This window comes from Eublepharis macularius, chromosome 2 (assembly GCF_028583425.1).
Source record: "Eublepharis macularius isolate TG4126 chromosome 2, MPM_Emac_v1.0, whole genome shotgun sequence".
NCBI lineage: Eukaryota > Metazoa > Chordata > Lepidosauria > Squamata > Eublepharidae > Eublepharis > Eublepharis macularius.
In genome coordinates this window covers 234,835,750-235,124,107 of record NC_072791.1, presented here as the reverse complement: position 1 = coordinate 235,124,107, position 288,358 = coordinate 234,835,750, and the positions used below count along the sequence as shown (strand labels likewise).

The 288,358-nt window shown below is 45.8% G+C and overlaps 2 protein-coding genes and 1 long non-coding RNA gene across 3 annotated transcripts in view; 2 read left to right on the top strand and 1 right to left on the bottom strand.

Moving 5' to 3' along the window:
- The window catches only part of LOC129324156 (aldehyde oxidase 3-like), a 151,105-nt gene extending 47,384 nt beyond the window's left edge, over nucleotides 1–103,721 (top strand). The window contains exons 10-35 of the mRNA XM_054971196.1: nucleotides 1,573–1,665; nucleotides 2,107–2,258; nucleotides 4,215–4,308; nucleotides 5,768–5,877; nucleotides 7,328–7,512; nucleotides 10,018–10,180; nucleotides 11,510–11,602; nucleotides 12,607–12,776; nucleotides 13,931–14,045; nucleotides 14,993–15,112; nucleotides 20,149–20,245; nucleotides 33,152–33,276; nucleotides 36,535–36,668; nucleotides 44,066–44,153; nucleotides 45,815–45,901; nucleotides 61,758–61,949; nucleotides 63,758–63,985; nucleotides 70,962–71,057; nucleotides 71,542–71,670; nucleotides 76,530–76,604; nucleotides 77,144–77,196; nucleotides 80,026–80,140; nucleotides 80,620–80,685; nucleotides 85,283–85,471; nucleotides 94,730–94,897; nucleotides 102,963–103,721. Coding sequence (XP_054827171.1) covers nucleotides 1,573–1,665; nucleotides 2,107–2,258; nucleotides 4,215–4,308; nucleotides 5,768–5,877; nucleotides 7,328–7,512; nucleotides 10,018–10,180; nucleotides 11,510–11,602; nucleotides 12,607–12,776; nucleotides 13,931–14,045; nucleotides 14,993–15,112; nucleotides 20,149–20,245; nucleotides 33,152–33,276; nucleotides 36,535–36,668; nucleotides 44,066–44,153; nucleotides 45,815–45,901; nucleotides 61,758–61,949; nucleotides 63,758–63,985; nucleotides 70,962–71,057; nucleotides 71,542–71,670; nucleotides 76,530–76,604; nucleotides 77,144–77,196; nucleotides 80,026–80,140; nucleotides 80,620–80,685; nucleotides 85,283–85,471; nucleotides 94,730–94,897; nucleotides 102,963–103,016 — 3,191 coding nt within the window. The 3' untranslated portion in view covers nucleotides 103,017–103,721. The remainder of the gene's footprint in view (nucleotides 1–1,572; nucleotides 1,666–2,106; nucleotides 2,259–4,214; nucleotides 4,309–5,767; nucleotides 5,878–7,327; nucleotides 7,513–10,017; nucleotides 10,181–11,509; nucleotides 11,603–12,606; nucleotides 12,777–13,930; nucleotides 14,046–14,992; nucleotides 15,113–20,148; nucleotides 20,246–33,151; nucleotides 33,277–36,534; nucleotides 36,669–44,065; nucleotides 44,154–45,814; nucleotides 45,902–61,757; nucleotides 61,950–63,757; nucleotides 63,986–70,961; nucleotides 71,058–71,541; nucleotides 71,671–76,529; nucleotides 76,605–77,143; nucleotides 77,197–80,025; nucleotides 80,141–80,619; nucleotides 80,686–85,282; nucleotides 85,472–94,729; nucleotides 94,898–102,962) is intronic.
- Nucleotides 103,722–139,315: 35,594 nt separating this feature from the next.
- On the top strand, nucleotides 139,316–263,244 carry LOC129324994 (aldehyde oxidase 3-like). The gene is made up of 35 exons (XM_054972477.1): nucleotides 139,316–139,369; nucleotides 143,685–143,742; nucleotides 148,728–148,824; nucleotides 150,403–150,511; nucleotides 151,432–151,558; nucleotides 152,095–152,156; nucleotides 154,821–154,928; nucleotides 160,237–160,317; nucleotides 160,604–160,748; nucleotides 162,236–162,328; nucleotides 162,697–162,848; nucleotides 170,065–170,158; nucleotides 170,907–171,016; nucleotides 199,763–199,947; nucleotides 212,885–213,047; nucleotides 221,685–221,777; nucleotides 222,294–222,463; nucleotides 223,606–223,720; nucleotides 225,758–225,877; nucleotides 226,402–226,498; nucleotides 229,142–229,266; nucleotides 231,350–231,483; nucleotides 233,321–233,408; nucleotides 234,630–234,716; nucleotides 235,737–235,928; nucleotides 238,646–238,873; nucleotides 241,750–241,845; nucleotides 242,443–242,571; nucleotides 249,626–249,700; nucleotides 250,057–250,109; nucleotides 252,262–252,376; nucleotides 253,303–253,368; nucleotides 255,847–256,035; nucleotides 261,531–261,698; nucleotides 262,247–263,244. Exons 1-35 carry the CDS (start codon nucleotides 139,316–139,318, stop codon nucleotides 262,298–262,300), a joined length of 4,032 nt encoding a protein of 1,343 aa, XP_054828452.1. The 3' UTR covers nucleotides 262,301–263,244.
- Nucleotides 217,660–218,848, bottom strand: LOC129324995 (uncharacterized). Its single transcript, XR_008596572.1, has 3 exons — nucleotides 218,609–218,848; nucleotides 218,235–218,286; nucleotides 217,660–217,876 (listed from the first exon to the last, which is right to left on the bottom strand). It is a non-coding gene; the product is annotated as an uncharacterized LOC129324995 (long non-coding RNA).
- Nucleotides 263,245–288,358: the final 25,114 nt, after the last annotated feature.

Below are 288,358 nucleotides of genomic sequence, written 5' to 3'. Positions count from 1 at the left end.
TCCTTCAACAGACTTAATGGAAGGAAGTCCAACCGATGGGCAGCAGTGATATCACTGGAAACAAAAGCCTGATGTAGCCGTTGTAAGGCTGCCAGGTCCCCTGTGAGGGCAGGAAATCCCCCGCTCCACAGGCGCACTCCCGGTGCAGTGCGATGATGTCATTTCCTGAAATGACGTCATCAAGCGGCACCAGGAGCATGCATATTTTGTGTCAGACTATGGAATCCCAGTTATCTATTGTTCGTCTCCCCCCTTCTGCAAGAAGCACAAAGTTTCTTGATTCCAAAAGGTTTATTGAAAGACAACGCTCAGGATACAGTTATCCATATTCCAAGGATTAGTCTTGGCTGAACAAAGGCTTTGTTGAGAATGACACACAAGGTGAAAGTAACAACACTTCAAACACCCATTCCCAGCCTCCCCCCCTTAGTCCTGTCTAGAAGGCCTGGGAAGGCGAGGACATCAAGGTCGGCCGGAACGGAGTGATAAGAATTCTTCGCTCCCATGGAAATATGCGGCTTGGGCAACACCTGGGCCTGGAAGGAGAGAACTAAACAACTACAGATTATAACACAAGAGCATGGCGTAGCTTTGGCTTGAGAACTGACTAGCAAACTGACACTCTGACACTTTGCATGTGCAAGAGGGAACACCCTCTGGTTAGCTTCAGTGATGTGACACCACGGCTAGGCCTACACAGGCAGCAGAAGGAGTTGGTAAATCCCTGTCTCTGTAGAACAGAAGGTGTGCCATATTAATGTTGTGTGCTCCTGGATCCAGGGGCAATCTTAGCCACGGGGCATCTGGGGCTGCTGCCTTGGGCCCCAGGCTGGGGGGCTCCAAACACCCACAGCCCTGCAACCCCTGACAGCGGAGGAAACGACAGGAGATGCAGGCTGCCACTCCCAATTTCAACCACTCCTTTGCAGCTCAGGCACCTGGCTTCACGGTGGTTACACGAACCCCCCCCCCCTTCCTAAGCTCCTGCAGCCGGCTACGTGGCAGCTGCATGCCCCTCCCCTCTGGGGCTTGAGCTGATGGCCTGGGGGGCAGGTGCCTGGGCTTGGACGTCACAGCGTCTGTATTGCAACGCTATGGCTTTAATATGAATGCAGCGCCATTGCATACACGCTGCCAGAGAGAAACTGTGACCCCCTGGGACAGCCCCGGAGCACATCTGCATGAATATATCTAAGACAGCTAAAGGAATAAAATATGTTTTGGTTTCCTTACTTGGTCTCATATTCGTGAACAGATACATTAAAGCTGAAAAGAGCTTTTTGAGGAAAAGAGCAGCACTCTGCGGACATGAACTCTCAGCACGAAACAAGAGGACCTTCTTCCCGCCTCCCTGCCCCTCCGCTCCCTATTGCCTTCATGCACATTTTATGGTCTTAGCATCCTGGTTGTATTTTCCTCAACTTTGGGGCTCCCATGCTGTACCCAAATAGAATGTTTCTTTGTTTATTCTGTTCAGTTTATTTGTGTATATTTAGTTGATCCATATTTGAAAGTCTGCTCCCATTTTGCCCCCACTCTAATCCTTCTGGCCTCTGACTTCATCCCTTTTAGGGCTTGAAGTGAAAAAACTGGGTGTCCATTACCCAGTCCTCCTTCATCCTGCCAGGGTTCCAGATCTGCACGTCGTCTACAGGACAGACAGTGGTAAGTCGCGGCTGTGCCCAAGAAGCCACTGGGGCGAGTGTCTGGGACTGGGGTTTCACTTTTTCAGTTGACCAAAACATTTTATTGAAGAGCTAATGATAATGTTATTTTCTCACATTGTCACCTAATAAGCACGATCAAACATGCAATACAATTTACCTCATGGGCTCTGCTACCGCCAGTGGAGTTAAGATTAGAAGTTAATAAGTCCAACTGAAGCCAATAGAACAAATGAGTTATAAGATGCAGCAGGCGGATATTATTTTCTCATTGTTGTTTATTTTCATTTAGCAGATTATTTTATATAAGAGAGAGAGAGACTGTTTATAACTTCAAGTGCAACTCCCTGCTTTTCCATTGAATACCAGTTCTAACTCCAACTGTGCTTGCCAGCTGTGACTACTAAAAACGTAAGGCCTGCTGAAATTTATTTGATTCCAGGGATAGTGGTAGGTGCGGCAACCCACTTGGCCCAGCTGAGGGAAATCCTGTTAGATGTGGTCCCAGAGCTCCCAGCGGAGAAGACAAAGATTTACTGTACTCTCTTGAAGCAGCTGAGAACCCTCGCGGGAGAACAGATCAGGAATCTGGCTGTAAGTTTTTTCAAATGTTACCTTTCCCAATGTCCCGATTGCTTCATGTCCCTTTCTGCCAGCGAACATCAACGAGAAATAGAAATCCTTTTAGCGAAGGTTTGCTTTAATCTGGTTCATGAAACTCAGAGACACCCTCGTCTGACTAGGACCAGCCCTGAGTCATTTGATGCCCTGGGCAGGTACTTGAGTTGGTTAGCTTCACCTGTCTGCTCTCTGCTTCACAGTCTCTGTGTTGCTTAGCTTTGGGGGACACTATAATAGGATTCTCCCAGAAAGCATTTTCTCATCCTGCGGAGAGCCCTGATAGCACTGCTGAACATCTGCCACTGGGCATAGCAAAAGGACTGGAAGGAAGGAAAGCAAACAGTTATCTCTGGTGGTCCCCGACTCGCTCTCCGTCTCCCCAGCCTGCAAAGGAGAGGCAGCTATCACGGGACAACTGCTCAGAGCAGGAAGTCGGGAGATAAGGGGCAAGCCATCCATCTGTCCATATACCTAACCTGCTGGTTCACGGGCACACCTGCCAGGCCAACTCAAGAAGTCCCGACACAGTAGGTGGGATGCAGGCTAAATATTCCAGTGGCAGAGTGGAACTTTCCTGCCTCCCCCTCCCACAACAGCCCATTGATCTCCGCAAAACACGGCTCCTGGAGGATGGGGGACCCTGAGACATGTAAAGAGGGATATCTGCAGCAAAAGCGGGGGGGGGGATCGGTGGGAACTGATTTATTTAATTACTTTACTTATACCCCATCTTTTTCCTCGATGGGAAAACCATAATTCTCCTCTCCTCCATTTTATCCTTTCAACCACCTTTGAGGTAGGTTAGGCTGAGAGTATGTGACTGGCCCAAGGTCTCCCAGCCGGCTCCCGTGGCACAGTGGGGATTCAAACCCGGGCCTCCCAGATCCTAGCCCAGCACCCTAACCAATACACCATGCTGGCTTTCAGCAGATTTCACACTGGAAGCTGCTGGTTTAGTCTAAATGAAACCCAGTAGTTGGAACTCACTGACAAGTTCATGGAAGAACATACCATTCCCCCCCCCCCGAAGGAGCATTCGGGAACTCTCCGGGGCCTCGTTGTAATGCGCAGAGACTCACTCTGGTCAAAGCTGAACAGGGTGGTGGTTTGATGGCTTCGGATTCTTCTGTCCTTTTCTCCATGTCTCCATGCCTCCTTTCATCCTTGTCTCTCTTATCAGACAAACGGCAAAAAGGGAAAGAGTTCATCATCTTTCCACCTCACACCCCACTTTCATTTAACGTGTCGGGGGAAAGGACGGTGGGATTCAATGTCACATCCCTCTTGCTGTGGATAGACTTGAACAAGCTTGACTTTCCTCCTCCAGGCCTCAGGTGGTCTCCCTGCTGAACCCGTAGCCACAGTTCCTTCTAGGAACACTGAAAACAAATGTTTATGGTAAAGGAACACCGAAACCAAAAAGCCACAAAGTACACATATTGGATCTCCCCGTCCAGCCCCCCATCTCCAACCTAGTTACATTTCCCGCCCCCCGCCCCATTTGAAACAGAACGATGTAGGGCTGTTTTTTTAATTTATCTTATTTATGCCCTGGCCTCCCCACAAAAGGGCTCAGGGCAGCTAACAGCAAGGAACATTTTACATTAGAATCATCAACAGTTATCTGAAAGCTGGGGAGGCTGGCCCAAAAACATCTAGGACTGGAGAAGTATTGAGTGAGGCGGGGTGGACTACTGCAGTTCCCACTAAGAGCTGAAGTTGGGTTAGGACGGTATTCATGCTTTATTGAAGATGCTGTGATATCAGTTTTAAGTACAGAAACTCCATTTATCACTGAACAGATAATTTCCTGTTTGAAGAGATATGTGCAAACTGAAATGCCAGAAATCTATGAGTAAGGTTGCATTTTACATCTGTATACCTATTTTTGTGTGAGAGAGAAATAATAATAAAGTCATTGTTTGTCAGTCTTTAGGAGGACACATAGTAAGCAGAGGGTCGCCCTGGGACCTGAACCCTGTCCTAGCCGCTGGGAAAGCTATTCTCAATCTGGCATCAAGAGGTAAAAGCCTGTATTATCAGTGAATAAATATTGGTTTAGGGGACAAAATAGTGCACGGGAAGTGTTTGTATAACTATAAAAGAGCATTGGACACAGTGACCCACAACAAGTCCCAATGTACAGTTTCGGCCCAAGGTTTCCCAGGGCCTTAGGCCAAGTATGACTGTGGGGCCCGTCCAGTCCAGCATTCCGTGATCTACAGTGGCCAACCACACTGAGGTGCCCGTGCTGCCCCCTGGTGGGTCTTCTTCTCTTTGTACACCAGGCATGGCTTCTTCCCACACAACGGAGGACTGTATTTCGTGTTCCATTTAAGAAAACTACACATGCACAAACACACGCAGATGCCTGTTGATGAGCCCTGTGAACTAGATGGAACAAGTATAAAAGTATAAGTGTAAAAAAAGAAAATGATAATGTCAACTGAAAGGCGGTCCGCCTGAATCATGACCTGGTGAGAATATCCAAGAACGTAATAGCAGGGGAGGAATCCTCCGGACCCTGATTTGACAGGAGATGCCAGTTTGGACTGTCGTCTCCTCCAGGTGGGGAGGGAGAGGAGAAAAACGTGCCTCAATCCTGTTCTCTGTTCTTGGGAAGCTGGGGCTACAGGAGATGCAACGTTGCCCAAATAGTTCAGTAAACAGGATAACTGGTAAAATAAAAGGCCATGTTATTTACCCAAGGTGAAAGATTTCCCTTTTTAAAAGAAGCGTGAAGGTCTCATCCTGTAAATCTCTGAGCACGCCTCCTTAACTCCGGGGGAATGTAGTTCATTCGCAGCGCAATCCTAAGCAGATTTACACCCGCCTAGTCTCATAAGACAGAGCATTCCACCAGGCGGGGGCCAGGACCGAAAAGGCCCTGGCCCTGGTTGACGCCAGGCGGGCCTCCCTAGGGCCAGGGACCCTTAAAAGATGCTTTCCGCCAGATCGAAGAGTCCTCCGGTGCTTATATGGTGAGAGATGGTCTCGCAGATACGTCAGTCCCAGTCTGCCTAGGGCTTTATAGGTTAACACCAAAACCTTGAACCTGATTCGGTACTCCACTGGTAACCAATGCAGCTGGTGAAGCACCGGCGTAATATGCTCCCACACCAGTGCTCCAGTAATAACCCGCGCCGCTGCATTCTGTACCAGCTGTAACTGCCAGATCAGGCCCATGGGAAGCCCAGCATAGAGCGCATTACAGTAGTCTAGCCTAGAGGTGACCATTGCTTGGACCACTGTAGTCAGGTCACAGGGGGACAAATAAGGGGCAAGCTGCCTGGTCTGCCGAATGGTTTGGATGATTCATTTTCAGCACATGCTTGTACATATACCGTAATATGATCTTTGAATAAGCTTTGTGGGATAAGCCTAAAGCTCATACTGACACGGGCATATATTCGGATGTCTTTTTAATTTTTGTGGGCTGCGTAAACTTGTATATCTGTAAAGCCTACGCATTTCTCTGGCAGGTGGAACGCGACAGATTCCCCTGAATGACGAATTCCTGGCACGGTTGCCGGAGGCAGACCTGTCACCCGAAGAAGTCATAGTCTCAGTTTTTATTCCATTTTCCAAGAAAGTAAGTGCTTCGACGTCGTTGTTTTGTTGTTCCACCTCTCACAAGATACTTTCAGCATTATAGTACAACTTCAGTGCCATACTAAAAAGAGTTACTCAGGTCTAAGCCCACTGAAATCAACGGGCTTTTACTGGAGTGACTCTTCTTCGTCTGCGGGGTCTCAACCTCGGAATCAGCCTCCAGGATCCAGTTTGTTGCTTAAGGCCGGGGTCATTGGATGCCCCTTGGAGCATTAGGCAGAGAGAAAAGCAGCTGAGCGAAAAGATGAATAAGGAAAGAGAAAATTCCTCCACAGGAGGTCCTTTTGTAGAGGAAATGAGCAAACCTCATATAGATTGTCTGTTTATCACATGGGTGCGTTCCCCGATGCATGCGCAGACCGGGAAAGAAGGGCTGTCTCTCCAGTGGGAGGGCACCAGCTGCATCCATCGGACAGTCCACAGGTGTACGATTGTCTAACGAAATAATCTTCATTTGGTGCATTGCTTGTTTCCTTCCTACATCGAAGTGCCTGTCAGGAAAGGAACTTGAGCCTGAGAGAATATATTGGCATGAGTCGACTTTAAGAGCTGTTAAAAGTTATGCTACAGGCTTGAGAGGGGTTTAGCAGCAAACTGCCTTCACCTGCGTGAATTTGGCACGACTGGGGTGTCATCATGCCCTATCTCCTCTTACAAGCTTCTCAGGGCAGTAATTGTTAAGTGGGGGGTTGCCCTGACTGGCTGGATTCGCTTTAAGGTGGGACTCTTTCCAGCCTTGAGGAGGGAGTGCGGCTTTCCCTGCTATGGACGCTGCTGGACCACTGCCTTGAGCCGAACGTCGCAAGACCTGTTATCATGCTGTGGAGTCCGTTGGTGAGGCCGACCTGTGGGAGTATTAGTCAGCTGATCTAAGTGTTTCAGTTACGTTAGCCCTAATTAGTCTTTTAGTGAGGATTTGTTATTTTATAGACGCTTGCAAAGTTTGAGTTCCTTAGAATAAAAAATATTTTTCTTTCTGTGTGCCTTGGTTCACTGTCTCTGCACTATAAACCGTGTCACACGCTGGGCGAACTCCCATCTAAGGACAAAGGGGTCACACCCCCTGACAGTGCCTTCTAGGGAACCATTTCCTCCTTTGTGATAGGCCTCCTTGATCAGGCTATTTGAGCAAAATAATAATAAAATTTGATTTATATACTGCCCTTCAGGACAACTTAATGCCCACTCAGAGCAGTTTACCAAGTATGTCATTATTATCACCCTGTGAGGTGGTGGGGCTGAGAGAGCTCCGAGAAGCTGTGACTCACTCAAGGTCACCCAGCTGGATTCAAGTGGAGGAGTGGGGAATCAAACCCAGTTCTCCAGATTATATTCCCGCGCTCTTAACCACTACACCAAACTGGATCACTACACCAAAGCAGGGTTCAGTGTAGAGGTTAAAATGACCAAACGTCTCCTTGTCTTGCCAGGATGAGTTTGTGTCTGCATTCCGACAGGCGGAGCGGAGGAAAAACGCCCTGTCGGTGACCAATTCTGCAATGCGGGTCCGGTTCCAGCCAGGCACTGATGTCGTTGAGGATTTGGCTATTTTATACGGAGGCATCGGCTACACCACCGTGAGTGCCCGGGTCACCTCTCAGAAGCTACGAGGAAGGTACGATGGTCCTCTGGGAATCCTGACAGAACAGCCCTTCTCACTAATAGGGGAGGTGGTTCATTCTAATTGCAGGGCTAGAAAATGTCTGAGTGCCACCAAACTCAATCCCATGGAGAAAGACAGAGTCCTCCGCCCTCAGATAATCCTGACTCACCAGGGTTTAGATGACTCAGATATCCCAAATGCATTAATCCATATTAGCCAAGCCGAGGCCTGTGTGGAGTCCATGAGTGGCTCATTTTCATAAACTAGTTGAGAGATTCCAGAGGCCTCTGCCTGGCCCTGTAGAATACCAAACGCTGGACTAGGTGGATCTTTTTCTGACCCAGGTGATGTTTTTAGCCAACTGACTTCCCAGCTATCCCCACCACGCAGCAGAGGACAAAGGGTGAAAACCCAGATACTACCACCAAAGTCCCGCTAGGCTCCTTATAGGGGAACAATGGCTGGGTTGTTTTATTCGAACTCTAGTGTCCTCCCACAAGTAGGTAACAGAAAGGCTCTTCTTGAAGACTATTTCCTGCCGATCCCTGATCAGAAAGCATGAAAGAAAATCCCATCATTTGACTCATGACCATCTTCCCTTGAGTACAACTCCAGTATCAAAAGGCCCCCCAGTTCCGCTTATTCCTGTCCCTAAATTGACGTTTGTTTGCTCATTGATACCCTGCCTTTCTCCCTGATTGGGACACCAAGGGGCTTACTTTGTTCCCCTCTCCTGCATTTCCTCCCAACAAGAAAACCCTGTGAGGTAGATTAGGCAGCGAGTGTGTGACTAGACCAAGGGAAACCAGCGAGCTTCCACGGCAGGGTAGTTATTTGGGCCCAGATCCTAGTCTGACACTTTAACTAGTCTACCACATTGGCTGTCCTCGATTGGCAATTTGGGGGAAATGATTTGCTGTCAGTATGATATTATTTCACTAAAATCTGAAAGCGTAATGCACACAATTGCCAGATTGCAAGAAGACAAGTCCTTCTAGATCTATATCCGGTTTAAGCTTCTGCATTTTCTATTCCATCATTGTACCTGCATACATTTAACCCCCACACACAGTTTCTTACAGGGAGTCATTTCTCTAAAATCGCCAGTAACCACCCCACAAAACATTACTATTCTTAAAAGGGGCTCCCCGCCACACACGCATACCTGTCATTGTAATAACAGGAATGTCTTCAGACTAAAATATCTCCCCATAAACAAGACACAGAAATTGTGACAGATTCCCCGGGGGGCTAGGAACTGCCCCACAGGATTTCTTCCCCTGTCACAATATGGTTTCCAGCCTATCTCACCATACCAGGGTCCCCAAGAGGAAATCAAAAAGAAAACTGGTTGGAGGGTACAGCATCTTGGCCTAAGCATACCCCACCCAAACCTGAATTGGTAATTGAGGTAAATTGACAGGCAGAAGATAGTTTTTGTTTTAAAAGAGAATGAGAACATTTATTTGGGGGAAGTGGGAACGTAAACATTAACACTTAACTAGAAGTTGTGGGATGCTAGGTTTTACACAGTAAATGTCCAAGGAAAACATTTTCTCAGGCAAGTTTATAATTACAACAACAACAACATTCAATTTATATACTGCCTTCAGGACAACTTCACCACCACTCAGAGTGGTTTACAAAGTGTGTTGTTATTATCCTCACGACAATCACCCTGTGAGGTGGGTGGGGCTGAGAGAGCTCTGAGACAGCTGTGACTGATCCAAGGTCACTCCGCTGAGTGCAAGCGGAGGAGGGGGGAATCAAACCCGGCTCTCCAGATTAGAGTCTTGCACTCTTAACCACTATACCAAACATATACGGACACTAGTCCAGTGTATCTTATAGGCATACTGTAACACCAGTTAGCCACGCTGGGGAACTTAACCCAAAGATCTGATATCTCCTTAGATTTTTTAAATCTACACTCTTCTTGGACTAACCATTCGCCTTCAAAACCTAACTTCTCCCTAACACCCTGCCTCTGCCAGATCTCCGTGCACATTTCCAACTAGCTGGTTCAGAGCAGTACAGAGAGTGGGCTCCTGTGTCTCTGGAGTACGTTTCTGTGCAGTACCTGTCACAGTAATATCACTGGATGAGCCACTGATATAGTCAATAAATGTGTGAGTTAGCCTGTCTCTTGCCTTCGTTGCATGACTAGACTATGCCTTTGGTGCTGGGAGACCCCACAAGAGTGCCTGGATTGGCTGTCCTAAGCAGAAATCCCTTGATTTCAGGGCTAAATGACACGTTTTGCAGGAAATCCATAGCCAGGTCTCTGACATTTATTTTTTTACGCAGTCATGGTTCCCAGCCACGGTCCTGCTAGAGTGGATTTTCCTCCTGCATCACTGCGCTGATCAAACGTGGGACCTCTGCAACTGCATTCAGTTGAACATCAAAACACTGAGAGATCCAATGTGCAGTTTGGCCCTCAGAGTGTACATTAAAAATGGTCTAGATCTCCAACTTAGTAAATAAGCATGTGTTTACAAATCGTTTCTCCCCCAGAAACTGGAACGAGCAGATGCTGGATGAGGCTTGCAGGCTCGTTCTTGAAGAAATTCGGATCCCTCCCTCGGCAGTCGGGGGGAAAGTGGAGTACAGGAGAACTCTGCTCGTCGGCTTCTTCTTCAGATTCTATTTGGAAGTGCTGCAGGGCTTAAAGGACACGGTAAGCCGGAATCGCCTCTCGCATCTGTGCGGGGGCTGAACATCTGGCTGTACATTGGAGGGATCTCACAGAGCGCTCTCTCCGTTCCTGGGAGTAAGCCACACGTCGTGGCCCGCTGCTCCCCATGGGCAAGCCCTGTCCACACAACCTGTGCCACCTGGTGGGCTTGCCCCGTTCCTTAGCGAGGGCAGGACTGGTGGATGTTCAGGCCCAGATCTTCCAAGGCATTTCCTTCTACATGTGGGCCCACTCCAGGTTGCTAGGGTGTACATCATTTTTTCACTTTTATTTATTTAGGATATTTCCATGTCACCTCCTCAGAATCCTGCTCATGTCAGTTTACAATTCAAACAACGGATCAATATAAAAACAAGCCGTTATAAACAGGCCATTGGACATAAAAAGTATGAAAACGACCCATAAAACATTGAAAGAGGCGGGAAAGGTGTTTTGGCCTGGCACCTAAAAGAAAGCAAAATGGGCGCCAGGCGAGCCTTTCCTTAGTGGCTAGGTTTGCATATATTCGCAAGTGATACTGTCTGCCCTTTTTTGGATTTCTGCTGCGGTCAAAAGCAAAAGAGCAGACGAGGCCTCCCCCCCCCCCAATTGGTTGGTATCTCTATTATGGAGTACACATTTGCATAGCACAAATGACCCCACAAGTAGATAAGGAATCCTGACTTCCTCCACTAAAAATTCCATGGCCTCTCCTTTTCCTGCCCTGTTACAGAACACCGTTCCGAGTAACAACTTAGGCACTTTTGTACCATGTTGTTTCTACACCCATGAGAGGAAACTGTCCGGTATGAAGCAGGACTTACTTCCGGTGCAACAGAAGCCCCTGTACAAAAAGAGTCCAGAAGCACCTTAAAGACTAACCAACTTTACTGTAGCATAAGCTTTTGAGAATCACAGTTCTCTTTGTCAGATGCCGCATTCCTCTGACGAAGAGAACTCTGATTCTCGAAAGCTTATGCTACAGTAAAGTTGGTTAGTCTTAAAGATGCTACTGGACTCTTTTCTATTTTGCTACTGCAGACTATCACGGCTAATCCCTCAGAAGCTCCTGTGTTTCCGTTCATGAATCAGGTCTGGTAACTTACACGTACAACTTACCATGAACAGAGATTCTGCTGCATCAGTTGAAACTCTACCATAAAACATCTTCGCCACATGAATATTTCTTGGCTCTCTGACACTGTTGTCCTGTCTTTAACTGTTAGCAAACTGATAGACTGTTTTTGAAATAGCATATTTTCTGTAAAGGTCAGCTTTGAAAATAGTGGTGTGATACATTAAACGGTTTCTTAAACTGTCTTCCTCCTGCAGTACCCGTCCAAATACCCCGACTTGCCAAAGGAGTGCATGAGTGCCTTAGGAGTGTTCCTGGACCACCCTCCACGGGGGATGCAAGAATATCAGGTCAGCAACGTTATTTTCAAGGCCGTTCATCCCCAGGGAAGAATGGTGCCCTCCACCTGAATCGACAGCATTGCTGATCCTCTCGCCTTCCATTGCCTTTCCTGGCAAGCGCTGTCATCTGGGACCAGAAGCGGATTAGTGCGTTAAAAAAAGTGCTCCAGGTGGACCTGAGCCAAGTGATGCCCGTGGGATTCGGCAAGGCCACATCTGTTGCCATCATTGCTGTGGTGCAGGTTTGACCCTTGGGCTCATGCACACACCCTTCCTAGCACTGTGCATAGAACATTTTGTGTACAAACCAGTGCACATACAGAAGGCTGCGCTCACATTATCTGACCACCACAAAGAAAGGGAGAATGGGCCACATGGGTGTGACCGTCTGCCTGTTTTAAAGAAGCCTGGAAGGGCTGTGTACACACACAATTTGCAGGACTGATAAGGGTTGACCCCCCCCCCCATCAGAATCAGAGAGCTCTGAGTGGCAGGCTACTCCAAAGCATCTGATTGGGTAGCCTGAGCTGGAAAGAGGAGGGTCTTTTTCTTTAGTCCTGACAGAGAGAGAGATCCAGTGTGTGAAGAGCTGGGAGACAGAGTCCTAAGGGAGAGCAGTTTCAACACCAGCAGGAGAACTGGGGAAGATTGGCAAGGAGGTTTGGGGAGTAGGTGCAGACTCCCAAATGGACCAAAGAAAGGGATAGACCTTCTAAGGAGAGGAGACTTTCCCTTCCCAGTCAAATGGGGAGGTAGCTCAGGGGAGTGGAGAAATCCCTGGTCGGATGTGGTTGAAAACTGCCTGTGGAGCTCTTCAGATTTGGAGCCAAGCTAGAAATGACGAATTACACTTGAACGGCAAGTGAACAGACTCAAATGTATTCCTCCCTGTTTACTTGCACTCCACTCGATCACATAGTGAAGTTGTCCTCTTGAACTCAGTAGATATCTCAGAGTAGTCCTCCCCAGTATGATCTATCTATATATGGTATGACCCCCTTACTCTGTGACAGGATGTGGACCCACAGCAGCCTCCTCAGGACCCAGTGGGACGTCCCATCATGCACGAGTCCGGGATTAAGCATGCCACCGGAAAGGCTGTCTACTGCGGTGACATCGGTCCCTTAGACGGACAGCTCTTCATGGCTGTGGTCACCAGCACGCGAGCCCACGCAAAGATCCTGTGAGTGACAAATCTGAGAAAACTGCGACCAAATGGGACCCCAGGACATGTTTTACCAACATTTGTTTGCCTTAGGGGTGGACTGGAACAAGACTAGAGAGATGGCAAATATAAAGCAAGTCTAAAGAGTGAGGCTCAACGCCCCTTTTAATGTACAGACACACAGCAATGTGGGGTTGTTGGCTGAGAACAGACTGTGCCTCAGCCCCCACAAGGTCTCTGTGCTCAACCTGCCCTGATCTCCTGTTTCTATTGGGACTTTTCCTATTTAGTCAGAATGTACAACAGGATTTTTAAACCTAGATACTGTAAGGATCTGACAAGTAACCCTCAAGAAGACTTCACTGCATGAGTTAAAGAACTTTATTGCTAAGCTACCAGCGTCAGGATCTTACTCCATCTTTGCCAGGAATCAGGCTTCTCTACACGCACAAGACATATGTAGGATTCTAAGTGCGGGCAAATCCCCAAATCCCCACCCCCTTGAGGTAACGGCCAGCTAAGATCAAGAGGAAGCCTCTAGGCAGGAATGAGCAGAGCTAATGTAGGAGAAGCCTCAAGGTCGTGGGGGTGTCCGTGCAAGCACCTCTTCCCAGGCTCAGGCAAGAGGCGTGTAGGAGAACAGACAGATAACAGTAGAGACGGCCCCTCCCTTGCGTACTTTCACCTCCCGGTCAAGAAATAGCTCCAGCCTTTCGTGATACCCAGAGCATCAGAGCACAAACAAACAGTATGCAGGGCCTTCTTGGGTATGGCAGGTGGAGCTGAGCACCTGACAGATTTCTATGTCTGACTGCTGTCAAATGAACCGTGTCTCAGTTCAGTCAAGCGTCACCACATTGCCATATATTTCTTAGGAAGAGCGTGCATTTGGTTTTGCCTTGTTTCTTTTTTAATCGTTTCTTTCTTTTTGAATCAAGCAAAGAAACGTTCAGTTTACCATTATTCCTTGTCGTTCCCTGAACTTGACATAAGACTTTATACTCGTTTTCTTTAGATTGCATGGTCTTTTTTATTATTAGATATTATTTATTATTATATATTTAAATGATGATTTTGTATCTTAATCTTTTCTGTAACCTTTCTAAATTTTATCTTGATGGATGTTTAATTTTTTACTAAGATTGATGTTGATGCTCCCTTCCCCTTTCCAGATCCATCGATACCTCCGAGGCCTTGGAAGCACCAGGGGTGGTTGCTGTGGTATCAGCAGCTGATGTTCCAGGCAAAAATGGTGACGAGCACGAGAAAGTCTTTGCTGAGGATGAGGTACTTCTTACTGTGGGATCTTTGCTGTCTAATTTGCACTTTTTTGCCTGCCACAGATAATAACTTACAGATCTCCTGCTGACGTGAGTGCATCTGGACTGCCAGAACTCACGAGCATGAAAGAACAAATGAGCATCAAAGTTCCACAGAAGGAAAAAGAGCCCTTGGTTACATTAGTTTTTTCCGTCAGGGAAGCATTGGGGAGAAAATTGCAACAAAAATGAGGTCCTTTTGGTCTTCTAGTGGCCCAGACCATGAATGGTGCCTTCACTCGTTTCTCAGTCTCATAGGGATGAAGCCATGCAGACCAGGACTAGACGGCTGGGATTCCTATGTGGAGCCCACCTCATCCAAACTCCCATCAGTTGTCTTCTGCCAACATCACAGAGGAATGCAATTTGCAGACGTTGTATGGATCGGAGGCCACGTGTCTAAAACTAGCGAGTACAGCCTTACCCATCATGCAACCCTGTTGGGCATGCTGTGAGAGGATCCCTCATATGGTTAAGCCTGCCGTCGCTTTTGGAACTTTGACTAATGGTGACATCACAGCGTTCCTCACGTTTTTCCTTGGACGCTGGGTTTCATCAGGGGACTTTCCCCACCTTGCTTTGTTGGCTGAGGAACCGCGTGTGGCAGAAGTGGCAGACGAGTGTTCCAGGAAGCAGTCAGTCGTGTGAAGCGCTGATTAGGCCCAAGAGGCTTTCTCATTGCCTCGCACAAAGTACCGTCTAGAATACCCGGAATATTCTCCCATAGAGGAAGCCCAGTTGCACAGGGCAGATTGTCTACCAGGGAAGCAAGGGACCTCAGAGTTACTCAAAGCTGCAGTTAGAAAATTAATTCCTTAGAACAAAGTTTATTGGAGCAGATCAAAAAGTGTGCTGTGGCTGCCATTGTGATAAAGCAGTTCCCCTTACTTTCTGTTGCTTGGTTATGCCCTGCAGGTAATATACATTGGTCACATTATCTGCGGTGTGCTCGCAGAGACCTATGAACTTGCAAAGGAGGCCACCAAAAAAGTGAAGATAGAGTACCAAGATCTGGAACTTATCCTGACAATCCAGGTAAAAGACACTTTTTTAAAAACAAGCACTGCAGTGTCTTAACTTTGGGAATAGATGTCCTCCCATCCAGTAGGGGGAGCCATAGCAGATCTTCTCTATACATTTGCAAGGTGTCACAGTCCACCAGGAATTGGATACATCGCCTCTGGCCAAAGACCTAAAGGGAAAAGAGAGGGAACTGTAGGCCATAACATCCTTTATCTGGGCTATGATAAGTAAAGCGAGGGTGGTAGAAGAGCTCCCTGTGAATTTCCGATGGACCACCAACCAGGGCGGATCCAGCCATCCTCCATGGGGCATTCCTGCAATGTGAGTCGCTCTTCAGTCAATGGAAGAGCCACTTAATTTGGAGGAAGTCTCCTTCAGTTAGAGAAAGGCTTCAAGCAGGAGCCAAAAGGAAAGGTGGAGTATAAATATTGTAGTATTCCTGAGTGGAGTGGTAGGACAGAGATTGGCTCCACCGGACCATCTGCTAATTGACAGGATTCTTTCAAGGAATGCTGAGCTAGTTGAACCTTGGTCTGGTCTAGCACATTTGTAGGCAAGAGTGATTGCTTAACAGATGATCTGTGCTAATCAGTTTCAGCAAAATTAAATGGGATTCTTTGGGGCACTTTACAGCCTAACGAAATTTCGTTCCATTCTTGAACTATGGCTCAGTTCTCCAATGTCTCCTTCACCAAAGCTTTTGCTGGAATGAGATTTTGTTGGCAGTGGCACGAGTCTCCTGTTTAATTTCAGTTAACCGAGATTATCTATGCCTCAGTCATTAAGTGTTCCTGACTACGTACTCATGCTCTGTAAATTTAAAACACATCTAGTAAAGTAGACCCCACAAGACTGAATAAAGATGTTGCTATTAAAAGGTCTTCGTCATCTCTGATTCCGCAGTATGCTGTTAGAATACCAAATGCAGCAGTCTGCAAGCCTACAGGTTAACTGCATGCATACTCTTCAAGCTTCTGGATCAAACTCTTCAGCAGGCCTCCCCTGCATATCATGTTGAACCGAAGCCGCTAGAATCTGGTCTGGCTCTCAGGTCGACAATCTGTTGGTATGCCCTGCCTTTGGTGATGTCATGATTACACAGTCAATAGAAACCTTCCTCATCGTATCTATTTCTGGGCAGTGGTCTCAGCTGCACAATGGGGCCATGGGGAGTATTTTTACAAGCTTGTGGGAAGCCCCCGTTTGCAGGAAAATATGGAATGTAAAAAAAAACTACATTGTGGTGGTCAGAAACCTCTCAGATTACAGAAGCAATGTCTGCATTTTTTTTAGAAAGTTTTTATTAGGTTAATATACAACTTTCAAATAGCATCTCATTATCCTTTCCCCCACCCTTTCCCTCCCCCCTTTTCCAAGACTTCCAACAGCTTTCCAACCCTATAGCCTAATCTATTCCCAATCTGTCCCCTTTTTCTGTAACTCCTTATCTCATGTTTACTTACTCTTTTATTCAACTAAGCCCTATCTATTAACTTCAAAAATATTGTTATAAACTTAAAATCTATTATCTATTACTTTATATTAACTCCACATATATTTAAATTTAAACTAACTAACAGTCAGATAAAATATCTACTTTAGTAATTCTAACAATATCTATTAACTCTAAGTCCACTTACATTTGGGCTAACAATTAGCTAATACTTCACTTCATATGGTAAAGACTCTATCTCTTCTAATAACAAATCCATTCTAATAATTTTCAAATTGCCATAATTCCCCCTTTATGTCCCACTTCTTTTCTAAATATGTTTTCAATCTTCCCCAGTCCGTAAAAAATTCCGCTGGATTCTGATCTCTCAGCTTCCTTGTCATTTTATCCATTTCCGCCATGTACGGCAATTTATGCATCTAATCTTCAATAGTTGGTATTTCTTGCACCTTCCATTTTTGCGCATATAAAAGCCTTGCTGCCGTCGTCATATAAAATAGTAATGTTCGGTATTGAGTAGGAACATCTTCCATGCTTAAGTTCAATAGCAATAGTTCTGGGTTCTTCTTTATTTGAATCTGCTATATCTCATTTATTACTTCTATAATATCTCCCCAGAACTGTCTGGCTATTTCACATGTCCACCACATGTGATACAATGATGCTTCATGCTTTTTACATTTCCAGCATTTATCTGACATGTTAGCATTTCCAAGCGCAATCTTCTTTGGCGTTAAAATCTATAGATCATTTTATAAACTTTCTCTTTAATACTGGTACAAGTTGAAATCTTCAGTGTAGTTTTCCATAAATATTCCCATGATTCCATTGTTATTTCTTTATGACAATTAATTGCCCACTTCACCATCTGTACTTTGACCGTCTCATCCTCTGTATACCACTTCAAAAGTATTTTATAAATCTTAGATATCTTCTTTTTGCTTTCCTGTAGTATAGTCTCTTCCAACTCTGAGTTTTCCCATTTAATTCCTTCTTTTGAACAAAGGTCTCTGATCTGTCTATATTGGAACCATCCGTAACAAGAAGATAACTCTTCCTCCGATTTAAGCAATGCCTGCACTTTTAAGAACAGAAAGCCACGGAGATCTCATGAGACTATACTGTGACATCTTGGTGGCCATCTGGGAGTCGCTAGGCAAACCCACTCTACATTGCTGAGGCTTCCCAGACTCGGGTGATGTTCAGCCTGGGGCTGAAGGAAGAGAAATATATACATAAAGGTAAAAGATAAGAGGAAGAGAAGGTAAAGTTGGAGAGGGGGGAGCAAGAAAGGGAAAGCTGAGGAGAAGAGGGACAAAAAAAGTGGGTTGGGGGCAGAGGGGGCAAGGGGGAGAAACAGAAAAGAGTAGGCAGGCAGGCAGGGAGGCAGGAGGGAGAGAAGGAAAGGGGAGAGCCTGCAGGGACTGCAGGGAAGTGGAAGAGCAGAAGGAAGAGAATTAGTAGGGAAATGAGGTTCCCTCTTCCGTGGATCCCAACTGTGTCCTGGACTAGTTCTATATTAGCATGTAGCTTTTGCATGGCAGAGTATTCACTCACATGTGCATGGGTATTATTTGGGCCAGGGCCATTGCACTCGGGAAAGGGGGCTTAACACTACTCCCCTGCTCCAGTTTCTTAATGTGAAACGATCCTTGAGCGCTGCTAATTGCTCCGTTGGGGAAACGTATGTGCAGTCCCTCAATGTACAGTTCCCCTCCGTTGGGGAAACGTATGTGCAGTCCCTCAATGTGCAGTTCCCCTCCGTTGGGGAAACGTATGTGCAGTCCCTCAATGTGCAGTTCCCCTCTGTTGGGGAATCGTATGTGCAGTCCCTCAATGTGCAGTTCCCCTCCGTTGGGGAAACGTATGTGCAGTCCCTCAATGTGCAGTTCCCCTCCGTTGGGGAAACGTATGTGCAGTCCCTCAATGTGCAGTTCCCCACCTTTGGGGAAACGTATGTGCAGTCCCTCAATGTGCAGTTCCCCTCCGTTGGGGAAACGTATGTGCAGTCCCTCAATGTGTGGTTCCCCTCCGTTGGGGAAACGTATGTGCAGTCCCTCAATGTGCAGTTCCCCTCCATTGGGGAAACGTATGTGCAGTCCCTCAATGTGCAGTTCCCCACCGTTGGGGAAACGTATGTGCAGTCCCTCAATGTGCAGTTCCCCTCCGTTGGGGAAACGTATGTGCAGTCCCTCAATGTGCAGTTCCCCTCTGTTGGGGAAACGTATGTGCAGTCCCTCAATATGCAGTTCCCCACCGTTGGGGAAACGTATGTGCAGTCCCTCAATGTGCAGTTCCCCTCCATTGGGGAAACGTATGTGCAGTCCCTCAATGTGCAGTTCCCCACCGTTGGGGAAACGTATGTGCAGTCCCTCAATGTGCAGTTCCCCTCCATTGGGGAAACGTATGTGCAGTCCCTCAATGTGCAGTTCCCCACCATTGGGGAAACGTATGTGCAGTCCCTCAATGTGCAGTTCCCCTCCGTTGGGGAAACGTATGTGCAGTCCCTCAATGTGCAGTTCCCCTCTGTTGGGGAAACGTATGTGCAGTCCCTCAATATGCAGTTCCCCACCGTTGGGGAAACGTATGTGCAGTCCCTCAATGTGCAGTTCCCCTCCGTTGGGGAAACGTATGTGCAGTCCCTCAATGTGCAGTTCCCCACCGTTGGGGAATCATATGTGTGGTCCCTTGCTGGGGCCACTTGAAGTTGAGAAAAATGTCACGAGGAGGGAAGGCTTAAGCCCCTCTCCCTGGACACTCAGGCATCTATCCGAATTGAAGCTTCCAATTAATTTCGGATCACAGAACCCTGAGAGCACATCTGGTGGACAAGACTGGAGTGGGCCATGGGAGAGAGCCAAGGTCTTGTCACGTGTAGGTCGCTCCTAAGGCTCTGGGATCTCAATCTCACCACTCTGCTATGCCGGCAGCTCTCCTCGCGATAGTCCCTGTTTTCGCACTGTGAACTCACTGTGGATCTGTGAAGCAGACTGAGTGCTACTGTGCCTGCGTAGAGCATGCCAAGTCCCTCTAATGCCCTTGTGCAAAAGCGTGGAGGGTTTCTGACATCTGAGATCGGCCAAAGCACTTCTCTTTCATTTGCCTGTTTGTTTCTACCTTCTCCGTCCAGCCTGTTGGAGGCTGGCCTTTAATCATCAGGGATTTCATGAAGATTTTAAAAAGTGTATCCCTTACTGGGGGAAGTATATTGGGGGGGGGGAAGGATACAGCTTAGGTAGGCATGATCCAACCCTTTCGCAAAATGCAGCTTTACAGGGGGGAAAACTCAACGTGTTTTAGAAACAGCCACAAAATGAAGTTGACGATGTTGTTGCCTTGTTTTCTATGCTCTTTGAGGGGTTGACTGTCAGGGCTTGGATCTCGCGTAGGATTTCTGTGGGTGCAAGGAAGTGGGCACTTGGTGTTGATCCCTATCCCCTGTGGCAACCCCAAATGCCCTAGGAAATGCTGACCCCCAAGGAGTAGCGTGGGAGAAATCGGAGGTCTCCCACAGGGGGACCAGTCGGCCAAAGTTGCCTTCCCTTGGGCCGGTGGAAATGCTCAGTGGGATACAAACCCCTCTTTTCACCTTCAGGAGGCCATACAGCACGGTTCATACTTTGGAGAAGAAAAGAAAATAGAACGAGGAAATGTTGAAAAAGCATTGCACACAGCTGACAGAATTATTGAAGGTAGGTTGTCGGATGGGCTTTGAGTGATCTTGCGGTGTTCCTAATACAGGGCAGATCCATTCACGTAGCAGGCACATCATACATTCACACGTGCACGAGCTGTTCTCCCACATATCAATGCATTTGCTGGTTACTCTCTTATTTTTTTATTCATTTATTCATTTATATCTCATTTATATTCCACCTTTCTCTCTGAGACTCCAGGTGGATTACACCATGTGAGTCAGCACAGTCCATAATAGCTCACCGTGTTCAGAAAAGAGGCCCGTGTGAATTCACTCTTAGTTGGTCTGCTCGAGACCCCTTTGGTTGTGGGTCTTCATTTTTTTTAAAACTTGGACTGCCTTATTTGTTCCTTGATATCCCTCAAGCGTTCTTTGCTTGGTTCGTCTCTCCATCCTCCAGGTAGCGATATGGTCTACTTAAGATTGATTCCACTTGATCATTTATTCTACAACTGCCATGGGTTTTTCATGCTGTTTTATGAAGTTTATCTTTAAGCTTCCCTTTCTCCAATTACTTCCTCCACTGTGAAACTAGTGCCCTTATGTTCCTGAATGGATATTTTATATGGAAGTGGGGAGGTTTTAATTACTCCTATGAAGTCCAGGTTTTACCAAGATCCTTAGCACAGAAGGAATCCAAAATTGTTGTTCAGTCTTTGCCGGGAGACAGGGAGATGGCTTTTGATAATTTTATTTATTGATTTAAAACTTTTATATGCTGCCTTTTCACCCAAAATAAGATCCCCAGGGCAGCAAAAAAACAAATATTAAAACATTAAAATAACATTTAAATTGCCTATATAAATACCTTAAAATGTATAGACATATAAAAACAAACACACACACAACCACGGAGGAGGGCCAATAAGACTTTTCAAATAAAAGTCTTCACCCAAAGTTTTCACTCGCAATGACAGAGGGAGACAGACAAAACTCCCAGGGGAGGGAGTTCCAAAGTTTTGACGCCACAACCAAGAAGGCCCTTTCTTGGGTTGCCACCCATCTGGCCTCAGATGGCCAAGACACCAGAAGCACCACCGCTGAAGATGACCAGAGCTGACAGGTAGGTTTCATATGAGAGATGGCTGTCCTTAAGGTGCGTTGGCCCGAAGCTGTATAGGGCTTTAAGTGTCAAAACCAGCACCTTGAAATGGGCCTGGAAGCAAATTGGGAGACAGTGTAGCTGGAACAAGAGTGGAGTGATATAGACCCTACAATCCACCCCCGTCAACATGCTGGCCACAGCATTCTGTACCAATTGCAGCTCCCGGACAGTCATCAAGAGCAGTCCCACATGCAGCACATTGCAGTAATCTAATGTAGATGTTACCATGGCATGCACCACAGAAGCAAGATCTTTCCCACTCAGGAAGGGCCACAGTGGCTTACCAGGCAGAGCTAATAAAAGGCACCCTTGGCCATCACTGCCACCCGTTTATCCAACAGGAGGACAGGGTCCGGCAGCACCCCCAACCTACAAACCTGCTCCTTTGGGGGAGTGCAATCCCATCCAGAACCGGAGATCTATTTCTGGGTCAAACCCTTAGTACCTCCAGTAGTACCTCCACCTTGTCTGGAGTAAGTTTCAGCTGGTTAGCCCTCATCCGTCCCAAAACTGTCTCCAGGTACCTGTTCAGAGTTTCCGCAGCCTCCCTGGGATCTGCTGGAAGTGCAAGGTAGAGCTGAGTGTCTTCTGCATGTCGGTAGCAACTCAGCCCAGAGCTCCAGGTGACCTCTCTCCCAGCAGCTTTACACAGATGTTGAAAAGCAGGGCGGACAAGATGGAACCTTGTGGAACCCACTAAACAAGACACCAAGAGGGGTTCTCACTCTCATAGTAAACTGGCTGGCACCATGTGTGCGGCAAAAGCCATACTATGGGCTACCACAGATAAAATGGAGGCTTCCACTTACTCCGGTATGCAGAAAAATAAGACTTTATAGGTAACCTAATAGAAAATGAGGGAGGACACCCACAAAGGGGTGGGGCAGCAGTCCCCCCAGTACCACATGCTGAAACCGACCTTCAAGGTAGATCTGAAAGCGCCACAAAACAATGCCTCCCAGTCAACACCCCAAAGGCAGCCCAGAAGGACGACACCATGACCGATGGTATCAAAAGCTTCTGTGAGGCCCAGGAGAAGAAACAGGCTTGCAGTGCCCCATCCAGTTCCTGGCACTGGACATCCACCAGGGCACCCAGTGCCATTTCAGTCCCATGAGCAGGCCTGAACCCAGATCGGAACAGATCCAGCCGTCCACTTCCTTCCGTCGCTCAGCCACTGCTCATTCAATCCCCTTGCTCAGGAGCGGCACGTTTGAGACTGGGAAGCCGTTATTCAGCTCTCCTGGGTCCAGAGTAGGTTTCTTCAGGAGGGGACACACCACTGCCCGCGTCGAAACATCCCAAGTTCTTCTCCACTATCTGCTAAGTTATCTCCATCATCCACAGGGGCTGCTTGGGCTCTTTGACAGGAGAGAGGGCACCTTGGAGCAGCCACATCAACCGTCCAGGGAATGTCCTCATTCCAGAGTTCAACCAGGGTATCGACAGAAACGCTGACCATATCAGTCAACCAATGACATATAAAAACCAGTCAGATTCATCACGCTTTGAGGACAGACCTCCTTAACTGAACCCCCACCCCTGTGGACTTTGGGTACCCCTGTAAGTCTAAACCCCAGCAAGTAGCCATCTGCCCATGAGAAGGGCATTCTCTTGAATTCCCCCTCCACCTTCAGATCAATTTCTTCCAGCCCCGAGCAGAACACTAGGTCAAGGTCAAGAACACCAGAGCGCAGTGTGGTGGGCCTGTTGTATTAGATCCCACAACAGCATTGTGTATGTGGACAGTGTCAGAACTGTGGCTAGATAAAATCCTTACTCCAGTCTGCCTTCTGCAATTAGACAAAAGTCCATTGTTTCCAAAAAGCATTTAATGAAGAAAAAGATTATTATAGTCCACTGGCCTGAATGCAGTATCCAGGTTGGTACATATGCATTGTTACCAATGCTAGGCAAAGCAAGAGATACATATTAAGTATCATAGCTGACCCATCCTCCCCCCACAGTTCTCATAATATTCCCTTTGAAGCTGCAAAAGCGAAAGCTTCCCCAAGGCCGGTTCTTGGTGGAACGTCGGTAGCCAAAACAATGCGGGTCTGTGAGATAGCTGCCTGGGAACCTCTGCACCTGGGGAAGAAAGCACTGAACACTGAAAGGATTAAATATGGAGTCGGTTAAGCATAGGTATACAAAAGAGCGTTCTGATCCTGACATTCTGCCCCCCCTAAGAAGCCCCCCCCCGGTTTATGTGGATAGCGAGAGTGGAACGCTTTCACTAGTCTAGGGGCATGAACATGTACAGCACTGACCCACTCATCAAACCCAGAATCAAAGTCCTTCCACCTAATTAGGTAAAACAGCTGGTTTCGTTTAATTTTTGAGTCCAGTATTTGTTGTACTTCGTAGTGGGTCTGGTCATCGATTAACGTTGGAATAGGGGGGCCTTTGATGTGCCACTGGTTATCTGTTGGAGCCCTTTTTAGGAGGCTGACATGGAAAGTATCATGCACGTAGCGTAGGTTCTTTGGCAAATCTAAAGCAACAGTCACTTTGTTGATCACTTTACGCACTGGGAAAGGTCCTAAGAATTTCAGAGCTAGTTTTCTGCTGGTTTGGGATAATTTTAGGGTTTTTGTAGACAGATAGACAAGATCGCCAGGTTGTAAATCCCATTCCGCCGCACGGTGGCGGTCTGCATATTTCTTGTAGTCTTGTTTGGCTTTGTCGAGGTGTTTTTTGATTTGAGCCCATTGCTGAGCTGCTTCCCCCCACCACTCGGTAACGTCTTGAGAAGCTGTGATAGGAGGGGGGAGCGCTTCGAACGGGAACGGCTTGAAGTGGAAGCCATAAATTACTTTGAAAGGAGTTTCTCCGGTAGACGCGTGTACACTGTTATTATAGGAGAACTCTGCTAACGGGAGCAAATCAATCCAATTGTCTTGTTGGAAGTTGATGTAGCATCTTAGAAATTGTTCTAATATCTGGTTAGTTTTTTCGGATTGTCCGTCTGTTTCTGGGTGGTGGCTTGAGCTGAGCCCTTGTTCAATTCCCAGTAGTTGCAAAAGCTCCCGCCAGAAGTTGGCAACGAATTGCCCGCCACGATCCGAAATCACCTTGGATGGAAAAGAATGTATTTTCACAATGTTTTTCATAAAAATATCAGCTAGTTTTCTAGCGGAGGGAATGGTGGTACACGGTATAAAGTGTGCTTGCTTGGAAAACAAATCGACCACGACCAAGATACAATTATGTCCTTTAGAGGGAGGTAGGTCAGTAATAAAGTCCATAGAAATAATCTCCCACGGTCGACTGGGCGTTTCTAAGGGTTGCAAAAGTCCCGGCGGTTTGCCTTTTCGGGATTTGGCGCTGAGACAGATGGGGCAAGAGGCTACGTATTGGGAAATGTCTTTGCGCATGCCTGGCCACCAGAATTGGCGTTGCACCAAGTGCAGCGTTTTTAGGTAACCGTAGTGTCCCGCTGTGGGGGCATCGTGACATCGTTGTAAAACATCCTTTCTCAGACATTTAGGCACATAAAAACGGTTTCCCCAAAGCCATTCCCCCGTGGCGGATTGTTGTAGTTTGCCTTTGGGCGCCTCCCCCCCCTCCTTCTCCACTTCGGCTTTCAGCTTTTCTCTCCACCCCTGATCGGGTGACGGGGAGGGCTTAGCACGGCTGCGCGTAGTCATCACACCCCCTAATTGCGTAGGCGAAAACACCGTGTCGACTATCTCCTCCCTTTTGCTTTTATTTTTTTTTTTTTGAAAAATTTTTATTGGGTTAGAATCCATTATTTTTACATTTACATTCAATTTTCCCCAATTTTTTCATCTCTAACCCCCTCCCTTTCCCCCCCTTTTTGTTGACTTCCAACAGCTTTCCAACCCTTTGTCCCCTTTCCCTTACTTTTATTAGCTTCCTCTATCTAAAACAAATATATATTCTCCATTATTCTAAGCAGTACATCTTTAACTATTTAACATTGTATGCCCAAACTGTAAGTCTTTGTTTCCATCTTAGATAAACAATTTATCCCATTTTTCAATTTCAAATATTTCTATATATCATAAACCATATAGATCATACATTCGTTTATGTCAAACAATTTGACTTATTCTCTATATATTACTCATTCTATCTTTTTATAATAATTCTATATATTTCTCATCACGTAGTCAATCAATTTGACCCATCTAAATCTTCAGACATTCAGTTTGGTACAAAACTTACCAGAAAGAAAGAAAATATTGTTAGTTAATCAATCCTTATATTTAGTCCTTATAATTAATTATTTTCTCTATGTTCTATTTGTTAACCTATATATATCTATATATATATCAATCTATTAATCTGACTGCTTATTAATTTGCATTTATCTCTTCTCCCCCCGGTAAAGTCTCCCCCCTCTACTTCAATGCTTCAGTAGTTCTCAAACTGCCACAGTTTTCCTCCCACCTCCCATTTCTTCTCCAGGTATTGTTTCAGCTTCTCCCAGTCTGTGTTGAACTGCCCTGAGTCCAGATCTCTCAGTTTTCTTGTCATCTTATCCATTTCAGCCATATACAGCAATTTGTAAATCCAATCTTCAATAGTTGGCACTTCTTGTACTTTCCATTTTTGCGCATTCAAAAGTCTAGCTGCTGCTGTCATATAAAATATCAACGTCCTGTATTGGGCTGGAATTCCCTCCATTCCCAAGTTCAGTAGCAGGAGTTCTGGGTTCTTATTAATTTGAAATTGTAAAATTTCACTCATTTCTCTTATTATTTCCCCCCAGTACTGCCTAGCTACCTCACACGACCACCACATATGATAGAGGGAGCCCTCATGCTTCTTACATTTCCAGCATTTATTAGAAGTATTCAAATTCCCTAGCGCAATCTTCTTTGGTGTCATGTACCAACGGTAGATCATTTTGTAGATGTTCTCTTTGATATTAGTACATGTCGTTGTCTTCATTGTAGTTTTCCACAAGTATTCCCATGCCTCCATTGTTATTTCTTTATTAAAGTTTATAGCCCATTTCACCATTTGTGTTTTGACTATCTCATCCTCGGTATACCACTTCAACAGTACTTGGTATACCTTGGATATTCTTTTCTTATCTTCTTTAAGAAGGGTCTGCTCTAGTTCCGAATTCTCTATTCGTATGCCCCCCTTTACAGAGTCCGAATTATATAAGTCTCTGATCTGTCTATACTGGAACCAGTCGTAGTTAGGTGATAGTTCCTCTTGTGTCTTTATTCTGAGTTTGGATGCTTCAGTTTTAGTTATTTCTTTGTACGTTAAACATTGTTGTTCATTGTCAACAGCTCTCGGGTCTATCACCTCATATGGAACCACCCACAAAGGAGTTCCTTCTTGTAGATAAATTCTGTACTTCTTCCAGATTATGTATAGACTTCTCCGAACAAAGTGATGCAGGAACATCGAGTTGACCTTTACTTTGTCATGCCATAAATATGCGTGCCATCCAAATATTTTTTTATATCCCTCTAGGGCTAATAGTTTCTTGTTCTTTAATGTCATCCATTCTTTCAACCAAACTAGGCAGATTGCATCATGATAAAGTCTCAGATTGGGCAGTTGCATTCCGCCTCTTTCCTTTGCATCTTGTAAAACTTTCACTTTCACTCGAGGCTTCTTGCCTGCCCAAACAAAATCTGATATTTTCCTCTGCCATTTTTCAAATTGTTTGGAGTCTCTGATGATTGGTATTGTCTGTAGCAAAAACATTACTCTTGGTAACACATTCATCTTAACTGCTGCAATCCTGCCCAACCATGACAAATTCAATCTATTCCATTTAATCAAGTCTCTCTCTATCTGAGTCCATAGTTTTTCATAATTGTTTTTGAATAGATCTATGTTCTTTGCAGTTAATTCGACTCCCAAATATTTCACTTTACTTGTTACTTCACAATCCGTTGTTTCCATTAACAATTGTTGTTTCTGCTTAGTCATGTTTTTGCATAGTATCTTTGACTTCTTTTTGTTAATGAAGAAACCTGCCAAGTCTCCAAACTCCTTGATCTTATCTATCACTCTTGGCATGTTCTCCAATGGGTCCTCTACAATTAACATTATGTCATCCGCAAATGCTCTGACCTTATATGAATAGTCCTTTATTTTTATTCCACGAATTTCCTCATCTTGACGTATTTGTATCATCAGAATCTCCAATACTAGAATGAACAACAATGGAGATAACGGGCAACCTTGTCTTGTTCCTTTACTTATCGTCAATTTCTTGGTCAATTCATCATTCACCACTATTGCTGCAGTCTGGTCTCTGTAAATTTCCTTAATTGCTCTGATGAATCTTTCTCCCAATTGTAGCTTTTCCATAGTGGCAAACATAAAGTCCCAGTTTAAATTGTCAAACGCTTTTTCAGCGTCTACAAAGAAGAAACCAACCTCTTTGTCACAACGCTTGTCATAATATTCAATAGCATTAATCACTGTCCTTAAATTGTCTCTTATTTGTCTGTCTGGCAAAAAGCCTGCTTGTTCCTCCTCTATGACTTCCGAGAGCCACCCCTTCAATCTCTCTGCCAATATCTTCGCAAAAATTTTATAGTCATTATTGAGTAGCGATATAGGTCTATAATTTTTCACATTAGTCAGGTCTTGGCCCTCTTTTGGGATCAATGATATATTCGCTTCACTCCAAGTGTCTGGGATCCTTTGATCCCTTAAAACCCCATTCATCACCTCTTTTAGGAATGGTGCCAGTTCATTAGCCATTGTCTTATAAAATTTAGCCGTAAGTCCATCTGGCCCTGGCGCCTTTCCTAAATTTGCAGATTGTATTGCCTTACTTATTTCCTCGTCAGTTACTTCACTGTTCAACTTATTTCTCCAAGCTTCCGAGATTTCTGGAAGTTTGGTTTTCTCCAGATATGACGCTATTGATTCTTTGTTTACTTCTTTTTTATTATACAGCTTAGCGTAGAATTTATAAAAGGCTCTACAAAAGGCTCCCTTTTGCTTTTATGTTGGGGCATGCGTGATAGAGCGTCAGCGAGGAAGTTAGTTTTGCCTGGTAGGAAGTTTAATGTAAAATTGAACTTCGAGAAGAATTCCGCCCATCGCAATTGCTTGGCGTTTAGTCTGCGAGGGCTGCGCAGGGCCTCTAAATTTTTGTGATCCGTCCAGACTTCGAATGGATGTCGGGCTCCTTCTAGCCAATGTCTCCAATTTGTGAGCGCTGCTTTAACAGTGAAGGCTTCCTTCTCCCACACATTCCAATTTCTCTCTGCTTCAGAAAACTTTCTAGAAAGGAAGGCGCAAGGTTTGAGATTCCCGTCCTCTCCTCGTTGCAATAACACACCCCCAATTGCCATATCGCTGGCATCGACCTGTACTATGAAGGGGCGGTTTTCATCGGGGTGTTGTAGGACGGGTTCTGAGACAAATTGCTCTTTTAACTGATTGAATGCTGCCTCGCATTCGGGTGTCCATGAAAGCTTTGCACTAGGTTTCTTTGCTTGCTCCCCCTTGTCTTTCGTTTTTAACAATTCAGTTAAGGGGAGCGTGGTCTGGGCAAAATTAGCAATGAATTCTCTATAGAAATTGGCAAACCCTAGAAACGACTGCAATTCTTTTCTGGTGGAGGGGACTTGCCAATTTAATACCGCTTGTATTTTTTCTGGGTCCATTTTCAAGCCCTCTGACGATATACAATAGCCCAGATAATTGAGTTTTGTTTTGTGGAACTCACATTTGGAAAGTTTAATAGGCAGTTTGTTATTCATGAGTGTAGTTAGGACCTTTTGTACAAGTTCCACATGTTCCTCCTCTGTTTGCGAGTAAATCAACACATCATCAAGATACACCACTACACCCTGGTACAGAAATTCATGTAGGACTTCATTGATCATGGACATGAAAACTGACGGGGCGCCAGTCAAGCCGAAAGGCATTACTAAATATTCATATTGTCCGAGTGGGGTATTAAACGCGGTTTTCCATTCATCCCCTTCTCGGATACGGACATGGAAATAAGCATCTTTTAAATCCAATTTAGTAAAGATCTTACCTTGGGCCATGACGTTGAGTAGATCTTTGATGAGTGGAATGGGGTAGGCGTTGCTAGCGGACACAGCGTTCAGTCCCCGAAAATCAGTACACAGTCTCAAGCCCCCATCCTTCTTTTTCACGAACAAAACTGGGGCTGCATGGGGACTATTAGCTGGGCGGATGAACCCCCTTTGCAAATTGAGATCAATGAACTTCCGAAGTTCGTCTCTTTCATTGGGGCTCATAGGGTATAACCGACCCTTTGGTAGTGAAGCCCCTGGTAAAATTTCCACAGCACAGTCTGTCCTCCTATGCGGAGGAAGAGTATTGGCCTCTTCTTCTGTGAAGGCTTGAGTGAATGCCCTATATTGTTTAGGTATTTGGTTAATTTCTTCTTGGGTGAGTAGAGCTGCATCAGATATAGTGGGATTCCTTCCCCAGTTTTGATCCCAACGATGATTTTTGCAAGCTTCATGGGTGAAAGTAATACTCCCTTCTGCCCAATCGATGTGGGGGTTGTGATCACACAACCATTGGCTTCCCAGTATCAGGGGATATTTAGCTGAGGCACTAATGACAAAGGATCTGATTTCCCAATGTGATCCCATGCCGGTTATGATCGGAGCAGTCTCTGTGGTAACCGGATTCATGTTAGTGCCATCCATTTGTTCAAAAATGACAGGTATATCCAAATCTTTCACTGGAAGTACTAGTCCATTAACTAAGGCAGGTGCAATAATATCTCTAGAACAGCCCGAATCAATAAGGGCTTGCACACGGATGTGCATCTTCTTGTCCGCATTTACTAACGTCACAGGAATGAACAGTATGGACCCCGGGGGTCGGTTTAACACCGGACCAGACTTACGTGTGATCTGCCGTTTGGGTCCTTTTACGACAGATCCATTTCGTTTCCCGACTCCGGGCTCTCGGGATTGCCTTCCCCGATCAGGGCTGTTTGATCGTCTTCGGTGATCTCCTCCAACTCCAGTCCTCTATCTGGGAAACTTTTTCTGGGCGCTCCCCTACTCCTCGGGGCAGCTCTTGGTACCGGAGAAGGACGCGGCAGCGCCGGGCTGGTTAGGGTAGCTGGGCGTCGTAATTGGAGCGGAGGTCTTTGGACAGGCCGATATGGGCATTGCGCTGCGAAATAGCCACCCTGGCCGCACTGTAAGCACAATCCCTGTTGCCATCTAGCATCTCGCGCTCCCCGGGTGGCATACCCAGTTCCCCGGCTCCCTCTCAGAGACAAAGGTGTGGAGGAGCGTCTTTGACTCGGGGGTTGCTGATGTTGTTCCGCTAGGCGAACTTCCAGGAGTCTATTTTCTACTTCGCAAGTCAACTGTATCCATCCTAAGAGTGTAGGCGGATTGTCTTGCATGAACGCTCGGTCTAGTAATTTTGGATTCAATCCTTGTTTATACAAGATGATCTTGGTGGACTCCTCACACCTCGGGCATTTGGCAGCGAGCTGTCGGAATTGTGTGGCATAGTCTCTAGCCGACATGCTGCCTTGCCTAATTGCTTGCAACTCCGTTCTAGCCCGAGTTTCCTCCAAGGGATCTTCATATTGCGCCCGAATAGCATCCACTAGCCCTTGGAGAGTTTCTAACTCGGGGGCCCCCACATTATATAGTCCCACGTACCAGTCAGCCGCTTTACCTTGGAGACGCGATCCCAGATGCTCTATCTGGCTGGCTTCGTTTCCAAACAGGTGTCCCCAACGATTAAAAAATTGCACCACTTGTACCAGGAAAAATCCCAATTTGGAAGGGTCTCCATCAAAAGTAGCGTCCAGTTTGACCCATCCCATGGGTAAATCCTGTCTGGGGGTTTGGTCTGGCATGGGATAAACGTCCATTGGCCCCAGTTGCAGCGGAGGCTGGCGCGGGTGGGAATGCGGTTGAGGTTGGGGGACCGGTTGCCTTGGCGTTGGCTGCGGGTGCAGAGGTTGTAGAGGCGGAGGGGCCACCGGCCCCGTTAGCAGTATTGACCCCGGAGATGGCAGGGGTCCCCTCGGTGTCGGCTGGCGCGGCGTCGGTCGGGTTGGCGCTGGTTGGGTGGGACGAGGTCCCCTCGGCGAGGTCTGCGTTCCTTGAACCACCCGCAGCGTAATTGGTTGACTTGCTTGAGTTGTTGGTGGGTAAACTATAGGGGAGGTCGGCCCACGTGGTTGTGTCGGCAAAGTTCCTGGAACCACCGTCGGTGTGGTGGGCTGACTCGCTTGGGTGGTTGGTGGAGGAATTATAGGGGAAGCCGGTCTGTGTGGCGGTTCTTCCTCCTCCTCCTCCGTCTCCTCGCTGCTGCTGGTATCAGTGGTTGCGGGCTGGTCTGGGTACCGGTCATCCGGACACGGTTCACCACCTTCTCCCGTCAAGAGGGATCCCCCTCCAGTGGCCCCAATCTCCTCACCCGTTTCCGACGGTTGCTGCGGCCATATCTGTTCTTGCAAGTTAGCCAGACTCTGGCTAATTCCAGACAGGCCCGTTGGTGGGGCCCGGTCTCTGTCTCCCGCCACTAAAACTGAAAGCAGATGTACAGTGTTGGCTAGACTCTCTTCCATATTCTGTAGTCTATTCTCCAATCTCTGTACTCTGTCTGTGGACTGCTGCGGATCCCCTGTATCCCCAGTAGTTGGAGGGGTTGTCGGGTGGTCCGTGCTCAGCGTCTGTTGCCACGGCAGGGGTGCTTCCACCCCCTGTTCCTCTTGCGACCGCGCAGCAAGTACACCTTTGGTTAATCCAGTGATTGCTGAAATCCCAGAATCAATGGCAATGGTTCTACTCTGGAGCTGTGCCCATTGATGCTCTCCAACATCTGGCTCCCCCGCTCTCGGGGTGACTTCGGAATAGTCCCAGCTCAGAGCACTTTGTTGGGAAGTATTCCCTTCCGTTCGCTCGGCCGTCCGGTTCCAGAACAGCCATGGACGGCCCTCAGCTTGCTCCGGTATAGATCCCAGGCTACGCCGGCTATCCAACTGTATTTGGGTAAACATCGCGCTGATCCTCCGCTCCCTCGTTTCTCTGGGCCGGGCGCCCCACTACGTCGGGGTCGGCACGCTGAACAATGAAACGGCTGATGCGCTAGGCCTCGTTCTCTCTGTACTGGGAGCGAGGGTAAAAATAGTTGTAACCGTGGACCCTTGTCTCCTTGGCACAACTTGAGACGATTCCGAGCCTCGAGGACCGGGAGAGACATACGGATCGAACAAAGGGTCCCGGGGCGGGACAGCTTTGGAGTCCGTTTGATCCAGTTGAGGCATTGGAAAAAGGATTGGTAACAAAATGTCAGAACTGTGGCTAGATAAAATCCTTACTCCAGTCTGCCTTCTGCAATTAGACAAAAGTCCATTGTTTCCAAAAAGCATTTAATGAAGAAAAAGATTATTATAGTCCACTGGCCTGAATGCAGTATCCAGGTTGGTACATATGCATTGTTACCAATGCTAGGCAAAGCAAGAGATACATATTAAATATCATAGCTGACCCATCCTCCCCCCACAGTTCTCATAATATTCCCTTTGAAGATGCAAAAGTGAAAGCTTCCCCAAGGCCGGTTCTTGGTGGAACATCGGTAGCCAAAACAATGCGGGTCTGTGAGATAGCTGCCTGGGAACCTCTGCACCTGGGAAAGAAAGCACTCAACACTGAAAGGATTAAATATGGAGTCGGTTAAGCATAGGTATACAAAAGAGCTTTCTGATCCTGACAGACAGTGTGTTCAGGCACTGTCATCTGCAGAACTTCTGCTGCACTGAAATCACTTGGGGGAGGGCATGCCTGCTTGCTTACCTCTTTGTTTGATTTTTAACAGGTGAAAACCACATTGGAGGGCAAAGACATTTTTACATGGAAACCAACAGCACTATCGTCATTCCAAGAAAAGAGGACAATGAAATGGACATATACGTCTCCACCCAAGATGCTTCAAATGTACAGGTAGCTCCAACTGAAGTGTGTTAGAGGGCCTGAGATTGGGGCTGGACCACAGGGTGTCTCTCTCCCCCCCCCCAAACATTAAAGGTAATATGAAAGAGGCTTTCGTTGCTCATGGTGTGTTACCTCATCACAGCATTACTTCTAGCAAACCGGTTTGGTGGTTCTCTTTCCCAAATCCCCCACAACCCCTTTTTGACTATAACAGGACCCCATGGACAGCAACGTCTTTCTATAGTGCTCAGATATAACTTCTCTTTAATGTAAACAGTTTCCACACAAGCTTGATTAGGTACTCCCACTTTCACATCATTGTGGTCAGCTATCAGTGATTTCCAAGAGCAGAGTTGCAATAGAGGAAGTCAAAAACATTAACGAACACATCCAAATATTGGGCGTGGCATGCCTTTAAAACGATTTCTGGTTATTCTTGTTGTCTAGTGGCTAAGCTAAGCCCCAAAGAGCCTGTTCATCTTCTAGCTTTGCCAAGGACACAGCTGTTTGTGGTGCTGGACAGAGCAGTGAAGAGGCAGCCGTTTGAAGAGGCAGCTTTTGTGAGTTTCTGATACTGGACGATGCCCCTGAGTGGGTGTGGAGGTGAATACCTGCTGCCCCCATGGCCCCTGCTCCCCCCCTCCTGGGTTGGCCCTTCAGAGGCCTGGCAAGCCTGGAGGAAGGAGTGCCTGTCTCCGAATGCTGGTCTCCCCAAAGCCCCGCTCCATATGCTGCTCCAGCCTGGGTAGGGAGAAAGGTAGCTTCATCTTCGTGGCCTCTGTGCAGGCATTCATTGTGACTGCACACACACAAGGCCAGCCACAGAGAAGGTTTCCAGAGCTTTCTAGAAGACTGGGAGTGCCCCTTCTCCCTTTGGCGTTTTCCTGCCCAAAACAGCACATGGTCAGGAGGAAGGGTGCCATTCTCTCAGCTCCCTTTTTACCCCCTCAGAGAGCAGATCTCCATCGCCATTCTCTGCTTTCCCCTCACCTCATCCTTGAGGCTGAGGGGAATTATTTGTTTTAAAAGTGTTTAAGCCTCACTGGGATGAGCTCCATGGCACAGAGTGGTAAGCTGCAATACTGCAGCCCAGGATCTGTTCACGACAGCTTCCCCCCACTTTGGTATGCTCCGAATATTTACAGAGCATACTAAAGCAATTTAAATTCCCGAAGCCAAAGTGGTAAAGTGGTAATCCGAAGCCGAAGCTGTAAACCGAAGCGGGAAAACGGAATTTTTACCCTTGTACACCCCCCTAGTGAAGAGTACAACTACGTTTAAAGAAGAACATTTCTGGCTTTCCCTTCATCATTCTGGCTCAAGAGAGGCCTCTTCAAGAGGCTGGAAAATGCCAGCCCAATTGAAGGCACCTGCTCCCTCCCTGGCCCCCTTCATTACCAAGGGCTAAGTCCCGAGGAGTGGCGTCTCAGAACCTCCCCACGACGGCTCTTCCCCAAGGCTGTGGCTTCGTGCCAGATTTTTACATCTCGCCCACCTCTGCGTTTGCTCTGTGTAAGGAAAGGACACCAGAAAGAAGGAAAGAGTCTAATGCAAGGATCTATATTCATACAAACTCTATTACACCTGGACCTGTTGCAATAACCTTGAATGCACTTTCTGTATATTTATCTTGAATGCACTTTTTGTATATGGGATTTACTCTTGTTCCTGTAAGAACAACACAAATATGAATGAATGTTTAAATCATACAGCACTGGCACTTTAAAGATTGAATAGTTTGTGAAATATTGTTCTATTGTATTCCCCGTGGGCTTGCCCTTTTTTCACACCAGTTTGTTACGGGGTTTGCCATCCCTCCCCTGCTTCTGATCCCAGCTGGGTGAAGGGTGGAGTGGGCATTGCCATCTGGTCAATGACTGATCTCAGCCGGGTGATGGGAGCGGGCATTGCGACCTGCTCCGTGCTTGATTCCAGCTGGTGAAGGTGTAGGGGAGGGAATTGCCACCTACTCCACTCTTGATACCAGCTGGCTGAAGGGGGGGACAGGCATTTCCACCTGGTCCATGCCTGATCCCAGCCTGGTGAAGTGGGCAGACATTGCCACCTGCTCCACTTCTGATCCAGGCTGGGTGAAGGGGGGTGGGTACTGCCTCCTGCTCCCTGCCTAATTCCAGCTGAGTGAAGGGGGCAGGCATTATGGCCTGTTCAGTGCCTGATCCCAGCTGGGTGATGGTGGGGGACCTGCATTGCCATCTGCTCCACTCCTGCTCTCAGCTAGGTGAAGGTGGGGGGTGGGCATCACCACTTTCTCTGCTCCTGATCCTGGGCTGGTGAAGGTGGCAGGCATTGCTACCTGCTCTGTGCTTGATTCCCACCGGGTGAAGGAGGTGGGCATTGCCACCTGTTCCACTCCTGATTCCAGTTGAGTGAAGGCAGGGGGTGGGCATACCCACCTGCTTTGCACCTGATTCTAGCTGGGTGGAGGCAGGGGGAGGGAATTGCCACCTACTCCATTCCTGATCCCTGAAGATGGGATGGGCATTGCCCTCTGGTCTGCGTCTGACCCTGGCTGAGTGAAGGGGGGTAGGCATTGTCACCTGCTTCATGCCTGATGCCAGCCAAGTCAAGGGGGTGGGCTTTGCCACCTGATACGATTCTGATTCCTGCTGGGTGAAGTCAGGAGGCTGGCATTGCCATCTGCTCCGCTCCTTATCCCAGCTGGGTGAAGGCAGGGGGCAGGCATTGCCACTTGCTCTGCTCCTGATCCTGAGTGGGTGAATGGGGCGGATATTGCCACCTTCTCCATTCCTGATTCCAGCCAGGTGAAGGGGGTGTGGGCATTGCCACCTGCTCCACTCCTGATCCTGGATGGGTGAAGGGGGCAGATATTGCCACCTGCTCCATCCCTGATTCTGGCCAGGTGAAGGGGGTGTGGGCATTGCCACCTGCTCCACTTCTGATCCCAGCTGGGTGAAGGTGGGGGGCAGGCATTGCCACCTGCTCTGCACTTGCTCCCAGCCTGGGCTTCCCACTACTGTGCGCTCTCAGGAGGGATGGGCTGCCTCGTCTGGGCTTCCGTCCATGGCAGCGCCCACTGGATATGCACCAGGTGAGTTGTCAGGAATACATTTTGCCTTTTATATAGTAGGATTTCAATCCTGCATCCACAAAAGTTTCTGAAAATAGCATTTATGTGCACGAAATTTAGAAAAACAAGATTTAATAGGAAGAGTTGGAACAAACATGCACCAAATACTATGGGAAAAGACGGGATTGTGTTATAGCCTGCTTTCTTCTTTTTCACAGGAATTAGTGGCTACAACATTGGGTGTCCAGTCGAATAGGATCAGGTGCCACACAACACGAGTTGGTGGAGGTTTTGGAGGGAAAAGTACAAAACCTTCATTTTTTTCCGCCGCAGCAGCCATGGCAGCGCACAAGTAAGCACTCTTATTCTCCATCATCTGAAAAAGTGACTGAGGCGTCTTCAGACAAGCAACCAAATCTGAATTTAGGGAGTGGAGAAAGGGCCATACAATTGTACGTTTCCTGTCTTCTTGCATACAACCTCCCCTTCCTATTCAGTTTTGGCATCATATGTGGCAACTGCCACCCAAGGGAAAAAAAGAAAGCAGGTCATAGAATCATAGAATCGTAGGGTAAGAAGGTACCTCCAGGGGCATCTAGTCCAACCCCCTGCACAATGCAGGAAATTCACAACTACCTCCTGTCCGCACCCCCAGTGACCCCTGCTCCATGCCCAGAAGATGGCAAAACACCATCAGGATCCCTAGCCAAACAGGCCTGGGGGAAATTGCTTCCTGACCCCAAAGTGGCAATCAGCATTACCCTGAGCATGTAAGAAAGGGCCATGAGAATAAGCACTGATGTAACCCTTCCAGCCCTCCCTCTCATGATCTTCCTAGGTTCACAGAATCAGCACTGCTGTCAGATGGCCATCTAGCTTCTGCTTAAAAACCTCCAAAGAAGAAGAGCCCACCACCTCCCGAGGAAGCCTGTTCCACTGAGGGACTGCTCTCACTGTCAGGAAGTTCTTCCTAATGTTTAGCTGAAAACTCTTTTGATTTAATTTCAACCCGTTGGTTCTGATTCAACCTTCTGGGGCAGTGGAAAACAACTCTGAGCCATCCTCTGTAAGACAGCCCTTCAAGTACTTGAAGATGGTTATCATATCACCTCTCAGTCGTCTGTCTCCTCTCCAAGCTAAACATAGCACACTCCTTCAACCTTTCCTCATAGGACTTGGTCTTCAGACCCATCACCATCTTTGTTGCCCTCCTTTGGACACATTTCAGCTTTTCTATATTATTCTGAAATTGTACTGCCCCAAACTGAACACAGTACTCTAGGTGAGGTCTAACCAGAGCAGAGTAGCGCAATACCAACACTTCGCATGATCTGGGCACTACGCTTCTGTTGATACAGCCCCAAATCCTATATGCCTTTTTAGCTACTGCATGACACTGCTGACTCCTGTTCAGTGTGCGGTCTGCTAAGACGCCTAGATTCTTTTCACACATACTACTGCCAAGACAAGTCTCCCCCATCCTATAATTATGCCTTTGATTTTTCCTACCTAAATGCGGAACTTTGTATTTATCCCTGTGGAAATTCATTTTTTTGTTTTAGCCCAGTTTTCCAGCCTGTCAAGATCATCCTGTATCCTGACTCTGTCTTCTACTGTATTTGCTACCCCTCCCAATTTAGTACCATCTGCAAATTTAATAAGCATTCCTTCTATTCCTTCATCCAAATCATTTATAAAAATGTTGAACAGGTCTCAGGACTGATCCCTGAGGCACTCCACTTGTCACTCTTCTCCATGAGGATGAGGAACCATTAACTAGCACTCTTTGGGTGTGATCTGTCAACCAGTTACAGATCCTACAGTAATGGGATCCAAACCACATTTTACCATCTTGTTGACAAGGATATTATGTGGAACCTTATCAAAAGCCTTACTGAAATGGAGATAAACTATGTCTACAGCATTCCCCTGTTCCAGCAAGGTAGTACCTTTCTCCAAAAAAGAGATAAGGTTATTCTGACATAACGTGTTCTTGAGAAACCCATGCTGGCTCTTAGTAATTACAGCCACCCTTTCTAAATGCTCAAGGACTGACTGATGATTTGTTCTAAGACTTTCCAGGTATAGATGTCAAGCTGATGGTTCAGTAGTTACCTGGATCCTCCTTTTTCCTCTTCTTGAAGATGGACACAACATTTGCCCGCCACCAATCTTCTGTCACCTCGCCTGATCTCCTATAATTCTCAAAAATAATGGACAGAGGCTCAGAAAGTACATCTGCAAGTTCATTTAGTACCGCTGGGTGCAATTCATCTGGCCCTGAAGACTTAGTTCTATTTAAAGAAACTAGGTGTTTACGTACTACCTCTTTGCTGATCCTAGGCTGTAACTCCCTTCCCCCATCATGTGTTCTGTTATTGCCATGTTGAGCACCATCTCCCTCACAGGAAAAGACTGAGGAAAAGTAGGAATTGAGCAGTTCTGCCCTCTCTTCATCACCTGTTACAATTTAACTTCAATTTCCCTGCAATGGGCCTACCATGTCCTTGCTCTTTTTCTAACTTTGAACATACGCAAAGAACCCTTTTTTTGTTGTTTTTAGCATCTCTTGCTAGCCTAAGCTCATACTGAGCGTTAGCTTTCCTAATACTCGCCCTACAAGCATTGGTAATTTGTTTATATTCATCCTTGATTATAAGTCTTTTTAATTTCTCAACTCATTAGAAAGCTGTTTATGGCGCCATCTTAGATTCTTTACTCTCCTCTCATTTTTCCTTCTTACAGGAATTGTTTGTGATTGTGCATTTAATATTTCACCTTTAAGAAACTCCCACCCCTCTTGAACTCCCTTCTCCTTAAGTATTTCTGACCACGGGATTCTACCCAGTATAACTGTCATGCCATTTTGATGTGTTGTCCTGGTTAGCATGAACAATTGCTACTGCTGTATCTTGTTAGCAGATTGCCAATGCCTTAATGACTTTTCCTTTTCACAGGCTTCTGTACACAAGTAGTTATCAGTTACTCATTCTTTTGCCTGAGCAATGTTGCTTCCTAATTTTCTGTCTTATGTGATGTCTGGCTCACAAAAGTTCCAGTTCGAGTTTGTTTATGGTTAGGAGGAGAGAAGTGTTTAATTGAACTGTTCCCCCCCTCCCCCCGCCCAGGTCTCTATTCTCATCAATGTTTGTGTTGTGTTTCGATGTCTCCTTACTTCTGAGTAATCCCTATGGACCTTCTATGGATTTGATTTGATTCCTGAATAAAACCTCTTAACCAAGAATGTGGATTTCTTGCTGTAAGGGTACAGGGTCGGTCTGCCATAGCCTGTCAACCATAGACTGACAATAACTTTCAGTTTCTTAAAATTTGCTTTCCTGAAGTCCCACCTATATGTCTGACTATTTACAGCTTTTCCCTTCCCCAAGACTGTAAATTCCAAAATTATATAGCCACTGCTACCCAGGGTCCCCTACTTTCACCTCGTCAACCAGTTCTTCCCTGTTGGTGAGAATCAAGTCCAAGATAGCAGAACCCCTTGTTTTCCTCTCTACTTTCTGAAAAATGAAGTAATCCGCAGGAATTTATTTAGCAAAGTTAAACTTTCATTTTTAGCAGAGTTAGACTTCCAACTGATATTCGGGTCATTGAAATCTCCCATGACTAATGTGTCCTGTCTCTTTGTGAACTTTGTAATTTGTTTTACGAGCATCTCATCTAAGTCCTCTGCCTGGTCATCTATAGCGAACCCCCACCATAATATCACTATTATTTCTTACTCCTGTTATTTTTACCCAGATTCTCAACTGAACTTCCATGCTCTGATACATCTATTTCCTCACAAGTATATACTTCCTTTACCTATAATGCTACTCCTCCCCTTCCTTATTTGTTTATCCTTTTTAAACAAGTTGTATCCCTCACTCCTAGTATTCCAATTGTTAGTGTCATTCCCCCAAGTTTCAGTAATGCCTGTTATGTCATAGTCCCCTTCTTGTATTAGGACTTCAAATTCCTCCTGCTTGTTTCCCATACACTGCACATTAGTGTAGAGACCTTGGAAGCCATGAGTTATATACCCTGAGGTTTTTGTTTCTTTGCTTACCTGCGAGTTAATGTTTCCTAGCATATGTTTCAATCCCCGCAAATCTTCAGCATTCCCTTCTCGAGTTATAGGCTTTGAATTATTGTCTCTCTCCCCATAAGATTTAGTTTAAAGCCTTCCTTATCAAGGCTCTTACCAAAGACATTTTTTCCTACTCTCATGAGGTGCAAGCCATCTCATGATAGAAGAACTTCATCTCAAAAGCATAAGCCATGATCCCCCCAAAAAACCCCTTTCCTGATGACATCATCTACGTAGCCAGTCATTTGTTTACAGTATTCGTCTTTCCCTTCCTAAGCCACGACCTTCAATGGGAAGAGCTGACAAAAACACAGCCTTTGCTCCCAGGTCCTTAACCTTTTTACCCAGAGCCATATATCTCTTTTAATGCGTTCTGGACTGTACCGGGCAATATCATTTGTTCCTACATGGATAAGCAAGAAGGGATAAAAATCTGTGGGCTTGATGAGTCTTCCTACCCTTTCTGTCACATCCTGGGTGCGTGCATACCTGGGTGGTAGACAGCATACCTCTCGAGACAACAAGTCCAGTCAGCACACATTACCCTCTACCCCTCTCAGTGGGGAATCCTCAGTTACCAGCACACGCCTTCTCCTATATTGGGGAGTGGAAGCTCGAGTCCTCTCATTCACAAGTACCTGAGAAATAATATCTATGTGGAGATCCTTTAACTGAGTGCTTAGCATCAGAGTCTCAGAAAGTCTCCTGATTTTCCTCCTCCTGATTTCTTCCATGTGTATGCCTCTTGTATTGGGTGCTCCTCCAAATCCTGAGATACCTTTCCCTCCTCCTCAAAATCCTGAGATACCTTTCCCTCCTCCTCAAAATCCTGAGCTACCTTTCCCTCCTCCTCCTCCTGTTGCCCTCTCAAGAGTGGTTCATACATTCTGTCCATTAACTCTTCCTTCCCTTATGAAATGGAGGGTGGACAAGCATGCCTCCAGTCCCTGTATCTTCTCCTCCAGGAGGCCTATCAACTTGCACTTGTTGCAAGTGTAATTTTTGTTACCCTCAGGTAAGAATATGAACACACCACAGACTTTGCATGTCACACTCCTAAATGCTAAGCTATTTTTCTGTGAGCAACCAAGATAGTAAACAATTATATATTTTAATAGTTTTATTATTCTAAATCTAAGTCTAAAATAAAAATTAACAAATAATAACAATAACAATAACAACATTCAATTAGTATATCATCCTTCAGGACAACTTAACGCCCACTCAGAGTGGTTTACAAAGTATGTCATTATTATCCCCACAACAAACACCCTGTGAGGTGGGTGGGGCTGAGAGAGCTCTGAGAGAGCTGTGACAAGCCCAAGATCACCCAGCTGGCTTCAAGTGGAGGAGTGGGGAATCAAACCCAGCTCTCCAGATTAGAGTCCCACGCTCTTAACCACTACACCAAAGAGTGGAGAAACAGTCCTGTGGTGAAAGTTATTGAATATATAGTGTAAATTATAGTTCAGTGTAAAAAAAAGGTAACGATAACATTAAGTAATTATAAAGATATGAGGTAAATGTGAGGTGACATTAACTTCTCAGAGGAAAGTTCTTCTTTAATTTAAAAAACAACAACTATATTTGGTTCCTGTTATCCTTTAGCCTAAGTGTGTGTCTATCTTCAGCTTAGTATTAACTAAACTACAAAAGTATAAATAAAAATGTGGGGCCATGTGAGAGGGCCAGGTAGGAGACCTCTATTCCCATGTGGGAGCCAACCCAGTAGCCCTCTAGCCCCACAGGACCCCCTCCTTCCCTCCGGTCCCCTTCAGCCGTGGAGCAGGCAAGGGCCTTAATGGCTGCCACCACTCTGGTCTGGGAGTTCAACTCAGGGAGAGCCCAGCGTTCCCCCCTTCTTCCTTTCACCCTTTCAAACTACACCCCTCTACCGGTGAGGGCATTGCAGGGGCCTAGTCAAGCTTGAGAAGTGAAGCCCCAACAAAGTAAAACAAACTGCTTGGTTAAACAGGTGGGAACAGAAATGCTTGCGAGCAACAGTTTAACTGGGGATGTGGTTATAACCAGCAGGCAGGCCAGTCTCCCCCTGGGGGCAGAGGATCTCATTCCCCCAGCTGCTGCCCCCCAGCACCACTCACCTGGTCAGTGGGGAGGGCATGTGGGGAGGCTGACCGGAGCATGTGGTGAAACCACAGAGTTTTGCCCCAATACCCAGCCATGTGCAGGCGTCACTTCCAGGCCCATCGGGCATCAGCGTGTTGCCGGCAATGTTATGATGTCACTGACAAGCCTCGCCACAGGTAAACTGACAAATCTCTATCTTAGTTTAATCCTGGTTTGTTGTCCCCTTGATGCTCCATGCCCCACCTCCATTCCCCCGGCAAGTGTGGCTCATAAACTAAACCACTCTTGCTTTCAGCCGCCTCTCTCTAGCACAAGCCTTTCCCTACCCTTGGCTCCAATGATGCCTTGCAACAGATTCTGACTCTCCGAAGCTCATGCCCTGAAAATCTTCTTGGTCTCCAGGGAGCTCCTGCACTCGGATTGGCTGTTCTACTGCAGGCCCACGCGGCTGCCCCCCTAGAACAAGCATCCTAGTAACTGTTACAAGACGAACTTTTCAGGGGGCAGGATGGAGGGGACGCGAACTCCCTACCCCACAACAAAGTCTCTCCCTTTCTATCCAGCCTGAGCTGCTTGCTCTTGCTGTTCATTTCAAGCAATTCACCAGCATGTTTCTTATGTGAGCAGAAACTGTTGGGCAGTGGAGTGGGCAGTTGGTAAGGAGTGTTTGCAGAGAGTCAAAAACCTGCCCCAGTAAGTGAGTGAAAAGATGGGGAGGAGGGACGCTATGGGAGCTGGAGATGCAGTGCGGCTTTCCTAGCAGCTGGTCACAGCCGGTTGGAGGAGAATGTCCTGTCTCTTTAGAAGAGGCTTGTGTGTGGAAATGGACGGTTGAAGGTTTTCAAGGCATGGTATATACTAATCCTATTCGCCTTCGGCCACACTGAATCTGGGATTTGCTGATCACGTGTAAGCCCAAACCAGTTTTCACTAACTAATCACAGCTAAATGAAGCCATTGCTTTATGGAATGTCTGAACTGAGCCATTATCATAAAACACATAATTAATTAAAGCAATTTCTGTTACTAGGGTGGGGTTTTTTGGAAGCAGCAGGTTGGATCCAGACCCAATTGGCCGTTTGCATTGATTCCTCCTTCCTGCTGTGTAGCCCCACGTAATTCCTCGGGTTCCCCTATCCCCCAGGAGTGGCATTTTGTAGGGGGTGGGCACACAAGCTCCGTTCCACTGATGGAGCCACCGTGGTGCAGTGGTTAGAGTATTAGACGAGGTATGGGAGACCCAGTTTCAAATCTCCACTCTGCCATGGAATGTTGCTGGCTAACCTTGGGCCAGTCACACATTATCAGCTTAACCTACCTCACAGGGTTGTTGTTAGGATAACATGGAGGAGTGGGGAATGATGTAAGCCACTTTGAGTCCCGACTGGGGAGAAAAGCGGGGTATAAATGAAGTAAAGAAATAAATAAAACCCAACCCAGTGTTATGAATGGGTTTGAGTCTATGTATTTAGGTACTTTGCAAGTTTCACCTAGGTCATGAAGTCTGATGTTTGTCCTCATAGCAGCCTACCCTTAACTCAGCAGGAGTTTTTCCTCTGTCTGTCTGTCTGTAGAACTGGCTGCCCAGTTCGTTTTGTTCTGGAACGAGATGATGACATGATCATACCTGGAGGCCGACACCCTTTTTGGGGGAAATACAAAGTAAGCAATACTGGTTCTTCTGCCGTGTTCTGCTTAGGTAATACAAAAGATACAGTTTCATATCCTCTGGTCTAAATTTTTCCTCACTACTCAATACTTTCTCACTTTCTCAGAACTTCTGAGAGATTGCTGTGTCCCAGAAGTAATTATTCCACATGGTGCATCAATAGTGTCGCCAGGCCCCTCTACCCTCCTGGGGGGACGGGGGGGAGCTGGTGCTTACCTCACGCCAGCAGCGTTTCTCCTGTTGTGTGTGTGTGCACAAAGTGCACACATAGTGCACACACACTCTCTCGGCACATGCAGGATGACATCATTTTCGGTGGTGATGTCATTGCAAAGGAAGCACAGGAGCCTTCGCCCAGCCGGCATGACAACGTCTCTCCCAGAAGTGCTGTCATCGTACCCTGTCCCCCAGAGTGCACGCACCACGCTTGTTCCCAGGGTACCTGCCAGTGGTGGGCAACCTCCAGTAGGGGGCTTGCCCTCGCCCGGCAATTACCGGCGGATGGGCAGGAAGGAGGCAAACCCCAGGAGTTTCCCTGCCACTGGTGGACCCCTAGGAACCCTCCGCATCAACCATCTAGTCAACAATGAAAATTATGCACAAGCAGGAACCCGGAAAGACTTGTGGGGGTGTCTTATTTCCTCCTCACCCCCCACCCCCTGGTCAGTCCCTTTCCCCCTTCCCTGAAAGCCCCCATTGCCTCCCCCTCTTCCTGATCCCTCCCCTCCTTCCCACCCCTCAGCCAACCCACCTACTCCTGTCTCCTGTCCTGTTCCCTCCTTCCCCACCCCTGGCAGCCTCCGTCTGGGGTAACTATGGCCCAGTTGCACAGTGGGGAATCTGCAAGGACTCTTTCCCCTTGGAGAAGGAGGGGCCTCAGTGAACTATAATACCCTCGAGTCCGCCCGTCAAAGCGGCCATTTCCTCCAGAGGAACTGATCTCTCCAGTCTGGGGAGCTTTTGTAATTCTGGGGGATCTCCAGGCCACACCTGGAGGTCGGCAACCCTGTCCCCAAATGTAAGAAGACCCTTTTAAAAATGTTATACACAAAAAAAAATATTACTGGACAAGATTGTAACTTGTATGTGAATGTAAAACAATCTTTTTTTGGTTGCATACCTGGGGAGAAAACAAGACTTGCATTTGAGTGAATATTGCATTTGCTGCCTATTAGCTGTACTGTTCATTAGCATAATTTCAATTAATCTATAATAAAATAAAGGCCAGTAAAATATCTCACTATCATTCATTATCAGTTGTCAACTGTTGTGTTTATCAAAATTAGATGCAGCATAAAGTTAGCACTGTTTTTTATTCTTTTTATCCCCTTTCAGATTGGGGTTTGTTTGCTTTTTGGTCAAGTAAAAGATGGGGGAAATACCTGGCTGGTCTTACAGGCCTTGTGAGATATTGGTGCCAAACGCTTAAAGAATGACACGGGCGAATATTCTTCATTAAAACATAGCTCTGTTTTCTTTTCAATTTATGAAACCTGTCATGCAAACAACAGAAAGTAAAAAATGTACTAAAGCCTTTTTAAAATGTATTAAGTTCAAGGTCCTCTGTTTTTACAGCTTACCATAAGATTTGCTACAAATTTTAGAAAATTAATAATATGTAATGGTTGTCACTATTGTGCTGTTTTGTTTTTAGGTGGGGTTCATGAATGACGGGGAAATCAAAGCTGTTGACCTTGAATATTATGTAAATGGTGGGTGCACAAAAGATTATTCTGAAATGGTAAGTTTCTCACAAAATAGTAGCATGTCCACACCTGGAAAAATGGGATAAAGTGGGTTTGGTTATGTCTTGAGAGGGAGGAAGAATTTCTTGACTTTTAATTTAGCGTCCCTTATAGCCACAAGACAGACCTGCAGAACTTCAGCCCACCCAGCCTTTTTGACGCATCTTTGCAGATTCCACAAGGCACGGGGGGGGGGGGGGGAGGCTGTTCACAAATGCTTCAGTGGTAGAACATCACAGATGATGAGAAAGACCTCTGCCTGAGATCTTGGGGGGGGGCGGGGGCACTGCCAGCCACCAGAATATACTGAGCAGAAAACAGACCAGTGCTGTGACAGTATATGGCTGGTTTGTTACCAGAACTGCTCTTTTATTATAATGGGGAATTAGCTGTAGCAGTCTGTAACTATTAATATTAAGCGAGGATCATAACCTATGTTTACGGAGGTCCCGATCCCAGACACTCTAGTGAAAAAGAGGCAGACAACGAGTCAGGTCCAAACACGTGTATTGAGTGTAGCGTAAGCCTAGCTTGCACAATCATACAGAGAACATACAAGACCTAAGAAATACAGGGTATGAAATACAGAGACGTTCGCATTAGCTGGTTCCCAACGATGGTAAGGGAAATACTCACAATCCTGGAGCGAAGCAGAGACACGACAGCGAGGGTGGCCCAATGCCAGCACTGGGACCACAGACGGACAGCAAGGAGGTCTGGATAGGGAATGGCCGAGGCACGAGTGGTCTGAGAGACCAGCTTAAATACCCCAAAACGTACCCTGGGGCTGGTGCTGTACTTGGAGGTTCTCACAGATTAAAACAAAGGGTCTAATGGGCTACTGAATGGCTTGGATGGGCCACTTTGGTAATCAGATTGTGATAAGTGACACCTCAGGAAGAGGGGACAAAAGAGGGAGGGGGAAATCCAAGTGGGCTGAAAGGATGTTCCAGCGGACAGGGCTTGTCCTGATGTCATCAGCTTTGGAATGCGGAGGTTTCTTTGAGATGCATTCTCTAAGTGCTTGGGATGGTCGGCACTTAGTTCCTTCTCCGGGGCGGCTCCTAAGATATGCAGAGCGGGGCGAGGGGCTCTCGCTGCGGACGTGGTGTGCCCGCTTCGCCGAAATGGCTTCTCAAAGCAGTCTTCCTCTGGGTCTTCTGGGTGCCTGAGAACATGGATGCCGGCTGGGCATAGCCGGGGCTGGATAGCAGGCTGCCCGGTAGCGAGGGCAAGCTCGGCGACCGGCTCGCGGGAGGCTCCAGGCGGGAACTGACCAGGGAGCGCCTAGCCAGGCTCGCTGGAGGTTTCCCCGGCAGGCGCCCGGCTGCTAGCAGCGGCTTGGGCCCATATGAGGCAGGCTTCCATGGAGGCAGCGGGAACAACACTTTAAAACACAGTCCAAAGCAGGGAACAGGCACGGTCCGTGGCAGATGGCAATGTAGGCACGGGGCACATTTGTAACAGAGTCCAAACACACACTGGGAATTCCAGATACAGGTCAGGGCAGAGCTGCCCAGAAAGAGAGTCCTTTTGTGCAGTTAACCAAACATGGAGTCAGTAAACTACACAGTCTATTGCAGCAGCAGGGTAATTGACACGCAGGCAGGAAACTGACACGTGTACCAGAACACACACGTGCAAAGCAGTCTTTGGTGTAGCAGTAAAACAGCAATGCAGGAAACTTTAACACAGTTCATAGCAGGCTTCAAAGCAGGGGAGGGGGCCTACTTGGCAACAATTCCCCCCCTCGGAGACCCCGGGACGTCAGGCGCGCGGGTCTCCGAACTTGACTTCAAAGGCGAGGTGGTCGGCAATGTCCAGTGGTCGAGCTTCGAGCGAAGAAGGAGTGGGAAGGGAAGGGGGAGGAGGCGTCACTCAAAAATTTAGTTTGGAGAACCACCTAACCGAATAAGTGCAATTTAGATCAGCCAATGGGCTGCAGGTCTCTGGGTTCACACCAGGGGGTGTGCTAAGTGCAATTGTCAGAATAAATAGTAATAATTCATAGCAGTAGTAATTCATAGTAATAGGCAGCAATGATCAATTCATGCATATAAATAGCAATAATTCATAATTGTGTACATTGATTAATTCATGGATGAGGGTAATTCATACGGAATTCATGATGGGTTAAAAGCATTAAAAACCAGGAGCAATTCATATACATGGATTAATTCATAAGCATAAGATTTAAAAGCAAAGACAATTCATGGTTCAATTCATGAATGTAGGAGTAAAAGCAATTCATACAGGATAAAAGTGAAATGTGCAAGCAAGGCATAGTTCATTGAGGGTAGGCTAATTCATAAGTGGTTAAAATCATAAATACATATATGTGATTAAAAGCAATAGTTCATGAAGTTGAAAGCAGCAAGGATAAAAGCAAGTGCGTGGAAACAATTCATGAGGGGTAGGCGGCGGAAGGGCTCATGGGGGCAGAAAAATACACTCTGCAATTAAAAACCAAATCAATATGGCTGGATTAAAATCAAATTCATAGACTAGAACTGCCTCGGCGGAGGGAGTTGGGTTAAGAAGGCAATTCAGAAGGTTAAAACCAAATTCATCAGGATAAAGTTCATGGGCGCACTTGCAGTAGATAGAGGGAGGGGTTAGTTCGGGGCTAAATTCATGGGAGTTAAAATTCATAAAAGCAATGAGAAGAAACTCATAAAACAATAGGGCTACAAAGATCACAGACGGCTCAGTCCGCAGTACAGCTGCTGGACTGGGTTGCATATTTACAAGAACAAGCAAGCTTAGTTCATGTGCTCCAAAACACACTTCCACCCCCCCTTGCTGTCTGCATCAATCCGCAGAGCAGGGTCGGCAGGCGGCGAGAAGGGCTCCAGGCACACAGTTCTAGTCCTCATGGCGGTGGCGTTGCTGGCGGTCGTTCGTAGGCAGGCCGTGGGCTGGGAGGCCGAGAAATATGTCCCCCCCTAGTCCACAAGAGGGCCTCGGAGCGGCGTCCGGCAGCAGAGCGTCCATGGGGCTGGTTCAGGATTCATACACATAATAAACATAATCATAGTTCATACCGGCACAAGCAATAAAACAAACAAGGGTTAAAGGAGGGCGCCAAGAATAACCATTAGGGCAAGAGGAGGTCTGGATTGTAATGGTCCAGACGGTAGGATAGTCGGAGTTGCTGGAGCTGTCGGCGGCTCCAACAGCCCAAATAAAGTAGTGAGGCACACAACAAAACTTGAAAGGCCAAAATCACAACGATCGGGTGCAAAGCCAAATTGTAAATTCCAGTGGCAGTGGGGCTCCAGCCAAAGAGGGTCTCCCACCACGAATGCTCGCCGGTGGTCTTGATTCGCTGGACAAGATCCAAAATCTCCTTGCCGTTGTGGGACACAACCAAAGCAGTGGTGTCCCCGTCCCTCTGGATGCTCTGGAGGGTGCGGTGGAGCTGGGGGTGGGCCAGGAGCTCGTGGATTAGCTCCAGGCCGATGCCAAGGGCGACAGGCTTCACATAACGATAGATGGAGGGTGCCACCAGGATCTCTTCTTGGGTCCAGACCGGTACCGTGTAGGTGAAGTCGCAGGCTGCCACCGAAGACAGGTTGCAGAAGCAGCGGTTGACTCCCGGGATCACGGGCTTGAGCTGGAACGAGTTCAGGATCACAAAGTCGCAGGCCGTTCGCACGCAGGCACATCCTTTCCCAAGGTAGACCACCGCGGAGCTGTTCTCCTGGACGACCTCGAAAGGGCATTCGTTGAGGGCGTCGACTTGCGGGGCTACACAGGGATGATGCGGTGCAAAGGCTTGGTCTTGGCAGATGAAGCCGGTCTGGTCTCGATGCTGGCACCCTTGGAGGCTGACGAGCTGCCATCCGGTCGGGGTGAAGCGGGCCCAATGGTCGGGGTGGCGGGCGTAGAGGACCTCGGTGTCGCTGACTTGGAGTCCCAGAGGCACGACTGGATACACATGGAATGACTCGTGCGCACTGGCCGTTAATAAAAATAGTTTAAGCTCCTGGGTGGTCGGTGAGAATGAGGAATTTACAAGAGACCACCAGGATTCAAGCTCCAGTTCTATGGGTGACAATTTGGGCATAATCAATCTTTTAATTTCTAGGGGCAAGTGCCCGTCCGTGGCTTGCCGAATTAGCCCCATGGCCACAGCCTGATTTAATTGTTGGGCTTGCATACATGCCATGGCTATTGACATGTTGCGTTCCAAAGACTGTGTTCCCTTGAGCAGCAGAGAAAAATCTCTTTCAATTTGACTCTCCCAGTTAACTAAAATGGAGCTGATCTCGTGTTGCCCATTCGAAATGGAATTTAGGGACTGCACCACCGGTTTACCTAAGTCAGAGATGCTAGTCGTGACATGGGCAAACTTATTAGCGAGAGTCTCAATATTGACCGAATCCATGATTGCTAAGCCTCCGGCTGCAGGAGCAGTCCAGTCGGCAATGCTTCGTCTGGCACGCGAGAGAGAGGGGGAGGGATCGATTCACAGTTGTAGCCATGCATTCCAACCCTTGCTACCGGCCTCCAGATAGGGAGCGCACTGCGGCAGCCTCTGGGTTACATTTAGCTCAGCTAAGTCTATGCGGATCTCTTTTAAAGACATTTGCGGGCGGACTAGAACTCTCTCTCGAATGTCAGTTTTCAAAACATGGGAGCCCACTATATGCGTGCCTTGGCTTAATTGTTCATTGCTAGCAATCAAAGGGTCAATTTGGATGGTGTGGGTCTCCTGGGTCCGGATCAGCAGGGAATAATTGCCTGGTTCATGAGTCAAATTTACAAAGAGCAGCCCAAGCCGGTGAAATTTCTCTACTAGGGGCTTGGTTTGGCATTCGGGCGTCTGTTGAACCAGTATCCAATCGGGTGGGCCGTGTTTGGCTAGGTCTTCCTCCTTTACAATCCAGGTCAGGTTCTCCCAGCGTTCTATAGCAAAGGAGAGAACTGCGCCTGAAGGGGGCGTGATAGTGACTGATGCAGATTCGGTGGTAGTGGTGCCTAGTAGGATGGTCATTCTGAAGGGGTCTCCTGCCTTCCATACTGCGGCCGACACTAAAATAACTTCACAGTATGGTCCGAGAGCCTCAGTGACAAATGGCGAGGTTTCGAAGTTGGCAGGGGTGGTATATTTGTCTACCACCGGGACTGCGGTGGGGGCTGGCCTTATACGGGGAAGAAACATACATGGGATCGGAGCAAGTGGTGACACTGTATCAGTAGGCGAGTAGCATACTAATTCTTGAGACAGAGTTTTTACTCCTACACATAAAATAACAAGCTCTGGGGGTCGGATCCACTGCTCTTCACAACTGCGGAAGTTTGTGCGATCCGTGGGGGTGGTCATATTGCTCTGCTGTACAACCTTGCAGACCATCATTTCGTTTCCTGCCAGTGTATTGATACATCTCCAGTGGGGGTAGGGCATTAATTTGGACGGGCGTCCCTCTATTAGGGTGCCTGCCAGTACGAGCAAACACAGGGTAGCCAGGTGCCTCATCTCCTGGCCTTCCTTTTCCTTTTGTGGTGAAAATATCCCGGGGAGACCTGCGGATATAAGTACAGGCTCCCTGAGTTTATTGCAGCAAAATAAATGAGTGAGGTGAAGTAGGGAAAAAGAAAAGGGAGGGCGTTTTTCTGCCAGCACTGTCTATTAAGCGGGGTTCGAACGAGAAGTCCCGGAGCACTAAGCGAGCCTTCCAGCTTGTTGCTCTGGGGAACTCCTGTGCGAAGGTTTCTTTCTATAGCATGTATATTTCAGAGGGGAAACGTCTTTACGTCGGGCAAGGGTCGGCTGTGCGTTAGGCGGGGTTATGCAAACTCGCCCCAGGGGTCCCTGGGTGCCTAGGCTATGTGGCCTTCAGGTGCCCCTTGCTTGGCGGCGGGCTATTTTTATTTTGCGGGCTGAGAGCTATCGGTCCGGCTCGGCCTGGCCTTGCCGTTTTAAAATGGAAAAAAACTAAAGAGCGGCTTCCATTAACTATAAGGGTTGCTGCAGACGGGGGCCCTCGCTTTAATTTTCAAAAATAGGCCTTCGTCATATATTTGCAGGACAACCAATTTTTGGAGGGACTCCCTCGGGAGGCCCCATCTTCTAGTTAAGAGAAAAACGATACACCGGGCAAAAAGGAAAAATACACTGAGCAAAAGAAAAATGCACTGAGCCAAAAGAAAAATACACGGAGCAAGAGGCATACGGGTGTGGGGTACTTTCGGGTTGCCCTCACTTGGAAGGCCTGGCAGGGCTTCGTTAAAACTTCAACATGTCTCCCCCCCTTCTTTTCCCTTGTGCGGTACGGGCAAGGGAAAAGATATTAGTACGTGGGGCGAGCGGCTGCTGGCGGAAAGGGCCGAAGTGGAGCCGAGGGCGCTCGGCGGCGTTTATCGAAAAGCGGCGGAGGCGGCCGAGATCTGCCGGCGCCACTGGGTCTGGGTTATTCGGGGGTCATCTTGGCGCGGGGGATCCTGGCTATGTAAATGAGGTACGCTGCCCCTTGTGCGTGGCGAACGCACCTCAATAACATATTCCAGAGGGCACATATTTACAAAATACTGGCGGGACTTTTACTTTTGCACTAAAGCGTACTAGATGGTGGCGCCGTATAGCAACTCACCATGACGACTATGAACATTAGTAAAAGAGGGATGTTGGGCTATCTGGGGGTCCTTTTACAGTGGAGGCACGGCCCTCAAAGCCAAAGCCGACCATCATGCGAAAGCGTGGGTCTGGCAGGTGAGACCCCGAATCTACGTAGATGCGGGATCTTCACCAGCACGGCGGGTGATATATTTTCGAATACAGGGATCACCTTATTTGGTGGTTCCACCATGTTCGAAAGAATACAGTCACCTCTGGGCTAAAGCCTCTCCAAACACTTCCACACACAGCAAATCTGTTTTGCCTGTGCAATTTTTTTCCGAACATGCGGCTTACAATCCAATTGAGAATCACTTTCGGTGGTGGTCCTATTTGGCTTTGGTTGCCGTGTCTTCCCCAAGGGTCCCAACTGTGGGGCCCGCCTAATGAAGTTAAAGAATAGAATTGGAAAAACTCTTAACACTCACACTTACATCTACATATTCTACTGTTTCTTTTATACTAAAGCTACAAAGGTCTGGTCTAAGGGGACCCAGGGTATCTCTGGCCCAGGGTGAAGGGATATTTGGCGAATCACTGGGCAGAGGGGGGCTGGGCTGGTGGCGGTTCCCCCAGGGTCGTACACAGGAGGGGCGGTTTGCAGCGGCTTCCCTTTCCATTCTTTTAATTGAGAGGCGTGAAAGTATTTTAGCCACGTTCCTCCTGTCTTTCTCTGGATGGCTACCTGATAGACAGCTGGGGAGACTCTTTTTGTGATAGGGACTGGGCCTTGCCATTTGGCTGCTAGCGAATGCGCCTTTTGCGAGAACTTCCTGTATAGGACGAGCTGTCCTTCCTCCCACTGCCTGGGGTTCCTGACCCATCCTAATTTGCGGTCCATATCCTTCTGAGCTGTGCCCAGCTTCTGGGCTACTTGCATGTGGACGGCGTGTATGGATGAGAGCAGGTCTTGGACCCAAGCATCATTAATCACTACAGGCTGCATATCGGAAGGGAGCTGCGTATCTAGCCAGAAGGCTTCTGGGAGCTGCATTCTTCGCCCTGTCATCACCATATGGGGTGTGAGCCCGTGAACTGCGGTAGTGCCTCTAATGGCCATTAGGATTATGGGGAGTTTTTCATCCCAGTCTCTCCCGGAGGAGCGAACCATCTTGCGGAGAGCCTCCTTGAGGGTCCGGTTGGTTCTTTCTATGGCGCCTGAAGCTTGAGGATGGCCGGCTATGTGGAACCGTTGCTGGATGCCTAGTGCTTTACAAAGCTCCTGCGTAACTTCTCCGATAAAGTGTGAGCCTAAATCGGAGTCCATGACTCGCACAATGCCCCATCTTGAAAAGACATTGTTGAATAGTAGTTTGGCTGTGGTGGCTGCATTGTTGCGCTTGCACGGAAACGCTTCGACCCATTTGCTAAAGGGGTCTATGACAGTGAGGCAGTAGCGATTGCCGCGAGCAGTGGGGGGAAGGGGGCCGATAAAGTCAATCTGTATGCGAGCCCAGGGTCCATCAATTCTCTGATGCTGGAGGGGAGCTCTAGGTCCGGTGGGGTCTGCATTGACCATAGCGCAGGACAGACAGTTGTCTACCCATTGCGCTACTTCGGTGCGCATGCCAGGCCACCAACCAACCTCTTTTACCCTTTCCAGAGTCAGATCCTTGCCTCGGTGTCCCTGCTCGTGGACAAACTGAATTAAGTCAGCCCTAACTTCCAATGGCACTACCCAATGGCGTTCGCCGGCTGCATCTACTGCCCAAACTATGCCTTCCTCTTCTCTGATCATGAGTCTCCCTGTCTGATCCCTTCCTGCGGCTAGGAGGTCAGTTATTTCTGGGTCAGATCGCTGCAGTTGTGCTAGGTCTAGTGTTCCTGCGGTTCCCTGAGCTTGGCTGCGGGCTTGTGCCCGAGTGGTGACAGGGCGGAGGGGACAATCGGTGGCAGATTCCGGTAGGGGAGCATTTTCAGTGGCGGCTGCCTTGGCTGCAAGGTCTGCCTGGTCATTCCAGTAAGCGGTCTCTGAGTTCGTCTTCTGGTGTCCCTTGACATGGGTCACCTGCGTTGGGCCTGAGCGAGACTGGAGGAGTGCTGCTACTTGCTGCCATAGCTGTAGGTGGGCTACGGGTTTCCCATCACTAGCTCTCCACCCCTGATTCTGCCACACCGGGAGCCAGACGTGGCGGCTTTGGCCGTCCAATCCGAGTCTGTGTAAATGGCAAGTGGGCTTTCTGGGGGCTCAAACTCAAGCACTGCCAGAAGCGCTTGCACCTCAGCCGCTTGGCTGGAATGGGGGCGGGCTGGACCTTTGAGGGTATGGGCGTCGCTCACTCGCACGGCGCCGTAGCCGGTCCGAGGGGAGCCTCCAACGTGAAAGGAGGAGCCGTCACAGAACCAGCATGTGAAGCCGTTCTGTCGGGCTTCCTCTAGCGGGACTCCCCAAGTGACTGGCCAGACAACCTGCGGTGGCGGGTCCAGGGGGCACTCGTGCTCGGTCCCGGTTACCAATAGGCCATAGGGGGCTGGTGGCTCAGTGGTCTCCTTTTTAAATTCTACTCCGCGGTTGACCAGGGCCAGGGTCCACTGTGCTATGCGGGCGTTTGAGACTTGTCCGTCTTGTATTTTTCCCGACAGGATATATTTGAGGGGCGTGTGAGTGGTTTGAACTATTGTACGTGAACCTCCTATGATAAATTCCCAATGGGTCAGACTCCAAACCAGAGCAAGGCATGTCTTCTCGCATGGGCTAAACTTAGTTTCTACTGCGGTTAGGTTGCGAGAGGCATAGGCTACTACTCTAGCGGTTCCTGCTTGCTGCTGGGTGAGCGTGGCTCCTATGCTCTTGTCTGATACAGCTAACTGGATAAAGAATGGCTGAGTTACATCTGGATGGGCTAGGGCCGGGGCTGCGGCCAGGCTGCGCTTTAGCTCGGCTAAGGCTGTCTGTTGCTCCGGTCCCCACTCCCAGGGAGTGTTCTTCTTGAGGAGAGCATAAAGGGGGCGAGCTTTGTCTGCAAAGGACTCGATGAAGTCTCGGGAAAAGTTAAAAGTTCCTAGAAGGGCTCTGAGGGAGGGGACATCGGTGGGTGCAGGCAGCTTGGAAATGACCTCCATTCGCTGGGCGTCCGGGGTGCGACCCTCGGGTCCCAGGGTCAGACCCAGGTACTTGACGCTGGTCTGAACCAATTGGGCCTTTTCCCTGCTTGCCTTGAACCCAGTCTCGCGGAGGAGTCCCAGGACTTCCCTGGTGATTTGGCGGGCTAATTCTTCCGTGGGGGCGTGGACTAAAATGTCATCCACGTAGCTCAGTACGTGGGGCCTCGAGGAGGGTTGGAGGCGTTCCCACATCTGAACTACATGGGCATGACAAATGCTGGGGCTGGAGTGGAATCCCTGGGGTGTCCGCTTGAATGCGTATTGCTGGCCGCGGAAAGTGAACGCGAACTTGTACCAGCAAGACTCATGCAACCGGATGGAGTGGAAAGCATTGGCCAGGTCTATGACCGAGTAGAACCGGGACCCAGCGGCAATGGCCGTTAGGATCTCATTATACTTGGCCACAACCGGGGCAACTGGAGGGGTGGTGGCATTCAGGGCACGGAAGTCGACCGTCATTCTCCAGGTCACTCCATCTGCTTTCAGAACTGGCCACAATGGGGCGTTGCAGATGGACTGCATCGGGAGTATGACGTCCCACTCAAGGAGTCCTTCTATGGTCTTGGCTATCCCTGCCTCAGCTTCTGCTGGGTACTTGTACTGTCTTTGGGGAGGGGGGTCCTTTCCTTCAATCAGGACGCAGGCGCCCTTCACTATCCCACACTCGGCCTTGTCTGTCACCCACACTTCGGGAAAGTCCTGAACCCAGGGGTCTCCTGTGATGGGGGCGAGAGGAAGGGGGGCCTTGAGGGCTGCGCATCGATGGACCGCATTAACAAAGTCTGGGCCTCCCGGGATGCGCCACAGGAGCCCGTTCGCTAGGTCAATGGTCAGTCCCTCGGCACGGAAAAATGGCATGCCCAAAAGTCCATCGTCTTCTCCCCGGTTTGCGCACGCCGAAATCCGGGTGGCCAGGTTCCCAACGGAGAGGGGGATATCCTGCCAGACCGGGGATTCCTGCGTGCCGCCTCCAAAACCGGCGAGCTGCATGGTTGTGGGGGTCTGGGTGCCCTTTGCAACTAAGGTGGGCCGGAGTATATTAAGTGAAGCTCCGGTATCTATGAGGAGGGTGGCAGGCTTCTTCTTTTCCCCGGGAGTCCCGATCCCTGCCTTCACTGTCGGTCTCCCCCATGTGTCCGGCTTTAGTTTGGCAACTATGCCCACGGAGGGAGACTGGGACTCGGGGCAACCCTATTCTGATCCTGCACCCTGATCGGTGGAAGCGGCGCTTCCTCTAAAGGGGTTGTTGGGGCTCGGGCGTTCCCGAACCGCAGCTATCGGGGGACTCGAGAAGGGAGGGTCTGGCGGCAAAGGGGGCGCCGACGGAGGTACTGGGGGCTGTTGCTGGTCTTCCCACTCCATGATCGCCTTCATTAGAACGGACGTGGGCTTTCCGTCGAAGAGCTCCATGTTCGCTCCAATGTTTTTGAGGCGCATCCAAAGTTCCCAACTGAGGGAGTCCCTGGACTGGGGCGTGCTGCCCCAGACTGATCTGGAGGCACTAGACTGATCTGCACTAGACTGATCTGGAGGCGGGTAGACCTGATGGTGGTACGGGTGCGATGCTCGCGAGTGAGAAGGGGCTATGGGTGCATCCTGTAGTCGGGGCTCGTGGGGTCCTTGCTGGGAGGAGGAACTGTAACTCGGGGCGGGCGCAAAGGAGACTCCCGGGCGGTAGTCCCTTGGTCCCCTTCCCCGGTTAAAGCTACTGCTCCTTCCCCTCAGGATTCCTCCCCTTGCCTCCGGATACGGGCTGCGTCCCTGTGGTCGGTATTGAGAGTGGGGGCCATGATTGGCATAGGTGACTGCACTTATCGGCTCGCTCTCCTTCCTACGAGAGGCCGGGGGCTTCACATGGCGGATGGCGCCGGTTTCTCGCAACAGGCCAGCAATGCTTCTGATGCGGGCTTCCAGGTCTCCCCATGAGATGCTCCCGGGCTCCACTCCTGCTAGTGCTAGGCGGGTGGTACTATTGAGTCCATCTAAGACTGCTCTCCTGAATTCTAATTCGTCAAAGTCGGGTACATCGCTTGCATCCAAATCTACTTCATCTGCTAGCTCTGCAAGAAGCTGCTTTCTAGCTAAATATGCCTCTGGGTCCTCTCCAGGTTTCTGGGACTCCGCAATATACAGGGCTTTCAAGCTCTTGGTGGGCCACAGGAATGCACAAATTTCCTTAATTGCTCCATACTGGCTGCGCGTGGCTAGCCTTCGGTTAGAGATATAGGCATTCAGGGCCGAGACTATCTCAGGGGCGGCGCATTGGCGGGCCAGTTGGGCCACATCGGAACCACTAGCGGAGGGCTGGGAGGTGGTCACATGGGTGAACCACTGGATGGCCGTGTCTCGGTTTAGGGGTCCCATGCGATCTGCTATGGCTTGGAGCTCATCGGGCCTCCAATTGCGAGTCTCCTTAACGACCCGGTCTGTTTTCCTGCCATCCTCGTCCATGGATACTATTTCCTTGGTGGCTATTGGGTGGAGGGGCTGTGGGGCTTCCGCAGACTGGGGCGAAGGGGGTGACCAGTTGTCGGTACTACCTTCGGGGAGGGCCAAGAGGGCTGAGGGGTGCACGGCGGAAATTACGGCCTGTTGCATCCCCAAGTGTTGCTTTAGGGCCTCTAGCTCCCTCTTACAAGCTGAATGGTCCGCGGCTGCGGTTTTAGATTGGTTGTGGTCCGCCATGAACCGGGCGGCATGGGTGAGCTTAGTAATCTCTTCTTGTCCCTCCGTTAATGCGTGCTCAGCCATATCGGCACGAGCGGTGGCCGCTTCAGCCTTGTGCTGAGCGTCCTGGAGGGCAGTAGTTAGTCCTTGCTTCTCTAATATGAAATTGACGCGTTCGGCGCGACACTCAACTGCTTTCTCCTCATGGTCTCTCTCCTGTTCGACTAGTTTGGCCCTGAGACTCTGGATTTCTAGACGCAAGGCGTCCTGCTCTCGTTTTGACCTCTCCTCTAACTCCTCCTGTGCTGTTTGCAACTTGCTAATTAGGGACACGCTGTCCTGCAGGGCGGTGAAAAGTGCCCAGGCTCCATATCTGTCCTTTTTGCTAGACCTAGGTTTCTCCTTGTCACAGAAGTCCTGGAAGGCGCTTCTAACTATCTGGAGTGGGTCGGGTCCCTTGAAGGAACCGGCTTCCCAAGGGCAATCTCCCTTCTTCACTAGCCACTTCTCCAGGCGGGGCACGGTGGGGTTTGCCCGGTACATTTTTCCTTTTAGTTTAAGGCTGATCTCGGGGGAGGTTAAAGAGTGGATCAGCGACACCAGGGGTGGGGCGATTAAAGCTGCTCAAGGGTTTTAACAACTTCTTCCTCTCTATGTCCCTTTTGGGAGGTTTATCCTTCCCTCAGGTCCTCAAGGGTTTTTACCAGGGGGTTTTAAGATTCTACTTTTAGGGTTTACGGGGTATTTTAAGGGTCCTTCACTCGGTTCTTCTCCACCGGGGGAGAAGGAAGAATTCCTATTCCCGTTTCAAGCTTGCCTACAAGCCACGGGACCAGGAAAAGTTTACTGGCTCAGAGGGTGCTCTCAAGCTTTCTAAGCCCAAGAACCAAAAACGCTCAGTGCTTCCAAGCCTCTGCTCAGAAGCCAAAGCTCAGGGGTCTCCCAAGCCTCTACTCGGAAAACCAAAGCTCAGGGGTCTCCCAAGCCTATGCGCTCAGAAAACCAAAAAGTGTTCCCAAGCCTCTGCCCGGAAAGTGCAACTAAGGGGTCTCCTAAGCCTCTGCTCAGGCAACCAGAAATGCTCCCAAGCCTCTGCTCAGAAGCTGCAAATGCTCTCAAGCTCTCTACTCAAGAACTAAACTCCAAAAAGTCCCCAGGCCTCACGCTCAGAGACAAACGGTTAAACTGTCTCCAAGCCAAGACCAAAAGACTGAAAGCGCTCAAGGACTGCCTCTGCAAGTCCCCAAGCAAAATTGCTCAGGAGTAAAGCTTACTGTACTCCCAAGCGAGGTGCGCTCAAGAGTTCTAACAACTCCCAAGCAAAAGTGTGCCCAAGAGTCCCACTGACTCCCAAGCGAGGTGCGCTCACGAGTCTGACTTAAAACTCGCAAGCGGAAAGGCGCCCAAGAGTCTAACTTAAAACTCTCAAGCACGGTGCGGCCGGCTGCCGCGGGGCTTCAGGAACCTGGCTTCAGATTCCCAAAGCTAAACTGACTGAACGGACTATCGATCCCTTCACGTTTCCTCCGGAGCGGGGATTGAAGCCTAAGTGCTGGCAGGAACGGGGGTTTGGACGGACTTAGGAGAGACGGGGGAGGGCGGAAAAGAATTTTATATGTGCTGCTTCAGGATATATATATCTATAGAGCCTACTTCTAGGATCCCACCCACATAGACGCGTTTAGGCGGCCCGGAAGGTGGCCAGGAACTTCACCAGTTCAGAGGTCCTCACCCACAGTACACCGGTTATAACGGCTGGAGGGCCTCGCGGTGCACCACAAAAGGCAAGTAGTCCAAAGCTGGCTGAAGGAGGAAATGGGGAAAAGCCAACCCACAAGATAGAAATGCTCGCTAGAGCCACACACACTCACACTTTTAATTCCCTGAGCTAAATTGCACTCTTTACACTGAGGTCTGGAAAATTTTCCTCTAAGTCAGTTCGCTGAAGACACGCGTGTCGACTCACGTGTATTCACACGAACTGGGTTATGCCCGCATTCTCCACCAGTAAACTGTTACCAGAACTGCTCTTTTATTATAATGGGGAATTAGCTGTAGCAGTCTGTAACTATTAATATTAAGCGAGGATCATAACCTATGTTTACGGAGGTCCCGATCCCAGACACTCTAGTGAAAAAGAGGCAGACAACGAGTCAGGTCCAAACACGTGTATTGAGTGTAGCGTAAGCCTAGCTTGCACAATCATACAGAGAACATACAAGACCTAAGAAATACAGGGTATGAAATACAGAGACGTTCGCATTAGCTGGTTCCCAACGATGGTAAGGGAAATACTCACAATCCTGGAGCGAAGCAGAGACACGACAGCGAGGGTGGCCCAATGCCAGCACTGGGACCACAGACGGACAGCAAGGAGGTCTGGATAGGGAATGGCCGAGGCACGAGTGGTCTGAGAGACCAGCTTAAATACCCCAAAACGTACCCTGGGGCTGGTGCTGTACTTGGAGGTTCTCACAGATTAAAACAAAGGGTCTAATGGGCTACTGAATGGCTTGGATGGGCCACTTTGGTAATCAGATTGTGATAAGTGACACCTCAGGAAGAGGGGACAAAAGAGGGAGGGGGAAATCCAAGTGGGCTGAAAGGATGTTCCAGCGGACAGGGCTTGTCCTGATGTCATCAGCTTTGGAATGCGGAGGTTTCTTTGAGATGCATTCTCTAAGTGCTTGGGATGGTCGGCACTTAGTTCCTTCTCCGGGGCGGCTCCTAAGATATGCAGAGCGGGGCGAGGGGCTCTCGCTGCGGACGTGGTGTGCCCGCTTCGCCGAAATGGCTTCTCAAAGCAGTCTTCCTCTGGGTCTTCTGGGTGCCTGAGAACATGGATGCCGGCTGGGCATAGCCGGGGCTGGATAGCAGGCTGCCCGGTAGCGAGGGCAAGCTCGGCGACCGGCTCGCGGGAGGCTCCAGGCGGGAACTGACCAGGGAGCGCCTAGCCAGGCTCGCTGGAGGTTTCCCCGGCAGGCGCCCGGCTGCTAGCAGCGGCTTGGGCCCATATGAGGCAGGCTTCCATGGAGGCAGCGGGAACAACACTTTAAAACACAGTCCAAAGCAGGGAACAGGCACGGTCCGTGGCAGATGGCAATGTAGGCACGGGGCACATTTGTAACAGAGTCCAAACACACACTGGGAATTCCAGATACAGGTCAGGGCAGAGCTGCCCAGAAAGAGAGTCCTTTTGTGCAGTTAACCAAACATGGAGTCAGTAAACTACACAGTCTATTGCAGCAGCAGGGTAATTGACACGCAGGCAGGAAACTGACACGTGTACCAGAACACACACGTGCAAAGCAGTCTTTGGTGTAGCAGTAAAACAGCAACGCAGGAAACTTTAACACAGTTCATAGCAGGCTTCAAAGCAGGGGAGGGGGCCTACTTGGCAACAGGTTCCTGCATTTACAGAGTTCACTATTACAAATTTACTATCTATCCCCATGCACTAGGTAATGGAGTATGCAGTGCTACAAAGTTTTAATGCTTATGACATCCCCAACTTCCGGTGTCGCGGACGTGCCTGCAAGACTAATTTGCCATCGAATACCGCATTTCGAGGATTTGGTTACCCACAATCAGCCCTTTCTGCAGAAATGTGGGTTTCAGCTGTGGCAGACGAGCTTGGCTTGCCTCATGAGAAGGTGAATAAAGGAACGATAAGTCATCTTGGAGGACTAATTCAGTTTGAAACTACATGTTTAGTAAATGTTTGTTCTCAGGCCCATATTGAGTATTATATAAATGGTAGGTGATGGGACACTTGTAGGGGAAAATCAGCAGTAGAGGCTATACCCGCCAATTTCCCCATGCAAAGGTCGCTGATTCCTAAAGCTCATGTTTTCCCAGCCAGGCTTCCTTCCATTTTAGGGGCCTGTCTGGGAAATTAAGGATGGCTTCAGAAAAGGGCATTTTTATGGGTGAATTGTGGAGGGAAGTAGGTCAAAGTTCTCTTCATAGAATCATAGAGTTGGGAGGGGTCTTACAGGCCATCTAGCCCAACCTCCTGTCCAATGCACCAGTTTTGCCAGGAAATGCCCCATCTCCAATTCCCACATTGATGCTTCAAGGGAAACAAGAGATTGGGAACCCCGAATTTCCTTCATAGTATAGTTTTGCTGTTTGCAAATGGCCACCGCCCTGAATTCCTGACAAATATTGGCCAAGTCAGAAAATAAGCATCAGGACACATACTGTGTGATTCAGGATTAAACCCTTGGAGCATTTCTGTTCCTCGTTTTAGGGTGAGTTTTCACATGTTGATTTTACAAATCTTTCTACTTAAGGTGAATGTTAGGGGGGAAAAGGAATATTCTGTACTGGAAAATAGTTCAAACTTCCGCTTGGGTGGTAAAACCGAGAGGCCAAGATCACAGTCCAGAGCCATGTGAGGGCACACTTAAAGCTGCCTTTATGGACCCTTCGCACTTTTTTTTTTTTGCCTCAGCCTAGAGAAAGTTGATTTTAAATGAGACTGAAGCTCAACAAACTCCTCCTGGGTGAGGACTTTGCTGAGGCAATTGTAGAATAATTTCCTGGGGATGAGGGAAGATTAGACGTTAATCTACTGTGATGCTTTGACAGTTAATTCTCTTGGATTCATGAAGTTTTTCATATTGTTCTCCTCAAATGGGTGGGGAGTCACAATGTGGTCCTTATTGGGAGCTTGATGGTAGCCCTGCCTCTACATCTTTCTATAGGAAGGTCATTTTGCTTAGAAAGAGCTACTATTTTTTAAAAAAAACCTTGGGTGTGTAAAGTCTGAGCCTTATGTTTGAACTTCTGCTGTGTTGACTATTGCCACCTGAACAAATCCTCTCTTCACCATGAGAATCTATTTAAATGTTTTTGCCTTTTCTTGCCGGAGACGGCAGAAGAAAATATCAATGATGGTCAAAAGTGTGTGGGGGGGGCCTTTACTAAATGTTTCTAGTTTGTATACCCTTTCATCATCTTCATCAATACTTTCCTCCTGCCTTCTTCAAGAAGTTTAAGAGGCACTTTATATTGTTGTTTTTAGGGCTGATTCTTGGGTCCCCATGAATTAATATCTCTGATTATTCCAGGAGAAAAGTTGTCATTTAAAAAAAAATAGCAGCTGCATGACCCAGAGTAGCACAGAGAGTCAGTGATGAGGTGGACTAGTAACAATACTTTCTGGCACTTGTGGAGTCAAACACTTTGATAGCAGAGTGTGGTTGGAGCACCACATTACCATTGGAAGGCCCATAATACAGCAACCTTGCTAAAGCTGAAGAGCGCTGGGTCTGGTTGTTGCCTGGACAGTACACCCTCTGGGAATCCCATGCGCCTGAGCTCCACAATGGGAAAAGGTGGAAATTGATTTAATAACTAATAAGCTGAGGAAAGGAAAGGTAATTAACAGGAAAATATTTTCCAAGATTGATTTGCAAGGCACAAATAATGATCTCTTGCATGCCTCCTTGTGAAGGTCCAGGAGATGAACATGTTCAAAACAGTCACTCTTACTCCCTACAAGCAAGAGATTGATCCCAGGAGTCTGGTTATGTGTTGGAAAAAATGCTTGGAAAAGTCTGATTACTACAAGAGGAGAAAAGCAACAGAGGAATTTAACAAGCAAAACTACTGGAAGAAGAAAGGGATTGCGATCAATCCCATGATGTTTACAGCTGGATACAATTCAACATATTACCACCAGGTAACCATTCTACTGAGACTTCCTCTTTTAAAACATCAGTACAGAAGGATCATAGGCCCCAGTATAACTGATGTTGGTTATAATTAAGGCATATTGAGATTTGTGGAGGTTAAATTAATCTAGAATCAGACAGATGTAGCAAGAGACATGGGCCTTTGGGTTCTGGTGAGAGGTCCACTTCCAATTTCCCTGCCTTCACTCCTGTACAGATTCCTGGCTCCAGAGGGTAAGCTGATTGGAGGAGGAGAAGGCTGTTTTGTTTATCTAATACAGGTTGAAGAAATGCTAAATGGAGCATAGGCAATTCTAAGACTGACCTATTAAACAACATATAAACTATCTAGTAGGATCAAGCTTACAGCAACAGACAGTATGTAGCAGTGAAGTCTATAGTTCCTATTCCTCTTTGAGACCACTTCCTTGCAGTACACTCCTCCTGAGTAAAAAGCCCTATTCAATAATGCAGTTTTACATTGTAGAAAGCCAGGAGAATGGGAGCTTTCCTGACCTCTTCAAGTAGGCTCTTCCGTAAGGGGGGAGCACCAAAGAAAAGGCACGTGTATGGGCAGCCGTTGATTTTGCCCACGTGCAGCGTGGCACCTGCAGAAGGCCCTGTTCAGATGAGCGAAGCTGCCATGGTGGAACAGAGGGAGAGAGGCAGTCCTGTAGATATGCTGGACCAAGGCCATGAAGAGCTTTGTATGTGATAACCAGTACCTGGAATTGAGCCCAGTTGCTGACAGCCAGCCAGTAGAGTGACTGCAAAATGGGAGTGATATTCATGCTCCTCCTGGCTCCCAATAATAAATGAGCTGCAGCGTTCTGCATCAACTGTAGTTCCTGAGTTAACTTAGAGGGGAGACCCGTGTACAGTTCATACCGTAGTCAAGTCTTGATGTTACAACAGCACGGGACCAGGTGGCCAGATCAGCTATGTCGAGGTAGGGGGCCATCTTCCAGGCTAGACTGAGGTTGTAGAAAGGGTTGTTGTTGTTTTTTGCAGCTAACTTAACTTGCTTTTCTAGAACTCAATGGGCTCCACCGGAGAAGGCAACCTCAATACAAACGGAACTCCAGTGTAAAGGAACTCAAAGGTTCCACAACCAATAACAAAAAAAAATGCATAATTTTAATGTATTTTTCTAATATTAAAGTGCAATGTGCTAAGGTAGTGCAGAACAATCAATATACAATATAAATAACATCACAATAAATAATCAGTCACAAGTATAAATCAGCAGGATCCATCACTACTTATTTCAAAGTCCAACCGATGAGAAGTTTATAAATCAGTATTTCAGACAGATGTCAAGATAGTGACCTCCAAGTCCATTATCCAGCAGAAGAAATGAAGCTGAGTGTTTCTTCAAACCATCAGCCACTGACACACTATGCCAGCAGTGAACCGGCAGTTAACGCCTGTGAAAGTTTTTTATTTTGTTTTTTATAGTTGCGGAAGGAAGGGGATACCTGTCAGTCCCTAGCAGTTAGGTCCCTCCAGCCCTCCACAATTAACACGCAGGTGTTCCAGTTGAAGTAGCTTTATTGAGATCCATACAGTACAGGTGTTCACCCAAAGTTGGCAATTGGCAGAAGTGACAATTCAAATTAAGGTATCACTAGTTATAGGGAACTTCCCGCCCTCCAACGTCCATTGACATTCTAGCACGAAACTTCCACAAAAGTTGTATGGGAACAAGTTAGTTTAAACTACATGAAGCACACAAGGAAACACCCCAGCTCCTGGGAAAGATACAGTGGGAGCTGTTAACAGTTAGCTCCAATTTAGTTCCAAGGACACTTGCCTGAGAAACCAAAAGTACATATTTCTACCAGATAACAAAGAGGCCCCTTTGGGTCTCTTGCAATTAACATTTAAGATACTCTCAAATGACTTATACAGAATACAGTAGAACTGTCGGCAAACAGAAATGACCAATATATAATGTCAAAAGCAAAAGACAAACATGGCATGTGCATATACAAATATGCACATAGCATGCTGAGCAAGAATATGAGGTTCTCTGTAATGAATCTCTACAATAATGATTAAAAATCAGTATCTTCAAATCAAATGCAAGTTGTATTGTCGAAGGCTTTCACGGCCAGAGAACAATGGTTGTTGTGGATTTTCCAGGCTGTATAGCCATGGTCTTGGCATCGTAGTTCCTGACGTTTTGCCAGCAGCTGTGACTGGCATCTTCAGAGGTGTAGCACCAAAAGACAGAGATCTCTCAGTGTCACAGTGTGGAAAAGAAGTTGGCAGGTAATTTATATCTATTCAGGAAAGTAGGGCTGGGCTGAGTCATTATGAAATAAGTACAATAAGCCATCAAAATTCATAAGCATAAGCACAATTTCAACAGGAAAGAAAAGACCTTGAGAATGAATAGACCATGGTTTCCAGTCCTGAAAAACACCAGGCTAACAAAATAATCTATACCCAACAATAGCCCTGCAGAGAAGATTAGCATATCAAGCACCAATCCATATGCAAAAGAACCTCCTCAGGATACAGTAAAGCCTCCCTCCATTAGCATTCCACACCCTGGGAAACTCTTACAGGATGACTCAGCCCAACCCTACTTTCCTGAGAAGATATAAATTACCTGCCAACTTCTTTTCCACACTGTGACACTGAGAGATCTCTGTCTTTTGGTGCTACACCTCTGAAGATGCCAGTCACAGCTGCTGGCGAAACGTCAGGAACTTCAATGCCAAGACCACGGCTAAACAGCCTGTAAAATCCACAGCAACCAAATGCAAGTTTCTTCAAATTACAGCTAATGTAGTGTAATAGTTAACAGTAGCAATCTGGGAGGACCCTGGCGGTTCATATCACATCTGAGCCATGAACTCAGTAAGCGGCCAGAGTGGCAAGCCACTCTGTTGCCCTGTTTGGGGAAGGGGCCAATACCAACCCACCTTTATGGGGTTGGAGGTTATAAGGATGATTAAAGGAGTATAAGCGAGCCCAATCTTGTCATCAGATCTTGGAAGCTGAGCAGGGTTGGCCCTGGTTAGTACTTGGATGAGAGACCAACGAGGAAGTCCAGGGTCACTACAAATTAGAGGTGGACATGAACCGGGGGGAAAACGAACTGTGTGGTTCATGGTTCGTCCAGTTTCACAAACCATGAACTTTCACAAACTTGCTCCAGTTCGCGAACCATTTTGTGGTTCATGGGATTTAAATACCCCTTTCCGTGTTGCTGTGAAGTGGCACGGAAAGGGGCATTTCACCCCCCACCAGTTTGGATCAGCTGCTTGTCGGGGAGATCCCTAACAAGCAGCTGATCTGGGATTTTAAATGCCCCTTTCCTTGCCGCTTTGTAGCAGCAAGGAAAGGGGTATTGGGCTTTTATACGAACCAAACAAACTGGCAGATCAGTTGATGGAAGTTCGTGGAAAATGGGCTTCCACAAACTGCTGGTTTGCGAAGCATGAACCGGCTCATTTTGTGATGAACTTTAGTTCATCTTGCAGGTCATGCCTATCTCTACTACAAAGAGGCAGGTAATGGCAAACCACCTCTGAATGTCTCTTACCTTGAAAACCCCAGCAGGTATTGCCATCAGCTGGCTGAGACTTGACAGCACTTTGCACGCACACATCTTGGGCTTTAAGACATACTTTCACTAAAAAAGTTGTTACCGTGTGTGTTTGTCGAGGCACATGTATCTTCCACTGGTGTCCATGTCAATAAGGCCTACCTTTTACCCAGGTTCAGTTTCACATTCAGAATCCATCTGTAGGAGACAAACCTATATCATACCTGGGATCAGGGAAGGAAAAAGGGAAGGAGAAGACATACATTTCTAAGTGGATCTTTTTTAAAAAGGGATGAAACTCCAAGGCAGGCTTGGAAATGAAAACAGAGGTAGTTTAATTGAAGAGAAATATGATAATGTACAATGTCTAAGCAATATTTAGAATACATTAAAACACTAAGAAGCTCAAAATGTATGCAGCTATTCCCTGTGCTCATAAAACAGATCTCTGTTAGAACCAAAATACATGATATGAAATCTGTGTCTCAGGACGCAGGTTCCTGACCCTATTCACAGTCCTATATTCTAGCCATGGACTCGCCTTTGGAAAGCTCTCAGTTTTTCCATTTGGCTGCATATGGGGCATGGGGAAGGAGGTGCTTCAGGTCTCCCTCCCACAGCACTTTTGCCACTGGAAACAGAGTGGGGGGGGGTGCTTGCCCGTTCCTCTGCCATGACCTGTCTATCCAAGGGCATCTCAAGGTTCTAAAGTTAACAATTGCTTTAAGGGAGCTGGGGCAGTTTGGATATAAGAGGAGAGAAATAATAGAAACAGATTTCCCAGACTTGGTGAGAGGGAGAAAATTTTCAAATACAGCAGAAGCAAGCTTTCTAATAAGTAAACGGAAAGGTTTGGGGGGTAGGGTTGTCTGGAGAGCTTCCAGAATGTCAATTGATCTCCAGATACCAAAGATCAGTTCTCCTGGAGAAAATGACTGCTTTGGAGGGTGGGCCCTATGGCATTACAGCCCACTGAAGTCCCTTCCCTTCCCAAACACTGCCCTCCTCAAGCTCAACCCCCAGATCTCCAGGAATTTCCCAACCTGGAGCTGGCAACCCTACTTGGGGGGATGGAAGTGAACCAGGAGAAGCTTTCACAACCGAATACTTTTTGACTAAAGACTGCAAGAGGCAGGGCTTTTTTCAGGGGGAACACGGGGGAACGGAGTTCCGGAACCTCTTGAAAATGGTCACATGGCTGGTGGCCCCGCCCCCTGATCTCCAGACAGAGGGGAGTTGAGATTGCCCTCCACGCCGCTGAGCAGGGCCACCAGCCATGTGACCATTTTCTCCAAGGGCAACCCACTTAGTTCCACTACCTCTTTTCCCAGAAAAAAAGCCCTGGCAAGAGGGAAGCATATTTAGAAGAAAGGAGAGGCATCATCTCTTTGGGAGAAAAGTTCATTGTTAGATGCTGAGGTTCCTCTTGTTGGGGAAGCCTGAAGCCAGGCAAAAGAGTATTGTCCACAAAAGCATCTGGAATTAGATTGAAATGCTTAGAATAACCGTTAAAGGGCTGGGCTTGCTTGATTAGGTCATTTGCTCTACCCGTTTTCCATCAAGCCTTAATATCTGCTGTGCCACAAGTCTGCTGAAAAGCTGCTGGCGCTCACTAAGATACACCAGAGGCCTCCTTCATCCTGCTACTCCACTGTCAGCCCTAATTGGCTGGACACTCCCAGCATTTCAAGCACAGTCGTTGTCAGGTCCTGCCAGAGAGATCCCCCAAGAACTCCACTGCAAACACTCAGGCGTACGAGTTAAAATTGCTTTATTAGAGATCCATCAGTATCAAGAAGCTCAGACAGTAGCATTGGCAGAAGTGACGCAAAGGGAGAAAGCAATGTTAGTTATAGGGGAGTGTTCCTGCCCTTGGGATAGGGACCGTTGGGACTTCGGTGCGCAGGCTCCAGGAGGATGGGTGAGGGACGGGGGAGAAGGGAATGAGCTCATTCCAACTCTCAGGGCGATACGGCTCCAACCGGCACTCCAAGGCCTCATTCCCTCGCCAGCCAAGAAATCGAAAGTAGACACCTGCAAGATAAGCAGCTGACAGCCAAGCAGCAACTATATATCCTTTACACATTCTCAGAGGATCAGACTATAATGCATAAAGACACTCATGGCAGATATGCTGGACGTATCTGACAGTCATATTTCAGCCCTGATATTCTTCTTGACCAGTAACTAGACCTTGCATCTACAACTTGTGATTCTACTACTTAGGTCTCTTTCTTGTTACCGACATTGTGGTTGTATTGTCGAAGGCTTTCACGGCCGGAGAACGATGGTTGCTGTGGGTTTTCCGGGCTGTATTGCCGTGGTCTTGGCATTGTAGTTCCTGACGTTTCGCCAGCATCTGTGGCTGGCATCTTCAGAGGTGTAGCACCAAAAGGTGCAAAAGCTGCGACTGGCATCTTCAGAGGTGTATCTGTGACACTGAGAGATCTCAGTCTTTTGGTGCTACACCTCTGAAGATGCCAGCCACAGCTGCTGGCGAAACGTCAGGAACTACAATGCCAAGACCACGGCAATACAGCCCGGAAAACCCACAACAACCGACATTGTGGTTGTTCTGCCCTCTTTCAATGAGGTGTAGTTTTGCTCCTGGTATGTTTATCTGCATCAAATTATTAGGCGCTAGTATGACGTTAGTAGATATTTATTAATGAATGGTCAAAATCAGAATAATGTTTATTATGTGCGACCAAAATCCATCAAACTAATAAAAATAAGTAAAACGTGAACAAAGAAGATAAAACTATAATGTTAAAACCACATAAAAGTACATTAAAACACATTTGTGTGTGGAGAAATTATCCCTAAAGTCCAATTGTGGAGTCTCCTCTAAACCACTGGTCTTACATTTACCAAGGCAGACAACAATTAGCAATTAAAGAAGGAAAAGGTTTATTATGAGATGATAATGATGATGATGATGATAAACTGATGCACACTCTAAACAATAGTGCATACTCCATAAGGTTTGCACCTATATTTCTACCTTCTCATTAAAGAAAACATTATTGTTTACAGAAGTAAAATAAGTTACACAGGCAAACAAATAGAAAGAATAGAAATCAATGAAATTTCAAACAGAGAAGAGACACTGAGGGGAAAACTGGGGTTTCTTTCTGTAGCCTGCTCCAAGCAGCTTACCCTAAGCCCTCTCTTCCTTCTACCAGTGGCCTTCCTTTTGTTACATACTTTGTAAACCAGTACAATAAAATGAAAATAAGAGGAAAAAATAGACATTAGGGGAATGTGGCAGGCAAGACCACCTTAATTTTTTATTATTAGGACTAAAATATTGGATCGTGGCCTCTTTTTAGGAAAATTCCTTAGCACCTTCGTTATCCACAGGGGAAAGAATCTGAGCCCTTAAGCATATGAATGAAGTCTATTATTTTTCTGTTTCTCTGCAGGCAGCAGCTCTGGTGAACATCTATTTAGATGGGTCGGTGTTGGTGCTGTGCGGCGGAGCAGAGCTCGGACAAGGGCTATACACCAAGGTGTTACAGGTAAGACAGGCATCCAACACCTGTGTACATTACAACATAGAGCTACGGAGGGAAAGCTGTTTTGCCAGTGCAATTCTGGGCACACGTTTCCATTGTGTCTTAGGCCAAAATAACTGGATAAATTCCAAGCTAGCCCAATCTTGTCAATATTTGGAAGCTGAGCCGGGTCAGCCCTGGTTAGTACTTGGATCAACAAGGAAGTCTGATGTTGCTACACAGAGGCAGGCAATAGAGAGGCATGGCAAGAAATCTCTGACCGTCTCTTGCCATGAAAACCCCACGAGGTTGCTGTAAGTCAGCTGCAATTTGAAGGCGAAAAAAATAATCCAGTTTCGTAGTTATTTTTTAGTGAGACCACAGATTTTCTAACAAGTTTGTTCCTTTATTTCCTTGACTTTAATTGCAAATGTTACATTCCCTCTCCATTTGAGAATGTGCTGTAATTTCTAGCGTCTGATATCTTTTTTGCTTTTGGAACAAAAAGGTTGCCAGCCATGAATTAAAGATACCCTTGTCTTACATACATCCTTTTGAAAGAAGCACCGTTCCAATACCCAACGCAATTGGCACCGGGGGATCCATTAGCTCGGAGGTCAACGGTAAAGCAGTTAAGGTTAGAATGCTTATTTTTGGTTATTACAATTTCTTGCAAGTAACATCTCAGAGCACTTCTGATATTTTTTCACCATTTGCAGATCCCAGTCTAAAAGAAGTTAGTCAGGGTGAAACCCCATTCAATTTGAGTGGAATTTAGTCCCATAGTAAGTCCCATAACACATTCCTAAACTGATGGATTGTGTATTAAGAAAAGCAGACGAAACACTTGGAATAAAAACAGGCACAAGCACTGTGTTAGATGCCAAGATAGAAGAGAACTTTGATGGGACAGACTTACCTAAAAGAAAATTGGAGTGGAATTGTGAAAAATATTCCCCACACAAATGGAGGAGAAAATCAGCTTTCTTTGGTGAAAATACAGAAAGCGGAGAAGAAGTGGGAGGAGCGTGCTGAAAAGAAAGCTGCGAGGAGGAGTTTTAGCATACTGCTTCTGCATGAAGTACACAGCATGCAACATACTCCAATCAAGAAACACATCACAAAGATGAAGAGAGATAAACAGGGACATTATAATGTGTTTAACGGCACCTCACATGAATGGCGAGAAGGCAAAAAGAGCCGGCTATGGCTGATCATCGGAAAGAAAGAGTTTCAATACTATTCCAGAGGGAGAAAGAAGAAGAAACAAAATGAATCTTAAAGTGTGACCCTTGTTTCTTTATCTCCTCTCCCCTCTTCTGTTTATATGGCATAGAGCTTTAAACTGAAGTGAGATTAAAGGGGTGGGTTAAATAGTGTTGTTAGGGGCCTTGCAGATAAGGATGGTATATGGGACATATTGGGATTTTTATATGTCCATGTTCTAAATGCTACTTAAATTGCTTTAACAAAAAACTTAGAGAATCTGGAAAGAAGCTAGGCTTAATATGCCTCCTTCTGTTTCATGTGGTTACTAGAGGGAGTGTGGCAAATGGGTCTTTGTAGTCTTTTATTTTCCTTCTCACTCCTTATTTTCTTCTTTGGATTTCTTTCCTTTAAATAAAAGTATAAGAAAGTTGTTGAGACAAGATATCTTCTAGGATTAACAGGGGAAACACTAGGGAGGTAGAGAAAACTTTGTAAATCTGTTAAATTTCAAAACTTAAACTATTGGCTAAGCTAAGTCTACCTATACACTTTCTCTCGCCTTTTGTAATGAAAATACAAGTACAAAACCTTAGATGGCTTGGGTTTTGATGCATGAAAGACGGAGGGTAGGCTGTTACAAAAATCTGAATATATATTTTTCTCCTTTAAGAAATTATTTAGTCAATGATATACACAAATAATGGGACTAATAATAGAACATAAAGATGTGGCTGTTTTTGTTTTTTTGTTTTTAGCTCTGTCTCCGGATTGGCTATGGGCTTAATACCCTAGGCTTAAGAATTAAAGGATTGAAGTGGGCCTTAAGAATCTGCTCACTTAGAACTTAAATAATTGTAAGAAATGAGAAAAGGAATTGAGTAGTTGGGTAAAAGAGCAAGGAATTTAAAAGGTGCTTGGGGAGATCTAAACGGACCGTGTATTGTATAAATGGGGAAATGGGGGGGGGGTAGTCAGTGCTCGGTTTCTTTTTTTATGGATTGATGTCAGTATTGCAAATTTCTTGAAATTTTGGATGTATAATGACTATCTTGTACCCGAACCTGATACTAAAAAATGTTTTTTTTCTTTTTAAAAAATCTAATAAAAATCTATTATTAAAAAAAAGTCCCATAATAGGTCCCATAGAGTAAACATACATGCTACATGCCCCATTGCTTTCTCTTGACTTATGCATGATTAGGTTGGCACATCTATCTCTACTAAGAGTTCTGGATAAAAAAATATTTTTTCAGTGTATTTGCTGCTCCCACTGTCATTTAGGGGCTGTCCAGACATTTAAAAACACATTTTTCCTCTAGTTAGCTTTCTTTACGTTAGGAATATTGGTGGTAAAACAATTAATTACTATTGTGAAGGTCTCCCTTTGCTTATACTTTGCATGGTACCTGTTGTATTTCGTGGTCTTTTAGTTTTATTATGTTCTGAGCATTTATATCCCACCCTTCTATCCTAAAACTCCAGGGTGAGTTACAATAGAATTAAAAGCAATGCAAGTACACCAGCAGTGTGTAAAAATGACAACCAGTCAAACAGCAACCTCTCGTTTCCAAATACAGTTAGAGCACCAACATCATTAAAATGCATTGGTTAATAAATAATTGTCAGAGATAAGCAGATCCATAATTTCGGTTTACTTAATCAGTGGAACACCAACTGGGATGGATCCAGGCAGACTTATCATAGGATAGAATTTCAGAATCTCTCTGCAGAGAAGAGGGCCGTCTCTTGTAGCCATCCATTGCATTTCATACGATGAGCCCCCCTGGAGAAGGATCTCCCATTATTATCGTAATGCCCAGGCAGGTCTATGTGGGAGAAGGCGATCTTTGAGCTCCTGCGGCCACAGGCTGTGGATGGCTTTAAAGGTCACAATCAACACCTGGAAGTGGGGCTGGCAACTAACAGGCAGCCCTTGATGGTGACCCAAAAGAGGAGTGACACGCTCCCAACACCTTGTCCTGCCCAAGCTGGAGAGCTACACCAGCTGCCGATTCCAAAGGGGGTTCCAAGCCTGGTCCGCCTATCAGTCCCAGCAACAATGGCCACATACCTCCTGCCCAGGAAGGATGAGCTGAAATGGGCTGAAGGTATCCCCAGACACCCAGCTATCCTGAACCGTTTAGGGATCCAGGACCACCCCAAGTTCAGTGAAATTGCAGCATGTAATTTACAACCAGAAGTACCTCCATCTGCTCTACATTTGTCCACTCCCAATCCTAAATATGAGTAAATCAACCTTTCTGCTGCCATGCTACATGCAAGAGGCCTACTCCTCTTCTTTAAAAGTATTTTAAAATCAAAAGTGATTTTTGTCAAATTTTAATTGGTATGGGTATGAATATGAGTAGTGTTGTCATTTCTGGGCTGGGAAATGCATGGAGATCTTGGACGTACTCTTGGGGTCCCAAAGGCCATGTGCCCGTGGAGACAGGGCCTCCTGACGACTAGAGCTTGGCTCTCAACACTGAAATTCTGGCTTCGCCTTCATTATAGGGCAGGATCCAACAGTTACAACTCCTTAATGTTGTCAGGCCCATTTTCATCTAACTGGTTTCATTTAATCTCGAGGAAAATCCCGTCAATTGGTATCATTCTGGACTCCCTGTTTATTCTTGACGAAACTCAGTCATTTAGATCCCTGAGAGCCAAACTACAAGTGACGTCTTACACAGGTTGGACACTTGTCAGCTTCCCTCAAGTTTTGATGGGAAATGTAGGCGCCCTGGTTTTACAGCTTGACTCTCCATTACAGCTGCAAGACCAGGATGCCTACATTTCCCATCAAAACTTGAGGGAAGCCGACTAGTGTCCAACCTGTGTAAGACGTCACTTTTGGTTTGGCTCTGAAACAAACTCTCTGGTCTCCTGCAGACAAAACTCTGCAATTCACTATAACTCCAAGACAGAGGTTTCCAGCTACTTATTTTACACAACTCACAACCCCACATTTACGCCGTCAAGATTCAATGTCTCCCTGTCTGCAGTTCTTTATGGAAGCTTTGTGAACTTGCTCTACCACGAAAGAACATGCCCATGCAAAAACAGGGAACCAGAGCTGATTGTTCACATTTTGCTACGATGTGAGTTTTACATCGAAATATGCGAAGCTCTAGTTAAGTCTATTTTGCATAACAGGTACAGCCTCCCAGAAGTGAGGCTCATTTCCCGTCTTTTATCGGATCAGTGCCCCCATATTACCATCTCAGTAGCAAGATTTCTTTGGTCTGCTATGAGAATTAGGAACTACAAGATTAAAGCTCTGGAGAGATGATTGATTTTGAATTGTATTTTGTATAATCAAATATTGATTTTATCTGACTTTGTTTTATGCAAATAAAGGGACTGACTGACTGACTGACTGACTGACTGACTGACTGACTGACTGACTGACTGACTGACTGACTGACTGACTGACTGACTGACTGACTGACTGACTGGAGATGTGATGCCATACAGTCAATCTTGCAAAGCGGCTTTCTCTTCCAGGGGAACTGATCTCTTTCTTTGGAGTTCATTTGTAATTCTGAGAGAACACTAGGCTCTACCTGGAGGTTGGCAACCATATCTGTTGTCACAGATGTGATGCTACAGGTGCTAGCCGATACCTATTCAGTATATTCCTGCAACTGCAATCTAAGTAGCGCTCCTAAAAGCAATTCCAGTACATGTTGCAGTGAAAAGTCATTGTTTTCTCTATGAATTCAGCCTGACTATTTCAGAACTGTAACCTGCTTATTTGGAAGCCAGTTTTGTATTAAAAACCAGTGGAAATAGATTCTGATCGGGCAGTTAAACCAACTGCACTACAGTCGCCTTTGAGGTCCCACTGACATTTAAGATGCTATTCCTGAATAGAGTGGTTTCCGGTTTTCCATAATGGTTGAAAACAGCACTACCAGGGGCCCCTGGGCCTTTCACAGCTATTTCATGGGCAGAAATTCAACAGGTGACGTGCCCCCCCCATCAAAAAATCATGAACATCAGCTAAAGCATCTCTCCAGGCTTCTCTCGTTTCCTTCTCCTCTGTGCTCTCTTTAACTTAAAAAGAGCTCATGAACCCTTTGGGGTCAGAGAAAAGGATTCATTTGGTGGCCTTAGCTATTCTTTTCTTCCATACTTTAAAAAAAAAACCTTTAACTTGGTTTTTTGCTTTATTACATCTTACTTTGGAAAAAAAACAATTCAGAGAATATTAGAAAATACACACTTGGGGTTTTTTTGCTATAATGAATTCATCCTGCTTTCCCTTGTCGTTTGTCCCAACAGAATGCTTGCCAGATTCTCCGGAAGCGCCTCGAGCCCGTCATTAAAAAAAACCCCAAAGGCAAGTGGGAGGACTGGGTAAGCAGCATTTGTGTTCTTGGAATGGAATCATTATCCTGCGGGTCGTGTTTTTGTGGAGACAGCCGGATCCCCATTCCAATCCCTGCTTGTCTAGACTGATGATCAGAACCAACCTGGCAGGCAGAGCTCTGTAGGGTGGTGGTATCGTCTCTTCCGTCCCTTCACACTCACAAGTTTACTCTTCTGTGACACACACACACACACGCACCCCAAGCAAATTGATCAACCCCCCATGCTTGTTGATTATTCACAGTTCATCATCTGCACAGTCTTGGTATTTTCCAATAATTCTGAGTTGCACTAAGCTGCGCGAATGGGAAGCTTGAACAAAGCCACGCCCTAAAATGTATTAGATTTCCTAAAGAGAAAGTCAAGGTCTGCCTCAAGTTGCCTAGTTCCTCACCTCATGCCTTAAAACTAATGACAAATCATAAATGTGCCAGTTTTGTGGAGGAGAACAAGGTTCTACTTAATGCCCCCCTTTTGATCTATGTTTTAATTTATCCGTGTGTCATTTGATGGTTGATCTCTTGCAGATTAAAAAGGCTTTTGAGGAGAGCATCAGTCTCTCGGCTGCAGGCTTCTTCAAGTAAGGAATCCTTCATCGCTTACAAAATTGCTAACTTTGGGGCTCAGCAGTGATGTTTCTTCAGATTGTGTGACTTAAGGCTCAAAGATCTGTGACAGTGGGAATGCCCTGAATGGAACTCCCGGCATTCCTTTTCCCTAAAAATCAGGCACACCAGGACCCAATTTGAACCAAGACCACAAGAGAGGAGTTTTTAAAGCCTTCCCCTGTACCCTGATCCTGGTCTGAAATAGCCCTGAGAACCCACTATTTCAGTGCAAGACAAATTCAGGTACCAGGGCGACACAGCGTCTCTTTGGCAAGTCACTGAGTTCGTTTAGGACACTCCTGGCATCCTTCTAGGATTAGCCTGTGCAGTTCGAACCAGCTGGGCCAGATGTTTGGAAGGGTGATGTTTGTATTGACTTGCATAGCAAAGACACCATGACCTAGAAATTGGGATGTGGTGAAAAGCTCATAGCCGGGCTTAAAGAGGCAGAGTGGGTAGAAGTCCAGTAGTGGATGCAGAAGGAGCAACGTTCATCAAATCTCCAGAGTGCTGATGTGCCTTGTCCAGAAGATGAGGCAGACCAGATGTTTCTCCATTAACAGTCCGGGCTCAGCTGTACACTTAAACGGGAAACAACAAAAAATAACCATGGCAGATGAGCAGTCCATGACCCAAAGGGCTTCCTTTCTGTTCCCCAGCCCTTGCTACAGCAGCATCGAACATGCCAATGATCTGGTTAGGGGTGTGCAGTTCTTAAAAAATTGCCATTATCTGAATCCAGATATCCTGAACACCACATATATTTGTTGGTCCAAAAATACCGACCTAGTGTTCCAGAAAGGAGGGTCCAAAAATACTCATTTAGTAGATCCAGGTTTTATTCTGCAATCTGAATACATTCAGATCCATTATTCCCTAAGGGGGAACATAACCTGGGAGGGCAGGGGGAATTGCATTTTTTCTGCAAACTCAACCAAAATTGCAGGGAAACTTGTCCTTCCTGTCCACCAAAGACCTCCTCCACCCCAGGTTCCAAGAAGGTTGAATCCAGGGGGTCCAATTCTGTGGGATCTAAACAAGCCCCACCATTCCCATTCTTCCATATGGGGGAAAATACTAAACTGGCTTTCCAGCAAAAAAAAACCCTTAACCAAACATCCAGGGGCTACCACTGGCTAAAGGGCAAGGCCAATGCAAGCTGAGCCAACATCAAACCCGAGATTCCCAGCAGAATCAATGTCAAACGAGAGCATCTCAGCAGAACCAAAGTGAAGCAAGGGACACTCTTGCAAGCCCAACAGAACCAGCGCCACTCACAGAAGCCAGGCAGAACCCAGCACCTGGCAGAGATGGCTCCTTGGAGGCGAAGATGAAATTAACAAACCTTTTCTCTTCCCTCCCCTCTTCCCTCTTCCCCACCCTTTCCCTTCTTCCCTTCCTCCGCCAACACCTGCCAAAGGTGGAGCTTCATTACGATAGAGGGCGGGAGGAGAGAGAGAGAGAGAGAGAGAGAGAGAGAGAGAGATCCTTTCTTGGTGCAAAAGAGGGAGGGAGGGGAGAGGAGGGGGAGAGGAGGAGGGGGGGGGGAGAAAAGCTCTGGTCACTACGGAGCCTGCCTAGATCCGCTGCACTGGGCAAGTGGCAAAGAGGGGCACGCATCCAGCCAAGGGCTTGCCACAGCCCCACAGCCAGCAAAACACACTCTCTCTCTCTCTCTCTCTCTCTCTCTCTCTCTCTCTCTCTCTCTCTCTCTCTCTCTCTGTGAGAATTCTGGACAGAGCCAGCCAAGATCGCTCCCCAGAGGGTGTGTTCATTTCATCTGCACCTCGGCGGAGCCATCTCTGCCGGCTCTGTCTTTTAAAACCACCCTAGTGTAGAGAAGTGAAACTGACCCTGCCTTTGGCCCTGTCTTTTTGAACTACGCTTCCCGGCTAACATCGCATCTCCCTACACTTGAGCGTCCTCGTGAAAGAAGTCTTATGTAAGAGACTCTGAGAGAGCATGAAAAAGCACCCCCCACAACAGCAAAAGCAATGGAAGTTTTAAATGAAAGTTTAGAAGGAAAGAAAAACTTGCCCCTTTCCCTGCTCTTACCTTACCCTTCCCCAACACAACACCAAGACAACTCCCCCCCCCCCCCCAAAAACAGGAAAAGAGCAAACCAGGTAGAAGTTCTTCAGATGTTCCAGGCAGGCAGCCAGCAGTTCCTCAGGTCACTTCGTCCTCCAGACAGGCAGCAGCAATAATCCAAAGTGCAGGTCGAAAAGGCAGTAAATCCAAAAGGCAGAGACTCCTAGAGCAGCCAGAAGCAAAGAGCACTCCAGAAATTTCTCTCGAAACAGAGTCTGCTCTGAGCCAGGCCTGCTTTTATGTTCTAGCAAGAATTTCAAAAAGGCTCGCGCATCTAAGAATCTCTGTGATTGGCTAGACAAATAGATCTCCCATTTAAAGCTTCCCCACCCATTGGTAGACCACCCCCCTCCCTCCTGCCTCACTCCCCTCTGCTGCCTGGGATGGAGCAGGGGGCGGGGGGGGGAGCCCAGGAAAGAACAGAACGGAGAAGCCAGCCGGCTTTAAAATGGCCAGTGCCATGATTCCTGGATAAACCCAAGTAATTCAGGTATATTTGGGGATCCAGTTGCCAATATATAACCAAATAGTAAAACCAAATAATACTGGTAAAATATCATTCAGGTAAATATTCAGCTCGGGAATACTGAGTTGCATACCCCTAGATGTGGTATTTTCACATGATTTGAAAGTCCAGCAAAGGAGGGTTTTTTTTTTTAATGAAAGTGTACTCCTAGCATCTACAGACCTTGTTTTGTTTCCCCCATCAGAGGGTATGTCACCAATATGGACTGGAAGACTGGAGAAGGCCACGCTTTTCCATACTACGTTTTTGGTGCAAGTTGCTCCGAAGTTGAGATCGATTGCCTGACAGGGGATCATAAGGTATTTCTTCGTGAAACTTTCTACTTCCACACGCTGACATCATTTTAAAAAGACAGTGGTCCATGCAAAGTAGCTCTTAGCCTGGAGTGTTAAGTCAAAGCTTATCTGGGCCTAAGATTTCCACAGTGTTTATGCTACAGGTCTAGAAGAACATTCTGTGTGCCGTGTACTCTACTGTGTTTATCTGGGCAATGCATGTCTCCATAGCCGTGATTCTGGCCTGGATGGACCACAGGTTGAACTATAGTATGGCATCTCCCTGGGACTTGCTTTGGGGAAAGGATTTGTCCAGTTCTAGCCCCAGGCTGTCTTAGACACGGTATATTCTTTAGCTTCCAAATGCAAGAAAGAGAGATCAGGATCTATGATGGTATTGTGGGTATGATTCTTATGTTATGGGTTGGGATGATGGTGGTCTTCAAACTTTTCTTAACTATTAATTTTTTTAAAATATGCTGTTCATTTTATTTGTCTGACAGAATCTCCAAACAGACATTGTTATGGATGCCTGTTACAGCATCAATCCGGCAGTCGACATAGGACAGGTACGTACCGGGGTCTTCGGACGGTTCTGGTTCCAGTTGCTTGGGCAGGGCGTTTGTTGGCAGCGTGCTCTAGTTTGATTTCATATTTTTAATCTTTCTCCTATTGTTTGGTTTCGGTTTTTTGGAGGAAGAGGAAAACTAACTTGTAGGAACATAAGTTGCTGTGAAGGAGTTTCTTTCGACCAACTGTTTGTTGTTTTCTTTTCTCTTTTTTCAGCTCATGTTGGCAGGAGAGTCAGTCACGCAGGCAGCTTTTATGAGAGAAGTCATCCAGTACAATTAGCCATTGCTTAGATAAAATGTCTTGTCTGCTTTAGTTTTTGCTTTATTTGTTTTCATTATTTTATCTTGTTAAGGTATTGTCTAATTGTTTAAGAGGACACATAACTACCAGCTGTGCTTTGGGTGTGTGAAGACAGCTGGCGGCAGGTAGTGAAGCCTCGAGAGTAGCTTTGTATTTGCATTTTAATTGATTTTGTATATACTTTTACTCAGGGCTTTTTTTCTGGGAAAAGAGGTGGTGGAACTCAGTAGGTTGCCCTCGGAGAAAATGGTCACATGGCTGGGGCCCCGCCCCCTGATCTCCAGACAGAGGGGCAGAGGGCAATCTAAGCTCCCCTCTGTCTGGAGATCAGGGGGCGGGGGCCCAGCCATGTGACCATTTTCAAGAGGTTCCGGAACTCCGTTCCACCACGTTCCAGCTGAATAAAAGCCCTGCTTTTACTCAGTTTTAGTTTATTTTTGCTTGGAAGGTTTTGAAAAGAAATTGGTACTAATTCAAATTAATTAGGCATATTAATTATCAACTGATTTGTTTATTAATATTAACTATACTATATTATATTTAGGATGAGGAAGAAGATAAGAAGCCCTTTTAAGGATAGCATTGTCCCGCTGTGCAAGCAAAATAGAATAGAGAGCTTTTTACCAGATAGATTCCAGAGCCTTTCAAACGATGCCCCTTTGTCAACTAGTAAATGTTTCTGTCTTAATACAGCAGTCTAATGCAAAAAAAGTGGCTGTACCTGTAATAAATTGTCAATAAGTAAGGGACACCATCCACAGGATACCAAACATTAATTTCATATATTAATGAACAATTCCAAATTTTTACAAAATATTCAAAGTGCAAAGTGCTCAAAACTATTTCAGCATATTCATACAAAATTCATCTCTTAGAACAATTCCCTTCAACACCATTTACAAATAGCCCTGAAGAAGCAGGCGCGAAATCTGCTCGCTGGTATCACAACCTTACCTCAAGGGAGAGATCTATTTTGGCATCACATACTCCATGGGAATTACACCTTTCCATCATGAGAAGAAATTGTGAATATTTATTGTAAAGGGGTGTAAAGGAAGAACAAGAGAAGCATTTGGACTTTAAAGAGTCTGGTGGGAATCGTCGTCCTCCGGGCTATTTGTAAATGGTGTTGAAGGGAATTGTTCTAAGAGACGAATTTAATACAGCAGTCGGCAGAGAGTGTTAAGGAAGTGTCAAATAGTAATGACCCTTTATTTCAGTATCCTTCACCAGTTCTTGAAAGGCCTTGTCCTGTCTGCACCCCTACAGCCATTCCGTTGCTCTCTGTATTGAACCACTGCTGTAGCCTGATACCATTTTACAGATGCTCTAACCGTAGCTTTCGTTTCTTCAGCAGCCTGAGAACCCAGCTGTCTTATCTGTTCTTTCTTTGGGGCTCACCGACGTGCCCTTGTGGTGTCTGAACTATTGTCACTTACTTCCCTGCATTCCCAGACCAGCTTCTGCACTAATCTGTGGTCTAGGTGGGGGGGGGGGGAAATGAGTGGGCATTTAGAGTATATACTTCCTTCAAGTTGCTGTTCCTATCAAGGAACTGTGTACAGCTAGGTGGGCTTTTGCCTCTTAGTATTCTATGGACATCTATATGGAAAAGATTGGATTTCTGAATAAAAACATTTACCCAAGAGCTTGGATTTCTTGTTACAATGGTACAGAGCCCTGTCTAGCATATCCTGTCACCCATAGCCTGACAGGCCTAGTCGTTCAAGACCTAAAAATCTAGTTTTATTAGCAAAGCAGATAGTACTTACTGCACAAACCTCGGGAAAAATTATGAGAAATTAGTCTTTATTACACAATATTGTTTGAAGGAAATAAGTCCTAGGCAAGATGTCCAAGATAATCCAATGAAGGAACCATCTACTGAATACAAGTGTGGGAAGAACTTGGGATTTACATAAACTAGTTTCAGGGAAATCAGAGGATCATCCGAACTCAGTTCCAGGGTACCTCTGGCCCTTCTCGCGATCCAGCCATGGCAGTTCTTAACATCTTTCCCTATCAAAGATGATGTATAAATTGGGCAATTATGTGGTCGTCAAGGAGACACCTGACATATTTACTGCATCTACCTTATGTTGATCTTAAGAGGATGGAAGGGATACATGGCCCTGTTTATCATAATAAGAGTTTTATTAACTTTTTCTCTCTTGAGGTTACCTTCATTACTTCTGTCCCAGCAGGATTATTTTAAGAAACAGGGTATAGTTCTGCTGAGATACCTTCAATGTCTTACAATGAAACCTCTAGTCTAGTTCATTCAAAGAAGGGCTTTGGTCAAACACGTCAGGCTAATAAGAATTTTCCTCCCTCTGTCTTCTGAAGGTCTCATGCTCTTGAGGGATGATGGAGAGATTTGCAGGTTCCGAATTATGTTTATACTCAAAACTCGAGGGAAGGAGAAGGAGAAAGATTTACAGGATCAGAACTATTCTACACAGTGTCAGAATTGTAACAGGGAGGCTACATGACCCTCTGAAGTAAATAATGGGAAAGAATGTCCAATTCCTGATTTAATAGTTTATTCACTGCCTATCAGACATAAAAACACCCTTTTGAGTAATTGGAGGAAAAATTAGTTGAAAAATTAGTACCCAGAGTTTTGTACTGCAGGCAAATGTTCATTTGGACTGACCCTCTATTTATTTAAATGGTTTAGCCCACTTTCCTGCCATTCTGAGGAGCTAAGGCCTCCTTGTCTCTCGTGGGTAAACACAGGCAAGAACAGGGGGGAGAAAGAACACGGTGTTCGTTGTTCGTTGTTTGTTGCCATCCACGAACAACGAACAATGAACACTGACGAACATGATCCTGTCACGAACATGTTCGTTGTTCGTGGGGGCCAGCAGGCTCTCCTCCAGCCATCAAGATCCCTACTACACCACTCCCAGAAACCCCACCTGAGCAGCCAGCAGGAAAGGTACCACTAATAAATAACAGCTTGGCCCCAGAGCCTGGCAGCAGCCATGGAACCTGAAGGGGTAGATCCCTACTACACCACTCCCAGAAACCCTACCTGAGCAGGCACCAGGAAAGGTACCAATAATAAATAATAGCTTGGCCCCAGAGCCTGGCAGCAGCCCTGGAACCTGAAGGGGTAGATCCCTATCACACCACTCCCAGAAACCCTACCTGAGCAGGCACCAGGAAAGGTACCAATAATAAATAACAGCTTGGCCCCAGAGCCTGGCAGCAGCCCTGGAGCCTGAAGGGGTGGATCCCTATCTCACCACACACAAAGAAAATTCAAGCTCCAATGCACTCGCCCTGTCTCTCTCTCCCTCTCTCTCCTGTTTGTTTAGAATGGGGCCTCACGAACACCACCATCCACCAGCAGATTGGGCTGTTCGTGGGGGTTTTTTAGTTTGTATTGCTGTTCGTGCCCATTTCTACTCATGGGTCAGAGGAAGAACCCACAGAAATGTCCCAGTAAAAGAAGACTGGATTAGACTTATATTTAGCTACAAGGCCAGGTTTAGCACACAGCAAGGGGAAGGGAACGATACACTTAAATTATGGTTACAAAACCTTCTTTCTGCAGCAGATTTAATACTTCTAGTGTTGGAAAATTCCTGGAGATTTGGGGAGGGAGTCTTCTGTCAGAAGTCTTGTGTCGAGAGACTCAGAGTCCACCCTCCAAAGCAGCCATTTTCTCCAGAGGAACTGGAGAGGAGCTGCCATTCTGCATGTAATTTGGCCGTGACTTACCTTGATTCGCCTTTTTGTAACTGCCAGGAAGAAGGAGATACCAGAAACAGAATTCCCCGCTAACAAACCTGTTGTGGTTACATTTCACTGAATTTTGATAAAACACTTTGGCTTCAAAACTCACTATTACTGGTCAGTCACCTTGTATAAGCCATGCAATTGCTGTATATGAATTCTTGAATGTAAGCTTTTACAGCTACTGTATATTTTTTTGTTCATGTACCCTGTGGTTGTTGAAGGTAGCTTTGTGTTGTTTGCAAGCAATTGGTTTTCAAAGCGTTTCTGGCTGTAGCTCACTTCCACGTTGTACCTATTAGCATTTTATGCCAGCTCTGATACCACTTAGAGTTCACTTTATTATCATTTAACTTTGTGATGAAGTATATTTTGTACATTTGTTTGAAGTTGCAATTGTTTATTCACTTTTAGTTAGTTGGTCATGGCTAGTTTCGTGCTTGGTTACCTTTTCCGTGACTCACTCTTTTCTTTGGTTTCCTAGCTGGAAGTTGGCACCCTAAATACTTTACTTATTCATACCAAAGTGATGTCTATTTATTCCCTCAGGTTGAAGGTGGCTTCATGCAGGGACTCGGCCTTTATACTCAAGAAGAAATAAAATTCTCCCCGGAAGGAGAGCAGTACACGCTGGGTCCAGACACGTATAAAATTCCTGCGGTTTGCGATGTCCCAGAATTGTTTAGAATCTACTTGCTACCAAACACAAGAAACCCCATTACAATCTACTCCTCCAAGGTAAATGTATTAGATATGTGGATAATATAGTCGCTCTGTATTGTTCAGTTACTGAATCTGCAAAAGGCATTTACTGCATTCATTTCGGTGTTTAGCGATAAGCCACTCCTGCAAGATGTCTGAACTATCTGGGATCTGATCACATGTTGGGCCCACTAATGAGAAAACAAAACACACACTCATCTAGTACGCTAGATGTCATTGGAAAAAATGGTCTCCTCTGTCTGTGTAAATTTATCCTTAGACCCCAGGGCCTGGACGGAACATTAACAGCGCAATCCTAAGCAGAGTTACTCCAGTCTCAGCCCAGTGACTGCACTGCTGTAAGGACAATATCAAAAGCCCTGTCTCTGAACAGCTTAGGTTGCCTACTAAGCCTCACACCAACACAACTCATCGAAGATTGAAGGCAAGACTTCACACAATGTTCTTCCCCCTGACAGAGGAGGCAGAGTTCATACCCTTCTGTGCTGTGTATCTTCCTGTTGCACTTAAGACACTTCTTGGTTCCGACCACCAACAAGAACTGTAGAGAATCCACATGCAAACACTATCCATAGGAAAAGGATAGAAAATGGGGGAAAGATGGAATGTAGAGGGGGAGAGACACCTAGCTCACATCATTTGCTGAGAAAACTTCTAGTGAGACTTCTGTTGTGGCCAGCAACAGAGAACAGAGTAGGATAGTTTAGCTCCACCCACTTGTTGACACCACTTCTCTTGAGTTGAGTGGAGCCACTGGCAAAATTACTTTTAGTTTTGCTCTAGAAGATTCCAGGTAGTATTCAGCACAGGCTCAAGTAATGTCTATGTGTGACCACTCGAAGAACAGCAGTTACAGGTAAAATAGAGTGTTGGCACCCTCCTTCAACAAATAGGATGCAAATTCCAGTAACTGCTGATACAATAGCATAGACCTGCTCTGCATCCTGAAAAGCAATGACATTCAGGAGCTGTTAATACCAAAAAACACCCTTAACGAAATAGTTAATTGTTCTTGATTAGATGCAAATTACCCCATGGATAGCAATCAGGTATGCAAGCAAAATCTCATTGAGATGACATGAATATACTAGTAGTTGTAACTTTTATTACGGTCAACAGCCAGATTCAAGCTTATAAAACAAAACATTATCTGGTTACAATATACCGGTTAAAAGAAACTTCAGTTAAAAATATACAAATCTCAGGGTATCTGTTTAAAATTACATTGTAGACTTAAAGTAGAGTATTAAAAATATAAAATAGCATCCTAGATAACCATTTTAAAATTTGAATCAGCAATATAGTAACCTCCTAATGTGATCTGAATCAGCACTCAAGTGAATAGGACTGAAATTTATTGTGCAATTTAATCACCTGAGGACAGAATTCAGCCATTACCTTGATAATACCTGAGATTTCATCTGTTAATAGTTTATCTAGACATACCCTGTCTGTCTCTATAACAGATCTATCCATAAGGGAAAGAAGGGAAATAATTGTCTTAACTCGAATTTCTTTAAAGTATTAAAAAAAAACATGTCCCATTAGTTCCACCTTGGCTAGAGGGCTGTCAGAAGCTGACATGTTTTATGCTAAAGAGACTCCATTTCAACTCTGTTTGTAGTATAAGTTTCTCTTGTACAGGTGGCAAGTTCTCCCATGGAAGCTTCCTGACCACAGAGAACTGTTATGTCTACATATCTCCACTCCGCTTACAACCTTGGGAAACTTTCATTTTCTCACTCTTCAAAAGATTGTTTTGAGAACTGTGGGGGGAGGATGAGGCCTAGGAGAATCTCTTACTTTGTACCTTAACCTTTGCCTATCATTCATAACAAAGATTCATGTTAGCTCAGATCTTTGCATCTAGAGATATGTACTCTAATTGTTGTCTATCTTCAGTAAAAGCCTTTTGAAATCTATGGACTATTGTCTTATAGCAAGGGGCCGGCTGGATTGCAACTTTTAGCAAGCCACAGTCTGACATTTTGTTATGAATCACATCTTTTCCAATGCCTCTGCCGGAGGAGACGGATACCAAGGCCGTGCCATCAGGGACCCTTTGTTTGATCCATATGTCTCCAGCCCAGGAGGAGTGGAACCTAATTCTGCAAGTCAACCCGTTCCAGGCGGAGCGGAGCCTGATACAACGTATCCCCTCACACCCGATAGAGCTGTGACCCAGGATGTCCAGAGGGATTTGGGAGCTCGACCACGGGGGGCGGCAATACCCCTAATGTCTTTGCCTACTCCGAGGCAGTGGGGATCCCGGCCGCAAGATATGAGGGAGAGGAGGACGAGCACGGTGTTTTCCAGATCGCTCATTGATGTGAGAAGGACGGTCGGTTCTTCAATGGAAGAAGGGCCTGGTGTCATCTGGGAGCTCCCCAGACAGTCCCATTCACCGGGTGAGGCACGGGCCAGCAACCAGCCATGGTACAAGTGGAATAAGGAAACTGATCAACTAGAAGATTGGGACCCCCGGGGTTCCGAAGATTCCCAGGATTGGGACGCAACTCATCACGATTTAATGAGTTGGGATTATACTGAAGTTGCTTCGTGGAAAGGACAGAGAGATTCCGGTCGTCAGAGTTGGCAACAATTACAAGGCCGTACCTTAGCCATAGATGCCGGGATTTCAGCAGTAACGGGACTTACTAAAGGGATTCTGGCTGGAATATTGGAGGAAGACCCTGCTGGGGCTATGGGAATGAGAGAAATTCGCCCGTGGTGCCAGGTCACTACCTCCTCCGAGGAGTATGTGGATACAATACCATCCCAATCAGAGATGCCCCATGAAGTCCCTTATGAAGATGTAGACACATCGTTGCCAGTCCACGTACAACGACTAGAGGATAGAATTGGCTGCATGGAAGAGAGTTTGTCCTGAGCAGTACATTTGTTGTTGGTGCTAGTCATGGACGATGGGGGCGAAGGGAGCTGTCCAAGGGGTTCAACGGGCCACAGTGCAGCAGTAGTGCCACCTCCCTCACCAATCCCGAGGGAACCACCAGTGATAACCCCAGCAGAAGGACAGGTACCCCCGTTAGACATGGTCCTACCCATAGTACCGGAGGAGAGGCCGGGCGAACCACCAGAGCAGCTAGTAGAGCAACCACCCGAGCCGCCACTAGAACAGCCACCAGGGCAACCACCCGAGCAGCCACCACAGCCCGGGGAAGTTCCATTAGAGGAAGTGCAGCAGGGACCTCTTCCAGGCGATGTCCCGCCACAGCCGGGAGACGGGGACCAACCCCCTCTTCAACCTCTACAACCACAAGGGCCTCCACATCAGCCACGAGAACAGCCTTTTTCCCAGAACAGACTTTTTCCCAGAGGACCCACGCCACTGCCCTATCGACCGCGGCAAGTACCCCAAGGTCCACCGCAACCAAGACTCCAAGGCCCTCCACAGCCGAGACCGCAAATACCTCCAGCGCAACCCACGCCGAGGCGACCAGACGCTCAACCCAGGCCGAGGCAGGTGCCAGTGCAGTACTACCAGGTACCAGCTCCAGCCCCGGTTGCCCGACCGCAGGAGTTACCGTTGGGCTGGGTAAAGTTGGAAGCTACGTTTGATGGAGATCCTTCGAAACTGGGGTTTTTCTTAGTACAAGCACTACAATTTTTCAATCGCTGGGGACATTTGTTCAAGGACGAAGCTAGCCAGATCGAACACTTGGGATCCAGGCTGCAAGGATAAGCGGCGGAATGGTATGTAACTTTATACGAAATGGGGGCCTCGGAACTTGATACTCTGCAAGGCTTAGTAGCCGCTCTCTGAGCGCAATATGAAGACCCTCTAGAGGAGGAGAGAGCTCGTACAGAATTACAAACAATTAGACAAGGCAATCTGTCGGCCAGAGACTATGTTACCAAATTCCGATAGTTAGCCGCCAAATGTCCAAGATGTGAGGAATCAACAAAAATCATTTTGTTCAAGCAGGGCATGAACCCTAAACTGCTAGATCGGGCCCTAATGCAAGATAATCCTCCAACTTTATTAGGTTGGATTCAACTAACATGCGAAGTAGAAAATCTCATGCAAGAAGTACGCTTAGTCGAACAACAGCAGTCTTCGGGGCACCGAAGAGCCCCTATAATTACCCGAGGGGGAAGAGGAGCCGGTTACCCAAACAGAGGAGCGAGAGAGGCTAGATGGCGACAAGGACTATGTCTGCAATGTGGCCAAAGCGGTCACTTCGCATTGCAATGCCCTTACCGGCCTGTGCCACAAACTCCGTTCCAGCCATCACCGCTCCCACCCCTCCTCCTCCATACCGTCCAACACCAGCTCCCCGAGCGACCAGAGGACGCGGTGCCACTCGTAGAAATCCGCTAGACAAGGGATTAGAGCTGGAAGAAGTTATGGACCTAGATTCTGCTATGCAAACCGGGGAAGAAGGACCCGAAAGCCCAAGTTCGGGAAACGAGATGGATCTGTCGTAAAAGGACCCAACCGACAGATCAAGAAACAGTCTATTCCCAGAGGGGACAGACCTAGAGGGTCCATATTATTCATGCCTGTTACGTTAGTTAACCCGGAGAGAAAAACTCACATCCGGGTACAAGCTCTTATTGATTCAGGATGTTCCAGAGATATAATCGCTCCTGCTTTAGTAAATGGTCTTGCTCTCCCAATGAAAGAACTTGAAGTACCTGTTATTTTTGAGCAAATGGATGGATCAAATATGAATCCAGTAACTACTGAGACCATACCAGTAATTACAGGAATGGGGCAACACTGGGAAACCAGAACTTTTGTAATCAGCCCAACCACCAAATACCCTTTAATCCTGGGCAGCAGATGGTTGTGGGATCACAACCCGGACATAGATTGGCCGGTGGGGAGCATCACTTTCAAAAACGACAAATGTAAAGACCACCGGTAGGATCAAAATTGGGGCGACAACCCCACTCAAGCAGAACAGGCCTTGCTAACCCAAGAAGAAATTAATCAAATCCTGAAAGAATACAGAGCATACCTCCAAGCCTTCACAGAAGAAGAAGCGAATGTTCTACCTCCTCACAGGAGGACGGACTGTGCTGTGGAAATTCTACCGGGAGCCGCTCTGCCAAAAGGCAGATTGTATCCAATGAGTCCCTTGGAAAGGGAGGAACTTCGCAAATTCATAGATACCAATCTGGAAAGAGGATTTATCAGACCTGCCAACAGTCCACATGCAGCTCCAGTATTATTTGTAAAAAAGAAAGACGGAGGACTAAGACTTTGCACAGATTTCAGAGGACTAAATGCCGTGTCCAGTACTAACGCATATCCAATCCCCCTCATCAGAGATCTACTCAACGTCGTGGCGCAAGGTAAGATATTTACAAAATTGGACTTAAAAGACGCCTATTTACACGTTTATATAAGAGAGGGGGACGAATGGAAAACCGCATTCAATACGCCCCTCGGACAATATGAATATTTAGTAATGCTTTTTGGCCTAGCTGGAGCACCTGCGGTTTTCATATCCATGATCAATGAAGTTTTGCATGAATTTTTGTACCAAGGAGTGGTTGTTTACCTAGATGACGTGCTTATTTATTCTAAAACAAAAGAGGAACACATAAAATTGGTCCAGCAAGTGTTAACCACTCTTATGCAGCATAAACTGCCCATAAAATTGTCCAAATATGAATTCCATAAAACTGAGCTTAACTACCTGGGATATTGTATCTCCCAAAATGGGCTTAAAATGGACCCAAACAAAATCAAAGCAATTCAAGAATGGCAATCCCCTTCTACTCGCAAAGAACTCCAATCCTTTCTGGGGTTTGCCAATTTCTATCGAGAATTCATAGAAAGCTTTGCCCAAATAGCTCTCCCCCTCACTGAACTGTTAAAAACAAAGAACAAGGGAGAACAAGCAAAAAAGCCCTCGTCCAAGTTAAACTGGACATCCGATTGCCAACTAGCTTTCAATAAGTTAAAGCAACGATTTATTTCTGAACCAGTGTTGCAACATCCAGATGAAAATCGCCCATTCATTGTGCAAGTCGACGCCAGCGATACGGCGATAGGGGGTGTTTTACTGCAAAATGGGGACAACGATAAACTAAAACCTTGTGCCTATCTGTCCCATAAATTTTCGGAAGCAGAGAGAAATTGGAATGTGTGGGAGAAAGAGGCATTTGCAGTTAAGGCTGCTCTCTCAGCCTGGAGGCACTGGCTAGAAGGAGCGAGGCATCCCTTTGAAGTGTGGACTGATCACAAAAACTTAGAAGCCTTGCACAGCCCCAGGAGACTTAATGCCAAGCAATTAAGATGGGCAGAATATTTTTCCAAATTCCACTTCACCCTCAAATTTTTACCAGGCAAAACTAACTTCCTAGCAGACGCTTTATCACGCATGCCCCAGCTAAAAAGCAAATGGGAGGAAACCATAGACACAGTATTCTCCCCTACGCAACTGGGGGGAGTGGTTACTACACGCAGCCACGCTAAGCAACAATCTGAAACGGAAATGGGGTGGAGACAAAAACTGAAAACTGAAGTGGAGAAGGAAGTGGAGTGGAGAATTCACCCAAAGATAAACTGACTCAATCCGCTCAAGGGGAATGGCTTTGGGGAGACCACTTTTATGTGCCAGCGAGCTTACGCAAAGAAGTATTACAGCGCTGTCATGATTCTCCAACCGCTGGCCATTATGGCTATTTAAAAACGCTACACCTAATCCAAAGACAATTTTGGTGGCCAAGTTTACGCAAAGATGTTTCTCAATATGTAGCTTCATGTCCAATCTGTCTCAGTGCCAAAACCAGGAAAGAAAAAACCCCTGGATTGTTACAACCCCTTGAAACTCCAAACAGACCTTGGGAGGTTATCTCTATGGACTTTATTACCGATCTACCTCCTTCCAAAAACCACACTTGCATATTGGTCGTAGTGGATTTATTTTCAAAACAAGCCCATTTCATTCCCTGTACTACTGTACCCTCTGCAAAGAAATTAGCAGAGTTGTTTATGAAACATATTGTAAAACTACACTCTCTTCCATCAAAGGTGATATCCGATCGCGGCGGGCAGTTCGTTGCCAACTTCTGGCGGGAGCTTCTTCAACTTATGGGAGTGGAACAAGGCCTTGGCTCCGTCCACCACCCACAAACCGACGGGCAGTCGGAAAAAACTAATCAGATCTTAGAACAATTCCTACGCTGTTATATAAATTTCCCACAAGACAATTGGATCGACTTATTGCCTTTAGCAGAATTTTCATATAACAACAGTGTGCACTCCTCCACTGGGGAAACACCATTTAAAGTAGTGTACGGATATGATTTTAAACCCTGTCCTTTTTAAGCTCTCCCTCCCACAACGACTTTTAAAGATGTTTCAGAATCGTGGGAGGAAGCGGCACACCTATGGACTCTCATACAAAAACACCTAGAAAAAGCCAAACAGGATTATAAAAAGTACGCTGATCGCCATCGTGTGGCCGAATGGGAACTGCATCCAGGAGATCTTGTTTATCTTTCAACAAAAAAACTCAGAATAAACCAAGCGAGCCGGAAATTAGCCCTTCGATATTTAGGACCTTTTCCTGTGCGTAAAGTTATTAACAAAGTTACTGTCGCCCTGGATTTACCAAAGAACTTGCGCCAAGTACATCCAACGTTCCACATCAGTCTACTAAAAAGAGTTCCTCCAACGAACCAATGGCACACCATTGCCCCTCCAATACCGACCTTAATTGATGACCAGATACACTATGAAGTTAAAGAAGTCCTGGACTCCAAAATCTGACACAACAAGTTATTTTACTTAATTTGCTGGAAAGACTTTGATTCTGGCCATGATGAATGGGTAGAATCGATTCATGTACATGCTCCTAGATTGATTAAATTGTTTCATAACCAATACCCTTCTAAACCTGGGGGAACGGCTTAAGGGGGGCAGAATGTCAGAAGCTGACATGTTTTATGCTAAAGAGACTCCATTTTAACTCTGTTTGTAGTATAAGTTTCCCTTTTACAGGTGGCAAGTTCTCCCATGGAAACTTTCTGACCACAGAGAACTGTTATGTCTACATATCTCCACTCCGCTTACAACCTTGGGAAACTTTCATTTTCTCACTCTTCAAAAGATTGTTTTGAGAACTGTGGGGGAAGGATGGGGCCTAGGAGAATCTCTTACTTTGTACCTTAACCTTTGCCTATCATTCGTAACAAAGATTCATGTTAGCTCAGATCTTGCATCTAGAGATGTGTACTCTAATTGTTGTTTATCTTCAGTAAAAGCCTTTTGAAATCTATGGACTATTGTCTTATAGCAAGGGGCTGGCTGGATTGCAACTTTTAGCAAGCCACAGTCTTGACAGAGGGCAGGGGCAAATCCTCTCAGAGTAAGCAATCTTTTTCTATTTCCCTTCCAAAATCATTGACGGTATGGCATTGCATCTGGCCAGTGTGAAAGCCCTCCTGTGAGGAGGAAAATCTAAAGTTTTAAAACACTGGGCCATTTTCATACTGCTTCTTCATTTTCATACTGCTTTCATACAGCTTTGTCTCCTCAGGGGCCCTGAATCCAGGGGACTTCATTAAATCTTGTTGGCGTTCAGTGTCACAAATCCTTTGCTTAACTGTCAGTTTTGCCAGCTCAATGGTCTGTGGCAAACGAGTGCCAGGTGAGAGGCCCACTCCTCCAAGGCTCTCCTCAACCATACGTGGCCCTCTCGGTTGGTGGGAGTCTTGCATTACAAGGGGAAGAAGACCTTTGGGATCCAGGTGAATTTTAAGCCGTTGGAAATGGATGCCAACAGACTCCTCACTTCACTCCTCATTGATCCGGTTTCTAAACGAAGAGAGACACCTGGGGGCCTGTAAAATGGCATGGAAAATATTTAGATTGTATCTTTTCTAAAGATTTCAAAGTTGTAGCCGAAATATGAATTTCTTTTCGAAGTGTGGTGGCACCTTAAAGAATAATATTTTGATCTAACTAAACCAGTACTTATTCATTAAGTTCCCACAAGATGGTCATTCATTTCCCCTCCAACAGACTAATAGGGCTGCCCTTCTGGAACCTTTATGTTCAATTTTCATTAGGCCAAATCTTTGTCTTTGTTTATATCTTGAATTTGTTTATACCTTGAAATAAATGTATTGTGTTTCAAAATATTAAATGCCAAGACGAGCTTGGACAGCTCTTCAACTGGACACAACCTGAACTGTTGCATGACTTTAAACAGCACTATGTAACAGCCTCCAGCGTTTTATTTCTAATTGACTTCCAAAACAAACAGCTTGACTGCTTTTTTCTTCCTACAGGATATGGGACAAGCTGGAGTATTCATGGGATCCTCCGTATTTTTCGCTATCAAGGATGCCGTGGCTGCTGCCCGGAAGCAAAGAGGACTGAATGGCGTTTTTACACTGGACAGTCCACTGAACGTAGCGCGTATTCGCATGGCGTGTGCCGATCATTTTACAGAGATGGTAAGCGCTTCCTAAGCATCCTCTGCCCTGCCCTTTCTACCCAGCACCTGCATTTCATGGCCACTTGACCCTGATGTTTATTTTTTAATTTGTGTGTTATGTTCCATCAAGTTGCTTCCGACCTATGGCAACCCTATGAATGAAAAACGTCCAAAACATCCTATCATTAACAGACTCGCTCAGGTCCTGCAAACTGGAGGACGTGGCTTCTTTTATTGAGTCAAGCCATCACATTTTAGGTCTTCCTCTTTTCCTACTGCCTTCCCCTTTTCCTAGCATTATTGCCTTTTCCAGAGAATCTTGTCTTCCCATGATGTGACCAAAGTACGACAGCCTCAGTTTTGCCATTTTAGCTTCCAGGGAGAATTCAGGCTTGATTTGATCTAGCGCCCAATTATTTGTCTCTTTGGCTGTCCATCATATCTGCAAAACTCTCCTCCAGCCAGTGGCGTAGCATGGGTGGGGCCATAGGGGCGGTTGCCCTGGGTGAAAATTCTTAGGGGGGCAATATTTCTAAAGAAAAAAAGGAGTACCTAGCAGACATTGGCATTCTTCTGGCTTTGCTTTTGGAAAGAAAAAGGCCCCTTTTGCAGCAAGCCTGAGGCAAGGCATCCTGCTGAAATTGCCCCGGCTAAGACTGGGAGGCACAGCCCGGGAGGTTCAGTCGAAGGCTGCCTCGTCTGTGAAGCTCTTGGCTTTCTAAACCAGACACCGGGAAGGGACCAAGGGGCAGGAAAGGGCTGTGCAGCACAGATGCGGAGCCTCGTTTGCTGTATCCCACCTCCAGTGGAGAGAGAAGATCACGCTGAGTGCACATGAAGCTGCCCGGGGAGCCTATGCACTGGCCTGTGCAGCTGGCGGCTCTGGGCATTCTCTAGGGGAAGCCTGGCCTGGGGGGGGACTTGCTGGGCCAGCAGAAGGCTCAGTTCCGGCGGCATCTCTGGTAATCCTGCAGAGCGGGTGCCAGGCCGAGCAGGTGCCACTGGCTGTGCTGGCCCAAAGGCAGGGGTGCGACTCAGTGCCAGGCAGTGCCGTGAGGCCCTGCAGACTCCGCCGGCTTTCCCTGGAGCACCTGCACCTGGCAGCTCCACCTGGGAAGGAGCTCTGGGGCCAGGCCTGCAGGGGGCCCAGCCTGGGCAGAGCTGAGTCCACCTGAGCCAGAGTGCCACTGTACTGCTGAGGACTGCGTTGTGAAGGGACGGCTCCTGAAAGCTTTCCTGCAGGGCTCGGCCAGGGAGGGAGGGTGGCACCTTGGAGATCCGCCCTGCACAGGGACTGACTCGGCAACCCTCCATGGAGAAGCGGCAGCACCCCAACGTGCCCTTTCCCCTTTGAGGCTTCTCAGAGGTTTGCAAGAAAGGCTGAGAGCAGCCAGCCTCACATGCCTAGTCCCACCAGGATAGAAGTGGGGCAGCTACTCTGTTCCCACGACAAGGAGATGGGACCCACCCGCCACAACCCATGATAAGTCCCCACCCTCTGAAGCAGGAGGAAGGCAGCCAGTGCGAAGGGGCAATTCCACCGGCCTGGCCCTTCCCGTGGAGGCAGCTGCGGGGCTGTGCTGGGTGAAGCCATGGGGCCTGGCCAGGCGCTCCCCATGGCCTCACCTTCGCTCGCTGTGCAGGGAGGGGAGGAAGGGCAACCTTCGAGGTTCAGCCGCTCTGCAGTGCCACTGTGCTCCCACCGCCAATAAAGTACAATACATGTGTTTAGGGGTTTCAGTACTGGACTGGTGGAAGGGGCTCAGGGAGTGCTAACGGTCCACAAGTTAGGGGGCGCAAAATTTGTCTTGCCCTGGGTGCTGGCAACCCATGCTATGCCACTGCCTCCTGCACCACTTTTCAAATGAATCAGTTTTCTTCCTGGCAGCTTTCTTTACCATCCAACTTACACATCCATACATGGCAATGGGGAATACCATAGTTTGGATTACCTTGATTGGTTCCCAAAGAGACATCTTTATCTTTAAGAATCTTCTCTAGCTCCCTCACAGCTGCTCTTCCGAGCCTCAATCTTCTTCTGATTTCTTCATTGCAGTCTCCCTTTGGGTTGATGATTGAGCCAAGGAATAGAAAGTCTTGAACAATTTCAATTTCCTCATTGTCAACTTTAAAATTGTGTAATTCCTCAGTAGTTATTACTTTTGTCTTCTTGATGTTCAGCTGTAATCCTGCTTTGGTGCTTTTTCCTTTAACCTTCATCAGTAGTCGTTTCAAGTCTTCACTATTTTCTGCCAGTAACGTGGTGTCATCTGCATACCTTAATGTTCCTTCCACCAATTTTCATGCCACCTTCTTCCAGATCTAATCCAGCTTTCCTTATGATATACTCTGCATAGAGGTTGAACAGATAGGAAGATAATTTCACAGAATCACAGAGTTAGAAGAGGCCATAAAGACCTTCTAATCCAACCCCCTGCCTAGTGCAGGATCAGCCTAAAGCATCTCTGACAAGTATTCATCCAGCCTCTTCTTGAAAACTGCCAGTGAGGGGGAGCTCACCACCTCCCTAGGCAGCTGATTCCACTTTTGAACTACTCTGACCGTGAAAAAGTATTTCCTAATATCCTTTGTGCATGTAATTTAAGCTCATTGTTTCGGGTCCTACCCTCTGCTGCCAACTGGAACAGCTCCTTGCCCTCCTCCAAATGACAGCCATTCAAATATTTAAAGAGAGCAATCATGTCCCCCCTCAACCTCCTCTTCTCCAAACTAAACATTCCCAAGGCCCTCAGCCTTTCCTTGAAGGGCTCAATCTCCAGACCCCTGATCATCCTCGTCGCTCTCCTCTGCACCCTCTCGATTTTGTCCACATCCTTTTTGAAGTGAGGCCTCCAGAACTGCACACAATACTCCAGGTGCAGCCTGACCAAGGCAGTATAGAGAGGGGCTATGACCTCCTGCGATTTCGACGCTATGGCCCCTTTGATACAACCCAAGATTGAATTAGCCTTTTTTGCCACCACATCACACTAACTGCTCATATTTAGTTTACAGTCCACTCTTACCCCAAGAACCCTTTCACATATACTACTGCCCAGAAGTGTATCCCACCTCCTGTATTTGTGCTTCCCATTTTTGTGGCCCTGATGTAATACTGTGCACTTGTCTTTGTTGAATTGCATCCTATTCACAGCTGCCCACTTCTCCAGAGTATTCAGGTCTTGTTGAATTTTAATTTTGTCTTCTTGGGTGTTTGCCACTCCTCCCAATTTGGTATCATCAGCAAATTTAATGGGTAGCCCATTTACCCCTTCATCCAGATCACTGATAAAAATATTGAAAAGTACCGGGCCCAAAACCGAGCCCTGTGGCACCCCACTGGACACCTCCCTCCAATCTGATGAAACGCCATTGACCACCACTCTTTGGGTGCGGTCCTCTAACCAGTTCCCTATCCACCAAACTGTCCTATATAGTCCAGTCCACAGTCTTCCAATTTACCCATTAGAATGTCATGGAGAACCTCATCAAAAGCTTTACTGAAATCCAGGTAAATCACGTCGACAGATTTCCCACGCTCCAGTAAGCTCGTCACTCGATCAAAGAAGGAAACTAGGTTGGTCAGACAAGATCTGCATCCTTGTCTGACACCCATGCCGATTGGAACCTATTCTGTTTCTTCATATTCTATCCTGACAGTAACCTCTTGCCCAGAGTACAGGTTGCACATCAAAACAATCAAATGTTCTGGCACCCTCATTTCTTTTAACACTCTCCATATCTTTTCATGATAACCTCTCAGCCCGCAACTTAGCTACAGTGATCCAGTTACTGTAACTCGCTGTATGCAGGGCTTCCCTTGAGTCTGATCCGGAGATTGCAACTGGTTCAAAATGCAGCGGCATGTGTTATTGTGGGAGTGTCGAGTGGAACACATATAACACCTGTATTGCGCCAGCTGCATCGGCTGCCAGTGGAGTACCGAATTAGATTCAAAGTTCTGGTACTAACTTATAAAGCCCTATGCAGACTGGGACCAGTGTATCTGCGGGACCACCTGTCCTCATATGTACCCTGGAGGATGCTTCAGTCTGGAGATAAACAACTATTGGTGGTCCCTGGCCCCAGGGAGGCACGCCGACCTCGACAAGAGCCAGGGCTTTTTCAGTCCTGTCTCCAACCTGGTGGAACACTCTGTCTAGTGATACCAGGGCCTGGCAGGACTTACTATCTTTCCACTGGGCCTGTAAGACAGAGATGTTCTGCCAGGCCTTTGGTTGAGGCTGGGCTAGGCCTCCGCCGGCCTGGACAGAGGAGAAGAGAAGATCTATGCCATCCCTATCAGAGTCGTCCACCATCTAGCTTTAGCAAATTGATTGCTGCTGTCTTGTATATTAGCTTTTATAGTGTACCGTTGTGATGTTTGTTTGACTGTCTGAATTTTTATACTGTTTTATTGCTTTTATGATGCAAGTGTATGAATGTTTTTATCTGATGTAATCCGCCATGGGCCTGCTCATGGGGAGGGTGGAATAAAAGTATAAACAAACAGACAGACAAACAAACAGACAAACAAATGATCCACAGTCAAAAGGTTTGCTGTAATCTATAAAATATAGGCTGATTTTCTTCTGAAATTCCCTGGTATGTTCCATTAGCCATCGTAAATTTGCAATGTGATCTCTGGTGCCTCTTCCTTTTCTGAATCCAGCTTGAATATCTGGCATTTCTCGTTCCATATATGGTAAGAGTCTTTGCTGTAGAATTTTGAGCATCACTTTGCTTGCATGGGAAATTAATGTGATTGTCTGATAGTTGCTGCACTCTTTGGAATCCTTTTTTTTTTTAAATGTAGACCGAGCGCTTCCAGTCCATGGGCCATTGTTTTGTTTTCCATATTTGTTGGCAGATTCTTGTTCAGATTCTGATGGACTCCATTTCCATGGCTTGAAATAGCTCTATTGGTATTCCATCTACTCCAGGTGTTTTATTTCTCTCAATTGCTTTGAGTGCAGCTTTTACTTCACTTTCTAGGATTTCTGGTTCTTCATCAAAAGATTCTTCATCAAAAGTATCTGTCATCCTTCCATCTCTTTTGTATAGGTCCTCAGTGTATTGCTTCCATCTTTCCTTTATTTTGTCCTGATCAGATACTGTATTTCCGTGTTAATCTTTCAGCATCCCAAGCCATGGCTTGAATTTCCCTTTGATTTCTTGGATCTTTTGGAACAAGTCTCTTGTTCTTCATTTTTTGTTGTTCTCTTCTGTTTCTTTGCACTGGTTATTATAATAGATTCTTTTGTCTCTACATGCAAGTCGCTGAAAAGCTGCATTAAGAATGTTGACCCTATTTCTGTCACCTTTTTCTTTTGCTTCTCATCTATCTTTAGCAATTTTAAGAGTTTCCTCAGTCATCCATTTAGGCTTCTCCTTTCTTGTGGCTACAGGGATAGTCTTTGCACATTCTTCCCTGATAATATCTCTGGTTTTAGCCCATAGTTCTTCTGGCTCATGATCAATTAAACTTAGTATTGCATATCTGTTCCTTACCTAGTCTTTACATTCTTCAGGAATATTATTTAGATTGTATTTTGACACTATGATTTTTTTAGTGTTTCTCTTCAGCTTTATTCTAATATTTGATATTAGCAACTCATGATCTATGCTGCAATCAGCTCCTAGTCTTGTTTTAGCAGATATAATTGCTTCTAATTATGTAATTTATTTGGTTCCTAAATTGGTCACCAGGTGATTTCCACATATACAATAGTCTTTTTGGTTCCCTGAAGCATGTATTAGCAATTAACAGGTTGCTGGCTTCACAAAATTCTATGAATCACTCTCTTGCTTCATTTCGTGATCCTAGTCCAAATTTTCCAACTATGTTTAATTCTGCTTTATCCCTTACTTTTGCATTCCAGTCACCTATGTCTATCAGCATATCTTGTTTAGGTATGCGATCAATATCTTCTTGGACACTTGCATAAAAGTTTTCCATTTCTTCCTCCTCAGCATCTGTAGTTGGAGCATAGACTTGAATGATGGTTAAGTTATCAGGCTTTCTCTGAAGTCTCATTGATATTAGTTGGTCAGAGTTTGAGTTGTAGCTCCTGACTGCTTGTGCTATGTCTCGTCTCACTGTTAGAGCAACATCGTTTCTTTTGAGTTCCTTTCCACAGTAAAACACTGTGTGGTTTTGTGACTGAAAATGTCCTGAGTCGGTCCACATTAGTTCACTCACACCCAGGACTGCAATTTTAAACGTTCCATTTCTTGTTTTACGATTTCTAGCTTACCTTGTTTCATACTTCTCGTGTTCCATGTTCCTATTATGGGTGTTGCACAGCTTTGGATGTTCCTTTTGCATCTATTCATGTCTGCAACTGGACGTCCTTTTGGCTTTAATCCAGTCCCATCATTAAGAACAGTGCTATTTGTACTTGGCTCTTCCCCAGTAGTCAATTGAGTGCCATCTGACCTGGGGGTCCTGCCTTCCAGCACTATATCTTTTTTCATTTTGGATTGCCTCATTATAGAGTTTCCAAGGTAAGAGACTAGCAGAAGTGGTTTACCATGGCCTTCTTTCACTTTGCAATACTAACCAGGGTTAGTTAAAGTGACACTGCCGCTGTCTGTGAAAGATCCTCTGCCAGTGTCACCTTCCTCTACTGCTGCTGCCCAGTAGCTGACCTTCAAGAATTCCTCCACTCCCACCACCCTTGGAACATTCAATTCTCTTCTGCTGATGTGACTGTTGATTCTTGAAGGGGGTGGAAGCATCTTAGTCTGGTGTCTCAGCTTTGACCATTCCACCTTGAGTGGCTCTTCCAGGAGTTTAGACTTTTGAACAAGCCTGTGCTCCTGGCGGTGTTGCTCTCAGCTTCACTGACACACTCAAACCCCCTCAACATGTTAAGGTGTGTATCCAAGAGGGTGATTATTTAATTTACCTTTTTTATAAAAGGTCTGCCTAGCAAGGATATGTTCATTGTGGGATCTAGATGTGGACTCTTGTCCATGAAAATTTATTCTGGAATAAAATTCTGTTTGTCTTTAAGGTGCCATAAGACCTTGGCTTAAATTGGCTCCAACAAACGAATACAAATTCCCCTCTGGAATCTTTGTGCTCATCCATCTGTCTCTATATCAGTATCCATAATAGGACACTTTTCATAGAGGAGGAAGGCCCAGAAAACAAAAGGCAGGGAACATGCCCAGAATCACTCAGAGGAGACATGCTAGATAGTAGGCAAAGGGGGGGGGGTGACTTCGGTCTTTTCTGCATGGGGCTTTTACATCGTTTCTGGCCCCATACTGCATCAGTTTCTCTCCAGACTTCTGCATGTATGGTCAAAGCACCCCGATTCCGTCTCCGAACTGCTTTCCAGACTTTTTTTCATTCCTCGCAGAGATAGGCTGCAACTGCCGCAGAATCACTCTTTCCCAGCTTTTCTTCAGCTTTTCTCCCTGCACACATACCCCAATTTTCCCCCCAGAAATGTCAAAACAGCACCTTTTTGAAGTGCAGAATGCTTTCTTCCGTGTGAGCCCTGGCCCTGGCCCTGCCTTTCAACCTCCCCTTATCCCCCTATATCTTGATTGGTTGAACAGCAACCAATCATTTTTTTCCTGAATTTTTTAAAAAAGGTGCCATTTAAAAAGACCAAAAAACCCCCTCTTTGTAAGTTTCCTCAGCAATCAACTGAGGAAACTGATCGGTCCTCAGCTGCCTCACTCAGGAAACTGGCGATTTCTCAATGCCTACAGCAGAATCGGGGCATTTTTCTAGTGCAGAAATGGAAAACAGACACCGCTTCTGTTCAACTCCCTCAAAGTGTAGAGTTAAAGAACCGAAGAAGTATGGGCCAGAACCAATGAATAAAGTAGGCCCAATCCTCATGGGTTGAATATGCAGAAAGCCTGATGTAAAGTTCACCATGTGGAAGAGGCCTTCTTTTCAGCCCTAAAGTGAAACCTGATGAGACTGTGGGAGATTTGGAGTTAGTCCTCTTGGGCATTTTTAAGTTTAAAAGGAGTGTGTGAGATGGGGGTGGGATTAGATTTTGAATTGTCAGCATTTCATAGCATTCACACTTAAAAATAACTTTCTCTCTTTTTTTAAGATTCCAAAGGATGAACCTGGGACCTACAAGCCATGGGCTATTGATGGGAACTAAAATAGTCTGTTTTTTCTCTGTGAAGTTGTGATTGTTTTAGTAAATTATTATTTGTGTTTCCAAGCATAATTACCAAACAATCTCAGTCTTTCAAATAAAATAGAAGAAATATTTTAGTTTCCAGAGGGTCATCCGATCCTAAGATCTCATTCAAAATTGAAGAAATGTGTACCCCATCCCAAAGGTGCCAAAGATGTCAGTCGGTGTCAACAACAGTTAACCTTTGTAGACATGAGGTAGCCTGCAAGAGGTGAGATACCATTACATGCTGACTTTTACGGAAGTTTCTTTTAAACTCAAAAGAACCGGCCTTGGGAAGCCTGGTGGGTAGCAGCTTCAATCAGCATTCTGTAATTTCTCATGTTAGCACCGCTAATTAAGCATCTAAGCCCTGATTGGCTCCTGTCTGATGAGCGGATGCAGCCCGACTTGAAAATGGCCATCTGCCTTCATTGTGGAACCTCTCCAGTTAGTGGCCGTTTCCACATGTTGTTAAAGCAACGGGCTACTTACTCAATGCTGGAGGGTTTTTTTTACAGATTCCAGACGCCTCCTATTTCCAAGTGGAAGCAGGCAGTTTGTCTTTCGTCTGATCAGTGTCTTTTCTGAGACTGGGATTTCCCGCTCTTTCCTGTGCCGGGTCAAGGACGCTGATCAGACGGGAGACAAACTGTCTGCTTCCGCTTTGAAATAGGAGGCATCTGGAATCTGTAAAAAAAAAAAAACCCGCCGGCATTGAGTAAGTAGCCCATTGCTTTAACAACATGTGGAACCTCTCCAGTTATTATCTCTTTACCGGCATGTGTGAGAGAGGCTTTGCTTCTGTGCCTTTACCACCAAGATGCCAAGAACTGCCTGGCATAGAAATGGACTCCTTTCTTAAAGCCTTTGGGTAGGAATTGCCAGCCAAGAAGCTACGTCAAAGATGCCAGTTAGCCAGCTTGAAGTATTTTAGCCAGTTAGTTTATAGCCAGCGATAGCCAGCCACCGTTGTTTTCTCCTTGACTATTGCCTGTTCTAAAGAGCGGTTCCTGATTAGCAAATGGTCTCTGTAACCTGAATCTAATAAACTTAAATATATTTAACCTGCCTGTGTCAAGATTTTCTTGCTGTACGCATGCACACCCTCAGAGAGAACCCAGAGGCTGAAAAGCTGCAAACGACCAAGCCCAGAACCCTCGAGATGCTCCTAAGGGTCTTGGAGTGGCTGCGGTGCAGCGGCCAAGGATGGCAACAAGGGGCTCCGGGTCTTGCCAGTCGCTTATAGGGATCTGTTCCCATGCTGTTTTAATCCTTCAATGTCTATGTTTACTGAAAAGTTTATTAACATTATGCCTCATCTGGATATACTGAGAGAACAACTAGGGCACCCCTATTCTAGGCAATACCTAGAAGAATGTACCTCGCATTCCTCAATATTATTCAGAGAACTTCTAGATGATGCACTTTCTGCTTTATTTCCACCGGGCATGACCTCAAAATAAATCTCAGAAGCTTGCATTGCCTTTTGCTTTAGACTTGTGTCACGATTTTATGGAATCCCATGCTATACAATGGTCTGTGGTAGTGGAAATTTCAGGCAGCATGTCCAGATTGCGAGAAAGTTATTTTATAGCTGCTTACTGATAAAAACTCCATTCCAACGAGAATAACATGATACATCACCTGGATGTCTTTCCAGTGCATTGTCTTCTAAATAACCTGGAGCCTGGGTGTAAAGAGCCATGATCATTTCATAACATCAAGACATACTCATGAAAAATCAAGAGCCAGCAAAGATTCGTAGCCTGCTATTATAAAGTCCTGTTATCAGAAGACCCTACACATCCTGTCATGTGAGGAAATGAGAAAACTTCCTCTTCTGTATTATACTCAGGGTGTGAGTTATAATTTTCTTTTTTTATAAAATTTTTATTGGTGAGTTTATATTTCATATTTAATACATACATTCCCATCATATCTAATTTACTCTAACCCCCACCCTTTTCCTCCCCCCTCCTTATCAACTTCCAACAGCTTTCCAACCCTTAACCCTTCTTATTACTTAACTTAATTTCACTTATATTCTTCTACAACACATATATCATAATATCTCTTACTCTAAGCATATTCAAATTCTTTTATATATATACTATATTAAATCCACTAATATATCCATTTTACTCTTCCTTAATTAAACTATATATTCTGGATAAAATTTTCTTAAACATAATACTAGCTTAGATTATAATAATTAAATTTCCCCCTTAATGGTAAAGTCACTTCTCTCTTCCATTTACAACATCACATTTTAATAATTCTCAAACTGCCACAGTTCTCCTTTCACATGCCATTTTTTTTCTAAGTATTGTTTCAATTTCCCCCAATCAGCAATATATTGTCCTGGATCAAGATCTTTAATTTTCTTGTCATTTTATCCATCTCCGCCATGTACAGCAATTTGTAGATCCAGTCTTCTATAGTTGGTATTTCTTGTACTTTCCATTTCTGCGCATACAAAAGTCCTGCCGCTGCGGTCATATAAAATAACAATGTTCTGTACTGCATTGGAACCTCTTCCATTTCCAAGTTCAGTAGCAACAATTCTGGGTTCTTATTTATTTGGATTTGTAAAATCTCATTAATTACTTCAATTATATCTCCCCAGTATTGCTTAGCTACCTCACAAGTCCACCACATATGATACAGTGAGTTATAATTTGATGCCCTCTCATAATATGTAAATAATAATATGTCCTATACAGGAATTTATTGAGTGAAAGCCAGCATGCTATACTGGTTAGAATGTCGGACTGTGATCCTGGAGGCCTAGGTTCTTAGCCTAATCTCCCTCACAGGCTTGTTGTGGGGAAATTGGAGGAGAGGGGAATGATGTAAGCTGCTTTGGTCCCCCATTGGGGAAAAAGGTGGGGTATAAATTTATTTATTTATTTATTTAATCACATTTCTAGACCACCCTCCCCTTCAGACAGCCTCATGAAGTAAATAAATATAATGAAGTAAATAAATATAAAAAAACTAGGAACAAAGCCCATTGTGGGGAAAAATACAAGGGGCTCTAGAAAGGGGAGGGGGCAGGTGGGCATTGCCTCCTCCTCCGCACCTGAACCTGGCCAGGTGAAGGCAGGGGGCAGGCATTGCCTCCTGCTAAGCTCCAGATCCCAGGTGGATCAATGCAGCGGGCAGGCATTGCCACCTGCTCCGTGCCTGATCCTGGCCTGGTGAAGGTGGGGGGTGGGCATTTCCTCCTGCTCTGCTCCTGATCCATGCCCGGTGAAGGCAGAGAGCAGGCATTGCCTCCTACTTCACTCCTGTCCTGATCCCAGCTGAGTGAAGGAGGGGAGGCAGGTATTGCCACCTGCTCCACTCCTGATCCCGGTCAGGTGAAGGTGGATGGGTGGGCATCGCCACATGCTCCTCTCCTGATCCCAGCTGGGTTTAGGCAGGGATTGGGCATTGTCACCTCATCTGCTCCTGAACCCAGCCAGGTGAAGGTGGGAGGCTGGCATTGCCACCTGGTCTGCTCCTGGTCCCAGTTGGGTAAAGGTGGGGGGAGGGCATTGCCATCTTCTCTGCTCCTGATCCCAGCTGGGTGAAGATGGAGGGCAGGCATTGCCTCCTGCTCAGCTCCTGATCATTGCCGGGTGAAGGCGGGGGGTGGGCATTGCCTCTTGCTCCACTCCTGATCCCAGCCTGGGTTTGCCACTACAGCAGCGCCCTCTGGAAGGTAGGTAGGAAGTGTCTTGAATATATTTGCTCTTTTATATAGTAGAATATTTGCTCTTTTATATAGTAGAATAAAATAAGTGTAGGTGGTCCAGTAGTAATTTCCACACCAAATATCACTTTGTAAGGGTTTGCACCAAAAAGGTTTCCATTTCCGTTTCGGTTCCAAGGTTTCTGGAATAATTTTGTTCCAATACTGGATTGTTCCAGGTTAGCTGGTGCTGGCTCAGAACTGATTCGTTCGGGCGGTTTTCATGAGTTTCAGTCCCCTGTGCACACATTGTGCACACAAAATGCACACACTTCTTTTCAAAGCATGGGGTGTGGAAACGAGATTCTGGGCCGCTGATTTTGCACACTGTTGCACCAAAACCACACATAACACATTTCTCCCTCTAAACCATGAACCTACCAGGTTTGAGAGCAGGGTTCTGTGTTTATGGACCCTAAGAAATGTTTGGGGAAGGCACATATCAAGGTGAGTGTTGTGCTGCGCAGTGAGCACAGACACATATTGTTCTTTTGGAGGAGGTTGGGGAAACAAGGCTCTATTTGTGCTTAACCCAAACCTGCATTGTTCAAAAACCCTTTGATCCAATGAGTTTCTCCTCAAGCACATGAAAACTCACGCAACATGGGCCCCAAAGAAGGCGAGCGTTGGCAGGAGCACACAATGGTGGGAAACTTACTGGCAAAGTGGCACTGGCGTGGCACACCAGCACAGCGCACAAGCAGGGAAGCGTCCCATCACCAACCAGCACAATGCAGTGAAAGAAAAAAACTATTGCTCTTCATGATAGTAAAGCCGATAATTTGAGTTCCACTCTTATCCCATGTTTCCCTGTGCCTTGCAGTCCCATTTCCACAAGGAGAGATGAATCCTCTTCACCCTAAGCTGCGTTGCAGCAGCCCGAGACTCCCTGTTAAGCCTGCTGGCTGCCAACCTGTCCTCACACTGTCCGTAAAAGTGCCCAAAAGGGAGGGTGAGAAGTTGGGTTTTCCTTCATGGAAAAGGAATTAGAGGACGGCCCTCTTTCCTCCCTGTTTTTTACTAGCAAAAGTGGGAGACCGGACTCGTTGCTGGCTGCCAGTCTTCCTTTCCATCTAAAACCGTTAACGCAGAGTTAATTGGACGACAAAATGGCGAGAAGAACTCAATGAGTCTCCTTGCTTGGCCAAAAACTAAAACATCTGATCAGATCAGTCCTTCTATGTGAAATACTGATCAAGAAAGACTTTGTGCCTGTGTGTGCGAATGTGCAATACACGCCTGCCACCTCCCCATCATTTAATGCTAACAGTTTTAATCAGAAAAGCCCCAAATGAAATTCCTCCTGGGGCTTCTTGATCCACTATCTTGGGAGGAAACCTTTGTTGGAAATACAATGCCCTTTGTACAGAGAAGGCAAAAGACACAGAATACCTGCGGGGGGCAGCAGGTCTGACAGTTAGACAGAGAGCAGGATGGGGTCCTTCTTTCCTCCTCTCTTCTGTCTTTCTTGCATGTCTCCAGTTTGGTATTCTTAGGCTCTTTCCTGTTTCTTCCCGGAAGCCCCTCCTCCCTCTCCCTGTTTTGTGAGGCAGTTAGTCTCCATTCTGTTTCTCTCAGCTTTCTATCAAAGTTGGAATTTCTGAATAAACTCTCTTCATTCACTCCTTAATCAGACTCAAGATCATTCCTAAGATATACCAGAGCCTACAATCTTAAGCCCAGCTGGCGCCATGGCACCTCAGTGAAGGACAGCAGCAGCAGAAGACCACTGGATGGGCATGAACCTGGTCCCCGTGCCCAAGACCTCCCGGCTCTCCTTTAATAACTGCTTTTTCTTTCCACTTTCACCCTAATCAGCATAACATGAGCCTTTGTGGCAGCTGAGTGCTTGGAGGCTGAAGGAGACCACTCCTTCCTCAAACCCATGTGTGCATGCTCACATGGACATTGCCAGAATTTCCTTGCATTGTGTGTAAAAATGTACAGAAAGAGACGGTGATTCTCTCACTGATGGCGCCATGTCATCTACTGCTCCCCTCCTTCGTGCAAAGCACATCTTTGATTCCTACAAGCTGCTTAATGCCAATGCCATAGCCCCGTTGCCCAGGAAAAGTTGGAAAAAATGCACCCATGCTCACCATGCACATCCTCTTCCCACCCATGGAATCAATGCTAAGGGCTCAGTCTCTCCAATTGGTAGCATGTACAGACAGACTTGCCGTTAAGGAAAACAAGATGCTGCCAGATGGCCCCTGACTGCCTGGCCTGCCAGCCTGGCCTCTGCACAAACGAAACACACACACTTTTCAGCAGGGAGACTCATTACAGCCTCGTTTCCCAGATTTGGTTCAGCATTCCAGAAGCTGCTTAAACTAGCCAACTCATCAATTTCTGTGAGTAAGTGCAGCTCGTTTTTTTTTCCATTATGCACACCCCTACTACTTTCTGCTGTCATTTTATGGCCTTGATTTCTGTTGCGCGTAACTAGAGACTGCAGCTAGTCTTCCTTCCCCTGTGCCAAGAATCAGCTCCAGCTAAAGGCCCTTCTCCTCCTAGCTACCAACACGCAGCAGCAACCCTCCATATTTCCACTGTTCCTTGATTCACAAGTGACTGAGAACCTCATGCGCTTAATTATTACATTTTAATCGATATCTATATCAGTTTTTTATTACTGTGAGCCATTTAAGGAGACATTTTTTATTGTGACAGAAAATAAAGAATTTTCCCAATATTGGATACCCTGTTCCGTGCCCCGGCTGGACTAAAATTTGTTTGTTTTCCAAAGTTTCATTCAGCTTCACAGTACATAGTAAAGAATTCATTGACATCTTCATGAGTGATGGAATGTGGAAGCAGGCCGACACCACCAGCTGCCATTCTAGCAAAAATAAAATGGAAATGTCCAGAAATCCTATAGCTTCAGAAAGGAACTGGCTAGTTGCTTCAGTGCACCTGTTCAATAGCCTTTTTTTTTATATAATATTTTTTATTTTTCAATATCTAACATACAAAACTACTACATACATACATAACCTACAAGACAGTAACTACAAAAGACTACAATAGCACAAGGGATGGGAAAGAAGGGAGAAAAAAGAGAAAGGGAAGGAGGGGTGGAAAAAAGGGGAAGGTGACCTACAAACACTAAACACTACATTTCAATGCTTTCCCTTCATACTGCCATAGTAAAAAATAGCTTAATAAAATAGTGACGGAGTGGTTGATCATACAAATTACAAATTACAGTTCAAATTAACTTTTTCCCTCCCCTGGGCCTCGGGCGCAATTCCCTCTGCGCAGCTACCGCCGGAGTGCTCATTGCCTCCCCCCTCCCTTCAGGCTTCAGATCCTCTTCTCTTTGCTTGGTGTCTGGTCCAAATTCTGAATTTTTATCCACAAAATCCTTTAGCTGATCTTCCAAATTAATCTTGTAAGCTTTATCTTTATAACTAAACCCGATTCCTTCCGGGAGTAGCCATTTGTACTTTATATCCCGTTCCCTCAAAAGAGCTGCCAACATCTTGTACTTAAATCTTTTCTTCTGCACTAAAAATGGAACATCCTTCAATATCTTGACTTTATTTCCCAGAAAGTCCAATTCCGCATTGTATGAATTATATAGGATACTGTCCCGGACCCTCCTAGATGAAAACTCGATAACAATCTCGCGAGGCAGCTGCCGCTTCATTGCATATTTTGAAGATGCCCGACGGACTCCCAAAATGGCGCTTTTCACTTCTTCTTTAGTTGCCCTCGCGGGTGTCGCTAAAAGTTCCGAGGCGAGATCCCATAAATCCTCTTTTTCCTCCTCTTTAACATTCTGGAGACGCAAAATGGTTTGTGTTCGCTCCACTTGCAATCCGATCAGCTGATTTTCCACCAACTTTAATTCCCTGTTTGCTGGTCACGTAAGTGACGCACTTTCCCGGGCAGACTTCTCTGCCCCCCCCCCCCGCTGCTTCTTTAATGGCTTTCACGTCGCTTTCAATTAAGCCCACCCTTTGATCTGTTTCATTCAGCTTGTCAACAAAGGGTTTTATGGCTTCCATAACCGCTCTTTTAACCAGTTCCTCAAGCGTCTCGCCCCTCTGCAAGGCCGTCGTAACTGACTTGCCAAGAGAAGGACTCTGCTTTTTCGCTGCCATTTTAGGGGGGGGGGAACCGCCAATCTTCCAAGACTCTATGAGGGGGGAAAAATCCGAGTCTTCTAACCTTCAGACCCCACCACTCCTCACATGAGCTTGTAGTAACAGAAGGGATTCGCTTACTTGTAGGCTTTCGCCTAATCCTGCTCCTTGCCGTTTTCCATAGCCCGGCAGCACACTGGGTGCCGCGCTCGTCTGCCAGCCTCCATAGGGACAAACGGGCGATTTACCCCCTGCCTCGATCTGTCAGAGGGCTCTTCCCGCCGCGTCCTGGACTCAGACTCCCTGCCTGAGAGTCTGGGGGCTAACCTTAGCCACCTGTTAGCCACCTGTTCAATAGCCTTAATGGGAATACCCATGAGAAGCAGAGGCGGGCACAGACTGGGAAAAAACCATGGACCAGCCACCCATGGTCCATTGTGTTTCATGAACCATGGACCACAAACTTTTCAAGGACTCGCCCTGATTCATGGACCGGTTCATCGGTCTGTGGTCCATCACTTCCAGGGGGCCTCGGACCACTGCCTTCCCATTCAGAGATACTGAAATCTCTGCAAGTCTTCAGCAGGCTCTCCTCCAGCCACCCTCCAAGTTTGGCCAAGATTGCAGTTCAGACATCCGAGTTACAGACCCCCAAAGTTTGGTGCCAGAGCCTGATGACTGCAGCTCTGAGACTGGGTTGGGGCACGGCCCTAGGCTAGCCCACTGTCCCACAATCAAATAAGAATTGAAATAAAAAAGGAGGCACAAGAGCGAGCCCTCGGCCAAGGAAACCCAGTAAGCTTGCTCCCACCCAGTTCCTTGCTGCCACACAAGCCGCAAGCCTCCCTCTGGCACAATCCAAAAAATAGCTCCTGCAACAAGCAGTTCCTCCGAGCCAGTAACCAGCTGGAAAGTGAAACCACGGCTCAGTGCTGGGTGGTATATATACTGCTTAGTCTCCTAGAGAATAATGGGAACTCTCTGGTTGGCGGCCAGACCACTTATCGAGATTTTCAGGGCTAAGATTGGTGTGTTCCAAAGGCAACACAAGGTCTGCAGGCCTCTCCCTACATTGCCTGGGTAATTGATTGCTGAGCCCCGGGATGTCTGGTTTCATGGACCAACGGGCCAGCCAAAGTTCATCATGTCCATGAAAAAGGATGCGTCCTACGACCCAAACAGGCCCGGTCCATATAAAATTTTGGTTCGTGTTTTGGTCCGTGCCCACCACAGAAGTGTTCTCTGATATTTCACATATGAAAATACGACACATGAAAACTTCTTAAAGAACCATTAGAGCGTCATGGGGTGCACCTCATTTGATCTGCATGGAAATACCAGTTCAGCATTCTCTAGTGTGCACCTACCAGCTTTTGAAATTTAGCACGTTACTGGAAACCATGTTGTTGTTTTGCCATTGAGTCACAGCGGAATTACAGTGAACCTACAGGGGTTTCAAGGCAAGAGGCAGCCAAAGGTGGTTTGCCATTGCCTGCCTCTGCACAGCAACCCTGGACTTTACATCCAAGTACTAGGTAAGTAGGTTTATTGTTGTTTGTGGCCAAAGGCCATTACAATCCATACACATAAAACACTCTAACATATAAACATATGTACAAATATTAAAAGATTAAAATGATCTAGGCAGAAAATACCAGTCAGATAAAACCATTGCTATCTCTGGAAACAGCTCTAGCCCGAAATTTCTTGGCTGCTCAGGCGAACAGAGAGACTCTATAAGAAACAAATGCAGCAGTGTCAGACAAAAGAAAAAACAACTTCTCAGAGTCTGAAGAGGAGTTCAAACCAACTAAAAACTCTTCTAGGAATTTATTCCTTGGCTCTGCATAGAGTGGGCAGGATAGTAGGTAATGTGGTAAATCCTCCACAACGTGAGCACCACAAGTACAGTAGCGGAGGGCTTGAGGTGTTTTGGCATAGCGCCCAGCTAGCAGCGCTGTGGGCATCGTTTGGAACCGATGGCTGTTTTGAGGTTGTGAGGGAGGATGTGGACCAAACAGGGCGCTCTAACATGATCCTTCTTGAAAAGTTTAAACCATGGGGAGAATTTAGAATACAAGATTGCCTGCCTCTTCCCCAGTGTTAAGGCCAGCAACCGGGACACCCTGGGAGTCGTCACAGATGGAGTAACATCGAAGGATGTTATTATAGCTGGCTAGTTGTACAGCCTCGTTTTTACGCATAATTTCATAGCATCACCTGTTTAATAGACTGGTATTATCATTACGCTCCTTCCTCCAGAATCTGAGCAGGGTTGGATGTACACGGGCTCTGACTGAGGGCAGGCCAAGCTCTGCTCGCATAGGAGCTGCACGAGTACCTTTTGGTAAAGCTGGAATTCTCCACAGGAAATGGTTTTGGATAGATTCCAAAGCTGTGATTAAACAATCTTTCCAACACCAGACCACTACACTACAAAGGAGCTGAGGAATAGCCTTGTTCAAATATGTTTTCAGTGCTGGGTTTATTAGAAAACCTCTTTTTGTATAGTAAAATTTTAGAATGGCGCCGATTAATCTAAGAACTGTAGATTTGGTTATTGCCAAATGCGCCCTCCCAAGATAATGTTTCGCTAAAGGTAATCCCCAGGTATTTAAAGGTGCTGCACTGTTCTATGGTGGTTCCATCTATGGTCCACTTGTACCTATGAGGTCTTTTCCTAAAAAGCAAGACTTTTGTCTTGGTGTAATTGATGTTTAAGGCCTCTTCTGTGCAAAAGTCACCAAGTTTATGCAAAAGCCTTTTAAGGCCAACACAGGTAAGAGAGACCAGGACCATATCATCAGCATATAAAAGAAATGATATTTTCTGAGATCCTAGAGAGTACTAGTACTCTCTGGTACTGATTAGTACTTTTGGAGATCCAAGTACTAATCAGTGCTATCCCTGCTTAGAGTTATTTCACACTCACACTTAGCAGCGTATCTGTCCCTGGTTTGCATCCCATGTTTTCAGAGTTTTCACATTAGCAAGGCATCCATGGGACGCAGAGCCGCTGTCAGTCCGGGTTATCCCCGATTTTTCTCACTGCGGACATACCGCGAATTTTCCCATAATCCGCTGCCAACTCAATGCTGATCCGATAAATCCCAGTGTGAACACTTTTGTCCCTTTTTTGCTTCTCTCTCCCCCCGCTAAGTCTTGTCGTCGGAAGCTGATTGGTCTGCATCTCCAGCTCCCCAAATGCTTCGTCCGCCATTTTTTCCCCGCTACCTAAACATTTCAGCGGTACATCTCCATTGGTGCCATCTCTATTCTTCTCTCCCCGTCTTTTGCATCCTGATAAGTTCGTGTTACGCGCCTCACATTTCCAACCCCCCCCTTAAAAAAATGTTTGCCTAGCGGTGAGCGATTGTGGTCATGATGAACCAAACGTTTCAGTGACAACCCCTCTCCACTCAAAACTCTCTGCATTTTGACAATTCAATCAGGAACCACCATCGACATTTTCCAGTAATGAAAAATAAAATTGGCCATAACGTTTCTGCGTTCTGTGGATGCAAAGGTGCATTGAGACATCTCCACTTGTGTGTTCTACATATTTTGACTCCTTTTTTCGGGATGGGAATGGGGTTGGGGCAGTGGGTGGTGCCCTCAAACGAGGTTCAAACTCACCCCTTCTGGGATCACGTGATTTTTGTGGACCAATGGGGTGCCATTATTTGCTGGGCGGGAAATTCAACTCCTGCGATCTGTGCCACCTCCGTGCACTGCTCAACGGTTGCTCAAGGAAATGGCTGCACTAAAACCAACCAGTGGGAGAGGGGTCTCCTGGAGGGAGAAGGAGACATTGGACCTCATTGAATTTTGGGGTGAGGAGAAGGTGCAAGAGGCACTATTGCTCTGTCACAGGAACATTGATGTTTTCGAGCGCATCTCAGAGCAGATGGTGGCGAGAGGCCATGCAAGAACCGCACTCGAATGCCGGACAAAAACAAAAGCTTTGAGACAGGAGTACAAGAGGGTCGCGGCACACAATGGAAGATCGGGAAATGCCCCTGCAACATGCCCTTTCTATGCACAGCTTGCAAGAATTTTCAGAGGGGATGCAAGCATACGGCCACAAAGGGTGGCAAGAAGTCTTAACCTGCAGTCGGTGAGCAATGCCGACCCCATGGGGGAAGATCGGTCGAACCATGGCATTCCCGCTCCATGGGAGGGATCAGAGGAACTATTCACACATCCAATGGTCACTCTACATCTTCAGGCGGTCCCCGCTTCCACTCCCAATGATTCAGGTGAGCATGCAGTTTTGACCGACATGACTGGTCCTTGGTTGGGGTGGGTTCGCTGTGCCCTCCAGTGTGCCCCGCCTGGGCAGAACTTTCCCGGAGTCTCAGGGGCATTTTTTCCTTCTGCTTAGGATTTCGGGGATATGCTCAACGGATTGATTGTGTTTGGGTTATCACTGCAGGAGAGGGATGAGGCGCAAGTGGGGGGGGCATTTCCCTGATTTAACTTTTGTGCGTGGAAGGATGTGTTGTTTATTCTGCCTATGGGGACGTATAACCAATATTGTGGAAATCCGCTTCTCAAGGCAAGCTAGCGGTGGGAAATGTTGTTTTTTACTGGGGCTGGCGCAGGTTTCAGCAGAGAAGGGCTCTGTGAAAGGAGAGGGGGACTTCACCTTGATCAGCAATGTGCAAGGTATCCCAAAGGTGGTTGGGTTATCTTCCACCAAGCATTAATCCACACCTGACAATGGTCTGTAACGTCACCTCCCTTTTTCCCCCCCCCTGGAGAACCATGGTACATTAACTGTTTACCAGCCTATCACTTGTTTTCAATTACTGCAGGTTCTTCCACAGAACAAGAAACATCAATCGGAGAAGCCCCCCCAATGGACATGACCGATCCAGAGGATGAAAATGCCGCAGACGGTAAGATGCAGATAGAGTGGGGTGCTTGTGGTCAACAATCAATGCTGCCCTCCCAATGAGCCCTGGTATGCTCCGCTCCATGAGAAACATGGCTATAGTCTCAAAATAATTATCTGTTTGTGGGGGTTGGGCTACCATGGAAAATATTGGTGTAAACATCGTTCTGCTGATGTCAAGAAGACTTCTGTGAGCATGAATGAAGAAGATCAACTCATTCATTTTACAACCAAATCTTTTATTTCCAAGATCCAGATTTAACTCAGATAGAGGAGTTCCCGGAGGTGACAGGACAGGGTGCAGAGGATCCGCAAGGTAGGAAAGAGCTGAAATTGTGACCTCCGCAAACTCCTTTGTAACTACTACTTGCATAACCACTGTCCTTTCCAACAGGAGATCTGAACAATCCACCAGCAGTGGAACAACCGCAGGTCCCCACGGCACAACTGTCTCCTGCTACACGCTTAGAAAAGGCACGCACCAGAACCAGGCGCGTCTCTGTCCTCACCAACGTTGCAGAGAGAATGCTATCTCAGGCACAGAGGGAGGAACAAAACAACAGAAAGGAACGTGGAGAAATTCTGGAGGCAACCAGCCATTGGCGTGCAGCCATGGAATCAGAGACAAGATGGCACGAGGACATTATCAGGGAGGCAAGAGAGGATCGTAGGGCTTTTATTGAGGCACAGTCACAAAATATGGAGGGGCTTAATAGGGCTGTCGGTGCCCTCAGCTCCTTGACTGAACTCTTTGTCAGGGAGCAAAGAGCAGGCCCGGTTGCAGAAACTTCCCAAAATGCCAACAGCAAAACACGCGATAACGATCATGAGAAGGCACCACTAAGAAAAAGGGCTCGGATCATTAAAAAGAGAGAAAGATATGATCCATCCCTCTGAGCCCCACATGTTTTTCCGGTGCAGCATTTGGGTTGGAATCTGCATATCACACGTATCATTGCTGTTGAAATTATGTTTGTCACAGCTGTAATTGTGTTTTTCGATGTTGGCGAGGGGTTGACAATGGCCATTGAAAAAAATTGGTTTTTGTTTCCCACCGCAATCCAGGTGCGGTTTGCCAGATCTATTTTTTGACCACGGTTGTTTGAAATGTTGACCCATGGGAGAAACTACACAGTTTTAAATTTGTTTTTTATTCTTTTCAAAACTTGAAAGATTACATGTGAGGCATCATATGGACACTTAACTAACATGCATGTTAAATAAATCTTTTCTACATCTCCTTAAACCTTGACAGCACATTATCAATGTCGGACCTCAATTTCTTGTTCTCCTCATTCAAATTCCTCACATTGTTTTCTAGCTTCTTCACCAAGGCCTGCAGGCTGTCCATCCTTCTGTTGGTTTTCTTTGCTGTGGAAACAAAAGGTGTAAGCGCAGAGTGGCCACTTCTGTGTTCACAAACGTAGTAAGTCATTGATGGTTACTTACCGCAGCTGAGGCATGTTCCCACTGCCTTGTGAACAGTCTCCAGTATCTCAAGGGGCTGTTCCCTTGCCAAAGATGAAGAAGGCACATTTACAGTGTGTAGTGGACACCGCGCTTGAATGCATTCCTCACAGGGGTCACCTGAAAAGGGGGTTTGGAGAACTTGATTTAATTTTGTTCATTGTCATTACAGAGCACGTGTTTAACATGTGGCAGAATGACGGTGTAGTTAGTTCCATTTGTGTACCTGAATGCTCAGTCAGCTGTTCTGGTGGAATCACTGCTTGCTGAGGTGTGACTTCTTCATTGAACTCAGAGCAGTTTCCCTCTTCTTGCTTCACTGCCTCAGAACTGGGTTGCAAGGCCATTTCATCCATTGGCACGGTCACCTCTGAGCCTGTTTCCTCCGTGGGCTCCTCCTCCCCCTCATGTCTGTATGATGTTGCTGGAGAAACACATGAAGAGAATTAAAACATCAGTAAGAGCAGTATTGATGAAATGTTATGAACAAGGAATTCTGACTAATTCAAAAAATGGGGCAAGGGAATGTTGAAATGCTGATCACCCTAGGCAACCGATGCTGTATCATGTGTAGGGATTTAGGGAATGCCGTTTAGATTAGAAGGCCGGTTTGGGATCTTGGGCAGGGAGGGGGGGGGAATACCCATGGAGGAATGATAAGGGCTGAGGTGTGTGGAATGCTGTTTTTACTTACCGCACAGTAGCCAAGTCATCTTTAAGAGAACACATTAAAAATATGTGCCGACATAAACCATAAACCTTTCCCAAAGAACAGAAACAAAACAACTTTTAAACATGGTGGGATAGTCTTCAAGGACAGGGCACAGTCCCAGTGCCGTTCAGTGCCACGTGTTCCTGTGTTCCATGTGCTGATCCCAACACAGCATGCCTGTTCTGGGGTTTTTCCTTGAAAACTTCCATCCAACATTCCTCTCATTCAGGAAATTGGTGCCTTGTACCAACATACATTTCCATCTTAGTGAGGGGATTGGGATGGGTGAGGGGGGGGGAAGACCCGGTGTTTGATGATGGTGCAAGGGGGGCCCCATCTCACTTAAAGCATGGTGAAAACATTTTTAGAGGTGTGCCTTCACAAAATAAACATCCCACAGTACTTCATTTACCTTCATGGTGGCGATCCTCCCAGCGTGGTCTCCCAGCAGCTATCCACAAACGCATCATTGAGTGATGGTGTGGGATCCGCCCGCTGCAGCTTGGGATGCCTTGGCATGCCGTAAGGGATGCCATGAACTCGCATTTCAGCCTTTTAAATTTGGTCCTGCACTGGTTGGCATTTCGGCTATAACCAGCATCAGTCAGCTTCCTAGCAATGGCATGGTACGCCCCCCTGTTGCGCTGGTGTGCGCTCGACATAAAATCGGCTGCAAAACCAAGACGCAGAACAATTTTCAGAAGCAGGGACACCTCCTCAAATTGCCAAAAGGTGCCCCTAGTTCTCCGTGGTGGCATGTCTATTTCCTGTAGTCCTGGGTTCCCCGGTCGAAGAGGCCAATCCTGATTTGTCAGAGACATCATATTCCGACCCAAATAAACGTCTCTGATTGGCTGTGTCAGGGTTAATCATTGCGAGCAATTTTTTTTCCAAAAAAAAAATTCCGCCAAAATAAAGGTTGGCCATTTCTACAGACAGCATGAGTGCAGGGGCGAATTCAAATACAAATGTTTCCCACCTTCGCCGAAATGCTTGATAAGGAAGAAAAGGTTCATGCGTACATCGGATTGCTGAACAATGCAACTCAAAACATGAGCTGGAAATATTTCGGGGATAATAGTAGGGGTGTGCAGGGGACGCCTGTCTCAGCTGTATATATTTGGTTTTAAGAATCAGGAATTCTTGTCAGTATTTGGGGAACACTGACACGGAAAGACACCACAGAACCAGCTTACTGGCTAGAATCTCGATTCCGAAACCTTCTGCCAGAGTTAGCAGAGCTTGGGGCGGGGGGTTTCCGACCAAATCCAACACAATCCGTTGGAGACCTTCCCTTCCGTCTCCACATGAATTTCATAAAGATTTTACGGACTCCAAAACAAGGTGCCCCATTCTTCAAACAATATCCATGTTTCTATATGGAGAAAAAGGAATTCATCTTCCCAGGTAGTTCAGGGTGGCCTTTTGTAATCAAAATGCTGCCAACTTTCATGGTGCCTGCTCCCACCTGTCCTAACTTCCTCTAACATGGTTCAGGCAGATGCCGGTTGGGTGGTCCTTTTAATGGACTCAAAAATATGTTGTTCTTGGCATCCTCTTTCTCCATCATCTCCCACGTTGAAAATAAGAGAGGCTGGTCGTTCTGGGGTTAGGAATATTGCATGAAAGATGCCCAGTAACATCAGGGGAACGTTTCCTACCTGTCCTCCAACCCCCCAAGCAAGCACCAAGGCAAACCAACCTGGAGGGGGGGGCATTTGGTTCCACCTCGAAGGGCGGTTCTCGTGCCACACAACTTCGTGCCTTTAACTGTGCGGTAGACCAGACACCGTCTACATTGGTGGTGGGGGAGAACACCAAAGGGCATCTGGAGAGCTGGTTGTGATTCCCCACTCCTCCGCTTGAAGACAGCTGGGTCACCTTGGCCGAGTCACAGTTCTTTGGAGCTCTCTCAGCAACACCCACCTCACAGGGTGACTTTTTTGGGGGAATAATAACAGTTAGTAAACCGCTCTGAGTGGGCATTAGGTTGTCCTGAAGGGCGGTATATAAATCGAATGCTATTATTATTATTATAGGGGAAAATAGGGCACAAGTCACTTCACCTTACAGAACAACCCAAAACACAATTGCTATAAGAAAGGATTTTTTATGTCACTTGTTTGAATATAAAAACCGGTGGGTGCAGACCTAAGGCCGTGACAGCATTCCCTCAACCAGAGAGATAACACTACGTAATTCACACACAATAATCCCCCGATCAAAATTGCTGGCAGAATTTGTGCATGCTATTTGTGTTATTTGGTGTTGTAGGCTGCTTTCGTGTCCTGTTGTGCCCACCAAATGGGAACCCGAAAGACCTTAAAGAAATAATTTTTTTTATTTCCCGTGATAGAGTTTGGTTTAATTCTGCACAGTATGGTTAGTTGTGTTATGTACTGCCTGTGTTATGTCTCACACTGTCCTTCTCAATTTTAGTTTGAAGGAGAGAATGGTTTTTTTATAATAGAGTACTTTGGTGTGTAGTTGTCATTTTTCCTTTGTTCTGTAGGTGGTTCCCATCGCAGGGAACACTGTGGAAGTGTGACGTTGGGGGAGGGTGTTTGTGGATCTGATGCTGTTTCACACGGATAAGCTAGCATTCAACAGTGTGCTGACCATCTTGGCACCCCTGGGCTGTGCAATGATGAACCCTTTTTTTCACTTTCCCTCTTTGTGGAAACCCCTCCTGCTCACTTGATGCCCACCGAACAGAACATTTCTTACCATGATGTTATAAAAATTTATTTCAAAACAGGAATGGAACAATGAGAATTCACTCATTAGATCATCATTGAATCTCTAAACAAAGCTTTCTAACAAACCATGTTTCATAGGAATCCAGCACTTGCAACTGAATGCATGACACATCCAATCAAGGCAAAACCAACAAGAAACATTTTTTGAAACCGTGAGTCCAACCTCTGAACATGCAACAATCGTTTCTTAGTTCAACCACAGATTTTTTCACAATCAGACTGAAGAGCTTTTTATATTGTTAGATTTCTCTGTTTCGAAACATGTGGCGTGCAAGGGCATCGCGCACCAACTTCCCCTCCTCCCGGTGCCTTCTGTCTCCCACAGGGAGTTCAAGAGATTCCTCATCCACCTCCACAGGCCTCACGGGAGAATCATCCTCTGGAATGCCATGACCTTTCAATTCACAAATGTTATGTAGCACCACACACGCGGTAGCTATGCAGGTCACATTCTCCTCCGCAACCATAAGCTGTGACCTCAAACACCTCCAGCGCCCCTTCAAACGTCCGAAACATCTTTCCACTATGGTCCTAGCTCTGGTGAGGCAGCGGTCAAAGTATGCTTCTGCGGGAGTGTGGGGCCTATTGAAGGGCTTCATCAGCCACCTTCTCATGGGGTAGGCTGCATCAGATATGATGAGTGGTGGCACGGTTACACCCTCTATTGTAAGACTGGGGTTGCCTGGCACAAACACCCCCGCATCCATTGCCGTACAAATTGCAGAATTCACAAAAACAAAGGCGTCATGGTTCCGCCCACTCCAGCCAACCTCTGCATCAATGAATCTTCCAGTATGGTCCACCGTGCCCTGGATGAGAATGGAATTGAATTTCTTGCGGTTGATGTACTCCCGTCCACGGCCTTTAAATTTGCAAATGGCAACATGGGTGCCATCAACTGCACCAATGCAATGAGGAAAGCCAAGTTTCTGAAATCCAGACATAATCTGCAATGAAAGAGAAAAAAACAAGATTGCTGTTAGAGAGAATCCCCTCTTTCTCCCACCGCTTATATTCATAATCTTCTCACTACAGCGCTGAGGCAGTCTCACATCTCCAGAATCCAGAGGAGTTAGCCGTAGTCTGTACTAGTGAAATAAAAAAGAGTACAGTAGAACCCTCAGCACTTGCAAATTTTACTGTAGCTCAAGCTTTTGAGAATCACAGTTCGCTTGTTCAAACGCACAAGAAAAAAGGGAACCGCGACTCTCGAAAGCTCATGGCACGATAAAATTGGTTTAAAGGTGCAGCTCATTGCCTACATGTCAGCAACATAGTTTTTTGTGCTTCAAATTGTAATCTTTGACCAGTACAGTTTGAATGGAGACTGTTACTCTGGGAGATGAGTGCGTACTCACCCTCGCCACATCAGGTCCAAGGCACACGACTCTACTGAGTAGCTCCAATTCTATCGCCAAGCAGACCTCCAAGACGATTCCTGCCACTGTTGAAATACCCACTCCGAATTGGTTCATGCATTGACGGTAAGTCGAACAGTTGGCAAGATACCAAAGTGCTATGGCGACTCTCATCTCCACAGAGATTGGATTGCGAAGTCTGGTGCGCTGACGGGAAAGACGGTGCCCTATGGAATGAACCAATTCATTGAAAGTCTCCCTGGTCATACGAAAATTTTCAATCCACAGCTGGTCATCCCATATGGCAGTGACGAAATTGTCCCACCAGTCCCTGCTACGGGGATAAATCCAGTAGCGACGGGGGACTCTGATTCCGGCTACAGCGAGAAAACGTGCTCTGTTCATTGCTGTTCTCCTTGTTCTCCATAAAGGCGGAGGTATGCACCTCAGTGCAAGTGATTTCCTAAGCATTCTCCTTCTTCTAACCACTCGCATCCAGTAACTGTTGCAGGCATCGATCGATCGCTGAATATAGATAAAGATGATGTGAAGCAAGGCCAGTGCCAATGCTCGGACCGCAGACATAATTCAGCAGAATAAAATCGGGCTCAAAAAATCCTCCGCAATTCCAAAGTATGCCGTGAGAGAAATGTGTTCACAAGAGTGGAGAACGCACAGTTCCAAGGAAAACTCCCGCCCAAGTTGGCCAGCCTATCATCGTGGCCACATTTTTGGCGGGAGAAAAATCATGACTTCCTAGAGGGGAGGAAGGACATTTGCTAGGGATAGTTGTGCTTGTGTCTTTTAGGGCAAAGAGCATAGAGTAGACTTGCAGGAGCAGATTGACCAGTTCTTCCACTCAAATGTCGAACTAAAGCGATGACTACACATGTGATGGAGCAAAATTAAGAGGGGCGGATTACAGTGGATTGATGTGTTGACCCCCTCCCCAGTCCAGTTTTCCTGACTCTGAAACACCTATCAGAAAAAAAAAATAGCGGTATGTATGTTTTGTGAAGTAGCGCTTTGTTTTATTAAAAAAAAAGTACTCGGTCCCGTTTTTTTCAAGCACAAGGAATGCAGTCAGTCTAAAGCGTTGTGTGATTCTTTGCCCTGTCAATTCGCACACGCACCACTGTCTTGTTCGGTTCCCACAATTTCTTTCCCCTTTACTAGTCACGTGATGGAAAAGAACTCGAGTTTCACGTTCATCCATCCACGAAAGAGTAAAAAACGGTGCGGTAGGGTAGGAAATCTTGTCCTAGATTTTTTTTTAAAATGGTTTATCTGTGTTCACCACGAATTAAACAAAATTACACTTCAATGTCACAGTCACAAGTCCACACGCTTCTGAGAAATTATCATAAGCCTCTACTTGATCTGTCCACCAAAATAAATTTTTACTTGAGAACATTCCATGTTTTTGGCGGGCACTAAGACGATTGGCTAAAATCGTTGAGGGGGCGGGCGGATGAAATGGGAGACCAATCACTCTTGAGAGAACTTTTTGGAATTTGTGTGTGGCGCAGTTCACTTGGTGCAAAATGATTTCCCGGCGTCGTGGAAATGTCTGGGAAGTGGAGGAGGTATCTCTTCTTCTGAGGGTTGTTCGGAGGAGTGGGCATGCATCTCGGTTAATGGCCAGCACGCAATCAAGCAACCGCGGCATCTATCGATTTCTTTCAAGAGTGCTACGCAGTCGCGGATTTCATCGAACGGCCAACCAGTGTCGAAGCAAATTCCAAAAACTGAAGTCCGATTTCATTTCATCAATGGAGGCACTGCAATGCATTCCTAGAAGCAGTCGTAGAATTAGGGTGCACAACGCGATGATGCTAATCTGGAAGGTGGCAGGGAGGCCTCGATGTCAAGAAAGACCTCATGATGGTGAGTTTTTTGAACCCCCCCCCCCCCCGTTCCATGGCGGACCATGCAAGTCCCCCATGTTTAATGACACCTTTTTAGTGGCATGTTCTCAAAGAGACTTCATTCCTCATTAACAAATGGGTGTTTTTTGAAGTCAACCTTCTGTTTGTCACGCTCTAATTTTAATCTTCGAATTATTTGTCACGATTGGAAAGCCATAGAGTGTTCTTAGAGAAATACCATCTCCTCAAAAGCATCTTTCATGTTAATATGCAATTCCCCCGGTCACCACTTTTATGCTATGCATCCTGTTTGATCCCCTTAACTGAATGCCTGGATCATAAAAAGCAAAGTAAGTAAAGGGAAACATTATCAGGGCGATCATTCCGTTTTTTACCATTGTTCAAATGATTTTTCATTTCAGAGATTATCTGTGAAAGAGCAGTCAAGATTGAAGAAACTTCATCTGAGGATGATGAGAATTCAGAAACTGTTGCAGTGGAATCATCAAGTGCAGCAGAATCTGATGCGCAAGCCTATGCACCTCTTGGAGTGACAACTGAAGACCCAGCAAAGATCAATACAGCAGCATTTCCTCAAGGTAAGTTTAACTTTTTATGTGATTGTTAGCTTACTAGAGTTTACCCATGGCAAACTAATTCAAAAACCATCGACAGGATTCTTAGGAAGTCATGAACTCCAAACACAGCCACCATTTTTAATTTGTTTTTTGATCCGTCATCAGATCAGAAAATGGTGCAATTTTAAAAATTTGCTTTCTTGTCCAAGTACTTTGAGAAGTGAGTGGTGTATTCCATGTACCAATAACAAGATCATTAATTGGAATTCTGCTGTATTAAATCACTAGCTTCAGAGAGAGAAAGAACAGATGACAGTGGATCTCATCGCCTAGAAACGGAAGAAACCGTAATCGTTATATCTTCCGGCAATAGTCACGAAGAAGCAACTGATGACATGACTGCTCCTGAAACCATAATGCCCGGAGATGTATCTCCACAACCGAGTACCTCAGGTAATTTTTTTGTGTGGTTCACACGTGCCATCAAGAGCTGCTCTGAAAATTGTGGGATTGCATGAGATTCTGCAGGAATGAATGGCCATTATTTTGCCAATCAAAGCACTATTGCCTGGGCAAAAAACCATCAAGGTAACCAGATCCACTCTCAGCTAAAACAAAACATATTTGTTCTCCATGATGACTCCTTTGAAGGTGAGTGGAGTACAACTAACACCTTGTCAACGTTTCTTGAGTGGTACGTGAAGTGAACACGATCTCTTGATATAGCTCTCATCACTAGAAAACAATTTCAGCCTTTATTTTTCAAGGGTGTTTAGCAGTGTTCCCATTATCTTGTTTCCTTTGTTTTTTCCTGTGCCTAAGGCTGTTATCTTCTGCGCGGTTTCTCCGGCAGAAAAAATTGTCTCTGTATCAGCAGTCCAAAGTCTTCATAACCCAAAGTGGTGACTTATCTTCCATCCTTCATCATCGTGAATGTAAACAATGCCCAACATGTGGTGATGAGGAGATCAGTTCATTCCTTGAACAAAACACACTGCGGCTCTAAAGATGTCAAGCCTAGGCTCAAACTACAGCCTTGCCAACACTTGCACAACCTTCAGATGTGGGATTCCTCTGGAAATTTCTAACAAAACCTTTTCTCTTTCTAGCTTCTTTAGCAACACACAGTGGTGCCGCAGTGAGAAAGTATGCCATGAGCGCTGAGCACAAACTTCACATAATTGTGGAAACAACTTCTTCTGATGCTGAGGATGAGGACAGAAACGCCGTTGAGGAAGGCAGAACCGAGGATGCAGAGGGAACTCCAGTTCTCTCATTTTCCCCAGGCACGTTTTAGCTATGCCACATTTGAGTGGAGTTACATTTTTCGCTGATTTATTTTGCTGGGTGACACTTCAATATCTGCCTAAAATATTGACTGACTTGAATTTTGCAGGTGATACTTCAGCGGGAGGTTTGCGTGACATGATGCCAAATAAAGACCAATCCGCTGATATTGGCGAGATCTATCGTAGTATGCGGGGAATACAATCTCTATGTCTATCAAGAAGTAAGTATGACTATTCCAAGGAAAACTTGAGGCAGAGTTTGGTGTGGTGTTTCTGATCACGCGGCTCAGATCAGGCGCGACAGTACCAATCCCACATCACGTATGGAAGTCAGTAGGGAAACATTCACCGAGTCATTGATATGTGGATTCATAGATCCAGATAAGTCATCAGTTCTAGTCTGTGGTCACATAATCAAATAGTGTCCGTTCAAAACTATTGACATAACCGATGTAATTGAAGCACATTTCATGAATCACTGGACTATTTGGCAGATGCAAGTAGGCACAAAGGATACATTTTTCATAGGTTTTGAACGCGTGGTGGGTGCAGGGTGGATTCAAACAACTCCTTCCAATATGTGGATGCAAACATCTCCCCCTGGTATGCAGATCAGTCCATCCCTGTAATGGGTCATAGGAGTGGCCACGTTAGTCTGCGGTTGCAGAATAAAAGAGACTCCTCCGGCACCTCCGAGAACAACCACTTCCAATGTTGCGGATTCCTTTGATAACCAGGGCTCTCCCCACCAGATAAATTTTGACAAAGAGAACTGTGAACCTCAAAAGCCAAAATATCGGCTTTCGTGGAACACACATCTCTCCGTCAGATGCGTCCAGTGGTGAGAGCTATGTTTCTCCACAGATTTTGCTGCATTAGTTTCGGTTGGTCTGGGAGGTGAGGCCATACTCTTTCGCAATTTGCAAACATGTAGTTATAGCTTGGCTTCCATGCACCTTAAAATGGGCAAAATGATCTCAATATCATAAGAATATGGTTGCATTGGCATATCAGATGGAAATGTAAGCATCTACCCCACAGTGTCCACTCCTTTTATGCACCTAACCATTATCTTTTGACCCACTATGCAACGTACAAAGAGCGCAACTCATAACGACAACTTACGCTTAAATTAAATGGGTCAGTATCAAGGGTACAACTGGACTCTGTTTGATTTTGTTCTCTGGAGCCATCTCAACACCACCAACCGTACCTGGTGATTGTTTTGTGGATATTTTCAAACCTTTAAAAATGCAAGGAATGGCCTTCAAGTTTTCCACAAGGATTAAAAAAAATTGTTTGTCACTGGTGTAGTTTTGATAACCGCAAAGTTCTCGCAATGTCGAAACCCATCTCTTTATGAAGAACTAAATTTTTTTGCTGTTTCTCAACAGTGGGAAGATACCATGAAAGAATATGCCGATTGGAGAGAAACAATAGAAGCCTTCACAAAGAACTGAGTTCTCTAAAGAAAAAGGTTTCTGCACTTGAGCGAGGTCATCGCAGCTCAGGATCAGAGCAATCAGGAGATGACAAGAAGAATTAGCCAGTGTTATGTCAGCTTGAAGAATGTTTAAGCAATATTTTACTTTGTTTCAGAAAGAAAAAAAATGTATGTTTAAAAATAACGTAATGGAAGGAAAGATTACAATTGACAACTCTCACATGTCAATTATTTCCAGTGCTTTATGAATCATGTTGAAGTTGTTTGCAATGTGGATAATAATTTCTCATGAACAGCAAAAGCAAGATCTTATTTTCATTTTTTTCTAATCGCTGTGTGGTTCTAATGTCATGCAAAATTGGAATTTTGAATCAGTGACAAGATTTTTGTTCCTTGGTGTTGGGAAGTCTGTGTTATTTGTTTCTGATAAATAAATCTGTTTTCAATGTTAAAAAATAAGACATTGTGTGTGTTAAACGTTGTTATGGACTGAGAATTTTTCAGAGGTGTCCCCGCAGCTCACGAGCAATCTATTTATTATGCTTGACACTTAACATCTATCATGGCTCGGTTTCAATAGTTGACAAGGCCGTATGTGTCTGTGATGGGTAAACATGAGAACACCTCAAGATGTTAGTTAATTGCAGCAGTTAGGCAACCACCCCACCGGTCCCTATCTTGGGGAAAAATTGAAAAAGATGCCCCACAGAGTCATTCATAACATAGGTTTATGTTGTTTCCTGAACTATCCGTCCAGTGGAGCAAGCAAACATGGAACAGTTGTAAAGGTGAAAATCTATTGACATACTGTTACTGCATGACAGAAATCCAGGGAGAAGCCGCAGCTTGCAGCAGACTCTAGAACCATAAGTTGACAGACCCACACGTCACCTCCCCTGGCATCCTCATCTTGAATTTATCCACATGGTCAAAAGAAGCCTGTTCCCCTGATCACACTAGATGCAATAGCATCTTTCATGTTGTGGATCAAGTCACATAGCAGAAACAAAAAGAGGACCCACAAGTGACAAAAGGCACAGATGGAACCAATGGTCATATGACATGCTGCTTCGATGCAGGAAGTGGGAAAGCAAGTCTTGAAGCGTCTCTGCCTCAATGCTGTCAAGTGGACTTTTAAGCTGTCTGTCGTGTGGCAGAACGCACAGTCTGCTGCATTTCACATTGTAACATGAGGATCAACAACCTTGGTCCCATCTGTGCCGTTTGTCAGCTGACGTTCCATGTCCACTGGTAGTAAGAACTGACAGATGACTTGGTCATTAGCCACCCCCCCTCCCCCTTTCTGGGCAGAGTGGGCAGGAGAAGGTGGTTGAAAGTATAACTTCTAGGTGGGAGGGAACAAATATGAGACGTTCCACCACACGGGGTATAAATGCGTTATTGCTGGGACATTCTCCCCAAAAGCATCCAACAGGAGTTGAATGAATGGCCTGTTTGATGAACCCAGCTCACCAGGAGCATTACGGGGATGATCCGCAGACACACTTTTCAAGGTCCTCTGAATAAGTAACCAGGATCATATTTAAACCTTGGTCGCTGTACTGTGATGTCTGTGTTCAGCATGCACTCACACACTTTTATTGGGCGCCTGCAACTCACGTATGAATCCCACCCGTGACCCAAATTAAACGAGCAACCATGCACGGGGGACTCCTCTCAGCTAGATTCCACCTCTGTATTAAAGGTGGGGTTAATGAGCTCTCTTTGGCAAGAGGGGCACTAAGCTAAAGAACGGCGCGCCTAAGAAGACAGCGGCTATGGCTGGGAAAACAGAATAAAGCGTAGGAAGAGAAAACTCAAACCCTTCTCTAGCTTGCCTGCTGACGCCGCAGGCGCGGTATTTAAAAAAACCAAAAAAAAAACCCCGGCGAAACGTTTCCACGCATGCGTGCTTTTTTGGATAGTTTTGTTTTTTAATTGAGAGCCCGGAAATTCCGCGGCTAAGACGGGGTATCTCTGGTAATGTGAAAAAAATCTCGGGAGGCTGATTCGGGGATTAGTACAAGTGTGAAAGGACAGGGGGGAAATCCGCAGCCACCTCCATCGGCGTGACTTCTACTTGACAGCGCGGTAAACACCGAGTGTGAAATATCTCTAAGTTTCTGATATATGACAAGATAGCCAGTGATTAAATATGGAATGTGCTAATTTTGCTCACTCCCTGAGCAGGCTGTTAAAGGGGTGGTTTACTCTTGAGAGGATAAACCCAGGGCCTTATGAAGAAGAAGAGAAGCACATGTGCTGCCCTGAGATTCTTGGAAGAAGGGCGAGATAAAAATGTCACAGAGAACGCAAAGGAGATTCATGAATGGAAGAAATTTTCTGCACATGTGGTGCATCGTCTGTTCCGCCTTATGGAATGGCCTACCTGAAGAGGTTAGGAGGGCTCCCACTCTCCTGGCCTTCCACAAACTAGGCAAATCTGAGTCATTCAACATGGCTTTTTTTACACTGATAAGAGGGCTGTATTATAAGGAAATGGTTCAAAGAGAGGTATTCTTAAAGGGATAGAACTGTAGACTAGGAGTGTATGATTCAGGTTTGGAATGTGGTAAAAAATACTGAATTTTACCTGATTTGGTAAAATTTGCTATTACTGAACTTAATTCTCTATTACCGAATAAATTCAGTGAAACCAAAATTAGGTTTATGGAATTTAACAACAACAACAACAACAACAACAACAACAACATTCGATTTATATACCACCCATCAGGATGACTTAACACCCACTCAGAGCGGTTTACAAAGTATGTCATTATTATCCCCACAACAAAACACCCTGTGAGGTGGGTGGGGCTGAGAGAGCTCTGAGAGAGCTGTGACTGACCCAAGGTCACCCAGCTGGCTTCAAGTGGAGGAGTGGGGAATCCAACCCGGTTCTCCAGATTCGAGTCCCGTGCTCTTAGTCAGAAAACTTTGGTCATTGCGGCTGGGCTGTTCCTTGCTGTTTCCTGGCTTTTTTACCAGATGGGAGGGGGGAATGAGGCAGAAGAAGAAGGGAGGGGGAAGGAGGACTGGAGGGGAGGATGAGTGGCCAATCCTTGCAGGAGCTCTCCTTCTCTGGCCAATGGGATCCTCAAGAAGAAGAGTTCCTTTTTAAACTGTTGCAAGGGGTTAAATTAGGAGGCTTGCCTCAGAGCAGCCTCCATGTTGCTCTGGCCTGGAGACTGATGGTTTTCCTGCTGGCTGCTGCTGCTGGCTGCTGACTGTTGCTCTGTGGTCTGGGACACTGGAGGCCTGCTTTGGACTGTGACTACATCTTGAACTGGCATGACCTGGTTGCTGCTGCCTGGGCTGAGACCAGCTGCACCTGAAGAACTTCTGCTGCACTTGAATGACTTCTGCTGCTGCCTGGTTTGAGAGTCATTAGTCGTTGGGGGGAGGGGGTTGGCCTGGTGTCTGGGAGGGATAGGGTTGGGAGGGAAGGGATTTGTTTTTAAGTTTGCATTTTAAAAACTGCTCTTGTGCTGTGTGGGAGGGTGCTTTGGTTGGGCTTTTTTGAGGGAGGGCTTCGGTTTCTGGCTTTTGAACTTGGTTATATTTACTGTTCATTTTGCTGTTTGTTCTTCTGGGGGAGTCTTTTGTTTTATCCTGTTATGAGTGCTTTCTTTATTTTCTTGGCCTAGTTACATTTAATTGCTGTTAACTTTTGCGGGTTCCGTTGTGGTTATTTGTTGGCATAGAAGTCTGGTTTGGTGTTTAGTTTTTGCTGCTTGTTCTTCTGCCCGAGGGGGTTGTTTTCTCCTGTTGTGGTGGATTTGCTTCTTTTTGCTGTTTTTGTTTTTTTGTTTTGTTTTTGCTGTGTGGGGGGTTGGAGTTTTGGTTGGGCATTTATGTGTGGAAGGTGCTTTGGTTTTTAATTATTGTAGTTAGTGTTTATTTTGCTTTTGTTCTGGTGGGAGGGTTCTTCTGTTTTCCCCTCTTGTTGGGGCTGCTCTTTCTTTATTTTTTATTTTTTTGAAAAATTTTTATTGGGTTAGAATCCGTTATTTTTACATTACATTCAATTTTCCCCAAATTTTTCATTTCTAACCCCCTCCCTTTCCCCCCCTTTTGTTGACTTCCAACAGCTTTCCCCCCCTTTGTCCCTTTTCCCTTGCTTCCATTAAATTCCTCTATCTAAAACAAGTATACATTCTCCATTATATTAAGCAGTACATCCTTAACTACTTTTCTTGTTATGTAGCCAAACTGTAAGTCTTTGTTTCCATCTTGGATAAACAATTTATCCCATTTTCCAGTTTTAAATATTTCTATATATCATAAACCTATATATCATAAACCATAAAAATCTTACATTTAAATCAAACAATTTGACTTATTCTCTATATATTACTCATTCTATCTTTTTATGGTAATTCTATATAGCTCATCACATAGTCAATCAATTTGACTCTTCTGTATATTCAGTTTGGTGCATTATATAGATCTTATCAAAGAAAGAAAATACTGTTGGTTACTCAATCCTTATATTTAAACCTTGTCATTAATTATTTTCTATCAATGTTCTATCTATTAACCTATATATATCTATATATATATCAATCTGTTAATCTAACTGCTTATAAATTCACATTTATCTCTTCCACCCCCGGTAAAGTCACCCCCTCTACATTTTATTATACTTCAGTAGTTCTCAAACTGCCACAGTTTTCCTCCCACCTCCCATTTCTTCTCCAAATATTGTTTCAGCTTCTCCCAGTCTGTGTTAAACTGCCCTGAGTCCAGATTTCTCAGTTTTCTTGTCATCTTGTCCATTTCGGCCATGTACAGCAATTTGTAGATCCAATCTTCAATAGTTGGCACTTCTCGTACTTTCCATTTTTGCGCATACAAAAGTCTAGCTGCTGCTGTCATATAAAATATTAACGTCCTATGATGGGCTGGAATTCCCTCCATTCCCAAGTTTAGTAGCAGGAGTTCTGGGTTCTTATTTATTTGAAACTGTAAAATTTCACTCATTTCTCTTATTATTTCCCCCCAGTACTGCCTGGCTACCTCACATGACCACCACATATGATAGAGGGAGCCCTCATGCTTCTTACATTTCCAGCATTTATTAGAAGTGTTCAAATTCCCTAGCGCAATCTTCTTTGGTGTCATGTACCAACGATAGATCATTTTGTAAATGTTCTCTTTAATATTAGTACATGTCGTTGTCTTCATTGTAGTTTTCCACAAGTATTCCCATGCCTCCATTGTTATTTCTTTATTAAAATTTATAGCCCATTTCACCATCTGTGTTTTAACTGTCTCGTCCTCGGTATACCATTTCAACAGTACTTGGTATACCTTGGATATTCTTTTCTTGTCTTCTTTAAGAAGGGTCTGCTCTAGTTCCGAGTTCTCTGTTCGTATGCCCCCCTTTACAGAGTCCGAATTGTATAAGTCTCTAATCTGTCTATACTGGAACCAGTCATAATTAGGTGATAGTTCCTCTTGCGTCTTTATTCTAAGTTTAGATACTTCGGTTTTAGTTATTTCTTTGTACGTTAAACATTGTTGTTCGTTATCAACAGCTCTCGGATCTATCACTTCATATGGAACCACCCACAAGGGGGTTCCTTCTTGTAGGTAAATTCTATACTTCTTCCAGATTGTATATAAACTTCTCCGTACAAAACACATTCATCTTAACTGCTGCAATCCTGCCCAACCATGACAGGTTCAGACTATTCCATTTGATCAAGTCTCTCTCTATCTGAGTCCATAATTTTTCATAGTTGTTTTTAAATAAGTCTATATTCTTTGCAGTCAGTTCAACTCCCAAATATTTCACTTTACTTGTTACTTCACAATCCGTTGTTTCCATTAACAATTGTTGTTTCTGCTTAGTCATATTTTTACATAGTATCTTTGACTTCTTTTTGTTAATATAAAAACCTGCCAAGTCTCCAAACTCCTTGATCTTATCTATCACTTTTGGCATGTTCTCCAATGGGTCCTCTACAATTAACATTATGTCATCCGCAAATGCTCTGACCTTGTATGAATAGTCCTTTATTTTTATTCCACGAATTTCCTCATCTTGACGTATTTGTATCATCAGGATCTCCAATACTAAAATGAACAACAATGGAGATAACGGGCAACCTTGTCTTGTTCCTTTACTAATCGTCAATTTCTTAGTCAATTCATCATTCACTACAATTGCTGCAGTCTGGTCTCTGTAAATTTCCTTAATTGCTCTGATGAATCTTTCTCCCAATTGTAGCTTTTCCATAGTGGCAAACATAAAATCCCAGTTTAAATTGTCAAACGCTTTTTCAGTGTCTACAAAGAAGAAACCAACCTCTTTGTCACAACGCTTGTCATAATATTCAATAGCATTGATCACTGTCCTTAAATTGTCTCTTATTTGTCTGTCTGGCAAAAAGCCTGCTTGTTCCTCCTCTATGACTTCCGAGAGCCACCCCTTCAGTCTCTCCGCTAATATCTTCGCAAAAATTTTATAATCATTGTTAAGTAGTGATATAGGTCTATAATTTTTCACGTTAGTCAGGTCTTGGCCCTCTTTTGGGATCAATGATATATTCGCTTCACTCCAAGTATCTGGAATCCTTTGATCCCTAAAAACTCCATTCATCACCTCTTTTAGGAATGGTGCCAGTTCATTGGCCATTGTCTTATAAAATTTAGCCGTAAGTCCATCTGGCCCTGGCGCCTTTCCTAGATTTGCGGATTGTATTGCCTTGCTTATTTCCTCATCAGTTACTTCACTGTTCAACTTATTTCTCCAAGCTTCCGAAATTTCTGGAAGTTTAATTTTCTCCAGATATGATGCTATTGATTCTTTGTTTACTTCTTTTTTATTATACAGCTTGGCGTAGAATTTATAAAAGGCTCTACTAATGGTAGTCTGCTCCAAATACGTTTTATTATCTTCACAGATTTTATTTATTATTTTCCCCTTTTCTTCTTCAATTGCCATGCCAGGTATTTCCCAGGTTTATTAGCACCCTCAAACGCTTTTTGATTCAGTCTTTTAAGATTCCACTCCAATTCTTTATTACTCATTGCTGTTAGCTGTTCTTGAAGAATTTTGATTTCCTGGTATGCCTTCTTTTTCCCTGGTCTCTTTTTTAGCTGTATTTCTTTGGCTTTTATTTTCTCCTCAATCTCTTGTCTTTTCTCCTCTTTCTTTTTTCTTGCTCTGCCATTTAAGTCCATTAGTATGCCCCTTACAACCGCCTTGTACGCATCCCAAACTTTGTTGGTTGGTACTTCTTTATTCACGTTGTATTGTATAAAAAACTTTGTCTCTCTTCTCAGTATTTCCATATTCTCTCTTTCCTGTAACAAGTCCTCATTTATTCTCCATGCTTTCCTTTTTCTCCTTTTTCCAAATTTCCACATAATTGGGTTATGATCTGAGCCTACCATCGGCATTATTTCTACCTCCTTAGTCCATAACGCTAAGTCTTTTGAGGCCCAGATCATATCGATTCTTGATAATGTAGAATGCCTTGCAGAATAGAAAGTAAACTGTCTACTTTTAGGATATTCTCTCCTCCATACATCTTCGAGAGTCTCTTGTTGAATCAACTCAAAAAAAAGCTTTGGTAATAGTCCTCTTTTCTTTTGTACCGTTGTAGTCTTTTTGTCTAGCTCCAAGTCTGTCACTCCATTGAAGTCTCCAGCAAGAATTATCTGGTCATATACAAGATCATCTAAATGCTTCCTTAACTCCTCAAAGAAGCTTTCTTTTGCACCATTAGGTGCATAAAGTCCGACTACCAACACTCTCTTTAAATTCCAAATACATTCCACTGCTACAAATCTAGCTTCCACATCTCTCATAACAAATTTTGGCTGTAGCTCCTCTTTTATATACAACACCACTCCTCTTTTTTTCTTGTTGGAGGCCGCTACAAATTCTTTGCCCAGTTTTCCAGATTTTAAATATTTTACATCCTGCTTTCTAATATGGGTCTCTTGCAAACAAACAATATCACATTTTTGTTTTAGTAGCCAATGAAAAATATTTTTCCTCTTATTCGGTGAGTTTAGTCCATTTACATTCCAAGATAATACTTTACACTCCATATTCATAATTTTGTTGGTAAGTCTTTTTCATTGTCCTTAATAAATCGCTCCATCTCTCGCTCAGATCTAATGCGTTTTTTTGCCCCTCCAAACTCGAAGGACACTCCTTCCGGTAGCTCCCATCTGTACCTGATTTTCATGTCCTTCAAAATCTGAATTAGCACTTTGTATTTTTTCCGGTCCAATAACACTGATCTGGGCAGTTCCTTCATTATAATGATCGTCTTGCCATCAATCTCCAATGGATCTTGAAACTGTTTTGTCACAATCCTCTCTTTCATGTTTCTTGTTGTAAACTGCACAATCACATCCCTTGGTAATTTCCTCTGGGTTGCAATTCTCGAGTTCACACGGTATGCCACATCTAGGATAGCCACAACTTCCTCCTCCTCCTTCCCCAGGTATTCAGCCAACACCTCAATCATCTGTTCTTGCGCTGACTTCCCTTCCACTTCTGGCAGACCACGAAAACGTAGCTGCTTCTCCATGTGTTTAGTTTCTGCAACTGACATTCTCCCCTTCACCAATCTCATCTCTGTTTGTTGCGTGTCTATTAAATTCTCCATCGCGTCTTCTACTGTTTTAACTCTCTGCTGCGTTCCTTGTAATTCACTACGAATCGTTTCCATACCTTTTTTCACTTCTGACAGCTCCGACTTTACTGTCTGTGTAACCTCTTTAACCTCTTTAATCAGCTCCAATTTCGTGTCCTTAAGCTCCTTAATCATATCTAAAAGTTTTTTGTCCAGATTTTTATCCAGATTTTCTATTGCCGATTGCCACTCTTTTTTCGACATCATGGGGCTTGCTTTAGCTCGCTCCCACGAATCCGCTCTCTTCCTTAACTCCGTGGCGTAAAATTAAACGTTTTTCTTTTTCAAATGTCCCAATCTTCTTGCCAAAATTAAATTTTAAAGTGTCCAAAATGTCGGGCGTCTTTTCTCTATGGTTTCTCTATGATGTTGTAATCCAAAATGGCCTACTTCCTCTTCCGCTGAAGCCGCGACCCTTCCCCTTTCAAAAATGGCGATTCCCTACTTCCTGTCCTCCGGCAAGGGCCGCTTCTCTCCAGCCACTCTATTGTTATTACGCACTTCCTGTCTCCCGTCTTCCCACAGCAGGTCTCGCGATGGTGTCTTTTTCTCACAGCTCCAAAGCCACAGGTATTCAAAACAATAGTCCAATTTCTTTAATAACTTCTTTAAACTTAGTCTCTTTTCAAATATAACTCCTGCCGAGTCTTCACCTCCTTTTCACTAGTCTGTTGCAGTTTAAAAATCTACTTTTTTTCCTCTCTGTTTTTATCAATCTGTCCCGTATCAAAAGATAGCGATCTTTACCTTCTCTTCACTTTTCTCGGGTTGTAATCGCTGTTTCGATTTTAAATTCTCCTCTCAGCTTCTTTCCCCAATCGAAGCTTGGGTATGTAGGTCTTATGCCAGCCGAATTGGCCCCAAAACTGCCGCAGAGATTATAGCCGACCCGTCGCAAGGTGGGACCTCAAGGATCGGGGGGAGACTCGTTGTGTAGAGCCCCCCCTCGTCCGAGATCTAGCTCACCCTAGGGTCTTGAGCGTTCTTTGCCTGCTCCCCGCCTGAGAGCAGTTGGCCGCGGGCTATTTTCACCCCTCCGGCCGGTTAAAACGGCAGTCCGGTCAGCTCCGCAAATGGAGCTGCGTTAGACCTCCATGAATCCCAAACCGGAAGTCGGGCTGCTCTTTCTTTATAATAGATTGGTTGGTGTTTTTGTTTTCTGTTGGCATAGAGATTTGGCTTATTCCCATTGGGAGTGCTGGAGCTTGGAGGTGGCTGGGGGCACCTCCTTGGGGGGGGCATATAAAATGCCCCCTCCAGGGTCCAATCTTCATGAAACTTGGGGATTCATTAGAGGAGAGTTAGGAGGAATAGGCCCCCTGCAAATTTGGTGAAATTTGGTTAAAAAAAATGACCCCCTCCAAGGCTACCAGATATTTCTGAATTGAGTTTCCCATAAGAAACAATGGCAGAATTTTACCAAATTTACTCTATATTACCGAAACAAACTGAAGAATGAATTCAGTATCTGGGGGATGCCACCCCAAAATTTTCAGTTTGGATTTCTGAACCTGAATTTACCTAACTTTTTTCCTGTGCTCACTGAAACGGCATGTCCTTTTCTCTGTCTTGAATCTATTACTAAACCATTTCAAAGGATGATCCTAAGATCTAGCATTACGGGAGAGGGGGAAAGTTTCTCTCCACCCATTTTCTCAAAACCATGTATAATTTTGAAGAGCTTTCTAATGTAAACCCCGTAGTTGCCCTTTTTCTCAACTAAAAAGCCCCAGATGCGTTTGCCTTGCCCCATAGCACAGGCATGCCAACCTTGGGATTGTTTTGGTTGCCTTTTCCTGGATCTTTTCCAGCTCCTCCATATGATTTTTGAGACACGGCAACAGGTAAACATTGTTTCTGATGAAGCCACAGCACAGCTTGCATAAGGATCTAAGGCAGCTCCTTGGTATAAACTAATCAAATTTGACCATTTATGATCTCCCTGCCTAGCCAGTATTTCTCATTACAACCTCAGAGTGCCTTTCACTGCTCTGCATTTTCAGATGATGCAGGCAGCTCTTTTGGCAGGGCGTTATTCTCACACCCCTGTGGAACATCGCACCTGCATTTGTGGATTACCTACAGTGGAGAACCTTTCCCACTACCTACTTTATTGTCCATTATATAGTGTACCCAGAGCTAAAATTTTGGCCAGAATCTTATCAATGACAAACACATACTCTGAAATCGAGAAGATTGTGTTTTTGTTATCTGACACTGATAACCATGTGTCCTATAGAGAGCCAAGCTACAAAAGATGAATTACACTTGCCTGGCAAGTGAACAGACTCACGTGTATTCCTCCCTATTCACTTGCTCTCCACTTGATCAAGTGGAGAGCAAGTGAATGGCAAGTGAACAGGGAGGAATACACATGAGTCTGTTCACTTGCCAGGCAAGTGTAATTCGTTACTTGTAGCTTGGCTCAGAGTCTCTCAGTTTGCACTCACTGCCAAAAAGATAAGATCTAAGGTGGTACTGAATGAGGCGGTTTCGTGACTCCTGGGATAGTTGGGCATACTGCATTGTTTGAATTAATTTTAGTAACCTATACAAACTGTGATAATGGCTTGCATAAGGGAATTGATCTATGGGCAATTTCATTCCCAGTCCTTTTCCTGATGATGGCTGCCACAAAGTCCATCTTTTCAGTCACTGCTGGACGCTGAGCCAACAAATTCAGTAAGCCCTCCCCACCACCCCAAGGCCATTTTCTTGGCCTTTCACCACCACTTCAGACCCCATTGGCGTATATGTGGAATTAGGGTGTTTCCTTTTCTGTATGCTGCCTTCCATTCACTTCATTTGTACATTGGCAAAAAGAATACAAGATAGGGTCACGGGCACTTTTTATCGAATGTATGACAGTAGTCCGATATCTGCCCCAGCCACGTACTGGGATTGAGGAACCACAGGGAGAAGTGGCAGTGATGATACCTGCACCACTGTGATTTATGAGTCTGCATGGGTAGGGGTCTGTGCCACAAGTATCATGGGTTGGATTAGGGGAGTGAAGAACCAGGAGGCTGGGCAGGGAAGAGGGAAAATTGGAGGGGGTGGGTAGAAGATGGATCAGCAAGTAATGAGTTTTGGGAAACGGGAGAGGAGATTGTGGATTTGTCGAATAAAAGTTAGTTGCTAAAAAATCTTGGTGCCAGAAACTCTGTAGTCACTTCAATACTGACTTAAGTTCTTCCTAGCTAGTTCCACACATGTTTGAAGTGGAGATACTGCTATGATGTAGAGGTATTTTGAGTAATTGCACCCAGGCTCCACCCTCAGGTTTCATTTTTATCTTAGTTCTACTAGATCAACGAGTATTCCTTTGTGAATTACTCTGCTGCTGGAAGGAACTGGTGAAACCAACTTCCTTGCTGGTGTTTTTCAACTTCTTTGACAGCTTGCCAGTTGGAAAAATGGCTAGCCTCCCGCAATCAGATGAGCTTATATTTTTTGTGAACGGCAAGAAGGTAATCATTTATTCATTTATGTTGTGGTTTGGTATGTTCCTTTTTTAATTTGAAAGAACTGGTAGGAAAAAAACTCATATATACAATGAAAGCTCATAACATACTATAGGGGTTATCTCTTACAGGAGTCCCTGTAAATTGATTAATACTCAACATATTATTTTCCCTAAAATCACTGGACATTGTTAGTGTTCACTTGTTAAAGAGTGCTGCGGTCATATTATTGTAATCATTCCTGGGCAAATGGCACCATTCAATGGTTCGTTGTATTTACCTTGGCAAAAATGTGCAAATACTTTCTCGAGTGTGTGCCCAAGTCTGATTAAAATCAATTGGAACAGAGCAGCCAGCTCTGAGGTTGGACTGATGTGGTTTGAAAATAAACATAATTATTGTAGAAATAATTTTTATCGGATGTAGTAATACATCAAATAATGTCATTCCACATTTAAAACAGGATAAGAGTTTGCTATAAACTTCGGAAGTCAGGGCTTTGCAATAACCGTAAACTGTGAAGTCATCATAAGTAGAAAAGTTCCCTATATATTCTAGTAAAATCAAATTCTTCTCCTTCTTTTCATAAGTAGGTAATATATGAAATCAATCATTTCAATTGTGAGGTATATACTTTTTCTTTCTCTGCTAGAGTAAACAAACTTTCTCTTACAGTAGTATAATGTACATATTGTAAAAAAGCTCTGCACCTCACCTGCCGTTCATCCAAGCAGCCAACCCCGGCAAGGCATCACGGTGCAGGTGCACGGGTTTTGGAGTACCTGGTCCTCGGCTGCCAGCTCCCTTGGGGGGGGGCGTGTTTGCAGGCCGCAGGGATCACAGCCTGCCCATTGGCTGCACCATCACTTGCCACTCGCGCGCTTGTCGTGGGGGCAGTGCACTCATTGGTGGGTGCAGGCAGGGTGGTCAGGGGAGTGGTGAGGCTGGCGCTCATGTCAGCGGCCGCACCAAGCCTCCCTGGGTTTGAGTGCCAGTGTAGCTCTCCCACCGAAGTGCTTAGGGAGCGAATGAGCAGCACTGCTCCTACCCTGCTGCACAGGTGCCAGTGCCGGTCCAGCCCTTTGGATTGAGCTGATAATTGACCATGTTTACTCTAAGAGAGAAAAAAGGCGGGTAGTGCTGATGTTTTGTATCTCATTTTATCAATATCTTTCCATAGAAACTGAATAATAATAAAGATTGTAGTGACAGTATTTACAATTTTTTTAAAATCCCTTACATTTTACCATGTTAAGGAATAGGTGGGCTGGCTCTAAGATCACATTCGTTTGTTTTCAACAGTTTCATGTTTTGTGTTGTTTTATGCTCCAGATTTGTTTTTAAATGTTGGGTTTTAATAACTTCTATAATGTTTTATGTGTTTCCCCATGTTTTATATTGTAAGCTGCCTCAGGCAGGTCCCCTGAAGAAGCTCCATAGAAATTTTTCCAAATAAATAAATCCAGAAATGAATATTCAACAATATCAACATCTGTACTGCTATTGAACGTTTAGATTATCCCCCTACATGTACAGGTGGAGAAAACGGCTACTTTGAAGCATAGTTTCTGTCTCTTGAAAAGCATAAAGGTTGGGGACAGATAGCGAGGGCTTCCTCCTCTCTCTCACGCAAGCAGGTGGGAAAGCTGCTGAGGCAGGCAATTTTGATCAGAAAAAGGGCCAGAGGGGGGGAAGGTTTCAGACTCCCTCTTCCTAAGGGCACCTTTCGGTTTCAGCATCTCAAGCCAGCAAGAGTCTGATGTCTCAACTAGTCTCAGACGAATGCTGAGGTCAGCTAAAAGGATGCTCAAGGGGGCGAACTCTCTTCCCTGCATCTTTCTAAGACACCTTTCTAAGAACTGAGCTGGGATGAGCTTGCAGAAAGGATTCCCATTCTTCCAGGATAAAAGCTTGGCCAGCCTCAACACGCCAAAACTGTAGCAACTTATAGACCTGCAGGGGGGAAAGGTTGGGGGACTGCAGCATTCTTCTTCCTACAGACATCATAATTGGGAGAAATGAGAGAAATGCTGACTGAGCCAGCTTGCAAGCACAGCCCTTCTCAGGGAGCAGGCCGTTCCCGCTGCAACCCACTCGGGGGTCCTGAAGTGGGAGGGGGCATCAGGGGAAAACGCTCTTTGCCCACCCACGCCGACCTCTCTCCGCAGAAGTTCCCTTGGAAAGAGGCCTCTTGCCTCTCACCAAAGACGTCTTTGGATACTATTCACTATCCTTTCAAGTAACTGGGATTTGTTTATAACTTCTAGTTTATTGTGCAAGGTACTGATGGTGAGAGCTGAAAATGTATTTCTTTACTTCACTGGGGACCTGAAGTGCTGTGTGACATTCTCCTCTTCTCCATTTTTGTCCTCGCAACTACACTACAAGGGAGGTGGTTGTTGTTGTTGTTGTTGGTGTGTGTGTGTGTGTGTGTGTGTGTGTGTGTGTGTGTGTGTGTGTGGCTCCAGGTCCCCCAACAAGCTTCCATGGCAGAGAGGGTTTGAACTAGCCTGACACCTCTAACTTCTAGGGCATGCTCTTTCTCTCCAAACTCAACCTTCCAAAGGATTAATTTGGAATGTGATTGGGTACATAATATGCACATCCTGACAACACAACTGTGCATTTTCCTTATTTATTACACATTAATTTTTTTGCTTAGTGTCACTTTCTGTGACATTTAGAAACCCACACAGAGTGGGAGAAAATCCTCCAGTTGGGAATTTGGCCGCACTAATACAGAAGAGGGTAATATTTAAGCTCACGTAATCCAACTTGTGCATGGCTGGAGTTTTTGAACTTCACAAATGCAGTTTTGCAACTGCACATTTCCCCCCTGTTGCTGCACGTTTTCTGGCTGTGTGCAGATTTTTAAAAAATCCCTGCAACTTCCACACCCCAAACAGCCATTGTGAACAAGATGTGCTGCTCAGTACAGGACCTAGAACAGCCCTACTAGAACAGACCAATGGACCATCCAGATTTCCACAGTGGCCAACCAGGTTGCCCAGAAGATCCGCAAGCAAGGAAACAGAGCCCAAAGCCTCCCCATAAGGATGTTTCTGCAGCACCTGGTATACTGCCACTGAACATGGAGGTTCCATTTAGTAATCATGGCTAACAGCTCTATCCTACGCTGAATGTGATTCGCAATGTGCAGCATTCCTGAACAGCATCCAAAGTTGCATATCTGCATGGAGGGCACGTGGGAACACTGGGGAGTTCATCCAGTGCTGCATGTCTGGACATACATCCTTGTCCCACTGATCCCACACCAAATATTTTGCTAGGCTCATGCGCAGTGGTCTTCAGTGCTGACCTGCAGGTACAGAAGGTGGATCATTGCTCCGCCTTCTTAGCAGCGCCTGGTGTATGTTCCAGCAGCAAGTTTGGCCAGGAAGCTGCTCTACTGTGGAGGCAAACAGAGAACTTGGTTGGGGCAGCTACTGCAAGGCACCCTACATAGGGCTCCCCTTAAAGTCATCGTGAAGACTCCAAGTGGTGCAGAATGCCACAGCTCTATGATTATCAGGAGCTAGGCAGAGCGTGCATATGACTCCCATTCTGCAGTTACTCCGTAGGCTACCCATCCTTTACCAGGCTCAGTTCAAGGTTTAGATTATCACTTATAAAGTCCTCCGTGGCCTTGGCTCCTCATATCTGCAGGACCACCCTATGCTCCATTGTGGCAGCTTCACTCATTTGAACAAGGCCTTCTGCAGATACCACCATGCAATTGGGCAAAATCAGTTGTTGCCAGTAAACGTGCCTTCTCTGTGGTGGCCCCACCTTATGGAATGGCCTGTCTGAAGAGGTCAGGAGAGCTCCTGTTCTCTCAGCTTTCCATAAAGCATGCAAAACTGAACTATTCAGGAGGGCTTTTTCACTAAGCTAATAAGGCTATGCTGTAAGAAATGGCTCAGAAAGATCCTTTGGTTAAGGGATGGGGACTGTACAGTATGCCACTGGGTACTGTCTGTTGATGTAGATATGTTCCTACTGGATAGTTCCTGCATCATTTAATATGTTGTGCCATATTACTTATGTATTATTTCAGCAATGTTTCATGTCTGCATTCGAAATAATACTTGTTTGCCTATTGTATTGTTTGTTGAACATCCCAGACACTGATCATGTTGACTTACACTGTGTAATCTGCCTTGACCCTCAGGGACCCTCAGGGAGAAAGGCGGACTACAACATGAACTAATGAGAGGCAGCATATATAGCCTCTAAATAAATAATTAAATAAATTGCCCTGCCCAAACCACAATTTAATACAGTATGTTACAATTCTGCCCTTGTTTCTTTTCCAACGCAGGTAATAGAAAGGTGGGCTGATCCAGAAGAATGGCTGCTTAACTACCTGAGAAAGGGACGTATCCTTTGACAGTTTCCCCCGCTTTTGTATGGCTTAACGGTGGATTTACAAATAGAAAGAAGCCCCAATAACCCGAACAACAAAGTGGGGACGTCTTCTTTGCTGCACCCAGCCTTCTTCCCAGAGAACTTTCCCCTCTCCTGGGGAAGGACAAGACCCCACCCCCCACCCCCGAGCTCAGAGTGTGGCCATTGTGATGCCCCCCCCTGGAAGGGATGCGATCAGAGGAGGAAGGTCAGAGCCAAAGGTGGAGGGGGGCAAAGTGGGGAAAGGAGTGGCTGAAGGCAGAGGGGGCACTACCAGTGGGGAAGAGCAAGAGAGGCATATTATATGCCGTGGCCCACCAAAACCCGGCCCTGCTCTCCTGCCTCCAATGACATCTTTTCAGTCTGGGTGGGGCCTCTGGGACAACCTCACATGACCTGCTCAGGCTGGTGTTTCTAGTGGCTGTGCTGCCTCCCCCCCCCCACCTGTCTCTCCAGTAGGAAAGCTGGAAGAAAGAGAGTGCGTTTCTCTCATGCGCCTTGCCAGAGCATGTTGACAAAGCATGGAGGAGCACAAAAAATCTTGTCCTGCTTCCTATTCCATGGGGGGCGGGGGTGTACACATGTGCAGGGGTATGAGGGTCAGCAGCACACTGTACCTTTAACAGCCTCGAGACTGGTGGAAACTCGACCAGTGCAGTTTTCACTCAGCATAGGGGGGGGGAGGTGTTGTGTTATGGAGTGCTGCACCTCTTGAATTTCTTCCTATTGTTCCACCAATGGACAAAAGTAAGAGACCACAGACAGTGCAGGGTAATGCAGAAGACTGACCTCACACAGAGATGCTTCAGGTGGCAGCATGTTAAGAAACTATTTAATGCAATTTTAAATATGTTAAAGAATTATACTTCAAGTAAATACTTTAAGTAAGTATACTCTAAGTAAAGAGAGAGGTGAATAATGCAACACAATCAACTGATTGTGTTAATGTTAAAGTGTCCTATGCTTATAATGGGTAAATGGGTAAATATTCAGTATTAATTCTCAAGTAATCGGTGGCACAACTCATAACAGCTGGTGATAAATACTAACAATTATAAAGTTAAGGATGAAATGGCAATAGCATCCTCCTAAATTTAAGTATCTGCATAAATTTAAAGGAAACATAAAGGAAAGGAAGGAGGGAAATTTGTCATAATAATAGATCTCGTAACAGAAGAATCATCATATCCCACCAACAATGCTAGCAATAATTTATAAAACAATGTCAACTTTTCTTATAGTTCTAATTCCTCTTGTTGACCTTTTTTTAACCTGAATATCAGAGGTTATTGTGTTAATTGCTACTATCTCCCATTCTCTTATCTGAGGTAATTCTTTAGATTTGCCCACCTGGCATAATCTGTTTTGGCAGCTACAATCATAGAATGCAAAGATATTCCGTGTTTCTTAAATAAATTTAAAAAGCCACTCATTTTATATGTCAACAAACAGATGGTAGAGTCCAAAGTCAAACTGGATATTAATGTAAGATCTGTGTGAATCGGTGTCCAAGGTCCACCCGTAATGCAAAAATCCTCCTTGAGGATGACCACATTGCAGCACATGGTGCTAGCGTTGTTGTAACTTTCTGACAGGACACAGTGAGTACAATCCCTGAGTTAACATTTTAACAGTTGAGAACTAAACGGAATAAAATAAATGGAGGACCAATGGGGACTCACGAGGAGAAGAGTCTCACTTTCCTGTTCCCTCCTTCTCTTTGCTTTTCCTCATTCCCTCTTCCTGCCCCACTTTCTCCCACCCACCTATACACCTACCCGTTTTTTTCTGTTTCTGCCCCATGCAACTCCTCCCAATTCCTCAATCACTCATCCATATTTTAATAATAATAACATTCGATTTATATATCGCCCTTCAGGACAACTTAACGCCCACTCAGAGTGGTTTACAAAGTATGCCATTATTATCCCCGCAACAATAATCACCCTGTGAGGTGGGTGGGGCTAAGAGAGCTCAAGAGAACTGTGACTCGCCCAAGGTCACCCAGCTGGCTTTAAGTGGAGGAGTGGGGAATCAAACCCGGCTCTCCAAATTAGAGTCCCGCAATCTTAACCACTACACCAAACTGGCTCTTTTCTGTTCTTCTATAATTTTAGCAGTTTTTTAACCAATGTATTTTTTTATTTTACATTCTCTATTTTTTCTACAAACCTGGGGCTTCCTTGAACTTATAGAAAAATTCCCATATTTGTACATGGCCCCATCATAAGATTTTTTAATCCAAACTCAGGTCATTGATCTAAACTGGATATTAGAAAAGAACGGAACGGAGCGGAGCGGAGTGGAACGGAATGGAACGGAACGGAACGGAACGGAACAGAACAGAACAGAATAGAATGCCAAAACAGCTCCGGAAAAGGGCCTGACCCTTCCCTCTGCCTTTTACTTACAGAAACCAAGCCTGGAATATGAGTTAAACTGTTATAGTTGCCTAGCAACAGCCACTGAGGGTATTCTGTATTGATTCAAGCAACTCTGGTTCAGGAGGGTCTGAAGACTTGCTAATTAGTAAATTTTATAATTTTTGCCTGACTCCAGTTTTCCAGTTTGGGCAATGTTCTTGAGCAGGCAATGATTGTTTTCAATATTGGAAACTGGATACCAGCATAAGTTGCTTTTACAGGCTGAAATTAGGTGGATCTTTAGACTAAACACAATGATCCCCTATGGGCCGTTTCCAGACGGCTTACCTGCACCCGGGACGTCGCGCCACGTTTCGGATCGTGCCGGGGAAAACGCGAAATATCGCGTTTTCTCGTGCGACGTTGCACAAAACTCGCATGAGAAAACGCGATATTTCGCGTTTTCCCCGGCACAATCCGAAACGTGGCGCGACGTCCCGGGTGCAGGTAAGCCATCTGGAAACTGCCATGGTCTTAATCATGATGTTGATCTGTCATCCTTTTTATGACTCTGATAACCTGATGTGCTTTCCTCGCACGTTCGTCGTCTTGTCCTCTCTCTCGTCCGCTCCTTTTTCCTCCGCTCTTTCTTCCCACCTCCCCTCCTTTCTCTTTCTTGAATTGGACGTTAGGACCACATATTATATATAATATATTAGATATAGTTGTTTTATGACCATTTATTGATATTTATTTATTGACATTGTGAACGCGTGTGCATTTTAAGAATTGTAATAATTAATGGAGCTATTTATGGACTAATGAGTCATTGTGTTAGCACTTTAGATGAGGACAAGTGCAATATGAATTAAATAGCATCTGAGATCTTAACACTTTGTGTCCTTTGCACCTTAATGTTGTAATTAATTAATCAATTAATTAGGTGATTTATAAAAGATCTTAGGGAGGGGTCGGTACCTTACCTGCAGATTGAGAAATCCTTGGTGTGTGACAGGAATTGAACTGTTTGACTTGATATGTAAGTAATTGTACGGTATGTATCTTTGTGAATGTTTGTGTATTGTTCTTGGTGTTATGGTGATATGGTCATTGAGAACTGTTGTTGTTGATTTTAGATATTGTGGCCTGAGGAAAGATATGTTGGTCTGAAACGAGCAAAGAAGAAATTTCCTAAATATGACGGCATGGTTGAAACAGAGCAGACTGAAATTGAACCCAGTGAAGACGGAGGTCCTGCAGCTGGGACGGGGGTTGCCAGATGTTGGGATCCAGCTCCCTGCCCTGGATGGGACACCACTGGCAACTTTGCCAGTGGTAAAGAGTCTGGGTGTGCTCCTGGATGCCTCCCTATCAATGGAGGCCCAGGTCACGGCAGTTGCCAAGTCTGCATTTTTCCATCTTCGTCAGATCAGGCAACTTGCCCCCTACCTGACGCCCCAGGACCTGGCTACAGTGATCCATGCAACGGTCACCTCCAGGCTAGATTGCTGTAACTCACTCTACGCTGGGCTACCCCTGGGCCTGATCTGGAAACTGCAACTGGTCCAGAATGCGGCGGCACGGGTCCTGACTGGTATACCTTACCAGTCACACATCACACCTGTCCTGCGCCAGCTGCACTGGCTTCCGGTTGAAGTTCGAATTAGGTTCAAAGTGTTGGTTCTTACCTTTAAAGCCCTGAGTGGGTTGGAACCGGCATATCTTCGGGACCGCCTCTCCCTGTACGTTCCCCGGAGATCGCTTTGATCAGCGAATAAATATTTACTTGTGGTCCCCGGCCCTAAGGAAGCCCGCCTCGCTTCAACCAGGGCCAGGGCTTTTTCAGTCCTGGCCCCAGCCTGGTGAAACGCTCTGTCAATGGAAACCCGGGCCCAGCGGGACATATTATTGTTCCGCCAGGCCTATAAGACAGAGCTGTTCCGCCAGGCGTTCGGTGATTGAAGGGGGCGGTGCCATGTCGGCCTCCCACCTTTGGGGTGGGGAAGGTTCTCCCCACCACTGCACCTTGTTAATTTGTTTTATTATTTGTATATTGATTTTAGTTTTTGTTTTTATCGATTTTAACTGTTCACCGCCCAGAGCCCCTGGGGATGGGCGGTATATAAATTGAATAAATAAATAAATAAATAAATATTGATTAGCCAATTCAATCAAACATGGTTTCTCCACATTTGGACAAATTTCAGACCATTTTTTTCTCTGAGTCAAATTCTGTTGGCTAAATAAATGCCCAACTTTTGGCACTGTTTTTTGATGCTATTTTTAACTCTTTAAATCAGTCTAAGATAATTTTGATCTTAAGAAACAAAAAAACACCAGGTAGGGTAGAATATTACTAACAAATCTCCTTAAATTTAAAATTAGAATAGATATGTAGTTTGGGAGCAACACTAAAAGATATTACTAGCAGATGTAATTAATCCCCACCAAGCTGAATTCATACAGACAAACAGTAATATAATGTCCAGTAATATAAATCTCCAAAACTTTGCTTATCTTTTTGGATGCTGACAATGCCAGTATGAAACCAGAGGCCGCCTTTGTTTTCCTTAACTGTCTCATGCAAATTGAAGTCCGTCTCACAGGAACCAAGTATGGCTGTGGAATAGGAGGCTGCGGGGCCTGCACTGTGATGGTGTCTACCTACGACCCAGACTCTAAGAAGATACGGTATCCTTTGAAGAAGAGAAAGAAAGATGCTGGCTGGGTATTGTTGCCTCATGGTAAGGAATATCCGTGTGTTGAACACTCACCTATGAATACCGGATCTGAGTTTAGGATCTTTGAACATGTATATAAACAAGCGTGACCGAAGGCAATGGCCGTAAACGAAGAGAGTTCTTTATGCAAAGAGTTAACACAGGAAGATGCCAAAGAAGAATATTAAAGCAGCATCAAGTAAGGTGTAGGGGAGAAGGAGGAAGAGGGCCAGGTCCACCCCACCCCTATGATGGCGGGTGGGAAGAACGGAGCAGCATTTCTGCTGGTTGCCCACTGGGGCTGCGTGGGTGCCTCCCAGGGCAGATCCTGCAGCTGGGTGGGCAAGGCCACTGCCAGCCATCGACCAGTGGTGGTGCCCTGGGTGATGGCCTCTGGCTGCCTAGTGGACGGGCCGTCCCTGGAGGGAAGATTGAGGGAGAAGAGAAGCAACGAACAAGCAAAGGAGGGGAGGGTGAAGGGAGGGTTTGGCTTGATGCATTCATGAGGCGGGGGTGGGGAGGGGGCAGGACTGCTGGTCAGAGGAGAGGGAGACAAGGCCTGCTTCACGTTTAAAGGCTTCTTGCCTTACTTTTGATTTGCTTTGGCATTCAGAGCAGCACGGACTCCTTCAGGGGAGCAGAGGATTAGGAAGGGAAAGAAGGAGGGAGGCAGAAATATCACTGGCAGGGAAGAACTTAATGGATCTTTCAATGCCAAGTTTCTCTTCAGACCATTAAGGGCTGACTCAGCCTAACCTACTCACTCAGCCAACGATTCGTTTTGCTTCCCTGCCCCCTTGGCCTCTTCTTGTACGCAAGGATGGAGCATTCCCCCCCCCTTGATTCATAATGGATGGAGAAAGGGTTACAACTGTCAGAACTGTGGCTAGATAATGCCCTTACTTCAGACTTCCTTCTGCAATTAGACAACAGTCCATTGTTTCCAAAAGGAATTTATTGAAGAAAAAGTTCATTATAGTCCACTGGCCTGAATGCAATATTCAGGATGGTACATATTCATTGTTACCAATGATAGGCAAGGCATAAGGTACAGAGTAACAGTTTACAGCAAGCCCCTCCTCCCCCCACAGTTCTCAAAACAACACCTTTGAAGTAGGGAGAGCTGTAGTTTCCCAAGGCTGATTCTCAGTGGAACATCGGTAGCCCAAACAATCTTCTTCTGTTAGATAGCTGCGTGGGAATCCTGGCACCTATGAAGAGAGCACTAAACACTGAGAGGATTAAATATGGAGTCTGTTAAGCAAAGCATTCTGAACCTGACAACAACTGAGAAAACTTTGGGTGATGGTACCATATCCTATTGCTCCAAGGTTCTAAGGTGCAACAATTGTATTTTCCCCTGGATATCTTCTGGAAGAGCCCCGTGCCTTTTGAATTCTGATGCTTCTGGCTTAAGCCCGTATTGCGAATTGGACTGATCTGGTCCTGAGAGCTTCCAAGCAGTGGAAGCTGGCCCTAGAAAATGCCACCATAAGTAATGAACAGGATAAGAATTAACAGTATCAGATTTCTCCTTTACCTTCCAAAGACATTTCCCAGCCAACTCTTGCCTGCTTCCCTTGTGCTCATTGTATGGAGCCGCTGTAACCACCGTGGAAGGGGTTGGAAACACAAAGACCAAGCTTCATCCCATTCAGGTGAGAGCCAAAAGCTTGTTCTGCAGTGATGGCGGGCACTGAGGCACTCTGCGGATCTAGCCAGTCAAGCGTTATATCGTGTTTTATTTATGTCCCAGTTTTCTTCAATGAGTCTCAAGATGGTGTACTTGGGGTTTCCAGACAGTCGCCTATCGAGGCGCTGGTCTGACCCAGGCCTTAGTTGCAGCACGGGGATAGTCGTTGCAATCCTAAGCAGAGTTACTCCAGTCCAAGCCTACTCAAATCAACGGGCTTAGACTGGAGTAACTCTTCTTAGGATTGCACTGTGGCACGAGCCTCCCCGAATACCTTGGGAATTTAATATAGATGAAGTCAAAGGGCCCTGAGCGGTGATAGTTCCACGTCTTCCTTGTCCCTACCTGCCCCCCTGGGGAAGTCGACTCTGACACGGCAGGGCTCACCTGGGGCAGCAACAATGCCGTTCAGTAGGTTGCAATGAGGCGAGGAAAGGGGCCGGAATGCCCTTTCTTCTGCAGAAGAGGGAGGGAGGAAGAATTTTGCCCTTTCCTCCTCCTCAGCGCAGGCCAAATACCTGTGTGGTTATTAAACCACAGAAGTCCTGTGACTCCAGGAACCAACTTTTCCAGGGTCAGAAGAAATGGCTAGGGGGAGGGGAAGTAGGAATTGCAGGTCTCGGGCAAGCAAATCAGTGGATCCAGTCCAGGGACATGGTAAAACGTATTCTCTGTTTGTTCTACTGCTATCAAAGAAAACGCAGGAGCTGGGCCAGGAAACAAAAAGGTGGGGTCAAGGGTCACTCTCACTTTGGCAGCACAGGTGCTAAACTGGAATTGGGAGAAAGGATCACACTGCAAGCGCAGCGAGGAGAGGCCCACTGGGTGCTGCTGGGTTACAGTTTAAAGATGTCTCCTGAGGAGTTGTGCTTGTTTTCCTTCCAGAAAAGGCTGGCCAAGTGCCACGGCTCCCAGTGCGGCTTCTGCACCCCCGGGATGGTGATGTCGATGTATTCTCTGCTCAGGAATCACCCGGAACCCACCATGGAGCAGATATTGGCCGCGCTGGATGGTAGGCTGGACTTCTCCCAGAAGGTTTTTGGGAAATTAGTTGGCAAAGGGATGAAGAATTATAGAAATGGCTGGGGCTTTTCTATGTCCTTAACTCTAAGTCTTTCTTATGCCTGAGTACATCAGTTCCCTAACCTTACGTAACAGATTTTGATCATTTGAGAGGATGCCAGAATACTGGCAAAATACATTTTGGGCCTTATTGGCAGAATGGAGAGCGCTCCCCCGCGCCCCCCAGCCCCGCACATACCATGTAAACCTTAACTATCTGTGATGCATATGACACAGCTTGATTGAAGGGGGCGGACGGGATGGCTCTTCCTTTAGGCTCAACCATCTTCGATTCCTAAGTTTGATGGGATGAATGTTCAAGGAATCATGGAAATGTATCCAGTCAGTTCTAGTGTCACATGACGTTTTTAGGAATATCAAATGGCTGAAAGGTTTAGTATTGAAGTCAGTGATTCAGATCATCTGTGAAACTGTAACTTGAACAGTTGCCTCTTTGTTCTTTCATTGTTTGATTATTTCTTCCAGGTAATTTATGCCGTTGCACAGGGTACAGACCTATAATTGACAGTTTCAGAGCTTTCTCTCCGGTAAGAGGGGGGGGACAATAAATCAGTTTATTGTTGAAGGCTTTCATGGCCAGAGAACGACAGTTGTTGTGGGTTTTCTGGGCTGTATTGCCGTGGTCTTGGCATTGTAGTTCCTGACGTTTCGCCAGCAGCTGTGGCTGGCATCTTCAGAGGTGTAGCACCAAAAGACAGAGATCTCTCAGTGTCACAGTGTGGAAAAGATGTTGGCAGGTCATTTGTATCTACTCAGGAGGGGTGGGGTTGAGCTGAGTCATCCTGTAAGATGGCTGTTGTTTGAGTTAGGCTATGTTCAGCCACTGCTGATTTTTCAGGCTGTCCAAGTCTGCAGTGTCTTTCATGTTCTTCTATTCTTGTCTGGATGCTACGCTTTGTGGTCCCGATGTAAACTTGTCCCAGAAAAACACAACAGATGCTACGTTCAGCAAAAGACAGTAGAGACCCCCGTTACCTCTGCAGGACTATACCGCCTGCCCTGCAGCTGTGGGGGAACGAGGGAGGAGAAAGCAGCCATACAAGGAGAAGCCCAAGGCCTTGTCCAAACTGCAACTGGCTCCGATGGGTCGTTCATCACTGGCCAGTTGTACTGGTCTGGTATATCATTGGCCAAAACTGGCAACGCAACTGGAAGAGGCTCCCATAGCTTGGGAGCAGAGGAGGCCTAGGGCATGACTGCTTGGCCGTGTACAAGAGTGAGTCTACCACCCTCAGTGGGACGGGCTTCCTCGGGAGGGGGTGGGCTCTCCTTCTTTGGAGGTTTGTAAGCAGAGGCTAGGTGGCCACCTGACAGCAATGCTGATGCTGTGAACCTGAGAGCAGATCATGAGAGGGAGGGCAGGAAGGGTTAACATCAGTGTTTAGTTCTCGTAACCCTTCTTACATGCCCTGGGTAAGGCCAATTGCCACTTGGGGTCAGGTAGCAATTTTCCCCAGGCCAGTTTGGCTAGTGTTTTGACAGTGACAGTGTTTTGCCATCTTAATAATAACTACCACAAAAAAGGGGCAAGTCTGGTGGACCAAAAGGTCAAAACTACAAAAACCACCAGAATTATGATTTAATTTTAATTATGAAAATACAAAAGTGCTGTGCAAAAATGCAGTACTAGTGAAATAACTTAAACACCTATTTATGTAGTTATTAAACACCTATTTATGTAGTTATTAAGTTATTTCACTAGTATTGCATTTTTGCACAGCACTTTCGTATTTTCATAATTAAAATTAAATCATAATTCTGGTGGTTTTTGTAGTTTTGATCTTAATAATAACAACAACAACATTTGATTTATATACCACCCCTCAGGATGACTTAACACCCACTCAGAGCTATTTACAAAGTATGTCATTATTATCCCCACAATAATAATCACCCCGTGAGGTGGGTGGAGCTGAGAGAGCTCTGAGAGAGCTGTGACTGGCCCAAGGTCACCCAAGGTAGCTACAAGGGGAGGAGTGAGGAATCGAACCCGGTTCTCCAGATTAGAGTCCCGCGCTCTTAACCACTACTCCAAACTGGCTCTGGGCATAGAGTAAGGGGGGGGGTATTTGTGAATTTCCCACGCTGTGCAGGGAGTTGGACCCTAAATGACCCTGGAGGACCCTTCTGACCCGATCATTATACAGTTCTACAACTCTACACTTTAGGAGATCGTACATTACTTAAATAAAGGAAATGGGTCAGCCAAGGCAGGAGCTGGAACTTGCCTCTCTCAGGATTGGAGGCAGTGAGTGAAGGAAACGGAGCGATGAGCGTTGAAGGATTGGGCTGTGGAAGGAGAATGTTCTAGAAGGCTTATCTCACCAGAGATCAAAGGCAAAGACAAAATTTCCTCCCCAGAATATTGATTGTTGCCTAGGGAGAGAGAATGGAGGTTCTTTGTCTAAGGAATGCCACTCATACACCTGTCTGCACCTATTTGTTTGTTTGTTTGTTTGTTTGTTTAGATATCTGTTTCTTTAGATGATTCCCCCCTCACTAGGGACTTAAAGAAGCTTACATTTTCCCCTCCTCCATTTTATCCTCACAACAACAACCCTGTGAGGTAGGTTAGGCTGAGAGCAAGTGACTGCCCCAAGGACACCCAGTGAGGGATTGGGGATTTGAACCTGGACCTCCTAGGCTGTAGCCCTACGCTGCAGCCATTACACCATGCTGATCTTGAACCAAGAACCACAAGGGTTTACAGGGTGGACAGAAAAAGAAGCTCATCGAATATTGTAATAAAGTTGGGAGTTGTCATCTTAACTAGTTTTGTAACTGAGAGTCTCTCTAACATGACATCTTACCTGAGTAGGAGCAATTGAAAGATCTTGCATTGCTTTTCCCATTGTGGGTACCGATGCATTGCTAGGGTGACTCGAATATAAGACCACAAAGAAAGGGAATCACTCGAGCGCCCCCGTGTCAGATGGCTTGTGTAGAAAGACTCTGAGTAGAGGCTGTCGAGCAACTAGCTTGGCAGAACTGAACCAGTGTTTCTTCAGTGTGTTTTCTGAATTTATCAGTTTGAGGAATTTATTTTTTCCAACTGAAAATCTAATTTTTAAAAAGAAATCATTGGGTGAGAAAAAGACACGAGGCCACCCTAACATATACCTTGAACTTCCCGGCTAGTTTCTTGGAAGCTGTAGCCACCATATAATTGTGAGGAAAAATGCTCTCTGCAGGAGTGCTGTCCCCTGGCAGGGAGCGGGAAGTGTTGCCTGGATCAAGAAGGAGGGAAGGAGAAAGAAAGAGAAGAAGACTTAGCTCCAGAGCCCAAAAGAGGAGATCGGGTAAGCTGCCGTGGCCTCCTAATTTCTATCGTTTTCATGAAACGTTTATAATTATCTGGGAATATCAATGAATTGGATCCAGTGAACTGTCAGTAGAACACGTTTGTGGCCGTGAATTCCCTGCCTTCCCTTTCCCACAGCAACCCTTTCCAACCAAAGGAAAGATTATTTCTGCTAAGTTTGCAGACTATGGGAAATTCCTGGGGGCAGACCCTGAGGATGGAAGGGTTTGGAGAGGGAGGGGGCCTCAGTGAGATTTCACCCACCAAAGCAGCCATTTCCTCCAGGGGAACTTATCTCCGTTGCCTGGAGATCAGTTGTACTTTCGGGAGATCTCCAGGCCCCATCTGGAGGTTGGCAACCATAATTAACTCCTTATGCAGTGTGAAGGAAGAAGAAGAAATTGCCCTTTCTGCCTCTTTCATCAGCAAAGCTCATCTCGAAGAGAAGGCAATTTCACCCCCTTCTCCCTCTGCACTGCAACAGCGAGACTGTGAGGCCATCACTTAGCTTAGCCCGGTCTTCCTGGCAACTAGTGGGAGACTGGGAGGGCTGGTAGGGCTGCCAGCCTCCAGGTGGTGGCTGGAGATCTCCTGGAATTACAGCTGATCTCCAGGCCACAGAAATCAGTTCCCCTGGAGAAAATGGCTCCTTTGGAGGGTACATTCTAGGGCATTATATCCCATTGAGGCCCCTCCCCTCCCCAAACTCCACTCTTTCCAGGCTCCGCCCCCCAAATCTCCAGGAATTTCCCAACCTAGACCTGGCAACCCTAAGGGCAGGGTGTGTGTGGAGGAAGTGACGTTATCGTGTGGGAGGTGGGAGCATGCAGGAGTTACGCGCCAGGGCAAATTCCTTAAGACTTGGCCCTGGCAGAATGCATGCGCACACTCGCCCACATGTAATGATGTCACTTCCTGGTGTGATGTCATTGCAACAGGGCATGGAGGCTCGGGTTCCCAGATGGGGTCCAAAATAATACCAGACCCCATGGAGAGGGTGGAGATGCCACTTACCTATCTTTATTATTTTGGGGCATGCAGCACATGCTTGGGCCAGGCCTGCACGATGATGTCGCTAACAGAAGTGATGTCATCATGCCAGCTTCACTTCTGGGCACCCAAGCTGGCGGGCCGCTCCTGCTGGAGCCATGCAGCTGTAGGAGGCTGGCAAGAGCAACATGGAGGCTACCTGGGCTCCTGGGCTGGCTGGTCACCCCTGCAGGCACGCCAGCAAGAGCACCACGGAGGCCACCCAGGCTGGCTAACCTCTTCTGCTGCAGCCACAAAGCCACAGGAGGCCAGCAGGAGCACCACAGAGGATGCCCGGGCTGGCTGTCCACTCATGTGGGACCGTGCAGCAGCAGGAGCACCACAGAGGCAGCCCTGGTGCCCGGACTAGTGCCACACAGCTACAGAAGGCTAGCCAAGTGCCTGGGCTGCCTGGTCACCCCTGCAGGCATGCCAGCAAGAGCACCACGGAGGCCACCCAGGCTGGCTAACCTCTTCTGCTGCAGCCACAAAACCACAGGAGGCCAGCAGGAGCACCACGGAGGATGCCTGGGCTGGCTGTCCACTCATGTGGGACCGTGCAGCAGCAGGAGTACCATGGAGACAGCCCTGGTGCCCGGGCTAGTGCAACACAGCTACAGAAGGCTAGCCAAGTGCCTGGGCTGCCTGGCCACTCCTGCCAGCATGGCACAGGAGGCGGGGTGCATAGAGTAGCAGGGAGGAGGTGTCCTGTATTTTGGGAGCCTTCTCCCCGGTCAGTCCCCCAAAATACCAAATGGTCTGGGTGAATACCAGACCCCTCTCGACCCTAATGGAGACGTGTGTGCCAGGCAGCTTGCCTCCTCCCTCCTGTTGCCGGTGGTCAGAGGGCAGAGAGGCCGGCCACCAGCAGTGTGCCCACCCCTGCAGGGCACCTGGCACCAAAATGCGATGACCCCCCCCAATTAATTTTCCTGGCATTGAAAAGGACTGCTGGGGGGAGAGGGAGGTGGGGGAGAGCCACAGCCCCCCTCGCGTCTGCAGGTCGCTGGGCTCAAGCCTCTGTGGAGCTGGAGCTGAGCTTCACGTATGCAGCCTCCTCTCTGGGGCTGTGGATCTCACGAGTTCTGCAAGGGCACTTTTTCCAGCGGACAGACCCTTGAGATGAGGGTGGCCATTTGCCAGCTCCCAACTGGGAAAGGCCAGGTGAGGTCCAGCTCCTTTCCACAGTAGGCGAGGAGCCCTCTAAGTCGGCTTCCAGGCCACTTAAATGGAATCACATGAGACCAGCTCTAACCTACGACCAGGGCTTTTTTTCTGGGGAAAGAGGTGGCGAAACTCAGTGGGTTGGCCTCGGTGGAAATTGTCACATGTCTGGTGGCCCGCGCTGAGCGGCGCGGAGGGCAATCTAGACTCCCCTCTGTCTGGAGATCAGGGGGCGGGGCCACCAGACATGTGACCATTTTCAAGAGGTGCCGGAACTCCATTCCCCCGCGTTCCTGCTGAAAAAAAGCCCTGCCTACGACGATGATGAAAACAGCAGCTGTAACGCAGCAGTTTTATTCCAGGGCTCCCCAACATGGTGTTTGTGGGAACCGTAGTGTCCGCTGATGCCTTTCTTGGTGCCCATTTACTTCCCCAAAGCATCTCTTCCCCCAAGCCAAGGGGGAATTTTGGCTTTTCTCTACTTGGTTGGAGAAGGAGACGATCTAGGAGAACCCATGTGTATATCGGCAGAGAGCATCCATTCCGAAGCAGCTGAAGAATGGTTTTACCCCAATCCCATGGCAGCAGCCATATTATGGTTGGCTGTGCCTCCCACCTGGGATTACCAGCCTCCACATGGGGCCCGGAGTTCCTCTAGAGGAAACTGAAGCTTTGGAGGGTGGCGGGTACGGCATTGCCTTCCCACTGAGCTCCCTCTCCGCTGCAAACTTTGCCCTCCACTAGCCCCAAATCTTCAGGAATTTCCCAAGACGGAGCTGGCGGTCCTCCCACAGCAGCTGCTTCCCGTGTTCTCAACAATGGGTGCCATTTGGTCGTTTAAGATAAGGCATGTTATGACAGAGAGGGTATTTCTGTGATTCATAAGCTGTTAAGAAGCGCTTGGGAGTGAATGACTCTCTTAATGAAACTGTTCCTTTGACAGGAGCTAAATCAAATCTGTTCGCCACACCCAGTGCAAGGCTGCAAGGGTAGCTCACCTCTGCGGGCATTTGTGGTGAGCCTTGGCTGAGAAAACACGCAGGAATCAACAAACGTGTCTGTAGAGCGTTTGGGTTACATTTTTTACAGTAGGATAGTTAAGATGGTTTTAAGAGATTAACAAAGAAAGCCAATCCAGTGTATTTAGTAAAGTTGGTAGAATGTATTTGATTTGATCAATAAAACAACATTGGCATTATCTTCCCAATGTGTTTTTCATTGACCCAGCAGTACCAATAAGGTGCTCTGTGCAGGCGCCTGCATCTAGAATGCGGGGTGCAAAGCGTCAGGCTGGAAGAAGGCCCTCCGGGAGTCACAGGTGAGGCTGTGTCATTCCCTACACCAGCCAATACCTAGGTGTGTCAAAGGGCCTCTGGCACAGGACTCTTGGACCGTGTCCCACCATCCCATCACCTCACCATAATTTGGGAGAAAGAGTCCTGAAGAAGAATGGAAGCGTCTTCTAATTCTATGTCCTCTCTGAATGATCTTTCGATGCTAATATTGGGTTAGTTCCTCTACTGCACAGTGGGATCTCTTTTCTGCAGAGCAGTTAGTAGGTCCTGAGCTGATTCTCAGGAGCAGAAGGAAGAGCAAGTTGAAAAGGAGCTCATGAACTCAAAGCCATTGTGAAACACTGATGTGGAGACACCAAAAATTGCACAAGCCAGAAAATGAGAAAAACTCTCTGTTGCAACTTACTTTGCAACAAACTGCAGATGGAAAGGAATCGGGCAAATCAAACATTTCCATCGTCACCTCTGGTCAGCATCTGGCATATTTTTCACATCTCTTACTCCTGCATAACGAAAAAAAATGACCCGATCTCCAGGCAGGGGGCTTGCAATCTTCTCATTTGTATCACAAGACTCAGGCAGTTCTACTACTCCCCCCTCCCATGTGGGCGCACAGACACATTTACCCACTCATCATGAGCCACGTAGTTATACAGGCTGACAGGAATATTTGGAGCAAGGGCCGATTCCAGACGGCCCTCTGCATCCCGAAACGTCGTGCGTCGTCGCGCGGAAAACACGAAATATCGCGTTTTCCACGTGACGACGCGCGACGTTTCGGGATGGGGAGGGCCGTCTGGAATCGGCCAAGGTAAATAAGATGAACAGTCTGCACTTCTGCTGTAACTCGGCCAGAGTGCAGCTCAATGCTGATGAACAGGAGATCTTCAAGGCACAGAATCTGTGAGATGTTCCCTACTGCTCATTGCAGCACACGGCACTCAAGCCGAGTCCAATCTAATTAGTGAAGTTGATTGCAAAAAGTACATGAGGCAATAAATAAATTCACCTCTAAATTGCTACAGCTTTCCCCATGTTTTTACCCTGTACTCTGTGACCACAAGTTCCGCACGTGGACTCTTCACTCAAAGGTAGTTGCAGCTCTTAGTCAGCCCACAAACGGACTTCTAGCCACATTAACCTGTGACAAAACACAGCAGATCGTGTGGCCAAGGCACAGGCTGAATTTGACCTGAATTGGCTTTTGCCCTCTTCCTGTAAAAACTGGGAGAAGTGTGGTGGTTCGATAAAAGCAAACACAGGACTAAGTAAGCTGCAACATGCTTGTGTGACTACCTCACCATAGGTTTAGTTGATGTGGCTATAAAGCAGAAGGAACACTATGGCCACCCCAGGCTGTTGAGAGGGCTGTGGGGCCGTCACAAAGAATAAACAACAGATTTGACAAGGAGACAATAGAGGCTGCTTGAAACGGCAGCTGCTTCTTGGGGGAGAGGCTGTGGCTCCGTAGGAGGGCATCTGCTTTGCAAGCAAAAGGTTCCGGGTTCAATCTCCCTGCAGCCCCAGTCGAAAGGGCCAGGCAGCAGGTGATGGGGAAGGCCTGAGACCCTGGAGAGCAACTGAGATGCCAGTTTGAGCGGACTACGCTGAGCTTGACGGCCCTCTGGTCCCATTCAGCTTCGTGGGTGTCCTTCCCATTGAGAGAGGTCGTTCTTGCATGGCAAGAGACCCACACGCACACATCTGAGCACTCAGAGATAGCTGGAGTGGTGTGTAGAAGTGACACGCTTCAGGTATAAATCCTGCTTTTCCAGGGACCATGTGTGCTGTTGTTAAGGTTAATATCTTTTCTTTTAGATGTGCTCAGGTCTGTGCCAGCCAGAAGAATTCCAGCCCAGGGACCCAACCCAGGATTATATATTTCCTCCCGAACTCATGGTAGGAAATAATCCTTTTATGGGCGTTTGTTGTGAATGATTTCCAATAAAGGTATAGGTTTAAAGAAAAGGCCTGAATGAATGGTGGCTGGCAATGGAAAAATAAGCACCGCTAAGTGTTTGGGCTGAGTTCAGCGGCGCCCTCCCTTGTGGAAGCGCTAGCCCATTTCACCCCATTACAAGACAGCTATTAAAGAGTGCTTGTTTCTACTCTTAAAAACTGTTTCTTTAAACTTAACTTTAACATTCCCAAACTGATGCATCATTTTTGTGTTTCCTCCTGACAGAGGGTGGCTGAAGAGAACAAAGGAAGAACTCTGGTCTTCAATGGAGAACGGACTACGTGGATTTCTCCTGCAGCACTCCAGGAACTTCTGGGCCTGAAAGCCAATTACCCAAATGCCCCCCTTGTTGTGGGGAACACGAGTGTTGGTATGTAAAGAGCAATTCAGTAGTAAAAACAGCTCTAAGTGGTGGCCCATATTACCCAGCCCAAATAAAACATTTTTTACAAACGTGTCTGTGGGTAGGAGGGGAGGGACAGCAATGGTCCAGCAGATGGAAAAAGAAAAAAAACGGGGTTACGTTCCCCCTCCCCAGGCGGCCGGCTGGAAGGCTCATCCATAGCCCAGCCTGGCGGAACATCTCTGTCTTGCAGGCCCAGGGAAAAGATAATATATCTCGCTGGACCCAGGTCTCAGCAGACAGAGAGTTCCACCAGGTTGGTGTCACGATCAAAAAGGCCCTGCGTGTGCAGCACGAGGGAATGTCTCCAATGGAAACCACTGCAAATTTTAAGTGAGAAGAAGTTTGCAGATGGGCAGCAAGGAAATATTTTTCAACATAGAGAGAAACTGGTCACTTGGCCCTGCACCGGTAATGTCGTTGGTAACAGAATCCTGATGCAGCCATTGCCAACGTACTGAGCTCTCCACTGGTCACAGAAAGCACTTCAAGTGAGCTTCATTGGCGAGGCATGTGGAAGGAAGCCTACCTGGGCAGCAGAAGGGGAGGGCAGAGTCCTAAGTCAGCAGAACAGGTGTTGGGTTTTTTAAAAATGCTCTGTTATCTGAGACAAATTCCCTGCCAGTAGAAAATTACCACATCAAGGAGAAAGATGATAGATAGCCCAACCTTTTCCCAACTGAACTGTTTTTTAACTTGCAGGGTTTTTTTTAACATAAGAAGAGTTCTCAAAATTTGAGTTTCCCTCTTAACTAGCAAAATCAAAAAGAGTCCAGTAGCACCTTTAAGACTAACCAATTTTATTATAGCATAAGCTTTCGAGAATCAAGTTCTCTTCATCAGATGCCTGATGTTTTGATCAGGCATCTGATGAAGAGAACTTGATTCTCGAAAGCTTATGCTATAATAAAATTGGTTAGTCTTAAAGGTGCTACTGGACTCTTTTTGATTTTGCTACTACAGACTAACACGGCTAACTCCTCAGGATCTATGACCTCTTAACTAGATGTAGTAGCAGATCCCACATTCCATTAAATTGGTAATTACAGACCCGCAGAATATGCACAATCCTGTTAATTCTAGAAACAGTATTGTTGGGGCCAGTATAGATCCATAATCAAATATGATTATGAGAGGGGAGGGCGGTGGCAAGAGAGGGGTCAGAGGAGAGGCCCATCACTGCCTCCCATCCTTCTGCTACTTCTCTCTCGAAATCACTCCCCTGCTTCACCCCTTCATCAGCCGCTTGTTAGCTGCTCAGGCATAACACATATGAAGACACTGGCCGTTTTCACACTGCTTACTGGCCATGGAACATTGTGCCAAGCTCCCGGAACGACAGCGTCTTCCAGACGCGATTTCGTGGCCAGTAAGCAGTGTGAAAACGGCCATTGTTCTGCTACCATTTTGCCTAATTTCACTTTCATTGTCCTGGCTGATTTGCTTCCCTTTAGGGCTTGAAGTGAAAAAACTGGGTGTCCATTACCCAGTTCTCCTTCATCCTGCCAGGGTTCCAGATCTGCACGTCATCTACAGGACAGACAGTGGTGAGTCTCCAATTTACTGAAGAAGCCATTGGGGCAAATGGCTGGGACCAGGGTATGACCAGGAAACTATACTGAAGAACGGATTAGATTAAAAATGTGTATTACCATCTTTTTTTTTTTTTTAGGTACAGACAAGCAGTAATTCTTATCTTGTGGGTTCCAGTGCAGCTAAGATTAGTTATTAAGTCCCATTGAAACAGTGGATCAGATTAGTTGTGGGAGGCAGATAGCGTCATGCCACAAACAATGGTTTATAAATTCAACTGCTATTTCCAGCCTCTCTAATGAATGCCAGTTCTAACTCCAACTGAGCTTGCCAACTGTGACTACTAAAAGCATAATACCTGCTGAGCTTTATTTGGTTCCAGGGATAGTGGTAGGTGCGGCAACCCGCTTGGCCCAGCTGAGGGAAATCCTGTTAGATGTGGTCCCAGAACTCCCAGCGGAGAAGACAAAGATTTACTGTACTCTCTTGAAGCAGCTGAGAACCCTCGCGGGAGAACAGATCAGGAATCTGGCTGTAAGTTTAACCAAATGTTACCTTTCCCAATGTACAAATTACTGTATGTTTATAGATTACAGTTGTCTACATGTTTACAGAGCACAGAATACCTCGTGCCCTTTTCTGCCTGGACAGCACCGGTGAGAAATGGAAATCCCTTTAGATAAGGCCTGCTTCAAACCTGGTTCATGTATCTTCATCTAACCAGGGCCAGCCCCAAGTCATTTGATGCCCTGGGCAGGTATTTGAGTTTGTTAGCTTCACCTGTCTTCTCTCTGCTTCACAGTCTCTGTGTTACTTAGCTTTGGGGGACACTATAATAGGATTCTCCCAGAAAGCATTTTCTCATCCTACGGAGAGCCCTGATAGCACTGCTGAACATCTGCCATTGGCCATAGCCAGGGCTCTTTTTCTGGGGAAAGGGGTGATGGAACTCAGTGGGTTGCCCTCGGAGAAAATGGTCACATGGCTGGTGGCCCCGCCCCCTGATCTCCAGACGGAGGGGAGTTTAGATTGCCCTCCGTGCCGCTAAACTCCCCTCTATCTGGAGGTCAGGGGGCGGGGCCACCAGCCATGTGACCATTTTCAAGAGGTTCCGGAACTCCGTTCACCACGTTCCAGCTGGAAAAAAGCCCTGGCCGTGGCAGAAGGACTGGAAGGAAAGAAAGCAGACAATTATCTCTGGTTGTCCCTTCAGTTGTCTGACTTGCCTTCCCTCGTCTCCTTCAATCTGTACAGAACAGGCATGTTGCCCACGATGCCTGCTCCGAGCAGGAGATGTGGGTATAGATGTGTCCCTCTGTCTAAAACACTGATTCACAAATGCCTGGCCAAATCAAGAAGTCCCAACACTGTGGATTAGATCCAGGCTGAATTTTCTAGGGGTAGACTGGAAGTGTCCTGCCTCCTCCTCTCACTGCGGCCCACTGCTCTCCACAAAAAGCTGCTTGTGGGGGACAAGGGACCCCAAGGAATGTCATCGGGGGAGGGTGTCCGCAGCAGGAAGGGGGAATCAGTGGCAATTGCCAGTTTAGTTTGGCTGTAACCCAGTAGTTGGGAACCACTGTGTTATGTATGTCTGCCTGCATACATGCCATGAGCATATTATGTATTGCATATTAATCATCTGAGAATATGAGGAGTTCTGTGTACCATTCAAGAATTGTTATTTGGGAATTCAGTGTGTTATCTATGCTTTGAAGTGTAACCACTTTCACTTTTCTAGCCTGTGTCCTTGGAGTCAGCTGCACCGAGCCTAAACGATGGTTTCTCTGGGAACGGGGATGATTTCATACTCACTCTGTCAATGTAGTCTAAACTGTGGTACTTTTTGTCTCTGGGTTTCACGCCAGAATTTTAGCGGGCCTCTACCCTGAGGGTGGGAAGTTATCCTGGGCCGATTCCAGACGACTAACCTGAAGGCGCTGCATGCCGCCATGTTCCGGATCGCGACAGGGAAAACGCGAAATATCGCGTTTTCTCGCGCAAGTTTGGCGCGATGTCGTGCCAAACTTGCGCGAGAAAATGCGATATTTCGCGTTTTCCCCATCGCGATCCAGAACATGGCAGCATGCAGCGCCTTCAAGTTAGTCGTCTGGAATCGGCCCTGTATCTAACCCTCCTTTCCTTTAACACGTCACTTCTGCCAATGCACTTGTCTGAGCACCTTGAACCTGATGGATCTCTAATAAAGTTACTTCAACCAAATCACCTGTGTGTTTGCTGTGGAGAACTTGGGGATCTACTTGCCAAGGACTGACACACTGACAAGTTCACAAAAGAACATACCATTATAATGTTCGGAGACTATTTCACTCAAAGATAAGCACGTTTAAGGCCAATTGATTTCTGGTGCTTTTATCTTTTTCCCCATAAAGAGGAAAGCAGTCAAAGATGGTGATTTTTATCAGGCAACGATAAAAAAGGGAAGCGTTTATAAGCTTTCTGTTCAACATGCCACTTTTCCATTCTCAAACTTTCCAAGCCTGATTAATATTTAAAACAGCAGAACAAGTGATGGATCATATCTCTGACTCTGGTCATTCCAGCTATTGCCTGGCTTGCCTTGACTCATTCTCCCCCAACTGATACATGATGTCCAGGGAGGAGATCTGTGTCCTTTTAACAACAACAATAACAACAGTATGCTTATATACCCCTCTTCTAGACAGATTGGTGCCCCACTCAGAGTGGTGAACAAAGACAGTGTTATTATCATCCCCACAATGCAACCGGGGAGCTGGGCCCGAGAGGAGTGGCTTGCGCAAGGCCACCTGCAGAGTTCATGACAGTAGTTGAACAGGCAAAGTGCTGATTTGCAGCCCAACCACTTAACCATTATGCTACTGCCGCTTTCCTAATAACTGCACTTATACACCACTTTTCTAGGCAGATTAGTGCCCCACTCAGAGTAGTGAACAAACTCAGTGTTGTGCCTAAACCACTGATTCACAAATACTCCTATCAAGTCAAAAAGACCTATAGAATTCCACATCATTTCTAGGTTGGTCCTAAATCTTGTCCTGAAAATTAAAATGCTTCATTTTCCTCAGCCATGCCCCAGTTGTCTAACCTGCACAACCTGTAAACACTTTTTTTATTCAGAGCAACTCTGAAACAAATGGGTAACAAAGCTAAAAACACATTTGTTGACTCTCCCTTGCCAGCACCATCCCCAACCAACAGGCATCCTCAAATTTCTTAGAATCATAGAGTTGGAAGGGGCCATACAGACCATCTAGTCCAACCCCCCGCCCAGTGCAGGATCAGCCTGAAGCATCTCTGACAAGTATTCATCCAGCCTCTTCTGGAAAACTGCCAGTGAGGGGGAGCTCACCACCTCCCTAGGCAGCTGATTCCACTTTTGAACTACTCTGACTGTGAAAAAGTTTTTCCTAATATCCAGCCGGTACCTTTGTGCATGTAATTTAAGCCCATTGCTTCGGGTCCTACCCTCTGCTGCCAACTGGAACAGCTCTTTGCCCTCCTTCAAATGACAGCCTTTCAAATATTTAAAGAGAGCAATCATGTCCCCCCTCAACCTCCTCTTCTCCAAACTAAACATTCCCAAGGCCCTCAGCCTTTCCTCGTAGGGCTCAGTCTCCAGACCCCTGATCATTCTTGTTGCTCTCCTCTGCACCCTCTTGATTTTGTCCACATCCTTTTTGAAGTGAGGCCTCCAGAACTGCACACAATAATCCAGTTGTGGCCTGACCAAGGCAGTATAGAGAGGGGCTATGACCTCCTGCGATTTTGATGCTATGGCCCCTGTGATACAACCCAAGACTGAATTAGCCTTTTTTGCCACCGCATCACACTGACTGCTCATATTCAGTTTACAGTCCACTCTTACCCCAAGATCCTTTTCACATATACTACTGCCCAGAAGTGTATCCCCCATCCAGTATTTGTGCTTCCCATTTTTGTGGCCCAGATGTAATACTGTACACTTGTCTTTGTTGAATTGCATTCTATTCACAGCTGCCCACTTCTCCAGAGTATTCAGGTCTTGTTGAATTTTAATTCTATCTTCTTGGGTGTTTGCTACTCCTCCCAATTTGGTATCATCAGCAAATTTAATGAGCAGCCCTTCCACTCCTTCATCCAGATCATTGATAAAAATATTGAAAAGTACCGGGCCCAAAACCGAGCCCTGCGGCACCCCACTGGACACCTCCCTCCAATCTGATGAAACGCCGTTGACCACCACTCTTTGAGTGCGGTCCTCCAACCAGTTCCCTATCCACCGAACTGTCCTATAGTCCACTCCACAGTCTTCCAGTTTGCCCATCAGAATGTCATGGGGGACCTTATCTTTTTTTTTTTAAAAGATTTTTATTGGGTTAGAACATTAATATTTTTACATTACATTACATTCAATTATCCCCTAATTTTTCGTTTCTAACCCCCTCCCTTTCCCCCCCTTTTGTTGACTTCCAACAGCTTTCCCACCCTCTGTCCCTTTTCCCTTACTTCTATTAACTTCCTCTGTCTAAAACAAATATATATTCTCCATTATATTAAGCAGTACATCTTTAACTCTTTTACTTATTATACATCCAAACTATACTTCTTTAGATAAACAATTTATCCCATTTTCCAGTTTTGAATATTTCTATATATCATAAACCATAAAAATTTCCCACATTTGAATCAAACAATTTGATTTGTTCTCTATATATTAATCATTTCTTCTTTTTATAGTATTTCTATATAACTCATCACATAGTCAGTCGTTTTAACTCTTCTATACATTCAGTTTGGTGCATATAAGTCTTATCAAGTAAAAAAAAAATATTGTTAATTACTCAATCCTCATGTTTAAACCGTTAATTATTCTCTATCAATATTCTATCAATTAACCTTTAGATATCTATATATATCTCAATCAATTAATTAATCTAACTGCTTATAAATTCACATTTCTCTTCCTCCCCCGGTAAAGTCACCCCTCTCTTTTATGCTTTTGTTGTACTTCAGTAGTTCTCAAACTGCCACAGTTTTCCTCCCACCTCCCACTTCTTCTCCAGATATTGTTTCAGCTTCTCCCAGTCTGTGTTAAACTGCCCTGAGTCCAGATCTCTCAGTTTTCTTGTCATCTTATCCATTTCAGCCATGTACAGCAATTTGTAGATCCAATCTTCAATAGTTGGCACTTCTTGTACTTTCCATTTCTGCGCATACAAAAGTCTAGCTGCTGCAGTCATATAGAATATCAACGTCCTATGATGGGCTGGAATTCCCTCCATTCCCAAGTTTAGCAGCAGGAGTTCTGGGTTCTTATTTATTTGAAACTGTAAAATTTCACTCATTTCTCTTATTATTTCCCCCCAGAACTGCCTAGCTACCTCACACGACCACCACATATGGTAGAGGGAGCCCTCATGCTTCCTACATTTCCAGCATTTATTAGAAGTGTTCAAGTTCCCTAGCGCAATCTTCTTTGGTGTCATGTACCAACGATAAATCATTTTGAAAATGTTCTCTTTAATATTAATACATGTCGTTGTCTTCATTGTAGTTTTCCACAAGTATTCCCATGCCTCCATTGTTATTTCTTTATTAAAGTTTATAGCCCATTTCACCATTTGTGTTTTAACTATCTCATCCTCGGTATACCATTTCAACAGTACTTGGTATACCTTGGATATTCTTTTCTTGTCTTCTTTAAGAAGGGTCTGCTCTAGTTCCGAGTTCTCTGTTCGTATGCCCCCTTTTGCAGAGTCCGAATTATATAAGTCTCTAATCTGTCTATACTGGAACCAGTCATAGTTAGGTGATAGTTCCTCTTGCGTCTTTATTCTAAGTTTAGATACTTCAGTTTTAGTTATTTCTTTGTACGTTAAACATTGTTGTTCATTATCAACAGCTCTCGGATCTATCACTTCGTATGGAACCACCCACAAGGGGGTTCCTTCTTGTAGGTAAATTCTGTACTTCTTCCAGATTGTATATAAACTTCTCCTTACAAAATGATGCAGGAACATCGAGTTGACCTTTACTTTGTCATGCCATAGGTATGCGTGCCATCCAAAAAATTTTTTATATCCCTCTAGGGCTAATAATTTCTTATTCTTTAATGTCATCCACTCTTTTAACCAAACTAGGCAGATTGCATCATGATAAAGTCTCAGGTTGGGCAGTTGCATTCCGCCTCTTTCCTTTGCATCTTGTAGAACTTTTACTTTCACTCGAGGCTTCTTGCCTGCCCAAACAAAATCTGATATTTTCCTCTGCCATTTTTCAAATTGTTTGGAGTCTCTGATGATTGGTATTGTCTGTAGCAAAAACATTACTCTTGGTAACACATTCATCTTAACTGCTGCAATCCTGCCCAACCGTCATGGGGGACCTTATCAAAAGCTTTACTGAAATCCAGATAAATCACATCAACAGAGTTCCCCCGATCCAGTAAGCTGGTCACTCGATCAAAGAAGGAAACCAGGTTGGTCTGGCAAGATCTGTTAGGAACAAAACCATGCTGACGTCCCCGGATCACTGAGTGGTCCTTCAGATGCTTACAAATTGATCCCTTTAAAATCTGTTCTAATATCTTCCCAGCAACAGAAGTCAGACTGACCGGCCTGTAGTTTCCCGGGTCATCCTTCCTCCTTTTCTTAAAGATTGGGATAACATTCTCTCTTCTCCAATCTTGTGGCACATCCCCAGGCCTCCAGAAGGCCTTGAAGATGATGGACAGGGGTTCTGCAAGTTCTCTGGAAAGTTCTTTCAGCACTCTTGGGTGCACCCCATCCGGCCCAGGGGATTTGTATTCATCCAGTGCAGCCAGATGCCTCTCCACTACCTCTCTGTCAATGTCAATTTGCCACTCAGGTGTCCTGCCACATTTTCTACTATCTCTAGATGTGCCTGAGTTCTTCAGGGAGAAAACAGAGGCGAAAAAGTCATTAAGCCTGTCTCCTTTTTCTCTGTCCTGCACTAGAGTTTCTCCATCTACTCCCAACAGTGGTCCAATTGCCTCTTTTACCTTGCGTTTGCTTCTCACATATCTGTAGAAGTTTTTCTTGTTGTAGCGAGCCCTCCTGGCCAGACCCAGCTCGTACTGAGCTTTGGCCTCTCTGATGGCTGATCTGCAGTACCCAGTAACCCTCATATACTCCTCTTTAGAGGTCTGCCCTTCTCTCCATTTCCTGAACATTTCCTTTTTCTCCCTTAGCTTATTCTGGAGCTCTCTGTGCATTCACATTGGTTTCTTGGAGCCCTTACCATGTTTCCATCTTGCTGGCATAGTGAGGGCTTGAGCTTGCAAAAGCTCGCGTTTGAGAATGGCCCACCCTTCACTCGCTCCTTTCCCTTCCAGCACACTCCCCCACGGAATGACTCTCTTCAAGCCTCTGAGTTCATCGAAATTGGCCCTACGAAAATCTAACCTAGATTTTGAAACAATCTAACCTAAATTTGAAACAGAAGGATGTGGTCCTAGAAGGACTAGCATAAAACATCTAGGTATATAGTAGTATGGGCAAAGGACATCGCTTTGGGGGAAGACGGCATTGGATTGGTGTGGTATCGAGGTGCCTCCATATCATTTTTAAGTCTAGAAACCTCAGTTGTCATTAAAGAAATTATTTTGCTCATTTGGATAGGTACGCACTAATTGAATCTCCTGAAATCTATAAAGAGGTTGCATTTTAAGTCTGTATGTCTATGTATGAGAGAGGGAAAATCAATTCATAATAATAGTAGTAATAATAGAAAAGTCATTCTTTGTCAGTCTTTAGGAGGACACATAGTAAGCAGAGGGTCGCCATGGGACCTGAACCCCGTCCTAGCCGCTGGGAAAGCTATTCTCAATGTGGCATCAAGAGGTAAAAGCCTGTATTATCTGTTAATAAAACTTGATTTTGAATTAATAATGAAGAGAACAACATGGTGTGCAGTAGGTATCTCTATGTCTAATAACCGTCAATGCCTCCCCCCCACCTCCCACCCCCCGCCATGAGGATCAACAGGAAAATGGTGCCAGATAGTGAGAGGAGAGGCGAAAAATAAACATAACTTATGGTCTACCTATTCTTGAAAAAAAAATTGTATGGTGATGTTACATATTATAAAGTTTATGGCACATAAACATGACCAGATGCAACATCAGAGAGGATGATCAGTAAGAGAAAATTCTGTGGTATTTACCAAAAACAAAAGAGTTTACAAGCATGCTGGTTTAAACCTGCAAAACTCTGAGCGCACCTTAGTGGCAGTGGGAAATGGAAGTCACATGCCGTGCCACCCTTCGCAGCGTGACCCCAGGCTGAGGTCATTAGATCCACTCAGAAGGGTTACTTTGGGTTGCCTTTTAGCTAGATGGATGTAACTCTACTTAGCGTTGCACTGCAGTTTTGCTAACCTGGATCAGCTGGTTTGATGCATTGAGAAGACTCAATATTTCCATTTGTTATACGATATGTGAATAAGACTGGTAAAATGTTAATAGATCTCATGTTCATACAGCATGGGTGCCTGGGTGGGTGAGGGTGGGTGTCTGTGAGTGTCATGTGCTGAGTAAGATTTATATCTGCGAAGAGCAGACGATGTAAAGGTTATGCTTTTCTCTAACAGGTGGAATGCGGCAGATTCCCCTGAATGACGAATTCCTGGCACGGTTGCCAGAGGCAGACCTTTTGCCCAATGAAGTCATCGTCTCTGTTTTGATTCCATTCTCCAAAGAAGTGAGTGCGTTAGGGGCTTTACCGTTAACTCAGGTCATGGCTCTTTGCTCTTATTCGCCCACCTACAGATGTTTTACAGGGTTTTCCAACACACTGTGGGGAAATGGGACTCTTAAGCCTTCATTTCAGACACACACGAGTGAGAAAGTCACTTAACTGTTCCAGGTCTCCTGCCTAGCCAGGTTTATCTCTCATGCTACTCTCTCTTCTTATCTCTCTTCCCATCTCACTACAAATGCTAATTTGTCCCTTTACGTCCTGATGCCCTCCTTGTAACACCTCACTCACCTTTGGCTGGGATATAAAGGCTCAGGGATCTCCATTCCTACTCAGGTCTACTGCAGTAAAGTGTAGAACTCAAATGTTCTCGGATAAATGCTGTGCCCTTAAAAGGTTGGCTACAGCAGCAACAAATATCATCTGTTGCTTCTTTTATTCATCTGGGGCTCAATATATTCCAGCTGCCATCAAACTCTTCAACTCCAAGGTGGCTGTGTGAAGTTCATAGGGGGCGGGTATTTGGATTGATAAAATAGGGGAGCCCTTTGATTCAATTCTCCTTAAATTTCTGTGTTCCGTCTCTGGAATTCCAAGCTGTGGATCTCCAAGCTGAACTGGGACAATCATCTCTTGAAGCTTGATCTTGGCTGAAGGCTTTTTCTCTTAAAGTCAACATTTTACGCTCTGACATCAAGAGGGATACCCTGGTTTAATCAGAGAGGACTCTTAGTTTTCCCATTGGGGTAAACTTGTAGAGCAACGATGTCAGCTCCTTAACCTTCCCTTGGACTCCCTTCATTTAGTCACCAAACAAGAAGCATGATTAAGAAACTTTTAAGCTTCACGGGGAACTTGGGGCTGCTGGATTTTCTTGGGGGACGGGACGGGAGGTAGCATTATAGAGCAGGGACAAGGTTGGGAATTAGGATTTCTGGGATTCTTAGGAGGGGGTTAGGTTTGATCTGGTTAATAAGGGTTAAGAGTGAGTCTCTTATCTACTGAAGTCCACTGCATAGTTTTTCTTCGCTGTGTGTGGGGGGGGGGAGAAGATGAGTGTCAGGCTATGGATGACAGGATGTAGCAATTAGATCCCTGGACCATTGCATCAAGACACAGGTTCTTGGGTAAATGACTTTTATTCAGAAATCAGATCTTTTCCACATACAGGTCCATAAGACTACTTAGAAGCAAGGCAGACATCTAAGCAGCAAGAGTAGAAGTTGACAGGAATGGCATCATGTGAGAGAAACTTCTCTTTTAACATTCGAGTGTACTCCTTTCTCCCCCCTCCCAAATGTAAACAATACTTTAGCGCTCTTTCTGTGTGAGAACATTTCACATATTTGTGATACCACATTGAGTTACTAGGAAGCAAGATACAGCACTGTCTGGGAATGAGCACAAGGTCATAAACACTGGAAGCAGTTACAGTCCAACAGATAAACACCTGTGAAAGCCCGAGAAAAGAAGAGTTATGACACCAGCAAAGTGATATTGAGCTATAACAGGATACATTGTGTTAAACAGAACAGAATCAAAATTGGCATGGATGGGGCTAAGACATGACATTCTGCCCCCTTAAAGATGGCCCCTCTCCCAAAGGTTTGTCAGGATAGCATCTATGGAACTTTGAAATCAATCTGGGTGCATTTATATGGGATTGCTCTACCCATTCTCTGTACGATTCATCAAAGTTCTTCCACCTGTCCAGGTAAAAGAGTTGGTTATGCTTCAGTTTTGAGTCTAGGATTTCTTCCACTTCATAGTGAATATGTCCATCCACTAGCATTGGATGTGGGGGCCCCTTTTCTGGATGCCACTGGTCCGGAAAGGGAGCCCTCTTTAGAAGACTGAAGTGGAACACTGGGTGGATTTGTTTTAAGTTTTTTGGAAGTTCAATTTCTACAGTCACATTATTGATTAACTTCTTTACAGGAAAAGGGCCCAGATATCTCCATCCTAGCTTTTTACTAGGTTGTTCCCCTTTTATGTTTTTGGTGGAGATGTATACAAAATCTCCTGGTTTCAGTTCCCACTGCTCTGAGCACTTCCTGTCAGCAATTTTTTTGTAATCTTCTTTTGCTTTGTCCAAAGTCTTTTGAATGACTCCCCAATGGGAAGTTAAATTAGTCCACCATTCCTCCAGGTCTCCTCCCTGTGAGGATGCAGGGGCTGTGGCGAAAGGCAGGGCGTTTCCTTCCTATCCATGTATGATTTTGAATGGGGTAGCCCCTGTTGCAGAGTGTACTGAGTTGTTATACGCATTTTCGGCAAAATCAAGAAAATCCAACCAATCATCTTGTTGATAGTTAATGTAGCATCTTAGAAACTGTTCAAGCACTTGATTTGTGTGTTCTGATTGTCCATCACTTTGGGGATGATAAGCGGAGCTAATTCCTTGTTCAATCCCTGCAAGTTTAAGAAGCTCCCGCCAGAAGTTGGCAATGAACTGTGGTCCTTGGTCAGATGTTACCTTATTAGGAAACGAGTGGTAGGTAGGTATTTATTGTAACGGTCCTTAGACCAGCTATACATAATAAATCAAAGTGTAACAAGATAAAATACATTGTTTAAAATTCATATACTTCAAATAAAATATCCTAATACAGCAATATAGTGGTAGGCTTAACCAAATCCTGAGTGAATTTTGTTTCGCTGTATTCCCCTGATATAAAAACAGTATTAGGCAGATGTCTTTAAAACTTAATCAGGATGAGGAGACTCCCTCATGGCCATTCCAGTATTTGATGGTCTGTTTTGTTGTGCAATCACCTGGGCACAAAACTTAGCTGTTATTCTAGTGACAGCTGGATTTTTGTCAGCCAATAGCTTTGCCAATGGTATCTTATCTGGTAACCCCTCCAGACCAGATAACGAGGGAAGAATAGTCAAGTCTCTAGTCCTTTTCTGGAAGGGACAGTGAAAAAACGTGTTCCAGGGTTTTCACCTCTCCAAGGGGACACCCGCAAATCCTTTGCGCATACGGTAACTTCTTATATCCCCCTTCCATTACCTTGGATGGCATGGCATCACATCCCGCTAGAGTGAAAGCCCTCCTATAGGGAGGGAATTCTAAACTATTTAGATACTGGACCATCTTCATATGGTATCTGGATTCCTCTAATGCTCTAAATTTAGGATTTTTTATTATGTCTTGCTGACGCTCCATGTCACATACCCTTTGTTTTATTTGTAACTTTGCAGCATCAAAACTTTGGGACAACAGAGCTTCAAGAGAGAAGCCCATCTTTTTTAACTTACTCTCAGTTAGCTGTAGCCACTTTAGGAAACGAGTGCAGTTTCACTATATGCTTCAAGAACAGGCTGGCTAGTTTCTTAGCTGTAGGTATTGCAGTACAAGGAATAAAATAAGCCTGTTTTGAAAAGAGATTCACCACTACTAAAATGACTGTGTATCCTTTAGAGGGGGGAAGATCAGTAATAAAGTCCATTGAAATCACAGCCCATGGTCTGGGAGGAGTTTCTAATGATTTTAATAGTCCAGGGGGTTTCCCCTTCCTTGATTTTCCCATTATACACACTGGGCAGGAGGATATGTATTGAGACACATCTTTTCTTATTGCGGGCCACCAAAATTGTCTTTGTACTAAGTGTAAAGTTTTAAGATATCTGAAATGTCCTGCAGTTTTTTCATCATTACATTGGTGCAAGATTTCCTTTCTTAAGCTGATTGGGATATACCAATCCCCTTGTACCAGTGGCCATCCCCCACCTGTTTCAGTTCAGCTTTGGGCACTTGTTCCTCCTCCTTTTCAATTTCCACTTTTACTCTCTCTCCCCACTCGGAGAAATCAGGTTTCAGGCTGCTCTGCATTTTTGCAGCTTGACTACATGTTTTCATCACACCTCCCAATTGAGCTTGTGAGAAAACTGTATCAATTATCTCCTCCCTCTGGCTGTCATGTTGGGGCATGTGTGAAAGGACATCCACTAGGAAATTCGACTGCCCAGGGAGGTATTTCAACTTGAAGTTGAATTTAGAGAAGAATTCCGGACTTCTGGTTTGGGATCCATGGAGGTCTAACGCAGCTGTAAGAGCTGAGCTGTCTGTGCCGCTGTTTGGAAGGCTGGTGGGGCAAAAACAGCCCGCAGCCACCTGTTCTCAGGTGGGGAACAGGCGAGTATGCTCGTGCACCTGAGGGCGCGTCGATCTCGGGTGAGGAGGGAGTTCCACGCAACGAACTCCAGCCCACCCTTGAGGTCCCACCCGAAGAAAGGTTGCCTAGATTTCTGCAGTGGCTCTGGAGTCAAATTTTTGACATAAGACCTTCATGCCCAAGCTTCAGTGAAACAGCAAGGGGCTTTGGACTTAATTGAAAAAAAGAAGCAGTGATTACAACCCAAGAAAAATGCCTAAGAAGGTAAAAATCGCTATCTCAATACAGGACAGATTTTAAAAAGAATTAAGTGGTTAAAGTGGATTTAAGAACTGCTACAGACTGGGAACGTAAGGGGGAAGACTCCAGCAAGAAAAATTTTGAAAAAGTAATTTTGCATAAGAAGTGAGCATGGAAATTGGATTATTGTTTACATACCTGCGGCCGGGAAGAGATAATGGGCTGTGAGAAAGTTTAAAAAATCGCAAGAACTGCTGTGTAACAAAGGGGAACAGGAAGTACGTCAAAACCATAAAGAGACTGGTGAGAAGGGTTCATGTTTGAAAGCCGGAAGAAGGGCGACGCCATTTTGGAATAGGGCAAGGCAAGACCTCAATCAAAATGGAAGTAGGCCATCTTTGAAGAGGGTAAGGGCAAATACCTCAGTATAAAACCATAGAGAAAAAATGCCCGACATTTTGAACACGTTGAAATAGCGTTTAGCTAAAATAAACTGGATTTGGGCTTTTAAGAACGTCAGAAAGTAATAAATTAGCGCCACGGAGTTAAGGAAATGGGCAGACTCGTGGGAGCGAAGCAGAGCAAGCCCCACGATGTCGAAGAAAGACTGGCAAACTGCAATGGATAATTTGGACAAAAAAGTTTCAGAAGGGAATAAAGAGCTTAAAGACATGATGTTAGAGATGGTGAAAGAATTAAAAGACTTTAAAGAGACACTTAAATTAGAAATGGCAGAACTGACGAAAGGTATGGATAAAATACAAAATGACCTACAAGGTACACAGCAGAGAGTTAATGCAGTCGAGGAAATGGTTGAGATGCTGGCAAACGTGCATAAGACCGAGATGAGGGGAATGAGAGGAAGAATGGCTGTTGCGGAATGTAAACAGATGGAAAAACAATTAAGATTTCGTGCGATCCCAGAAGTGGAAGGAAAAACACCCAGAGATCAGATTACAGAGATTTTGGCAGGTTACCTGGGGAAGGAGGAGGAAGAGATTGCAGCTTTCCTAGATGTGGTATACAGAATCAATTCCAGATTTGCAGCCCAGAGGAAATTACCAAGGGACATGATTGTGCAGTTCACGACCAGAAACACAAGAGAATTAATTGTGAGCAAACAATTTCAGGATCCATTAGAAGTCGATGGAAAAGAGGTGAGAATCATGAAGGAGTTACCCAGATCGGTGCTGTTGGAGCGGAAAAAATACAGAGAACTGGTTCAGATGTTAAAGGAGTTGAAAATCAGGTACAGATGGGAAATACCAGAAGGACTGACATTTGAGTTTGGGGGAGTAAGGAAGAGCATCAGATCCGCTCAGGAGATGGAGACTTTTATTAGGGAAAATGAAAAGGACTTATCAAAAAGTATAAGAAAGTGATCATGGAGTGTAAGATTATATCTTGGAATGTTAACAGACTAAATTCACCTTGTAAACGTAGATCTATTTTCCACTGGCTGATAAAACAAAAATGCAATATAGTCTGTCTGCAGGAAACATATTAGAAAGCAAGATGTAAAATATTTGAAAATTGCTAAATTGGGAAAAGAATTTGTTGTTGCTTCTAAAAAGAAAAAGCGAGGTGTTGTATTATATATAAAAGATGAATTGCAGCCCAGACTAGTGCTAAATGATGCAGAAGCCAAATATGTAGCAGTGGAAATTATATGGAATTCTAAGAAGATATTGTTGATTGGGATCTATGCACCTAATGGTGCAAAAGAGAACTTTTTTAAGGACTTAGAGAAACAATTGGATGACTTGTCTTATGATCACATAATCCTGGCAGGTGACTTCAATGGAGTTACAAATTTGGAAGAGGATAAGCAGTCTAAAACAGCTCACAAAAAAAGAGGACTATTGCCAAAGACTTTTTTTGGACTTAAGGAACAAGAAAACCTTAAGAAAACCTTAAGAAAAGATGTATGGAGGAGACAATATCCTAAAAATAGACAATACACATTTTACTCTGCAAGACACTTCACACTATAAAGAATTGACATGATCTGGGCCTCCAAAGATTTGGCACTATGGACTAGAGATGTGGAGATAATGCCTAAGGTAGGCTCAGATCACAATCCAATTATGTGGAGATTTGGGAAAAATTTCAAAAGGAAAGGATGGAGAATAAATGAAGATCTGTTACAAACAGAAGAAAATATTGCATTGCTACGAAGAGAGACCAAATTCTTTATACAGTACAACTTGAATAAAGAAGTGCCGACTAATAAGGTATGGGACACCTACAAAGCAGTGATAAGAGGCATACTAATGGACTTGAATGCAAGGAGTAGGAGGAAAAAGGAGGAAAAGAGATCTGAAATTTTGGACAAAATTAAAGCCAAAGAGACACAACTCAAGAAAAGACCGGGGGAAAAGAAAATTTATCAGGACATTAAAATTTTGCAGGAACAATTGTCGGCAATGGATAATAAAGAACTAGAATGGAACCTTAAGAGGATGAACCAGAGGTCGTTTGAAGGTGCCAATAAACCCGGGAAGTACTTGGCGTGGCAATTTAAAAAAAGGAAGGAGAAGAAAATTATAAGTAAAATTTTGGAAGGGGATAAGGTGTTGATGGATCAAGATGCCATTAGTAGAGCCTTCTTTAAATTTTATGCAAAACTGTACCAAAAAAAAGAAGTGAGTAAGAGTTCAATTGCGGAATATTTAGAGAAGATGAAAATCCCGACAATCTCTGAAAAATGGAAAGAGAAACTAAATAAGGAAGTGACAGAAGAAGAAATAAGGGACGCTATACAATCAACCAAACTAGGGAAGGCACCAGGACCAGATGGCCTAACGGCAAAGTTTTACAAAGTGATGGTTAATGAACTGGCGCCCTTCCTGAAAGAGGCAATGAACGGAGCAATGCAAAACCAAAGAGTTCCTGATTCATGGAATGAAGCCAACATATCACTGATTCCGAAGGAGGGTCAAGATTTGACGAATGTTAAGAATTATAGACCAATTTCCTTGTTGAATAATGACTATAAAAAGTAGATTTTTAAACTGCAACAGACTAGTGAAAAGGAGGGGAAGACTCGGCAGGAATTGAATTTAAAAAGAGACTAAGTTTAAAGAAGTTATTAAAGAAATGGGACTATTGTTTTGAATACCTGTGGCTTTGGAGCTGTGAGAAAAAGACACCATCGCGAGATCTGCTGTGGGAAGACGGGAGACAGGAAGTGCGTAATAACAATAGAGTGGCTGGAGAGAAGCGGCCCTTGCTGGAGGGCAGGAAGTAGGGAATCGCCATTTTTGAAAGGGGAAGGGTCGCGGCTTCAGCGGAAGAGGAAGTAGGCCATCTTGGATTACAAAATCATAGAGAAACCATAGAGAAAAGACGCCCGACATTTTGGACTCTTTAAAATTTAATTTCTATAAGAAGACCGGGACATTTAAAATAGAAAAACGTTAAATTTTACGCCACGGAGTTAAGGAAGAGAGCGGATTCGTGGGAGCGAGCTAAAGCAAGCCCCACGATGTCAAAAAAAGAGTGGCAATCGGCAATAGAAAACCTGGATAAAAACCTGGACAAAAAACTTTTAGATATGATTAAAGAACTTAAGGACACGAAATTGGAGCTGATAAAAGAGGTTAAAGAGGTTACACAGACAGTAAAATCGGAGCTGTCAGAAGTGAAAAAAGGTATGGAAACAATACGAAGTGAATTACAAGGAACGCAGCAGAGAGTTAAAACAGTAGAAGACGCGATGGAGAATTTAGCAGACACGCAACAAACAGAGATGAGATTGGTGAAGGGGAGAATGTCAGTTGCAGAAACTAAACATATGGAGAAGCAGCTACGTTTTCGTGGCTTGCCAGAAGTGGAAGGAAAGTCAGCGCAAGAACAGATGACTGAGGTGTTGGCTGAGTACCTGGGGAAGGAGGAGGAGGAAGTTGTGGCTATCCTAGATGTGGCATACCGTGTGAATTCGAGAATAGCAACCCAGAGGAAACTACCAAGAGATGTGATTGTGCAGTTTACAACACGAAATATGAAAGAGAGGATTGTGACAAAACAGTTTCAAGATCCATTGGAGATTGATGGCAAGACGATTATTATAATGAAGGAACTGCCCAGATCAGTGTTACTGGACCGGAAAAAATATAAAGTGCTAATTCAGATTTTGAAGGACATGAAAATCAGGTACAGATGGGAGTTACCGGAAGGAGTGTCCTTTGAGTTTGGAGGGGCCAAAAAACGCATCAGATCTGAGCGAGAGATGGAGCGATTTATTAAGGACAATGAAAAAGACTTACCAACAAGATCATGAGTATGGAGTGTAAAGTATTATCTTGGAATGTAAATGGACTAAACTCACCGAATAAGAGGAAAAATACTTTTCACTGGCTACTAAAACAAAAATGTGACATTGTTTGTTTGCAAGAGACCCATATTAGAAAACAGGATGTAAAATATCTAAAATCTGGAAAATTGGGCAAAGAATTTGTAGCGGCCTCCAACAAGAAAAAAAGAGGAGTGGTGTTGTACATAAAAGAGGAGCTACAGCCAAAATTTGTTATGAGAGATGTGGAAGCTAGATTTGTAGCAGTGGAATGTATTTGGAATTTAAAGAGAGTGTTGGTAGTCGGACTTTATGCACCTAACGGTGCAAAAGAAAGCTTCTTTGAGGATTTAAGGAAGCATTTAGACGATCTTGCATACGACCAGATAATTCTTGCTGGAGACTTCAATGGAGTGACAGACTTGGAACTAGACAAAAAGACTACAACGGTACAAAAGAAAAGAGGACTATTACCAAAGCTTTTTTTTGAGTTGATTCAACAAGAGACTCTTGAAGATGTATGGAGGAGAGAATATCCTAAAAGCAGACAGTTTACTTTTTATTCTGCAAGGCATTCTACATTATCAAGAATTGATATGATCTGGGCCTCAAAAGACTTAGCATTATGGACTAAGGAGGTAGAAATAATGCCTATGGTAGGCTCAGATCACAACCCAATTATGTGGAAATTTGGAAAAAAGAGAAAAAGGAAAGCATGGAGAATAAATGAGGACTTGTTACAGGAAAGAGAGAATATGGAAATACTGAGAAGAGAGACAAAGTTTTTTATACAATACAACGTGAATAAAGAAGTACCAACCAATAAAGTTTGGGATGCTTACAAGGCGGTTGTAAGGGGCATACTAATGGACTTAAATGGTAGAGCAAGAAAGAAGAAAGAGGAGAAAAGACAAGAGATTGAGGAGAAAATAAAAGCCAAAGAAATACAGCTAAAAAAGAGACCAGGGAAAAAGAAGGTATACCAGGAAATTAAAATACTTCAAGAACAGCTAACAGCAATGAGCAATAAAGAATTGGAGTGGAATCTCAAAAGACTGAACCAAAAAGCGTTTGAGGGTGCTAATAAACCTGGGAAGTACCTGGCATGGCAATTGAAGAAGAAAAGGGAAAAGAAGATAATAAATAAAATTTGCGAAGATAACAAAACGTATTTGGAGCAGGCTACCATTAGTAGAGCCTTTTATAAATTTTACGCTAAGCTGTATAATAAAAAAGAAGTAAACAAAGAATCAATAGCGTCATATTTGGAGAAAACCAAACTTCCAGAAATCTCGGAAGCTTGGAGAAATAAGTTGAATAGTGAAGTAACTGACGAGGAAATAAGTAAGGCAATACAATCTGCAAATCTAGGAAAGGCGCCAGGGCCAGATGGACTTACGGCTAAATTCTATAAGACAATGGCTAATGAACTGGCACCATTCCTAAAAGAGGTGATGAATGGGGTTTTAAGGGATCAAAGGATTCCAGAAACTTGGAGTGAAGCGAATATATCATTGATCCCAAAAGAGGGCCAAGACCTGACTAATGTGAAAAATTATAGACCTATATCGCTACTCAACAATGACTATAAAATTTTTGCGAAGATATTGGCGGAGAGATTGAAGGGGTGGCTCTCGGAAGTCATAGAGGAGGAACAAGCAGGCTTTTTGCCAGACAGACAAATAAGAGACAATTTAAGGACAGTGATCAATGCTATTGAATATTATGACAAGCGTTGTGACAAAGAGCAATAAAGAATTGGAGTGGAATTCAGTGTTTTTCAGCGTCAGTGTTGACGCTGAAAAAGCGTTTGACAATTTAAACTGGGACTTTATGTTTGCCACTATGGAAAAGCTACAATTGGGAGAAAGATTCATCAGAGCAATTAAGGAAATTTATAGAGACCAGACTGCAGCAATTGTGGTGAATGATGAATTGACCAAGAAATTGACGATAAGTAAAGGAACAAGACAAGGTTGCCCGTTATCTCCATTGTTGTTCATTTTAGTATTGGAGATTCTGATGATACAAATACGTCAAGATGATGAAATTCGTGGAATAAAAATAAAGGACTATTCATATAAGGTCAGAGCATTTGCGGATGACATAATGTTAATTGTAGAGGACCCATTGGAGAACATGCCAAGAGTGATAGATAAGATCAAGGAGTTTGGAGACTTGGCAGGTTTCTTCATTAACAAAAAGAAGTCAAAGATATTATGCAAAAATATGACTAAGCAGAAACAACAATTGTTAATGGAAACAACGGATTGTGAAGTAACAAGTAAAGTGAAATATTTGGGAGTCGAATTAACTGCAAAGAACATAGATCTATTCAAAAACAATTATGGAAAACTATGGACTCAGATAGAGAGAGACTTGATTAAATGGAATAGATTGAATTTGTCATGGTTGGGCAGGATTGCAGCAGTTAAGATGAATGTGTTACCAAGAGTAATGTTTTTGCTACAGACAATACCAATCATCAGAGACTCCAAACAATTTGAAAAATGGCAGAGGAAAATATCAGATTTTGTTTGGGCAGGCAAGAAGCCTCGAGTGAAAGTGAAAGTTTTACAAGATGCAAAGGAAAGAGGCGGAATGCAACTGCCCAATCTGAGACTTTATCATGATGCAATCTGCCTAGTTTGGTTGAAAGAATGGATGACATTAAAGAACAAGAAACTACTAGCCCTAGAGGGATATAAAAAAATATTTGGATGGCATGCATATTTATGGCATGACAAAGTAAAGGTCAACTCGATGTTCCTGCATCACTTTGTTCGGAGAAGTCTATACATAATCTGGAAGAAGTACAGAATTTATCTACAAGAAGGAACCCCTTTGTGGGTGGTTCCATATGAGGTGATAGACCCGAGAGCTGTTGATAATGAACAACAATGTTTAACGTATAAAGAAATAACTAAAACTGAAGCATCCAAACTTAGAATAAAGACACAAGAGGAACTATCACCTAACTACGATTGGTTCCAGTATAGACAGATCAGAGACTTATATAATTCGGACTCTGTAAAGGGAGGTATACGAATAGAGAATTCGGAACTAGAGCAGACCCTTCTTAAAGAAGATAAGAAAAGAATATCCAAGGTATACCAAGTACTGTTGAAGTGGTATACCGAGGATGAGATAGTTAAAACACAAATGGTGAAATGGGCTATAAACTTTAATAAAGAAATAACAATGGAGGCATGGGAATACTTGTGGAAAACTACAATGAAGACAACGACATGTATTAATATCAAAGAGAACATTTATAAAATGATCTATCGTTGGTACATGACACCAAAGAAGATTGCGCTAGGGAATTGAATACTTCTAATAAATGCTGGAAATGTAAGAAGCATGAGGGCTCCCTCTATCATATGTGGTGGTCATGTGAGGTAGCCAGGCAGTACTGGGGGGAAATAATAAGAGAAATGAGTGAAATTTTACAATTTCAAATTAATAAGAACCCAGAACTCCTGCTACTGAACTTGGGAATGGAGGGAATTCCAGCCCAACACAGGACGTTGATATTTTATATGACAGCAGCAGCTAGACTTTTGTATGCGCAAAAATGGAAAGTACAAGAAGTGCCAACTATTGAAGATTGGACTTACAAATTGCTGTATATGGCTGAAATGGACAAGATGACAAGAAAATTGAGAGATCTGGACTCAGGGCAGTTCAACACAGACTGGGAGAAGCTGAAACAATACCTGGAGAAGAAATGGGAGGTGGGAGGAAAACTGTGGCAGTTTGAGAACTACTGAAGTATTGAAGTAGAGGGGGGAGACTTTACCGGGGGGAGAAGAGATAAATGTGAATTAATAAGCAGTCAGATTAATAGATTGACATATATATAGATATATATAGGTTAACAAACAGAACATAGAGAAAATAATTAATTACAAGGACTAAATATAAGGAGCGATTAACTAACAATATTTTCTTTTTTTTTCTGACAAGTTTTGTACCAAACTGAATGTCTGAAGATATAGATGGGTCAAATTGATTGACTACGTGAGGAGAGATATATAGAACTATTATAAAATGATAGAATGAGTAATATATATAGAGAATAAGTCAAATTGTTTGATATAAACGAATGTATGATCTATATGGTTTATGATATATAGAAATACCTGAAATTGAAAAATTGGGATAAATTGTTTATCTAAGATGGAAACAAAGGCTTACAGTTTGGGCATATAATGTTAAAAATAGTTAAGGATGTACTGCTTAGAATAATGGAGAATATATATTTGTTTTAGATAGAGGAAGCTAATAAAAGTAAGGGAAAGGGGACAAAGGGTTGGAAAGCTGTTGGAAGTCAACAAAAAGGGGGGGGGAAAGGGAGGGGGTTAGAGATGAAAAAATTGGGGAAAATTGAATGTAAATGTGGAAATAATGGATTCTAACCCAATAAAAATTTTTCAAAAAAAAAAAAGAATAATGACTATAAAATATTTGCAAAGATGTTGGCAGAGAGATTGAAAGGATGGATGTCGGAATTCATTGCTAAAGAACAGGCGGGATTTTTACCCAACAGACAAATTAAAGACAATTTGAGGACAGTGATGAACGCTATTGAATACTATGATAAGCACTGTGACAGAGAGGTTGGTTTTTTCTTCGTGGACGCGGAAAAAGCATTTGATAATTTGAACTGGGACTTTATGTTTGCCACTATGGAAAAGCTGCAAATAGGAGAAAAGTTCATACAAGCGGTTAAAGAAATTTATAGAGACCAAAGTGCAGCAATTATAGTGAATGAGGACTTGACCAAAAAACTGAAAATAAGTAAAGGAACGAGGCAGGGGTGCCCTTTGTCACCATTTGTTAACAATGGTGTTAACAAAGTTCAGTGGCGAGGTTTGCTGTGGTTTTGTCCTGGATAATATTCCGTATGGCTTGCAATCCATCTGCATGTGGGATATTGGTGTACAAGGCCTCCACATCCATGGTTGCTAGGATGGTGTCATCTGGTAGGTTGTCAATGGACTGTATTTTCCTGAGGAAGTCAGTGGTGTCCCGTAAATAGCTGGGTGTGCTGGTGGCATAGGGCCTGAGGATAGAGTCCATGTATCCCGAGACACCTACTGTGATGGTGCATTTTCCTGCAACAATTGGGCGTCCTGGGTTACCCGCTTTGTGGATTTTGGGTAGTAGGTAGAATCTTCCTGGTCGTGGTTCCTGGGGTGTGTCCGTATGGATGCATTCTTGTATGTCCATGGGGAGTGTTTTTAATATTTTATTGAGTTCCATTTTGTATTGTTCAGTGGGGTCAGAAGGTAGTATTTTATAGAATGTTGTGTTGGAGAGTTGTCTTTCTGCTTCTTGTATATAATTTTGTTTGTCCATGATGACAACTGCTCCGCCTTTGTCAGCTTCCTTGATTACGATGCCAGAATTATTTTGGAGGCTGTTTATGGCCTCTCTTTCTCCACGGCTGAGGTTCTGCTTTAGGTGTTGTTGTTTGTCAATTATCTCAGCCTGAGCACGTCTATGGAAGCATTCAATGTAAAAGTCCAATGAGGAGTTATGGCCCTCAGGGGGTGTCCATGTGGAATTCTTTTTCCTGGAGTTTTGTAACGATGGTTGTGTATTGCTGGGTTGGGGGGGTGGGGGCTGCTGTGATGGTGTCTGTTCAGTGCTTTGTTCGTCGTTTTGTCCAGCAGAGTGGTTGAAGAATTCCTTCAGTCTTAGGCGTCTAAAATAGGCCTCCAGGTCTCCACAAAGTTGTATGGTTTGTGTGGGTCTGGCTGGGCAAAAGGATAGTTCACGTGAGAGGACTGATTCCTCTGCTGGGCTCAGCTTGTAACTGGAAAGATTGATGATGTTGCTTGGATCCCAAGTGTTTTTGCTCTCTGTTGCAGGCAGGAGTTTTGAGAATTTCTTCTCCTTCTTGTTCTGTAATTCAGTGAATAGATTACAATAAATAGTTTCTCTGGTTGTGGCAAACATCTCCCAGTTCCCGGTCTGTGCAGAGGGGGTGCACTTCATGGAAGAGTCTAGTTCAGAGATCTCTTGCTTGATCCATTGTTGCTTGCTGTACATCAGTCCAATGAGGTGAATTAAGAGTTTCCTGGATAAGGTGTTGCATAGTTTCTCACTGTAGTCTGTGTAGTAAGTGGATTTCAATGGATTCCTCACACGAAGTCCCTTGGGTAGAATGTCCAGTCTTTTGCATTTAGAAAGAAAGATGATGTCTGTTTGTATCTGTGCCAGTTTCCTCATGAGGTTGATGGATTTCCTCTCCATTCGGCTGAATGCGGTGCTTTCCATGGTCATAGATCCAGAGGACTTAGCCGTGTTAGTCTGTAGTAGCAAAATCAAAAAGAGTCCAGTAGCACCTTTAAGACTAACCAATTTTATTATAGCATAAGCTTTCGAGAATCAAGTTCTCTTCATCAGATGCCTGATCAAAACTGAGCAGATACAGAAGAGGAGGGGAGAAGAGAAGAGGAATCAGTCCTCTCACGTGGACTATCCTTTTGCCCAGCCAGACCCACACAAACCATACAACTTTGTGGAGACCTGGAGGCCTATTTTAGACTCCTAAGACCTTTGTCACTTCGTACTCACTCACAATTACTTCGAATTTGGTGACAACTTATATCTACAGGTTAATGGCACAGCCATGGGCACACGCATGGCACCACAATATGCTAACATATTTATGGCGGACTTAGAGCAATGCTTCCTCAGCTCCCATCCACTGGAACCACTACTATACTTAAGATTCCTGGATGACATCTTCATCATTTGGACCCATGGGAAGGAAGCCCTTGAGAGATTTCATCAGGACTTCAATAACTTTCACCCTACTATCAACCTAAGCCTGGACCACTCTACACAACAGGTACACTTCCTGGACACCACTGTACAACTACATAATGGACGAATAAATACCACCTTATACCGGAAACCAACAGACCGATACTCATATCTACATGCCTCCAGCTTCCACCCTAAACATACCACTCGATCTATTGTCTACAGCCAAGCCTTACGTTACAACCGTATCTGCTCCAATGCTCTCGACCGAGACTCACACTTAAGAGATTTACAACAAGCATTTTTGAGACTACAGTACCCACCAAATGAAGTGAAGAAACAAATCAACAGGGCCAGACTAGTACCCAGAAACAGTCTGCTCCAGGACAAACCTAAAGGAACTAACAACAGAACACCACTGGTTGTCACCTATAGCTCCCAGCTCAAACCCATCCAACGTATCATCAGTGAGCTACAACCCATCCTGGAAAATGATACCTCTCTCTCAGAAGCCCTGGGTGGAAGACCTTTCCTTGCCTACAGACAGCCCCCCAATCTTAAACGACTTCTCACTTACAATCATGAATCGGCCAGCAGAGTCACCAGCACAGATACCAGGCCCTGCAACAGACCCAGATGCCAGCTCTGCCCCTATATCTACCCAGGGGATACAATTACAGGACCCAATGGCATCAACTACACTGTCTCTGGCTCTTACAGCTGCTCATCCTCCAATCTGATATATGCCCTCATGTGCCAACAATGTCCTTCTGCTCTGTACATTGGACAAACCAGCCAACCTCTACGCAAAAGAATAAATGGACACAAATCTGACATTAGAAATGGAAACGTCCAAAAACCAGTGGGAGAACACTTCAATCTACCAGGACATTCCACCAAAGACTTAAAGGTCGCTGTGGTTCAACAGAAACCATTCAAAAACAAAATCCAACAGGAGGCTGCTGAATTGGAATTCATATGCAAATTTGACTCTGTCAAGCTGGGACTGAATAGAGACTATGAATGGTTATCACATTATCACAGGTAACAGATTCTCTTTACAGAGGCGTGATCTGGGGGAGCCCAGTGACGCCTGGTGTGGGCTTTCGGGGACCACAGTTCTCTTTGTCAGATGCAGCTGGCAGGGAGAGCTGTGGTTACCGAAGGCTTATACTACATAGGAATTGGATACCTTCACTGCTACAAACTAATACAGCAAACTGACTGCACACCGATGTTTACATTTCCAAGCAAAGGAATGTTTTGATAGCCTCCATGCTAATTGCATTCTGTCCCCTTGTGATTTATGCCCCCTTCTTTCTCCTCTCTCTCTTCTCCCCTCCTCTTCTGTATCTGCTCAGTTTTGATCAGGCATCTGATGAAGAGAACTTGATTCTCGAAAGCTTATGCTATAATAAAATTGGTTAGTCTTAAAGGTGCTACTGGATTCTTTTTGATTTTGCTACTACAGACTAACACGGCTAAGTCCTCTGGATAAATGAAGCTATACTCCAGAAAGCTGAACTTGTGGAGAAGTGCAAGAAAAAGATAAGAGAATTCTTTGAATTAAACCTGAACAAAGGTACAGATGTGAACATGGGATGGGATGCAAGTAAAGCTTTTATAAGAGGCCATTTTATACAGCTCAATGTTGAAAAAAAAGAAGTAAGAGAAATTGCAAGGGATCTTGCAGGAAATTTTTTAAAAGGAAGAATTGCAAAAAGTCCCAGGTAATAATAAGATAGTATAAGAGATAAAATATTTACAGTCACAAATATCCATGTTATCAACAAGGGAATTGGAGAAGACTTTGAATTTGTGAACAAACTGGGTAGATCATTGGCATACAAACTGAGGAAAGAAAGATGTATGATGGAAACACAATGCAAAATGATGATTGAGCTATCCAAAGGATTTTCTTCAAGAATTATTCAAAATTATACAGGGGTCAAGATATTTCTTTGAAAAAATTAGATGACTATATTGGAAAACAGAATCTATCCAAAATTTCAGTTGAGCAACAGAAAATATTGAATGGTCCAATTATAATTCGAGTAGTAATTTAGGCAATCAAAAAGATGAAAATAGGGAATAGGGAAATCTCCAGTACTGGATGGTTTGACAACTAAGTACTATAAATGATTTGAAGACGAGATTCTACAGCCATTTCAGATCACAATGAACTCGATCCTACAGGGAGGAAAGATGCCAGAAACTTGGGGAAAAGTTAACATCACACTAATACCCAAAGAAGAGCAAGACTTAACCATGGTAAAAAATTACAGACCAATATCATTGTTGAACAATGCCTATAAGTTATTTACTACAATATTAGCAGAAAGATTAAAGTGCATACTTAAAGACATAATTCATGAAGACCAAAGTGGGTTTCTGCCAAAAAGATACTTGCAAAATAATGTAAGAATGGTTTTAGATACATTGGAGTATTTGGAGAAACATAATGAGAAAAAAGCAGCTCTTATCTTTCTTGATGCTGAGAAGGCCTTTAACAATTTCAACTGGACTTTTCTTGTTCAGAGTTTTGGAAGAGATGAATTTTGGAGAAAATTTGGTGAAATGGGTGAAGTCAATTTATACCTCACAAACAGCTAGAATTATGGTCCATGGTCAACTGAATCTTGTGAGATTCAAAAAGGAACGCATCAGGCATGTCCACTATTGCCACTTTTATTCATTTTGGAGATTTTGAATAGAGACATCAGACAAGATGAAAGGCTTTCAGGAGTAAAAATTAAGAAAGACATACAGACTGAGAGCCTTCGCAGACGACTTAGTCATAACTCGGGAAGATCCCTTAAAAGGAATTGAGACACTGATGCAAAAGAATTTGGTGATCTGGCAGGTTTCAAAGTTAATGAACAAAAAACAAAGATGTTAACAAAAATATAGATATAGAAGAACGGGAAGTGCTATCGAAGAAAACAGGTTAAAGTGGGGGAAAGGGTAAAATATTTAAGTAGTACACTGACAGGGAAGAACTCTATGCTATTTCAAAATAACTATGGAAAAGTTTGGGGAAAAATTAAAAAGGATATGCTAAAATAGAATAGATTACAATTGTCTTTGTTGGAGAGGATATTGATTTAGATGAATATTCTTCCTAGAATGTTGTTCTTGTTTCAGACAATACCGAACCTAATATCAGATGTACTGTTCAAGAGAAAAAACCAAGTGTCCAATACAAAATATTACAAGATGCAAAGGAAAGGACTATCAGATTTAAAGCTGTACGTTGCAGCCTCATGTCTGATGTGGATGAAGGAATGGATGACTCTGAAAAATGATACTTGACACTAGAAGGACATGACTTGTGATTTGATTGGCATACCTACTTATGGTATGACAAAGTAAAGATTAATGTGGATTTCAAAAACCATTATATAAGATGAGCAACTCTGAGAATATGGAATAAGTATAAACCGAGATTATCCCCAAAGACCCCATTGTGGATTTCACCACAAGAAGCCTTTTATAGAAAGGAAATGTTAACTAAATGGGACTGGTTGACTTACGGAGACTTAGTAGTGTTTCTGGAAGAGGAGTATAAATTCAAGTCAAGGGAAGAATTATTAGCTAAAGGTTACAAATGTCAATGGATCTTTTATGAGCAATCGTTAGTAAGGTTTGAATTGGACAAGAAAGAATGGGGATTTCAGCAAGAGAGGACAGATTTTGAAAAAGAAATATGTACAACTGGTGATCATATAATTAAGAAAATGTAAAAACTGTTGTTGAAATTTGATACAGACCGCCAAGTCTTTATTAGCCTCCAACTGGAATTCATCTAAAATCCCCTCTATTGAGAATTGGTTAATTAAGCTATGGGATTTCTTTATCCAAGAAAAAACTGCAGACCTTATTAGTCAATCACAACTCCGTTCAAAAGAATCTAACTTTGTAACTAAATGGTTTCCGTTTTTTGAATGTCTAATTATTAATGACATACATCCTCCTAAACACTTATCTTTCTTTTGGTTGCCCTAAGTTAATATTATGGCACTGTTCTAATACCTGAGAAGTGCATTATTAAGTTTGTTTGTTGATTTGTTTTACATTGTTTGGAAGTTGAAATGTTAACTGTTAACTGTTAATCAATTATATAAGCTAAATAAAAAATTAAAATTTAAAAAAAAAGAAATTTGATACAGAGGAAGAATCTGTCAAAGAATGTATGAGAAAATGGGCAAAGAATTTTGGGTACAATCTACAAATGGATCAATGGGAAAATACGTGGTCTAAGGGCCTCAAATTTACTTTGGGTTCCACTCTCAAGGAGAATTTTTACAAAATGATGTACCGGTGGTGTATGTCTCCAGACAAAATTGCAAAAAATGGCCAAAGGTGTCTCAAATAAATGTTGGAAATGTGAATAACAGGAAGGAACATTTTATCATCATTGGTGGACTTGCAACAAAGCAAACAAAAATTGGTTACAGGTACATATGTTAATGCAGAGAATCTTAAAGGTTAATTTACAGTTTAAACCAGAGTTCTGTTTGTTGGGAATTATGGATGATAAATTGGAAAAAGAGCATGATGTTTTAATTTTATATATGGTAACAGCAGCACAGCTCTTATATGCTCAAAAATAGAAATGCAAGGAGCTACCTGTATTGAAAGATTGGACTGGAAAGATGATGGACTTAGCTGAGATGGCCAAACTTAAAGCATTAATTAGAGATAAAACACTCTCTAAATTCATGGCAAATTGGAAACCCTTTAAGGACTATCTGTGAGAGATTAAGAAAAATAATTTGTGGCTTTGATTTTTAAGAATAAGGTTCTGAGCTAGCAAGAAAATGAGACACAAAAAATATATTAATGAGACCACAAGCTGATTGATAATAAAGAGGGAAGTGTTGTAGGCGAAAAACTGTAATGCATTAATAATATGTCTATCATGTTTCTTACTGTTTTTACTTTGTAGATTGATTTGTAGGCCATTCTTGGCCCTTTGTAGTTGTCTTCTTGTTATGTTTCACTTTATTTCCCTTGTTCTCGCAGAGAGTGGGATCTGCTTGAGCCTTGGTGGAGGTTGGGAGGACAGGTGGGAGCAGGTCCCCTGAAGGTTGGGGGGATTTTGCATGCAAAATGCCACCCCTAGCCAGACAAGCCTCTTTTTCCCCCCATAGGAAATAGTGGAGTAGGAGGGGGGTAAGAGCAGCATCATTGGGAGGCCATAAAATGCCCCCCCCCAATATGGGATCTGCTTGAGCCTTGGTGGAGGTTGGGAGGACAGGTGGGAGCAGGTCCCCTGAAGGTTGGGGGCATTTTGCATGCAAAATGCCACCCCTAGCCAGACAAGCCTCTTTTTTTCCCCATAGGGAATAGTGGAGTGGAGGAAGATGGGGCACCTTCTTTGGGAGGCCATAAAGTAGCCCCCCCCCAAAGTGTTATCTCCCTGAAACTTGGTGGAGGGTGGGAGGACAGGTGGGAGCAGGTCCCTTGAAAGTTGGGTGCATTTTGCTTGCAAAACGCCACCCCAAGCCACCTAGAAAGATGACTTATTTTTCCCCATAGAGAATAATGGAGAGTGTAGGAGGAGGGATCAGGCATCTGATGAAGAGAACTTGATTCTCGAAAGCTTATGCTATAATAATTAAAATTGGTTAGTCTTAAAGGTGCTACTGGACTCTTTTTGATTTTGTAGGAGGAGGGTAGTTAGAGGAGAGTTAGGAGAGTTGTTTGGGGGGTAGTTAGAGGAGAGTTAGGAGAAGGTCCCCACCAAGTTTGTTTTGATTTGGAAAGAAAATGCCCCCCCAGGCTCCCGGAAATCCGGGAGCAAATGCAAATGGCTAGCAAATGCAAACGGCTAGCAAAATGGCGATTCTTTGCCGAATCGACCCAAATCAACCTGAATCACTTCAGCAATCTCCAATTCAGTATTGCCGAAACTGATTCGGCATGCCAAAAATGTTTCGGCAATACTTTACCCGAATCAGAAACCCAAATTGCACACCCCTAGTTATGACACCAGCAAAGTGATATTGAGCTATAACAGGATACATTGTGTTCAGCAGAACAGAATCAAAATTGGCATGGATGGGGCTCAGACATGACAATGAGCAGAAAAATAAGGTTTTTAAATAGAAAATAGACTGTATGGTTACCCTCTGATGATGAAGGGGATCACTCTATGAGATGAGGACTGGAGATGGTCGCGTTGACTGTGGGACAGACTAAGGCCAGAATGTGGATGGGTCAGAAGGCTCCTGTGCTCCTGGATCTTCTAGGAGGGGAACAGGGCCATTCAGGTTATCTGGAGCAAGGGCACCTATGAAAATTCCTTCCTGGGAGTTTTGTAAAGGGTAAAAAGTGTCAGGTCCAGTGTATATGTAAACTGTACTGACTCCATTTTCTAATGCTTTTAGTGTTTAAGTGCTTTCCCCACAGGTGCACCACTTCCCAGGCAGATTTCTCACCGGAGATTGTTTTGTCTAACACCGTTCCACCAAGCATTGGCCTTGAGAGAGAGCAACTTCCCAAGACTGAAAGATGTTGTTTTGAGAACTGTGGGGGGAGGCTGGTCCAGCTGGGAACTGTTACTCTGTACCTCATGCTTTACCCTTCATTGGTAACAATGATCGTGTACCATCCTGAGTCTCCTATTCAGGACAGTGGACTATAATGGACCTTTTCTGCAGTAAAGTTTCCTTATTCAAACAATGGACTCCTGTTTGCTTGTGAGGGGGAACCTGTAGGAAGAGCCTTATTTAGCCACAGTCTGACATTTTGTTACCAATCATGCCTGAGTCGGGCCCAGCGGAATCCAAGGTAGTCCCGGACAGGGATCCTTTGTTTGATCCGTATGCGTCTCCCGACAGTCAACCAGCGCAACCCCAAGAACCTCAGGAACCTGTGCCAGCAGGGACCGGAGCTTCGACTACTACCCCGCCTCTCATCGACCTCGGCAGTGAGGGGACAAGGCCGACGGCTGCTGCCCTCCCCTTGATCTCGTTACCCACACCGTCGGAGTGGGGGGCCAGACCCCGAGAAACGAGAGAGCGCTGGGCCAGCGGGCTACATCCACGAGCTTCTATGGACGGGCGCCGAAGCCTAGAGACTGTCCCTGAATTGGACAGCAGCCAACCGTAGCTGTTTTGAAATAGGACGACCGAACAGATGGACGGGGACACATCCCGCCGCGGCGTTCTGAGTTGGGATTATACGGAACTTGCCCCGTGGAAAGAGCCAACGGAAGTTCCTGAACAAAGTTGGGTGCAGATGCAAAGTCGCACCCTTGCTGTAGATTCAGGCATCTCGGCAGTGACGGGTCTAGCCAAAGGAATTCTAGCAGCGAGATCGCAAGTCGATCAAGGAGACCCCCCGCCTTGGGGGCCGTTTTCCCCGGTGACCGCAACTGAGGGAGGTTCCATGATGGGGCAACCGGGTCCAAGTCGAATACAACAGTTGAAAGCTAAACTGATCGACATGGAGGAAAGTTTGGCACATGCCATTCATCTAATCGCAGCGATGGGGGCAGGAGAGAGACTATCACCTGAAGAAATGGCTGTACAAATAGCTACCCTCCAAAGCGTTATTTCCTATCCGGTGGATGTCGCCCCGTGGCAGCCGCCGCCCTCAGGAGAGGAGGAATCCTGTCCTGGGGAACCGGGGGAAACTCCCTCGGAACTTCCTAGACTAGACGAAGTCCCGCCTCGCGGGGATACTCCAGTTGAGGTACCTGGAGAAGCTCCAACGGAACCCCCTAGACTGGACGGAGATCCACCTCCCGGAGATACTCCAGCTGAGGTGCCTAGAGACGGGGAGGAAGGGCCAACCCGTCCGACCGCATCGCCGGTAATATCCCCTCCCGCTTCTCCAATAACGGTCCGGCCGGATCAGTCAGAAGAGCCTCCGGCTCCTCCAAGGGAGGGATTGCCACGCCAACAGCCAGAAGTTGTTCCCATTCAGCAAATCCCAAGGGAAGGTCTACCGGTGCCACAGGAACAGCCTCTGCTTCCCAGAGTAACGACGCCGGGAGGGGCAAGCCCGCACGGCCCACCACCAGTCAGGCCTTCGCCGCTGCGGCCCCTCCCGCTTCGACCGCAATTAATACCTTTACAGCAACCGATACGTTTGCCTCAGGACCGACCAATATTACCACCTCCTAATCAACCGGCGGGGCCTATACCACTGCGACCCCACCGACCCGCCCCTCAGCGGCCGATCATGACCCAACCGCTACGGCCACCTCCACCTCAACTGCTACTGCCAACGCCTCCGGTGTTGCCACCACCAGCACGGCCGCGGTTGCTGCCGCCCGCCCGGCCATTACTACCGCCACCAACCCAACCAAGACCACCACCGCCAGCCCAGCCGGGACTGCCGCCACCAGCCCAGCCGGTGTTACCGCCGCCAGCGCAGCCAGCACCGCCGCCACAACCGGGTCCCCAACGACCCCTCCTCGTGCTGCAAGGGCCATTGATGCTTCCGATGGACTTTTACCCAGCACCGGCTCCGAGACAAGACCTTCCTATGGGCTGGGTGAAACTGGAAGCTACTTTTGATGGGGATCCCTCCAAACTGGGATTTTTCCTAGTGCAAGTAGTACAATTCTTCAACCGGTGGGGACACCTCTTTGGTAGCGAGGCCAGCCAAATTGAGCATCTCGGTTCTCGCTTACAAGGTAAAGCAGCGGACTGGTATGTAGGTCTATACAATATTGGGGCCCCAGAACTTAATACTCTCCAGGGGTTGGTGGATGCTATTCGAGCACAATACGAAGACCCCTTAGAGGAAACTAGGGCCCGAACAGAATTGCAAGCCATTAGACAAGGCAGCATGTCGGCAAGAGACTATATTACGAAATTCTGACAACTAGCTGCTAAATGCCCTAGGTGTGAGGAATCCACCAAAATTATCCTGTTCAAGCAAGGGCTAAACCCGAGACTCCTAGATAGAGCCCTTATGCAGGACAATCCTCCTACTCTATTAGGCTGGATCCAACTTGCATGCGAAGTTGAAAATCGCATTTTGGAAGTCCGTTTGGTTGAACAACAACAACAAACGGGACAAAGAAGACCATTGACTCTACAAAAGGGAGGACGGGGCGCTGGATATGCCACCCGTGGAGCGAGAGATGCTAGATGGCAGCAAGGGCTGTGTTTGCAATGCGGACAAGCCGGTCACTTTGCAGCACAATGCCCCCACCGGCCTGTGCAAAGACCTCCACTCCAACTACGGTGTCCAACCCTTACTCCATTTCCTACACTCCAACGCCCGACTCCAGCTCCACGAGCAAACAGAGGTCGCGGCGCTCCCCAGCGACCAACCTCAGAAAGGGGGCTGGAGGCGGAAGAAGTCATGGAATACGACCCCGCTTCCCCAAGTGTGGAGGGGAATCCAGAAAGCCCCCTGTCGGGAAACGAAATGGATCTGTCGTGAAAGGGCCCAAACGACAGATCCACCCCAAGCCCATCCCAACACGGGACCGGCCGCCTGGGTCCATACTATTCCTGCCAGTGACTTTACTGAACCCGGAGAGGAAGATGCACATTCGTGTACAAGCCCTTATTGACTCGGGCTGTTCAAGAGATATCATCGCCCCAGCCCTAGTCAACGGATTGGTCCTGCCAGTCCACGAATTGCAGAACCCAGTAATTTTTGAACAAATGGATGGCACTAACATGAACCCTGTTACCACCGAGACCATTCCATGGGCCAACACTGGGAGAAAAGATCTTTCGTCATCAGCTCGACGGCCAAATACCCGTTGATCTTAGGCAGCAAGTGGCTCTGTGATCACAACCCCCACATTAATTGGGCAGAAGGGTGTGTCACCTTTAATCACGCTAACTGTAAAACCCATCGATGGGACCAAAATTGGGGTAGTGATCCCTCCCACACCGAAAAAGCTCTTCTCACCCGGGAGGACATAAAACAAATACCCGAATATTATTGGCCGTTCTTGAACGCTTTCTCCGAAAAGGAAGCAGATACCTTGCCCCCACACAGAAGAACCGACTGCGCAGTAGAGATATTACCCGGGGCCTCCCTCCCCAAAGGCCGACTCTACCCTATGAATCCCCGTGAACGGGAAGAGCTCCGGAATTTCATCGACACCAATCTCCAAAGGGGGTTCATCCGCCCAGCCAATAGCCCCCATGCGGCTCCAGTCCTCTTCGTGAAGAAAAAAGATGGGGGACTCCGGCTATGCACGGACTTTAGAGGACTTAATGCTGTGTCAACCAACAACGCCTATCCCATCCCGCTCATCCGAGACCTCCTCAACGTCGTGGCCCAAGGTAAGATCTTTACGAAATTAGATTTGAAAGATGCTTACTTCCACGTTCGTATAAAGGCAGGGGATGAATGGAAGACAGCGTTTAATACGCCCCTCGGACAGTTTGAATACTTAGTTATGCCGTTTGGTTTAGCGGGAGCCCCTTCAGTTTTTATGTCCATGATAAATGAAGTATTACATGAATTCCTCTATAAAGGAGTTGTGGTGTACCTTGATGACGTATTAATTTACTCAGACACCGAGGAGGACCACATTCAACTAGTTCAAAAGGTTCTGGCTGTATTAATGAAAAATAAACTGCCCATCAAGCTATCCAAATGCGAATTTCATAAAACCGAGCTCACCTACCTCGGTTACTGTATTTCCTCAGAGGGTTTGAAGATGGATCTATCTAAAATACAAGCGATCCAAGAATGGCAAACTCCCACTACCCGCAAGGAATTACAGTCCTTCCTGGGTTTTGCCAACTTTTACAGAGACTTTATTGCAAACTTCGCACAAATCACGCTCCCCCTAACAGACCTATTAAGAACCAAAGATAAAGGGGACCAGGCAAAGAAACCCTCCTCCAAAATACAATGGACATCCAATTGCCAAACAGCCTTTGAATGCCTAAAAAAGCAATTCGTTACAGAACCCGTCCTCTCCCACCCCAATGAAAACTGTCCTTTCATAGTGCAAGTCGATGCCAGCGATACAGCCATTGGAGCGGTTTTATTGCAGAAGGGGGAAGATGAAAGGCTACGGCCTTGTGCATTCCTTTCAAGAAAGTTCTCTGAGGCTGAGAGGAATTGGAATGTATGGGAGAAGGAAGCCTTCGCTGTCAAAGCAGCCCTCACTAACTGGCGACATTGGCTAGAAGGGGCAAGGCACCCTTTCGAGGTGTGGACTGATCATAAAAATCTGGAGGCCCTTCGAAGCCCCCGCAGACTGAATGCCAAGCAATTACGATGGGCAGAATTCTTTTCCAAATTCAATTTCACTTTAAATTACCTCCCGGGCAAAACTAATTTTCTTGCCGACGCCCTATCGCGCATGCCCCAACACAAAAGCAAAAGGGAGGAGACTATAGACACTGTCTTCTCACCTACGCAACTAGGAGGCGTGGTGACTACCCGCAGCCGAGCGAGCCAGCCCCTCCCGCACAGCCAAGACTGGAAAACGAAACTTAAAGCTGAAGTGGAGAAGGAGGGGGATAAAGCGCCCAAAACTAAACTGATTCAATCCCCACAGGGGGACTGGCTGGCCGGGACCAAATTCTATGTCCCCGGCAACCTCCGACGGGAGGTCTTGCAGCGATGTCACGATGCCCCCACGGCCGGTCATTATGGGTACCTGAAAACGTTACATCTGATCCAACGGCAATTCTGGTGGCCGGGCATGCGCAAAGACATTTCCCAATATTTTAGTTCCTGCCCCATTTGCCTCAGCGCCAAAACTCGGAAAGGAAAACCTCCGGGCCTCCTACAGCCGTTAGAAACACCTAACCGACCTTGGGAAATAATCTCCATGGATTTTATCACTGATTTGCCCAATTCAAAAGGACATAATTGCATTTTAGTAGTGGTAGATCTGTTTTCCAAACAAGCACATTTTATTCCGTGTACTGCTGTACCCACCGCGCGGAAATTGGCGGATTTATTCTTAAAACACATCGTAAAATTACATTCTTTTCCGTCCAAGGTGATTTCGGATCGCGGCGGACAGTTCGTTGCCAACTTCTGGCGGGAGCTTTTGCGAATGTTGAATATTGAACAAGGAATCAGCTCAAGCCACCACCCACAAACCGACGGGCAATCCGAAAAAACTAATCAAATTTTAGAGCAGTTCCTTCGTTGTTATATTAATTTCCAACAAGATAACTGGGTGGATCTTCTCCCTCTCGCGGAGTTCTCATACAACAACAGTGTGCATGCTTCCACGGGAGAGGCTCCTTTCAAGATTGTATATGGAGCTCACTTCAACCCTTTCCCGCTGGACGCTCCCCCTCTCCATTCCTCTAGCTCGCCGGATGCATCTTCATGGTGGGGGGAGGCCGCTCAACAATGGACTCTTATCAAAAAACACCTCGAGAAAGCCAAACAGGATTACAAAAAGTACGCAGATCGCCATCGTGCGGCCGATTGGGATTTACAACCTGGGGATCATGTTTATATTTCCACCAAGAATCTAAAACTAGCCCAGACCAGCCGAAAACTAGCGCTAAAGTTCCTTGGACCTTTTCCTGTGCGCAAGGTAATCAATAAAGTGACTGTTGCAGTAGATTTGCCCAAGAATTTGCGCCATGTTCATGATACGTTCCATGTCAGTCTCTTAAAGAAAGCTCCAACCGACGACAACTGGCATGTCAAAGCTCCGCCCATCCCTACTCTAATAGACGACCAAGTACACTATGAGGTGCAACAAATTCTGGACTCGAAGTTCAAACGTAAACAGCTGTTTTACCTCATTAGGTGGAAGGACTTTGATTCTGGTTATGATGAATGGGTGAACTCTGTGCATGTTCATGCTCCTAGGTTAACCAAAGCTTTTCATACTCGTTACCCATATAAACCAGGGGGGGATCTATTTTAAGGGGGGCAGAATGTCAGGTCCAGTGTATATGTAAACTGTACTGACACCATTTTCTAATGCTTTTAGTGTTTAAGTGCTTTCCCCACAGGTGCACCACTTCCCAGGCAGATTTCTCACCGGAGGAGATTGTTTTGTCTAACACCGTTCCACCAAGCATTGGCCTTGAGAGAGAGCAACTTCCCAAGACTGAAAGATGTTGTTTTGAGAACTGTGGGGGGAGGCTGGTCCAGCTGGGAACTGTTACTCTGTACCTCATGCTTTGCCCTTCATTGGTAACAATGATCGTGTACCATCCTGAGTCTCCTATTCAGGACAGTGGACTATAATGGACCTTTTCTGCAGTAAAGTTTCCTTAATCAAACAATGGACTCCTGTTTGCTTGTGAGGGGGAACCTGTAGGAAGAGCCTTATTTAGCCACAGTCTGACAAAAAGAATGAGGGTGAAATGACCAAACGTCTCCTTGTCTTGCCAGGATGAGTTTGTGTCTGCATTCCGACAGGCGGAGCGGAGGAAAAACGCCCTGTCGGTGATCAATTCTGCAATGCGGGTCCGGTTCCAGCCAGGCACTGATGTCATTAAGGATCTGGCTATCTTATACGGAGGCATCGGCTACACCACCGTGAGTGCCCGGGTCACCTCTCAGAAGCTGCGAGGAAGGTACGATGGTCCTCTGGGAATCCTGACAGAACAGCCCTTCTTGCTAATAGGGGAGGTGGTTAACTCTAACCGTTTCCCAAACAAACATGAGATAGATTTTCCATATTTAAAGTTTGTCTTCAGGCATTAAGAGGAGTGTCCTGAATTGTTTGTTCCAAGAGTTTCAAAATGATGTTCAATAAATTTTCTCCAAACCACAACAGGGAGGGGGGAGAAGAATTTCATCTTCAGTGAATCTGTGGTAAGATTTTTTTAATGTTTTAAAATCAATTTGCTGGTATAATGTTTCAATATAAACAACTTGTGGACTAAAGAAAGGCCCGTGCCTGTAGATGCTCCTTTCAGAGCCTTTGAATGCAGTTTGTGAATGAAAGCTGTTTTAAGGGTGCTCATCATACATAGTATAATGAAACACGCCTTGTCCCCTGGCAGTTTTAGCAAGAGGCCCAAACAGAGTTTAGATAAGAACAGGCCCCCTTTGCAGCTATACTTATATACACAAGAGTTTTAGGTATCTGTTTTACTTATTTGATGAGTATACTATCTTTAAGAAGAGGACTGATGTGTTACGGATTCAGGTTGTAACCTGACAACATTTTACATGCCTTCTTTGTGTGGCACTTGATTTTGTTCTCCCTTTACTCTTACACACACTTGTCTATGATGCCATCAGACCAGCGGCGGTAGGGCTTTTGCTTGGGTGTCTAAGCTCTGTGGTGAAAAATGACTGGAATGCCTTTCTCACGCTGAGCCACGTGGTTGCATATTCACATCGGCCACCCCTTCCCTGCTGTGTCTGTACAATGGTGCATGTCTCAGTGCAGCGAGGTTTGGGATTTATTCCTTATCCCCTCTCTACTGAAACACTGTTTAAAGCTCCCTATATGCTGACATTAAGTTGACTGGTGCCACCTGGTCTTCTTTTTTATATAAGAATGTTTTCATGGGTAAAGAAACAGGACTGGTTTGCAAGGTACGTTGGTGCCACGAGGTGAGAGTATCCATCAGGTCTGCTGAAAGTTGTGGGGTCTATTTCCACAAGCCCTTGTATAACTTGCATTTAGGAGACGACTAGCAATAAATCCCTGGAACCCAGTGCTAGGGGGCGACATCGAGGGAAGGCCTTGGCCTCGGCGGCCTGTCCTGTGGCCTGTTTGTTGGCCCTTCAAGGCGACTGGTCTCTGTGCAAAACACGGTGCTGGGCTAGGTAGGCCGCTTGCCTGATACAGCAGGGCTGCTCTTCTTACGATGGTGGGGGAGGCTGTGTTTGATCAAAGCTCTATTTTGATTTTTTGAAAAGTAAATGGACAGTGAATAATGTGTATTTTTTCCACAATAAAACAGTTAGGCGTTGCCTTTTTAAAAAAAACTTGTGGAGACCGGAATTGAAGGATAGTAAAATGCCTGAATACCATCTAACTCGAGTCTGTGGACAAAATTATGGCCGTTTCCACACTACTCACCTTCTTCCGGAACAGGGCGCAACGTCGTGAAAAAAATGTGAAAGATAGCATCATCTCACGCAGGTTTTGCATGACCTGCATCTGACGAAGAGGACTGTGATTCTCGAAAGCTTATGCTACAATAAAGTTGGTTAGTCTTAAAGGTGCTACTGGACTCTTTTCTATTTTGCTACTGCAGACTAACATGGCTAACTCCTCTGGAGGAGGAGAAGGGGGAGAAAAGTGCCACTCGCCACAGCGCCCACCTAGATCCACTGTGCTGGGGAGGCAGCAAAGCGGGGTGTGCTTCTCCAACCCAAGGACTTGCCACAGCCTCGCAACCAGCAAAGCACCCTGCCTTGCTCTCACTCTCTCTGCATCTTGGGACAGATGTTCCAAGATTAAATACTGAAACATGGATATAGTACAAATCTGAATACAGGTGGTGGTGGGGAAATCCCCAGAAATGGACATGAATGTGCTTTCCTCAGCTGCGGCACACGCGCATCCGCCGCCCATAATAGCACTTTTCCTGCAGCATGTGGACTTCTGGGAGCATGACGCAGACACACCAGTCAAGGCAGCTGAACAGGCATGCGAATGGTGCTTCATGATAGTGGGATCACAACTAATGCCATCATAGCACAATAAAGTGGGAAATTAAGCACGTGTGGAACCGGCCCCAGATGTTGTTGCCAGCCAATTGGCTTCCCAGCTATCCCCACCAAGCAGCAGTGGATAAAGAGTGAAAACCCAGATAATTCTTGGATATTATCAACAAAGTCCCGTTATGCCTTGATGGAGGGACTGTGGCGGTTTGTTTTATACGAACTCCAGTGTCCTCCCAAAAGCAGAAAACAGAAACATCCGCCTTGAAATTATGCCACCCCAATCTGTAATATGGAAGCATGAAAGAAAAGCCCATCAGTTGACTCTTCTCGTGACCACTTTTTCTTGAGTAAAATTCTGGTATTTCAAGGCTGTCTGTTTCCTCTCATTCCTTTTCCTCAGTAAAGCTTCAGTCATTTCTACCACAAAAAGGTTTTTAGAGAAAATATTAGTGGATAGTATGACAGTTATTCCACTAAAATAATGCACAAAATTGCAAGATATACCTGACAAGCCAGTCTAGATCTATATCCACATAGTTTAAGCTTCTTATCTACTATTCCATCAATGAACCTTCACACATTTTTAACCCAGTTTCTTACAGTGAGTCATTTGTCTGAGACTTCCATAGTTATCATACCATAATAATCGAACCCCTTTATTGGCATAACAGGACATGCATATGCACAGTCAGCAAAGAGACAAAAAAAAATCCCTTGCCCCATCACTTAAACCATTCTTCTCCTCTTCAATGCACAACAAAGAAATTTAGCCACAGATTCAATGATCCCAGTGTTATGTGTGGATAGTAAAAGGTGTGTTTTACTGTCGTCCAATTGACCTTCACGATTTTGAAGCAAAGGTTCTAGATAAGTGGCGTGGATATCACAATACAATAAGCAGTACAGGAGAACATGTTCAGTACTTTCTATATCCCTCAAGCCACAGGCACAGTAACTTGTGGAGTAAGGGATTTTCTTAAACCTCCCATGGAGTACCGCAGAAGGAAGAACATTAAAGTGCGCTAACATAAATGCTCTCCGAAGGTGAGGGGAAGTCAAACCAGAAAAATACTCTGCCAAAGAACCATTAGAGGAAATCCCCCATCTCAGAGGGGAACATCTACCAGAGGCGAGGCTCCTAAGTTCTTGCATCTCAATATCTACAAGTCTTTGTTTAATCAAAGCAAATGCAGGCCTCTCGGAAATAAAAACTAATTCATCAAGGCAAAGCCCGATTACAGAGATTTTTTTTCCTATATCAGCTAACCATGCAGAAGACTGGGATTCAGTTAGCATGTATGCAATAAGACTATTGGGGCTGCTCCTGAAGTGCAAACGTAGCCAGAATTTAATTGTTAGAATCCAGGCTTTTGTCTCTAAGTGTCTAAGGTTGGTCTCCAAACAAATAGCTGCATAGGGCACACATGACGGCAGCCCTAAAATTTTCCTTAGAAAATTAGATTGTATTTGTTCGGCTTTCTTTATTGTGATCCATAGTGGAATGCCATAGAGCAGTTTAGCACTAATTTTATGATTAAACATTTTAAGGGCTGCTGGGATATATTGATTTGCTGCCTATGCTAAGGTGGGGAGGGAGGTGCGCGGAATGAAGAGACCAGACCCGGTGCTGGGTGAAAACAGGCCACAACTTTATTAGCATAACAATGGGAGCATTGGCGCAGCATGAGGGGCAGATCCCAGAAAGCATCGGCTGGCCCGCCTGCCAGCCGGAACCCACCCCCCTCAGCCATGCTGAGGGGGGGACCCAAGGAGTGGCATATGGGGGAGTCACCTGGGTGTACACCCCTGAGTGGCCTCCCCTGCCACCTGGGGGTGAGCTTTCCTGGCCGCCCCTGAGCCGGGCGGGCCCTTCCATCGCTCACCCCCAAGATCCCTTATGGGAATCCCCTTAGAGGGCCTGGGCGCGCAGGCCCTGGCCCCCCCGAATGAGATCTGCCCCGATGCCCACCGCAAACGAAGTTGTGACAATAGCATAAACCAAGCCAAAGAAACAGGGAGAGGAGGGTGGGTGATCGTCCTCTGCCGGCGACTGAGGAGGAACGCGGCCGGCAGCAGAGTTAAATAGGGCGGAGCCGGACCTGAGGGAAGACTGCAAACCTGCAGTCCGTTCCCCAGGCCCCGCCCCCCCGATACCCCGGCCGCCCTGATTGGGCGGCCGCGGTTTAAACTGATTGGCCGGGCTCGCCCCTGGTCGGACGGGCGAGCCCTGCAACATGGACGCCGCCGCCTCCCTTCCTCCCGACGCGCCGGCAGCAACCCGGGCCCAGGTAAGTCCGGGCCCATCGATTGCTGCCTATGCTAAGGTGGGGAGGGAGGTGCGCGGAATGAAGAGACCAGACCCGGTGCTGGGTGAAAACAGGCCACAACTTTATTAGCATAACAATGGGAGCATTGGCGCAGCATGAGGGGCAGATCCCAGAAAGCATCGGCTGGCCCGCCTGCCAGCCGGAACCCACCCCCCTCAGCCATGCTGAGGGGGGGACCCAAGGAGTGGCATATGGGGGAGTCACCTGGGTGTACACCCCTGAGTGGCCTCCCCTGCCACCTGGGGGTGAGCTTTCCTGGCCGCCCCCGAGCCGGGCGGGCCCTTCCATCGCTCACCCCCAAGATCCCTTATGGGAATCCCCTTAGAGGGCCTGGGCACGCAGGCCCTGGCCCCCCCGAATGAGATCTGCCCCGATGCCCACCGCCACAGGAGCCCCGACGGGGCTCCCCGCCAACGCTCCTATCTTGAAGCCAAGACAGCAAGGCATCCCTGATGTCCTGCAACCAGATATCATGACCCCAGCTGGAGAGATGGACCCCGTCGGGCCGGAAAAGGGGCTCCAAGCGATGCGAAATGTCCGGGTGACCGACAAAGAAGGCCCCCCGTTCCTTGATGAACTGCTCCACGGCCCGGGCAAGCCTCTGCCTGATGCCATCCACCTTCCTGGGGCAGCGCGCCCCCCGCCAAACGCGTCTCTGTAGAAGGTCTGACCAGAGGAAGTCCGTACGCGGGAAGAGCCGTAACAGGTGGTCCAGGTCAGCGCACAGCGACCGCTTCAGCTCCGGGCACTCCCGCTTGCCGATGTCGTTCTCGCCGAGCTGAATCACGATGGCATCTGGCGGGCCGTGGCGCTGGGCCTGGTGCGTCAGCGTGGGAACGAGGGCGTCCCACAGCATGCCCCGAACCCCCATCCAGCTGATCTGAAGCTGGTCGTCCAGACCAAGATGTTGACCCCAACCAGAGGCCGCCGCATATTGGCCGGCCCAGTGGACAATGCTGTGGCCGCACACCCACACGATCTTCCCCCTGCCTGAAACAACAACAACACAGACCATTAGCAATGAGCCTCCCCGAGGGGGCGGATATAGGAGCGAAATGCGCTGGAACGCCAGCGGCCAATGGACTGGATGGCAGGGGCGGGGAGCCCCAATCCGGCGGCAACGGTGGCAGCCCCGATGCGGAAGGAGTGAGTGCCGAACCGCATGGGGGGGAAACCTGCATGGCGCAGACATGCCCTCAAGACGGAGGCAAACTGGTATCGGGTGAGGGGCAACTTATCCTCATGCGCGAAGAGGGGGCCAGGGAAGGGCGGGCGTAGTGCCAGGTATGCCCTGATGGCCCGCACCGGGCACAGGTGCCGGCCCGCGGCCGCCCGCAGCGTGACGGAGGCCCCCCGGCCGCGCTGGTCGGTCTTCGACCGCCGCAGGCGGATGGTGGCCCGGCGGGGGGAGCAGGTGATGTCGGAGACAGCCAGGGCCCTACCCGACATGTCGGACCGGGAGCCCGAGGCCACCTCGCTAACGCGGAAGGCACCAAAAAAGGTGATCAGGAAAGCGGCCCGGAAAAGCTGTACCTCGAAAGCGGACCAGCACAGGTTGGGGAGTGCCTGAAGGACCCGCTCCAAGATGGGAATGGTGATGGGGCGCCGGGGGTCAGGGGGTGGGGGGGCCAGCCTGGCCCAGCCCTCGAGGGCCCGGCGAGCTAGGAAGCAGTTGCAAGGATCGGGAAGTCCCTGCGCCTTGCTGAAAAATGAAATGGCTGCCAAATCCCTCCTCATAGTCCGGGGAGAAAGCCCCAGGCCCCTGAGGTGTGCCAGGTACTGCAAAACCAAGTCCTGTGACGCGGGCCAGGATCCCTGGCCGCCCGCCCCCGTGGCGAAAGCCTGAAAACGGGCGGCGGCCGCAGAGTAAGCCCGGAGGGTGGAAGGGGCCACTGAGCATAATACTCCCTGCATCACGGAGTCCCTCCAATCGCCCACAGGTCTTCCGGGAAAGGGTCGGGCGTGCGACAAGCCTCTGGAGCCAGCGTGAAGAACCTCTCCATCTGGAAGCGAGATAGTGCGTCGGCCAACCCGTTCTCCACACCTGCAATGTGGCGGGCTGAGAAAGTAACGTTAGCAGCGAGACAAGTTAACACGAAACGGCGGACAAGACGCATGACCCGCTCAGAGCGAGAGGACTGCCGGTTGATGACCTTCACCGTGGCTAGGTTGTCACACCAAAAGGTGACTCGCTTGTCCCGAAGCACAGACCCCCAGATAACGACCGCTACCACGATTGGAAAAAGTTCTAAGAACGTGAGGTCCCTGAGAATCCCGGAACCTTCCCATGAGGGCGGCCAACGCTGAGCGCACCAGCGCCCATTAAAATACACCCCGAACCCCAGGCTCCCTGCTGCGTCAGAGTGGACCTGCAAGCCCGCGCCCAAGTCCAGGGGGGCCTGCCAAAGGGAGACCCCGTTAAACCTTGACAAAAACTCCAGCCAGACCCGCAGGTCAGCTTTGATACCCTTATTAAGCCGAATGCGGTGATGGGGGGCAGAGACCCCCCGGCATGCCCTGGACAGCCGAGAACAGAAAGCCCGCCCTGGGGAGACCACCCTGCATGCGAAATTGAGGTGGCCAATGATGGACTGAAGCTCCCGGAGTGTGCATTTTTCCCTGAGGAGTGCGGCAGCGATGAGGGCCTGAAGCCGGGCCAGCTTGTCTGCCGGGAGCCGGGATCTGCCTGCCACTGAGTCCAACTCAATGCCCAGGTACGTAATGCAGGAAGAGGGGCCCTCCGTCTTTTCCTGCGCGAGAGGCACCCCCAGCTTGTCGGCCAAAGCCTGGAAGGAGCTGAGGCGGTCGGCGCAAACCGAACCGCCGGGGGGGGCCATAATCAGGAAGTCATCTAAATAATGACAGATGAAAGGGGACCCCATGCGATCCTTGGCTGCCCACTCGAGGAAGGTGCTAAAAGTTTCGAAGGCGGCGCAGGCCACCGAACATCCCATGGGCATGGCCTTGTCGACGTACCACTTATCCTGGAACTTAAAGCCAAGCAAGCAGTGGTCGAGCGGGTGAACAGGGAGCAAGCGGAAGGCTGACTGAACATCGCATTTGGCCATGAGGGCACCCTGCCCACATGCCCTGACTAGGCGGACGGCCTGATCAAATGACGCATACCGGACTGAGCAGAGCTCGGGTGGGATCAAGTCGTTCACCGACGAGCCCCTGGGATAGGATAGATGGTGTATCAGGCGAAATTCGCCGGGGGTCTTCTTTGGGACGACACCCAGGGGGGAAACCCTAAGGTTGGGGAAAGGGGGGTGCTCGAACGGGCCTGCTATCCGACCAGCCGACACCTCCTTAGCCAGCTTGGCCGCGACCACCTCTGGGAAGTCCCTGGCAGACTTTAAGTTGCCAGCTGTGGTGGCCACCCGCGGGCCGGTGAAGGGGATCCTAAAGCCCACTGAGAAACCCTCCCGCAGGTATTTGGCGGCCTGCCTATCGGGGTAGCGCGCAAGGAGGGGCAGGAGGGCCGCCAGGCGGACGGGGGTTCTGGCGAGGCCCAACCCTGCAGTGCGAGGCTTAGTTGCCGCCGGCTGCGGCCTGGGACCCAGAGGAGGCCGGTCCTCCATCCTTTCGGGCAGCTGTAGCGGAGGACCGGCCCCCACGAAAGGGCTGGGATGGGGCGGCGCCCCGCGAGCACGCAGGGCGGGCGTGAGGACACCCGCATGAGTCACAGTTGTGGTCAAAGCGGCATTTTGGACGGAAGCACCTGCCCTGATTATATTCCCAGCAGGGGCCCCTGGGCCTGTCGCGGCGGAAAGACCAGCGCGTGCCGCGGGACCCATCCCCCTTGCCCCTCATGTGGGGCCCCACCAACCACAGCCACAGCTTCTGATTAATAAGGTCCCATCGGGCCCGGGGGTTGTGCGAGGCCCTCTTCCGAAAGGCCTCGTCGTAGTCCATGGCCGCCTGCTCCCCGGCCAGGGCGCGGGCCCGAAGGACGTTGCTGAGGTGGTTGGAAAGGTGCCATCCCCTTTTAGGGTACGCCACCTGCACCACCCCCATGTAAACGGAAAAGCCCTCCAACCAGTTAGCAAAGCTCCGCTCGGCTGCGGGCTTCCTATCGGCCTTTTTGTCCCTCTTGGAAGAGGGAGCCGACCTGCCATCCTCTGCCTCCGGTTTCAGCAGGGAAAAAATATCCATGTAGTACCCGTTGAGGATACGTTCCCGCACTCTGCGGGACAGGTGGAGACCAGGGGGGTCCTCGTCATCCAAGATTGATGAGCCCTGGGCGGGGGCCTCCCCAGAATCCCAGACCTCCCTGGGGGCACCCTCTCCCCCCTGGTCCCCTGCCCGCCGCCGCGCTGCCCAAGCTGGTAAGCCCGGGACCCCCGAAGCCGCCTCCCAATAATCCCCCCAGGTGGACCCGTCCTCGGAGGATGAGGACTCACCTGAGCTCTCCTCGCTGTCTGATTCCTGGCGCCGACGCCGGCTTCTCTTCTTGCGTGGCTTCCTTCCCCTCTTCGTTGGCCTCCGACCTTCCCTGCTGCTGGAGTCCGAACTGGGAGAAGAGGCCCGAGGCGCATCCCCGCTTGGGGCAGGCCGCTCCCTCCCTCGCTTGCTGGCCCTGCTGCGTTGGGGGACCTCGACAGGCCCGGGAGCAGGCTGGCCCGCCCCGAGCCCAGAGTTCCCCAGCTGCTCGACCCGTGCGGTCAAAAGCTCCAGAGCCCGGCTGATGCCGCTTAATGACTCTGGCACTGAAACACCATTGGGGAGAGCCTGCGCTGTAGCCCGGGGGGCTGGCCCCTGCCCTCTCTGCCTTCCTCCTTCTGCCCGAGAGGCTGTTGCCGACCTGCGGGGCTTGGGCGCCTCCTTCCCTGAACCTTGAGCCCCCGTGCTGCGGCCCCTTCTCCTCGTGCCCGAGGGGGGAGGAGGCTGCTGCCCCGCTCCCCCAGTCTGCTGAGGAGCGGGAAGTGCGCCCCCTGTTTGGGAGCGGCCAGCAGTAGCCGACCTACTGGCCCTCCCTGTGGGGGCAGAGCCCCGACGCCCCCCCCTGCTGGTGGAGGGGTGCTTGCCCTTATTCGTTGTGGAGGAGCTGTTCCCAGCCCGCCCGGCTGGAGCCTGGGCCGGCCGCTTGCCTTTTCCCCCCGCCCTGGACGCAGAAGGGGCCATGCCTTCCTCCCTTGCTGCTTCACCCAGCCGCCCGCACAGACGTCCCCCGCTGCTCTGCCGCGCCGCTTCCTGGCCGCTAGGCACGAGGCTCAGCTCCGACCTCGTGCCCTTGCGTTCTTCGGGCGCTCCTTGCCGCGGTGTCTTCAGCCGAGCCTGGGCCGTCGATACTCCGTCGCTCGGGACGAGGCGCGAGGTTCAGCTCCAACCTCCGACTCTCCCGGGCCCGCTCGGTCTTCTGCCTCCCGCTCGCTGCCGTCGATGATCCACTCCGATCGTCCTCTGCCGGCGACTGAGGAGGAACGCGGCCGGCAGCAGAGTTAAATAGGGCGGAGCCGGACCTGAGGGAAGACTGCAAACCTGCAGTCCGTTCCCCAGGCCCCGCCCCCCCCCGATACCCCGGCCGCCCTGATTGGGCGGCCGCGGTTTAAACTGATTGGCCGGGCTCGCCCCTGGTCGGACGGGCGAGCCCTGCAACATGGACGCCGCCGCCTCCCTTCCTCCCGACGCGCCGGCAGCAACCCGGGCCCAGGTAAGTCCGGGCCCATCGATTCCCTTAGTGTAGAAAAGGCGAGTAATCGCTAATATGTTGTTGTTCACAGATTTTATCACTTCTTTTTTGCGAGTTACCCAACTAGCTTTATGGTGGAAATAGACTCTCAGGTATCTAAAACTTTTGACCTGTTCGATCACTCTCCTTCTTATATTCCACTTAACCGGTTTCCAGATTTTCCCAAAAGCCATGATTTTGGATTTATCAAAATTTAAAGTCAATTTGTTCAATTCACAATAGTCTAAAAAGCGAGATAACATCCTTTTCATTCCTATTTCCGAGATAGACAGGAGCACCGTGTCATCTGTATACAAAAGCAGCAGAATGGGCATTCTTCCTAGTTTTGGATTGTGACCATCAATTCCTTTCATAAAGGGGGCCAAGTCATTTAAAAAAAGATTAAATAATATGGGGGGCTAATATGCATCCTTGCTTAACTCCAATATTAATTGGAATATTAGGAGTTCGATCATCATCCTTGGAGCATCTAACTTGACATATGGTTTCGGAATAAAGTTTCTTAATCAACAAAAGCAATCTCGCCTCAATCCCCACAGAAGATCTCTATCAACAGAGTCAAAGCCCCCCTTAAGACCTAAAAAAGCTACATATAATTTAAGCCCCTTTGCTTTTGTATATTTATTCACCAAATGACTTAGCACAATACAGTGATCTAGGGTTGACTTCCCCTGACAAAAACCAACTTGTTCTGGGCCTACAATCTGTTGTTCTAGTATCCACAACTTAAGTTTGTTTGCCAAATATCTTGCATACAACTTCCCAATAGTGGATAAAAGGCTAATCGGCCTGTTGTTACTTGGGAGTTGAAAATCACCTTTTTTAAATATAGGAGCCACTGTAGCATTCGCCCATGCTTCAGGTATTAAACCTGACTTATCAATAGCAGTGAACAAAGTGGCTAAAAAGGGCGCCCACCACTCTGGTAATGCTTTAATAGCTTCAGGCGGGAGTGCATCAGGCCCAGGGGCTTTGCCCGGATCAATTAACGCAATCAAGGTTTCAACTTCTGCAGCCTGTACCGGCAGCCACTCTACACAATCGTCTAAGCTATAATCAGGTTCTTCTACGATGTTAACTCTATTCACCTGAAAGATCTTCAAGAAATATTCATACCAGGCATTTACTGTTATTGAACATTTTACAGAACCATTCTTGCTCATAGAGTTTGAGATTAATGCCCCAAATTTCCTCATATCATTATTTATTGTGGCTTGGAGGAGGGGTTCCCAGCATTTCTGCATAAAGGCTTTTTGCTTGTCTTTGTATAATTGGTGTAATACAGTTTTAAGCTCAAAGTACTATTTCGGGAGACACTCTAGGTTCAATTCCCTGTACTGATGATAGACAGAATGCACTTGGGCCTTCATACAATGGCATTCCCTATCAAACCAACCTCTCATGGATACCTCCCTTACTCACTGTTGCTGCTCAGGCTGAGACCTCAAAGCTTTGGAGAGTTTCTACATAGTTTTATCATACTCCTGAAGCAGTTCAGATGTTTGGTTCAAATTCCTAGCTAATGAGACGAATTCTTCTAAAATTATGTCCAGCTAGAGTCATCACACCAATAACACCACTGGTTTTCAGGGTGTTTTTTTTAACAGTCTTATAGCAAAACAGGGATGAATTTACACCATGAACTAATATTATATATCTAATTATAAACTGGCACATACAGTGTGGATCAAAAAAATCTGCAAAATTGAGCCAGAGACAGGCAGGAAGGTTTCTCTACAAACCTGAAGGAACCTGCCTCCGAGTTTGCAGAAAAATGTGAAATCCAAACCAACCAAACAAACAAACTAATAAATTGGGGATTAAAATTCCGCAAAATAATACCTGCAGCTTTAAGAAAAGAATGCCCTCTGACACTATGGTCTGAGATCTCTTGGGCATTTTAGGGGTTGCTAGACAACCACAAAAATATTGCCCAGTCTTCCAAGCTTTGGTTTCTGTAAAGCAAACCTAAGGCTGGGGGTGTTTTCAGGGCAAACTCCCTGTGGAAAACTCCCTGTGGAGTTTTCAGGGAAAACACCCTGTGGAGCAGCCAAACTCCCTGTGGAAAAGATCTTGTTCCCCTCCCCTGTCAAGTCTCCTGATAGAGGATGAGTTGCTGGGGGCAGACCAGGAGGCAGCCACTGAAGACTGACTACCCACACATCTTGGTTGGGCCTGACAGTGGCGGCCACTGTGCAACTGGGCTGGACATTTCCTGGGGAGAGGCTGCCAGGGGGGCGGGGTGGGTGAGAAAGCTGAAGGGGGGACTGGTAGAAGTAGGTTGGCTATTCGGTGGAAAAGAAGAGGTAGTGGGGGAGCGTATACAGGAGGGAATGAAATGCTCCACTCAGGTCCTTGCAGATGTTCTCCTTGTAATGTAACTCATAAACTGTGTCCCGTGGACAAGAGGCAGTAATATAATTGGATACATCATTTTTCACCCCAAGATAAATGTGTGACTTAGCCTGTCTCCTGTACTAGTTGCATTAGTAAGTCATGCCTTTGGCACTGGGGAAAGCCACAACAGTGCCTAAACTAGTCGTTCTTACCTGTAAACAGAAATCCCTTGATTTCAGGGCTAAATGACATGTTTTTCAGGAAATCCATAGCCAGGTCTCTGACATTTATTTTTTTACGCCGTCGTAGAGCACCATGCATTGGTTCCCAGCCACGGTCCTGTTAGAGTGGATTTTCCTCCTGCATCACTGCGCTGATCAAACGTGGGACCTCTGCAACTGCATTCAGTTGAACATCAAAACACCGGGAGATCCAATGTGCAGTTTGGCCCTCAGAGTGTACATTAAAAATGGTCTAGATCTCCAACTTAGTAAATAAGCACGTGTTTACAGATCGTTTCTCCCCCAGAAACTGGAACGAGCAGATGCTGGATGAGGCTTGCAGGCTCGTTCTTGAAGAAATTCAGATCCCTCCCTCGGCAGTCGGGGGGAAAGTGGAGTACAGGCGAACTCTGCTCGTCGGCTTCTTCTTCAGATTCTATTTGGAAGTGCTGCAGGGCTTAAAGGACACGGTAAGCTGGAATCGCCTCTCGCATCTGTGCAGTGGCTGAACATCTGGCTGTTCATTGGACAGATCTCACAGAGCGCTCTCTCAGTTCCTGTGAGTAAGCCACATGTCGTGGCCCACTGCTCCCTATGGGCAAGCCCTGTCCGCACAACCTGTGCCACTTGGTGGGCTTGCTCCATTCCTTAACAAGGGCAGGACTGGTGGATGTTCAGGCCCAGATCTTACAAGGCGTTCCCTTCTACATGTGGGCCCACTCCAGGTTGCTAGGGTGTACATCATTTTTTCACTTTTATTTATTTAGGATATTTCTATGTCACCTCTTCAGATTCCTGCTCATGTCAGTTTATAATTCAAATAACATATCAATATAAAAACAAGCCATTATAAACAGGCCATTGGACATAAAAAGTATGAAAACTATCCATAAAACAGAAGTGGACCATTGGAAGAGCTCGGAATGTGAACCCTCTAATTAAATGCCTGGGTTTAAAAAGTGTGTTTTGGACGGGCACCTAAAAGAAAGCAAAATCAGCACCAAGTGAGCCTTTCCATAATGGGCGGGTCTGCGTATATTAACAAGCAGGGCTTTTTTTCTGGGAAAAGAGGTGGTGAAACTCAGTGGGTTGCCCTCAGAGAAAATGGTCACATGGCTGGTGGCCCTGCCCCCTGATCTCCAGACAGAGGGGAGTTGAGATGGCCCTCCATGCCGCCAAGTGGTGCGCAGGGCAATCTCAACTCCCCTCTGTCTGGAGATCAGGGGGCGGGGCCACCAGCCATATGATCATTTCCAAGAGGTTCTGGAACTCTGTTCCACCACGTTCCAGCTGAAAAAAGCCCTGTTAACAAGTGATACTGTTTTAACATTGAAATAAATCTTAACATACATATTTATGGCTGACTCCAAGTTAAAAGTGATATCTCAAAATATTCATGGTCTTGGTAACCCTATTAAAAGGAAAAGAGTTTTGACATTTCTAATAAAAGCAAAACCTGATGTAAGCTTGCTTCAAGAAACTCATCTTCAAGCAAAATTTGACAATGAATTAAAATCTTTATGGATACAATATCAATATCATGCGAAAGGCACTTCTAAAGCCAGAGGAGTTGCCATAATTATCTCTAAAAATACTAAATGCATATACAAAAATATTCAAAAAGACCCTAAAGGTAGATATATTTTTTAAAGGGGCAAATAGATGGACAAATTTATACTTTTGCATCTGTTTATGTACCTAACAATAACCAACTAAGCTTCATTGAAGATACCTTGAAAAAATTAAATACTTTTCAGGAAGGTTCGGTAATTGTAGGTGGAGATCTAAATTATATTTCAAACTATAAATTAGACAGAACATACTTTAACAATAAAAAAAACAAAAAGAAATAATAACACTTATTTACCTACTTTGTTTAAGCAATTTCAATTAACAGACATTTGGAGAGCATTTAATGGAACAGACAGAAACTATACATACTTTTCAACTCGACATAATGTCTATACTAGAATCGATTACGTTTTAGTATCAACAGACTTACTTAAAAAAACAATTCATACTGACATAAGTCCCATAAATTACTCAGACCATGCATGGGTAGAATGTACCCTTTCTATAAAATTAGTAGCAAAAAAAGAACGACAGGACCTTTGACAAAAAATTAATCTCTAATGCAAACACAGTTAGTCTTATCGAACAATACGTATCCCAATATTTGCAGGACAATCAAAATATTCATATAGCTCCCCATATGTTATGGGATGCATTGAAAGTAGTCATACGAGGGCAAATAATTGCTTTATCAGCTCATCTGAATAAAGAAAAAATATCCAAAAACAAAAAGTACTTACTACAATACAACAATTAGAACAATGCCATAAAGAGACAGGTAGCAAAAAAGCATATAGGCAATTATTAAATGAGCGAAAATTATTGGAGTCTATGGAAATTAATAAAATTCATAAAAACCTTTTATTTCTGAAACAAAAATTTTGGAATAATTCACCAAGAACTCTACAAACTCTAGCTTGGAAAATAAAAGAAAAAAAATTCTCAAGAGATATTAGATTTATAAGAGACAATAAAGGACTAATCCAAACCAATGCTACAGAAAAAGCAAGAGTGTTTAAAGATTTTTATTCTAAATTATATTCAACTAATAATCCCCGTAAAGAAGACATTGAACAATTTATAAAAAATCATAAAGGAATTAAAAAATTGAAAGTTATACATCAAGCAATAATGGAAAACCCTATAACATTACAAGAAGTACATAACTGAATTAAAAATCTAGGTAACAACAAAGCATCAGGCCCCGATGGTTTTCCACCGGAATTTTATACAAAATTTGCTGACAAATTATCTTTCACTTTAACAAATGCATGCAATAATATTATTGTGTCAGGAATTTTGCCTCCATCATGGTATGAAGCTAAAATATCATTGATACCAAAACAAACTAAAGACAGTTTAAACCCAAGTGCCTACCGTCCAATATCCCTACTAAATTCAGATTACAAAATATTTACTGGAATATTAGCTAAACACCTCAGTACCTTTATTGGGGATTATATCTCACAGGAACAAGCAGGATTTATTCCTAAAAGAGACTTAACTGATAATATTTTTAGAACACTTAACTGTAATAACACACTGCAAGGAAAATCAGATAGAATCACTGTTACTATCACTTGATATACAAAAAACATTTGATTCTCTTGAAATTTCATATCTCCTAGAATTATTGAAGCAAATGAATTTTGGTAACAACTTCCTTCAAATTATTAAAGCTTTATATGCCAAACCAATAGCAAAGATTAAGACAAATGGGATATTTTCAGAAAATTTTAATTTATATAGAGGGACCCGTCAAGGCTGTCCACTGTCTCCAGTCTTTTTTGTTATAGCATTGGAACCATTAACGGAAATGATTCGACAAAATACACAGATTTTCAGCGCAATCCTATGGCCGGCCCCAACGCCGACGCGGCTGCACTGGTGGTGTGGCGGCGCCGCCGGGCCGGATCCTGTGCCAGCAAAGTGTGGCCGCAGCGGCGCCCGCAGCGGCGCAGAGATGCAATTTTGGAGAACCAGAAAGTGTTGTGGGCGGGTTTGATCCACGGCCGCCGCCAGGCGCAGCCAAAGGGCGCTGTTCCTGACAAGCGTCAGGGGGAGGAGCCAGGAAAGGCGCAGCCTATGGGCAGCACGCGATCCCGGCCAGGCCCCAGAGCAGCAGGCAAACCGCGCCCATGCTGGCAGACTGCCTCGGCTCGTGTGTCGGGCGGGGCTCGCAGTCGGGAAGGAGAGGGGTGGGCGTAGTCTGAGAAGCCTTTCCCCCGTTTGCCCAATGTAGCACCAAGTCCCTGGCGGCCGCGTCCAGAGAGGTTGGCATGGGACTGGCAGGCGCCCTGCCATGAGGAATCCAGGGCAGCAGCCAGTCTCTGGCAGCAGGGGACAGCCCCCCAGTGGCGCCGAAGGGGAGGGCTGGCCTGAGGCCGCCACCAAGAGGCAGACACAGCGGGCCTGCCCCCTCGTCCCCATCCCAAGGCAAAGAACACAGGCACCCATTGCACAGAAATCAGCCTTTATTATTATATCATCCCACCTCCCCCAGCAGACGTGAGGAAGGGGAGGCGTGTAGGAGAGCCGCCTGTGCAGCAAAACACCCCACCCCACCCCCAAGGCGGCAGCGGCGGTCACCGGCGAGGCCGGCGGCCGGACCCCCTTGGCCGTCCACGGGCCCGGCCTCTCGCACGCAACTGGGCCCGAGGGAGGGGTGCCTCTGGGGCGGGTGGAGCTGCTGCAGCGGGTGGGGCCGGAGGGTCGAGGATGGCGACGAGCCGCCCGAGCAGGGCTTCGGCACGGACTTGAGAGGCACACCCCACCCCTCCCAACAACCATGGCCTGTTGGCGTGGGAGGCTGGCAACTGCTCCACGGGATTGGATGCGAGGCAGGACGCCCTGGGGTGGAAGGTGTTGGAATGACCAATGGGGCTGCTGCAGACGCCCGAGGGGCTGGACCCACTCTGGGAGGCGGCCGCTCATGGGACTGTGTTGCTGGGGCTGCGGCTGCGATGGGGGCGACCCTCCCCAGGCGCGCGAGACCTCCTGCCCGGGATATGGCATCCACCTGCCACCACCCTGGATTCTCCATTGGTGGGGGCTAGGGTTCCAGCGAGCGGACCGTTTGCCCTGCCATCTCCCGCCCCCTTGAAGCTGCAGCTCGCACCACCCTCTCCCTGGCTTATCGTGTGCCAGCTACTCTCCCCACCGGGGATCCCCGCTCACATGCCCCGCCCCAACCCTCTACCTGGCCATAGATACAGGGGGGTTAGCCGTGTTAGCCTGTGGTAGCGAATTCAAAAAGGGTCCCGTAGCACCTTTACAACTATCCAATTTTATTGTGGCACAGGCTTCTGAGAATCAAGTTCTCTTCGGCAGATGGGTGGTACAGACACTGGTCAAATACAGAGGAGGAGGGGGGGAGGAGGGAGGGAGGGGGCGGGGAGGCAAGACGGGGTGTGTCGGATACATTTGTGGCAATGTGCAGGTGGGGAGATGTGACGGGAGTGTTGGGGGAGGGGCGGAGGACGAAGTCAGACTCGCAGACACAGAAAACAGTTGTTGTACATCTCGTTTTATTGCACTGGAAAGAGCGGGCTTGCGTTTAGGCTGGCGAGGGAGCTGGAGCATTCCACACAGCCCTCCTTCCCGCTCGGAGGGGCGGGGCTGGGATGCAGGCCGCGGCGCGACGGTGCTTCCTGGGCTGCAGCCAACCGTCCGTCAGAGATGTTTGGGGAGGGCGGGGCGCGGGGGAGCAGCCATGCCCTGGATGTGCCTGTGGGGGAAAAAGACACGTGTGGGCTTTGCCTCATTCCACTGGCAAGGCAAGCCCCACACTCCGCCATCCGGGGGGGGGTTGCACATGGTCGAGGGCAGCAGCTGATGCATGACGGTCTGGTGAGGATGCACTCGGCCTTGGCAAGCCTTTACCTTTAAGGGAGAGAATGAGCTGGTCACAACAAACACCTGGCCACATGTGGTTTTCGAGGCGCCTGCCTCTGAGGCAGCCAGGGGCGGCCATGGTTGCCCCCCACCCCTGCTGGGCCTCACCCAAAGCGGCAAGTGAGCGGGTGGGTTCAGGTGAATGGGCGGTTTGCGCTAATCTGCGGAATGCCCCCCCACCTCCTCCTTACCTGTCAGCGCTCCGTCGGTCATCACCAGGTGGGAGCGCCAGAGTCAGGGCACCTGCAAGGAAACGGGAGAGCATGCGGTTAATTTGCAAAGTGTCATTCCCTTCTGCCACGGAAGGGTTAGTTTGTTTGTGCTTAGTTAGAAGCAACTAGCATGCATCAGTTAGCTGTGGAGTCATTCTTTCTATCACGGTAGAAAGAGAGTTAGGCAGACATTTGCACCTCTTCCCCTTTATGCGAAGTTCCCCCAGTTTTTCGCAAAGTCCCCGGAGTGCATTCTGCGCCTGCCAATGTGAATGCCCTCAGCCCGTTTCGGTTTTCAAAGGGGCAATGCCACTCAGCAGACGGGCAGAGCCTCCGGCCGAGTGCTCACTTACCTGGGGGTTTGGGTGGCGCTGGCCGGATGTTTTGTAGGGCGCGGTCGCAGGTGATTGGGTGCAGAGAGGGGGGCTCGTCCACGCCGGGCGCGCATGCTGATTGGTCCCCGGGATAGTTCTCATCCTATGCTCCTTCGGGCCATAGGGGCGGGGCGAGGCGCTCAGAGAGGGGGCTGATTTTTCGCCGTTCCATGGACGCCTATGGGCTACGCCTTCTTTTTCCGTGGCGTAGCTTTTTTGCGCCGCTGTGGGCGTTCCCGCTTCTGGAGGAGCTTAGGGAGCGGACTAACTCTGACCCCGCCTTGCTCCCCGCCCCCCCCCTGCGTCGGCGTAGGGCTCTACGCCACTTCTGCGCCGCCGCCCGGGCGCCTGTGGCTTGCACCGGTGCTGGCCCGCCGGCGGGCCAGCGCCACGTCCCAGCGCGGGCGGAAGGCCACTTACGCGTGCGTACGGGCTAGATGCGCCCTCGCAAGCCTTAGTTCGGTTCCTGTTCACTTTCCGTGCCCTTATTAGGATTGGGCTGCCCAGGGATACATATAAACCAAAACATGCATAAAATATGTCTATTTGCAGATGATATCATAGTGTATATTACTGATCCATTGAATTCTCTGAAATACCTTGAATTAGACTTAATTAAATTCCAGCAAATTTCAGGCCTAATAGTAAACCAAACGAAGTCAAACATTCTGATAATTAACTTATCAAATAAACAAAAAACTTTAATGAAACAACAACATAAATATCAGTGGGCAAATCCATACTTAACTTACTTAGGGGTCAAAATAACATCAGATCCAAAATTATTATTACAATGTAATCATATACATAAAATGCAAGAAATAAAAACAAACATATACAAATGGCAAAAACAAAGACTTTCCTGGTATGAAAGATATAATTTGATTAAATATAATGCCCAAACTATTATTTTTATTTAGATCTCTTCCTGTTCATATTCCCATCAAGCTTCTGAAACGCTGGCATTTGATACTGAACCAATTCCTCTGGCAACGCAAACGTGCAAGAATTGCATTCAAAACTTTAAAGAGGAAAAAATCACAAGGAGGATATAGCTTCCCAGATTTAGAATTGTACAATGCAGCAGCAAGAATAATTAATGTATTGCATATAATTCAAGACAAAGGACAAACTGATTGGATTAAAGCCATAACTACTCAACAAAAGGCAACCATAATACAGGATCTAATCTGGAAAAACTCAAAACAAAAATTTAAGGAAATAGAACATAATCCATTTTTAGTAGCAATACTTGGAACTTGGGACAAATATAAACATAGACTAATCCCAAAAACATCACGTTTTTCTACTGTTACTTCATTTGAAGATACCTCACTTAATAATTGGATAAATAAGCTGGGAAATAAGGGACAAAATAACATCGTTCGTTTGTTGGATATTGCTTCCCCAACAGGTTTATTGGAGAAACATAAGCTAGAGGAAAACATAGGACAATCTGTACCTTGGTTTTTGTATTTTCAATTAAGTTATTTTGCAAAAAAAGAATTCACCCGTAAAGGTTTAGTTTCAAAAATTTATAATTTATTAATACTTGTTAAAGATACATCAGGTACAGCTCCATATAAAAAATGGCAACAAGACTGTGGAATAACTATCACAGACACTGAATGGAATCAGATCTGGAATTCAAGACTATTTAAATCCCAACCCATTAATATTAATCTACAATCATACAAAATACTTAATTTCTGGTATCTTACACCACAGAAATGATCAAAAATATACTCTAAAACTCCACCTTTATGTTGGAAACAATGTGGACAAATAAGCGATAATGCTCACTGTTGGTGGAAGTGCCAATATGTAACAGAATTCTGGAACAAGGTGTTATCTCAAGTCGCAATAATAACCACCCACAAGATGCCTATGAAACCAGAAATTATCTTTTTGGATATTTGGGGAAATCAGGAAATACCGTCCATTAGGAAAGATTTAATAACAACGTTTCATGCAGCTAAAATATCATTGGCCTTATACTGGAAATCCAAATCAGTCCCCACAATTAATACATGGTTTAATAAAATTTGGGACCTACTATTGATGGAGAAAATAACTGAAAAATTGTATCTTCAAACTAACCCATCAGGTACTTCAAACTTTTATGTTAAATGGGAACCTTTCTTAGAATTTTTATCCAAAAACAAACTTTTATTAACAAAGTTAAAATATCATGATATTGTTGACATGGAAACGTGGGGCTTCTGGTGAGCTTCTTTAGCGGAACTCATTATTATGACGATTACGCTTTTATTTTACTGGTAGTATTATTATTTTACGTTTTTGTAAAAGACAGAACTCTCTTATAAACATGTTATCTCTGTATTAAGAGAAAGTTGGTATTTTGTATTGTTGGAAAACTATAAATGTTTCATTGTTATATATAAATACTTTAACAAAAAATTATTTAAAAAAAAACAAGTGATACTGTTAATATCCTTTTTTGGATTTCTGCTGTGGTTAATGGCACAAGAGCAGGTCAGGCTTTTTTTCCTGAACAGTTGACATCTCTACTATGGAGTAAACATTTCCAGAGCACAAATTACCCCACAAGTAGATAAGGAAACATGACCTTCACAAAAGTTCCAAGGCCGCTCCTTTTCCTGCCCTGTTACAGAACACCGTTCCAAGTAACAACTTGGGCACTTTTGTACCATGTTGTTTCTACCCCCATGTTGGGAAACTGTCCTGTATAAACAGAGAGATTCGGGTCCAGTAGAACCTTAAAGACCAACTAGATTTTCAGGATATGGGCTTTCGGGAGAAGACCTGACTTCTGGTGCAACAGTAGCCACTGTGTTTTCTTTAATTCATCAAGTCCAGTAAATTATGCTGGCTTAAATGTAAGTTATTTGTTGATATGACAAATAGAGATTTCCCTACATAAACAGTCATTCAAAGTAACTTTTTGATTGGTGGTAACTGAAAGCAAGGTGGTAGACTTTTTTTTTTGGAAAAAGCAGTATTTTTCATAAATGCCAACTTTGAAACTATTGCTGTGATATCTTATTTTCTTAAATGCTTTTCCTTTCTGCAGTACCCACCCAAGTATCCTGGCTTGCCAAAGGAATACATGAGTGCTTTAGGGGAGTTCCCAGACAATCCCCCGCAAGGAGTACAAGAATATCAGGTCAGTGATTTTCAAAGCAATTGATCCCCAGCTAAGATTGGACTTACAGTGAAGACATGTTATCCTTATTGTTGTTCCTTTACTAGTAAAACATTGCCTTCGCTGAACATAGTCAGTTTGGGGTTTTTTTGTAGTTAGGCTGTCAGTGCTGTTTGTTTGCATAATAATCACTTTGGCTATTAGAGGAGCTAATAGCGCACTAATCACTTTTCTTTGGAGAGCTGATGCTTTGCCAATTAAAAATGGCATTCTTCAAGTCCTGGGCCCAGTATTTAGCCAGTATAGGCTGAAATTCACCTTCTTCCTACAGCCAACTGAATTCAGTGAACGGGTAGATCCCGCCTCTGTGCATGCATTGCACCGAGCCAAGTTTGAAAACTTCCTCCAACTTAAGTGGATCCCCCACTGGAGGAAGAGTCACTTAAGTTGACTTCTTGGAAATTGATTGGATCCACCTCAATAAACTCCTCAATATGATCTATCTATATATGGTATGACCCCCTTACTCTGTGACAGGATGTGGACCCACAGCAGCCTCCTCAGGACCCAGTGGGGCGCCCCATCATGCACGAGTCCGGGATTAAGCATGCCACTGGAGAGGCTGTCTACTGCGGTGACATCAGTCCCTTAGACGGACAGCTCTTCATGGCGGTGGTCACCAGCACGCGAGCCCACGCAAAGATCCTGTGAGTGACGAATCTGAGAAAACTGTGACCAAATGGGACCCCAGGACATGTTTCGCCGACACTTGGATGCCTCAGGGGTGGGCTGTTGTTGGGAGCTACTTGGACCATGCGCGTTACTCTCATTCTGCAGTCCCTTCATTTAGCTGCCCATCACTTACCAGGCACAGTTCACAGTTTTGGCTATCATGTACAAAGCCCTTTGTGGCCTTGGCCCCTCATATACAAGGGAGCCTGTCTCCCCTGTGCTTCACCATAGCAGCTTTGCTTTCCTGAACAGGACTTTCTGCAGGTGCCATCCTGCAAATGGGAAAAATCAACAGCTGTTCACACACACACACATTCTCTGTGGTGGACCCCACTCTGTGGAACTGCCACTTTCCCAGCCTGCTGCAAACGGCACAAAATGGAATTATTCAGGAGGGCTTTTTTACACAAATAAGGCTGTGCTGTAAGGAAATAGTTCAGAGAGATGCATTGATAAAGGGATAGAGACTGCAGAGTATACTACTATGTACTGTCTGTTGCTGTAAGTATGTCCCTACTGTAGTTTCTATATTTTTTAATATGACATGTCAAAATGCTTATGTTTTGTTTCAGCATTGTATGAACTCTGTATCAGATACTCTGCTTGTATTCAATTTCTGCATTTTATACCCTATTGGGTTGTCTATTTGAATACAAGCAGAAAATCAACATAATAAATGGCTGGGACATTCAAATAGACAACCCAATAGGGTATAAAAGGGATGGCCCACTTACTGAATGCTGGCGGATTCCCCCTTCACTCCAGACGTCTCCGTTTTCAAAACAGTTGCAGGCTGTTTGGCTTCCAGTTTTTTGGTGCCTTTTCTGAGAATGCATTTTTACATGGTCCCCAAAAAGGCACCGAAAAAGCGGAAGCCAAACAGCCTGCAACCGTTTTGAAAATAGAGACGTCTGGAGTGAAGGGGGAAGCCTCCAGCATCCAGTGAGTAGGCTGTCCCTTTAAGAACATGTGGAAATGGCCTTAGTGAGAAAGGCACACTGTAAATAACAACAATAATAATAATGCATAGTATATATTTGGTTTTGCCCTGAATGCTTCTGTTTGAATCATATGCATACAAGGGTTCAGTTTACTGTTACTCTTTCCCCCCTTCCAGATCCATCGATATCTCAGAGGCCTTAGAAGCACCAGGAGTCGTCACTGTGGTATCAGCTGCTGATATTCCAGGGAAAAATGGCGACGAGCACGAGAAGGTGTTTGCTGAAGATGAGGTACGTCTTGGTTATGGGCTTTTTGCCTTCTAAATATTTTTTCTGCTCCCCAAAGATATCCTACTTATATGAATACCGTTAGGTTTCCAGAATTCAGTTGTTTTCAAGGCATGAACTAATGTGGAATGTTCCACCAAAGTGAAAATAACCTCTGGCTATAGCTTCGCCCCTCACAGAGTGAAAACATCACATTTCTGAAGATGGAGGAAAGAACCCAAGATCATTTAGGGGCAGCCATGGCTGTCTGCAGTAGAAGAGCAGGAGATTTTCAGAGAGCAAGCTTTGGAGAGTGAGAGCTCCCTTCTTCAGACATGAGCTCTGACTCTCAAAGCGTACACTCTGAAAATCTCGTCGATCTTGATGTGTGAGGAAAATCAAAATAGCACAGAATGAGATGGAGGAGTCAGATAGAAGCTTCTAGATCAGACAAAGAAAGCACACAGATACACAGCCGGCTTCTAATGTACAGGGGGAAAGAGTGCCCCCCCCCATTGTTCATGCCGAGTTGCTTCTATTCCAACAAAAACTAGACAGTGAAAATGTTCCGTTCTAGGCAGTAGCCAATGGGGTTCTTATAACAGAGACGATATGGGTTCCCATACTTTTTCCCCCCACAAGAAAAAAAGCAGCCGGGGAGTGATTTTAAGCAGAAACATCTCAGGGAAGAACGAATAAGCAGCCCCTCCCCCTCCTTGCTGGTCAGCTCCTCAAGATTCCAGGCACTTAGTTAGGAGTACTTTTCCTTTCAAAAAGAAACATCAAAAAGAGTCCAGAAGCACCTTTAAGACTAACCAACTTTACTGCAGCATACGCTTTCGAGAATCACAGTTCTCTTTGTCAGATGCATCTGACGAAGAGAACTGTGATTCTCGAAAGCTTATGCTACAATAAAGTTGGTTAGTCTTAAAGGTGCTTCTGGACTCTTTTTGATTTTGCTACTAGACTAACACGGCTAACTCCTCTGCTTTCAAAAAGAGAATCTGATGCAGAAAACATAATGACTGAATGTGTAGTTTAATCCCTGGAAATAAGATCATGCAGCCAGAAATCCTTCCTTTACGGAGGTCTCAATTATTATAACCCTACATCAGACAGGAAAGCTGATTCTAAGAGGCAGCGTCTTTCCTCGGGCCTATCTATGGCAATCAAGACCGAGGCAAGATTTAAGCTAGCAGTTTCTGTATTCACAGTGTAGTCTCCTAGCCATCACACTATATCCTTAGAAAGAAAATGGTTTTCTCCATTCCTTAATTGTCATGGAAAGCTTGTCTACTATGACATTCTGATCTTTCTAGAATTGCCAAGCATCTAACAGTCCGTGCACTTCCCCACTTTCCCTCCAGTCCATTGAGCTGCACTGAAATGTTGGTCCTGAAAGTTATCAGATTCAGAGTGCAAAGAGGAGGCTGGAGTGGAAGGGGGGAATTGGCAGAAATCACCACTCCCTCTTCCGAAGCCTTGTGACCTTCACTCTTAGGAGCCGTGCGGTCGGACACATGTCCGTTTCTGGATCTCCAGTATACGCATGCATTTATAAAAACCTATTCAAAATGAGAGTAATCTGTCTGCTGCAGGCCAGTCTATTACTGGCTGGATATCGTCTGTTTAAATAGTTCTGTAGGCAGTATTATTTAGCAACATATAATAGCATTTCTCCCGTTGACCTCAGAATGTTGGATTTCATTGGGGAAATTTTTTCCATACCATTTTTTCTGCTAATGAATAATTATGGAGTGTTCTAGAATGCACAGTCAGTCAAGTGAAGAACTGATCAGACCTGAGGGGGCCTTATCTTTGCCCCACATGAACAAAGCGTGGGCTACAACACACTTAATACCCTTCTATAATGGTACCTTGCGGGGGAAGAGTAGAAGTGTTAGACAAATTGCCTATCAGGGGTGAAAGAAACCTCAGTTACTTAGAAGATAGTTCAAACATTGGTTCCTTTGAACAAAGCGTATGTTAAAAACTATATTGTTGCTGCCTTTTTGTTAAAGTAGTTCCCCTTACCTTATGTTGCTTGGTTATGCCATGCAGGTAATATACATTGGTCACATTATCTGCGGTGTGCTCGCAGAGACCTATGAACTTGCAAAGGAGGCCACCAAAAAAGTGAAGATAGAGTACCAAGATCTGGAACTTATCCTGACAATCAAGGTAAAAAAAAAAAATCCATTGTTTCATGAAATTTCAAGGTATGTTACTTATATTGGAATAGATGGCCTCCCATCCAGCAGGGGGAGCTTTAGTAAAACCTCTCCAGGCATTTGCAGGTTGTCACAATCAACAAGGAACTGGATCCATAGCCCCAGTAAGAAGAACTGTAGTCCCTAACATGCTTTGTCTGAGGAGTGATAAGTAAAGCAAGGGTGGCAACCGGTTGGAATACCATCCAATTTCTGGTGGACCACCCCTGATTGACAGGGTTCTCACGAAGAATGCTGGGCTGGGTGGACCTTGAGTGAATACAGTACGTTATTATGTAACAGTGATCACTTGGTATACTAATAATCCTAGAGCGGTAGCCTGCTAATCTTTAAAATAGAACCTTAAAGACTAACAATGCTTTATTTCAGTAAGAGCTTTTGTGGCGTAGAGCCACCTTCTTCAGACTCCTCGTCCATGAAAGCTTATGTAGGAAATAAATTTTGTAAGTAAGATTCGTTTTACCTATGTTGCAGGATGCCATACAGCATAATTCCTACCTCCTAGAAGAAAAGAAGATAGAAAAAGGAAAAGTTGAAAAAGCATTTCAGACAGTTGACAGAATTATTGAAGGTAAGTTTTTGAATGGGACCTTAGTGACATTGCAGAACTCTTGATGTAGGCCATGTGCTGTCTTCAGTGAAACCTAGGCTGATTCTGGTGAGTTTTAATGCATAGCCATTAAGAGATTCCACCTCTCAGAAGGAATTCTACTTACAGTCCAAAGAGTGAGATTAAATAATAGTTATTTAGCAGACTGGTAAATTGCAGTACTGCAGCCCAAGCTCTGCTCATGACCCGAGTTCGATCCTGGCAGAAGCTGGGTTCAGGTAGCCAGCGCAAGGTTGATTCAGCCTTCCATCCTTCTGAGGTCGGTAAAATGAGTACCCAGTTTCCTGGCAGTAAAGTGTAGATGACTGGGAAAGGCCATGTCAAACCACCCCGTAATAAAAATCTGCCAAGAAAATCTCGTGATGAGACATCCCCCTCATGGGTCAGTAACAACTCGATGCTTGCACAGGGGACTTTTACCTTTTTAAAGCTTTCCTTCCACACATCAGTAGGCTTGCTGGGGAACATCCGATAATAGCTCACCTTATTCAGAAATAGTGTTTGTATGAATCCAACTTTAGTTGGTCTGTGCAAGTATCCTTTGGCTGTAGATCTTTTTTTGTTTGTTTAGTTGGACTATCCCTGGTTTGTCCCTTGATATCCCTCCCGCATTCTGTGATTCTGCATCCTCCTGTTTATGATGTGTCACAATTAAGATTCTACCAGATGGTGCATTCTGAAATTGCCACGATCTGTTCATGTTGGTGTACAGTGGATCTAAATGGTCAACCATTTGCATTCCAGTTTATTCTGTGTAGAGTTCATATCTTTTTTCAGATTTTATTTGTAGTAGTGTTTACCTTTAAACCCCAGTAGCAGTACAAGCTGTCCATGTGTGAGCAGACATACTACCATGGGCAAACACATTGAGTGAGGAAGCAATAGTCCAATTATGCTGTGGGACATACTTTGGGGCAGGATTGCATCTTCTGCCCCAAAACAATAGCTTAATGGCTGTCTCTGTAGTGAGACAAAGAATTGGGAAAGCTTTGATTAAATCTTCCTGGGTGAAACTAAAGTTATCAGTGATGATTGACGACCCACGATGGTTGGATGGGAGTGGCTATCATAGCCCTGATTAGCCTTGAATAGGGGAGGTAGGAAGATTGGAAGGGTGTGTCGTGATTAACTCAGGAACTTCTCGAGTACATCTCTTGTCTGAATTCTTGCACTTCTCTGGGGCACGGAGGGGCAGCTAGTGATAAAGGAACGATTCAGGAATGCTGAGGCATGATCAGTGAACAGGAGGTAATTATTTAATTTGAGCAGCAGAATTGGCTGAGAATGAGCTAGGTTTATTTTCAAGTAATTGTATAATAGTTGTCCCTTGCACTTGAGGCAGAGTATTTGCCAGATTTAAAGGGGGAATGTAGTGCTATATTAAGCATTGTATGAAATTCCCATTTCAATTCCGTCCTTTCTAAGCACAGGGAAAGGTGGTTTACGGAAAGGGAACTGTGTGGAACTGTGATAAATTTTAAAAAATACTTATTTATTTAGGACTGCTTTTATTTAACTTTAGGGTGGTTGTTTACTGACAGCCTCAATGTGTGCTTTTTAAACTTTATTTTTTATTCATTTTGTGATTATTTTATTAATTTTGTAAGCTACCTTGAGTTCCTGTAAGGTAGAAAGGCAGCTAATAAATGTTTTAAATAAATAAATAAAATGTTTTAAATGTGTAAAGACAAGTATGTAACATTTACACACCCATATAGGCACCAAATATTATACTTTGAAAGTAATCAAAACTCTGCAATGCCCAAGAAACAAAAAAGTGTATTAAGCACATGGGGCAGGCGTTCCTGTTTAATGAGATACTTCATGGCCATCTTGATAGTCTCTCTACACAAGACATGTTACACGGGAATGATCAAGTGTAGGGAGATGCAGCGTTAGCCAGAAAGCGTAGTTTAAAAAGACTGAGTCAGCAGAGATCACTCCTCAGGGGGTTTGTTAATTTCATCTTTATCTCCCCGAAATCTCTGTCAATTTCACCTCTCTACACAAGGGTAGTTTAAAAAGACATAGTTGGCAGAGATTGCTCCGCAGAGGATTTGTTAATTTCATCTTCGCCTTCCCAAAGCCTCTGTCAATTTCACCTCCCCTTTGGGAGAGGTGAAGATGAAATTAACCCCTCTGAGGAACAATCTCCACTGGCTCTGTCTTTTTAAACTACCCTTGTGTAGAGAGGTGAAATTGGCAGAGCTTTTTAGGAGGTGAAGATGAAATTAGTAAATCCTCTGGGGAGAGATCTCTGCCAGCTCTGTCTTTTTAAACTATGCTTCCTGGCCCACATTGCATCTCTCTATACTTGAACATTCCCATTTAAGATGTGTAGAGAGACTCAAAGAAGCTATAAATGAAGCAACGGGATAGAACAAGGGATGGTGATGTTTAGACTGCACAACCTGAGTGGAGGTACAGATCATGCCAAAAACATGATGGGAAAGGTGGAATATAGATTTAACAACTAATAAACTTGGGAAAGGAAAGGTAACTGCTGGGGAAATGCTTTTGAAAATGATTTCCAAGTACTTGTTTCTTTGGGAAAGGGATGGAGAGTGCCTTCAAGTGTTTCCCTCTTCCATTTGATCTTGACAGGCGAAAACCATATTGGAGGGCAAAAGCATTTTTACATGGAAACCAACAGTATTGTTGTCATTCCACGGAAAGAGGACCATGAAATGGATATCCATGTCTCCACCCAGGATGCTGCAAGAGTACAGGTGACTCAAGCCTTTGATGGCCGGCATGCTGGAACGCTGTCCTTGTTTCAACTGCAGCAACTGGACAGCTGTCCCTTACCCCACCAGTGCAAAAAAGGCTTGTAATAAGTCAGCCCCACCTACACTGGATACATTTCGTTCACACCAACATATCCAGTGAAAGAGAAGGGCACCGCCTATCAAAATGCCTTTAAAGAAGCTCTTTCTGTAGGTTGGTTTCCCTGATTGACACCAACAGACTGGAAGGCTCCATTTTGCAAATTGGTCCTTGCCCATCCTGGCTATTCAAACCATGCCACCTTTTCTCACGTCCCTCTCCCTTTCTGCGCTTCATTCTAAACTCCAGAAGGATCATGCCTGTGGCTGCGTGACCTGCATAAAGGAATACTGGCAGGGCTGCAAGGGGAGAGAGCAAAGAGGGTGAAATTGCACCCCCTTCACTGACTGCACCCCCTGCTGATGGGAGAGGGTGATTTCCTTTCCTCCTCCTCCTCCTTGTAGAGTTGTAGAACTCTGACCACACACTGCTGTTCCTCCACATGGGATGCCAAGGAAAATCCTTCTGTGAGTCGGAAGGGCTTGTCAGAATGGAGAGGAACATAGTTTGGTGTAGTGGTTAAGAGCAGCAGGACTCTAATCTGGAGAGCCGGGTTTGATTCCCGACTCCTCCACTTGAAGCCAGCTGGGTGACCTTGGGATAGTCACAGTTCTCTGGAGCTCTCTCAGCCCCACCCACCTCACAGGGTGTTTTGTTGTGGGGATAATAATGACATACTTGGTAAACCCCTCTGAATGGGCATTAAGTTGTCCTGAAGGGCGGTATAAAAAGCGAAAGTTGTTGTTATGTGGTTGTTGTTGTTATCTTATACTTTCTGTACATGCATGATGTTAGCTAGGCTGCTGTATTCTGATATCAGAGTTGCCAGCCCCTAAGAAGAGGCAGAAAAGCCCCTGCCTCTGGTTCCCATTTGGTGGCAGGAGAAAAAATATTTTAAAAGGCTGTTGACTTGCTGGCATGACATCACTCTCAGGGAAACCATGGAAGAGTGTCATCTGTCCTCTCTAGGAATTGCCAGAATTGTATTCATTTACTCATTCATTCAATTTTTATACCACTTCTCTTCCATTAAGGTCTCGAAGCAGTTCACTACAATTACAACAGCTAAAAACCAATACAAAAATATATTCAATAAAATTGTAATAAAACAGGATAATACAATTAAAAACCACTTTAGTCCCAAGCCCAGCCTATAAAATTCTGCCACTACCATAAAATTGCAGGTAGATAAAATGCACAGCAATTTGCTTGCCTCACAGTAGAATATTAGATACCAAAAGCACGCCAGAATAGCTCTGCCTTGCAGCGTTTCCAAAGCACCAACAGGTTCTGCTGAGCACAAGTGCTTTCCGACCGTGCATTTCAAAGGGATAGTGTCACAATTGTAAAGGCCCTCTTCCTAGTGGAAGGAAGTCACGCCACCCCAGGACCCGGAACCACCAGCAAGCCCAGTGAAGATGAACAAAGCAGGTGAGGGAGAGTTCATAATGGGAGAGGCATACCTGAAGGTGTGCGGGTCCCAGACCATGAAGGGCTTTAAAGATGAGGACCAACACCTTGAATCGGATCCGGAGGCTAATTGGTAAGCCATGTAGCTGCTTCAAAATCAGTGTTATATGAGCTGACCATGGTGACCTAGCAGCTCTGTGGTTTTACCATAGAGTTTCCAGACTTTCCTAGAGTGGTTTGTTTTATTGTGTTATTTGTGTTTACAAATAACATACTTTGTAAACCGCTCTGAGTGGGCATTAAGTTGTCCTGTAGGGTGGTATATAAATTGAATGTTGTTGTTGTTGTTGTTATATGCCGAACCCAAACCGGATACGTCCCATGGGGTGGGAGAGGGTATACACATTAGTTGAGTTGGCAGACAATCGGGAGGAGGGGGCTGCAGTCCCCCCTCAGCAGGAAACCAGCAAAAAGGAGCTCGCCCACACCCCAATCCTCAACCATATGCCATAAGCAGTAAATATTATGGGGAAAGATAGGTCTGTGTGTAATCCCTTGCTTTTTCCTTTTTTACAGCAATTAGTGGCTACAACACTGGGTGTCCAATCAAACAGGATCAGGTGCCACACAAAACGAGCTGGTGGAGCTTTTGGGGGGAAAGTTACAAAACCTCCATTTTTTGCCGCTGCTGCAGCAGTGGCAGCGCACAAGTAAGAACTGTAATTGTTCATGATCTTTTAGAAATAAACAAAAATTCACTGATGGTCTTTGCAGACTAACAACCAAATCTGGATTTGGGGAGTGGAGAAAGGGCCATACGATTACATGTGTCCTAAGGTTGCCAGGTCCCCCAGAGATGAAACTGAGGGACAGGCGGGGTGGGAGATCGCAAATCAGCCTTGTGCAGGGGTCTTCACTTCCTTGTCACGCCGGAAATGACAAGATTCCCGGCGCTACAAGGAAGTCCTCCTGGGTCCATTCCTCACACCTTCCCCCCCCCCACTGGCGGGGAGTGTAGGATCTCCCGCCTCCACCGGGGGTGGGTGGGTGGGGGTGGGATCCCTAATGTATCCTGTCCTCTCACACAGAACCTCTCCTATCCCCAATTTTGGCACAATGACCATTGCTGCCCCGGTTAAAATGTAACCAGTTCAACTTCTGTTATTCTGTAGGGAATAAAGATGTTTAAATATGTGAATTATTGTCTATATATTTTAATATTTTACCTATAGTTAACATGCATAGAAAAACCAATAAAATCCTGTGTAAAATATTATCACATAAAAAGTGTAAATAATAGTTCTGTATTAAAAAAAACATTCAGCATTAACTAACTGTAAAGTTCTGAGGTAAATGTGAGATGGTTTTGTTTCTGTGAGGGAAATAAAGCTACAAAGTATGTAGGCTGCTGGGAAGCCTGCCGAGCAATGTGGTTGATTTCTAGTTTTTGTTACCAAGATAGTAGTTTTCTCTCTGAGGTTTCCAGTGTGTTTCTCTCATATTTATATTGGACAGAAGGATTCAAACTGTGTCACTTCTGATTTGTCAGGCTCATGCTTGTTCAGTTATTGGGCAATTTAACCTCTTACGTTAGCTTTTCATTGAGCTGAAGTGTCTGGTGGGACACAAAGTCCAGCCTCCATCTGGTCTGAGGTTAGCAGTTCGTTAGGGGTAGGATAAGTAAATATTCAGCAATTGTTGATGAAGATAACAAAAAGAGTTAGAGGACGGTAGAAGAAGAGCTGTGTGAGGAAACAAGCCTGTGATGTGGCAAGGAGAACTGAAAGGAGGACAAAGGCTGGAGGAAGCGGCGCCTGAGGGCCAGCTGAGGAAGGCACGGAGGCACCCAGGTGCAGGGCCGTGCCTTCTGTTCTTATTCTAGCATCTGCGGTGGCACTAACTTCTATACCTGGGCCAGCATCCTCAAGATGCAGAACAAGGCAAGGGGGGGGGACTTCAGAGCAAGGCCAGCTCGGCGCTGGGCCTGCTAGTCTGGAACAGAGGCTAGAGAAAGGGAAACTGGCCATTTGGATTTAGTTATTGGGGAGATCTAGCACGGGGACTGCCACTTCCCTTCGCTCCAGTAATAGTTAGAAAATGGTAAGATTGTACCTCCATAACAAGTCAAACTTAAATATCCATATCACCCTTTAAATATTATTATATAATAATTATTATTAATTATTATACAATTATTTAACAAACATATTTATATTTGATTCTCATTCTAGCTTGCTCTCAGTATCTGCCTATGCTATTCCTAGTACAAGCCACGCTAGCAGGGTATGAATAAAAGTGTTCTACCTTTAAGAATAAATGGCGGAAACAAAAAACAAGATGATCCATTAAAAAACATAAAATCCCATTTTCCTCATAGTGATAGTGGGATAAGACAAGTGAAACTAACGGTAAAAAAATAAACCTCATGCATTTCCCTCACTCACCACAATTTCTATTAGTTTGGAGTATCCAGTCTGAATTCGGTATCTGTCCTTCTCGCATTTAATCCTGAAGTGAGCATAAGTCCATTTCTGTTTGTTTTTTTAGAACTGGCTGTCCAGTACGTTTTATGCTGGAACGAGATGATAACATGATCATAATTGGAGGTCGACACCCTCTTTTGGTAAAATATAAAGTAAGTAAATATTGTATTGTCGAAGGCTTTCACGGCTGGAGAACAATGGTTGTTGTGGGTTTTCCGGGCTGTATTGCCGTGGTCTTGCCAAGACCACGGCAATACAGCCCGGAAAACCCACAACAACCATAAGTAAATATTGATTCTGACACTTCGGTCACACCTAAGATTATTCTTGCAGGTGTGTTGTGAGTTGTAATTTGTTTATCCCCTAGAGTAAGTCCTTGAAATTTCTTTTTATCACTGTTCTTGCCCCAAAATTTTACTTTGTCCTAAAAATAATTCTGCTACATGATACATAAATAATCTAATCAACAATGGAAAAAGCAATATTATTTACTCAGGGCTGAACAGAATGGATGGCATAATTAGACATCTCATCGAAATTCTTCGGCCTGGTTCTGTGTACTCTAATTAGCAACTTTGACAGGATCTTAAACTGAAATTTCCCCCAATCCTGTTGCCTGAGATCCCTTTGAATGAAGATACCAGATACTGAATTTATGAAAGCAAGCATCAAGCGCAGGGCAGTAGCAGCTTCTTCTTTTTTGGTAATATGATGTATTAAAATTACATGCTGCCCCTTAGCTGTACTATTAATTGACTTAATCAACTTATCATAAAATAAAGAAAAACATTAAAATATTGCACCGTTATTCTTTACCAACAGTTGTAAAGATTTAGCTTTTGTGTTCCTTTTTTAAAATCCCTTTTCAGACCTGGATAAAATACTTGCCTGGTTATCTTACAGGCCTTGTGAAGACCTGATGCCACATACACAAAGAACAACATGGCACAATATTTTTTGTTAATAGTACTGTTTTCTTTTTAATTTATAAAATCTATAATAAAACAGTTACAAGATAATCAAACATGTAGTGAATGCTGTTTTTTTAAATGTAGCAAATCTTCATTCCTGACCTTGGTAGCCCACAGGAAAAATTCCCACAGATTTCAGCAAAATAAAGGCTGTTTCCACACGCTCTGAAAGGGATGGCCCACTCACCAAACACTGGAGGCTTTCTCTCATGAATCTCTGTTTGCAAAACACTTTCTGCAGTCCCAGAAAAGGTGCCAAAGAAAAGGAAGCCAAACAGCCCGCATTCGTTTTGCAAACAGAGACGTCGCCAGCGTTCCGGTAGTGTGCCGTCCCTTTAAGGGTGTGAGGAAAAGGCCTAATAAAGTTTAATGCTTCTCACTGCTGTGGTGTTTTCTTTTTAGGTGGGATACATGAATGACGGGGAAATCAAAGCTGTTGACCTTCAGTACTATATAAATGGTGGGTGTACAAAAGATTGTTCTGACTGGGTAAGTTTCTCACAAAGTAACTGAACATTCACAACTAGAAAAATGGGTTGAAATTGTTTTCAGGCCTGACTAACGAGAAAGGAGGGATTTCCTGGGTTTTACCTGTTGAATTAGGAATAGGGTTGTCAGGTCCAGGTTGGGAAATTCCTGGAGATTTGGGGGGCGGAGCCTGGAAAGAGTGGAGTTTGGGGAGGGGAGGGGCCTCAACGGGATATAATGCCCTAGAATGCACCCTCCAAAGTATCCATTTTCTCCAGGGGAACTGATCTCTGTGGCCTGGAGATCAGCTGTAATTCCAGGAGATCTCCAGCCACCACCTGGAGGCTGGCAGCCCTAATTAGAAACGTGCCTATGGCTTAGATGGTGGATTCTTCTTTTCAAAACACATTGAGAAATTCTCAGTCTTCTGTCAGGTCTAAGCAGAATATGAGAAATTAAGAGCCATTTATGTAGAGTCCCTCCTTATTTTGAATACTCTTGAATAGTGCTCCGAGTCCTTCGGCCCAAACGAGACATATGTCTGTCTTTGCACTAACAAGTATTTTGGCTCAGGAAAAGAGGTGGGGGGGGAGGCGGAAGTCCTCCCCATCTGCATTGTGGCCCAAAGGCACAATTGAAAACTTCAGTTTCCTCAATGTTACGTTTTGCAGGGCAAAGATTAGAAGACTGGGGCCAGATGCAGCACCTACTTTGGGCCTTATTGTTTAAATTTTTATCATGGCTAAGTGCGTACACAGCACTCAGAGCACGTGGTTGTGATTCTGTACGGTTTGTCTGTCTGACAGCCTTCAGTACTTCATGGAGCCTCCAGCGGCAGGAGCATGGCTGGCCTCCATATCCCCCTGAGCAGAGCCATCATACAAACCTGGGATGTTTTCAGCCGTTGCAAAACACTAATGCTTAGAGTTAGCTATTTTGCCCATCCTACTAACCAAAATCTTTTTAATGCATCTGGCATTTTTTTATACATCTTTGCAGGTTACATAAAGAACTCATGGTTATAAATGTGTTGTCTATTAGGTAATAGAGTTTGCAGTGCTACACAGTTGTAATGCTTATGACATTCCCAACTTCCGATGTCGCGGACGTGCCTGCAAGACTAATCTGCCATCGAATACCGCATTTCGAGGATTCGGTTACCCACAATCGGCCCTTTCTGCAGAAATGTGGGTTTCAGCCGTGGCAGACGAGCTTGGCTTGCCTCATGATAAGGTAAACAAATAAGTCACATGGGGAGGGTTCTTGTGTGATTCGGGGTGGCTTAATAAATTATTGTTCTCAAGACCACAAATACAGGAGTGACGGGACACTTACAAAGGAGAATTAATTAGAGAAGCTGTACCTACATGTGGTTCCCAGGTGCCTGCTGGTGGCAGGCAAACTCCTAGGACAGTTTGCCCCATGGCCCACCGATCTGCCAGCAATCAGCAGGAGCTGGCAAGCCCCCCGGACATTGCCCGTCACCAGCAGGCACTCTGAGAACACACGTAGTGCGTGCTCTTGTCATGCTGGCCATGGGAATGCTCCCGCGTGTTGGTGAGCCAAGTTTGGCTCCAAATGGGCCAGAATTAGCCCCATGCAAAGCACGGGAGCACACCCACAGGTGGCATGATGACATCACTTCCTGGAAGTGATGTCATTGCATACCCACCAGAAGGACATGCACATTTCATGCATGTGCAAAGAGAAACATCGGAACAGCTTCAGGTAAGTGCCAAGTCCCCCACCTCCTATCAGGAGGTTTAGGGGACCTGGCAACCCTATTATTTCCCCATGCCAATTCCTCTTGCCCCAGGACAACCTTTCCCCAGCCAGTCTTCTTTGCAGTTTCGGGACCAGAGTGGAGGATTAAGGATAACTGGGGAGGAGGGCATTTGGAGGGATAAATCAGAAGCTCAAACGTTCCTTTCCCTACCCCTGTTATCCCTGGAAATGCCTATCCACACTTCCAAACAAAACCACCATGTACACCAATTAGGTAAAGGTAAAGGTAGTCCCCTGTGCAAGCACTGAGTCATTACTGACTCATGGGGGGATGTCGCATCACGACATTTTCTTTGCAGACTTTTTACAGGGTGGTTTGCCATTGCCTTCCCTGTTCATCTACACTTTACCTCCAGGAAACTGGGTACTCATTTTACTGACCTCGTAAGGATGGAAGGCTGAGTCAAGCTTGAGCCAGCTACCTGAACCCGGCTTCCACCAGGATCGAACTCAGGTCACGAGCAGAGCTTGGGCTGCAGTACTGCAGCTTACCACTCTGCACCACGGGGCTCACCAGTTACATAGTACATAAATATTCTGTAAATATGCAAAATGTATAATGTAATATCTACAAAAATGCAATACTCAATAATAATAATAACAATAACAACAACAACAACAACAACATTCAATTTATATACCTCCCCCCCTTTCAGGACAACTTAACACCCGCTCAGAGCAGTTTACCAAGTATGCTATTATTATCCCCACAACAATCACCCTATGAGGGGAGTAGGGCTGAGAGAGCTCTGAGAGAGCTGTGACTGAGACAAGGTTGCCCAACTGGCTTCAAGTGGAGGAGAGGGGAATCAAACCTGGCACTCCAAATTAGAGTCCCGTGCTCTTAACCACTACACCAAACTGGTTATAACCATTTTACATTGTTCTTGAGGATTGCATTTTTGGAGATGTTACATCATACATTTTACACATTTAAAGAATATTTATATACTATTAGCATCTAATATATGTTTTTAGTGTACATGGTGGTTTTGTTTGGTTTTTATATTCCTTTGCACCATTGGCCTTGTAATTTCCTGTCCCCAATTCCTGCTTTAGCACTAAGAAGGGAACATGAGGTTGGGAGCCCCAAAATCCTCTGATAAAGTGTAGTTTTCCCCTCAGCATGCTAGCTCAAACAGTCACAATCCCGAGGGCATGACAAACATCAGCCAATCAGAAAACAAGCACTGGTGCACGTGTGAATGGTTGCAAGAATTGCAGTTTTCTATTTTAGGGTGAGTTCACACAAGCAGTTTTTAAGATCTAAGTAGGATGTTTTTTTTTTTTAATGGCATCTGTATTTAAAGATAGTTCAAATGCTCCCCCAGCTGGGAAAACCAAGAGGTGCAGGTCTTGAACATCCAAGTGGGAGCACAGTTCAACTGTCTTATGTTTTCCCCCAATAAGCTGTTGCAAATCTTTTTGGTCTCACTTGAGCAAAAGTTTACTTTCATTTGGATTAAAACCCAATTCTTTCTGGGTTAAGGCCGTAAAGAGGATAGTGTAGAATAATTCATTTGGAGGACGACAGTAAAAAGTAATCGACTCTTTTTGACACCGAGAGCCAAATTACACGTTATGTTTAATGAGTTGGGTCAGGGTCTGCCAGACTGGACTTGCTTTCCCTGGGGTCACAGAGCTGCTGTGGGGAACGTCATCTTCAAAGCCCGCAAGGGCCCAATTTGGCTTGGGATTACAGCAGGGGGGATAAGTGCCCCCCACACACACACACATTTCCCCATACCAAAATGAGCCCAGTGGGCAGTTACTTGCATAACTTCAGAGCTGCACGTGCTCAGAATACTCCACATGCAGCTGAATTTCTGATAGCATGGAGGGGCTAAATGTGGTCATTCTGCCTAATACTGACGGACTCAAACACATTGAGTAATGTGGTTGGAGCTTCCGGTTATAGTTAGAGAACACCCAAATTACAGCAACTTTGCTGAAGCGAGGGAGGGAGCATTAGGTCTGGTCACTACCTGGGTAGTAGGCCCTCTGGGAATCCCACACGCCTGAGCTCCGTGATGGGAAAAGGCAGGCTATTGATTTAATAAATAATAAGCCCTGGGAAGAAAAGGTAACTAACAGATAAATATTTTCTAAGATGCTTTGCAAGGACTTGGCACAAATAGCAATCTCTTGCATGTCTCCTTGTGAAGGTCCGGGAGATGAACATGTACAAAACAGTTACCTTCACTCCTTACAAGCAAGAGATTGATCCCAGGAATCTGGTTGTGTGTTGGAAAGAATGCTTGGAAAGGTCTGATTATTACAACAGGAGAAAAGCAATAGAAGAATATAACAAGCAAAACTACTGGAAGAAGAAAGGGATTGCGATCATTCCCATGGTATATTCAGTTGGACTCAATGCCACAGTTTACCACCAGGTAAGCTTTTCAATCTCTAGGGACTGGCTCATGAAAAGCAAAGTGGAGGAATTATATGCCCCAGTATGGCTAAAATTGTTCATGATTAAGAGCCATTGAAATCAATGGGGATTGACTTCACCTGGGCTCTGTGTGTGTGTGTGGGGGGGGGTCTTAATTGGGAGGCAGAGTCTGCTTCTTGCTGCCTTCACACCTATACCAGATATTTGGGAGGGGGACCTTATAATAACTCTGCAAAGTGAATGTTGAATTCGCATAGCTCTTTTTTGCCAGTTCCCTACTGAGCGGGGATGCAGCCCCCTCCTCCCGACCGTCCCCCACCCCTTGGTGGGCTTGGGTGTGGCAGGGGGGGCTGCTGCGTAGAGTTGCTGCCCTTCTTGTGCCGACTCTTACGTTTTAATGTGTTTTAATGCGATTTTATTAATTGCTGTAGTCAAAAGGATTTCCTTTTTCTTTTTGCACTCTGGCCTGCTTTGTGAAGGGAGGAATTGCTTTATAATTTGCCCAGGATTAGCCAGTCAGGATTGCGTAAATCAAGCCAGGAGAGGGGGCATTTCCTTCAACCCTGAACAAAATAGATTTTAAAAAACGTTTGACAATCCAGCTCCCAGAAGTACGGGTTTTTGTCTGAGCACTGAGCGGAATCAGAACATATCAAGATTTGGGTCCAGTAACACTTTAAAGACCAACTAGATTTGCACGGTATGAACTTTTGAGACTTAAAGCTCCCTTAATCAGATCTGACAAAGGGAGCTCTCACTCTCGAAAGCTCCTGCCCTGGAAATCTAGTTGGTCTTGTAGGTGCCACTGGAACCAAATCTTGCTCTTCTACTCCAGACCAACACGGCTACCCACCAGAAACAGAGGTCTTAAAGCATCACTTGCTACTGTGTATGCTTTGGTAGGCACAGGTGCTCTAGAGACATATTGCCCGGAGGGTGCTCCATTCAGCAGATAAACATCCACTGGTGGTCCCTGGCCCCAGGGAGGTCCGCCTTGCCTCGACCAGGGCCTGGGCCTTTTCAGCCCTGGCCCCAACCCGGTGGAACTCTCTGTCTATGACAACTCAAGCCCGGCAGGATTTATCATCATTCCACTGGGCCTGTAAGATAGAGATGTTTTGGCAGGCCTTTGGTGGCTGAGGCAAACGAGTCTCCTCTCCAGCCTCCTACTGGCGGGGCGTCCCCTCCCGGGTTTTGCTTTTCTTATCTGTTGTTTGCTATCAGCCGCTGTGGGCCCAAACGACTACATGTGGGATTGAGCAATATGCACTGCTGACAGTGGGTTGTGAAACTGCAACTCCTCTTTTTATGCTACCAGTTTTTAATTGCTTACCTTTGTATTTTTAACTTGGTGTGATTCGCTCTGAGCCTGCTTGCAGGGAGAACAGATGGTGACAAATTTAATAAATAAATAAATAACAGAAGAGGCAGAAACAGAGACAACAAAAAGAACAGCTAGGAGATGTATTTTACCTACCCCATTTTGTGTGGGGAGATCTGAGGAGGCAGACATTCAATGATCCAAGCAGACTGTGGACCTACACCCAAACCCAGGGGGCTGCGTAGTTCTATAAGAGGCACTTTGACAAGGGAGCCAGGCAGGTCGTAGGATCAGGCAGTAATTCAAAAATATACCAAGGATAAAAAACATGGGACAGGTCTGGGTATCAGAAGAGAGTCCGTTGTAAAAGAAAATAACCTCATAACTATTGGGGGGGGGGGGGTTGTTCCTATATTCTTAGGGCTGCACGAGCTCAGACACCTCTACTTAATTGGAGGTGGAGAGTGCCGTCAAGTCATAGCTGACTTATGGTGACCCCCCCCCCAGCAGGGTTTTCATGGCAAGAGACTAACAGAGGTGGTTTGCTATTGCCTGCCTCTGCACTCCTGTTCTTTGCTGGAAGTCTTCCACCCAATTACTAACCAAGGCCCACCCTGCTTATCTCCCAAAATCAGATGAAATTGGGCTTGCCTGGGCTATTCTAGCTTGTATTTTGGATCCGCTTCTTCCCATCTCCTTTAAATGAAAACAGCAGCTGGCTGCTGCTCCTGAAGTCCATGTGAATCTCGCTGGCTTACAACACCGCAAATCCGCTTCAAAGCCACCAGCACTCAGTATCAGTAAGAGATCACAGGGGGCTCCCTTATCCTGCTACTAGAGTGTAAGGGCCGAACTACAAGCGACAGCGGCCAGGGCTCCATCCCATGGCCATCAACACCATTTTAGAAGCACTGGCAGTTCTTTAAAAATTACCCCAGAGCCCTGATCCGGAATGTGTCTTTGGTGTGGTGGCCCCGGGAGCTCATATTGTTATTGTCCCCAGTCTCCTCGCCCCACCCCCCACCCGCCCAATTACTGCTTCAGCACCTGAAAAGGCACAGGGAAGAAACCAGAGTTCCTGGGGCTGCCTCACCACGTGCATAATCCGTATCAAGCAATGTTGCTCCACAGCCATGTTTAAAGAACAAGTGCTTTTAAAACGGCATCGGCGGCCATGGAACAGACGCTGTCATTTGCAGTTTGGCCCTCAGAGACTTTTTATTCCACCTCAACAACGTCCCGTCCAGCTCAGTACGGTCCACCCTAACTGGCAGAACCTTCCAGCATCTCAAGCACTTATTTTTCAGCCCTGTTCCCTGAGAAACCCTTTTTATCTAGAGGCTGGATTCAGGAACTTGAAGCTACAACTTGGAGAGGCTCCCACTGAGGTCCCTTCCCTGCAGTTTCCAACACCGCAGTTGTTCTGCCCTTTTTGAATGAGATGTCATTGTGCTCCCAGTCCTGCTTTTCTACAGCAAATTGTTAAGCATCAGTATGATGTTAGTAGGATAGTTATTGAAGGACAAAGTCTATCATTTTCCATTGCACTGCAGGCTGCAGCTCTGGTGAACATCTATGTCGATGGGTCAGTGTTGGTGCATTGTGGGGGAGCTGAACTGGGGCAAGGACTTTACACCAAAATGTTACAGGTAGGACAAACATCCATCTCCTGGATTTTTAAGGGCCAAAATACACAACACATTTCTTTACTCCTCTAGGTTTCCCCAAACCCAGTTTGCTTCCCCTGCAGTCACACAGCAGTTGCAGAAATGTCATTTTAAAGACCAGAGGGCATCTGCTGCCTTGAACTACTGCTTGGGGGCGAGGAATGGCTCCTGTCTTCCTCCCAGGCTGTTTTCAGATGCTGAAATGGCCCAGGGTCTGAAAATGGCCAGGGGCAAAGGCAGAAGTCCCTCCTCCCCTGCCCGCCAGCAGCAATTCAAGCCAAAAAGACTACCTCTGATCTTTAAACTGACATTCTCCAAGTTGGGTTTGGGGAAACCACCATCATCTCATGAACTAACATGTCATGTCTTTTGGCCCTTAGAGGTATAGGGTGAAAGCTGTTTTCCCCATAGTTTTTTGGGCTTGCACTGTGATTGGATCACATGTAAAAAAAACTAAATCCCAAGGTTCGGTATTTTTTATGTGATGTGACAAATTTTCTAACATGTTTGCTCCTCTATGTGCTCAATGTTATACCTCCTAGTGAAAATGGTGATATCTCTTGTTTCCAAAACAAAAAGGTTGCCAGCCATGAATTAAAGATACCCTTGTCTTACATACATCTTTTTGAAAGAAGCACCGTTCCAATACCCAACGCATTATTCACAGCAGGATCAATTGGCTCGGAAGTCAATGGTAAAGCAGTCCAGGTGAGTGTGCTTACTTTGGGTTAGGACCGTTTCTTGTAAGTAAGAACTTTGAGCAGTTGCATCTCTTTCCACACAACAAAATAAAAGCACTTTGGATCGTTTCTTGGCCTACATGGACCCCATTGGAAACAGGTTAATTATGTTTAAGTTCCCTTGAAATGAATTGGATTCTGGTTTTGTTTTATCAAAAAAAAAATTAGGGCTTAGAGTTTGGCTTGTTAGGCACAGAGAGATGATACTTAAGGCCCAACTGTTGAAAGTATGATTTATGGTGAATTGTTATGATTATTTTAATTCTTAGGGTTAATATTTATTTAGGTTCAACAATGGCTAGTGAGAAATATAAGATTATCACCTTAAATGGTTGAGGGTTGAATACCTGTGTTAAGCGTAAGCACTTATTTAAGGTGTTGATTAAGATAAATGCAGGAATTGTTCAAGTTCAGTTTATTGTATATAGCCTTTGGCTATATACAATAATTCTTTTTCTCCAGGAATTGTTTTTCTCCAGGAAACATATGTGAGGCAAACAGGTGCTAAGTTGTTAAATAGTTCCAAATTCCCTTCGCAGTACCTAGCCTCAGGATCATCACATTTGAGAGGGGTAGCTATTATCATCTCCTCCAAACTGAGATTTCAACCAGATCAATGCCTAAGAGATGGACAAGGTAGATATAGATATAGATATAGATATAGATATAGATATAGATATAGATATAGATATAGATATAGATATAGATATATTTAAATGGCACATTAGATGTCCAGAAAATTACACACCAGATAGATGCTAGAAATGTAAAGAATGTACTGGAACTTTTTATCACATGTGGTGGACCTGTAAAGATGTACGTAGATTTTGGATGACACATACACTACTTCATACAATCTTACAGATACCAATACCTTTTAAGCCAGAACTGTTTCTACTGAACTACATTCCAGATGAATTTAATAAGGATCAAAAACACTTTATAATACATGCAGTGACAGCAGCCAGAATTTTATTAGCATTTTATTGGAAACAACAAATAACACCAACCCAAGATGAACTTGTATTGTCGAAGGCTTTCACGGCCGGAGAACAATAGTTGTTGTGGGTTTTCCGGGCTGTATTGCCGTGGTCTTGGCATTGTAGTTCCTGACGTTTCGCCAGCAGCTGTGGCTGGCATCTTCAGAGGTGTAGCACCAAAAGACAGAGATCTCTCAGTGTCACAGTGTGGAAAAGATGTTGGCAGGTCATTTATATCTACTCAGGAGGGGTGGGGTTGAGCTGAGTCATCCTGTAAGAGTTTCCCAGGGTGTGGAATGCTAATGGAGGGAGGCTTCACTGTATCCTGAGGAGGTTCTTTTGCATATGGATTGGTGCTTGATGTGCTAATCTTCTCTGCAGGGCTATTGTCGGGTGTAGAGTGTTTTGTTAGCCTGGTGTTTTTCAGAACTGGAAACCATTAAGAATGAACAGAGCATGGTTTCCAGTTCTGAAAAACACACAACAACCAAGAAGAACTTGAGGGAAAGATTATGGAAACAGCGGAAATGGACAAACTGATATTAAAAGGGAAAATGGAAGAAGAATTTGCTGGACCTTGGATACCATTTTATAATTGGATTACAAATAAGCATAAAGATTTGAACTTGCCAAGAATGTAAAAGGACTTAAATACATTGTTTAAAGCTATACTGAGCAGTGTTGTAAGTGGACCATAATAGATATGTTTACTTTTCTTTGTTCTTTTCTTTTTCTTTTTCTTAGTTTTCTTTTTTTCTTCCCTGTTTCCGTGCCCTTCTTTTCTTTTCAACTGTTTAAGTGAAAAAACTTAATTAAAAAAAAAGATGTCCAGAAAATTATAATGGTGGTGATCTCAATTACCTAATTAATCCTAAAATGGATAGATCTTCCATACATCCACGAAGAACTCGGGTTGTACATCCAAATTCAAATTTATCAGAATTATTGTCGAAGGCTTTCACGGCCGGAGAACGATGGTTGTTGTGGGTTTTCCGGGCTGTATTGCCGTGGTCTTGGCATTGTAGTTCCTGACGTTTCGCCAGCAGCTGTGGCTGGCATCTTCAGAGGTGTAGCACCAAAAGACAGAGATCTCTCAGTGTGCTGAGAGGACACTGAGAGATCTCTGTCTTTTGGTGCTACACCTCTGAAGATGCCAGCCACAGCTGCTGGCGAAACGTCAGGAACTACAATGCCAAGACCACGGCAATACAGCCCGGAAAACCCCCAACAACCATTATCAGAATTACTTTGTAAATATGATTTATGTGATGTGTGGAGACATTTCAATATTAGTGTCAGAGATTATACATATTTTTCTTCTAGGCACCAAACCTTTTCCCATCTGGATTACATATTGCCCTCAAATTCTTTGCTGCCAAACCTCTCTGAGGCTAGTATAGGTCATAGGCTTTGGTCAGATCACACTTGGGCTGAAAGTAGTTTATAGATAAATATAAAGAAAATCACATGACATCAGGTTGGAGATTAATTAAGGCTTTATTATTAAAACAATCATATTGTGACTCTATAGCAGAAGAGATTAGATCCTTTTTTGTTATTTATTCAACTTCAGAAGTAGCCCCAAATGTTATATGGGATGCTGCTAAAGCTGTTATCGGGGGACATTTTATCTCTCTAGGGGCTCAATACAAAAGAGAAAAGGGGGAAATAATACACGAGGTTAGAAGTGAAATAGAAAGACTTGAGTTACTGCATAAGAGAACTTGTAGCAAGTGAATCTATAAAGCACTTTTAGAACGTAAGAAGTTGGAACTGGTAGAAGTTAATCAAATTACTAAGAATATCCTTTATTTTATGCAGGCCCATTGGTATAATAGCTGGAAATCCTTGAAGATTTCAGAAGCGAAGAGCTACTCGATTTATATATAGTTTCAGGGATGATCAGGATCAAATACATTATGATAATTTTCATATTATGCAGGAGTTCAAAAAGTATTATAGAAACCTCTATTCTTCTTCCAAACCTCAAAATATTGATATTAAACAGTTTCTAAATAGTTGTAGTTCCCTTCCAACACTTCCACCATAGAGAACTTTTAGAGGCACCAAGTATGATAGAAGAAGTACTAGAAGTTATTAAATCTCTGAAGCCCGGTAAAGTTCCAGGGTGTGATGGGTATCCTAGCGAGTACTACAAAAAAATTGCAGGGTTACTGGCCCCGTATTTAGTCAAAATCTGTAAAGGTGTTATGGAACCTGACATTATACCAGCCTCGTGGAATTCAGCAAACATAGTTGTGATATACAAAGAAGATAAAGATCCACTAAGCACCAAATCCTATAGGCCAATCTCCTTGCTTAACTGCAATTATAAGATATTTGCCTCAGTATTGGCTCATAGACTTAATTTGTTTCTAGGTGATTATATACATGAAGATCAGACGGGTTTTATCTTAAATAGAAATATTATGGATAATATCTATAAAACAATCAATATTATTCAATATGCTAGATGTTATGATTTATCCTCAACATTTATCTTGGCTATTGATATAGACAAAGCTTTCGATAGTGTAGAGAAAAACTACTTATTGTCATTATTAAAACATATGAATTTCGGTCCTAGATTTAATACCATTGTATCTGCCTTATATCATTCATCTTTGGTGCGCCAAAGGATTAATGGCTGTAACTCAGAAGAATTGTCTCTGGGTAGGGGCACTAGACAGAGTTGCCCCCTATCGTCATTGCTCTTTGCACTGGCAATGGAGCCCTTGGTTCCAACTGAGTCCATTTGTGGCATCATAATTGGGGAAAGATCTATGAAAATCAGTATATTAGCTGATGACCTCACTATGTATTTGACAGACCCTAAAGCTACACTCCCTGCAGTTCTGGATTTATTGGCACAATTTGGGAGGGTTTCTGGTCTGAAAGTTGATGCAAACAAAACTATTCGATCATTTTGTTGGAGCTACATAGAATTTATTTTAATGGTAATTTTAATTTAGTTTGGGCCAATAACAATTGGAAATACCTCAGAGTAATAATTCCCTCAAAACTGACAGATCTTATAAAATGCAGTCATTTGAGTGTAGTTAAATTTAATCAATCTATAATACAGAATTGGAAAACAATGTATTCATCCTAGCCTGAAAGGGTTTCTCTTATGAAATCCTTTTTATTTCCAAGGTTATTGTCAGATATGCCCAACATATCTGCCATGAGTTCTGAATTATATTCAGACCCTCTGAGCATGGATGAAGGATATATAGTTACTGCTTGGCTGTCAGCTGCTTATCTTGCAGGTGTCTACTTTCGATTTCTTGGCTGGCAAGGGAATGAGGCCTTGGAGTGCCGGTTGGAGCCTTATCGCCCTGAGAGTTGGAATGAGCTCATTCCCTTCTCTGCCCTCCCTCACCCATCCTCCTGGAGCCTGCGCACCGAAGTCCCAACGGTCCCTATCCCAAGGGCAGGAACACTCCCCTATAACTAACATCACTTTCTCCCTTTGCATCACTTCTGCCAATGCTACTGTCTGAGCTTTTTGATACTGATGGATCTCTAATAAAGCAACTTTCACTTACGCCTGAGCGTTTGCAGTAGAGTTCTTGAGGGATCTAACTGGCAGAACCTGACAATTATTATACATCTTGAGGGCCTTACTTGTTAATATAACTAAGGGCCAAGCTACAAGTGATGAATGACACAGGTCGGACACTTGTCAGCTTCCCTCAAGTTTTGACGGGAAATGCAGGCGTCCTGGTCTTGCAGCTTGGCTCTCTGACTGCTGTCCAACGGACTTTTCAACGGTCACTTGTCCAACATTCCGCCAAGCTGCCTACATTTCCCATCAAAACTTGAGGGAAGCTGACAAGTGTCCAACCTGTGTCAGGCGTCACTTGTAGTTTGGCCCTAAGTTGTTATCAAGATGGCAAACTTTATTATTTAAATTTACAAGGCTCCAAGGATTGCTTTTAAGGTGTTAAGGCAGCCAATATAATGAGGTTTGTCAATTCCAGATATTAAAACTTATCATGAGGCCATTATTCTTACAAATGTACTCCAATATAATGAGGTCGGGATGTGCACTGATTGGAAATATATTGAGGAAACCTTTATTGCTCCTTTTCAACTGACAGAAATTCTGTGGATACCACATAGAGACCAAAGGTAGTTAATGTGAATCCATATTTAGAGATCATTTTGAATGTGTAGGATAACTTTAGGAAAAGGCATTTACCAAAGGTTTCTACTTGTTCCACCTTTACCAACAGGGTGTGGTTCCCCCCCTGCGCTGAGTAGTACCTCATATAAGCTTTGGAAAAAACAAACAATATAAGATTTACCGATATTGTTAATAATGGAATAATACGCAGTGAATTGCAATTAGAATCTAAACTTCAAGAGAAATTCCCCTGGATAGAATATCTCCAGCTATAGCATTGTGTAATACACTAAGATTAAGAGAGATTTGCCAAAAAATGTCACCCCTTTTGAAGAGTTGCTCAGTAATTCATTGTATTCCCCGAAAGGTTTGATCTCAAAAATTTATAAGTTATTAATTAGTTATGGCAGGTCTAATTCATTATAATTTCATAAAGCTTGGATGCGTGATTGTGAGAATTCTTTAACAGATTCAGTTTGGGAAAGTATTTGGTTATTTCATCCCCTCCATACCAGCCGTTTAAATTCAGTATATCAAGCATATAAATTTTTTGCTAGATAGTACTCTACTGCAACTAAAATAGTGCATATTAACCTGAGATATAGTTCTTGTTGTTGGCACGGTTGTGGAGGAGAGGGAACTTATATTCATTGTTGGTGGTTTTGTTCAGTGGTTGTTAAATTTTGGGAAAAGATTGTGCAACAAATAACTTGTGTTACTGGACATACAATTCCATTCATGATACAATCAATATTATTGAATGTTTTCCTGGATTTAGACTTCCCTGATATACAGAAAAATTTAATGGTGACGCTACTATTGGTAGCTAAAAAAGTAATAACCTCTCATTGGAAGGCCCCCCAGTTACCAGAGATAAAGGAGTGGTACATGTGCCTGTGGGATTATATAATATTTGACATAGTAGCAAATGTTAGGAGGTCACATGAGTATCCTATGTCAGAGTCAAATTTCCTGAATAAATGGTATCCAGTATTGGAAAAAAGTTTAAATAACGAAAATTCTCCATATTCCTTTCACAATCATCATTATTTTAATTACATTTTGTTAACTTAATGATTAAAATTTGTATAACGCGATGTATATTTTTGTGCAACTTGATTTTTGAATCCTGTCACCTTCTGTAGTGAGTTTTTCACAATACAAATTTTCCAATATTTTTTTAAAAAAATGAATTGGATTCAGACTGGCTGCTCAGTTCTACGTATGTTTAGTTGAAAGTAAGTCCCATGTAGTTCATTGGGACTTACGCTCAAGTAAATGTGCATAGTAATTTAGCTTGTCCCATTGCCTTCAGTGGGTTTAAGCACGACGTTTTCAGGATTGGAGCCTCTATTTCTAATGACTAGAGGTTTGGAGATAAAAAGTGGAGTATTCTAAGCATGTGCAGCTCCAAACTTACTCAAATAACTCCCCACTGGGGCCTTTCGGCTCAGCAAAAAGGCAAGGGGGGGAGGCAGGAGCCCCATGACGCCCCCATTCCACTGAACGGATTCAAATCTGTTCCTTCATGCAGCTTCATGCAGCTGATGCATGACTGAGATGAAAACCAATTGAGTCGGGGGGACCCAAACACAACTCATTCAATAAAGTATTGTGTCAGTCAGTCAGTCTTCTGTAATTTGGCCCTTAGCCAAGGCAGTAGTATTGGGGTCTGCTGAAATAAATCTCGGCAATGCCACAGATGATACAAAAAGTACCTTTTGCATCGGGCAGTTCCAGGCTAGGCAAAGCTCCGTCTGCTGAGTGTCCACCTGCCATGCAGATATTAAAGGCAGAGCTGCTATGCCAGTGAAAATGGACGTTGCATTTGATATTTGCCAAAGTTGTTCAGAGAATGTTAGAAAATGATGAGATGAATTCATCCTGCTTTCCCTTGCCGCTTATTCCAACAGACTGCTTGCAGGATCCTGCGGACGCGCCTCCAGCCAATCATTAAAAAAAATCCACAGGGCAAATGGGAAGACTGGGTAAGTACCCTTAGTACTTTTTTCAGACTGAATCCTCATCTTATATGGATCACATGTTCGTGTAGAGGACCCAATGCCCATTTCACCTCCTGCTTGTGTAGAGAGATGATCAGAACCAACCGGGCAGGCAGAGCTCTACACCCACAAAACAGGAAGTATGTTCTTATGCTTCTCACATTGACTGGAGCACTGGGTGGAAACTCCCCAACGCCTCTGTCAGGTCATTCCTCCCAATGCCCACTTCCTCATAAGCCATGAAATTCACAGCCTACCATGGCCACCAATTTTAATTTATTTATGAAATTGTTTGTATTTTTCTGCCAGAAATCTCATTTCATGGTCTCTCTCTCTTGCAGATTAAAAAAGCTTTTGAGGAAAGTATTAGCCTCTCAGCTACCGGCTTCTTCAAGTAAGGAATCCAACCTTTTTGCAGCCTTTGGGGATTACAGATGCTGCTCAGTTTGTGTGACTTTGGGAATTCCCTTTAAGGAGCTCCCAGCATTTCTTTTTCTCTAAAAACCAGGCACGTTGTCCTTTAAGGCTTAGCAGATGTGCAGCCTAGAGGGTTCAAAGCAGCAGGACCCGATATTTGGGGGGCTGGACCGGAAGCGCCAGGCCCCAGAAACCGGGATGTGGTGTGAAGCTTATAGTCAAAGTTAAAGAGGCAGATACTATAACTTCAGTGGAGCCCTTTACTAGTGAAGGTGGAAGGAACAATATCCAGCAAGTATCAGGAACAGAGATGTAAAAGCGGGGGGGGGGGGCGGAGTGCAAAAAATAAAGCCCCATCCAAGCTCCCAGTATGGCACTCGATGTACGATTGATCCAATTCAGAATAAGGCAGTGTTGCATGTTTCACTCTCAAGGTCAGTGTTAATCTTATCCATAATTCATAACATTTTGTGAATTATTAAAATGTCATTGATGCAGCGTTTAATTTCCCCACACACATCACTGAAGTGCCTATCCAGACACTTATGAGAGATTTGCACTGAGTGAAACAAAGTCCAGCTTCTTCTACCACCCCCAGGCACACACGCCGTTCTGGCCTTCTCCTGTGTGAGGAAAGAGATTGATGATGCCGCCAGTTTAATGTTACCCTGCTTTGGAGGGTAGACTCTGTACCTTTCTGAGATCCCACTCCTCATCATACTCCACCCTCCTCCTCAGGCTCTGCCCCCAAGTCTCCAGAAATTCCCAGCCTGGAATGTTGGGAGAAAAGGGTTAAAAATAGCTTAAAATCAGAGGTGCAATGGATCTTGAATCAATAGAGAGTCAGAGCGTCAGTTTGCTTTTAAAATCATTTACTTCTAAAGGAAAAGGTACACAGGATTGCTACAAAACAATAAAACCTAGAGCTACATCTTGCTGACCACGAGTACAAAACAAAGAGATAAGAAGGAATGGAGATTCTTCCTCTGTCTTCTTGACCCTGAAAGAGTATCACCTGACCTGTTGACCAATAACACTTTACAAACACCCTTCAGTTTCCCGGGCTTCTAGGCTATTGGCTTTGTGCCAGGTTCTCTTCCAGGTCAGTCTAAACAATAGCATGGTAAGTAAACACATTAACCCCATAATGACTGAATGTCAGACCTTGCAACATACATTCCAACATGGAATTGGCAACTCTCAATTGAATTGGGTGGGTCCACCACACACCATCCACCAAGGCTGCCTGCATGGACAACAGTGCGCTCCTGGTGGCCATTTTGTTTCCCTGTTCTCAATCTCTCCCAGTTTCGATGTTGGGGCTTTTTGTAGGTTTTTCTATCTAGGTTTGATAGAAAAGTCAGTATTGGATATACTTCAATTTCCCTCCAAGTTTCCATATTTTTTCCAGAAAAAAGCTGAAATAAAACATGTCCCCCTCCCCCTTTTATGGCTTCAAACTTTCTGTAATCAGGAAAACTGTGTGCTAGTAAATGTTACTCCAGCAGCAGCCAGAGTTCCCCTTAACTAGGGATTGGGAACAACAACAAATGATAACCAGGTGTCCGGTTCTGACAGGCGTCCCTTCAGATACTCCACTGCATCAGACCAGGCTGTAGGAGTTAAAGATCTTTATTACTGGATCACAGGCCCATGATGACTCTAACAAGGCATTGACGGGAATGCTGAGGTAAAGCAAAGCATCAGTTCTTATACTCCCCTCTTCCCTCCCCCTTTTCCCAAGCCAAGGACTGTTAGTTTTGGCGCAAAGCTTTCAGGCAGGGAAGCATTAGTTCAACCTGGGAGTTCTTCAAGGCTGCCTCTTCTCAGACAGAACGGAAAGGCACGTGTAAGCAATATGGCAGTAGACATAAAAGACAGCAGGAGATAGTACAGTGTCTTCTCTTCCCCCCCATACAAAGCAGAAAACGTAAACTATAACCCCGATCAGGTAGCAATGCATGGCAGACATTTGTTACTCAACCAGTTTCCTTTCCATTTCCCAGGCTACACTGGAGTAGACCTAGCACATGACAGATAAGCAGACATTATTTTGAAGTCCAGAGGGGAATGTTTACTGTAAAAGTTCACTCTTATCATCTAAAGAATTTGGTTTGTTTCCACCTCAGAGGGTATGTCACCAATATGGACTGGGAGACTGGAGAAGGCCACGCTTTTCCATACCACCTTTTTGGTGTCAGTTGCTCTGAAGTTGAGATTGACTGCCTGACAGGGGATCATAAGGTAAACCACGAGTGCTTTCACTTCTTCACCAGTTGATGGATGGTTCAGTGGCCCCCTTCACCTTGTCTGAATATGAACTATTTCTTCATCTGTGGATCTCTAGTACCACACACTGTGACACCATTTTTTTTCCATCAAAAGAGGTAAGAGACGTTCAGAGGTGGTTTGCCATTGCCTGCCTCTATGTAGCAACCCTAGACTTCCTTGATGTTCTCCCATCCAAGTACTAACCAGAGCTGACACAGCTTTACTTCCAAGATCTGATGAGATAAGACTAGTCTGGGCTATCCAGGTCAGGACATGACACCCGACCATACGGATGAGTTTTTAAAAGGTCTTCACTGCGGCCCATGCAAGGTGGGACTCATCAGTAGATATTAGCACGGAGAGTTGGATCAAGGCACCCCTGTGCCTGAGGAGTCTGCAGACGTCATGCTATGGATCTAGAGCACTCTCTGTGCCGTCTTCAGTTAGCCAGGCCATGCATGTTTTCATCAGCCATGTTTCTGGCCGAGATGGACCACAGGTTTGCCATTGGCTATACTAAAGTATGGTCTCTTTGGGTCCTGTTTTGGAATAATAATCTGGTTCAAACCCTGAAGTATTTCAGACAGTAGCTCCCAAATGCAAGAAAAACAACAGACTAAACATCAAAGTCAGGTTTCTCCTTTTTTCTAAAGATTGTTCTTTTTAGCTGATTCTCATCAGCTAAATTCACAAAGACATGTTTCAAAAGATGAGGGTCCTTCCAGCTCAGAGCACTCAAAATGTTCTTTGGTGTTTTAGAATCAACGTTCAGAATTTAGGCTGAGTATTGTGGGTATGATTATTACGTTTTGCATTTTGGATGATGGTTTTGATTGTCATCAAACTTTTCTTAACTGTTTGTAAAAAAACATGTGCTGATGAGTTTGTTCGTCTAACAGAATCTCCAAACAGACATTGTCATGGATGCCTGTTATAGCATCAATCCAGCAACCGACATAGGGCAGGTATGTCGCAGGCCAATGTTCATCGACTGATCTTTTATTTACTTTAATGTGCTTTTCTCCCACCCTTGGGACTCAACGCAGTCTTGTATCATGGGTTTCCTATAAAATAGAGTATATGCAAAGTGCTTTTGAGTCTTAGAGCAATAACCCATGTTCCTCAAACTAGGTATATCAGTGTTGCCTTTTCTAATATATATGCATAAAATGAAAGTAACATTACATAGATAGGGTTTAACATTGTAACAAAGAAGGAACAAGATGATGATGTCTTTTATATGGGAGCCTTGCTTCATAGCTCATTCTTTATTAGCAGATAAGTTGCATGTATTATGAATATTTATTGTAAACTTTTTACACCACATTTCTGGCTGTTTTATGACACTGTTAGTTGTCATAGTTTATGACACTGCTAGTTATTTCCAAGAGACAGGTTGCAATCCTAGGAACTTTTCTTTGGGAATAAAAACCACTGGATAAAATGGGGCTTTCTGCTTGGGAGAGAGATGTTTGAGTATCCACCAGTTTGGCTCACGCCCTGTTTTCCAGTCGCAAACAGTAAGCTGGTTTTTCAGCGGTGTGTTTCTCAGTTCACCAGCCCCTCTGCAGATGTCCCAACAGGTTGTGCCACCATATTCCTTCTTAACAGTGCAGTATAACACAAATGGCTTTCTCACGCATGCACATTGTCACACAGTCCAACTGAGTTCTGCTGCCCACCCCCCGTCACTTCTTGTGTTCTGCTTGATGGAAGTTTTTAAATATATAATGTTAAATCAAGTCACCAATCGTATAAATCAGACAAAAATAAGTGCTGAGGGTTTTTTAAAGTCCTATCATTTGGTTGGTAGTCATCTAAGACATGTTTGAATTGGCAGCAATTTTCACCTGCACACTTTTGAAAAAGCCCAGTGCAAACTTGTTCAGCAGGTGTCCAAGACATTCAGTGCCCAAACCAACCATCAGATTCTAACATGGTAAAATCTGTTATTTGACCCAAAATTCAGATTGCTTCCTTGGCTTGCCTGCCATGTTTATGAAGGAAAATGAGAGCTTGACAGTGCCTTTGGAAAGATACATATATATTTTTTCTCAACCACAATTCCTTTTAGTGTAAGTGGGAAGTGCCTGGCAATGACCATTCCTATAATCATACTTCAGAACACAACATTTGGTGTCTAACACTGAATCCTAAAATCCTAGGAACAAGTTGCTGGCCCTCATTGCAGGGGGAAAATCCCCCCAGAAAACAGAACTTTGATGAACAGTATGTTTTCTTTTCAAACGAATACTGGTGGTGGTGCCATCACATGGTGTCACTTTTATCTACGCATCTGCACTACGGCGCTTCTTTCCATTTTGGTGCCTTCCGGTGCTCTGGTGTACCCGTGTCTAGAAGTGAAGAAGAGTAGGGTGGTGAAACACAGAACCCCAGAGACTAAAGTGAGGCAGCATAGCAGCTACATGAGGAATGGGGGCGGGGAGGCAGAACTTGGCAACAAGTTGTAAGGCTTGGGTGGGCAAACAGAAACAGATCATTGGGCCTTCAGATTTGGAATCAATGGAAATTATGGGTAAAAAGATAGCAAACTGGGAATCCTAACAGTGATGTTGATTTTCTGGGCAAAGATGAACAGAAAACATTTCCAATGCCATAAACACAGCATGATCTGTTGTATCATATTTATTTTGTCTTATTATTAGTCAACCAGATTTTTAAAGTATCCCATGTTAATGTTATGGCCCAATAGCATCACATGCCTCAACTGAAATATTTGATTAGGAAAAGAATAATCAAGTGTTGTTTATATGTTGCCCTCATACAGATAAATCATTTTATTGGAATAATGGCTATAAAAACATAAAGCCAATAGCATGCAATTCCTGTTTAGTTATAAGAGGGGAGACTAAAGGCATGGAAAATATTGACACACTAATGCTAGCACACGCAAATAATTGTGCACAGTAGGCCATAGACATTTTACTAAAACATACACGTAATCTCTTAGACAGTCCCTAGGAACCTGAAAAATAGTCATTACAACTTTGAATAATGAAACTTGCCTTCTAAAGTATTGGCAATGGTATCTGTTCACTGTTGTCAGTTTTAGGAAAAAATGAATCTTTTGGAGTGGAAAATATTCCGGATGCTCTAATGTTGTTAGAAAGAAAATGAGGCTTCACAGACCCTACAACTGGATGGAATGGGGAAAGGAGGGGCAGCTGTGACTTGGATATGGGGTAGGGCAATACCAATATTCCGAGTATGGTGTCCTGATACCTTTGGATCAAAGGAAGGCCCTGTTGATCATGAATGCCCAGATAAAAGAAGTCTATATTAGCCTCACAGCTACAAAGCCTGGTTTGGCTCTCTGCTGCAGGAAGAAAAGGGTTAGTTTAAACTACGATTGCACACGCTGCATCCTCTAGCAGAGTTTATTCCCATATACAAACAGACAATTGTGTATGTTTATTCATCAGATTGAAGGTGGCTTCATGCAGGGACTCGGATTTTGTACTCGAGAAGAAATCAAATTCTCCCCGGAAGGAGAGCAGTACACACTGGGTCCAGACACGTATAAAATTCCTGCAGTTTGTGATGTCCCAGAATTGTTTAGAATCTACTTGCTGCCGAACACAAGAAACCCCATTGCAATCTATTCCTCCAAGGTAAGCTAATTAGATATGCATAGTAATTAGAGAGAGCTCGGTGTTGTTCAGCTACTGTTCCACTGACCCTACAGAAGACACAATTAGAGCATTTGCCTGCATGTAGCGGCTTCAAAGAGCGTTCCTACTAATTAAGGAACTCCACTGACATCAGTAATATAATTAAACTTAAAGAAGCTTTTTCATGCTGTTCCCTGTACAAAGAGCAAAGATAATTAACCATTAAATCTTAAATTTAAAATAAGACCCCAACAAGCAATGAGAAGTGTAAAGAAACCTTAGGCAGAGAGGTTCCATGGTACAATAGAATCGGGCTAATAAGTTTAATTAAGAGAGAGATAAGCTTAGCTCAGGTAACTTACAGAGAAAATTACACGTGCCGCCGCTGTCGTTTTGAATCATAGAATCACAGAATAGTTGGAAGGGGTCATACAGACCATCTAGTCCAACCCCCTGCCCAGTGCAGAATCAGCCTAAAGCATCTCTGACAAGTATTCATCCAGCCTCTTCTGGAAAACTGCCAGTGAAGGGGAGCTCACCACCTCCCTAGGCAGCTGATTCCACCTTCGAACTACTCTGAACGTGAAAAAGTTCTTCCTAATATCCAGCCGGTACCTTTGTGCATGTAATTTAAGCCCGTTGCTTCGCGTCCTACCCTCTGCTGCCAACTGGAACAGCTCGTGCAAACCTCCAAATGAGGAGGGCAGGGAGTATCATGAGGCGTTGTCTCATGAGGTTGTATCATGAGGCGTTGCATGGCTTCCCTGAAAGGCTCCTAGTAAACTGACCGCTCTCCTGGGTCCAGGTGACTCTGGCTGAGCCAAAGATCCCCCTGATCTGTCCTGCTCTGAGGGGCTCCAGGTGCCACTCCGTACAGTACACGAGTGCTGCCACTTGACAACTGGAGGCTCTCAGACCCGCTCGTCTCCCCAGGAAACCTATGTGGGTCTGGGCCGTCATATTGCCTCCTTGGACTCCCCTTGCCTGGGTCGCCTTCTCCAGGCTTGGAGGGTTGCAGCAAGCCTGAGAAATGAGAAGGGGGGACGGGGTCAGCGTGCAAAAGGGTTCCCTGCATTCTGAGCATAATAATGCCTCCTCCTCCCGCCTTGGGAAGCGGACCTTGCTTTTGCACCCTGGCTCTGCCCCCATTGGCCATATACAGGCTGCCTGTGGGGTGGGACAGCCCAGGGCTCCTCCAACCACCCTCCCCCCAGGGGGCGTCTCCCTGTGATGGATGGAACGCCAGCCAAAGGGGGCCTTGCCCTGCCAAGTCCACTGGGACTCCTCCTATCGTTGGCGTCATCCACCAATCTGGCCTCTCATAGTCAGCGCTGCTCCCTCCTCTGCCCTCCTGGGCGACATCTGCAAAGGCCTCTGCTCTGGGGCTGGTCCAATTTTGGGGGTTTCATTCATTTATATCTTAAAGATTGCTACTGTTCCATATTCAAAATATTGGATACCTTAGCCAGAACCATTATTCAAAGCATACTCGACACATGTATAATCAAGGCACAAGACCCAGGGCAAAACTGGAACCATTCAGTCATGAATGCCCAATCCCAGGCAAAGAAAAGATGGGAGGGAGACAAAGCACTTAACCAGCAAGTAACTTCATTCCCTAACAAGATATAGCCGAGAAATGGATAATCAGCAACAAAAACTGCGAGTAGGCAGTTGTACCAAGGGCTTTTTTTTAGGGGGAATGCGGTGGAATGGAGTTCCGGCACCTCTTGAAGATGGTCACATGGCTGGTGGCCCTGTCCCCTGATCTCCAGACAGAGGGGAGTTTACATTGCCTCCCATGCTGCTGGAGTGGCATGGAGGGCAATATAGCCCCGCCCCGTCTGGAGATCAGGGGGCAGGGCCACCGGCCATGGGACCATTTTCGCCGAGGGCAATTTAAACTTTAAAAGACTCCTTCCTTGTTCCAGCTGACCCAAAGTGACTTCATTGTGTGGTCCTGAATTCCACCACTGAATTCCACTTTTCCCAGAAAAAAAGCCCTTGTTGTACCACAAAGACCAAATAAAACCAGTTTGCACAATCCAAATGTGTAGTTCTGTTACTTTAAGCCAACCACCCAGTTAAAGTCACTTTTAATTCAAAGTTTGCTGTAGTGGTTAAGAGCAGTAGGACTCTAATCTGGAGAACCGGGTTTGATTCCCCCCTCCTCCACTTGAAACCAGCTGAGTGACCTTGGGCCAGTCACAGCTCTCTCAGAGCTCTCTTAGCCCCACCCACCTCACAAAGTGATTATGGGGATAATAATAACAGACTTTGTAAACCGCTCTGAGTGGGCATTAAGTTGTCCTGAAGGGCAGTATGTCAATCAAATATTATTATCATTATGTTCTTCCTGCTTGGCTAGTCCAGATCAAACCAACCCAGAGAGAAGATATGGGTGATAGGATACCCAAATGGGGACCAAAATGTGAGGTGGGATAAACCTTAATCGGGTGACCACCTTACTGGATCGGGGGAACTCTGTTGATGTGATTTATCTGGATTTCAGTAAAGCTTTTGATAAGGTCCCCCATGACATTCTGATAGGTAAACTGGAAGACTGTGGAGTGGACTATAGGACAGTTCGGTGGATAGGGAACTGATAGGGAGGACTGCACTCAAAGAGTGGTGGTCAATGGCGATTCATCAGATTGGAGGGAGGTGTCCATTGGGATGCCGCAGGGCTCGGTTTTGGGCCCGGTACTTTTCAATATTTGTATCAATGATCTGGATGAAGGAGTGGAAGGGCTGCTCATTAAATTTGCTGATGATACAAAATTGGGAGGAGTAGCAAACACCCAAGAAGACAAAATTAAAATTCAACAAGACCTGAATACTCTGGAGAAGTGGGCAGCTGTGAATAGGATGCAATTCAACAAAGGCAAGTGCACAGTATTACATCTGGGCCACAAAAATGGGAAGCACAAATACTGGATGGGGGGATACACTTCTGGGCAGTAGTATATGTGAAAGGGATCTTGGGGTAAGAGTGGACTGTAAACTAAATATGAGCAGTCAGTGTGATGCGGTGGCAAAAAAGGCTAATTCAATCTTGGGTTGTATCAAAGGGGCCATAGCGTCGAAATCGCAGGAGGTCATAGCCCCTCTCTATACTGCCTTGGTCAGGCCACACCTGGAGTATTGGGTGCAGTTCTGGAGGCCTCACTTCAAAAAGGATGTGGACAAAATCGAGAGGGTGCAGAGGAGAGCGACGAGGATGATCAGGGGTCTGGAGACTGAGCCCTACGAGGAAAGGCTGAGGGCCTTGGGAATGTTTAGTTTGGAGAAGAGGAGGTTGAGGGGGGACATGATTGCTCTCTTTAAATATTTGAAAGGCTGTCACTTGGAGGAGGGCAAGGAGCTGTTCCAGTTGGCAGCAGAGGGTAGGACCCGAAGCAATGGGCTTAAATTACATGCACAAAGGTAACGGCTGAATATTAGGAAAAACTTTTTTACAGTCAGAGTAATTCAAAAGTGAAATCAGCTGCCTAGGGAGGTGGTAAGCTCCCCCTCACTGGCAGTTTTCAAGAAGAGGCTGCATGAATACTTGTCAGAGATGCTTTAGGCTGATTCTGCATTGGGCAGGGGGTTGGACTAGATGGTCTGTATGACCCCTTCCAACTCTATGATTCTATGATTTTATGAATGGCGCTTAGGATAAAGGTAAACGAGTCCCTAATCAGGATGCAACAGAGGAGGAGGTTGTAGCAGGACAAAGTGTCTGTAATGAGTGTGTGTGTGTGGAAGAGCTACGAGTGGGGGATCAGGAAGTAGAATGTGAAAGTCCAGACTGGGGAAGAAAGGAAGAACGGGAGAGAAGAAATCACACTCTGCCATCTTGAAGACAAAGTGTCCGCTGTTGTTGTGTTCATGGTGATTGGAAGAGGATTCTGGAGGGGAGCCATCTACAAATGGTGGAGGCCTTGCGGAAGCCTATCTTACACATCTGGATTAATTTTATTGCCAAGGGGGAGGATTTGCTATTGGGATCTCTCCGGGCATTGGATCAGAACTCTGTAACCTTGATGGAGTTGAGGCTTGATCCTGATTAGTACACCTCTAGATCTATTATGTAAACTTAGGGTTGGGGTTGTGATAGGAGAATGTAGCTAGCCTGCAGGAAGAGGAGCACTAAAATATACATGGAAGGCCCCTTGGGTAGGTATGAAGAATGGCACAGATCTGCTGACTTTACCTGACAGGCAGCCGAAGGGTCCTTCCTGGGTTGCATTTGCAAAGGAAATTTCGCTCCCTTTGATTATTTATCTTGCAAAACTTGGGCCATCCCTTATTGTCAAGAAGTTGTGAAGAATTCTGAACTTCGAAAAGTACTTTTGACCACGTATTTCTGGTGTATCCAAGATGTTAGTCTATTCCCATGCAGGGAGTGTCTTCAAGACATGAGCACGAACTGCATTACGAACCAAAAAACCCACGAACCGCCTGATTGTCTGTTTGCGATCCAGCGGTTCGTGAGGGTCCATGGCCAATGAACCAGCGTTCATTGGAAGCCCGGTTTGTTGCGTTCGCCCGCAGTTCATGAAGCCAGACAGTCAGGCACCATCAATCAATTCTCTTGGAAACAGAGCTGGGGGAATGCCTGAACTCTGTCTGCACTCCTTCTGTTGCCCTGGAAACCTGAATCGAAGCCCAGCTTACCTTAATTGGCAGGTCTTCCTTGCAACCATGGAGTTGCAAATTGGTTACAATTGGTTACATGGGAGAAGCCACCCGGAGGAGGGAGGGGGAAGTGGAGTGTTCTGTAGCCATGGGCACTCCAATCTCATCCCTGCAAACCCTGATAGGCAGTTCTGACGGCCAACCCCTTGTACACTGGGCCAATGTCAACTGGTGGCTCTAATTGTATTGAGTGTGAGTTTCCTGGGGGCCTTGGATTGGAGAGGGTATAACTCCAAGATCCCTTTTGCAGTCTTGACCAAACTTGGGTGCTGGCTAGAGGAGAGCCTGCTAAACACTCCCTGTGAATATGGGCTCTCTAAGTGCAATGTGGGCCATTCCAACGCCCATGAAACACGAACCGATTCAGTAATGGGAAATGTTCGTTACGGTTCATTTGTTCGAGTTCGTCAGTGGCACCAAACCACAAACCGCAGGTTCGTTAATTTTTTTTGGTTCATGCCCATGTCTAGTGTCTTCTATCCATTTGATCTTTTATCAATAGCTCTTCTTTGGATGGGAGATATATTTTCCCTCGCATCTGGTGTCACATGGCGAAACTTTCTTGAGATAATTTATTCCCACACTTCTACTACTTTATTGTCAAGAATTTGTGAAATGTACTACTCCATATCTGGTCTGTGGAAACAAAATGATCTTTTGAGGATGCACAAATAACTAATATTAACGGGGGGCGAACTGGAATCAATGTGAACGGCTGCATGACTTTAAACAGCGCTATTCAGCATCAGCTGATCTTTTATTTCTAATCGCCTTTCAAAACAAACAGCTTGACTGCCTTTTTCTTCCTGTAGGGTATGGGAGAAGCTGGGGTATTCATGGGATCCTCCGTATTTTTTGCTATCAAGGATGCCGTGGCTGCTGCCCGGAAGCAAAGAGGACTGAATGATGTTTTTGTCCTAGACAGTCCACTGAACGTAGCGCGTATTCGCATGGCGTGTGCCGATCATTTCACAGAGATGGTAAGCACTTCCTAAGCATCTCCTGCCCTGCCCTTTCTACCCAGCACCTGCATTTCATGGCCCCCTGCTATTTATTTTTTAATTTACCTTCTTCATAAAAGGTCTGCCCAGCAAGGATCTGTTCTATTCATCCAAAGATGTGGGTTCTAGTCTGTGAAAGTTTATGCTGGAATAAAATTCTGTTTATTTTAAAAGTGTTTAATTGGCTCCAACGAATGAACACCACTTCCCCTCTGGAATGTTTGTGCTCATCCATCTGCCTATATCAATATCCATACTAGGACACTTTCCATCGAGGAGGAAGGCCCAGAAAACAACAGGCAGGGAATGGGTGTGGCTATGCCCAGAACCCCTCAGAGCAGACGTGCTGGGCGAGGGGCGACGCCTTTTCAGCCCTAAAGGGAAGCCTGATGAAATTGTGGGAGATTTGGGGTTAGTCCTCTTGGGCATTTTTAAGTTTAAAAGTGGTATGGGGGGATTAGATTTTGAATTTTCAACATTTCATAACATTCACACTTAAAAATAACTTTCTCTCTCATTTCTTTCAGATTCCAAAGGATGAACCTGGGACCTATAAGCCATGGGCTATTCATGAGAACTAAAATATTCCGGTTTTCTGCCAAAAGGTTGAGATTGTCTTAGCAAGGCATTAGAATCTGTGATTCCGAGCCTAATCACAGAAACAATCAAACTCTGATCACATGCCAAATACTGTTCATTTTCTCTCTGATGGATTACCTCAAAACCTTGAAAACCTCAAGGGAGGTTTTTAAAATTTTGAAATGGGATGATACATTCTGTTCTATTGTTATAAACTTGTGATCAATTAGATGCTATTACCCCGCCCCCCCCCCCAGGCAGAAACCATGCTTTTTAGCCCCACTCACCCAGGCCGACAGCAGCCAGAGGTGCAGACAAAATCCATATCAAAACAGAGAATCGTAATCAGGCTACGTGCAATTAAGTCGCCAGTGCACAAGGAAGCATCCGATTCCCTTGAGAATCTGGATGTACCCTAATCTTTGCTGTGACTCTCCAAAGGTTCACGTACCCTGGCCGTGATTAACTGTTGAAGGTAACAATAACCCAGCCATCAACACCACTCAGGAATATCCCTGAAGGTTCCAGCTTCTACCCAAAATGAATCGACTGTTTAATCAGGCAGGATAACCTCATCTCCTGCCCCCTCAATGGCAAGCATGAGTCAACCTGAGTCAACTGCTTGCCTGTTCCCAACCATCTGCCCTCAGTGGAGGTTCCTTCATTCCATCAAAACCTCCTTCCTCCACCTACCCTCTTCTTTCTGGAGTCCCTCCCAGGACAATCCAATACCTATCTCTGCTCCCAGGTGCTTTGTTTCTTGGACTAGCCACGTAAGAGGAATCCATTATTTGGGGTAGAAACAAATACAGTTGGGCACTCGGATCTTGCCAAGTGAACATTTTGTTGTGTTCCCACAAGTAAACTGCCTAGATTTGCTGTCTTATTTTGCCGCATAGGGAAACCATCAGTTTATTTTTTGTTTGCTACTCTGTATCTTGGTTAGGACAATAAAGATATCCTCTGTTTAAATTTCTGTCTCCTCCTTTCTTTCTCATCTGGAGACACATCGACCTGGACCTGTGTATATAGAGTTAAAAGTTCCCCAGGAGCCAGTATTTGCACCTGTACATGTTGGGGTGCTCCTACACGCCAACCCAGAGACTGGTCTCCTTTTGATAACAATGCACGTCGGGCATAGCGATGGTGTAAGGGATAGGAAAATCTAGTACCACACTGTGAGGTTTGACACATTGGTGTTTGCATTTATATATACATAAAACACCATGAATTGATTGTTGCTTGTTAAAAAAAAAAACCACCCAACTAGTAGCTGATTGTTATGAACATTCTTAACTGTGCAGCGTGAATGCGTCACCAACAGGACATTGAGAAATAACATGATGGGAAATGTGGGGGAAATGAAGAGCGGGATGCTATGGACAAAACCTTTCCCATCCAGGTCTAGGGGCAGGAGGAGCTTGGTGGTATTGCTAAGAAGAGGTTAAAGAAGGGTTTGTGGTAGGTAGGAGGGCATCGTGTCTCCCCCAATGTGGCCTGCTAGCAGCGGTATTCAGAACTTTACTGCCTCTGGGTGTCGAGAGTCCCTTGAGCCATCGTGCACAGTCGCCATAAGAACCTAAGACGGGCCCTGTTGGATAATTCCAGTGGTTCATCCAGGACAACATCCTGTTTCACGCACAGGCTAACCGGGTGCCCTGAAGGGCCGACTGACTATCAGAAGCACAGGACTGTTAAAAATGTCTCTTTGTTCCACACTGCTCCAGAGCGGGCCATGGGGCTAGTAAGGTGGAGAGCTCAGTTGCCTCTCCGTCCTTCTTGCCTGTTCTGCCGCTGTCTGCCCAGACACCAGCAGTCTCAGGGGCTCCCTTTCCTCTTCTGCTTCTTGGTCTCACCTTCGTAAGGGAAAAATGTGCTCTCAGCCCCTTTCCCACCTAGCCTAGATAGAGAGCTAGAATGCCTGTTCTTCCTTTCCTGTCACAGTGTGGAGTTCCTTAACAATAAACGACATCTATCCCTTTTCTAAAGCCACAAGCATCGCGCAGACTTTATTCCTAAGGACAGCTTCCTCCTTCCACTGTGCAAACCAGTTCTAAGCTAACACAAACCAGGCTTTTTCCAGCATCTGTGATGCTTTCGAGTAATTTAGGACATGGACACTGTTAGCAAAGCATCATTAAACATCTGCATGTCCTTTCTGTCTGCATCTTGATAATGTACGAGTACTGCGTGAAGATCTGCATTTGAGACGCATTTCACCAATGACGACTGAGTAGGTACAGAGTTTATAAAGCCTTTATTATCAACTTCAGTCCATACCAGGTTTACAGAGATCATCAGACAGACTAGCTGCAAGCTTGTCCAAGTTTGTATTGTTGGAATAGTAGCTTCAACCACCCACCTTGATTTGTAATAGGAGGATAATTAAACTGGACTATATTGAAGGGCCATTGTGAATAGCTTTCTTGCAGCATCACATCACACACACACACCCCGTGGGGGCAATAACCACTGCAGGACTAGCACACACAACCGCCAGCCTCACACGGAGTATCTCCCAGTCTCCAATCCCACCCCCATCTGCAAGAACAACAACAATGGGCCGTTTATTGATCTTTTCCCAGTGCTTGAAAGCATTTGCAGATCTATTGGGAACACAAACAATCCCGCCTTACTCCCATGCCTGTGTTGCTGCATCTCTTAAGACTCGGGGGGGGGGGGTCCTGAAGGTTCAAGAGGGGCCTCTGCCAGACTGAGATTCAGGTCCAGAAGCACCTTAAAGACCAAACAGATTCCCAGGATAGCGCTCCCGTCATCAGATACAAGGAGTGGGGAAAGGAAGGAGTCCTAAAATCCAGGCGGGGTGGGGGTGGCATTGTAAAGCAGAGTGCCAGCAAGCTAGTTACAATAAATGTTGTAATTAGCTTGCTAGAGCCTGGGTGCAGAGTCTAGGTAATGGGCATCTGTACTGTGGTCTGAGAACCTGTTTGTTAAAGCAAGTCGGGCTGTCCCTGGTAGACTAGACCTGGAAGCAGCGACCTTGTTCCTTATAACCAGGAAGCTTTATTTAACATGCACAGGCTCTGGGAGTCTCCTGTCACAGAAGCGAAGAGCAACGCTCAACACAACTTTTTATGTCCTTTTGCAAAAGGAGATGCCATGGGAGGGGGAATGAGAGAGTAGAAAGCCCTTCTCTGTGTCCCTCTAGTTCAGGGACCTGGGTGCGTATGTGTAACCTGTTTTGTTGAAGGGCAATATCAAATAAATAGATTTATCTAATTTGAGAACTGGGAGAGTTCATGTCTATGACAGTGTGATCCAACCTTGTGACACTTGCATTTATAAAAGATTACAATGAACAAACTTGAGAAAAAAAAATCTTATTTGGAACAATACAATAATAAAGCATATATAACGACAATCATGTAACAAAAGAGGCCTGTTTTACTCAAGCAGACCCCCGTCTCAGTCTTTCTGACTTGTGTGTGGTGGTCAGTCCCTTGAATTGCAGCCACTTGTAGCTGTGCTCTACGTTGAGGTGCCTTCTGTTCTTCACAGGAGTCCTATAACATTAATACAGAGTTCATAGAAAGGAGCGTTTCTGAGGAGAGAGCGCTTCTTCCTGTGGCTTCAGGCCTTCCAGTTTCTCAGGGAAAATTATACATATAATATCCATTTTAAATAGTCCCAACAATAATCAAATTACAAACTAACAGCCAATTAATATAAACACAATCTTCCCTTCCAATAAGTATAAGAAATTCTCATACCTGTAACATTAATAGAGAGTTCATAGAAAGGAGCGCTTCTGAGGTGAGACGGGCGAGTGCTTCCCCCTGCAGCTTCAGGCCCTCCCGTCTCTCAGGGAAAATGGCGCCTTTTTTCCCTTATAAGGAAGACCCCAGCCGTCTCTCTCCCTCCAGTGGGCAAGGGTTACATATGCACGGCATGTCTTCCGCTGCAGCAGCTCTTAAGCAGCGGACAGTTCAGCCAGGTGCTTGGGTCTGAATCTATAAATACCTGCCAATTTCTTTAACCCCCTCAGTTGATCAGTTGCCAGAAACTGGAAACCAGGGCATGCTCAGAACTTGGCCCTGTCTGCTGAACAGCTGTAAATTTTTCTCTGTAACTTTTTTCAAGTCAAATCCATTGTAGCTAAAGCATCTGCATTTTTTTCCCTTTAAAGACACATGACAGTAAGGAACATCTGGCAATGATGGAGAAGATACTGGGACCATTACCAATTCACATGATTCAGAAAACTAGGGAAACATAAATGGTATTCCTAATTATCATCTGTATTCATTTTTCAGGATGATACATTTACACTGACCCTTCTCATTGACAATGTTCAAAGTTGCCTTTTGTGTGTGTGTGCGTATAGAAAAAACTAGTTAATAAATTTTCTCTGGGGACATTCTGTGGAGGCAGGTCTTGTGCCTGGGCCACACAAGTGAAGCAGTTGCCTGTCCCAAGTGTGTGTACGTGCACACTCTTGTCATATCCAAATTCTGCATGTTCAGTAGCTGCCACCAGAGCAAAAAGTGCTCTTTCTTGTCCTGTGAAGAGTTCTGACGATGGCTTCTGATGGAAAGAGTCTTTTGTTTTTCACAAGCTTGGTTATCTTAGTGGAGTCGATTTCCCATAGGCTGTTCCAGGTAACTGAAAGACACCCGTATCATTCTGCTAGCAAATGAGTGGCTCCATTCCAATCAGTAGGGCAGAAACAGTGGGTCACTCACAAGACAAAAACTAAAGGTTTCCATCTTCAAACCCAAAAAGAAGCCAGCCCACCTTCCAGCTAGGAATGCACAGGACTGTGCACGGCTGTTGCCCTTGACTCCTAGTGGAGTACTGGAACGAGCCTGCGTTCAATTCCTCGTTATCCCCATCTTCCCCAGAACATTTAAGCTTTCAGGCATCCTCAGGCACCGATCGCAGCAAGAACAAGCAGCGTGGGGAATGATTTTCCGCAGTGTACTGCTAGGCCTGTGGTGCAGAGTGATAAGCTGCAGAAGAGCCCCATGGCATAGAGTGGTAAGTGGCAGTACTGCAGCCCAAGCTCTGCTCACAACCTGAGTTCGATCCTGGCGGAAGCCAGGTTCAAGTAACCAGCCCAAGGTTGACTCAAACTTCCATCCTTCCATGGTCGGTAAAATGAGTACCCAGTTTCCTGGGGGTAAAGTCTAAATGACTGGGGAAGGCAATGGCAAACCACCCCATTAACAAAAGTCTGCCAAGAAAACATTATGATGCGACGTCCCCCCATGGGTTAGTAATGACTCAGTGCTTGCACAGGGGACTACCTTTACCCTTTTTTACTGCTAGGCATGAGATTGGAAGGAAGTTTCGTAAACACAACTTGTGCTGTGGATACACACAAGTTGTGCTGTGGTTTCTTTCAGGGGAGCAAATTTCCCTCCTGGGGCTCCTTAATTCCTTGTAATGATTCAGCATGTAATTAGACTTGAGAAGCTTAAACATTCTCCGTGATAAGAGTTGAAAGGTTTGTTACATGTCCTCTTTGTCCGCAATTATGCTGAACATTATTTCCTTGTGTTCAGCAGGAAACTGAACTGATAACAGCATTTGATTGTTGTATTTCCTGCCCAGCCATTTTAGCCACATGGTGCTTGTTTGACAAATTCAGAATGCAGTTCTGTGGCTCATAACTGCTAGTGCAGATCAGTCGTTTGATTCTTGAAAGTAGCCCCTGTGGCTTTTCTGCCTTTGAGGGACAGGCTAGGCCTCATGACTGGTACGCATGCGATTGTGCTCTGTGCTATAATGTCGTGTGCCACTCACATTGGTATTTTAGGAAGGGAATAAAATGGTTAGGGCCAAGAGTGTAAATGTGTTTTGTGTTGTTTTGTCAAATCCCTGTCTTGAAATAAAAAAGTTTAACATACTTGTAATCTTTATGAAATGTTTTAGGCACTCCTCTGTTTAAGTTGAGCAATCTGCCATAGAATTTTACCCCTGTCCTTTTATATTTGATTGAAAGCAACTCATCCGTGGCAACTTAAATCTAGATGCAGAGGAGCCACGATAGCCTGTAGTAGCAAAATCAAAGAGTCCAGTAGCACCTTTAAGACTAACCAACTTTATTGTAGCATAAGCTTTCGAGAATCACAGTTCTCTTCATCAGATGCATCTGACGAAGACAACTCAAATCTAAACACTGGGACCACAAAGAGACAAGGTTAGAACATTCTACAAACCTTAGGAAAACCCCAGGTCTGCAGAAAAATCTAAAATATTAAAAAATAGATTGGGCACTAAAACTCTCCAAAATGATGGAAGCATTACCTGTAGCTTTAAGAAAGAAATGCCCCTAGTAGCTGTTGCTCAGCAACCACAACAGTATTGTGAGCCTTCAGGTTTTGGTTTTCGTCCCTAAAGACGGGGAAGAGCCCTTTTCAGGGTTGTTTTGGCCTCTGAGGGAGAACTTATTGGGGCCAGACGTGGCAACAACCATCAGGTTGCTTGCTACCACTTGACTTGCATGATTCAGCCAATCCTGGCTGTTTGCTATTGTTCAAGCACAGCCATTCTACAATAGCCATTGAGGCATCATAGTTAAACAGTTTCAGATTTGGATCCGGGGTCCCAGGTTTAAACCCCACTCTGCTGTAGAAGCTCACTGGGTGATTTAGGGACGGTTATGCACTTACTTCCTAATCTGCATGACAGGGTTTTTTGAGGATTGAATAGAGTTTGAAATTGTGTTAGGTCCCCATTGTGGAGAAAGGTGTAGGTAAATGAAGCAAATAATAAATGTACTTGAAGAATTGAGGGCAGATAATTGGGTAGGAAGGAGTGTAGGACGTAGGAAAGTTGATGTGGGGCTGCCAGGAGGACCGGAGAAAGAGGAAATGGTCTGGGGAAGGGAGGTATCAGGTAAAGTGAAGTGCCCGCTCCCACACAAGTCCTTGTAGGTTCTCCACTGTGTAAAGGTCTGGCCTAGCTGCCCCTGCACAAGTGGGCCTGACCCAGCAATGGGCACTGCACAACTTGGCCACTTCTGGGGGGGGAGGCTGGGGGAGGGCTGATAGAAGGGTTGTGTGGGATGGAGCAAAGCGGGGAGAGGAGGGAGGCTATGGGGGCTTTCAGGGAAGGGAAATAGTAAGTAAGGGGAGAGCAGGGGAAAGATGCCTCTGCAAGTCCTCCCTGTTCCTGACATGTATGTTTATGTATTAAATTTACAGTTTAGGTTAAGCTTAAGAACAATGTGACCATAGGGCACTTGTCTCCTTGCCTGTCTCCTAGTGGGCCTAGTCAAAGCATTGGCTTTGAGACTTGAGGAAGCCGTCCGTGTCCAAGCTTTGCTTATGATGTTTCTTTTATAGAGCTGCTGCACTGAGACTTGAGCTGGATTGTGCAGTGTAAATCGACACGATTTAGGGTTGGGACATTTAATAAGCAATACAATAGGACATGCGTGGAAGAAACTTGAAAGCGCAAGCAGAAATCTGATCCAGAGCTGAGGACTGCTGAACTAAAATACAAGCAATTGAACATGATGAATGACACAGATGCTATTCAGTCTACGGTCCCAGTCCCTTTTATTGCAGTATCTCTCTGAACCATTTGCTTACAGCATAGCCCTGTTACCAGTGTAAAAATTGGGTTTGCAGGAAGCCAGGAGCTTTCATGACCTCTGCAGGCATGCCATTCCCTAAAGGGGGAGGGGGCACCACCTAGAAGGTGTAGGTAGAAGCAGCTGTTGATTTTGCCCGTTTGCGGGGGGGGGGGGGACCTGTTCAGATGAGAAAAGCCGCCACCTCGGAGCGTAGGCCTGTAGGTATGACAGACCAAGGCCGTGAAGGGCTTTGTACGTGAGAACTAAAATCTTGAATTAAGCCCAGTAACAGACGAGCAGCCAGTGGAGTGACTGCAGAATGGGGGGGGGGGTGAGGTCTTGCAGGTTCCTGATGATAACTGAGCTGTGGGGCTCTGCACTGACAGAAGTCTCCAGGGTGGGTTTGAGGGGAGGGGAGACCAATATATTACACTCGCCTATTTCGGATGTTGCCACGGCTAGATCAGCGACGTCACAATGCGGGAGGGGATCTGGGCTAGACTGAGTGTGTAGGAGGCATTTTTTTGTAGCTGAATTAACTTGCTCTTCATTCAGCAGCACTGGATTCAGTGTCACTCCTGGGCTCTTGACCAAGTCTGCAAGGGTCTCTTGCACCCCATCAATAGTAAGGAGCCCAAAGTCCGTCCATCCTTCGGCTTTCCCAACTGCCTTCACTTCTGTCTTGTCCAGGTTTAGTTTCAGTTTGTTCACCTTCAGCCAAATGACCGCATGGCTGACAGACAGCGACTCAAGCCCTCCACTGCATCGCCAGGGGATCTGAATAGAGAGAGGAGGTGGGTGTCCTCCACATACTGATGACGTCCGATTCCAAAGTTACCCAAAGGTCAGACTAGAAGTCGTGTCCTGCACTTGGTGCCAGTTTGCATTGCAGGGTGAAGAAATACACAAAAGACGATAAAAGCATGATAAAGGCTTTCTACATTGAGACAGTGGAGTTTTTAAAGCTCAAGTCGAACACTATCCATTCCCGCTTACTATTCATAACATCATTTTATGAAATAAGTGATGTGGTAGCAGTTTACAGCTGCTGCGCTTTGTCTTATGCCTGCACGCAATATATATATACATACATACGTATTAAAAAGGTAAAGGTGCAAGCGCTGAGTCATTACTGACCCCTTGGGGGGGAAGTGACATCACGATGTTTTCTTGGCAGCCTTTTTGTTACGGGGTGGTTTGCCATGGCCTTCCCCGTTCATCTACACTTTACCCCCAGGAAACTGGGTACTCATTTTACCAACCTCGGAAGGATGGAAGGCTGAGTCAACCTTGAGCCGGCTACCTGAACCCAGCTTACGCCAGGATCGAACTCAGGTTGTGAGCAGAGCTTGGGCTGCAGTACTGCCGCTTACCACCCTGCGCAACGGGGCTCTGCGCCACGCAAAATAAAATGGGTCCAAATTCCTTCTATTGATTATGGGCAGAAGACGTAGCCCGGCTGTATGCCCTAGTTACTGGAATACTTCTGAGCAAAGGAAAACATCGTTCACGTGCCCTTCTGAAGCTGAAGCCCAGGATGTGCGTGTTCAGGGTCCCCAATGTGGTGCCTGTGGAGACGAAAATGCCTGCCGGGGGTTCTTTGAAAAGTGTGCAGGACAAGCTTTTGTCCAGCAGGGCTTCTGTTTGGCCATTAGAGCACTTGTGGGCTGTACGGACTTTTAAAAGTTGCCCCGTAAACAGTGCTACCACAGCACAAGGCGCTTCACAGCATTACATACATAGCCCAAAGAACCACCAGGTCCACAAAAAGGATACAAAACTATGAATTATATTTAAATGAATTCTATATGCGATTAAATATTATTGCTCAAGCACAAAGGAAAATAGAAGTATAATCTCTAATAACGGTCATAAACCTCAACCAAACAGAGCACTTAAAATGTGTTCCAATCGGTATGAGACTAAAAATGAAATCCTGCCCTCAAGTCATAGCTGACTTATGGCATCCCCTGGTGGGGTTCTCATGGCAAGAGACGAACAGGTGGTGTTACAACCCCTTTCTTTCTCTCTGTAAGATTTTGCCTTTCTTTCTTTCTTTCTTTCTTTGCTTAAATTTATAGTCCGCCCTCCCAAACCAAGTGGGCTCAGGGTGGATCACAACAATTTAAAACACACTACACAATTCACCAGCAATAGCCATTAAAATTTAACCCTTTTCTTCTTTCCCCCTCTGGGTAGATTGCTGCCATCAGGAATTATATTCCAAAATAATTTAAATTTCCCTTTTAATAATGTCAGGCTCCTTCGTGATACTATGTGGCCCTGAAGATAGGAATGGGATATGGGAATAACCGATACTCTGGGATCAAAACAAAATAAACTTTTATTTTTACAAGAAGCTTATCGGATTCATATTATTTTTAAGCTTGATGGTTTCAAAGAGTGTTATTTGTTCTTAAAGTTACTTTACTTAGTCACTCAGATCTTCATAAACTTTCTCAGGTGCACACAGTTTGCCTGCTCTGCCCAGTCCGAATGTTCTCTCACTGCTCAGTAACTAAAAACAGCAGTTTACTCTGTCCACATTCTCTGTCATCAACCAATCATCTCACTCAACCATCCCTCTTTTTCACCCCTCACTCATCATCTGTATCACACCAAGCATTTAAAGACACACACACACACACACACACACACACACACACACACACTTGAAGTCATTACAGGTGGTTTGCCACTCTGCAACCCTGGTCTTCATTGAGGGTCTCCCATCCAATTACTAACCAAGATTGACCCTGCTTAGCTTCTGAGATCTGATGAGATCAGGCTCTCCTGGGCTATCCAGGTTAGGGCACCTGGTATTCCCAGGTGATCTCCCATCCAAGTACTAACCAGGCCCAACCCTGTTTAGCTTCCCAGATCAGACAGTGTGTTCAGGTGGTATGGGGCTAGACAGACTATATACAAAATTGCAGTTACTAAAAAAAAAAAAAACCCCTTCTTAAAAACCACAATAGTGCAATTCCAAGTTTTTATCACCGAACAACTGTGCTGGCAAACAACGTTGGCAATCACTGAGGCAGCGCAACTCGCGCTCTGTAAATCAAGACGACCCATCCAGTTTAACTTGCTGTCAGTGAATGACTCAGCGGCTTATCAGGCAATCCTGTGAAAACCGTTTCCAGTAGCCTCCTTCAAAAGTCGTAAACGTCAGTACTCAGCAAAGTCATCCAAAGGAAACATTCACCTGTGAGATTTGCCTAATAATACAAGCAGTGATAGAATAACATAATAGCACACCTAAAACCTTACAAAAATACCTTTAAAATATTTCTACACTCAACAATCATATTACTCAGAAGTCTCAGCAAAGTCATCCCAAAACATCGTTCCCCCTCAAAATGAGCCCTGGATGAGATTAAAGAAGGCCTGGGTGAACTCTTGGATGGATTCTGGGAGATTATGTAAATCCTGCCACAACCAGGGCAACGTGAGGGGCCCCCTCTGGATGGCAGTGCGCTGGGTCCGCAGGGGTGGCGCAAGATGGACATGCTGTTTGAGGGGGATCCCGAGGAGCTGGGTTACTTCCTAGTCCAGGTGATGGAGTTCTTCAGAAGCAGTTTGAGGACCCCCTTGAAGAGGAAAGGGCGAGGAACAAACTGAAACAGATGCAGCAAGGCAACTGGTACAAGAATATGCAGCTGAATTCTGGCAGTATGTGGCTAAGGTACGAGACTGGTCTGAGGGGGTGAAGATCGAAATCTTCCGAGCAGGGCTGAACTTGGACCTAATGGTGAAACCAATGGTGCAAGATGACCCGGGAACCCTGCTAGGATGGATCCAACTCGCCTGCGAGATCGAGAACCAGGAACAAGTGGTCAAGCTATTGCAGTTACAGCATCAGGCACGGCAACGTAAGCCCCCCTTGGATGCCAGGGCTTGAGAGAAGAAGTCCTCCAGGAGCATCCTCCCGGCGGCAGAGCAGGCCCTCTGCCTCAAACAGGGCCTCTGCTTGCAATGCAGGGGAACGGGCCACTTCGCAGCCGATTGTCCAGGGCGGAGAGCGGAAGTCCCAGAGTGAGGAGGGAAACCCAAAAAGGCCCTGGGGTGCCCAAAGAGGCTCGCCAAGCAACTGGCCCACCCAAGGGAAGAAGCAGCTACCAGCTTGAAGATGGAGGAGGAATCAGGGTTGACCAGCAGAGACCCCTCCGGGAGTGAGGACAAAAACCCACTGGTGGGAAACAGGGAAGACCTGCTGTGAGGGGGCCCTGCTAGCAGGTTGCGTAGAAGCCAACACCCCAGGAGGTGAGACCGAAAGGGGCCCTATTCTTTTTGCCAGTTACCTTAGTGAATTCTCAGAGAGGGATTCACATTAGTGTAAGAGCCCTGATTGATTCAGGATGCACTAGAGACTTAATCGCCCCTGCGTTGGTGATGGGATTGGGGCTGGAGGTCACAAAACTCACCCGTCCCATTGTCTTTGAGCAAATGGATGGGTCCCAGATGACGGGGAACCCCGCCAGCAATGAGACTGAACTTGCCCCCCTGGGGACGGGAAGCCACTGGGAGTTTCGGGTGTTTGTAGACAGCGCTGTAACTAAATTTCCATTGGTTCTGGGAGTGCATTGGCTCTCTGATCGCAACCTTTATGTACATTGGATGGCCGGGGAGTTGTGCTTCCCAGGAGAAGAATGTAATAACCATGTATGGGATGAGAATTGGGGAAGAATGGCCCCTCCCATCCCTGAAGCAGTTTATTTGACCCAGAAGGAAAGAGAACAGATCCCTCCTGAATACCGGGACTTGAGTTAAGTGTTTGATGAGAAGGAGACGGACGAACTCCCCCCCCCCCCCCAGGGCTACTGACTGTGCCATTGAACTGATCCCTGGGCAGAAGCTGCCAAAAGGAAAGTTATATTCTATGAGCCCGGGAGAGTGGGCAAAGCTATGAAAATTTATTGACAAGAATTTGGAAAGAGGTTTTATTAGACCAGCGAGTTCCCCCCATGCTGCTTCTGTACTTTTCTGCAAGAAAAAAGATGGAGGGCTCTGACTATGCACAGATTATAGGGGAATAAATGCTGTGTCAATGTCTAACGCCTACCCCCTCCCCCTCATCCGAGTCTTGCTGGGAGTAGCGGCTCAAGGGAAGATCTTTTCTAAACTGGATTTAAGGGATGCTTACTTCAGAGTACGGATTAGGGAAGGGGATGAATGGAAGATGGCGGTCAATACCCCTTTGGGACAATATGAGTACTTAGTGAAGCTTTTCGGATTGCAAGGGGCTCCAGGGTTTTTTATGAATTTGATTAACGAGGTCCTCCACAAATACCTGTACAAAGGGGTGGTTGCTTATTTAGATATGTGTTGTTGTATTCACAAGATTATGAATCTCACGTGAAATTGGTGCAGGACATACTGAAAACCCTGCATGCTCACCAACTGCCAGTTAAATTATCCAAGTGTGAATTCCACAAGAGAGAGTTGGACTTTTTGGGCTATCGAGTGTTGGGCCAAGGTTTGGGAATGAACCCAGCAAAAGTTCAAGACGTGATGAGATGGGAACCTCCCAAAACCAGAGGGCAGTTGCAGTCATTCCTGAAGTTTGCTAATTTTTACCACCCCTTCATAAAGAATTTTGCCCAAATCTGTGACTTGTTGAAAACCAGGGGGAAGGGACCCCAGGGAGTAAAACCTAGCACTAAGCTAGCATGAACTGCCAAGTGCCAGGAGGCTTTCAAGAGTTTAAGGTGGTTGTTTACCTCGGAGCCAGACCTGCAACACCCCAATAAAAACCATAAATTCGTGACCAGTGATATTGTGATGGGGTGTGTGTGTGATCCTACAGGAAGATGATGAAGGGAAATTACACCCCTGTGCTTATGTGTCGAAAAAATTCTTGGAAAGAGCATCACTGGGCAGTGTGGGAGAGGCAGCTGCAGTTAAACTGGCTCTGTGCACTTGGAGGCATTAGTTGGAGGGTGCTAAGATGCCATCTGAGGTATGGACTGATCACAAGAATTTGGAAGTGTTACGCGCCCCTCGCAAATTAGGCACTAAGCAACTATGATGGGTGTTTTTCTCTCAATTCAATTTTGTACTCAAGCACCTCCTGGGCAAGTCAAACTTCCTGGCAGACGCCCTTTCGCACCTCCCCAAACATGACATTCAAAAGGAGGAGGTGGTGGATACTATGTTCTCGCCTGCCCAGCTGGGAGGGGCGGTTGTCACTAGGCAACAGGTGAAAGCCAAGGCGGCGCAGCCTGGGAGGAAAGCCAAGGCGGCACAGCCTGGGAGGAAAAAGTGAAAGCTGAGGTGGAAAAGAAGGGGGAGGAGGTGCCCAAAGATGAACTAGAGAAAGGTGAGTATGGGGGCTGGTACAGGCAAGGGAAACTGTACATTCCTGCCAGCCTAAGAGGGGAAGTGTTGAAAAGTTGCCACAATGCTAAATTAGCCAGGAATGTTGGATACCTGAAAACATTACATCTAGAGCAAAGACAATTTTGGTGGCCCAAAATGGGGCAGGTCGCAATATGTTTCTACTTGCCAAGTATGCTTAATGGGAAAGGGGGAGGAAGCCCCCCCCCAGTTTACTGTGGCCTCTGGAAACCCTGGTTCGGCCGGGGGCTACACTGTCCATGTATTTCATTACAGACTTATCCCCCTCCAAGGGGAAAACTGATTTTGGTGGTGGTGGACTTATTTTCAAAGCAAGCCAAACTACCATCAGCCAAAAAGTTGGCCGTTTTGTTTATGCAGCATGTGGTGCATTTGCATTCATTTTCGGACAAGGTGATCTCCGACCGAGGGTCACAATTCGTAGCAAAGTTCTGGAAGGAACTGATGCAAATGGTGGGGATAGAGCAAGGGTTAAGTTCTGTCTATCATCCCGAGACTAATGGACAGACCGAAAGGGTTAATCAGGTGTTGGAACAATTTCTAAGATGTTATATTAATCATCAGCAGAATGACTGGGCTTTTTGGCTTTTGCTGAATATTGTTACAATAACCATATACATAGTTCCATAGGAGCCTCCCCCTACAAAATTGCTCAAGGGTTTGAGAGTAAAGCCATGCCATTCATACACAGCCTGGACGAGAAAAGAGGGAGGGATATGACTGAAGGGTGGACTAAACTAACCAACCAGTGGGAGGTGATTAACCGAACCCTGGAGAAAGCCAAAGAGGACTACAAAAAGCAAGCTGATCGAAAGCACTCTGCCCCCTGGAACCTGAAAGTGGGAGAAAGCGCTCTGCCCCCTGGAACCTGAAATTGGGAGACTTGGCTGCGGGGAGAACAGCCAAGTAAAAAGCAGGGGTGGAAATATCTGGGACCATTTAAAGTTCTCAGAGTGATCAATGACGTGACTGTAGAGCTTAAATTGCCAAAGAACTTAAGACATGTCCACCCCGTATTTCATTTCCGTCTCCTGAAGAAAGCTCCACGTCCTGATGTGTGGCATCCGGATCTGGGGTCCCCCCCATCGTGAACGGTCAACCGCACTACGAAGCAGAAGATGTACTAGACTCTAAACTGAAGTGTGGGGAACTGTACTACTTGATGCGATTGGTTCATTTCAATAAGCGTAATGTAGAATGTGATGTGAATGCTCCTAAGTTGTACGTTAATTTATAATAACAATAACAATAACAATAACAATAACAATAACAATAACAATAACAATAACAATAACAATAACAATAACAATAACAATAACAATAACAATAACAATAACAATAATCGATTTACATACCGCCCTTCAGGACAACTTAATGCCAACTCAGAGCAGTTTACAAAGTATGCCATTATTATCCCCACAACAAAAAAAACCCTGTGAGGTGGGTGGAGTTGAGAGAACTCCAGAAAACTGTGACTAGCCCAAGGTCACCCAGCTGGCTTCAAGTGGAGGAGTGGGGAATCAAACCCGGCTCTCCAGATTAGAGTCCCGCACTCTTAACCACTACACCACTACACCAAATTTCACAAGAAATACCCAGAGAAGCCAAGGGGTTAAATGGATGTTGGCGGGGGGCAGAATGTCAGATAAGCCTCCAGCATATCTGCCATGTATTAAGTGTTTCTTGCTAGAGGGCATATGCGTCTGAGAACATGCAGAGTAAAACCCGCTTTTGCTGAGTGGTTGCTAATTGTTTATCTTGCAGGTGTTTTGGTTATGGCAGGCCTGGGAACTTGACCTTGAAGTTAACGCAGAGACTGCACCAAGCTACACAGAGACTGTATAGAGCTCATCACTCCCCTCCTCCCTTCTTCCCAGGCTCTGCGTGGCAAAAATCCTAACGGACTTTCTTTCCCACTGGGGGCGGGGACTTTAACCTATAATTGACCTTGCCTTGCTATTTTTAGCCATTCTAGCCAATGCTCCAGTCATAGTATCTTGATACTGATATTATCCTTTAATAAAAAACATTAACTCATACACCTGAGTGATGCAGTGGTTTGGGAAAATACCTGACAGGACCTGACAGCCTACAGCATGGGCCTTTACTCACCACCTCACTACTTCCTACATGATGAGTACTACTCTCTGGAACCTCACTTCTACTTCATGAAGATGAGACTTCTCTCGGTTCCTCCAACAGTTCCTGAAGACACTGAGTCTGCAGAGCCAACACTTCATCCATCAACGCATCCTGATGACAGTTCCAACTGTGGTTCCAATTTGGCTTCTGAGCCCTCACCTCCTGAGTGTATAATAGAGGACTCTGCTGTCTCTCCCACTGAGGACCTCGCCTTTATTCTGAATAACTAGTCAGAATGGCAGTGTCATTAAAGATCGAGGTGACCTGTTCAGCTCCGACTTTGTCAGATTCAGTCTTCAAGGTTCTCCACTCCGAAGCAATGGGCCCAGTGGCTTTCTCAATTATGCAGGGAATGATAGATGTCATGAAAGACATTTGGTCAACTCCGGCTTCCACGCTGGCGACCTGAAAGAAGTTAGACAGCCTATATAGAACCAAGCAAGATGGGGCTGGTTTTGTGTTCAATCACCCTCCTGCTAACTCCATTGTTACAGAGATCCTACAAAGCAAAGGTCTTCCACCGGATGCTGTTCATTCTGCGGCCACAGATAAAGAGGGCAAGTAGCTGGATATTTTAGGGAGAAAGGTTTATGCCTCGTCAGCCCTAAATTTCCGTATTGGCAGTTATAAAGCCATGATGGCCAGATACCAGTTGTTCCTTTGGGACAAGACTGGGCCTTACTTAAGTCTCATCCCTGATGAGAAGCAACGTCTTGCAAAAATACTCCAAGGTGAAGCCTTTGTGTTACAATTGTGAAAGTGTGTACTTGTTATATTATCCCCTCCCAATGGATGCTGGAATTCTTCAGTTTCTATACTTAAGTTACACACAGAATAAGCGCCGCACTTACAGTGACCTGCACTAGGGGTGGGCAAAGGCACCCTGTTTCGTTATTCTTGTTTCGGGAAACCCGAAACAAGAATCTCTTTCGGCTAAAGCCGAAAGCCGAAATGGCTAGCCGTTTCGGCTTTCGGCTTTTTTCAATGGGAAAATGCCTCTGCGTCTTCCCAGAAGCCTGGGGGAGGCATTTTCCCACCGAATCAAGCCAAAATTGGTGGGGACCTTCCTCTAACCCCTCTCTAACAACCCCCCAAATTTCAGACCGATTGGACTTTGGGGGGCCAGGTTATGGCCCCCCAGACCAGGTCCCCCTACCCTCACATTAAGAATCACTGAGCAGCAGCATATTGTTAGACTGCTGCTGCTCATCTTCTTCATTATTTCCTATGGGGAAAAAATGAAGAGGCAGGCTTCCTTTGCCAGGGGTGGCATTTTGCATGCAAAATACCCCCCAACCCTCTGGGGCCCTTCTCCCACCCTTCCTCCCACCCCCCACCAAGGCTCAGCCTGCTCCCACTTGGGGGGGGGCATTTCATGGCCTCCCCAAGTAGGTGCTCTTTTCTCTAACAATGACAGCTGGGGGAGGCTTGTCTTGCCAGGGATGGCATTTTGCATGCAAAATGCCACCCCTACCCTCTGGGGCTCTTCTCCCACCCTTCCTCCCACCCCCCACCAAGGCTCAGCCTGCTCCCCCTTGGGGGGGCATTTCATGGCCTCCCCAAGTAGGTGCTCTCAGCCCCCAAAGTCCACCCCCTACTGCCCCATACAAACCCAATTCCCCCCCATCTGCCAAACACAGACCCAAATCCCCACATTAGCCCCTCACAGACCCAAATCCACCCCCAGCTGCCCCACACCCACCATAACCCCAGGAACAGGCTGGCCAGCCCTCCCCCTTTGGGAACTCCTAAACTCGCTTTCCCAGGGCAATTCCGCACAGCCCAGGGGTGCCACAATGGTGGGCACACTCCTGAGTGCCAACTTATTCCTGGGAAAGAGCACCTGACACACAACCACCCCCTGACCCCCCCCCCCACCTACAGAGAAGGCTGCCTAGCCTGCCCCATTGTTCCCAATGCTGGGAACCAACCTCACATCAAAGAAGGGAACACAGACACACAATGATTCAAGTTAGAGAAAACTTTATTTTATCACTTTCAAAGTACAATATAGGTCAACAAATCACATCAAATCACAATAACTGTTGCCCACGCAAAAGGACAACACAATTAACTACACATCAGAGAATCTTTAAAAAAAAATTTTTTTGAAAAGGACAAACTCTTAATTTTTGAACATATGCAGGTTACATAGTAGGAGGGCACAAAAGGGCATGGAAAAAGAAGCCCACACTAGACAAGATTATCATAACTACCAGCTTCACACAACCCTCCCTCCACAACCAAACTTAATGCGGGGAAACCACTGCAACATAATGCCCCCCAACCCTCTGGGACCCTTCTCCCACCTCTACTCCCACCCCCCACCAAGGCTCAGCCTGCTCCCACTTGGGGGGGGCATTTCATGGCCTCCCCAAGTAGGTGCTCTTTTCTCTACTACTTACAGCTGGGGGAGGCTTGTCTTGCCAGGGGTGGCATTTTGCATGCAAAATGCCCCCCCTACCCTCTGGGGCCCTTCTCCCACCTCTACTCCCACCCCCCACCTCATGCATTCCTTAACAATCAAGAAATCTGGAGTCCACTATCACGTGCATGTCAGTCCCTCAAAGACTGAAGCACTATGGAATTAATGAACCATTCACACTTTGAATTCTACTAATCCTCAGACACAATTAGGGATCCATTTCCCCTGGTGGGGGATCCCCCACTCCCACCTTTCGCCCCCTGTCACTGCTTACCTGGCTGGAAGGGGGAAGTCAGGGAATGAGCCTTCGGGGTACGCTCCTGGGGCTGCTGCAGTAATGTCACTGATGTCATCTGGCTGCCCTGAGAGTATTCCTGTGCTTTGCAGCGGGCTGATTTGGGCGCTAAAAGGTCCAAAGCAGGATCACTTGTGGCCCAAATCAGCCTGCTGTGAAGTATGTGTGCTCCCCAGCCTTGTGTGATGATGACATCACTTCCAAGAAGAGACATCATCATGCCAGTGCAGTGCCATGAAATGATCATGCATGTGTGAACAGACCCTAAGTATCCTCTAGGCTTCAGTGATGGTGTAGTAATGTTAACAATGTTCTCACACACATGAGAGAGAGAGAGAGAGAGAGAGAGAGAGAGAGAGAGAGAGAGAGAGAGAAGGAGGGAGGCACTGAACCTAGATTATTTCATCTATTTTGCTGTACCCTTCCAAAGCCAGGGTAGCATTGGAACAATGCCCCCCCCCCCCCCGGCCTGAGCCTTAGAACCAGTTTGCAGTGACTGGCCCATGCATCATACTCATTTTTGAGCCACAGCCAAGTTGTGTGCCTTTTGGAGAAGAATGGTTAAGTGGGTGGTGTGGGGGTATAACCAATTTTAAGATACCCAGTGTAGTGCAATGGCTAGAGTGTTGGACTAGAATCTGGGAGACTCTGATCCTGTGCCTTGGAGGCTTGATGGATGTTCTTGGCTCAGCCAATGTAACGCATAGAGTTGTTTTTTTCAGAGGCAGTCTTAGTGATCCTGGGGCCCTGGACAAATGTGCAGGACGGGGCCCCAGAATCAGTGCTGCCCCACCACTGGCTCCTTGCCAAGGCCAAGCAATGGGTGGCCCTTGCCCTATGTGGAGTGGGCAGGAGCTCCTGCTGCCGCCATTTTCCCTTTTGTTACCGAGGCCCCAGATAGAGTAGGCTGGAGTGTGTTGTCTCCCTCCCCTCCCCTCCACCCCCTTCAACTACTAAGAAGGCCATCGGCGGCTGAAGTCACTCCCAATGTGGGGCATGGAGCAGCTGTCTATTGTTATCCTGTTTGTTATGATGATGTTAAAACAAAGCAAGGGCGAACAATAGTGTGTAAACCACTATAGGTTTCCAGGGGGGAGAAAACCAGGGCATAAGATAAACTAATAAATGGGTGGGGGGTAATATATGCACTAAGATATATATTTTATGTGTATGTGTGTATGTTTTATGCATTCAAATCACTTATGGTGAAATTAAGAATTGATGAGCTCCAAAATATCCCAACAACCTTGTTCATGTATTGCAAACTGAAGTCAATCCACCACCTTTAGGGTCTTCTTCTTTTCCCTACTGCCTTCCAATTTTTCCTAGCATTATTGTCTTTTCTAGTGAGTCTTGTCTTCTCATGATGTGTCCAAAGCAAAATCATTTTATCTTCAAGGGAGAATTCAGGCTTGATTTGGTCTACAAGACACTTACATGTCTTTTTGGGAGTCCATGTTATATGTAAACCAAAACTTTCTTCCAACACCACAGTTTGAATGCATTTTCTTCCTGTCAGCTTTGTCCAACTTTCACTTTTATGAAACTGCTCATCTGGACAAAAGGCCTTGAGCAATGCCACATTAATTACCACAAAATAAAAATATATTTTAAAAACCATTTAAAAATGTCTTTAGTGCCACACTTAAAATTCTTTGCTTTTAAAAACATAAGCAAAATGTTTGGGTAACTGGACAAGTGAATGAGTTAAACACAGCCCAATGCCTCTGCTATTTAAAACCCATTTTTGATGATGGTCTGGATTGTCTTACATTGGCGTCAATGAACTTGGAATCAGGAACCCAAAAATGTTTCATGGGGGCTACACCTACCGTGCCAAGGCTATGATTGTGGAAATGGGATCTCTGTAGGGTTGCAAACTCTGGCCTTGGAAGTTTCTGGCAATTTGGGGGTGGGACTTGTTGAAAGGGAAATCTGAGTAGGGATTTCCCCTGGATTCCATGGGCAACTTTTGCCCTCTAAAGAGTTTGCCCTTGGAAGCTCAACTTTCTCCAGGGAACCACTCTCTGCAACCTGAACTCCAGGCCCTATCTGGAGTTTGGCAGCCCTAGGCCAATTTCTGATAGTTGGCAAAGGAGGGCCAGCAACTGACAGAGGCATGGAAGCCCTCACCAAGACATTAGCCAGGGCCTAATTGGGAACAAAGGGCTACCAGAGAATAAAGTCCCCAAGTAGGTGCTCTCATCCCCCAAAGTCCACTCCTTACAGCCCCATACAAACCCAATTCCACCCCCCATCTGCCAAACAAAGACCCAAATCCCCCCAGTAGCCCCTCACAGACCCAAATCCACCCCCAGCTCCCCCACACCCATAACCCCAGGAACAGGCTGGCCAGCCCTCCCCCTTTGGAAAGTTCCTAACTCTCGTTCCCAGGGCAAATCCGCACAGCCCAGAGGTGCCACAATGGGAACACTCCTGTCCTGAGTGCCAACTCGTCCCTGGGAAAGAGCACCTGACCTGGCACACAGACAACCACCCCCTGACCCCCCACCACCACCACCTACAGAGAAGGCTGGCCAGCCTGCCCCATTGTTCCCAATGATGGGAACCAACCTCACATCAAAGAAGGGAACACACACACAATGATTCAAGTTTTAAAAAAAACTTTATTTTATCACTTTCAAAGTACAATATAGGTCAACAAATCACAACATATCACACTAATTGTCCCCCACTCAAAAGCACTGCACAATTAACTACACATCAGAGAATCTTTAAAAAAAATTTTTTTTGAAAAGGACAAACTCTAAATTTTAGAACATATTCAGGTTACATAGTAGGAGGGCACAACTGGGCATGGAAAAAGAAGCCCACACTCGACAAGATTATCATAACTACCAGCTTAATACAACTCTCCCTCCATAACCCAACTTGATGGGGGGAAACCACTGCAACAGGGTCCAGCAGAACCTATGTCATTTCCTGCGGCTATGCTTTCAGTTCAGGCACAAAAAGCTGGACTGGGCACTGCCAAGGCACTGGACACTGGTATTTCCGGAGCAGTTCTGCAGAGGTTTCCCCCCACCCCCACACCAGCCTCAGCATTTACCTGGAAACATCTGCGAGAGATCATCATTGGCTGGTGCCCATCCACAACTCCTCCCGCATCCCCTGCCCTAGCAAACCAAACATTAACATTAACAATTATTTTTGGGTTTTTTTTTTAAAACATGAACAGTCCATCAACTTTGAAAAAACATAACCACAACATTTTTTTTTTTTACAAATATTTCAACAGTGAAAAACATCTGATTTTTTCCCATTCCCTAATCCCCACCTAAGCAATCCCTATCTAACCTATTTCTCCCTCCAGTGGCATCCATGTTTCTGGGGCATTATTTTTCTGAATAAATTTGGTCCCACAGGGTCTGTCTCAGTGCTGGGAGAGGTTTTTAATTCCCTTGGGGGAGTTCCCTTTGCCACTGGTTCCTAACCACCTGTCAGGGTTGAAGTGTATGTATGTAACTGAAGAGACTCCATATTAATTCTTTCAGTATTCTAAGTGCTTTGTTCCCAGGTGCCAAGATGTTCCCGGCAGCTATCTCACGGAAGAGGATTGTTTTGGCTATCGCTTCTCCAGCCTTGGGAAACTTTCGGTTTCTCAGCTTCAAAGGGATTGTTTTGAGAACTATGGGGGGAGGTTGGGCCTGCCGGGTTCTGATACTTTGTAACTCATGCTTTCCCTGTCATTCGTAACAATACACGTGTACCAGCCTGGATATTGTATCTAGGCCCGTGGACTATAATGAATTCTTTCTTCAGTAAACTTTTGAAAACAACGGGTTTTTGTCTGATTGCAGAAGGTAGTCTGGAATAAGGACATTATCTAGCCACAGTTCTGACATTTTGTTACAAATCACCATTTTCCAATGCCTAGGCCGGATCAGACGGATTCCAAAGCTGTCCCAGCCAGGGACCCTTTGTTTGACCCATATGCCTCCCCCGGCTCTCAAGGATTGGAACCCCAAGGACCTGTACCAAGAGGTAACGGCTCTTTGGTTACCACGATCTACACTCTCGCTCCCAGCAGTGCGGATACCCGGCCTAGAGCTGCAGCCGAACCACTGTTTTCCGTTCCCACCCCAACGCAGTGGGGCGCGAGACCAAGGGAGGCGAGAGAATGAAGGGCTAGTACGATGTTCACACAACCGCCGTTGGACGGCCGACAGAGTCTAGAGGCGATTCCTGAGCACGCCAGCAGCCAACCGTGGCTCTACTGGAACAAGACAACCGAGCAAACGGAGTGGGAGACTTCCCGCCGCGGTGTCCTAAGCTGGGATTACTCCGAAGTTACCCCGTGGTCGGGGCAACAGGATGTAAGTGAGCACCATTGGATGCAACTTCAAAGCAGAACGGTTGCGATTGACGCTGGTATTTCAGCGGTCACTGGTTTAGCGAAAGGGATCTTAGCTGGAAGATCCCAAGAAGAACAAGGCATGGGAGAAATAAAGCCTTGGCCCCGGACAGCTGCGACAGAATCACATGCCGAATATGTGCCGACCTCGCAGGCTACTGAGTATGCTGAGCTTGGGGAAGGAAAACCAGATAGAGTACAAGTTTTGGAGACCAGACTGGCAAGCATGGAAGAAAGCCTAGCCCACGCTGTCCACCTGCTGTCTGTACTCGTGGTGGGGGACGGTGGGCGAGAACCGCCAGTTGGTCTGCCCGACATCAGTCAAAGTTTGTCTACATTACAAAGCTATATTCCACAGCCTGGGGGCCCGATCCAACCGTGGCCCCAGCAACCAGATGAACCCGGAGATCCTGAGCCTGATACCGGGGAAGGACCCTGTCCAGAAGGACCCTGTCCAGAAAGGCCAGTCGAACCCTATCCCAAGGAACCAGATGACAGAGGAAACGATGGAGACGGAGAAATACCGGAACGTCCTACGGGGCCCGCTTCCCCGGTTGCTCCCCCAATAATGACCCAAGGGAGCGAGCCACCATCTCTACCGAGAGGGGGTACTCCGCATCTCACTCCGGTAACGAGCGCGATTGGAAGAGGCACCCCCCCCCCCGACCACTCCAAACGCCGGGGCCGAGAGGGACTCCAACGCCGAGTCAACCAATTCCCAGAGGAACCCCTTTGCCTCTTCAGCCTACATCTCCGCCTACATCTCCCTCTACTGGCCGGTTTTAACTGCGTCTACAGGGTTTTATGCAGGGGAGAGCGTGATTCCAAAGGATTGGACTCGCAGAGGATGCAGCCCACAAGTTGGGCTCACCTCAGTCACTCTGGAAGTCCAGTCCTGAGAAATCGAAGAGGCGAGAGTTGACCTTCAGGAAGGTCAACTGCTCAACTCTCCATGGGAGAAGGCGAGTGCGATGTGGGCTGACAATGTCGCCCGCATGTGAAAAGACGCGCTCGCTCTCCACGCTCGTCGAAGGGCATGAGAGCAGCCGCTGTGCTTCGAGGGAGAGGTCCGGCCAGACCGACTCCTTCCTGGCCCAGTAGCTGAGCGGATCGGTGGAGAGCGACTCGCAGGGCTCCGCGAGGTAGTCCCTGACCATTGCCTCCGCCAGATTCTCTCTCACGGTCCTCACGACCCCAGAGGGGACGAGGGCCCACCGGAGCATCTCCATCTCCATCGGTACTCCGGTGGTGGCCGCGGGGGGGGCCTGCGCAGAGGGGGCGTCAGAGGGACCCGCACGGCAGGGCCCCTCTTGCGTCCCCCCTGTCGACAGGCGTCCCCTCTTGGCCTGCCTGCACCTCACCCAAGACCTGAGCCTATCTCTGGCTTTGGTGAGGTTCCCGTCCCGCTCGGTGAAAGTGCCCTTTATGCGCAGGTCACACATGGTCGCCAACATGTATGACTCTTCCTTAGTGAGAGGAGTTAGCCTGGCAGCTATGCCCTGCTGCAGCCTTCTTACTAATGCGCTCACCGCTGGAACAAGGTCAGCACGGGGCGCGACCCGGTCTGCAAGGGTGGCCAGATTCCTCTGGAGCATGTGCACCAGGCGAATGACCAGACCGAGGGTCGCCATGTCTGATGAGACCACCACAGTGAAGTCCTTGAAGGGCTTCAGGACCTCCACTGTCTGGGTGACGGTGAGCCAATCCTCCCGGCTGAACTCACCCACCTGACTCGCACTGCGGCTCTCGGAGAGCCACGCGTGGAGTGCGGCCTGCTGCTCCACCAAGCGCTCAAGCATGGCGCAGGTGGAGTTCCAGCGAGTGCTAACGTCAGTGGTCAGAGTGTACTCTGGCACACCTGTCCTGACCTGTGTCTGGCGCAGTTCGTGCGTGGCCTTCACGCTGCGCGAGAAGTGACCAGTGAGCCTCCGACATTTCTGGATCAGTAACTGGAGTTCACGGGTCCGGGTAGCAAGGGGTTCCTTCAAGGAGCCCAACCCCAGCACGTCTCTCACCACTAGCTGAAGCTTGTGAGCCGCACAGTAGACGCACTCTCGGCTCACTAGACGCACTGCCGCCCTCATGTTCTTGCCACCGTCCGTCACCATGCATCCCATGGTGGCGGGTCCCTGGCCTATCCACTCTTCCAACTGTCTCCTTAAGGTGGCAGCGATGTTCTCCGCCATGTGGGACACGTCGAGCACCTCTGCGTGAAGCAAGGCCTTGCAGTAGCCGGCCTGGCGGTCTCCCATCCTTCCCTGGCTAGCTGTGCTAGGCACCTCCCCCCGGCCCCCACCCACAACCGCCTCAGGTTCCCACCAGTGAGCAGTAAGCGAGAGGTACGCTTGCTGCACACTTGGGCAGGTCCAGATGTCGGATGTGAAGTGCACAGTTCTCCCGGCAACCCGGGACAGCTGTGCCTTCACATGGTTCCTGGCAGCCCTGTAAAACGAGGGCACCACCGATCTGCTCAACGTCGTGCGAGCAGCGACGGCGTACCAGGGAAAGAAATCGTGGAGCAGCCCTGAGAAGCCAAAGTCTTCTACTATGGAAAACTATGGAAGGGCTTGGCGTCCCTTCCCTGCAGGAGCCCTTGGGGGGAGAGCACCAGAGGAGCCTGCCTCCTTCTGGCTAGCTGGCGGCCGTGCGGCGCCACTTGAACCCTCCTCCCGAAGAAGCACTGCCTGGTGGTGCCTCTTCAGATGGTACCTCATCCCAGACGTGGAGAGATGCAGCACATCTCTGCCACGGCTGACGCGCTGCCTACAATGCAGGCACTGGGCTGCTCGGGGATCCTCCGTTCTCTGGAAGTGCTTCCAGATTTCGGAGGAAAAGGGCATCCCATGCTTCCCAGGAGAAGTGCTTTCAGGACCACCCTGAGGCACTTCATGTGAGGTGCTCTGGCCGGACACACCATGTC

What these genes read in the sequence shown, in the direction of transcription:
- LOC129324994 (XM_054972477.1), top strand. Translation starts at nt 139,316, where the DNA reads ATGGCTAGCCTCCCGCAATCAGATGAGCTTATATTTTTTGTGAACGGC. An exon ending in GTTTCAGAGCTTTCTCTCCG is followed by an intron (nt 152,157 to 154,820) that starts GTAAGAGGGGGG and finishes TGCTCTCTGCAG; the next exon opens with GAGTGCTGTCCCCTGGCAGG. An exon ending in TTGCAATCTATTCCTCCAAG is followed by an intron (nt 256,036 to 261,530) that starts GTAAGCTAATTA and finishes TTCTTCCTGTAG; the next exon opens with GGTATGGGAGAAGCTGGGGT.